We start from the raw sequence: 221,318 nt of genomic DNA, 5'->3' as shown, positions 1-221,318 counted from the left end.
CACAGCTCTGGAGGGCTCTGAATCCCACCAGGGCCAGGGAGGGATGTCCCACAGAGCCAGCCTGAGGGCTCGGGAGGTCCCCTCTGCCCCTCACACTTTGCTGTGTTGCCTCAGTGTGACCTTTTGGAAAGGAGGATGTCGATTTTCTGCCTCCCAAAAATGAAGGCTGTTCTGGGACAGCTGATTGTGGGACCAGCCCTCCTCCAGTGCCTGAGCCAGGGCCACATCCTCCCCAGAGCACCCGGAGCTGTGCCATCTCCCTGTCCCAGTGATGCAGCTGGGCTGTTCCTGAGCACTCAGCAAGCCCCAGGGCAGGATTTGGGGCACCTGCTGAGCCCTGACCCCTCACAATCTGTCCCTGTTGGTCGCCCCAGTCTGAGCTCTTTGAGGGTCGCTGAGCATCCTGCACTGGGGAGAGATGGGATTTGACTTTTTCCCTCCTGCACTTTCAGCACAGTCTCTGCCCCCTCAGCCCAGATGTATGCCTGGCTCTGCTTTCTCTGGAGCAGCCTTGCCACCTCCCCTGGCCAGCCTGTCCCCTTCTGCCCCGCCTTGTGCAGCGTTTGGGTGCCCTGCAGGGCTGCCCGGGGGTTTGCCCACAGCTCTGAGCCCTGCACAGCTCACACGGCTGCTCCCAGCTGCTGCATTCACGTCTGAGCTCACAAACCCACTGCAGGGGACAAAGCAGAAGTTGGGGAGTCCCTGCTCCCCTGCCCACCCCAGCGGGGCTGTTGGACCCTGCCACGAGGCTTTCCCAGAGCTCACTCGTGGCTGCATGCAGCAACCCAGTGCAATTTTGGATCCTGCCACAGAAAACCCCTTGTGCTGTGCCCCAGCGCTCCGCAGAAGGACGATAAACCTGTTTCCTCTGTCACTGCTTTTTCTCTGTTTTGTCTTTTCCTTTCCTCTTCACCCCCACGGCCCTGCAGAAGCTCTCTGGCCACCGCAGGGCCCTCAGCTTCCCTGGCACGCTGCCATGCTCGCTGCAAACGGGATTCCCCAGCCCCACTGCAGCACAGAACCCCAACAGCAGCGCACCCTCCCCACCAGCCACAGCTGGGGCACCCCAGACTGGCAGCAGGGACAGGATTTGCATAGAAGATCAGAGCAAAATGTGCTTGCAGGAGCAACAGCAGCACCAAATCCTATGTGTTGCAGACATCTTTTCATGAAAAATCCTTTCCTTAGGATTTTTCCTCCTGAGAAGCTGACAGGCCTTAGGAACAAAATGTAAACATTGATTATTTGCTGCTGTGGAATGCAACAGGTACATCTTTGATTGGTCTCATGTGGTTGTTTCTAATTAATGGCCAATCACAGTCAGCTGGCTTGGACTCTGTCAGAGACACAAGCTTTTGTGTTATCGTTCTTTGCTATTCTATTCTTAGCCAGCCTTCTGATGAAACCTTTTCTTCTATTCTTTTAGTATAGTTTTAATGTAATATATATCATAAAATAATTAATCAAGCCTTCTGAAACATGGAGTCAGATCCTTCCTCTCCTCCCTCATCCTCGGACCCCTGTGAACATGGTCAAACCTATGCACTGGGACCTGTGGTTCCTGAGCCTGGAGGCCCTGAGGTGTGTGTGGCACCTCAGGACCTTTCCTGGGGTTCATGTTCCCCCCTTCACAGCCAGCTGTGATGGCATCTTGTCCCCCCTGCCTTGGCACAGGAGGGAACTCTGGAGGCGAGGAGGGACAGGGTGGCCTCTGGCTCAGTTTGGCTGCAGAGGAGCACAAGGCTCCTGCCTGGTGACAGGAGGGACATGACAGCATGCCTGGGGGCTGAGGCCGGGCTCTGGGTGCCACAGGAACAGGAGGGAGCCCCTCTCCTGCTGGGGGCTGTGCCTGCCTGGCAGTGCCACACCATGGCACAGGAGGGCTGGCATGCCCGGGCTCTGCGTGTGCTGCGAGAGGAGCGGGATTTGCCTGCTGCCCATCGCTGCTGTAGCTACCTAGAGGCTGCTCAAGGTCAAGAGGAGAGTTACAGATTCCTTCTTCTTCAGTGAGCCCTGGATACAGACCCAAAAAAGGGAACCCAGCGATTGTGGTGAGCAGCTGCCCCTTCCTTGAGCCACGGCCACGCCACGGTGCCAGTGTCATTGCAGCACTGGCTGTCACCCCGGTGCCAGTGTCATTGCAGCACTGGCTGTGACCCCCAGGGTGACCACAAATCCCTCTCCTATTCCACTGCCCCCAGAGCAGCAGTGGAGCTTAATGGCCACTCTGTGGGTCATTTCGGAGCTTAATGGCCACTCTGTGGGTCAGACCAACTTTGGTCAAAGCTGCGCAACTCCATCTGCAGTTTAAATCCTCCAGGGGCTGCAGAGCAGGCAGCTGAGGCAGAGGGTACAAATTCCCCTGGGATTAGCAGCACAGGGAACAGGGAGCCCAGAGCATTCCTGCAGGGCTTGGAGCAGGAATGCCTTTGCACTTCTCTGTTTCTTTTTAAGACAGGCTGGCTGGCAGGTAAGGTAATGGTGGCATAAGCCAAGTCATGTGGATGTTAAGAGTTTGCAGATGAGCCACAGGACAAGCTATTTGCAGCACAGGCACAAGGCTGCCAGCCCTGAGGATTTTGTTGGAAGCCTCTCTCCCTCCTGCTTTTCTTAAACCTCTTGGCTGCTGACATCTTGTAACCGTGAAACAGCACCAGCTCCCATTTTATTGGGGTTCCAGCTTTCCTGATCATAAAGGAGAAAGCTGGAACATTTGACTCCAGCATGTTTGTCCTAAGGACCCCCAGATCAGGGCAGGTTATCTGGGATAAAGGCAAAGTTTATCTGGGACAACATGTAAAACCAGGGATGCAAGGCAGGCATTGGGGTGTGGGCTGAGCTGAGGTCTGAATGCCTGAACCACCATCAATGCCACTGAAAATTGCTGCAAGAAAACACAATTTATTCTGAGCAAGCCAACACAAAACTGTTGAAATCAGCAGTTCCTCCAAGGTGAGGAAAACAGAGAAGTGCCATGGTCCTCACTGACCAGGTACAGACGCACAAAAAGCACCTCAGAATGTTCAAAAGCACTTTGCCTTCTGTGAGAGGAGCAGGGGTGAGCCCTGCAGAGCCCCCAGCACATCTGCCTGGCAGAATTCCCCGGCTGGAGGGAGGTGAGGCATTTGGGATCTGGGCAGCTGCTGCCCCTGGGAGCTTTCTCTGAGAAAAGTGCGTGGATCCTCTGTGGAACCAAAATCATGGCAGACCGAGACTCTGAGTGGAGTCACGGGGAGGGTCTGATCCCCCAGTCTTTGTCAGACAACGTGCCAGGATTTCTCTTACTGCTGGGGCCGTTTAACAAACTCTGCCTGCTCAGCTCTCCTAATCCCCGTGCGGGCATCGCTGCCAGTGCCCCAGTGCACCCAGCCCTGTGCCAGGCACCCTGCCCCACCAGCAGCTGGGGCTGGCTTCCCGCATCTGGGGGAGACACTGGGGGCAAAGAGGGGCAGGGCATGGTCAGAAACCAGGCGGGACTGCAGGAAACCTTGCAGAGCTCTCCACTTGCAGTGTCTTCTCTGGGTGGGGAGCTGGGGCTCAGGTGGTGTGTGCTAGGGCTGCATGAGGATGAAGCAATGCTCAAACACATTTCTAACTCCTCATAAATAAAGGATTGATAGCCTAACGACAGGATCATGAAGATAATGGGGAGCTAATTGAGGGACTTTGGCGTGGGGACACAGTGGGGCACCTGTCCCTGTCCCCTTTCCGCTCCGCTCTGCGCATTCCCTGCTGGCACAGGCAGCTCAGGGAAGCTTGTCCCTCACCTTCCTGGCAGCCAAATCCACTCTGTCCATCCAGATTCAGTCACTCCCAGCCTCTATCATGCAGAGGACCCACTGGTGTCTGCTCTCAGCCCTTTTATCTCCCCAGCAGAGCTGCCATGAGATGCTTTCTCCCACGAGCAGCTGAGTCCATGTGCACCATGAGAGCAGAGAGCAGAGCAATCAGCAGGTTCCCCAGGGCTGCAGCAGGGGAGCAAAGCCTTCCCTCTCCCTGGCTGGATTCTCCCACTGAGCCTCAGCTGCCAGCTGGAGCTGCTGGCTCCCAAGAGCTGTGCCAGGGAGGCCGTGGAGCCCGTCCCTGTGCTGGGGCTCGGAGGCTTTGCTCACGCCAAGGGAAACAAAGTGGAGGATGAACCACTTCAGGGTCAGGGGTGATAAGTACTGCTCAGCTCCGAGGGGAGCTGCAAGTGGCAGCTCTTGGTGAAACACCAGAATTGCTCCTGAGTTTGCACACCGGGGGCCTGGCCTCCCCCTCAGCAGGTGAGGAGCTGCAGGGAGGGCGGTGGGCCAGGAGCAATCCCATGGAATGGCCATGGTGGCTGTGAGGCACAGCCGCCTGCCCACGAGCAGCTGCTGGAGCAGAGAGGGAGGCTCTGGCAGCTGTGCAGGATGGAGGGGGACTTGCCAAGGGGTTACACTGGAATACCTGGAAAAATCATAATGGGGTTAGGGCACTGGCTGTCCAGCCCCACGCCTGGGAGGGACTCCAGATCTGGAGAATTACAAGGGGAAAACAGTGAGGTTTATTCATTGCCCCTCTCTCCCCCAGCCCCGGTACAATCCTGCCTTCACGGGCCAGGCTGCCGTGTCAGCACTGCACACAAAGGGCTCTCAGTCCTCGGAGCCCGAGCCAGGGCAGAAGGATTTTTAACGCTTTAAATGATAGCCGAGGACTGGGAGGGATCTTGGGGCTGAATCCAGCTGCTGTCCTCCTGAGACCTCTTCCGTGGGAACGCATGTCTCCTCTCGGAGCAGCTGCGGGGGTGAGCCGTGGGGCAGTGAGCCGGTCCGTCTGTCCAGAAGCTCCCCTGCTCACTGGGGCCTGGGATTCCCCATCCCGCTGGGCACAGCCCGGATCTGCTGCCTGCCCCCCACATCTGGGCGAAGGGCAGCGCAGTGCGGCAGCTGGAGAGCCCCTGTCCTCTCCTGTTCCTGCCACCGCTGCCACCTCCCGGCGGGGGGACAGACACCGTGTCCTGCCGCCCTCGCTCTCCACTGCCCCGCCCTTGCTGCCATCCGCTCCCATCCCCACTGCCTCCCACCTTCCTTCCGTGACCCCCACGGTGCAGCGCTTCAGTCCCCATCGCCCTCATCGCCCCCAGCCCCGGGACCAGCCTCGCTTCCCCATTCCCCCATTCCCGGATCCATCCCCGGTCCATTCCCGGTCTGTCCCTGGTGCATCCCAGCTCCATCCCTGCTCCATTCCCGCTTCATCCCTGCTCCATCCCCGCTCTATCCCAGCTCCATCCCGCTCACATCCCCGCGCAATCCCCGCTCCATCCCTGCTCCATCCCTGCTCCATTCCCACTCCATCCCGCTCCATGCCCGGTCCATCCCTCCATTCTCGCTCCATTCCCAGGTCCATCCCCGCTCCGTCCCGCTCCATTCCCGCTCCATCCCGCTGCATCCTGACCCATCCCCGTTCCATCCCCGCTCCATCCCGCTCCATCCCAGTTCCATCCCAGTTCCATCCCAGTTCCATCCCAGCTCCATCCTGCTCCATCCCCGGGTCCATCCCGCTCCATCCTGCCCCATCCCCGTTCCATCCCAGTTCCATCCCGCTCCATCCCAGTTCCATCCCAGTTCCATCCCAGTTCCATCCCGCTCCATCCCAGCTCCATCCCAGTTCCATCCCCGTTCCATCCCGCTCCATCCCGCTCCATCCCCGCTCCATCCCAGCTCCATCCCCGCTCCATCCCGCTCCGTGCCCGTTCCCGCCCCTCTTTCCCGCTGTCGGGCGCCCCCTGCCGGCGGTCCGGGCGGGCGGGGCGGGGCGCGGCGGAGGAAGCGGGGGCGGCGCGCGCGGCCGTGTCCCTCCGCGCGGGGCGGGCGCCCAGATCCCTCCGCCGAGCCGGTGGCGGCGGGAGCGGCCGTGGCCATGGCCCGCGGAGCGGGGCCCGCGCTCGCCGCGCTCCTCGCCCTGGTGCTGGCCGTGCTCCGCCGCGCCGAGCCCGCCGCCGGTGAGTGCCCGGGGGGCGCGGGTGGGCGGCGGGGGGAGGCTGCGGCGGGGCGCCGAGCGAGGGGCGGCGCGGGGGGCACCGGCCGCTCTCCGCCGTTCGCCTCCCCCGCGCCGCCGCCGGGGACGGGCACCCGCGGCCGGCTGACATCGCGCGGGGGGCCCGGCGCCGCCGCCGCTTTGTGCAGCGGCCCCCGGAGGGGCGGCGGCGGCGGCTGAGCCCCGTGGGAACGGCGCTGCCGGAGCCCCCGGAGCCGCCCCGCGCTGCCCGGCCGGGATGCGCTGGGCCCGGGGGAGCGAGCTGCGGAACGGGCAGCGAACGGGAGGAGAGGGCGTGCGGGGCTCGGCGCTCCGCATACCTGCGCCGCGGAGCTTTGTGTGCGGGGACATTCCTGCACACGCTCGGGGAATCTCTGCCGCGCCTCCTCCTCCTCCTCCTCCTCCCGCTGCTGCTGCTGCGATAAAGCCATGTGTGCGCATCTGAGGGAAGTGCCGCTTTTGGGCACTGTTCCCCTGCACGCTGGCGTTATGTGCGAGGCTCGTTCGTAGCCACAAGCGAGGGGATCTGGTGGAGGTTGATCTCATGGCATTTGCACAGCTCCTGCTCCCGCAGTGGATCCTGCGCGGTCCTGCACCGCGTTAAAGCTGTCGAGGAGCAGCAGTCATTGATTGATTGTTGCGTGCCTTCTCATTCCTTCTTTTTGCTCGTGAGTGGTTAGGCTGCTCTTTGGATGACTTGAGAAGAGTGCAGCGATGGGAGAAAGTATTAGTGGAAGTCGTTTAGGGGTGAGCGAGCAAGACATTGGTATTTTCAGTACTTTTGTTGTTCAGTATGGTTTTGGAGTGGAAATTGTTGAATGTGGCGTTTTAACCACTTCTTGCTGGTTTGGATGCAGAATAGTTGGGTCAGTCAATCGATCTGTTTTGACTTCGAAATGGCCAGATTAAAAATGGTCAGTATTTGTCTCCTGGGAGAAATGTTGGGGTTTTTTCCAGTAATCCCCTCTGAAAGCCGATTTAGTTTTGCTAATATGTTGCAAGAAGGTGCTTGGAGTTTTTTTAAAAAGCTGTTTCACAAATGTGTTTTGGCTAGGCTTGTTCAAAAGGAGAATTAAAGGGTCTTTCAGGGGTAGGTGTCTCAGAAACATGCTTTTGTGGTAGCATGGACTTGCGGTGCCTAGTCGCACCGTCATTTCTGGAAATGGCTTACCCAGTCCACTAAGATGGCAAGCCACTAATTTTGCAAAGACTAAATGTCGTGTCCACTTAGTGAAACTGTACTTTCATAGGAGCACTTTGGCAGCTTATTGCTGGCCCTTTCCCTGAGGGGCCGAGAGAAGCAGCTGTGGCATCACCTGTTGTCACTTGCCTGGCTACTCTCGCCTGAGGTCCTCCCATGCTGCGGAGATTTTTTTTGCCTTTGTGGGTGAAATCTCTTCCTGGTGCTGAACAAAGGCTGGTCGGCAGAGGTGACAAATCCAGGCTGAAAGTGACTCCTGTCGTTGTGAGATGCTGACCTGCATCTGCTCGGTATCGCTCCCTGGGAGTGGGAGCTGCGCCTTGAATTAATGGGAAAGGGAGAGATGAAGTCACCGAAAGGGTATTTTCGGGTGCACACTCAACTGGCTTGATGCTCTTGTGCAAGAGAGGGCAGGTACCTGATGTCAGCCCTCTTGGTCAATAAAGAGGAGGCTCCTGGATGCGCGGAGCTCTTTGCTTTGCGCTGCTCAGCCCTGTCTCATCATGCAAGCGCCCGGCTGCAGCAACTCGCTTTTCCAGTTTGGTTTTGCAAAGGGCTGCACTTGGAGGTGCAGTAAGCTGGGGTGGGGCAGCGACACCTGCGCTTTTGGTGAGGATCCTTACCCGATAATTGCTGTGAACCATTCCCGTCTCTTCTGGCCCGGCTGTCAAGCCCACCCTAATTACCCGCTGTCGTTAATTACCGCTGGTGCCGTGTCTCACCGGGCTGCCTGCCAGTCGTGTTTCGGACAGGTTACAATCCACCTTCAATCGGTGCTGTGCTGGCGTGGACTGCAGTCTGAGGTCTTTGGTATTCACCCAGTGAAATTTGGAGGACTTCAGATAACGCTGACAGTCCTTGATACGGATTTGCTTATGGGAGAGCAAGTTCGACTTGATTTTTTTGAAGGTGTTGCCATCTATCAAATTTGTTCTTATCAAAGATGCTGATTTAGGCTTTCAAAAGGGAGCGTTATGAAAATCTGGCTCGCTCGCATCACTTCCTGCAGGGCATCACTTAGTCAGATTATAAATACGTGAAGATCCTCCTGCTCCTGTTCTCAGGACTTGAATCCTTGGGAAAGGAGGACTCACGCCTCTGGTGGCATTTGGCATTTGAATGTCTTTCAGTGGATGGGTTGGGTTTTTGTCAGCTTCCACAGCTACTTCCCTCCCTAAATTTTTTTTTTTTTTAATTATTTGCTGCTGTTGCAATAAGTGGGTGATTCCCTTCAGCAGATGCTGTTCGGGTTCTCCCATTTCCCAAACTGGTGTCTGTGCCACGGGGAGTATGGGTGGCTGCCTTTGAGCCCAGGACCAGGAGTAGATGGAAAAGCAGCAGCAGCAGGACTCTGGCAGCCTGTTTCTGCTGGGAATCTGTTTTACTCAGCATCAAACCCCAGCAGTTATTGTAACTGCCCAGGTAGTAGAGTAACTGTGCAGCATCTCCAGCTGTAACATCGTTTCCTCTGAGTTTGTGCTCTTGGCCAATGGCTCTTCAGTGGAGCATGGTTACAGTGATGATTGTCACCCCTCCTTTGGGACACCTTAGGGAAACAGCATCCGCCTTATGGGAAGAAGAGCTTTCCTAAGCACGTGTTAGAAAGTAATTTTGTGGGTTTTTTTTATGCCCTCAGTTTCTCTGAATCCGTTTTGGAATCGTCTCTCCAGCAGGAGTCGAGGGCTTGTCTAGGAGAAGTAGTGCTTGTATCATTCTGAGCAGGGTCATCTGAGATCTGCAGAAATAATCGTCTGTTCTGTTTAGAAAATAGTCTGTTCCTAGGGCACATGTCCTTTTTTTAGACTGCCATGGGGATGAAAAAAGAGCTTTGTATCTCAGAATGGCACGGGCGCCTGCTGTTTGTTCCGTGCTGCAAGCAAGCCCTGCTCCCGCTCTGCCGGGGCGCCGGGACAGCATTGCTGCACTGCCCAGTGTTCATTTAATGATGAAATTTAACATTGCTGCGCTGCCCAGTGTTCATTTAATGATGAAATTTAACATTGCTGCACTGCCCAGTGTTCATTTAATGATGAAATTTAACATTGCTGCGCTGCTCAGCCTTCACTTTAATAATAAAATTTAACATTTGTGCGTGGGCACCCATGCTCAGTGTTCATTTTAATGATAGAATTTAACATTTCTGCACGGGGACCATGCTCAGCGTTCACTTTAATGATAAAATTTAACATTTCTGTATGGGCACACATGCTCAGTGTTCACTTTAATGATAAAATTTAACATTTGTGCACAGGCATGCATGCTCAGTGTTCACTTTATTATTAAAGTTTTCACATTTCTGCATGGGCACCATGCTCAGTGTTCACTTTAATGATAAAATTTAACATTTGTGCACGGGCACACATGCCCAGTGTTCACTTTAATGATAAAATTTAACATTTCTGCATGGGCACACATGCTCAGTGTTCACTTTAATGATAAAATTTAACATTTCTGCATGGGCACCATGCTCAGTGTTCACTTTAATGATAAAATTTAACATTTGTGCATGGGCACACATGCCCAGTGTTCACTTTAATGATAAAATTTAACATTTCTGCATGGGCACACATGCTCAGCGTTCACTTTAATAATAAAATTTAACATTTCTGCACTGCTTAGCCTTCACTTTAGAAATAAAGATTTCACATTTCTGCATGGGCACCATGCTCAGCCTTCACTTTAATGATAAAATTTAACATTTCTGCATGGGCGCACATGCCCAGTGTTCACTTTAATGATAAAATTTAACATTTCTGCACGGGCACACATGCTCAGCGTTCACTTTAATAAAGATTTAGTGCTGCAGAATGACGGAACACTTGGGAGAAGAGGCGAGCATGGCTCCCGCCTGCCAGATTGCCATGGAAACACCAATACCTCTTCAGCTCTTTAATTGCCTTCCCTACATTTTTTTTGTTGAAAACTTTTTTTTTTTTTTTTTTTTTTTTTTTTTCTTCCCCCTTTCCCCCTCCTAACTAAGTGCTTTATGTTGCACTTCTGGATTTTAGGCATTTTTGGCTTTGTTTGGAAAACTGCAAATGGGGAAAGGCAGAGGACAGTAGGGGAGATGGAGAGCACGGTGACTGACAGTCTTTCAAACTGTGCTGCAAGTTCATCCTAAATTCAGTTTCTATTACAATGGGAGTTTTTATCTATAGCTTTTCAGCAGTGTCACATGAACTGTAGCTGCATCTGATATACGTATCCGTGTTCCTGCAGCTTCCTGGGCCTGAGACCCCAAGGATGAAATAATTCAACCATACCTGTGAATCTACAGAATGGTTCCCAGCTCTGTTCTTAGGAGGGTTAGTCAGTAGTTTTTGCTGGTGTTTGGAATAGAGATTTGAGGCAGATGATGGCAGGGCACGAGGTTCTGCATGTCCAAGAGCTTTGTGTAGTCAGATTGGCTGTTGGCATCCTCCAATTAAAAAAAAAAAACAACCAAAGCAAAACTGATTAATTTCTTCATGTTTACAGGCTTGTTCTTCTGAAATCCCCTTAAATATTTTTCTTTTCAAAATTTTTTGCACTTGTCTAGAGTGTTAGTGAAGGAAACCAGTTTAGATATTAAAGTTTTCTCTCCCAAAAGGTGTCGGGTGTTGGTTGAGTGCCTTCACACTTCTCTGAGCTCTGCTTTGCTTCTCAGTTGATGAGTCTTGCATTATCCAATGGATTTCAGGCTTTTGTGTGTAAAAACAGTGGAGATGTCTTAATCTGATTAAAGCAATTCACTTTGCAGACTGTTTCCATGCCCTGTAGACAAGCTTTGTCTTTAACTACTACCCTCAGTGTGTGAAGTGCTAACTGGTCAGCTTGTTTAAATTCCCCAAATGTTAATGGTTTCTAAATCTGAGCTGGGTATGAGGCTTTGCTGCTTTTTCACGGTGAAGATTTTTACCAGTTTGCTTCCTTCCCCCTGCGTGTGCCTGCCATAGGGGAAAAAAAAAGAAAAAAAAGAAAAAGCTATTTTCCTATTTTCAGCTAGCTGGTATTTACTAGTGGTTCCTTCCCTGCTATACAATCTCACTGGAGCTGTAATCTCTTGAGGTTAGTGAGCAGCGTAATTAGTCCTTTGTGGTTTTCCTCCAAAATTTGGTTATCTTTGGGTATTCTCCCCATATGCACGGTGCTCCTTACTCCTTACCGGCCCTCCCAGCAGCTGTGTGCCGTGCTGCTGTGGAATTTCGTCCCTTTCTGCGCAGGGAGGACCCTCCTGCAGAGTGTACCCCACGTTTCAGCATTAACCGCGTTCTTCACGCTCTGTTTTTCCCGAAGGGAACCAGCAGCTGTCTTTCCCTCCCCCTGGAATTTGAGACCCCCTTGATTTGTTGTGTAACTGGTGCTGCTGGCCGTGCTCCTCTGAGCTGATCCGCCTCTGTGGAGCAGCCCTGAGCTGGGATTTTCCATGCCCCGTCTTGTGCTGCTGTTGTTGGAGGGCTCCAAATCCTTTTTCCTCCTCTCCCTTCGCGCACAGTTGAACTGACAGCCTGACTCTCGTGAATCTCGATCGAGACAGAACATTCACTGCCTGCATAAAGGTTGTAGGAACCTATTTTGTCCTTTACTTTCTGTCTAGTCTTAAATGTGTTTCTAGCTTGACTTTTTTTTCCTACGTTCAAGTAGGTTGTTTTCCACCCACTCCCACAAGAAAGCTTTTGAACCTATGGGCAAGCTTTAACCATGTGGGGCAAAGGTCTGGGCTCTGATTCTGAGTTTCTATGAACATAATGAAACATTTATGGGCAGGAGGAGAAGAGAGGCACATGCAGTGTCCTCCCTGGAGAAAGCTGTACCAGCAGCTCAGCTGTGTGCTCTGCCAGGACATCACTCTCCCCTTACTTAAAATAAAACCTTTGGCCAGAGCCTGCACCTCCTGAAATGCAGGATAATCAACCACAGAACTGCAGGAAATCAGCTTTATAATGTCTTTCTCACAGCATTAATTGTTTTGGTATTTTTCAAATCTATTTCTGTTTGACTTTCTCTGAACTTGTGGGCAGGGAGTTTATTGGCATTACTTTCCTTTGGGTAGTTAGAACAAAGCTCTTTCAGACTTGCTCTGGTTATGGCTCGAGTTCCCTATAGCAAAGTTCTCTCAAAAGCTGAACTCTGACACAGCTTCTGATCTTAATCCTGCACTATTTCTTTTAAATTTATAGCCCAGAAAATATTTGAATTTATAGTCGGCAGATGACGTGTGGAAACCAAATCACAACATCCAGAAAATCTTGGCGTCGTAAAGAACACTGAGGCAGAAACAAAACTTTTCTTTCCCCCCTAGATTTTAACCGTCTCTTTAGCCAAAGAGAAAAATTAAATCTAGTCATAATCGTGCCCCAGTTGTGGCTTCAGATTTGGATGTCGAAAATTCCAGCGTTCCCTATAGTGTGTGTTGTGCTCATTTTACAGCAGTGGTTATCTGGTTTTGGAAAATGGTCTTGGGTGGGATGTGAAATGCCAGGTTAGGGTTTGCATCTCCGTGCAGGCAAGGGTTGGTGTGGACTCCAGGCTGGGTCTGTTCCTCTTGGCTGCACTCAGGAGCCCTTTCCTGAGAATCCTTCAGCCTTGGCTGCAGTCACTGCTGGAAATTAGGCGCTCCTTACTGGCAGGGCCTGCCCTCTCCACGAGAAACCAGTCTTTTGAAAACCAGGGGGTGTCTTCCCAATATCCCTGTGATGTGCCTAAAACTCACGAGGCCAACCTACCTTCTGGCAGGCCAGAAAACCACCAACAAGTCAGCGTTTCTGTTTGCGTTAAACACAGAAGAAAACTGTCAAAAGCAGCTGTCAGAGCCTTGACAATGTGCTGATGCTGTCTATAGATGGCTTCTAGAAAAGTGGCTTTATCTTTTCCAGGCAAGGCTGCCTTCTCTCATGCTGTACACACCAGAGTGTTCCCAGCTCACGCAGTGCTTGCAGCAAAACAAGCTTTTTGTGCTGGCTGAGGTAGGAGGTAGTTTCTGGCACTTTCCACTCTTGATCTCAACATGGTAGAGTAGCAGAGAAGTAGCTTTTGAAGTGATTTGTGTTGAAATGCCTTGGTTTTGCATGTGTTGTGAAATTTTTATGAAAGATATAGTGAAATACAGGAAGACAGTGCTTTGTGCACAGAAATGCTAATTTTACTGTGAGAACTGTAGTCTTCTATTTCCCTTGTGATTTCTTTTTTTTTTCCAAGAGAAGTCACATGACTCTTTACTTATTTTAATATAGAATATGGCTACATTTACATTCATTTCAGCTGTAGTTGCATTTCAAAGCATGTCTATTCAGTCTAAAGCTGAAAAAGTACAAAGTATTCTTGTGTTTGTTTTCTTAGCTTCTTTCACTTCTGAATTACTATAGAGAAAATATATCCCATTGTCTCAGTGGAAGAACTCTAAAGGCTGGTAGTAGTTTTATGACCTGCTAAACAGCAGTTCAAGGTGGGAATAATTTGTCAAAAACCCCAGGAAAATTAATCATTACTTTGCTAAAGCCTCTCTGCTGTGTCTGTATTTGCCTCTAGCAAACCAAGTTGGAATCCTTGGTTGGGATCCTCCTTGCTGTGACCCCTCCAGGCTCTTGTTCCCCTCTGTGTGCCTGTGCTGGGAGGTGTTTTTGGCCAAGTGCTGGTTAAGCTTTTACCATGTGGGTTACAAAATCAACTGGCCGCTCAGTTCTCACTGGGGACGCGGGCACTCGACGAGATTACAAAATTGTGTTTGAAAGCGCGAGCACAAAAGAAGTAATCCTCTGAGTATTTGCTTCGCTGGCTCGACTGGTGCGAGAAGAATGGAAATTCAAGGTGCTGGGGTGGGAATCCCAAGGCTGGTTCCCCTCCTGGCTCTCTGCAGTGTGGCACAGCTCGCTTTAACCCGCCCTGGAGAGCCCTGGGTGGGTGGTGGGGGTCCCTGAATCCCAGCACTCTCCCTCGGCCACAGAGCATTTTCTCTCGGACGCGGCGCAACCCAGCCCTGCTAACTAGAGCTAGTCTTTGCTGTGAGCACAAGCTGCTGCCGTGGTGGACAGCAGCAGATGAGGTTTGGAGTCAGAGCCGCGTGGAGGTTGCGGTTAAATGGGACAGAAATGGTCAGACAGGTGCAAGTGAGCCCTGCCTGCTGTGGGGAATGCCGCGCACAATCCCTGGCAGTGTTTCTGTCGCTTGGTAACCCTGACCTGGGGGTTATCTCAAAGGGGCTCAGAGTGGAATTTTGTTCATTTCCTGAGAGCTCTGCAGAGGCAGCGCCATCCGAGTGCCCCTTTTTCAGAAATCGAGTTAACAGCAGCAAGCGTGCTTGTGTTGTGGGGAACGCTGATACTCCTCCCGGGGATCTGGGTTGAATTTAACTGTATTCTCTGTAGGGATTGCAAGTGAAACGTTCCTATAGTGCCTCGTAGTGCGTGTGACCTGTTTATGTGCTCAGGGTTATTGAGAAATAACACTTCAAGCCCTGGACTGCAGAAGCAGAGTCTGTTCCAAGCTGTCCAGTTGCTGGACTGAATTTGCTTGGGTTGCAGGGAGAGCTTAGTGGGACTGCCGTGTTAACTCTTCCCAGCCCCATTCCTTGGTCACCAGCACATCAACCTCAGGGGTGGTTTGCACCACTTCTCCCTGATGCCCCTTGCTGAGTTTGTATTGAAAATTTAGTACCACTTGAGGAGAGGAAAACCATCTTTATTTTAAAAAAAAGAAGGGGAGGCAGTCAACCCTCCAACAGCTGGCTGACAAGGGGGCAGTTTGAGTGGTTGGATGTTATTGATGTCTTTAGGTGCCTTTAATTAAGGTTGGCTAAATGCTTTCCCAGATGCAATAAGGTTGTGGAAAGGGGGTCTCTAAAGGCATGGAAGGGTGTGAGGTTGGGGCCAGGAGACAGAACTGGAGGCTGGGAAGAGCTTGTGATTTTTCTTCTGTGGATAAGCTCAGGACAGGACCCAGCTGATGTGGTTCTGAGAGCTTTATTTGGTAGTTTGGTGCTATTCAAATGGCAGGCTGTGGTGTGGGTGGAACAGCTCAATTTTTGTGGTTCCAAAAGAGTTCCCATCCTTCTGGTCATGTTGGAGTGCTGCTTCAGGTCCCTGTGAAGGGAAGAGCACTTGCCAGAGCTGGAGGTTCCATCAGGACAGACCTCACTAGAGCTTCCTGCAGACTCGGGTACAAACTGGCTGGCCCTGAGCTGTGTCGTGCTTAATGCCTTTTTAAAAACACAGCAGCAAAAACGTCAAGTGTGAGTTACAGAGCATCTCCTTAGGAATACCAAACTCTCTGCTGAAAGTTGTCAACTGCTCTGGTGGTTTCCATTTATTTGCCAACATGATCCTGCCTGAAGGCAGAGGGCCACAGCAGTACCTGTTGCAGCAAATTCTGGGTTGCTGGTGACAATCAGCAGGTCAGCTCATGAGGGACAGATGCCCCTGTTTCAGTGCCAGGTACCCCTTGAGACAGTAAAAAAAGAAGAAAAGGATTTGAGACAAAGTATTCCAGAAGAGGGCTTAGGAGTAGCTGCTTTGTATTTCAGAGAATTTCAGTCCAGAATTTTGATCAGAAAGTGGTAACTGAGGACACTTAACCCAAAGTATGCAGGTGCCAACACGAGTGTCTTTGGAGCTTGCTGAAATTGCTTTGAAAACCCACCTTCAAGAAATTCTGGAAAGATTTGGTTGCCTGATGAGCGAATCTGTATTTGATTCTTCTTTCAGTCTGGCTCTTTTGATGCTGCCAGAGATGAAATTCAGCCATGTGATAGTGTCTTTGTTTTTGTTCCAGTCCTATAAAGTTTTCACTCCCCTGAGTACGCTAATGAAGCTTTGACCTGACATGTATTGTAGCTATGGGTTTGATGGTTGTTTTCTTTTCTTTTCTTTCAGCTCTGCAGTGTATGGATGACTCCAAGCCATGTGTTAATGAGGGAAAGTGCATTCCATATCAAAATGGTACAGGATATTGCAAGTAAGTTGGTTTCATTTCTAATCAATTTAATTACCCATTTTCTTTCCTTCAGGACCTTAGCCAGAAAGGAAATGTGATTTTTTGAGATTTTCTTAAGGGGTTCTTTCAGCAGAACAGTTTTAGCACAGTTGGTGTTTCTTTATAATGGATTAGTTCTTGTGTGCTAGCTTTTTGTAATGTAGGAGATCTGGGATTCTTGTTCAGTATTCGGGTTTGGATTTTGTCAGTTGGATTTCTTTGCACCAGGTTGGGAACTGAGGCCAAACCCATCGTAGAGGTAAACTCTGTACCTTGTTTCCAGACCCACAAGCTAAGTTGAAACTTGCTCTCCAACTTAATAGCTCACCTTACTTTATAGAGCTCCAGCCTCAATTTAAATATTTTTGAGGTTTTTCAGAACTATTCTCCACTCTGAAGTGTGCCAACTCCCTTCTACTGCTTGAGAGCAAGTAATACATGCGAGTTGCTAAAACACACTAACAACCACCCCCCAACCAAATATCCACATTTGTTTGCATCTTGTAAATTGATTTTGGTAAGTGCTGACACCCATCTTCACTTTGTTGCTGCATGGGAAGCTCATCAGCAGGAGCTTTGGCAGGGTTTGTGTTATCTGGAAAACATCACGTCTATTTAAATGCAGTTCACCTTTCAAACTGCAGTACTGAGATTTTTTTTTTTTAATAAAGTGCTATTTTGCAAAAAAAAAAAAAAAAAAAAAGAATCCTCTTTGTTTGGTTGGGTTAATTTACTACGTCTGCAGTAACCAGATTATTTTCTAGAGCTTGTTTACTTCATCAGTTCAAGTTGTGTCATTTTCTAGCATGCTAAGGCATTATCTTAGTGCCAGCATTCTTGAAATATTAGTGAATTTTCTCCTGTTGATTTGGCTTGGCTAACACAGAGCTGTGCTCCTCACACTTCTTTACACTTCCATCTCCCCTAACCACAACCTTTAATTCTCCATTAATGTGGTGCATTAGCTTGATGTGCTGCAATTGCACCTGTGGCACACAAAGGGGAAATCATAATCTCATTGGAGCCTCTCCTCAGGTTTCAGATCAATACCTGATGTGCAGAAAGGCCACAGAAAAGCAAATATGTAACTTGTTATTCCCTGTAAGTTTTTTCTAAAATTTCTAACTGTTTCTGGTTCCTATTTCTTTCCTTTCCAGGCTTTTATATTGATGTCAGCTTAAAAGAGAGCAGGAACTTTTCCTGCTTTTCACTTCTATTTTGAGACTGAAACAAGAAATAGGTGTCTTCTGTAGGTCTTTCTGGTGTGTCCTTAAGCATGTTAGTCTGGAGCCAAAGTATGTAGGTCACAATAAAGGTAATAAGCAAGACTGCTATTGATGGTGGTGCTGCTTTTACCTTCCTCAGGACATTTTCTCCAGCTTGCATGTTCCTCTTAACCGTGTCTTAGCAATTGTTTTTTACAGCCTCTGTTGGTTCATCTGATTAACTCTGCACTGTTTGTGGTGCAGTCCAGATCTTGACGCATTTCCCTCATTACAATGGCAGCTTTGACCAGCGTTAAATTTTTTTTTTTTTAGCGCACATTTACAATAATGATCATGCCTTCCTTCTTGTTGTGCAAAGTGTTCTTGCTGGTTTTAAACCTACCCCTCCTTCAAGAAACAGCTCAGCTCCTTTGCAGGTGCTGTATTAACTGGAAAGGCTAACAAAGAGCTGTATACAGAGATTACTAAGTGCCTTTTAGTTCTGGCTCAAGAACACATTTTTGCAGAAAGGAAGGAACAAAGTAGCAAAACCCACCTCAATTGTGGAGTGTCTACCTTCAGCAAGCTGATTCTTAGCATCCTGTTTTGGTTTTGACTTTTTTTTTTTTTCTTTCCTGCACTATGAGGAACTCTGAATAGGGGAACTTTCTCTCCGGTTTAGTAACCTAAATGACTTTCTGAATTTTTGATGGTTGTGAGAGTAGAAATGTTTTGCTCAGGAAAGTGAATTTATTACTAAAGCAAGTGGCTTGGCTTCTAAGTCTGCAGGATCTCTCAATGATTAGCAGCATCTCCACCCCTTCCACTTTCTTGAAGTTATCTGCAGTACTTCCTTTGCTGGGCAATAAGTTATTATAGCTGGCTCTCTTCCTCTTTCTGCATCTCCTCTTGGCTGAGCTCTTTGTTGTAGTGTGTGGTCAGGCCATCCCGTCAGTCTTGCTGTCTCCTAGGTGAACTGCTGAGGGAGAACCTGCCTCAGCAATAACCAAATGTGATAAGATATGAGTAAGGACTGATAACAAAACACCTAGTCTGGGTATTTTGCCCAGCAGTGGATGGCAGCATGCTGCTGAAGCAGCTTCCTTTGAACATCCTGTAGCATCTCCTCCATTAAAAAGGAAAGCTGGTTTTCTGCTGAGAAACCTTTGTGGTGTGTGTCTGGCATCTGTTATGGGAACAGTGAGTGTGACCCCTGTAAGGAAGCTGGAGTTGAGCTTTATCAGATTGCTGCTGTGAGTGCCCTTTAAGCAGCTCTGTTCCCCTGGTGACGCCGCTGGCCCAGGCTGTCCTTCTGTGGCACTGCTCACAAAGTTACTGCCCTCCTCTGACCTTGGTTTTATATTTAGAAAATTACACATTCCTGTGTTTGCATCTTCCAGAGACAGGATTTTTTTGGTGTGTGAGAGCTCTTTTCTGCACTCATTCAGTGACTTTCATGGTGAGGATGCAGGCCTTGGTCCACAGAATATGTCTGTATCTGCAGCAGCACTGGAGGGGACCCATCCTTCCAAGCTTTCTTGGTCCTGCTGTGACAAAAGGCAGGTTCAGTTTGGAGTTTGGCTTTGCTCTGCACTGTGATGGGTGAGGTTTTTTCCCCTCAAAGCATCTCTAGGCAGCCTTTTACCCACTGCAGCGTCAAACACGAAGGAACCTTCTTGTATCCTCTCATATCCCAGGAGAAGCAGGGTAACAGTTCCTCACTGCTCCATGCTGATTGTGACCATCTCAGCAAAGCCATTTCTTGTCTCCCTGCTGCTGGATGGCTGGGAAGCAGTGGTGGGAAGAGCCCATGGGCAGAGCTGGGATCTTGCAGCGTTTCTGCAGCTGCAGCAGGCCGGGGAGGAAGGTGTGGGCCCAGGGAGCTGCTTCCAGGACAAGCAGAGCAGAGATTTTGGCATGGCTGTTTTCTGAGCACGAGGATCTGCTCCCTGCACGTGGGTGCAGGATGGGGCAGTGCCTCTGCTTGGAATGGGGCAGGGCCCAGGAGCACAGAGTCTCCTGACTGACTGATTTCCCCGTGTTCCACGGCTGTGGCCTCTCCCAGCTTCCCACCCCTGTGGCAGGGAGCAGAAGCTGTGCCAGGGGAGAAGCAGAAGTGGGGAGGGAGTTGACATGGGGGTGCTGCAAGGTTCAGGGCCTTGCTGCTTCTTGTCCTTGGCAGGCTCTGAGGACTGAATTTCTCACCTTAGGACCGTTGCAATTTGTGTATCCAGAAGGGATAGCTGTACCTCTGTGAAACCAAGAGCTGCTTTAACACTGAGGGCTTCTGTTACTCCTGATGGTGTAAAACTCCTCAGAGCTGTGCTCAGTCAAATGGGGACGTGGAGTGCCAAAAGAACAGTCTCCTGCAGCACATCCCAAGCTGCCAGGGTTTGCACAGCTTTGTGTGCCCCTGTCCCTTCAGTTAGCAGCATTTCTCCCACTGTGGGCTGAAGTTTGTCCACCTTTTCCATAGCATGATACAGTTTATGTGTAGACTGGCAGCAGGAGGACCTCCAAAAAATGCCAAACTCAAAGCAGCAATGGCATGGCAGTAAGGGGCTTCTGTCTTAATTCCAGCTGACAGTAACTTCAACTTCCTTGCAAGGTTTTGGCCTACCTTTCCTTCAAGATGGACCTTCATAAATGAATTTTAATTTGGATTTAAGAGGACTTCTGGGGCTGAAGGCAAGATCCAAGACCGCAGAACTGCTTCTGAGACTGCCTCTGATATCTGCTTGGGATCTGTCTCAAGAGACTAATCACTCCTAGGCTAGTGAATGGGGAATACCCATAGGAGACCTTGTAGCAGGATGAGGTCTGAGAGTTTTCCAGAAGAGGCTAAATGCAGAAGTTGAGAAGTTGTCCCTTTCTGAGAATGGTCTGCCCTTTTCTGTTTCCTTCTGTCTCCTTTCAGAAGTTAAAGGAGACCCCTGAGACTAGAGCAGAGGAAAGAGGGGAGAGTACAGCACAGCTAGCTTAGATTCTGGGAACAGAGTAGTGCTTTTCAGTCGCGGTTTTTTATTGTGAGTTACCTGTGCGCACCAAAAGCTCTTCAGAGCTCTGATGGGCGAAAAAAGCTGAATGTGTTCAGAGTGTGGCTGCTGCTGCTGCTGCACCGTGGAGTGGCTCTGTGCAGAGGCACTTTGTGGGCTGGGAACAATGGCTGAGTGCTGCTGTAAAGGCAGGGCAGGGAGGCCGTCCCATCCCAGCGCTCGCACTCAGGGTATGACGCACAAACGGGCGCCTTGAGACATGGGAAGGAGCGTTTGTAAAGCGAACCAGAGAATCCTGTTCTGCCTCCTGAGGGGAGGTGTAGGTGTGGGAGTCAGAGCCCGGGAGCCACAGGGAAGTCTGGTTAGGATCTGTAGCAGAATAGCTGGGACCCTTCTCGCCCCAGCCATCAGAGGGAATTTTTCAGCCTCTTCGATGGAGCATCTTCCAATCAAAGAGGAGGAGAGTTGGGGTGGAGGGGGAGAGGCAGGGCTACGAGGAAATGCTTCCCTTTGCCTGTTAAATTAAAGCCATCTGCTTTCTTCTGTGCATCTCCAGATGATATCATGGGCCTGGGTAGAAAACTCCCATGAAAATCAAACATCTGGAAGTCTGGTTAGAATTGTCTATAAGGTGCATTTGAAGAGGCTGTCTCATGAATGTGCCCAGGCAGACGCAGTACAGCAGATGAGGAAGTTTTTCCAACAGACCAGACATATTTTCCACAAGTCTGTTGAAAGCAGGAGAGAGCTAAGTTTTGGAAGGTAACTTTGGTGTAGTTCTGTGGCAGAAGAACCAAAAGCACAGCTTTTGTGGGTCTTCTGCTCTGATTTGCAGCGTTAGGTTGTTAGAGCGAATGCAGCTCTCTGGGTTTGAGGATACTTCAGATTTGGATAAATACCTTTCTTTTGTTTCTACGTCTCTTGTTTAGCTCCATGAGAGCCTGAGCTAAGGCAAATGCAGGCTGGAGCTGAAAGGGAGGAGGGGAAAAAAAAAAAAGGCTGAGCTCTAAAGTATTTGTGCTGGAAAGTAGCCCAGAGAGAGTAAAGGAGAAGCTTTAATTAGAAGCAGCTGCATAGCTGATACAGCCCACAGGACATTTTCCCATTTCAACCTCTCTCTAGCTTTCAGAAATCATGATTTGAATTAAGTTGTATGTGAAATTTTTTCTTAAAAGATTAAATTCCTGTTGAAGTAGGCTGAGAGACCTCATGTGCTTCCAGAAAGTGCCAGAACAAACTTCATCTTCCTGTTTCTTTTTCTGAGTGTTAAATGGAAAACTGAGGAGAAACAGTGGCTTTTATTTGGAAAAGATTTGGTTTCCTGTTCTGATCATGTCATTTGGAGCTGACACAAGCTGCTACAATTTTAAGCTGCTCTGTAGACAAGTGGGGTTTTTTTCCTCTCTTAAGAGAACTTGAAAGAGTAGGTTGGGATGAGAGCAGAGCAGGGGTGGTGGGAAGCTGGAGCTGCTGTTGGGTTTAATCACATCCTATGAAAAAGTCTGGACTTAGACTGCATGTTTTCAGTGTTTGCCTCTGTTCTTAGAGAAATGATGTGGTGCCCAACATGAATCAGGAGCAAATATTTGCAGTTTTGTCTACACCAACATTTAGAGCTAAATTACTAGTATTTGTGCCTAGAAATGTTTTTGACAGGAGACATGGTTGAAAGTCTGGACTGTAGGTTTTTTGTTCTCTAACATTCAAAAAGGATTGCACTGAATTGCTGCAGGGCAAAGTTGCATCACTCTGTCACCAGGCACTTCTCCAGGAGGAGAACAAAATGGTTGGTACAAGGGCCAGGCATACCTGACCTACCATCTTTCCATGGGCTGGCATGTTCCCCTGTCCAGATGAAAAGAGCTGAAGTTAAAAGAGGTTTTGCTGTTCCCTGTCGGGAGCACTCCCCCATGTTTTTCTGACTAGCCTCAGAAGATACCAGAGCAAGCCCGGTCTTGGAGCGCTCTTCAACTTTGTACCAGAACATTTGTGTACAAAATGCTGCTTGTTTGTGGGTGATGGTTGTCTCAGAGCACATATCTCAGCTTTCCTCTTCATTCATACCAGCAATGCTCTTAATCAGTGTTTAGGCTCCCTTCTCCCTCTTGTCTAGGAGGAACAGCCAAATGCACCTTCCAGTGTCCCTGAGTGTTAGGGATTGGAGAGAAGACATGTTCTTGGGGTTTATTTACTTGTGGACAAAACTTGAGAGGTTCCTCTAGACTTTCTGAATGAAAAATCACTTTAGCACTTAAATTCTAGGTGTGTTTTGGCTTATTTTGTACTTGCTGGTTTGTGTTTTGGTTTATTTTGTACTTGCTGGTGGAGTTGGAGGAGCTCTGATGAGATGGCCTAGGTGGGGTTTTGTGTGAAACTCTGCTTTGTTGCTCTTTCCCTCGTGGTAAAGAGAGCTACAAGTGCGCGTGCTGTGCTGTCTGAGGGGCTTGGTGCCGTGATAAAACTGAGAGAAATCCCTGTCCCCACGACCTGTGAGGCTCTGGGGCTGCACTTCAGCTTGCCATGGGCTGCGCAGGGATGTCCGGAGCCCTGGCCCAGCCGTGGGTGCCCAGGCAGGCTCTGAGCAGGGGCAGAGCTCCGTGAGCAGCCGTGGGAGCTGAGCTGAGCCCCAGTCCTGGCACAGCGCTCTCTGCTGCCTGCCAGGGCTCGGGGGATCCTGCAGAGCCCTGCTGGCGCTTGGCAAAGCAAGGAGAGGTTTGGATGCTAAAGGAAGCCCATAGCTGCGTGGTTTAGGCCCAGAATAGCCCAGGACTGCCTCTCGTGTGATGTGGTGTGGCTCACGCTGACCCACAGCCTTGGGCTGCTGCACAGGAGGCAGAGGAGGTTCTGCATTGCTGCTGTCTCAGGATTTGCTCTCTGTGACTTTATTAATCCTGCCGTGCCCTGCAAAATCTCTCCTTTCATGTCTGCTCTTGGGCATGCAGTTGAAAGTACTAAGGTATGGTGAAAGGAGCCTAATTTGGGTGTGGGCAGTGGTAAATTACAATCGTGCACGTATGACTTTCCCGCTTTAGACAGATGGCTAAAGCTAGTTAATAAATTTTAACATGAGAAAAAACAGTTGTGGTCATCTAGTAATGGCCCCTTGCATAACTTGGATAATAACCTCTGTGAATAGCTTTGTTTGAACTAGCGTGCATACTCTCCCTGAAACAGCCAATCCTGGGCTTCTCTTAAACAAGCATGAGTGATGGAGAAATTCCACTACAACCTTAAATGCGTTCTTCCAGTTGTTTCTCTCCGCTGCTGAGAGACTGTGTACAAATCTGTCTGAAAATAAAGATACTGCCCTATTTCTAAAGTGAATTCATCCAGCTTAAAGTTTTAAATGCTCAGTTCTGTTATCCCAGATCTTGTAGATTGGGAATTATTGTTAAATCTGTGTTTCATAGTGGACACTTTGAGTTTTGATTAGCTGTCTTGTTCCCTTTTCCCTTTGCTAAATAGACTGAGCCACCTGAGCTTTTCAATGTGGCCAGAGCTTTCTATTAATCATTACTGTTGGCTTCTTTGAATTCATTTGAGCTCTTCCCTCTTAAAGAGCAAACACCAGAACTGATGTAGTGGCAGTGCCAAGCATTTGTCAGGTGTAGCACAATCTCATTTATTCCTTCTTGATATTTGCCATTTGCACATGTAAAGTATCCCTGGCCAAACTGTCATGCCAGGAATTCACATTTATCTGGCTGTTAGGAATCCCCAGAGCAAGTATGTTGTTCCCAGCTCAGTTTTCTGGTTTGGGGAGGATGCCCTATGTGTTTTGTTTCTAGATGTGTGACTTTGGAGTGCTAAAGTGCATTTTGGGTGCTGACTGCCTTGTTAAGCATGTTTCTACTCTCTATCAACCACTTGTCTTCTCTGCTACCTACATATTTGACCAGCTTTGATGTTTTCCATTGTTAATAATCAATAGATGTCTTGAATAGCATAGGAACAAAGGCAGATTCTTGTAGGATTCTGTTAAACACAACTTCATGTCCATTCTTTGTTTTTTCCACTAATTTTTAGAGCCTGTCTGGTTAGTTGAGGGGGTTTTGTTGTGATGTTTTTTTGGTTGTTGTCCTTTTTTTTTTTTTTTTTGATGGTAGGGGCTGTTGTTGTTGATGTGGTTTTGCTTTTTTCTTCCTCCAATCTACCATACGCTTTTAAGTGTGTAAGGAAAAAAAGCAGCCTCTTTACTGTTCCATTCCTGCTTGAGGACTAGAGACTTTGTGTGTTTCTAGCAGTTGGAATCTCCTCCCTTCAGATATGAGTAACTCACTGATTTAATAATTACCCCTTTCCTGATGTGGAACAAAGCATATCTAATGTTCATCTCTGATTTTTTTTTTTTTTTTTTTTACAATGAAATACGTGTTCTCTTGGGTTACTCACAGTTACAGCAGGCAGCTGTGCACTACAGAAAGAACTGCAAGGGGACAGTGCTGGGTGTTATTTTTATCCAGTATTTTAACCCTTGCAGCTTTCTGCTACCTGGGAGAAGCCAGTGGGTGGGGGGGCACCGAGGTGGGCTTTGCAGGCTTGCTTGCCTGGATCCTCTGTCCCTGGAAGTGAAATGGTAAATCCGTAGCACAAAGGCCAGCTAAAAGATGGATTACAGCTGACAAGCGTAGTCAGACTGTATTGACATAAGTTTAGGTTAGAGAGAAGTAACTGCAATTATTCTGCACTTGGAGATCTTTGTATAAAGTACTGCCCTGGCTGCAGATAGTGTGTGTGTACTCGTTTTTCTGTGGGAGACAGAGGAACAATGACCTTGTCGTCAGGGTGCTGGCCAGGGGCGTGGGAGACCTGACTGCAGTGCTTGTGTTGCTATTTGAGTGCGGGCTGCAGGCAGTCCCAGTCCCAGATGCACTTATCAGCGTGAGGATAACAGAGTATTCCTGTCTCACGGGAGCCCTGTGCAGAAAGAGCCGCTGCAGAGCCCCAGCTCCCCAGACACTGCATTTCTGCAATGTTTATAACTATTCTGGGGAAGATGGATAGTACCTGCTCTTAATGCCTTATTAAACTGCTTGGTGTTCTCGTAGAAAACTTGTTAGAACAGGAGTAGGTGCAAGGAGTTGTTACTCAGCAGTTCTTTAACACTTAGGCTTTTACTGAAGCTTTGAAGGGAAGTGCAAAAAGGAGGTTCTGCATTTGATTACAGCCCTGATTGAATGTGGTGTTTATTTTGCAATGAACGATTTCACCATTTGCATTAAGTTTGCTCTCATTTGAGACAGTCCCACAGGAAGTCCCTGCTACATCTGTGACGTCAGCCTTTAGGTTTATTATCAATTATTGCAAACTTCAGGACTTTTGGTGGTTGTGGGGCTTCATTCCTGGAATCTTCCCAGAGCAGCAGGGCTTCGGGGACGGACCGCTGCACTAATTTCTCCTCTGTCGTGCAGGTGTCGAGAAGGATTCCTTGGAGACTACTGCCAGTACAGAAACCCCTGCGAGAGCAACACCTGCAAGAACGGGGGAACCTGTGAAGCTGCGTCCCTGATAGGGAAACCAACCTGCAAGTGTGCTCCAGGATTCACGGGGGAGGAGTGCCAGTACTCAGAGTCCCACCTCTGCTACGTGTCCCAGCCCTGCCTGAACGGGGGCACGTGTCACCCCCACGGCCCGGACACGTACGAGTGCGTCTGTCTGCCGGGCTTCACAGGTGGGCTTCTGCCTCTGGGAGCCCCTCCTTGGGGAACAGCTCCGCCCCGGAATGTTCTGGGGCAGTTGTGATGTGCTCTCGAGTTTTCTAGCTCCGGCACAGGAAATGAGAGGAAGTCTAAATGACTTCATGACCAAAAAAAGCAAAGGGGAATAGGGAATCAGACTCCCTACCCTCTACACGTAAGCAGAAAAATATTTGGATCTTGTGGGGTTGTCCACATGGGAAAACTGAATGCAGAAACTACTCTGGAGTGGCTGGTTACACTTTGAATTCAGAGTCTAGTTTAAAAAAAAAGGGCAAATCTGGTCAGCAAAATCTGTCTATGGGAAAACAATACTTTGATGCCTGAGGGGAAGCATGGAAATTTATTCCTTTCACTCCTGAGGGGGAGGTAGTGAAGAAGAGTGACTCTCAGTGTGTGTAGTATGACTTCAGGTTGTTTTTATAAATCACAACATTCTGTATCTTGCTGCAACCCGGTAAATGGCTTCATGCTGTAACTACAAATTCATTTCCATTTCAGATAGAATACAGTAAAGTGCAGACATCAGTTTTCCTGTAGTAATGTAAGGACTTAATTCAGTAAAAATTTCGAGGCAGTGCAAAAGAGATTCTGTTTTCTACAGAAATAACCTTTTGTTAATCTGCCTTGATTTCCTAAAGGAAAGGAATGCCAGTGGATCGACGCCTGCACGTCCCAACCTTGTGCCAATGGGAGTACCTGCACCGTGTCTGGAAATAAGTTCTCCTGCATGTGCCTGGCGGGCTACACGGGCCAGAGGTGTGAGACGGACGTGAACGAGTGTGCCACCACGCCGGGGCTGTGCCAGCACGGGGGCACCTGCGTCAACCTGCCCGGCTCGCACCGCTGCCAGTGCCGCCCCGGCTACACCGGGCCCCGCTGCGAGAGCCTCTACGTGCCCTGCTCGCCGTCGCCCTGCCTCAACGGGGGCACCTGCCACCAGACCAGCGACTTCACCTTCGAGTGCAACTGCCTGCCAGGTGGGTCTCTGAGCCTGCTTGTTCATTGCTGCCTTGAGATATTGGAGAAGTCTCTGTCTCGGCCAGCGCATCCAAAGAACGAGTCAGAGCTCTTCAGTTGCTGGTCTTGAGGTTGTTTATTAAATCTTATCTATAAAATTTTCTCTCTGCCCAGGTTGAGGTCTGCTCAGCAGGGCAGCCACAGGCACTCTGTGTTGTCCTTTTATACTACAAACTATGTATAACATCTTTACACCTAATTCCCAATACCCATCACCCATGTTAGACAGTGCCCTTCTACTCTAAACCAATCCCAAAGTGCCAACATCACTGCAGAAAATGGAGGACAAGAAGAAGAAGGAAGGCTGGACACGCCCAGATTCCTCCATCTTGTCCCCATAACCCCCATACCAAAAATCCTAAAATCTACATTTTCACCCTGTGATCATTTTGTTATTACACCATTCAAACCTGTGTGACTTTCAGGTCCTCATACAAAGCTGGTAATTTGCTCTAAGGGTCAAAATCAGATCCCCAGGTGCTCTGGGCTGTATGCCAGGGTCTCTGAGCCCCCTGGCGGGGTCCCAGCAACTCTGGACACCTGGAGGGATGCACTGACTTCTGACAGTTTATTAAATCTTATCTGTAAAATTTTCTTTCTGCCCAGCCTAGGCACTCTGACCACCCCCGAGGCGGTGTTGTCCTTTTAGACTACAAACTACGTACAACATATTTATATTTATAAATTTATATATTTATAAATTTAATGTTATATTATTTATGTAAACAGAAATATAAATGTATAAATATTTGGATATAATAAATATATAAGTATATAATAAATATATAACAAATATGTATAAAAATATAATAAATATAATAATAAAAATAAATATAATATAATAATAATATAATAAAATTAAAGTAATGACAAAATTAATAATTATATATAATATAATATAATATAATATAATATAATATAATATAATATAATATAATATAATATAATATAATATAATATAATATAATATAATATAATAATAAAGTAAATATAATAAAAATAATAAAGATTATATATAATATATAAAATATTTATGTTTGTAAATTTATATTTATAAATATGTTATACGTAGTTTGCAGTATAAATAAATATATTATACATGCTACAAACTACATACGTATATTATACGTACTACTAGTATAAATAAATATACGTGCTACAAACTACGTATAACATATTATAAATATGTTATATGTAGTTTGTAGTATAAATAAATATATTTAACGTATTTATATTTAACAATTATGTATTTATATTGAACAATTACTTTCAAATAGCTATCACCTATGTTAGACAGTGAACCTCTATTCTAAACCAATCCCAAAGTGCCAGCATCACAGCAGAAGATGGAGGTAGAGAAGAACAAGAAGAGGGACTGGACAAGCCCAAGTCCCTCCATCTTGTCCCCAAAACCCCCATTCTAGAAATCCCAAAATCTACCTTTTCACCTGGTGATAATTTCTATTATTACTCTGTTTAAACTTCTGTGACTTTCAGGTCCTCATACAAAGCTGGTAATTTGCTCCAGGGGTCATAATCAAACCCACAGGTGCTCTGGGCTGTTTGCCAGGGTCTCTGAGCCCCATGGCAGGGTCCCTGGCAACTCTGGAGACCCGGAGGGATGCACTGAGTTCCGACAGGTGAGCTCCAGAGAGCTCCGTTTGCAGCCTTGGTTCTGCTCCTCCCCAGAGCTCCGTTTGCAGCCTTGGTTCTGCTCTCCTGCTGCTCCTCCCCAGAGCTCCTCTCGGGGTTTCTGTGCCCCATCAGCTGGGAGGGATGAATCTCAGCAAGCTGGGGAGCTCTGTCGTGCTCCTGAGCTGTTAATTCATTTCTGAGTGCTGGGATTTCAGGACGCACAAAGGAAGGAAGGGGAAGACAGTCAGAAATTGTAAATTTCTATGGAACCCAGCTAGAGTCAGAGAATCAAATAGGTAAAGGCCATGAGGTAGGTTCAAGCAGATTGGGGTGGTATCTCATAATGCCCACTTGGAATGTGAAATTCTGTGTGCATAAGCATCTACAAATACATAGTTTTGTGTAGTAAAGGCCTCAGGTAACTTCAGTGTTTGAAGAATGCACATGTGTCTTTTTCCTTCTCCATCCGTAGCCCTAAGACACACTAAGATCTATTCTCTTCTTTTTTTTTCCTTCTCCAGTTCCTCCAAATCTAACAGGATGCCAGTTCCAACTCACCACACCCTTTTTGTCTCCAGATAAATTTTGATTGCTTGTTTTCTGATGCTCTTAGCTGAGTTCATGCAGAGCAGGGGTGACATGCTAGCTCAGGATCTGGGGCTGCACTGGTTTTGTGTCACCTCTGCAAGTGGCCGTGTGTCACCTGGTTGGGATGTTGTCTCATCCTGTCCTCCTTCCCATCCACTTGTCAGCCTTGACCACAGGGCCCTACCAGCTGTCTTTGCATATTCAGGGTATTTTTAGGCTGATATTTTTTTTTTTTTTTTACTGAGTAATTCAACTCCATGGGAAACTGAGTGTTTGGAAATGCTTTTGACTAGACTTCCTACTCGAGTGTATTGCAGTTTGGCACACGCAGACTTGGTGTGTGGTAATCTAGAAAAGTAAACTCTGTTCCCTTCAGCATGTCTCTGCTGTTACTGATGTGGAAGATGAAGCTGCCCAATGCTGTTTGGGATGAATATAGAGTGGCTGTGTTCTCATGAGGATCATCTGGAGGCCCAGGTCTGTGTGGAAAGGGCATTTAGAACTTGTGAAAACTGTTTTCTCTTTTTGGAGACCCTTGTCTTGAGGTGTTGGCTCAAACGACCTTAAATGTGCATTGCCAACCTTAGTGTCTGCACCAGCACTTTCTGGGTTGTCTGAGCAAGCATGTGACTTTGAAGAATTTAGCAAAGTCAGTCTAAAAGTAGAAGGATGGATCATTATTTTTGAAAGCAATTATTCTAACTGTGCTTGGAGGGAGAGTGCTTTGAAAGAGTCTTTGAAAATGGAGTAGTTTAACTAACCATTGCCCTGGAGGAATTTATTGCTTTTCTGCTTTGCATCTTTTTAAAATGAAATTATAAACCAGGTATCTCTTGATTAGCAGTCTTGTCCAGAAATTCAGAATTTCCTTTAAAGTCAGATCTGTTTAGCCTGTTCAAGGACTTTGGGGCCTCATGCAGGAGCAGTGTGGTGGGAGAAAGAAGAAAGAAAGATGAAGTTGGGAGGACTAGATCCTGTCAAGCTGATGAGTTTGCTTTAGAGAGTCTCTTACAGGGCACGAGAGTGAGTAGGAGCAGATTTTCCCTTAGACAAGTGTGTGGGCTGGCTGAAATACCGTCAGGAAATGGAAATGAGATTGCTATAGTAACAGTTACACACCTACACTCCTCACACGTTTTGGATTATTAGCTGTCTTTTTTTGACTTGTTGCACAGTGTGGATAGTGGGAGTGAGTTAATGTGGCTCTGAGAGCCTTTGCTTTTCTATTTCCTGTATTTGTTTAAGTTGGCCATGCTGTTTTGCTAGCTTGATTTTTTTTAAATTTTTTTTTTAAACCAGTCATTTGAGAAACAGCAGAAAAGGGAGCTGTTGGAGAGACCCAAATGCTTACATTAAACTCTCTGATAAAGGCAGGGCACCCAGCCATTTCTCTCCCCCCTTAGTGCAGAGCATGCAGAGCAGAATTTCTGAAGTGTTGGAAAAGGTTCTGTCTGGAAAGGAAAGGTCAACAGAAAGAGAGGAGAAATGGTGGCCTGTCACGCCTGGGGAGGATGTGAACAAGGCCTGCTCCTCTGGAGGACAGTGCCAAGATTATGGAGGAGAAATTCCACTTCAGACTCCCTCTCTGAACTGGAGCAATGCAAACGATGCTGTGACTATAAATGGAATTGCTCTGGCGCTTCTGGGCTGCCTGAAGATGCTGCCATTGCTGGGTGCTCTGGCCACAGAGGCAGGAGGCAGTCACATCTCAAGCTGCTGGAGTGCTTTCTGATAGGATTTTGCATCTTGTGACCTGTAAAAGTCACACTTGGAAGAAACTGTGCCCAAGCAGCATTTTAGGCATAATTAGGCTACTACTGCGCTGGCCTTGAAATGGGCTCTTGTTTCCTGTAGATGTTTCCTTCTTAGCTTTAAAGTGAGTTTAATCTATTTGTAAATGCAGATAGGTGAGAATGAGAGCTTGAAAAAGTAGGAAGAACCTAGAACCTGGAGCTGTGTGTCACAGCAGCTTTTCCTACTGTCACACGAGTGCTGTTTATGTACAGTGTAGTGCAGCTGCTATTTAAAATTCCCAGGTTCCCATGTCACTTGTGGATGTACACAAACAAATCCTGCATTAGGTAATCCATGTGTTAAGTCAGCATTTGGTGGCAAGCACCAAGTGAAGTTACATATATACACTACTGGTATTGCATCTATCTGGAAGGTAACCTCATTTTTTATCCCTTTGGCTTAATCATTTTTCCTCTGGGCTTTGTTGATTTAGGTAGGAACAGGGTTGTAGGCAAGTGAGCATGTTAGGTCAATCATAACAGTGTAGTAGTGAAAAAAATTCCTTGTAGGAGACGTAACCTGAAGCATTACCAACTCCTTTGAATATAAGAATGAGCTAGGAGTTATAAATATTTGACAAAAAAGGACTTCATTTGGCAACTAACCTTTAATGGAATGTTAAACAAGTCAATAGAGGAAGTTCTTAGCTGGGAAAGTGATTATTCATTGTTATCCATCAAAATAATTACCCATTAACTAAGATAAGGACCCTAGGGAATTCCAAGGGCTTGTTCAGGAAGCGATCTGTCAGGCTGCAGCGAGTGTTTGTGAGAGCTGCAGCACTTCCTGGGAAGAGGAAGGAACCTCAGCTGGTTGTGAGAGCTGCAGCACTTCCTGGGAAGGGGAAGCAACCTCACACAGCTTCCTGGCTGAGTGTCACCACTGGGGACCCACACACACGGAGCATCCTGTGCTGGGCAGCTGGGGTTGGGCAGGAGCACCTTCCCTGAGCTCTGAGCTCCTCCCTGGCTGCAGCTCTGGGGTTTGGGCATGAGCTCCTTCCCCTGAGCTCCTCCCTGGGGTTTGGGCATGAGCTCCTTCCCCTGAGCTCCTCCCTGGGGTTTGGGCATGAGCACCTTCCCCTGAGCTCTGAGCTCCTCCCTGGCTGCATCCCTGGATTTGGGCATGAGCACCTTCCCCTGAGCTCCTCCCTGGCTGCATCCCTGGGGTTTGGGCATGAGCACCTTCCCTGAGCTCTGAGCTCCTCCATGGCTGCAGCTCTGGGGTTTGGGCATGAGCACCTTCTCCTGAGCTCCTCCCTGGCTGCATCCCTGGGTTTGGGCATGAGCTCCTTCCCCTGAGCTCTGAGCTCCTCCATGGCTGCATCCCTGGGGTTTGGGCATGAGCACCTTCCCCTGAGCTCCTCCATGGCTGCATCCCTGGGTTTGGGCATGAGCACCTTCTCCTGAGCTCCTCCCTGGCTGCATCCCTGGGTTTGGGCATGAGCTCCTTCCCCTGAGCTCTGAGCTCCTCCATGGCTGCATCCCTGGATTTGGGCATGAGCACCTTCCCCTGAGCTCCTCCATGGCTGCATCCCTGGGTTTGGGCATGAGCACCTTCTCCTGAGCTCCTCCCTGGCTGCATCCCTGGGGTTTGGGCATGAGCTCCTTCCCCTGAGCTCTGAGCTCCTCCATGGCTGCATCCCTGGGGTTTGGGCATGAGCACCTTCCCCTGAGCTCCTCCCTGGCTGCATCCCTGGGTTTGGGCACGAGCTCCTTCCCCTGAGCTCCTCTCTATTGCCATCCCTGGGGTCCCAGCTCAGGTGGGTGCCCCTCTGCTCCAGATGAGCAGCCCAGGTGCTGCCTCAAGTAGCCCAGCTTGGTTTTAGCTCTCTGCATCCCTGATTTCCTGTCAGCAAGGCCCTAAGTCTGGAAACAACCTGATGTTTTTCAGGCATAATTTCCTGTCCCCAGTACTAACTGAGCCTGAAAGCAGCCTAGATAGTCTGGGGTGTAATTGATAGGTTGAAATAAGGCTAAAGGACTAAGATTTGGAGGGAATTGGATCGGATGCTCAGCAGTGGGGTGGAGATTTCGGATGACATAGGAATAAAGTTATCTGCTTGTGTCAGTCTGTACTAGGGGAAGAACAACGTGCTGCTAGCAGTGGGAACGCTTTTCCTCTTGAGGTTCTTATTGCTTAGTTTGATGTGTTTTGAGATATGGAGCAAAAGCCAGGATGTGGATTGCAAACTGCTCTGGTGCAGGGAGAAAACACAGGACAGCATGTGAGTCCCAGCACAGGGGGGAGCAGGAAACAGTGTCAGGTGTCCAAATACATTAAAACAGTGAGCTCAGTGGCTTTCTGGAAGAGAGTCAGGTTATATAACTGCAAAATTAGATCCTGGGACCCAGCTAGAGAAAAGCTCACATATCTCAGAGCAGTTCTTTGGTAGTATAACTGGTTAAAATGTGAAAATACAGCGTGGCTTGGTGAGATTTTAGTAGTGGGGTGACTTCCATGCCTTATTCTGAAAAGAACTGAGCCTCTTTAAATTTGTGTGAAGTACAGTGAGGGAGTTTAAATGCCTGCTGTCAGAAATTTGTTTACTAGAAAGTAGGGCTGGTCTTCATGTTATACAAACTGAAGAGATAAGAACTTAAACCTTTTGTCTTTGTGGTTGTGGGTGTATTTCCATGCTGATCACGTGCAATATGTGGTCAGTGGGATGATTCCCCCCAAGCTGAAACACAAGCTGATAGGACACCCCTGTGTTTTACAGCTGAGCCTTTGCTCAAGCTTGGTAGCTTTATACACTTTTAAACATGGGGATCTAAAGCTGATTGTTTTCCCTGGTGGTTGTTCCTCAGCAGCTTTTGCCAGGAATGTGCTGCTGTGATGGCTGGGACTCTGGGAAAACATGTTATACTTCCTCTTTGTTTTAAAATTCCCTACTGTCACAAAATCTCTAGGATCTTGGGTGGAGGCTGGAAGGGCTTTGAAGGGATGGAGTAATATTGAAGGTCTTGTAGTCTTGGGGTTTGTTTTGGTTTGTTTGTTTGTTTTGTAATGTTGAGTCTGTTGTTCCTTGCTGATGTTAATGCACTTGATGCAGCTTGGAACCTCCCAGCTCTTCTGTAGAGAAGTTCAAGGGATGGGAATGCACATGAAATCACCTCAGGAATCCTGAGAGAGCAGCAGTCTGGAGAAGCTGGCTCAGGGCTTTATGTCTCATATGCCACACAGCACGATCTGTGTGGGACCAGATGTTACTGAGAGGGACTGTGAGACTTGACACAGATGCTGTGGAAGTGTCTGGAACAGGGCATCAAAAGTAGAGGGGTTAAAGCCTGATTTTGGATAAGAGAACTGTGTCATGTTAATATTGCATTCCAAAGCAGTGAAGAGGCAGGGCTGGTGTTTTAAATTAACATGTGTGTTCTGGAATCATTTACTTCATCCACATTAGCATGCATTCCACTTGTGCTTTGATAAATAGCTCTCTCATCCAGCAGAAATGGCAGGTTTATTTAATGAAGCATGAAATAAATCAGCAGGGGAAATCAAGGGGAAGACACTTCACTGACAGCTCCCTTCCCTAACGTCCCCACTTCTCCTTCTTTGAAAAGAAGAGGGAACTCTAGCAAGAATATTTTGTCAGTGTGTTCATTAGGAGCCTGGATTTTCACTGGGGAGGGGTATCTGATTTCTTCTGCTTAGCATGTAAGCATCACTTGGGTGGTGGCTGGTTTGTTGACTGACTGACTTGTCTAACACTGAAGAGAGCCAGACGAGGACTTTAGAAACTCCTTTTCAAAGGAAAGACTTTTCTTTGACATATCCAAGGCAGGCTGTGCTGAGGTATCCATGAAATGCATGCCAGCACTTTTTTTTTGCCATGGGAAAAACTTGTCCTGGCTGATGCTTGGTGGGCAGTGACAAGTTTTATCTCATGGTAATTGAAATGTCTTGGTCTTCACTTTGTCTGCTTTGAATGACAGTGCTCCTCAGTCACTGAAAGAGAAACTCCTCGTGTCCTTTGGGTTGTGAAAGCACATTTGGCCATCTACCCATGGTGGAAGTGTTTTAGCTGTGTTACCTGACCTGCATGCTATTGGCAAAGGCATTCAGCAAAGTCGTGCTAGGTGGGGATGTGTCACTATAGAGCACGACATGGGGCAGAGCTCCACAACTCCATCAGAAGGGTGCTTAAGAGAGATTTATTACAGCAACATGTTGCCTTTATAGTTTTTCAAGATAATTATGTTTACATTCACTGCCCATTGGTCATAAGAAAGAAACAAAGTTCTCAGTAGGTGAGCAAGGAGCCAGGTCACTCTGTGAGCCAGCTCGAGTCCGTATCTTTGAACTTTCCCTCTTCCATCACATTGTCATGGGGACAGCCTTGGTGTCTTCCTTGAGACAGATACAGGGCTTTCCTTATCTTCAGGAAGCCTTTGCTGGCTCACAAGAACAGCACAAAATGCCTTTGCTACAGGGATTCATCAGGATTAGGTGAACAGGGCAGCTCTTTAAGAAAAGAAAAGGAGGGGAAGCTGCCTCAGGGGTGAATTCTCCTCAAAAGAGACTGGAAACCCTTTTCAGCCTGCTGCTCTTTCTGCTTTGCCCAGGTTTCGAGGGAACCATCTGCGGACACAACGTGGACGACTGCCCGAACCACAAGTGCCTGAACGGGGGCGTGTGCGTGGACGGGGTGAACACCTACAACTGCCGCTGCCCGCCCCAGTGGACAGGTACGGAGCCTCAGGAAAGAAATGTAAACAATAATTATCTGATTGCTCGGAATGTGCTCTGGGGGTTGCTCACCAACAGGTGCATCTTTGATCGGTTCCATGTGAATTGTTTTTAATTAATGGCCAATCCCAGTCCAGCTGTGTTGGGCGCTCTGAGTCTGTCACGGGTTTTTATTATCATTCTTTTCTAGTGTCCTGATGTCCTTTTCTTTCTTTAGTATAGTTTTAGTATACTAATATAATATAATATAATATAATATAATATAATATAATATAATATAATATAATATAATATAATATAATATAATATTTAAAAATATATAAAACATTATATAAAATGTATAAAATATAATATATAACATAAAAATATATAATAAAATATTATATATAAAATATAATATATGAAATACATTTTATATGTTCTGTATATTCTATATATGCTGTATATGCTATATATGCTATATATTCTATATATTCTATATAGAATATATAGAATATATAGAATATATAGAATATATAGAATATATAGAATATATAGAATATATAGAGTATAATATAATATAATTTATATTATGTTATGTATAATATATTTCATATATTTTATAGACATACTCTAGTATATATAGTGTATATATATATACTCTAGTATATATATATAGAAGGCTGATATTATATTGTATTATATTTTATATAGTGTACATAATAATATACTACATAAAATATAATACAATATAATGTCAGCCTTCTGAGAACTTGGAGTCAATTCTCATCTCTCACCTCATCCTGGGGACCCTCACAACAATTTATAACCACACTGGGGCACCAACAGGGATGTGGCCCTGGCCCTGTGAAGATGTCAGTCAGGGCAGATGCTAGTGCACCCCTTAAAAGAAAAGCTGTGGGGCATCAGAGCCACCACAACAAGGGAGAATTTCCCCATGAGTTGCACTTCTTGTGTGGATTTGCACTTTGTAAATGGAGAAATGTTTTCCAAAAGCACAAAACGTGGCTTTGCTGTTACAGCTGTGGGCATTTGCTGATGCACGTAGGGGTATTTCTAAGTTGGGAAAATGATCATGGTGGTTATAGTAATGCTGCTGAGAAACAGGGCAAATCTGAAAGGTAGGGGGAAAAGAAGGGAAGAGCAGTGTATATATGGGAAGATTATGGTTTTGCTACTGTTATTTTCCTGCTTGACTTATTTTTATGTAGAGTTCTCCGATTAGCAAAGCTCCTTTTGCTTCATAAATGAGCCTGGTTTTACTCAGAGTCTGAAGGGGAAAATAGCATGAGTTTCAAGAAAGTGTTATGCACAATATAAGGAAGCAGCTTACAGGAAACTGAGTGTCATATTTAGTTGCAAAATGTCTCCATACCTCAAAAATAAACAAACACCTCCGGTTATGGGCTGAGTTTTTTGAGTCATACCAGTCTTAGCTGATGCACTTTTTCAGCTGAGTATGGTTTTGCCCTTATTTGAAAATCATGGGAGAAAAAAAGAAGACCTAAAATCAGTTTTTAAAATGCCTTTTTCCTTAGAGAACATTAATTCTGGTTGTAAAATGTTTGTCATTAAATGCAAAGGAGGCTGCCAGTTAAGAACCCTCATTAACTTAAAAGAATTATATGTTCATAAATGAAGTGAAAACCACATAAGAGTGAAGTGCACCACAGCTTGCATTGCTCTTTGAAACTATGTGCAAATAGGAGAAAATTGAGTCCTCCCCTGAATGAGCAAGTCTCCTTGCTTCTGTGCTACTTCTCCTTGTCCTGAAAGCCTGCAGAAAGTGAAACCTTGTAAAGGAAAACACGAGAGCTTGGGTGTGGAGACAACAAACCCTCAGTGACCCCTATGGTCTTGCTCCATCCCACAGAAATTATAACCCTTGTTTGTGATTTCTGGCGCCTGTCAGTAGCAAATTAATCTGTCTTACTCCCAAGCACAGAGGGTGTAATGACCATGAGCATGCAGTCTCCAAGGGATTATTCTGGCATTGTAAATTTAGCTTGGCTCACAGGATTTAGGTGGATGTCTGCTGTCAGCTAGGGATGACTTCTGCAGCTCCCCTGGAAGAGACCTTGGTCTCTCCATCACGAGCAATAGGCTGTGATTCTGTTTGGTTTTTTGGTAGATTTTCTCCCCGAGCAGCTCTTTGCAATGCCGTTGTGGTGGCTCCCTCTCTGAACCCTTCATGGGCCCTGAGCAGCAATGGCAAAAGTGGTGAGGCACTGTTGTGGCCTCTCTTGTGCCATCTTTCTCCTGTGTGGATGGCACTTGCAGAAAACCTTGTGTGTGTGAAGGATGCTTCCCTCCAGGGAAACCCTGGGAAGAGAGAGGAGCTCCCCAGCACGAGGTTGCTGTGGCTCTCTAGCCAGTTTAATGGAATGGCCTTTCTGAGAGTTTCCTTGTTTGTGGTGCAGCTGAGGCTGTCAGTGCAGCAGTGGTTTGAGGTGATGCCTTCTCAAGGCCGGTGTCTTTCTAGGATTAGCTCAGCGTGGAAATAAAAATGAGCTCACAATTCAGGAAGCAGCAGCTTGGCTGTTTGAACAGTGAAGGTTATGGAACTGTCCCGTCTGAAATGCACAGTGCAGGTTTCTGTGACTCCTCTCTGTCATCTCAGTGGCATTTTTTGTGAAAGAAGCTTTTTTTTTTTCTCTGAATGGACTCCAATCCCTTCCCTGCGTCTTCAATTAGAGACCAAGGAGGTGAGGAAAACACTGCACATCCAGAGGTGACGCTGAGGCAGGGCACAGACCAGGGAGGATGGATAGAGCACTTGTGCAATAGTTTGGAGAGAAGGATGATGTTTTTTTCAAGGTTAAACTGCAGTTGGTGCTGACAGGAGTAAACAATAAAGCATGTTATCCAGCAGTAAGGAAATGCATAACTGCAGGTCCATCCTTTACACACAGGGGGTTTATAGCATTTTAAATCATCTCTAAGGTAAGTAAAGAGGGGAGAGCTGAGCAGTCAGCTCTTTTGGAGTTTGTCCTGATAAATGTTGTAGCTCAACAGAGCTAAACTGTGAGAATGAACACCTCAGGAAAAAAAAAAGCTTCCAATGAGAAGCTTTTGTGGATATTGGATTTTGTGGATATTGTGTGCTGCTAAAAAAAAAAAAAAAAAAGCCCCAAATAACCATATCTCTAAGGAAACATCAGCCAAAAATGAAAGGATGTTAAATTTTCTAAGAACACCTGACAGTGTAGATGTGCTGTCTTCATAACAGTCTCTGCTTTCAAGTACTTGTCAATTCTTGGGGAAGATTGAGTTTCTCTGCAGTTTTAGTCTTTATTTAATCTTTGTGCTGTGGGTGATGCTCTCTAGTGTTTGTTAATATGGTTTGTGCTTCATGGCACAGAGAAAGCAGCCCCATTCCTTGCTAGAAAAATCAAGAAATTGTACTGCATCTGATCAAGACAAGTTTTTTGTAAAGTAATATTGGAGCAACCTTTACTGAAACAGAATCTGTCCCAGTTCCTTTTGGTAACCATCTGCCTCTTGTAATTCCCTGACACATGGTAGGTTGGGCTACATAACTGCTTTTTTTTTAAAATACTCCTTTTATTTTGCTGCTTGCTCCTACCTTTTGTGATGCTGTTTGCCTTCAGTCTTATTTCCTGCTCCTCAAACAGAGCTCACTGCTCCTTTTCTGTTCAAGTGCCTGCCTTCTCATTCTCATTTTGCTGTTTTTTCCGGAAAGATAAAATCTTGCCTTTCAAAAACAATGATGAGAAATTCCTGCTGTCACCAGTGGTTTTGTCACCTTCAAAGTTCTCGTATTTCATATGTTTACAGTGATTATCAATCTCATAAATTTGTAACTGGCAAGGCAGTCTCCGCTGTGCTTGGGTGAAGCTGCCCCAGATCTTTCCTGTTGCTGAATGTTAACTGATTGCTGGTTTGTTTGAAGATGGCTTTATCTTGTCCCAGGATGGGGCCTTTGTTAGAACCTTTGTGTGTGTTGGGTCCTTTCAAAGCACAGAGGTGCAGATGTGTGAGGAAGCTCCTCCTTCCCTTGGAGGTGCTTTTGTGAAAGTGTGAAATCTATTCCATGTGCATGACGGGCCAGAGAATTTGGTGAGTGTGGTTTGAGTCAGTTAGCCAAAAATCCTGGCTAGCACCAGATAAAGTGCCATGTGAGGACTGTTTTATGCTGCTGTTCTTCAGCCTCATTGTAGTCTGAGGAGGAATGTCACTACCTTCTCTCCCTGCTCACAGACACTCTACCCTTTCCCTTGAGCCTTGAGCTGGCTCTGGGATTTGTTGAAGTGTGCCACTTTAACTCACTAATCTAGTAAAAAATCCTTTCCATCTGCCTTTTTTTTCCCCCTTTTCTTGCCTTTTTTATTTTTGAATTTTTTTTTTTGTTTTGGTATCAGGGATCCAAATTCACAGAGCAGTTTGACAGGGAAGTGATGGCAGTCCAGGGCTGAAAGCCACGTGGAAGATTAGGCTGTCCCTCTGCACACGTGGGGAAACCAGAGAATTTAAATGCTGATCAGTCATTCTAGCTACAATTCATCTAAAGAAACAAGGCTTGGTTTAAAATGCACCTGTTGATTCTGTTGACCTGACCTGTGCAGCGTTGGGTCTAGAAAGATGTCTTGGGTGCCTGAGTGATTACCAGTGCTAAATGCTGTAAATTATTGTTTTTCTTGTATGTCTAAGAAAGATTCCTGCTCCCCTGCAAAGTCTGCAGTGTTTTAGAGGCTCACCATGAATCTGGTTTTGGCCCAAATCGTGTTTCAGGAGCAGTGCACAGCACAAATAAAGATTTGTGCCCTCCATGGAGTTAAATCTTTTGCACAGTTTGCTGCGTCAGAAGCTGTGGGGTGAGTCTCTGGGTTTGGGGGACCCTGTGCCCCTCTCAAGTGGATTTTGGAAGACTCACATTATAGTGTTTCAGATGCAGGCTTGGCCTGCTCACTGCCTTTCATCACTTCTGCCCTGTGGCTGGGAAGGCGAGACTCCCATGGCAGTTGTATTTATTTAGGCTTTGTTTTCCCCTGAAAAGAGGGCTCCAGTGAGCTGTATATTTTAAAATCTAGGCGACCTTTGTCTCTAAGGGAAGCACAGTGTGCTAACAGCTGACTCCACCAAAGAACTCCAGCACTGGGAGCTAGCTGCAGCAGCAAATGTTTGTCTTGAGCAGAAAAGCTCTTCAGGCAGCAGGGCTGTGCTTTATAATTAAAATAGCTGTTAGCTTGGTCATATGCTCTTAAACACTAGCACAAGGGTTACTTTTCCTGCAGAGCTTTAGGCAGGAATTTTCAAAGTGGGGTGTTAAGGGTTCAATTCCTATTTAATTAGAGTAATATTTGCTCCCTGGTTTTCTTTGAAAGTCCCAGCCTTAAACTCTGGGCAGACGTGACTTTTCTTTTCTAAGAAGGAGGATAAACATCAAAAGGCTAGTATGTAGCATTTTAATTTAAGATCATATGCTCTGGTGTTTTGTTTCTTAAAACTCTTTGCCAAATACCACTTTCCTCAGCTTCTGTGCCACCAAAGTACACAGTGGCAGGTCATGTTAGTTTAGTGCTCCAAAAAATGCTGCCTTCTTGGAGTATTTAGAGGGCCAAAGTGTGGAGGAGCTAACTCTGACGACAGGTGACATGGATGATAAATATTGGACATGCCAGTCTCCTGAATCATTAGATATACATCCTTGCTATTTTACAGAGAGTGTTGATGGTTATGTGCCAGAGAGCTCTGTCTGGGCTGTTCTCCTGTCCCTCCTGGTGATCCCAAATGATGTCCCAAGACCTTTGTGTGTGAGCTCAGCGAGGCTGGGTCACACTCCCTCCCACGAGCAGTGCAGCAGCGTCCTGGTGCTTTTCCAGGCTTTATTAAAAAGCAGAGTGGCCTCTTTGGTACTGGCTGGCATCTGTCTGTGCCAAGCCTGATGAGCTGGCTGGTGTCACTGCAGGGGCATCTCCAGGAGACAGCCCCGGCAGAGGCCAGGACCGATCGTGGGTCGTTCCCTTTGGTCATGTTTGAGCTGGCAGACCCAAAGGGAGCAGGGAGCACGTGGCAGCCTCCAGAGCTGGCAGCCCCAAGCTTGAGTGTACAAATGGTTTGAAGTGCTGCACACAAACAGACTTTATCCTGGATGTTGTTTGTTTCTCTTGTGGCCCTTGATCTCGGTGTGGTGCGGAGGGGACGGATTCCAGAGGCATTCAGAGCTGCGCCCTTGGGCCTTTATGCGCTGTGGGCTCTGGAACACCTTCCACAGCCTCCTGTTTGCTTGGTGCTGCTTTTCATTCCCAGGCCCTGGGTGGGAGGCAGCAGTAATAGAACACCTGAGGTGTGAGCAGCTGAGCTGATCTGATGGCAGCATCCAGCGCTGCCTCTTCCCTCACGCCCTTGGTGCCTTTCCAGCTGGGGAAACACTCTCAGCAGTGCCAGATGAGCTCCTATGGAGGTGCCCCTGGGTTTTCAGTACCTCTTTTGAGTGCTTGGCACTAAATCAGGATGGGCCAGGCCATCCTGATGTAGTGGATGTCTGCTGGGGACCAGACTGATAGAGAACTCTTGTTACATCTCCAGCTGACTCGTTCCTGGCAGGTCCTGTCCCTTCCCTTGTACTGAAAAATGAGGTGATTTGTCTTTGGGTAATTACTGGAGATGGGTTGCTGAGATAGCTTGAGAAGATGAAGCTTTCGTTGTAAGTTTTGGCTCCTGCTGTCAATTTTTTTTTTTTTTTGCCTCGCAGATCTTTTCACTTGTTTGGTATTTCCCTGATTCACTGGATTTTCCAGAGGAGGTGAAGAGAAGGACAGAGCAGAGAGTAGCTCGGTGATGTGTGTCTCCTGTGGGTTACATCTCTGTCCTGCCGCTGTCCCCAATCACCTCACCTGCCACCACCATATTAAACCAGTCTGTCATTAGTGCATCAGTTTTAATGAAATTTTAATGAATCCTGTTCTGATCATTTGTGTTGCTGCCTCTGAAGAGCTTGGTCAGGACTGCTCTCTCTACCCAGCAGTCTGTGGGGAGTGATTTAGGGCAGTATTTAATGGATCAGGCCGTGCATAAGTCTCTTAAAGCCCAGAGTTTTGTGTTTGGGGCTTGTAAAATCCCTTGTAAAAGCCCATTAGTTCCACTGCATGCTTCCCAGTGTGGTTATGAAATTAAACTCTTTTCTCTACCATATTAGCCTAAAATAAACACAGATGCTTGCTCTGCTCATTACAATCATAGATTTGTCTTCAAGTGTTCAAGTTCTGTATTAAGCTCTTAAATTTTATGATTTCTTTGATGGTATTTGACATCTATTTGAGATCAAATGAAAGCAAAACCACAACCTGAGCACCTGAGGTTTGGGAATGGCTGCTACTGCTTTGCTGCTCTGGAAGAAAGATGCTGTGATGTCCTGGGGAAGGAGCACATTTCTGAGAGCTGAGATGCTTATTCTTTAGAAAACTCCTGAAAGGGGAAAATAGCTGGTATTAGCCCTTTTTTTCTGGGGGAGCTACTGTAAAATTTAAGCAAATAAGACCTTTTCTAAACACACATGCAGCTCTGGCAGGTGCAAACAGTGCAGTGCATGAATTTTGTGTGCCCCTGGAGCCATCCTTGGAGATGAGGGTATCAGTCTCATTTGCTGGATTGCCTGCAGGGAGCTCTGGGGGTGGCTTTGTTGAAGGGTCTAGAATTTGGATGTTATCTGGGCATCACACCTGAAATCCCTTTCAGTATTGCCTGTTTATTGCTCAGGACATTTTGGTCTGGACTCTCTCCTTCAGAGAAGTTTGCAGTTCTCTGCTTTGAGATATCTAGTGTCAATAAAGCAAATTATGTAAACAATCCAATATTTTCTTTTGTAGACTTTGCCATGTGCTGCATCTTCCCTGCAATAACTGATGTATTACACTCTTTATTAGCTCTCTTTGTGGGCAGCAGGTCCTTTATAAGGAAGTTCTTCTCTCCAGTGTCTGTCAGGCTATGAACTCTGTCTCTTTTTTATGCAGAGGTGGTGGCTGCAGTACTGCAAAAAGTGTTCCTGACATGGGCTGTGCCATCCCCATTGCACAAGCAGTGTTTGCATTAGTTATTGTTCCTTGCAGTCAAATGGCTGCTCAGTGGTGTTTGTTTTGCTGATTAAAGCTGTGATTGAGCAGAGGTCCCTGCTGAGCTCTTCCAGGGAAGCTGGTGTTTCCTCAAGGAGTGCCTAGCCCAAACCTTCTGCAGCAATTCTGTTTGCCTTTGTGTTTTGCTTGGCTTTTGTGCCTCCAGCCCTGCCTGCTGTTGCACTGCCCAGCAGCCTCAACCTGTCTGAAATCCCTGGCTTCCTCCTGGAAAAGAGAAATGTTATTTTGTTAAAGCCACCCCTGCCTGCTGTTTCATCACCTTCCAGGTCATTAATTGGACACTCCAGTGCCTGTGTGCATTAAATGTTGCTGAACAGTTTCAAGGAGCATGGGTAGTTCTGTGGGTTAAAGATTGAGCTGAATGCTTTTACAAGTGCACAATTCAAAAACATGGGAGCAGGAGTATTTTTCATAGACACCGTTTTCCTGGAAGGCTCAATGGTTCAAAATGCAATTTTCCCCTTTCTGTTTGCTGAGGAGGCTCACACAGGAGCATGAGGAAATCGAGCTTCGAGCTCATGGATGCATGTTGGGTTCCTCTGTCAGTGCAGGCATTTCTCTTGCATTACAAGCCAGAACTGGACAGAGGAGTGTCCTTCTGCAGCCAGCAGTGTTCTGCCAGCTGGCATCCTGAACGTGCACACATGTGGTTAGAGAGGAGAAGGAAGTGCAGGGTCCTTTGGAGTGTGGCACCGATGACCTTCTGCCACGATTAGATTTGGGCATGTATACAAATACTGCTCCTTATCTCTTAGCCCCTTCTTGAGCCTTGATAAGATGCTGTTCACCTTCTCACTTAGGAGTCCTTTGAAATTTAGATTAAAAATGCAAACAGTTCTAATGAGCAATGCTTTTTTGAGCTACACTGGTTGTATTCAAAACCCATACAGCAATCTTTGGAATATTTTATGAATTAAGCTGCTCTTTCAAAGAGTTTTTGTCTAGATCTGGTTTATAGTTCCCAGGTGGCCCTTCCTGGAGAGCTAGTGACCTCTTCCCTGTGTGCTGTGTCTGAGATAAGTGACAAACCTGAGCTACTGAGTGGAGGATGGCATAAAAGCTTCTTGAAACCTGATGTTCCTTTTCCAGTGCATCCCTTAAGACCCCAAGGACCAGTTTGTGATTCTCACAAGTTGCCTTTCCAATGTCACTAAACTTGTAAGATATTCTGACTTCCAGTCTGAGCCCAGTGCTGGGGGGGGTTGTGATTTTGAGAGAAATGGGATATTGCCATCTCCTCCCTGCTCAGTTTTCAAGGAGCTGATTATTTTTTTCAAGGCATAGGAAAGTATTTGCACCCTTTGCCCTACAAAATGTTTTTAGTGATTAAACTGTATTAGATCTGCTGTCAGGAGCTTTAGCCTCTGATACTCCAGCTGTGCATCAGCAGACTTTCCTGCTGTTAAGAGGCCAAAAAAAATGTTCTTTTTGAAAAGTCTGTTCTGCCAAAGATAAAGTCCTCTGCTTGAACTGTCTGGGGGTCCTGCAGGATCAATGCAGCTGGAATTGAGGTCAATGCAAACCCTCTAAGGTTTGGTAGGATCAGCTTTTTGGAGATGTCTGGTGCTGCTTTCCAGGGTGGCTGTGTGACTGCTTTGTTCAAGCTAATGCTCCCCACTTTTGCTGTAGCATTGTTCTAATTTTGTGTGCTGCTTTACCTGTATAAACCAGGCTTTGTTTTCTTTCCAACACAAAGAAGGAGAAGGGCTGTTTCTCATCAATGAGATCTGGTACAACTACTTGGGGGAGGCCTTGCACCCTGTGTCTGCCAAAAGAGAAGCTCCTGGAGCTCCTTGCGGCTCCTGAGGCTCTGAAAATGGGAGCGATCAAAGCAGCAAACATGTCTGAGTTACTCCCTATGGCTTTTCTGACGGAGGGGAAATGTGCAGGAAGTAACTTAGTTTCATAGTGGGCAAAAAGTGCTAAGAGTTGAACGCTGTTCCCTTTTTCTACTTCTGGTTTTCAATTTTGAAATACCACATGGACTAGCTGTTTACTTTGTACAAGGTCACTCAGAACCTGAGTCGGCATTTTACTCATTTCCCAGGCTCTGCAAATATCAAGGTCAGGCTAGGTTTTCATTACCTTCTTGGAGTAAGTTGTGTTTCCTTTCTTGTTGTCTTTTATGTGTATGTTCCCGCATTTCCGTCAAATTATTCTGCTGTAAGTATATTCACACTTCACTAGCCCAGCCTGTGTTTACTGTGTGTCTTTTAGAAATGTGATTGAAACTAGTGAGAGCACAAGGAAAGAAATACCTACACCAACGTGCAGCTGAATGAATTAACATTGAGTTCTTGTAGCATTCAGAGGTGACTTGGGTTTTGGACATTACACTGTGCAGTTTGTACAATCCATCATGGACTTTGCCCTTGGAAGTTGAATTTCTGTTCTGTGAATGAAAGACCTGATTCTTCCTAAAACCCTTAACAAGCAGAAAGCAAGCTTGCCAACTACAAAGTATTATATTTATTTTGTTACAGTTAAGTCAAAGCAGCATCCCATAAGTAAATTGTTCCAGAAATGAGAACTCATCTCATTTGATTTTAAATCTAACTAACCTGGCAGAGAGAAGTCTTCAATTAGGAACAAGGTCTTTTCATTAAAGTACTCAATAGTAAAATGCAACAGTTAATTGTCCATTTATGCCTCTTAATATGTTGAATTGGATTTCCTTTGTTTTTAAAACAAATTGCATTAAGGTGCAGCTCTGGTTCATGTTCATAATTAAACACAAATACAATTGTATTGCAAAAGGGGCATTAGAGATTGGAGAAGCCAAGTGGGGGACCAGATTCAAGGAGCTCAAATGTGGTATGTGTCTTTACAATACAGTTCAAGTGCTTGAAGAAGTTTAAACTCTGTATTCTTCTCTTGTGGAGGCATTGATTGACCTTTTAAAAGTTTGGTTTAGTTTAGGGCTGCAGAAAGATGGAATAGCCGAGAACATAGGGTTATTGCAAGGACATCAATGATGTCACTTGGTGCTGTCCTTTCTAGAAGTGGAGAGCGAGCACTAGTAAAAAAAATACTAAAAAATTGCCTAAATGTTGGTCTTAACAGTGACACTCAAAATGGGAAGTCAGAACCAAGCCCTGATAGTTTATATGGGCGATTAGTTAGCCCATCTTTGCTTAAGAAAACACCACAAACAACTAAAAAACATCCCCCAACAGCAAAAAAGATAGACATTAAAAGCATGTACTGCCATCCTCAATCACCCTTGCCAAAAGCCCAGAGAATGTTGCATGTTGTGTGTGGAGTTGTGTTGCATGTTGTGTGTGGAGTTGTGTTGCATGTTGTGTGTGGAGTTGTGTTGCATGTTGTGTGTGCAGTTGTGTTGCATGTTGTGTGTGCAGTTGTGTTGCATGTTGTGTGTGCAGTTGTGTTGCATGTTGTGTGTGCAGTTGTGTTGCATGGTGTGTGTGCAGTTGTGTTGCATTTCGTGTGTGCAGTTGTGTTGCATTTTGTGTGTGCAGTTGTGTTGCATTTTGTGTGTGCAGTTGTGTTGCATTTCGTGTGTGCAGTTGTGTTGCATTTTGTGTGTGCAGTTGTGTTGCATTTTGTGTGTGCAGTTGTGTTGCATTTTGTGTGTGCAGTTGTGTTGCATTTTGTGTGTGCAGTTGTGTTGCATTTTGTGTGTGCAGTTGTGTTGCATTTTGTGTGTGCAGTTGTGTTGCATTTTGTGTGTGCAGTTGTGTTGCATTTTGTGTGTGCAGTTGTGTTGCATGGTGTGTGTGGAGTTGTGTTGCATTTTGTGTGTGGAGTTGCGTTGCATTTTGTGTGTGGAGTTGCGTTGCATGTTGTGTGTGCAGTTGCGTTGCATGTTGTGTGTGCAGTTGCGTTGCATGTTGTGTGTGCAGTTGCGTTGCATGTTGTGTGTGCAGTTGTGTTGCATGGTGTGTGTGCAGTTGTGTTGCATGTTGTGTGTGGAGTTGTGTTGCATTTTGTGTGTGGAGTTGTGTTGCATGGTGTGTGTGCAGTTGTGTTGCATTTTGTGTGTGGAGTTGTGTTGCATGTTGTGTATACAGTTGTGTTGCATGTTGTGTATGCAGTTGTGTTGCATGTTGCGTGTGCAGTTGCGTTGCATGTTGTGTGTGCAGTTGCGTTGCATGTTGTGTGTGCAGTTGTGTTGCATGGTGTGTGTGCAGTTGTGTTGCATGTTGTGTGTGCAGTTGTGTTGCATGTTGTATGTAGGGAGTTCTGTTGCATTTCGTGTGTGAGGTTGTGTTGCATGTTGTGTGTGCAGTTGTGTTGCATGTTGCATGTGCAGTTTTGTTGCATGTTGCGTGTGCAGTTGTGTTGCATTTTGCGTGTGCAGTTGTGTTGCATGTTGCGTGTGCAGTTGTGTTGCATGTTGTGTGTGCTTTGCGTGTGCAGTTGTGTTGCATTTTGTGTGTGCAGTTGTGCTGCATGTTGTGTATGCAGTTGTGTTGCATTTCACGTGTGCAGTTTTGTTGCATGTTGCGTGTGCAGTTGTGTTGCATTTCGTGTGTGCAGTTGTGTTGCATTTCGTGTGTGCAGTTGTGTTGCATTTTGTGTGTGCAGTTGTGTTGCATTTTGTGTGTGCAGTTGTGTTGCATTTCGTGTGTGCAGTTCTGTTGCATTTCGTGTGTGCAGTTCTGTTCAGCCAGTCCAAAGGCAAATGATTTTTTTGGGACACCACACTGTGGAGCGCTGTGGCTGAAACCTCTCTGTGCTCTGGCCGAGCCAAAAGGATGTGAGCGCTGCAAGGGTTCCTGAGAGAGGGAGTCCTTTGATCTGGCTGGGCCCCCTCCAAGAACAGAAGGAAAATCACTTGTATGAAAAGCAAATAAGCTCTTGATTATTTTTTCCTGGAGGGAGTGGGTTGTGCTGGGCTGTGAGATATGTGTGACTGCTCAGAGCCAGCCCCAGCTCTGGCTCCTGCCAGGGTGGCCGCTGATAAGGCAGCACTGAGAGCTCCTGAACAAACCACTGCTAGTGTGACAAATGCATGCTTTGTGTGCTCATAATGCACAGGGGTGTTCCACAGATAACAATAGCAGGGGATCGACTTCTCCCCAGCTCTTTCGCTGAGCAAATCCGGAATTGGAGATTAATTCTGAAAACTCCACTGTAATTAGCATTGCTGTCAAAATTTTGTTATGGTTTTCCGAGTGATAAAATTATTGTTGTGAAGTCGTCCTACCAGAGAATGGAACATATGTCCAGAACACAGTTGTGCAGCTTATTCAACTTATTCAACTTATTCTTTTAATAATAATTTCATTTCTTTGCCCCTAAGTGGAAAAAAAAATCCAAGTCTCATAGGATCAAAGGCTAGGATTTATCCAAGTACTTTGAAAACAAAAAGAATCATGAGTATAGTAGATGGAGATGGTTACATTAAGATGTTTTTAGATTCTTGCTCAGGATAAATGTTTCAGTTTGGTGTGTTGGAGGAGGGTGTGTCTGTGCTCTTGCATCATTATTTCTGTGCCATTAATAAACAATGTGACTTATCAACATCTGATAAGTATTTTGAATTTGGCGAGCCTGAATATACTGGAGCCCAGGTGCATTGGCAGAGAAGACCTGTGGCCTGCTCTTGAATTTCTTATTCTTGGAATAGAGGGGGAATTCCATGCAAATGTAAATGTGCAGCAGATAGAGTAGCTGGGGAAGAGAAATCTCATGGTAGAAGGTTTTTACCGAAGAGTAAATTTACTGAAGAGCTTTGTCCCAAATAACAGCAAGCTGTTGGAAGCCAGTGAGAGAGGAGATGGTGTCAGCTGGGCAAGAGGGAAAGGTCACATCAGACAAATCAAATCTCACTCTCTGATAAAGGGCCATCTTCTGATGCTGTGTGCATCCTATCAATGTTTTAGGAAGAGTGGCAAAAGCAAGTTACCAAGAAGTGTTAAAAAAAAAAAAAAAGTCAAGCTATCAGTGCATAGAGGGTTTTTAATGTAACTGAAAGGAGGGAAATAGTTTATCAAGAAGAAGATTGTGGACTGTGACCAGTACTCTGTGGTTGCACATGTGTACCCGTATGCCAGCCTGGGGAGAAATGAGCTGGTGCTCGGGAGGTTTTATCTGTTCAGGAAACCCAAAATGACTTGAAACTTCAGCTAAACAATTTTGGCTTAAAAGTAAACTGTGCAAATTTAATGGGGAAAATGAATAACTGTTGAAGCAAAATATTATTGCAAGTGGTAGGTTCTCCAGATTTTGATGTCAAAGCAAGATGGATTTCAGCAAAAAAATACTTCAGTAATGTGAGTTGCAGAGCTTTCCCTAGATGTGACTGTAAACTTCAGTATCCTCTGAAAATTATTTCATTCTTACTGGCCTGTGGGTCCTTTTCCTTAAATCTCTCTGAGAGTGTACATTTGTTTTCTTCTCTCTAATATCTCTGGTTGTAAAAACATCTTTTATTACTTATTTTGTTACTGAAAAAAAAGGAGAAAACGTCTCAATAACCAAGAAACCCCCAAGTATTTGTGGTTGTCTGTACAATACCTGGGGCAAGGCAAAGTAATATTTCAGGTGGAAGAGTTTTAAGAATTCTAGTCTTGCTTACTGGGTAATCATCATTGAACAATTATATGGGAAATAATTAAATTCTCCTGACAAGTGTGACCTTGCTGCTGACCTGTTGATACTCCTTTGGCCAAGATTTTTTTGTCATACCATCTTTTCTCTTAGTCCCTGTGGCTGCCCTGCAGGCAGCCCTTCATTCTTTTTGCTTCTCACCTCCTCGCAGATTGTGTTGCAGGCTGCCTGCTGGCTCTTGCACTGTGTCTTTTTAAAGTAATTATTTTAAAGTCATTCTTTTAAAGTAATTTGCAGCCCAGCTCCTGCTTTGGGGTTGTTGAGGGGTGCTGGTTGTGTTTGCCTGATTTGATGACAGTGCTGTGGAAATTGTGGCACTGGAGCATGCTGGAATTGAGGAGCATCACCTGGGGGACTGCAGCATTCCCTTTGGTCGTGTTGTCTGTGCAGGAACCCCCTTGAGTCTGGGCACCTGAGGTGCATTAAACCTGCTCCTTTCTGTGCCTCAGTGTAGGAGTGACAGGGGTGGGATGGATGTGATGGACAGACACCAGAGATCTCTGCAGCCAGGTCGTGGAACTTGTGGTTTATTGCAAAGGGCCTGGGTGCAGGGCCCTGCTGGGAGCTGCAGCCACAGCTCAGGGCAGGCCCCGGAGAGGGAGAGAGAGGTAAAGAGAGAGAAGGCAAGAGCCTGGTAAAGAGGATGAGAGAGTGAGGAAGAGTAAAAGAGAGCAGAGTTCCTGTTACAATACCACAAATCATCTTCTATGTTGAATATTCTAATTCTCACTAACTAATCTAATACAAGGTACAAATCCTATAGCATTTGCATACAGCCTATAAGAATCATTACATTACCATACTGTGTTACATTTTAAGCCCTAAAAACTCCTCTTTGGGCCCCTTCTGCCAAGCTGGCAGGGTCTGCTCTGACCCTTGGAGCTGTCTACAAGCAGAGGGTTTTGTTTCATCAAAAGGGGATCACCTTCAGCTGGCCACACCATTGTTTTCCAGTTTAGCAACTAAGGCATCTCAAAGCTTGCATTCATTTCAATCTCACTTACAGTTTCCATATTCTCAAAACCTTTTGCCAGGCAATCACATTGATAAGGCTTTCCTGTTTCATCTTCCCCACTCCCCAGGCCAGTTTTGCACCGAGGACGTGGATGAGTGCCAGCTCCAGCCCAATGCCTGCCAGAACGGGGGCACCTGCACCAACCACAACGGGGGCTACGCCTGCGTCTGCGTCAACGGCTGGAGCGGGGACGACTGCAGCAAGAACATCGACGACTGCTTCACTGCCTCCTGCGCCAACGGCTCCACCTGCATCGACAGGGTGGCCTCCTTCTCCTGCATCTGCCCCGAGGGGAAGGCAGGTGAGGGCACACCGCTTGCACAAGTCTGGCACTTGCACGGAAGGTGCTCCCTGGGGTTTAGGCGCCTGTTTAAAGTGGGGCGTTTACTCTGCGCGCTTCGCCGCCAGGAGGGAACTTGTCCGTGAGCAAGGGGCTGTTAAACCCCTCTAGCCTGGGACAAAGTAGTATTTGTGTCATGCTAGAAGACAAACTTAGTGCAGTTTAGGTTGCAAGGAAAGATCTTTTTCTAGCTGTCCTTAAAAGCAGCTCTGGTCCACGCGCAGTGGTGAGAGCACTGGGCATGGAAGGAAGATGTCAGGATGGCAAACGTGTGACACGGAAACACACGAGGTCCCAACTGTGTTTCCAGGGGAAGCCTATGGCACAAGAGGGACCCCTCACTCCTTGAGGAACTGAGAATTGATTATCTAAAGGGTGGTGGTGGACTGAGAGTTGGTGATCTGAGGGATGGATGTATTGGGAATTTGGTGGGCGGAGAAGGAATGTTTTTGGAGGGTTTTCATTGTGTGTGTTTCTCTTTATATATAGTTGTAGGTTAATAAAGTTTTTTTTTCTTCTTTATTCCGAAGCTGGAGCCTGCTTTGCTCTATTCCTGGTCACATCTCACAGCAGATGCCAGGGAGCATATATTTTCATGGGGACTACTGGCATTGCACCAGCATCAAACCGTGACACTAGCCCTTTGCAGAATCTGTATTTGCTTGAGAAGTTGCACATGAATGTGACTTGCTCTATGCCCTTTATAATAATTATAGGAATCCAGAAAACAAATTTAGATATTTTTATGTGATTGTGTTAGGACCTCACTGGTATAGTGGAAAATTTTCTGGTTTAGGTTAGGTGGAAGTGTATCTTCTAACTACATGGAAATAAAAGTGATCTGCATGTCTGAATTAAAGTGGGCTTCATGTGCACCTTTTCAGATGTCAGAAAAATTATCATGCTGGTTTGAGAGAAGAGTTAGTTAACTGCTCCAAGGATGAGATTTTGATAATGGTCAGCCATTTCCCTGTTTCAGAAGTGCTGGACACACCTCTAAAGTAACAGAATTTGTATTTAAATATGATGTTCTGTAAGTGTGTGATGAATTCCCCGTGGTAGTTCAGGGCTGAAGCCTGCTTAGGTTTCTTGCTGTGGGAGTCTCTATCTGAAATATCAGGACACAATTTGTGTAAAATACAGTCTGACTGCTTCATCTCTCTATTTTAATAAACTCTTGGATGCTTCTTTAGGTCTTCTGTGCCACTTGGATGATGCCTGTGTTAGCAATCCGTGCCAGAAAGGTGCTCTCTGTGACACCAACCCTGTGAATGGAAACTACATCTGCACCTGCCCCCAGGGCCATAAGGGAGCAGACTGCACTGAGGATGTGGATGAATGTGCAATGGGTGAGTTTCTGTTTGCTCTCTGTGAGTTCAAGAATACATATTTCATCATTTTCTCCACATACTTGAGACTCCTTTTGTCCCCTTCCATTTCAGTGTCTTCAGATACATTTTAAGCTTGTGTGAGACCTGGTGCAAAGGGCTGAGCTGGAATAGTTGTCCATGTTTGAGCTGGAATATGAAAAGCCGGGGCATGCTTAGCAATTCTTCCTTGTGCAAGAGGGCTTTAGCACTGTGTGGGGAGTGCCTGCAAACAGATGTGAAAATGAAGCTGTCCCTTAGAACTGCAGGGTGCAACGAGAGCACCGCAGTTCGTGTGGGAGCTGTTGCAGCTACGGCCTGGGTAGAAATATATCAAGGCTGTTTGACAGCCAGAATGTGGCTGGATCTTTTGAGTGCCTTCCAAGCCTGGTGACCACGTGGGCTTTTAAAGCTGTAGTTCTCTGGTAGCATGCTGTTGTGTTGTTTTGGGGATTAACTGCACTCTTACCGACTTACTTACAGTTTTGTGAGTGCTCGTTCATGCTTCTAGAGAGTGATGCGTGAAGGTAATGCCTAACCAGCACATGGAAGGGCTGGAAAGAAGCACTTCTTTGAATTTCATTCCTCAGTCTGCCTTGGACAAGAGTGCTGTTCCCTTTTGAAAACACAAAAAGGACAAGTTTGGCTGTTTTGTGGCTGTGGCGGCATCTTGTCGGCCTCAGGAATGAAGTAAATGTAAAATGTGATCTGGAAATAAAGCCTTGAAAACATAATTAGTTCTCTAATCCCTGCTAGCTGATACTTAGCTCTTAAGAGCTGTCATTAGTAATATGGGACAGAGTTACTCCTCTGGTCCCCGATGGTGACAGCAATCCTTCTTTTTGCCCCTGATAGGCAAGAAACTGCCACTGTTTTCTTCAGTTTTCTTTTCCCCAGCAGGATGAACAATCTTTCCCCAATATTACTTGCCAGAAAGGAATGCCCATGAGAAGACCACGACTAATAAAGAGTGCTGTGGCTTTCCTGCTCTGGGGAGAGGTTTTCACAGAACCACAGAATAATGAGGTTGGAAGAGACCTCTAAGATCATCGAGTCCAACCCATGCCCTAACACCTCAGCTAGACTATAGCACCAAGTGTCATGTCCAGTCTTTTTTTAAACGCATCCAGAGATGGTGATTCTATCACCTCCCTGGGAAGAGCATTCCAGTGCTTTATTATTCTCTCAGTGAAGAATTTTTTCCTAATATCCAACCTATCCCTTCCCTGATGTAGCTTGAGACCGGTGGGGTTGGTCTCTTCCATCGGGCAGTCCTCTGGTTCTGTCAGTGCTGCCCAATGGAAGACACCAACCCCACCTATCTGCAGCCTCTCTTCAGGAAGCTGTAGAAGAGCAATAAGAGAGAGAGAGAGCAATGATTTTGACCCACACACTTGTGTCTTTCCCGTTCTTGCAGCAAACAGCAATCCGTGTGAGCACGCCGGGAAATGCGTCAACACCGAGGGCTCCTTCCACTGTGAGTGCCTGAAGGGCTACACAGGGCCCCGCTGTGAGATGGACATCAATGAGTGCCACTCCAACCCGTGCCAGAACGATGCCACCTGCCTGGATAAAATTGGAGGCTTCACGTGTCTCTGTATGCCAGGTGAGGGGAGGTTCTGACAGGGAACAAAGCTGCAGAGGGCTGAATGCTGAGACGGGGCCTGCTGTGGTGGCACCAGCCAGGAGGACCTGGCACTGGTGTGTGGGAGGGAGAAAGCAATTAGAGGGCTGGGAAAGAAACCAGTCTCTGCATCAGCCTGCTGAGCTGGGTATGTGTGAAAGTATTTGTTACTATACCTGGTAAAGTGCACGTGCAGAGTCATCTATCTCTCTGGGAAAGCCAAGCAGGTGCAACCTCTAAAAGAGTGACTGTGTTTTGAGGTATGCATATGGTGATTTCAGATAATGAATGGTGTTTGGGGTTTTTCTGTGCTTAAAATACCCCAAATAATGCGAGCTCCCATTGAACTGAGGAAGTCATTGTAAAACAAAGCTACTTGAATGAAATTGTGCTTGTAAAATTTGCATGGCCAATGTAACCAAGGACCAGTGTTAGTCTTCTGCTTTGCACTCTGATAGAAAGGGGTGAAAAAAGAAAAAGATGCAAGCTGCCTGTTGCACAGACTTATAAAGTACTAAAATCATAAATATAAATAAAGAATTGTGACCCCTGCAGGAGATCAGATGATACCCTGACAATTACAATGAGTTTTTATTAATACAGTATTTATTAATATATAAAATGAAAGATGGAACAGGAAAGGCTAGTCCCAAGTATTTCACCCTTCTTAATCTTTTTCTTGTACTCTGCCATTAGCTATAAGCCCTTGAGCTAAAACAATCTGTTGTGTTTGTTTATATACCTTTTACAAAGTAATTAACCCCTTCTCAAGTGGAAGAAAACATTAGATGTGAATTCAGCATTGACTTCTGCTGTTGCTAGTTAGGTGAGCATCTTCAGCAGCAGTGAAACCTACACGATCAACATCCCTTTTTAGCCTCTGGTGTATATTCTTACCTCATAGTTTCTGTCCACACTGGAAACTTGCAATGAAACTCTGCTCAGACTTTCAGCACTGGTGTAAAACACAGTTACACTCTCAAGGGCACTTTCTACAGCCTTCAGTCACCTCTTCTTATTTATTTTTATTTTTTTAACAGGTTTTAAAGGAGTTCACTGTGAAGAAGATATTGATGAATGCCTGAGTAACCCCTGTGTGAACAATGGAGTGTGTCTTGATAAAGTCAACCGCTTCCTCTGTGTCTGTCCTCCTGGTGAGTTCTGATTTCTGAAAGCTTTTCCTGCTTCACCCTACCAAGAGCTGCACAGATGTGGGCGAAATGTTTCTTGTGAGTCTCTGTTGTTTTTAGGGCAGTACCTGTTTGTGTGAGTGAAGTGCAATCACTATTAAATCAGAATAGTTTCATGTTGGTTGCAATAATATTGTGCCTGTAACTGGGTGAGCATTGACAGACAGTTGGACACCTCATCTAAAAGGGCAGCTGGCAACAAGAGCTTCTGTTGTTGTGGAAACTACAGTGAGATTCTCAGCACATTTTAAAGATCAGACCCTCTGCACACTTTTTGTCCTTTTTCTGAGGTTTTTAGGCAGAAGCTGGTTTTGCATCAGTATAGTTTATGGTGCTTGCATGAGGAGTGAGATGAATTGGGCTCCACTAAAAAAGAAAAAGAGCTGAGCTGAAGGATCAATGTTAGCTGTAGAGTGAACATCACTTATTTTCTTCATGGGTTAAAAAAATTTTGAGTTCAGAATTTACATGACAAAAGCCTGCTCTGCAGCCCATCTTATTGACTAATGGTGTTCAGCTTTGGTTCCTTCCTCCAAGAAGAGTTCCTCTTTTTTTTTTCCCCTCAAACTGCCCAAGGATCTGCATCACCTGACGTTACCTGTCAATACTTTGTTAACTATTTCAAGAAGTATTTTGAAACTTCCAGTGCTATTTTGCAGCACATTCCATACTGCTGCAGTAATTCTAGTCTGAAGACTCTAGTGATGTATGCGCTGCTATTTTATTTTTAGCCTCTTGCTTTGATTGCCTTAAAGATTTTTATCAGTGGGCTCTCAGCTTTACAGGCAGGCATGCTGTCCAGTGCTGGACACTGCTTTATTTCTTTTTGGCTTGGCCATTTCAGTTTTAAGCTGACCTGGAGGACAGGACCTTTGGAGGGTGGGTTTGATGAGGAGTGCGCCCACGCAGGGCATGGTGTGTGTGGTTTGTGATGCCACTGAATGAAGATTTGGGTGGGCTTGAGGGTTTGTTGGAGGCGATTCCTGGCAGTGCAGCTGTCCTGGTGAAGCCCTTCAGTGACTCCTGGTTTCCCTGTGTCTGTGTGCCTCTCAGGGTTCAGCGGGGCCGTGTGCCAGATTGACATAGACGACTGTTCCAGCACGCCGTGCCTCAACGGAGCCAAGTGCATTGACCACCCCAACGGCTACGAGTGCCAGTGTGCCACAGGTCAGTCTGCTCTTCTGAGCCCCTGGGGGCAGAGGACACGGAGCCTAAGGACATGAAAGGCTGCTCTCAAAGATGTCGCTGTTTTTTCTTTCTTTCTCTGAAATGCTGCTTGCTTGTTGCAGAGCTTTGTCCACTCCTTTGTGCAGGGAATAGTATTTAAGTAGAGGGAGCCTTTCACTTGTGGCAGTTGAGCTCACAGTTGATGGGAGTTCTGCCTCCCTCTTTCAGCACCATCCTTTGCTTCCCCAGAAGATGACAGCTTCTTCTGTACTAGCCATGGAATCCACATAAGGGAAAACATGAGTGTGATTTACCTCCCTCTCTCCCAAGTCAGATTATATCATGTGCACTTGAAAAACAAGAGATGGGCAGAGCAGTGCTGCTGTGCATTCTGATTTCTGTTGCATCAGAAGGCTCAGTTGCATTTTATGTCAGAAGTTGCATTTTATGTCAGAAGGCTAAGCCTGAAATGCAGTACCAGTTGTGGAAGAATTCCACTCAGAATTTGAGTGGAAATGATTTGAAATTATTTCTCAGGTACCACACAGAAATTATGGCAGAGCTGTGGCCAGAACTCAGGTGGTTTTTTAACGCCTGATGAGTTACATATTCAGAAGCGTCAGGTTTAATGATGGGATTTTCTTATCTCCAGACCTCCAGGGGTGATGTAGATATGCTCTTATCTTCATTTTTACATCTGGTCAAATAAGAGGGTTCAGAGCTGTTTGTTCTAATTCTCAGTAAGGAGCTTCACTTGGTTGCTTTCAGTTCATGGTCCCTGATACGCTGCTCATGATACAGATTCAGGTATGAAATGCCTTGGCTTTAGCTCTTCCATTGGGGAAGAAGCTGAACAATTCCTGGAGCTGTATTACTCCCAATAATGTGCAGTGAGGTTGGTTACATTTATGTGCAAAATTTCTCATTTTGAATCATTCCAATAATCAAATTACTAAGGCAAATTTGACTTCACTGTGCAGAATGTAACAGAGATTGGCCTAAAAATAGCCTGGTTTTTCTCACATGTGGTCTCCACCATTCCCAAAGTTCCTGAAGGGGCATTGAATTTGTTGAAAGAAGGAGAATGCAGTAGTTCTGACCAGGAGAGGAATAATTACTGTGGTCAGAATTTTCCTTTTGACTACTTCATGTGACAAACTAAGCAAAAAGAAGGAAAAGCTCAAATCTTCTCCAAACGTGGAAACTGTTTTAGTCTTTCTCAGGCTGGGGTGTGTTCTGGTTGCTTTCATTCACTGAGACTGCAGAGCTTATCAGGCCTGGGTGGGCCTGGGTAGTGTAGGGAAGGACAATGTGGAGAGCTGTGCCTTGAAAAGCAAGTTCTGAATTTGGCACCAAAACTACATAAATCAATACAGAAACTCTAGGTATCCCACCTGAGGAGAGAAGAAAATTGCTTCCATGAAGGAAAATGATGTAAAGGAGCATCTTCAGGCTGAAAGCAACCAAATGCATGTTACTGAAGCACCAGTTCTTAGTAAAATCCTTGGTTAAATGTTTGACTGAAAATGGAAGAGGGATGCTGTTTTCCATCCAGTCTGAAGGATTCTCATATTCAATATTAAAATGGTTTTTTCCTAGTCTAACTCTTGTCTGCAAAGAGATAAATCATGTTTTGGTGAGGTGTGTTCAGTTAGGAGATCCAGAAACATTCCTGATCTCCGAGTGGCTCAGTTGAGCTGCAATAGCAGGCAAGGTAATGACTGTTGAATGAACGTGTGCTAAGCATTATATTTAATATTGACAGCCTTCTGTAAGACTGAAATGTGGAGTTCTTCCTGGGGGCAGGTCAGTTACTGGACAATGAGTTTGAGTTTGTTCTTGCTCTGCTCCTCCCATGGTGTGAGTGCTGTGTTTGTGTTGTTCCCTGAACGGGAATCGCCGGCTGCCGACGTGATTGAAAACTGCAAAATGTTTGGCCAAATGCTGTACAGATAGCTCTATTTACTGCTTGCTTTTTGTCTTTTCTTTCCCTTCTGGCATTATTCCACTTCTCCTTCCCAGTGGTAGATCATGGCTTTTCTTTTCTTGGGTTGTTTCAGGTCTTTCCTCTTTTATTTGTCTCTGCCCTCTTTTTTTTTCCCCCCCCCTCTGCCACCATTTCTCCCCTTATCAGTTTGTTTTTCCTCCTTCCCTAACATCTTTTTATATCCATCTCTCTAACTAGCTTCCCTTCCCTCTCCCCACCCACTTCCACACCCATTCATCCAAGCATACGTTCGCAGAACTTGGAAATGTTAGCCGTCACCTGGTATGTTTGACCACAGAAATAACCACAAACCTGTATGAAAAATGGGGAGCCTCTTATCCACTTGTAATACTCAGGTGAGAACCACTCTTCAGCTGTTGAAATTCCCTGCAGCTTGGTTTGTATCAGTCTCCAGCTGGTGTCTTGAAATTTCAAGTTCTGCCTTCCTGCGCTTCAGCTGCTGGAAGGCAGCGTGAGCTGTTGCTTCAGACCTCAGCTCTGAAAACCATTTATTTGAAATTGTCCCAGTTTTGTATAGCTCTGCTCCATCATGCAGAGCAGGGCTCTTGAGGAGGGCCTTGTTTGCTGCTCCTAGCCTCCTGAAGCCTCTAGCCCCTTTTGTGGATAGGTTCTGTCCCTCTCTGTTGCTCAGGATGTTTCCCAGCTGAAGCAGAATGAAACAGGCCAAATTGCTGCTTGTTTCATTGCTCCTGACCAAGAGGTTGCATGCAGCCTTCAGTAAATTTGCACTTGGTGCTGGATTGCAGTTACTGAAAAGCTTCCCAGTGAAGGAGGCAAGAGACTTTCTAATAAGCAGAGCTGCAGAAGCTCTGACATGAGCCAAGGGAGTTCCCCTGGGAAGGTTTCAGCAACATCTTTGCAGTAATTGCTCATTTTAACAAGGTCAGCCCCACTCTGTCCCCCTGTTGCTGTGCAGAGGAAATAATGGCAGGAGTGTGCCTTCAGACAGTTTATACTGATGCAAGTAAATATTTCTGATGGAGATTTACCTGTTTCCTCTCATGGCTACTGTTCCAAATAACCTGAAGGTGACCACTTCCAGTGCCAGGGTTCTCCGTGCATGCTGCTGTTCTGTAATGCTGTGAACAGTGGAGAGTGCTGTGTTCCAGGGCTGGAAATGCAGTTGAGGTGCCCAGTTACCCTTTGTGCTCTCTGCCACTTTGCTGATTCTTGATACAATTCTTTCTGTACCTGCATTATATTCACTGCAGCATCTTACCAGTGGACTCCTTCCTTACTCGTGGCTTTTCCTCAGGTTTTACTGGCACTCTGTGTGAGGAGAACATCAACAACTGTGACCCTGACCCTTGCCACCACGGGGAATGCCAGGATGGCATAGATTCATACACGTGCATCTGCAACCCTGGCTACATGGGTGGCATATGCAGCGAGCAGATTGATGAGTGCCACAGCAATCCTTGCCTCAACCAAGGGCGCTGCATCGACCTGGTCAATGGCTACCAGTGCAACTGCCTGCTGGGCACCTCAGGTATGGAAAACACCACTGCAAGGCTGGGATTCAAGCAGAACTCAAGCATGTGGTTATTTCTTACCTGTGCTCTGGTGTGGGCTAGGTTGAGAGTATCATTTTCATGTTGGTTTGCCATGATGAACTTTGGTGTGTTTGTGTGGATTGCCTAACCGTCACTGGTGCTGCCACTGATCTTGGGAGAATTTGCCTCCTCTTTACTCCAAAAAAAAAATCAGGCCTGCAGAAAAATTAGGCATAGTGTTCAAAGTGTTTATTCCTCTGTTAAAATATTCAGTACAAGCTCAGGGTCATATTCAGTCAGCACCCAGTGGCTCGGGTGGCATTCCTTGGTGTTGCAGTGCTTCTGCATCATCACCTGTTTAAGTTGCCCCAACATGACTTTGAAGCAGGTGGGATTCTTAATTAGGCTATTTTGGGAAAATAGTTTAGTTGCCTTCTTTGTAAGATCTGCCCTCCTTATTCTTCTCTATTTTTTAAAATCCAGGAATAAACTGTGAGAATAACTTTGACGACTGTGCCAGTAACCCGTGCATCCACGGCACCTGCATCGATGGCATCAATCGCTACAACTGTGCCTGTGAGCCTGGATTTACAGGTAAAGTCAGCTACCCAGGGGCTCTCAGTTGTTTGGAAGATGGTTATCCAAATAGCCAGGGAAGTGCTCTTTGCACACTCGCTGCAAGGGATTCAGTTGGTGTCTCAGTAAATCCCTCTAATCTTTGGATCTCAGCGTCTTACATTACAGCCAGTTCTACCAAACAGAAAAATGGCCTAATCTCTGCTGTGAAATGCCATTCTTGTTAGGTAATTAAGTCCAATTCATGGTTCTTGGGTTTATAACAAATAAACCCACGTGACTTTGGTTTATTATTTACAGCCTCTTTCCAGGGACAGAGAGATTGTGGCCAATATGGAGAGGTGTTTGATTAGACTCTGCCTAGAGCTTTGACCATGAACAGTAATTCTATTTCTGTGAAATCAGAGCATTGACTTGATGTTCTCATGAGTTGCTTCCCACTCTGAAGTTTTTCAGTACTTCTCTGTCATAGCATGGTCTGTTCTGTTTTCTTTTTATACTACAAAATTTCTCTGGTACAGTCAAAGTGGGGCTGAAAAAAGAAGTGGTTAGACACCTCTGGATCCATGTTTAGAGCTCTGAGTCAACATCAGAACTGTTTCTGATGACTAAAGCACATCTCACCACTGTCTGTAAGGGCATTCGTGTTTTGAGCTGTGTAAGGTAATACAAAATAATCATTGTGAGGCATTTTATTACAGCTTTCTCATCATGTTTGTTACTGTTTATTACTGAATGATTCTAGTCAGAATAGATCTGAAATGCATTAGAGCACTAAAATGTTTCATGTATCTTGTACTTTTCTCTTGGGGTCTTTCTAAATTCCTGATGCTCCTTCCTTCCTTCCTATGGCTCTGGCTCTCTAGTTCCCAGAATAAGATGGGGGATGATGCTGATCACTCGTGCCTACCGCTCTCCTAGGTTGCTGGCATTCCATATTTGTTATCCTGCTGGATCTCTTACCGTTACACTGTTAAAATAATTCAGTAATGTGATGAATTGGCATATTCCAGTCTTTAAGGAGCTGGCTTGCATGGGGTCTTGGTACTTTGTAATTTCCTTCTGTTAAAAATGCTTTCAGCTTACTGCATCATTCACTCTGTTTAGCTTTCCAGCCTCACAAGTCCTTTTGGTCACTGCTTCAAGGATCTTGCAGTCGTAATCAGAGGCAGGCAAAACAGGAAACGGTGTTTTTAGAGCCCCTTTTGCGCAATAAACCACAAGAACTGTATTTACTGCAGACATTTGGGCACTATTGGTTGTTCAAAGGGTAGGTACTTCAAAGCAGAGCAGCAGGGCTACGACAAGCGCAGCTCAAGAGGTTTGTTGCAAGCATGATACACCCGAGTGGTTTTTGCTTTCCTAATCCATATTAACTGGTGATTTTAGTGGAGATTCTGGAATGGTTTGTAAATGCTTGCTGAGCGTAAGTGCCGCATCTCTCAGAAACGCTTCTCTTGTTCTCTTGGCTCGAGCGAAAGCACGGAGGCACGTGAGCCCCGTGCTGCTGCCTTGGCTTCCCCGAGCCGTGTGCTCTTGCAGAGGCGCAAAGCGAGCGGCGCTCGGAGGAGCGCGGCTCAGCAAGCGTTGTTTTCCAAACCCGCAGGGCCCCGGTGCAACGTGGACATCGACGAGTGCACGTCCAGCCCGTGCCACAACGGGGGCACGTGCGTCAACGAGGTGAACGGGTTCCGCTGCGTGTGCCCCGAGGGCTTCCACCACCCGCACTGCCAGCCCCAGGCCGACGGCTGCCTCAGCAGCCCCTGCGTGCACGGCAACTGCACGCACACCGCCACGGGGTGAGCGCCCAAACCCGCCTGCCGCCTTGTTCCCTTGCTCTCCAGACCTCCGGCTCCCGGTTTTTCCCTTATTTCTCAGAGCAGGATCCCGGTTTATCTGATGCCTGTGGCATAATCACAGTCGAGAGTCTCACCTGTCTCGCCCGCACTGCGGTGGCTTCCAGGGGCCCTTCCCAACACTGGCCAGCTGAATCCATGGGTCAGCAGCAGCAGTGGGTTATTTATGCACCATCTGCATCCAGAGCCCTGCTTGTGTTGGAGCAAACACAGCTCCTGCCTTCAGAGCAGAGCCAGGCTGCCAAGTTTCAACACAGCTCCTCGTGTCTACTCAGTCTGGGTTCTCTATCTTCTGCTGCACTCCCTCCAAATCCTTTGGATTGCAGCTGCCTTTCCCACAAATCTGCCACGGCAAACAAACAGCCGTAATAAGGTGTAGACCTTCACTCACCAGCTGGTGTTTCAGCATAAGTGGTGCAGGGTGTACTGCCACCATCTAGAGGGAGGGTTTGGTGATTCTAGTGTGCTGTGGAGCTGTGGATGAGGTGAGAGATGAGAATTTGACTCCAAGTTCTCAGAAGGCTGATTTATTATTTTATTATATTATATTAAAAGAAATTATACACTAAAACTATACTAAAGAAAGAGAAAGGAGACATCAGAAGGCCAGACAAGAATGATAATAAAAACTTGTGATTGACAAGAGAGTCTGACACAGCTGGACTGGGATTGGCCATTAATTAAAAACAATTCACATGGAACCAATCAAAGATGCACCTGTTGGTGAGCAACCTCCAGAGCACATTCCAAGCAATCAGATAATTATTGTTTACATTTCTTTTCTGAGGCTTTTCAGGAGAAAAATCCCGGCGAAGGGATTTTTCAGAAAATGTCACGGTGACACTAGTGAGCCGAGTGAATGCATTTAAAATAAAGATATTGTTCCAAATTAAATCTTTGGGGAGCAGCAGCAACATGTTCCATCAAAACCTAAAGCCCTGAGTGTGGGGACTGTCTTTATTGGCTAGTGCTGTTCTCCCTACCCACACACTGTATCAAGGAACAGGCTGACAGCTTTTCCTCTAGGGATGGATATTTCACCCAGGACACTTTGTCCACTGCTGAGATTTTGTCAGCTTTGCTCATATTGTTGCATGTCTGAGAAAAGAAAGGAAAATTCTGTCTGGGTCTTTTGATGGCAGTAATTGCTTTGAATCTTCCAGTGCAGGAAGACTAAATGCTGATTTTGGGAGCCCTAAATCAGATTTCTTTTTGGTAATGGTAATTCTGGGGTGGTTTTGTTTGTGAAAGTTCTCAGCTATACATGGAATAGCCTCCCAAAAATGTGCTGTATCCTGGGAAGTGTTGTCAGCATTTGGGCAGGGAAGTGATTTGGTGCTGCAGGTAGCTCTGTAGGGCAGGATGCAGCACATTCCCTGGAGCTGGCAGGAGAGCTGCTTTTATTGCCAATTCAGCCTCCTTGAAAGCTTGGAAAACAGATTTTTGTTCACCTTGTTTGTCATGTGTCACCTTGCATTTGTGCACCTCACGCTGTGCCAGTGGAAGGGCAGGGACAGAGGCCAGTGTGTGCTGGGTGCCCTGAGTCCAGGCTGATTCACCAAATCCTTGCTTCTACATCAGCTACTGCAGATTTTGAAACCTGATGGAGAAGATTGCTCCTGCTCCCAGCCAGCTGTTTTCATTTGAAACCACTATTTGGTATTAAATCAGTCTAGTTATCTTTGGAGCCTATTGTTCCCCTCCACTCCTTTTTTTCTAATTTTTTTTTTTTTTGTGTTTCTGTCTTTGAATGTGTTGAGATGGTCTTATCAAAGCAGAAACATGTTGCTGGTTGACTGAACACTTTGTGAGAACTGTAATGAGGGAAGTGTCGTTGTAAGGGAGGGTTTATTTTCAGGATTTTCAAAACTGTACAGCTGGGGCAAGCCATCTAAAATAACTTAGGGCTCTTCTCAAGAGGGTTCCTCTGGTTTTCTCTCCAAAATTATTCTGCAGGAGAAACTTGTAGAGGAGTTACTTCAAAATGTCCTGAATTAATGCTGTTTTGCCTTTCAAGGTACAAGTGTGTCTGTGACCCAGGCTGGATAGGAGATTACTGTTCAACAGAAGGGAATGAATGTAAATCAAACCCGTGCCAGAATGGAGGAACCTGTGAGGATCTGCTGAATGCATACAGATGTACCTGTAGGAAGGGATTCAAAGGTGAAAATTCAGAAAAAAATTTGTTGTCTTTTCCCTTTTTACTTCATTGCACCTTTAGGGTAATTTCTTTTTGTTAAACTTTGTGGAAAAAATAATCAAGATGGGAAAGGCCATGGCTCCATGAAGTTAAATTAGTCAGTTCCTGTAGACATGATACAGTAATAGAATACTTGGCAAAGGCTTGTCGAAGCCTTGCTTGGAATCATTAAAAAATGACCTGTTGGAAGCTTAGCTTGATTTTCTTTGTAAATTATGAAATTTACATAAATGCCCTGTAAATTGGGGGGGCATTAAACTCAAAATGGCCATGGCTGCTTCTACACTGAGCCCATGAGGAGTGCTCTGCTCTCCTTTTCCTTCTGCTGGGATTTTCCAAAATGTGGCAGTGCTGTCCACTGCAGTGTGGGATAATCACACAGTGTGAGTTACAACCTCTTTGTTCATTCTTCCAAGAGGCACCGAGCTCTCAGCAGCACATTCTTCAGCTTTTCCCCATTCTGCTCTCCAGGTGTGAACTGCCAGGTGGTGGTTTCTCCTTGTTCCCCTAATCCTTGTGAGAACTCGGGCATCTGCCAAGAATCTCCTGACTCTGAAGGCTACGCCTGCCAGTGTGCCCCTGGCTGGGAAGGTAACTGGGTGGGGAGTGAGGTGTGCTGGCTCTGAGCCTCCTGCTTTGCTCGGGACGGGTCTCACCCTCGCACTCTGCACCTTGCAGGGGAAAGATGCACGGTGGACATCGATGAGTGCCTCTCCAAGCCCTGCAAGAACCACGCCCTGTGCCACAACATCCAGGGCAGTTACCTGTGCGAGTGCCGGCCCGGCTTCACCGGCGGCGACTGCGACACCAACATCGACGACTGCCTGGCCAGTGCGTACCAGCGCCTTGCTCTGGGTTTCCCAGCCTTCCCCAAAAATCAGTTTGCTGACTGTTTGATTCAGAAGGGTCTTTTGTGATCTCTTGCCCAAAAAAAAACCCCAAACTTCAGCGTTGTAATGTTTGAGGAAGTCAAAATCCATCGTGTTCGCCTGCTAGAATGGACCACGGTGTCCTAACTGATGGCAGCTGTTGTTCCCAGGTCCTCAACTTGAAAAGTTTACATACCTTAATAAGAAGCACTGTTAAATGCAAAATTGTATTTGCCTGAAATTTTAATCCATCAAGTTAAAGTTGCCACTGCAGGGCTTACCTGTATTTCAGCGTTCAGTTTGATGGAGGTGTGGTGGGAATCTGGGCTACAGCAGTCCTTCCTGAAATGTCTGTCTGGCATTAATTTTCTGGGAAGAGTGGGTCCTGTTGCAGTTCCAGCTAATCCATATCTAAAAGCAAATTAGGCAGCAGGAAGGCCCTCTGCTGTGGAATAGGTATCAGTTGCAGGAGGGGAGGCCATACACTGATGAGTACTGGAATGGCTCAAATTGCAAGAAAACAAGTATTAATTTCATGTCCTTGACACTGCTGTTTATAATGGAAACCAAATACATAGCAGCTTCTTTTTCTTACTGGGCGTATTTTATGTCATCATCAGATAAAATCAGAGTCTCCTGAGAAATGTCACGTGTTTAAAAGTTCATCTGTTACTATTTGAAAAGTGCTTTATCAAACCTTGGAGGAGTTCACAATGCTGTCATTCTTAGATTGGCCAGGTCTTTAAAAAAACCCAACCAAATGAACAGAAAAACCCGAAACAACCACCCCAAAACAAAACAAAAGAACCCCCAAAAACCTAATTATCAGCTTAAAACCAAAATGGAGTTTTGAAGATTTAATGCGTGAACTCAGCAAATTGTGTTTTGCATTGGAAAAAAAAAAAAAGTAAATGCATGACTGCTGTAGAGAAGGATCCAAACAAGTCTATTAGCAAAAGTTACCGTGGGACCCCCCAGAGCAGCACTCAGAGAACTTCTGAGGTGTCTGGCTCAGGCTGAGCTTTTAATTCCTTCATTCTGAGCAGACAGGTACAGTACAGAAAGTGTCACGGTGCAGTGACCCGCAGCTTTGCTCACTGAAGCCAACAAAATCCTTGCCTGCCCTGTTAGTTTTTGTGTGGGTGCCTGAAGATAAAAACGTTCTCCAGGTGTTCATCTTTTCCCTCTGGAACAGCTGGGACATCTCTGTCCCTCCTCCTGAGTGTTCTGGGAGCTGTGGGATTCACCCCAGTGTTGTCTTAGGCAGCACACCCGTGAGGCTGAAGAGGCATTTCACATGGCTGCCACAGCTGATTTCATTTAGCATAACAAAAACCTTCCATGCCTTGAGCCAAATGTCTTTAATCTATGAAGCAAACAAACCCTCCAAGGACAGGAACTTATTGAAAAGTTGATACCCGAGTCTCCTTCTTGTGTCAGTGAATGTGTGGCACAGAGAATTAATGCACAGCTTTTGGCTTCACTCATACATGGCTCACTGCCACAGACACAACATTTTATAGCTGCCAGGGGTCTTGCTTTGAATGTGCTTTTTCTCTGCAGTAGTCAAATGACCTTTAAATGGATGCAGGTGTGTCTCATAATACAAATTCTTAACATGTGAGCATGTTTCTCAATCAATAAATGAGCTTTAATTACCTTTCACATTTCTTTTCTTCACTTCCCAGTAATGAAATGAAAAAGGTTTGATAAAGCACTTTTCAAACATCAACAGAATTAGCTTATGATACTTGTGATAAACTGCAAATTTCTGGTGGATTCTATTTGTATTTTCCAGTTCATGTTTTAGTAGTACTTAAAGGTAGTCCTAAATCCAAAATAAGGCTCAGTAACCTATTTTTCAACCCCCTTGCTTTCTCCCTTCTTCCTCCCCCCTCCCAGTTTCCCTCTCTGCCTCCATATATTAGGCTTTTGCTCTGTGGAATGCAGAGTAGAAAAGGAATCTGGCTTCAGGAATGTGGGTCTTAAATCCAAAAGTGGAAGGAGAAAAGCAGGAAGAAATTACTGAAAGGCAGAAGCCCTTCAGGCAGATTGGTGCTTGTGGAAGCAGAAGGAATACAGTAGTAGGAGGTGGCTTAGACCAAAAAACAGTGGCATGCAAGTAGCAAGAGCATGGCAGAGATAAGGAAAACATCAAGAAATGCAGTGATGGAGGAGAATCCTTGGTGGTGCAGGAGTTAGTGAGCTTTTCTGGCAGCCTTTCCCCAGCCAGCCTGTGATGCTGGGAAAAATGTCAAGTGCTCAGTAGTGCATAAGAGCTCATGTGTGTGCTCATATACACATACAGGTTTGATTTGACTGCACTGCTTTCATGCTGAAAATTAAGCACGCAAGTTCTCTCTTGTGTTGAGAGAGAATGTGCTGAGTTCTCTGATGAATAAAACTTGGTGAGGAAGGAGAAACAGTTGCTGCTCTGTTTTTATTGTATCAGTAGGCATCTGTCACAAAAGCAGCATTTGAATTTTTTAACCAAGAGGCTTTGGGTTTTGGTTGAACAAATTCCAGCAGAGAAACCTTTAAGCCCTGAAGGCTGGCCTTGATCCACAGCTCCTTGTGAATTTCTGATTGATAATGCTTTGCAGTTACCTGTTCCATAACGTGGCTGAGAAAAACCTGTCAGTCCTCTGTCCCACTCTGGGCTGTGTGGCCCCTTTTTTGCATACAAACAGCTGCTCTAGGCCTGGCCCTTTGCTTTTCTCGGGCTCGGTGTTGCTGAAATGGCTCCCGAGGTATTAAAGTCTTTTTTTCCCAGCCCTGCGACCAAAGAAGAAGTTGAGGTTCCTCAGCTCTGGTTTTCAGGGTTGATTATTTTCTCTTATCTGTTCCATTCTTTCTCTGACCTGCTGAGATCTGTCCAGCAGGTCGGGTTGTGGCACAGTCCCTGCCCTTGGGGTGGTGTTGGCTTTTTATACCAAGAACTATGTGTACTTTATTTACAATAATTTTCCAATACCTATCACCTATGTTAGACACTCTGTCTCTACTCTAAACCAATCCAGAAGTGTCACCATCACAGCAGAACATGGAGGACAAGAAGAACAAGGACAGGACATGCCCAGATTCCTCCATCTTGCCTCTTGAACCCCCATTCTAAATCCCCAAAATTCTGCTTTTTCACCCTGTGACAAATTCACTATCATTCTGCTCAAACTCTTGTGGCTTGTAACTCCTCACACAAAGTTGGTAATTGTTTCCATGGGCTAAAATCAAAGGCACAGGTGTTTGTGACTCTGTGCCAAGGTCTCTGAGCCCCCTGCCAGGGTCTGGAATCACCCAGGGCAGCCAGAGCAATGTCCTGGGTTCTGACACTGTCACCCATTTTAACACTGCTGTGATGCTTCTGTCCCAGACCCCTGCCAGAACGGAGCCTCGTGCGTGGATGGGATAAACTCCTTCTCGTGCATCTGCCTGCCTGGATTTCACGGGGACAAGTGTCAGACAGACACCAACGAGTGTCTGAGTGAGCCCTGCAGGAACGGGGGCACCTGCACCCACTACGTCAACAGCTACACCTGCAGGTGCCCGCCGGGCTTCGAGGGCACCAACTGCGAGAGCAACATCGACGAGTGCACCGACAGGTGAGGCACTGCCCCATCCTGCTGCTCCTGCCCCCAGCCTGCTCCCTGCCTGCTGCTGCTCCTGCCCCCATCCTGCTGCTCCTGCCCCCATCCCTCTGCTCCTGCCCCCAGCCTGCTCCCTGCCTGCTCCTGCTCCTGCCCCCAGCCTGCTGCTCCTGCCCCCAGCCTGCTGCTCCTGCCCCCAGCCTGCTGCTCCTGCCCCCAGCCTGCTGCTCCTGCCCCCAGCCTGCTGCTCCTGCCCCCATCCTGCTGCTCCTGCCCCCATCCTGCTGCACCTGCCCCCAGCCTGCTCCCTGCCTGCTCCTGCCCCCGTCCCCCTGCTCCTGCCCCCATCCCGCTGCTCCTGCCCCCATCCCGCTGCTCCTGCCCCCATCCCGCTGCTCCTGCCCCCATCCTGCTGCTCCTGCCCCCGTCCCTCTGCTCCTGCCCCCATCCTGCTGCTCCTGCCCCCATCCTGCTGCTCCTGCCCCCATCCCTCTGCTCCTGCCCCCATCCTGCTCCCTGCCTGCTCCTGCTCCTGCCCCCATCCTGCTGCTCCTGCCCCCGTCCCTCTGCTCCTGCCCTCATCCCGCTGTTCCTGCCCCCATCCCTCTGCTCCTGCCCCCATCCCTCTGCTCCTGCCCCCATCCCGCTGTTCCTGCCCCCATCCCTCTGCTCCTGCCCTCATCCCGCTGTTCCTGCCCCCGTCCCTCTGCTCCTGCCCCCATCCCTCTGCTCCTGCCCCCATCCTGCTGCTCCTGCCCCCATCCTGCTGCTCCTGCCCCCATCCTGCTCCCTGCCTGCTCCTGCTCCTGCCCCCATCCCTCTGCTCCTGCCCCCATCCCTCTGCTCCTGCCCCCATCCTGCTGCTCCTGCCCCCGTCCTGCTGCTCCTGCCCCCATCCCTCTGCTCCTGCCCCCATCCTGCTGCTCCTGCCCTCATCCCTCTGCTCCTGCCCCCATCCCTCTGCTCCTGCCCCCATCCTGCTCCCTGCCTGCTCCTGCTCCTGCCCCCATCCTGCTGCTCCTGCCCCCGTCCCTCTGCTCCTGCCCTCATCCCGCTGTTCCTGCCCCCATCCCTCTGCTCCTGCCCCCATCCCTCTGCTCCTGCCCCCATCCTGCTGCTCCTGCCCCCATCCCTCTGCTCCTGCCCCCATCCTGCTGCTCCTGCCCCCGTCCTGCTGCTCCTGCCCCCATCCCTCTGCTCCTGCCCCCATCCTGCTGCTCCTGCCCTCATCCCTCTGCTCCTGCCCCCATCCCTCTGCTCCTGCCCCCATCCTGCTGCTCCTGCCCCCGTCCTGCTGCTCCTGCCCTCATTCCTCTGTTCCTGCCCCCATCCCTCTGCTCCTGACCCCATCCTGCTGCTCCTGCCCCCATCCCTCTGCTCCTGCCCCCATCCTGCTCCCTGCCTGCTCCTGCTCCTGCCCCCATCCCTCTGCTCCTGCCCCCATTCCTCTGCTCCTGCCCCCATCCCTCTGCTCCTGCCCTCATCCCTCTGCTCCTGCCCCCATCCCGCTGCTCCTGTCCCCATCCCTCTGCTCCTGCCCCCATCCCTCTGCTCCTGCCCTCATCCCTCTGCTCCTGCCCCCATCCCTCTGCTCCTGCCCCCATCCCTCTGCTCCTGCCCCCATCCCTCTGCTCCTGCCCCCGTCCCTCTGCTCCTGCTCTGTGCCCGCTGCTCCTGTCCCCAGCCAGTCTCTCGGGCTCTCTGTGGTCACGATGACCCTGCGGTGTTAGAGAGTCTCTTTTTCCCAGCCTGAGATTGAAGAGGAACTCAGGATTCCTCAGCTGTGGTTTTCAAGGTTGTTTATTCTCTGTTATGCATTCCATTCTTTTCCTGACCTGCTGAGGTCTGTCCAGCAGGTCAGTCTGTGGCACACTGACCACTCCTGAGGCAGTATTATCTTTCTGTACTAAAAACTATCTGTACATTATTTACGATAATTTTCCAGTACCTATCACCTGTGTTAGACAGAGTGTTTCTACTCTAAACCAATCCAAAAGTGCCACCATCACAGCAGAAGATGGAGGCCAAGAAGAAGAAAGAGGAAGGACAAGGCACACCCAATTCCCTCCATCATGGCTGCTGAACCCCCATTCTAAAAACCCCAAAATTCAACTTTTTCACCCTGTGATAAATTCACTATCATTCTACTCAAACTCTCATGGCTTGTAACTCCTCTCACAAAGTTAGCAACTGTTTCCATGAGTTAAAATCAAAGGCACAGGTGTTTGTGACTCTGTGCCAAGGTCTCTGAGCCCCTTACCAGGGTCTGGAGCCATCCAGGGCAGCCAGAGGGATGCCCTGGGTTCTGACACCAGTCCTGCTCAGGAGCAGCTTCTAACGAGGGCAATTCTCCTTTCTGCCATTTGTCACAGCATACTTGTGATTCTTGCAAGGAAAGCTGGCTTAGCTGAAACACAGTTGTCTGGTCCTCAGTTTCTTCTAACATTCTTCCAACAGCTCCATTACAGCATAAATGTGACAGTGTTTAACAGAAGTTAAAATAAGTTAGGGATGCTAACTTATTGAAATATAAATAATTCATACTTTTGCAAGACCAGTATCACATAGGGGAGGGGAAATAATTGGTCATGAATGGTTGCTCTGTTGAGAAATACAAAAGCTGCAAAAATGGAAGCAATGGCCAGCTTAGAAAAGCAGCAAAAATAAATTAGCCCTGAGTTGTTGACAACAAATAATATGAAGAAGAAACCAAGAGAAATACTAAATCTACTAAATTCTGTGTTGGAAAGATTTAATCATCGGAGATCTTTTAATGCTTGCAAAAAAAAGAAAGGGATGTGCTTTAGCAGTATCAAGATAAAACTTGAGGTCATTCTAAAGGGGGAGGTGTGGAACTGAGTTAAAATGCTCAACAGCTGGTCCTCATATAAATGTTAAGAGATCTTTGAGAGTTAAACGTGATTCCATCATCTGCCTGCATATTTATTTTAAGCTTTGTTAGGATTGATGTAAGTTTGTTCAGGTTCTCAAATGGGAAAAAATTCTAACAATTTCTTTAAAACTTGCAGTGGTTAAAAAACTAATTAGAAGTACTCTGTTCTAGTCTAGCTACCAGAGACAAAGTATGCAAAACTCTAGGTTTTCTCAAGTATTTTCTGCACAAATAGAAAAGATCTTTCCTATCTTTCATAAAATTGCATTTGAGGAGGAGGAGGAGGTATTTTAATATCTTTTTCTTAAGAGCAGGATTGTGTCACTGTTGAGGGTGTGTTTAATTTGCACAACAGTTGCTGAATCGAGTGGAGTATGCTGGGTGTTGCAGCAGAGCTCCTGGCTCTTCCTTGAGGTTCATCCTGTTTTTGTTGTTGTTATCAGCCAGGGCAGGAACCAGTCTTGCAGGTATGAATTAAGGATGTGGCAATTTCCAACGCTCTGCCAAGCTGAACCAGTCACACCTTCCCAACCAAAATTACTGAGCTGTGGTGGTTGGCTGATTTGAATTTGGGTCAAGTGATTCTTCCTGGTGTTGTGTGAGAAGCTGCCTGTGAGAGAGTGCCCTCTCCTTTGGGTACCTGGTTTCAGTGAAACGCACCAGGGGATTGGCAGCTCCTCTGTCTCCCCTGCTTTGCCAGGAGTGGAAAAGGCACTTTGCTCTCCCTCTAAAAGAGAACTCAGCCCCCAAGACAGAGGAGTTCTCTGATGAGCAGTTTAGTGTTTGATGAGTAGGGCAATGCTGGCACCTCTGCTGGCATCACAGTTGGAATTTTGACATTTAAAACTTGCTTCCCTGCACTGGGGGTTCAGGGAGCTGAGTCAGGGGCTCCTCTGGTGGAAATACCCTTTGAGGGCACAAAGCGGGTAGCAGGCATGAATTTGGGTTGTGTGCTTTATCAAACTGATTATCTCAAGTCTGATCTAGCATTATTCTCAGAGGGGCAGGAGTTCCTTTACAAGGAAAACTGAGTCAATTTTGCATGAGTCAATTCCCCAAACTTTCCCAGTCCCTTCTCCTTAGGACACCTACTCTGGCAGAATTTCATATGATCAGAAGATTGGGGGGGAGGGGGTAATTCCTTTGATCTGAATTCTGCCAGGGCATGTATGAGCAGTTTTACAAATCAGGACTTAAGATTCTCATGAGAAGAGAGGGAAGGGATTTAGCAATACCAATACTTTCACATAATTTCAGTGAAGAACATGCTTGCGTTTTGCATGTTGTATGAACCTTTTCCTTGAGAAACCATACCCCTGATTCCTTTGAAGATTTTTTTTTTTTTAAAAGGCAAATTGTTTTGTTTCTCATAATTTGTAATACAATTGCAATTTGTAATAAAATATATCAGTTTGAGCAAGCCACATGAGGTGGTGTTTGTGGTCGCATTGAAGCTGGGAAGATTACATTAAATTAGTTGCCTCCATCACTAATGACTCATTAAAACCCTGCTTTACTTTCTTGGTCTGCTGAGGTAGAAGTGAGCTGGAATTCCCTACGATTGCTGTTTTCTGCTCGATGCTTCTTCAGCCAGAAGTTAGCAGTGATCAAAAGATCCTGTTATCTGCTTTTCTCCTTTATTTCAGTCATGTTTTGTTGCTATAGGACACGAAAGAACACAAGCACACAGTGCTGTTCTCAAGGTGAAGAAAAAAAGGAAGTTTAATTTCTGACTCCAACATTTATAGTTTTCTTAGAGTTACAGAGTATTGGAGGGTGGCAGTGCCACCTCTCCAATGACACTGGACAAACCAACAGTCCATCAAATTTCTCCTCCTCCATAAAGAAATGCAAAACAACGAGTTATTTACATAAAGCGTGTGAGAACGTTCGTTACAAGAACGTCAGCATCAGAAGGCTTGGAAAATCTTAAAAAACCAGGGCAACAGTGTTTAAGTTCCCTAATTGCACTTTGTCTCAGCTTACCTTTGCTGCTCCTCCCTTGCAGCTCCTGCTTCAACGGAGGCACTTGTGTGGATGGGATCAATTCCTTCACCTGCCAGTGCCCCCTGGGCTTCACGGGCCCCTTCTGCCTGACGGAAATCAACGAGTGTGACTCCCACCCCTGCCTCAACAGGGGCACCTGCGTGGACAGCCTGGGCACGTACAGGTGCATCTGTCCCCTGGGCTACACTGGCAAGAACTGCAAGGTGGGTGACTTGTGGTGGCGTTGTTCTTTGAGCTGTCCGGCAGCAGAGGCGGCGAGGGACAGGTGTGGGGTGCCAAATGTGGCTGAGCTGTTCCTCCCTCAGTCCTGCTCGGCACATTAGGTGCCCCTGTTCAAAACTGGAAATCGTAGAGTGGGCTGGAAGAAACCTTAAAGATCATCTGGTTCCACCCCCTGTCTATGTGCAAGGAGGAGAAGAGTGGTTATTTATTGAGAACAGGTGTCACTGGAACTTTCTAGATTAGTTTTCTTCAGTGAAAACCAGCTGTCACCCTGGAAAATGGCTCCATTTCATTCAAAGCATAAAATTGTCCTGATTGAAGACGGAGTCCTGTATTTAAAAAAAACCAACTAAACAAACCAGCAGACAAGCACCAAACTAAAACAGTATATCAGTCTGATTAGCAGGATTTAGATTTAATGGTTTAAATTGTCCTGATTGAAGAAAGAGTCCTGTATTAAAAAAAAAAAAAAAACAAAAAAACAAGCAACTAAACAAACCAGCAAACAAGCACCAAACTAAAAGAGAATATCAGTCTGATTAGCAGGATTTAGATTTAATGGTTTAAATTGTCCTGATGGAAGACAGAGTCCTGTATTTAAAAAAAAAAAAAAAAACAAGCAACTAAACAAACCAGCAAACAAGCACCAAACTAAAAGAGAATATCAGTCTGATTAGCAGGATTTAGATTTAATGGTTTAAATTGTCCTGATTGAAGAAGGAGTCCTGTATTTAAAAAAAAAAAACAAGCAACTAAACAAACCAGCAAACAAGCACCAAACTAAAACAGAATATCAGTCTGATTAGCAGGGTTTAGATTTAATGGTACTTTTTTTTACAGGGAGGTAAATTTTATTCAGGGTTGATTGTAAATTTTTTTTCATGAAAAGCCAGAAAATGTTTTGGGGCAGTAAATGACGTGCCTGTCCTATACACAACCTCAGTAAAATCTCCAGCCTTGCTTGCACATTTAGGTTCAGGCACTTTCCAGTTTTCCACAGGAGCTGCAAACCCTGTATGCTGTAAATGACTGACTAGTGCCTATTAAAAACTCTAACTTGGCATGGCACAGTGGAAACAGAGTGATGTTTTTCAAATCTGAATTCTTTTTGATTCTGTTCTTATCAAAACAGCAAGAATGACTTGAGACTATTTTTGCTTTTGGAATGGTAAACTCTGTATTGGCCCTCCTTTACCAGCAGTCTTGAGTGCTGCCATTAAAAAAAAAAAAAAAAAAAAAAAGAATTTCTTAAATTGCTGGAAAACACTACAATTTTGTAAGAATTTTGCAACTCTCTTTGGTGCCAGCACGTCTTTGTAAAGCAGGGAGTGTTGGAAAGAAGCGTTTTAGTGGCAGTGGGGGAGGTGCTTTTTCAGAAGTATGTTGCTAGACATTAAATTGTCGGGCCTGCTTCTGGGTATTGCTGATGGAAGAAGTGAATGCAAAGTAATGAAGTGATAGAGAAAAGCAGCCCCTCTGCTGCCCTCATTATGCATTCTGGGCACACCACTCCAGCCTCATTGGGAGAATTAGCATTGAGAGGGATCCTGAAGTGCTGTGGAGTTCAGCAGTTCCTCTTGTGTTATGTTTGCTTTGTTTTTACTGGAGAAAAGGATTAATGTTCCTTTCCCCAAATTAAAATGCTGTGGATTCTCAGAAGGTCTGCTTTATGTTCAGAGAAGCCTGATTGTAATGTATTACCCGTTTTATGCAAGGAACCAGAACTTTCTAAATTTAGATAAGTACTCCTCAAAGCGGTATTGAGGAGATTTATAGATTACAGCTACACTGTAGTTCTTGTCTTAGTGGTAAACTGGCTTGACCTAATTAGCAAAGCTAAATAAGCAGGACAAAATCAGACAATGATTCATAAGTTTTAGAATTTGCATGTAAAACAGTCAGCTACTCATTACAAATGCAGAAGCAAGAGGCTCGGTGTTTTTTCTTCTTCACGCTCAACTACATGTGATAAAACTTAATTCCAAGTTTCCTTTTGGTTGCCTGTGAAAGCACAGATCTTTTTTTTTTTTACTTTAATCTTTGTGAGGAGACAGTTTGCATCTGAAAAGCAGAACTTTCTGCAATTGAAATTGCATTTTACAGCCAAAATTCCATGCTACTCACTTTAAAAACCTCACCCTTCCTCAAGTCAGCTTGAAATCAATCAAATAGCTGTATTAATTTCAAGATGAGATGCTTAAAAATGAAATTATGGTTAGTGGCTGGTTTATATTACATCAGACAGTTATTTTGGGTCTTCACTTTCATATGATGATTTGCTGAGTTTTAGACTCTTTGTTTCTATATGAGAAATCAAGAAAAGCAATATACTTTGGCCCATCTTCAGTTCATAAAACTGTTGTGGGGTTTCAGTTGAATCTTGGAAGACACAAAAAAGTCAGAGAGACCACAGTGCAGCAAGTAGGGCCAAAAGGAGGTATGGTGAGCTAATGATAGAAAGGAAAAGTATGGATCAGAATGTGGAACACATCTGTCATCCTCAGAAAGCAGTGAAGATGGGGGGAGTCTGGGAGAATAGCTGGAAGCCTCCTGCTACCATGGAGCTAGAAAGCCAGTCTGAGATAAAACCCAATTTTCTCAAACTGAGCCAGTCAAAGATCCAACTTCATGGTGAGGTGTGAGGATGGTGAAATAATGCTGCCACCTGGGGTTTGTTCCTCTGTTCACTTGCACTTTGCCAGGCATGTGAGACTGTCAGCAGAGTACCTGGCTTAGCTTGGGAAGGACTGTCCTGCCCTTTCCAGTGCCACAGGTGTGGTGGTGCTCACAGGGGTCTTGGGATGAGGGAAGAGATGAGGATCTGACTCCATGTTCCAGAAGGCTTGATTTATTACTTTATGATATATATTACATTAAAACTATACTGAAAGGATAGAAGAAAAGGTTTCTCAGAAGGCTAGCTAAGCTAAGAAAAGAATGAGTAACGAAGGTTTGTGGCTCGGACAGAGAGAGAGCTACCTGTGCCATGATTGGCCATTAATTACAAACATCCGCATGAGACCAATCACAGATGCACCTGTTACATTCCACAGCAGCAGATAACCATTATTTACATTTTGTCCCTGAGGCCCCACAGCTTCTCAGCAGGAAAAAATCCCAAGGAAAAGATTTTTCATAAAAGATGCCTGCGACACATGGGGACCCCATATTGCAGAGCTCCCTTTCCTTGCATCTTGACTCGTTCTCTGAGTGCTGTTTCTCTGAGTGCCTGTGCCGTGTTTCACGTGGCTTGCTTGCCCTGCAGACCCTGGTGGACCTGTGCAGCAAGTCTCCCTGCAAGAACAAGGGCACGTGTGTGCAGACCCTGGCGCAGACGCGCTGCCTGTGCCCGCCCAGCTGGACCGGCGCCTACTGCGACGTGCCCAGCGTCTCGTGCCAGGTGGCAGCTTCACAGAGAGGTAAACCAGCATCCTCTGGCCTTCAGCAGCTCTGGGCCCAGGCACCTCCTTGCCCCCTGCTCCCAGAGAGCTTTTCCTCCAGCTGGTCACTTCTCGAGTAAAGACGCTCTCTGCAGCTCTGGTGTGTGCTTGGGAGTCAAGGCTTCCTTGGTTCTCCCCGTCACAAAAATGTCAGAAAGGAAGAATTTAAATACTTCATGGGGTCTGAGTTTCAGTAGTGCTGTTTTACATGGACTGTCTTTTTGGAAAATGCATCATTTCTTCATGCTAAACCCCAGGCAGGCCAGGGGTGAATTTTTTTTCTTTTCTACAAGAAAGGCATCTTGGAACTCATGATAAGTATTTTTGCAGAGAATACTGATTACTGAGTGCATATTTTAGCCTTATAGGTTATACTATGGCCCCTCAAAGTAGTCATTTTCTACTTCAGATGATGTATATGTAAAAGATTTGGTTTTTAAGTGAACTTTGTCTGGCAACGTGGCCTGTAGCCCAGGCAGATGGACACTGTCAGGCCACTTTTGTGCAGGAAATCCAGACAAGCAGATTAAGTGTCAAAGGAGAAAGTATGGGAGCTTGACACCTTTCTGAGGACATTGTAGGTACAAACACTGAACCTTTGTAGAGCAGCAATAGTATTTCAGATATGTACTCACCAGGCAGTGCTAAAGTAACACAGCAGTACAAATACTTCATGCCAGTATTGAATCCAGCAATCCAGAGAGAACAGAGCCTGACTTCATTTGTAAGCCAGTTTTAGTTCTGATCCACTGTAATTTAAGGAGTAACTCTTCAATTTAAAAGTTGCAACTCTTCAATTTGTTGGGCCTACCCATATCCATTCCTGTCTGAGCCACCAGCACTGGCAGCAATCGTGTTTTATGTGTGTGAAAAACGCCAATCATTGTTTTTAAAATTTTAAACGTTTAATAGTAATAAAATGGTTATAAAAATAGTAATACAATTACAGTAACAATAATTTGGACAATTTGGATTAGGACAATGTGAGACAATAGAAAGAAAGAGTTACAGACAGTCTGGGTACCTTTTCTGGGCAGCACAAGCCCGAAAAAGGACCCACGTTAACAGAGGATTAACCCTTAAAAGCAACAGCCTGTTGCATATTCATACACCTCATCCATGATGCACAAATTCCATTCAAACACAGGATTCTGTCTGGGCAGTGTCAGCTTCTTCCTCTGAATCCTGACAGCGCATTTGAGGTGGGAAGAAGTTAATTTCTCCTGAAAATGGAGCAATAAATTCTCTTTCTCTGAAAGATTCAGGTGTCCTGTGGCTGCTATCTCGCTGCAAGTCCTTTCTTTTAAAAAACATATCCTACATAGCATCGTTTCTATTTTAACAATTTTTATAACTTAAAACTATATTTACCACGGTACTTAAGAGAATTAATACAGCATTACTTTCTAACACAACACAAATAATATTCATTTTAGCGTTTGTGAAAATACTTAAAAATCACAAAACACCTGCATTTTTTCACGCGTGTCTCAACCCTGCTCCAGGAGTCCCCGTGGACCAGCTGTGCCAGCACTCTGGGCACTGCCTCAACGTGGGGAGCAGCCACCACTGCCAGTGCCAGGTGGGCTACACGGGCAGCTACTGCGAGGTGCAGCTGGACGAGTGCGAGTCCAGCCCCTGCCAGAACGGAGCCACCTGCAGGGACCACCTGGGCGGATACCACTGCCAGGTACCGGGGGGCTAATGGGCAGCAAAGGCACCTGCAGCAATCACAAACACCTGGAACCGGTGGGGAGTGCCTTCAAATAGGTGATAAAAGCACCTGGAAGGAGTTTTTTAAGTGGATGTAGCAAAAGCAGTGCTCCTGAGAGGTTTTTAAGAGTGAGTTAAGAGGTGTGGTTGGAAGGAGCTGTGGTTGATGAGCGTTTGAACTCTTTGTGACATTGGAGAGGGTGCTCCAATCTTTTTGCCTGAGGTGTGGTTTATATTAAAGTATTTGTAAAATGTATTAAAGGAATATTGTATTTTCCCTGTCGGGTGGGCAAAGTATCCCTTGCCTCCCATGGTGGAAAATGTTTTCCACTGCTTTCTATTTATTGACACTGATGCAGAGAGTAGTGTAGACCATGAGATTGCTGTGTATCAACCTCCCTAAGCTTTTGGGAAAGGTAGAACACCTTGGAAGCCCATGTCCAGAGGGAAAGGATGACTTTTATGTAAACCTTAAGCCAAAACTACTAAGCCAGCTTTGGTGCTGGAGGGCATCGGGATTTGATCTGCTGTGTTTTGCAGCAATCTAATCACTTGAATTCCAATTTGCAGTGCCCTGGTAGGTGTCACATGGTCGAGTTGTGTGTTTAAGCTGCTTGTCCAGCTGCAAAGGCGGGCCTGATGTGCCCCACTGAGGGCTCCTGTGTCACTGTTGGGCTTGCTGAGCTATCTGCTAGAGACCATTGACACTTTTTTTCTGTGCCCACAGTGTGTGCCCGGATACCAGGGGGTCAACTGCGAGTACGAGGTGGATGAGTGCCAGTTCCAGCCCTGCCAGAACGGAGGGACCTGCATCGACCTGGTCAACCACTTCAAGTGCTCCTGCCCGCCAGGAACCCGGGGTAGGCAGCTCAGCAATTAAGTGAATGTTGCAAAGGGGAATTTTCCTCTCTGGCTGCTGGTTTCACCAGACACAGTTTAAAGGGAATGCATTCTGCTCTTTGAAGAATGTTCCCAAAGTACACTGCATCCCTTGGGATGCATATTTTCTCTTTAAAAATAAATGCTGCTTTTTTTCCCTCCCTTTTAATTTTTTTTTTTTCTTTTAAAGGAATAGGTCGTGGCAGTGTCCCTTGGGAATGTAGAGCCATCTTTGGTAATGTGGATGCAGGAGATTGCTGTTAAGCTCTCTCCCAAACCCTGTCTGTTTTGATACAGTAAATCCAAGGTTTCTTTTTGGCTAAGGTGCTATGAAATAAGTAGGAAATTTTCTTAGTTTTTGTATAACTTCCAATATCCTATACTTGCTTGAATTTTTGCCCTTCATTATCCTCTGTCCTGGAGTCTTTTGTGGAAAAGAAGCTGAGTGACTTCTCTAGGCTACCCTAAACTATTTCAGCATATTTGAGCTCCTTTATTAAAAGTTCCATTTGGGGGAAAAAAGTTGAAAAAGAAAAGAAAATAAAAGTAGTCCACAGTTTATATCAGTAGTTTTCAGTAAGCATGATTCCACAGGCTATTTATTGTCAGGTTTCTTAAAACCTAGTCTTCCCTTTTATATCTTACCTATGAACCTGGCTTCTACCTTTGAAAATACTCAGAATTTAACATTTTAACCAATCAGTAAATGCTTTCTCACTGTATGTTCTTTTTTAAGCTTATTTCTCAAGTCAGAGCAATGTAAAAATTTTAACTAAACTTTTTCTTTCTGAAATGTGTCATCTCAATGTTAGCAAAATCTTCAGATGTCAGATGGAACTAATTTCTTGTTTCATAAAGTAAATTTAAGTACAATTATAAAAGAATATATTTGCCTCTTGCCCACTCATATCACTAGTTCGTTCACTTTAGTGTGGCTCTCCCCACTCTGGATAAGTGTTTATTTCACTGTAAATCATTGCACTACCAATTATTCATATATTGTTCTTAATATCATTCTTCAATTAAAAAAAAAAAAAAAGGGCAAAAAAAGTACAATAAAACAAAAGCAGAAACAAACCTGCTTTTTAGGTCTCTACATCCGAGAGTGTATTTAGGTACCAGTACCTGCATGGCCAGAATTTCTGTATTCCACTAAATCCCCCAGCATCCTTTGAGAGGTTCTGAGTGTACTGCTTTTAATCCTTCAGTCTTTCTTTGTTGAGATTAATTATTTTCTGGATGTGGCAGTTTTGTTGGGGTTTTTTTTTTGTAAATGAAAGGAATTGGAGGAGACTTGATACCATTATTTAGGATAGTAAAGCTTATCTTTTGTCCCTGGCCCAGTTTGTAATTAGTACTTTACTGATGCCAGTATAAGCATCCCCCATGTTTAGGGGAAGGATTTTACTTGCTCTGGGTGGAACAACAGCAATAAACTTGCTCAGCTTCCCCTCTCTGCCCTTGTGCAGTGAAAGCAGAACCAGCACCAGACCTTGTCCCTTGAGAGGAAATCCCACAGGGAGGAGAAGAAATTGCTCTCCCTGGCTCACAGCTGCTTTTTTTTTGTTGGTGTGCTGTGGCTTGTTTTAATGCTTGTTTAAATGCTCTTTGCCCAGGTCCAGGGGAGCCTGGTGGCAGCTTGTGGCTGTCAAGGCCAGCACGGGGCTCCCAGGCTCTGCTCAGTCTCAGGGCTAAATCAAGTGCATCATTTTTGGGCTTGGTTTGGTTTTGTGTTTTTAATTATGCCCTTAAATTAAGACAAGTATGAAAGCTGCCAAATACCAGGACAGCTTAGCACTGAGGACAGCCTGGATGTAAAACACATGTGCCCTAAGCCTGCTCTGAAGCTGGCTGTCTGCAGAGGGTGTGGAATTAAATGGTGTGTATTAAACTGGGATCTTTACCTGCTTATTTCAGCGACTGTGTGTGACATGGCCTTAAAACTTGATGAGCAGTGTAGGTGATGCCTACTGGAACAGAGGCTGGGCAGAGTTAAAGGAATAAAGATGGGATTTATTAGAGGCCTTGACAGGGATGCACCTTGGGTAGCACAAGAACCCAGCCATGACTACACCCAAGATGGACAGTGGTTTACACATTTTCACATTTTCATAAGTTTTGGTCCATTTCCAACTTGGGGTTAATTGTTCAATTCCAGCTCCAGGTTATGCAGTCCCATCCTCCCAGTTTGCTCTCCTCCATTCCCTGTTGTTTGCACTTTCTGGGCCTGAAGCTGCAGTGGTGCCCTTGGTTGTGGGGCTGGAAAAGGATTGTTCTGTGGGACTGAGCTGTGAGGAGAACCTGCCAGCACTTTCTGTGGAGTTCAGAGCTATAAACAAATGCAGTACAGAATCTGGAAAATATGAAGGCTCAAACTTAAAGCATCATAGGGAAAAGCCTGGCCAGGGCTACACTCAAGATGGACCCTGGGTCACAAGTTTTCACAATTTTATAAGTTCTGGTCCATTTCCGTCTTGGGGTTAATTGTTCAATTCCAGCTCCAGGTGATGCAGTCCCATCCTCCCGGTTTGCTCTCCTCAATTCCCTGTTGTTTACACTTTTTGGGCCTTTTGGACCTTTTTGTTGTTTGCACTTTTTAGGCCTGAAGCTGCAGTGGTGTCCTTGGTCCTGGGGCTGGAAAAGGATTGTTCTGTGTGGCTGAGCTGTGAGGAGAGCTGCTGACACTTTTTAAGAAGTTCAGAGTTATAAACTAACGCAGCACAGAATCTTTAAGGCAAACTTAAGGCATGCCAGGGAAGGCAGCCGTGTCACTGTGTCCCCAAGCTGTCCCTCTGTCCCGGCAGGCCGGCTGTGTGAGGAGAACGTGGACGACTGCATCTCGGACTCGGGGGCCCCGCGCTGCTTCAACGGGGGGCAGTGCATCGACCAGATCGGGGGCTTCAGCTGCCTGTGCCCCCAGGGCTTCGCGGGGGAGCGCTGCGAGGGCGACATCAACGAGTGCCTCTCCAACCCCTGCAACCCGCGCGGGAGCCTGGACTGCGTGCAGCTCACCAACGACTACAGGTGCATCTGCAGGAGCGCCTTCACCGGTGAGTACTGCACGAGCAGCAGGGGCAGGACGGTCAGGGTGGACGGAGGTGAGAGAGCTCTGCAGCCAGGCCGTGGAAGTTGTGGTTTATTGCAGAGGGCCTGGGTGCAGGGCCCTGCTGGGATTTGGGGTTTATTGCAAAGGGCCTAGGTGCAGGGCCCTGCTGGGAGCTGCCAGCCGCAGCTCAGGGCAGGCCCCAGAGAAGAGAGGGGGAGAGAGGATGAGAGGGTAAGAGAGCCAAGTTCCTGTTACAGTACCATAAATCTTCTTCTGTGTTGATTATTCGAATTCTTACTAACCAATTTAGTACAATATCCTATAGCATTTACACACAGCCTATAAGAATCATTACATTACCATGCTGTGTTACATTTTAAACCCTAAAAGCTCCTCTTTGGGCCCCTTCTGCCAAGCTGGCAGAGTCTGCTCTGACCCTTGGGCCTGTCTGCAAGCAGAGGGTGTTGTTCCATCAAAAGGGAATTACCTTCAGCTGGCCACACCATTGTTTTCCAGTTGTCCACTAACTGAGGTATCTCAAAGCTTGCTTTCATTTCAATCTCACTTAATAGTTTCTATATTCTCAAAATCTTTTGCCAGACAATCATATTTATAAGGCTTTCCTGTTTCCTCTTCCCCAACAAGTAGTCATCAACATGCATTCCATTTCATGGCAGGATCTTGAGAAATGGTGGTTCTGTCCCTTCCTGGCAGTGCTGTTATCTGCCCACTTCTCTTCACAGTGTCTGATTGTTTCCCTACAGCATGTTTCAGTTTTTAAACCTTTCTTTCTTTTAAAACTTCTAAGAAATTTGGCTTCCAGAGCAGTCTCAGATGAAGGAATCTCCTGAGACACTTGGCTTCTAGGACTTCTCTTTCCTTGTGGTACTTTTCTTGCCTTCAAAATTTCACATTTCTAATACTGAAAGTGTAACAGTTCACGTGTCAGCTTAGCTGTGACTTCTCCTTTTGCAAAGCAGCCATGTGCATTTTCTCTATAAATCATGTTGTCATAATGAGCTTTTGGCCCCCTTTTCTTCTCTTAGCTGCCTTTCCTCCTTGCATTGGTGATGTGGTCAGGATGGAGTATTCTGTGCACAGACAGGCTTTACATTCCTAGCTTGGTGAGCCTTCCACAATCCAACTTTGAATCACAACTTTGCAAGAATTTCCCACTGTGCAGACTTATGTCTCACTCTCTCTAGACCTCCTCTTTGTTAGTATTGCTGCTATTCTGCTTTCTGCCTCCCACTGGGCTTAAGTTTGGTCTAATAGTCTCCAGATGTGTCTTAACTTTCAGCTTTCCATTTTCCATGTCAGTTTAACTTCTTATGCATTCAGTTTTCCTCCATTAAAACCTTTCACTTTCCCTGCTTACCAGTCACCTTTCCTGCATGCTTTACCAGCAGTTTTTACTCTTATTTTTTCTTAAAGATGCTGTGATTTTCCACTGAATTTGTGAGTTTCAGCTGCAAAGAAATCACAAAGATATATGTTTGAAGAATTCATGTAGTAGCTTTTGAATGCATTACTTATCCTGCCAGCAGAAGTTCCTGAAAGAGTGATGTATGAGGGAAGTGGAGCTGGTGGGACACTGGTGCAGGCCACCAGATGGGTTTATTTTAAGCCTGTCTGTCAAGGCTGCTTTTATGAATTATGTCTCATGTGGCTTCTGACCCTCATGGAAGGGTTGCTGGATCCTGTGCTGTGGGGAGTGCAGGCCTGCTGCACCCCAGGAGAAGCAGGGAGAGCTGCTGTGTCTCAGACATGAAGTCTGTCTAGAAATGTTAGGCACAAAGGGGAAACATGTTTCCTCCTCTAGCTGTCTGTGTTCTGCACATTCCCCACTGACCCCTGTGCCTGGGAGGGGACGGGGTGGCTTTGCTGTGGTCTGTGACTGGTGGCGTGCCAGAACTCTGTGGGCCATCCTGCCCCGTCTGCTCCTGTCTGCAGAGTCTTGGCTGCACATGTCTGGAGACTTCTATTAATGTTTTCCTAGGGGGTCTAAGTCATGCTGAGATCATCCCCAACTTTTAGAAGTTTGCTGTCAGCCTGACTCTGGGAGCTGCTGCAAAGCTGGTCAGTGTATCAGTGCAGTAAGATCTCTGTCTGGCTGGTCAGTCTGAGGAGACTCTGCTTGGTTCTCCTGTTCAGTTAGGGTACATCTGGTTCTGATGGTTACAGTGTGAGTTGGCGTTGAACTCACTGAGCATCTCCCAAATAGTAAGGAGGTCTTAGGAACCCCCACACTGGTGTGGTACATCACTTCCAGCCTCTGTGCCTGGCTGACTTGGGGATGACAGCAGCACCCTCTGTCTCTGTGCTGTGTTCTGTGTGTTCTTGAGGAGGCAGGCACTGCCAGCTGTCTCCAAATGCACCTTGTGGATCTGGGGCTGTGCCTCCCTCTTTACTGCTTAGGCAGCCACGTGGAGACCACCCCTCATCCAAAGGGGTGCTCCCTCCTGAAGGAGCGCTCAGCTCACTGGTTACTGACAGTGTGTGTTGTGTGGTGATGGTTTGGGGTGGTCTCACACACGTTTCTCTGCTCTCTCTCTGTCTCTGTGCCCTGTCCAGGCCGTCACTGTGAGAGTGTCATCGACGTGTGCCCGCGGAAGCCGTGCCAGAACGGCGGCACCTGCGCGGTGGCCAGCAACATGCCCGAGGGCTTCATCTGCCAGTGCCCCCCGGTAAGCACCCACCCCTGCTCCCCCTGCCCTGCCTGCCCCAGCCCCAGAGCCCTCTGCCTGGGCTCTCACTGCTTACTGCAGGTGATTTACCCACATCCCTTCACTTATCTGCTCAGCAGGGAAACACAGGGCTTCCAGCTGCCCCAGGAGAGTGATGCTGGCTGTTGCTACCCCAGACGTGTATGGTGTTCAAGTATCACAGCTGGCTTTTTTTTTGTCTTAAATCTACCATTAAATTACATTAGTTTAATTAAATTAGCTTTTTTTTTTTTTTTTTTGCAGTCCTTTGTTTTCTGTGCTTGCTGCAAGCTTCCCCTTGTTTGTGGCTCTTCTAGACTGTTTTCAAAATGTAACTGAGCCTTGTGATTTCTTTCTTTATCCATGAGGTTAGGTCCAGAAAGTCATGGCTGCTGCAGTGAGGCTAGAGGAGTTACAGGGGAGAAAGTATTTGCACATGACACCTTGCCTCCAGCCCTCAGAGTGCTGAAGAATAGGTTTGTGGCACTGATTGTTTTGCCTTTTTTTCCCCACCCTGCAGGGTTATTCTGGAGCAAAATGTGAGTTCAACAGCCACAGTACCTGTGGACAAGTGAAATGCAAGAAGGGGGAGCAGTGCATCCAAACATCTTCTGGTCCTCGGTGCTATTGCCCCAAGCTGTCTGTGGGAGAGGAATGCCAGACACACCCAGGCTGTGCCAGTGCCCCCTGCCAGAACGGGGGCAGCTGCCACCCTCATTCTCAGCCTCCCTACTATTACTGCCAGTGCCCTGCTCACACGCAGGGCAGCCACTGTGAGCAGCCCGTGACGTTGAGCCCGGAGCCCCGAAGGTGCCTGGATTCCCAGTGTGCAGAGAAAGCCAGGGATGGCTATTGTGATGAGGACTGCAACACCCACGCCTGCCAGTGGGATGGAGGCGACTGCTCCCTGACTGTGGAGGATCCTTGGGCCAACTGCTCCTCCTCCCTGCCCTGCTGGATGCTTTTCAATGGACAGTGTGACGAGTTCTGCAACACGCCCGAGTGCCTGTTTGACAACTTTGAGTGTCAGCAAAATAGCAGGACATGCAAGTAAGGCTCGATGCTGAGAACATTTTCTCTGTGTGACTAACATAGCTCCTGCCTGTGGCTCCCTTCTCTCCCATTGTTTCTCTGGCTGTCCTTGCTGAAAGCTTGGCATCCAGCAGTTTCTGCTGCTTTGTGTACTTCTCCATTTTTGGAGTTTGTGTGCTGTGCTCTAAGTCGATAACCTGAACAATGGTAGTGTGTTAACCTGCTTGATGGATGTGCCCTGCTTTCCCTGGAAATGTAAATAGGAGGCATTTTGCCTTGTACTAGATTTTAAGTGTGCTGCCTGCTATCCTGAATTTTTTTCCATGCCAGCAATACCTGTAGTTTAATCCCAGCTGAGCTTGCTGCTTCTGAACATGTTTTCTAGCTTGTTTGTAGCTACATTTCTTCAGTTATTTTTGACACATGCTACAGCTTTGCAGTGATGATTCTCCCTCAGTGAAGCAGGAGATGTTAGTATCTTAGTAAACAGAAAAAGCAGCTCTCTTACACTGTTACCAGAATGAAATAATGGCTTCTTGGGGTGTGCCATGCTTCCTATTTTCACCCTCCCAGGCTGCAAGCTTATCCTGGGGTTGTATCTCCTCTCCTGCCACCCCGATTAGGAGCATTGCTTTACCTCCGACGATGCTGCAGCGTGTAAGACGCTGTCCCCCCGAGCGCAGCTGTGCTGTGCAGAGCACAGATATGCTGTCCCTGCTTGCAGGTACGACAAGTACTGCGCGGATCACTACGCGGACGGGCGCTGCGACCAGGGCTGCAACAGCGAGGAGTGCGGCTGGGACGGGCTGGACTGCGCCGGCGACAAGGCCGAGAAGCTGGCGGAGGGCACCCTCATCATCGTGGTCCTGATGCCCCCCGACGAGCTGCTGGAGGACGTGCGCAGCTTCCTGCGCACCCTGGGCACGCTGCTGCACACCAACCTGAGGATCAAGCTGGACTCCAAGGGGAACCCCATGGTGTTCCCCTACTACGGGGAGAAATCGGCGGCGCGGAGCCGCCGGTCGCTCGTGGTGGTTCGCAAGCACAGGGAGCTGGAGCAGGAGGTCATTGGGTGAGTGGGTGCCTCTGTCTCCCTCTGGCCTGGCTGTGCTGGTAACTCTTGGTTGTAGTGTTTCTAGATTTTTCTAGGGCTGTAGGCTGTCTTATTGTGACCATGTTCACAGGGGTGCGAGGATGAGGGAAGACACGAGGATCTGACTCCATGTTTCAGAAGGCTTGATTTATTATTTTATGTTTTTATATATATATATATATATATATATATATGTGTGTGTGTGTATATATATATATAATATTATATTAAAACTATATATATATATAAAATACATTATATTAAAATCTGACTCCATGTTTCAGAAGGCTTGATTTATTATTTTATATTATATATATATAATATATTATATTAAAACTATATATATAATATATTATAACTATGCTAGAAGGGTAGAAGAAAGGATTTCATCAGAAGGCGAGCTAAGAATAGAAAAAGAAAGAATGATAACAAAGGCTTGTGGCTTGGACAGAGAGTCCGAGCCAGCTGACTGTGATTGGCCATTAATTACAAACAGCCACATGAGACCAATCACAGATGCACCTGTTGCATTCCACAGCAGCAGATAATCAATGTTTACATTTTGTTCCTGAGGCCTCTCAGCTTCTCAGGAAGAAAAATCCTAAGGAAAGGATTTTTCATGAAAAGATGTCTGTGACATTTTATAAATGGGAAAGTGCAACACTATTGCAACTGCCCAGTTTGGCGTTGGGGTAGGAAGGTTAATGTAAAATGCTGATGCAGTTTGACCTCCTGCTTTGGCATAAGTTTCTGTCTTCTAACTTTCTGTCACTGACTGCTGTGCCCTCTTACTGTGTCTCTGCAGCACCAAGGTGTTCCTGGAGATCGACAACCGCCAGTGTGCAGAGGACTCAGAGCAATGCTTTCACAACACAGAAGCTGCTGCAGCTCTCCTAGCTGCTCAGGCCATCAAGGGCATGCTGCCCTATCCTTTTGTGTCTGTCCAAAGTGAGTAATGGGAGAGGAAAAATTGCTTATTGAGGGGGCAGTCATCAAACTTGGGCTTGCAAAATACTCAGGTTATTGATCATCGTCCTCTTGTGTCTCGCTGTTCAGTATGGTTTCTGGGAGGCGACTTGTTTGTCCCCAGTTATAGGAGTGTGTTTGTGCAAAGTGCACAGGGGGTTAGTAAGGCAGGATATTTAATTTAGAGCCAGTCACTTTAATACTTGTAGAATCAGTAACCTCTCGTGCTGCAGCACTGCAGTGGTGATCTCCACACTAAAACCATTCATGTGCTTTAAGCCATGAATTCAGTGGAAAAGGTGCCATTTAGAGAGAAAGGCTGGGAGGCATTCCTCAGTCCAGTCTGCCAGATGTTTTCTCCCCTGGCAATATGTAATCTCTTTGATTTCTGCTCCATCTCCCTCAGTCTGAGGCTCAGCTGCAAACATGTTCTAGGCTGGCATTATTGCTTTTCCTAGTTGGGTTGTGCTTGTATCTTCTTCCCAGGGAGGTGGTGGAATCACCGTCTCTGGATGTGTTTAATTAAAGACTGGACATGGCACTTGGTGCTATAGTCTAGTTGAGGTGTTAGGGCATAGGTTGGACTTGATGATCTTAGAGGTCTCTTCCAACCTCATTATTCTGTGATTCGTGTAGATCAGCTCTCTCTGTGCCAAGTGAGCATGGCTGGAGGAAGGAGCAAGATCTTTGGTTCAGCAGCCATGTACTCTGGAAAACATTTTGAGAAAGGGAAGTCAAAAAGAAGACTTACAGCAGTCTCAGTGGAGCCTCAACTCTGCAGAGACAATATGCCCCCTGTGGGAAGGGCTGTGCTGAGAAAAGAGAATCTGTTAGGTCGGAGATTGTTGTCTCCGCTTTGTTAATCCCGCTGTGTTTCAACTGTAACTTTCAGGTGAGCCCTTGTTACCACCAAAGACCCAGCTGCTTTACCTGCTTGCTGTGGCAGCTCTGATCATCCTGCTGATCCTGCTGCTGGGGGTGATGATGGCCAAGCGCAAGCGCAAGCACGGCTCCCTGTGGCTCCCCGAGGGCTTCATCCTGCGCAGGGACCCCAGCAACCACAAGCGCAGAGAGCCCGTCGGGGAGGACGCTGTGGGGCTCAAGTGAGTTTGCATCTAGGCCACTGGCACTCTGTTCATTGCTGGCTCGAGGATTTTGAGAATGTGGCTGAGATATGTTTCATCAAATGCGCTTAACTCTTTAGAGAAAGCTTCCTTTTAAGCTAGAACTTCTTAGGCTATTCCTCGAAATTTAAAAATATCTGGTTTGGAGGGAAGAATTTTAATTAACTCTAATGTGTAAAATGCCAACAAGGAATCTGATCTCCTGGCTTTGTTTGGTTTTCTGACACTGAGCAGTATACATCAACAGCCAGGCACTGTTTGTCTAATCTTCTCCTGGAATAGGTGAGACATTTTAGTTGATAGTGACAACAAACTTCTAATATCTCTAGCTCAATGCATCAAAAATGTGACTCAGAAGTAATGGCAAGTTTCAAAAGTTTTATGCAGTTTCACTTTTCCACTGAATTAAACTACTTTGCAGTTCTAAGTGCATTTAACCTCTTTTTAACTAAGTGCAATTAATCTACTTTGCAGTTCTAAGTGCCACTATTGGTTGCCTGAAATTTTTGATTTCTTGGTTCCTCTGTTTGCAAGCTATCAAACTTACAGGCACCCCTTTGTTAGTCTCTGCAAGGCAGTGTAAGTAGCAGCAGTAGACCTGCTCAGGCTGCAAAGTGATATCTTCTCCTTGCTTGTCAGAAATCTGTCTGTCCAGATACCAGAGGGTAACCTGGCCGACCCTGGGACGACTGAGCACTGGGCAGGAGATGGTGGACCTCAGCCAAAGAGAGCTAAGGTAAGGAGCTCCAACACTTAAATACCATCTGAAACTGCTGGTGAGACAAGCATCTGCATTACCTTCCCTTGCTCAAAACCTCCCTTGGCCTAGGGATTGGTAATTAATTGTATGTGAGGAGCAAATCCTCAGGTTAACACTGCCACCACAGGCTGGTGGAGAAAGTCAGTACCTTCTGTTTCAGTGTCCCCTCCCTACAGCAGCAAGAGGAACAGGAAGGTTAATGGCATGTCTTGCAGCTCAGGCCTGGTAATGTATGGTGGGAGTATGAAAGCAGAAGTAAATGCAGACCACCATTAGCTTAAAAGAAAACAACCCCCCTAAAACACCAAGAAAGCAAACAAAAAACCAAAACACAACAGAAAATCCAAACTAAGAGCACCCCAAGAGCTTTGGGTGCCTTTGGCCGCTTGGTGGGTGCTTTGAAGCAGCAGCTTGTGTGTGTGTGTCCAGGCTGAGGACCAGGCCCTGCTGCCCGAGGGGGACGAGCAGATCGACCAGCGCCAGTGGACGCAGCAGCACCTGGAGGCGGCCGACGTCTGCGGCAGCACCTCGCTGGCCCTCACCCCTCCCCAGGCTGACCAGGAGGTGGATGTGCTGGATGTCAACGTCAGGGGGCCAGGTCAGTGCTCCCAGTGTCTGTGTGTCCTGCCAGCCCGCCCTGTGCCCCCTGCCTGGGGCTGCTGCTGGCACGAGTTCAGTGGAGTGTGCAGGGGCACCAGCACGGTGCCCGAGGGAAGCACAGGGTGCACTGCTGGAAAGGTTAAACCATGGTCTGCAGCACATGGAATATCATGGAGCTGGGAGGAAAAGTTCCCCTAGCAAGCACCTGTAGAATCTCATTTATAACAGTGCGTGCCTAAGTGATACTGTCAGAAATTCTGAATGCGTAATTGTGCTGGAAATAACCCCCAGTTTCTCCAGCTGGTTCACTGCAGATATCCATGCCAGGCTTTTCTAAGGACCAGCTTAGCAGATTTTATACCTGAGGTGTCTGTTATCAGCTGAGGAAGCAAGGATGGCCTTTTCCTGAATAAGATGACTTTTTGGCAGACAGTTTACCCCCATTAGCAGTGTGTGAGGTGTCTGTCCTGAACAGAGCAGCAATGCAGCAAAATTGTTGATGATTCTTTTTTTATTCTCTGATTTATATCTTCAGCTTATGATGATCAAGTCATTGAATTCATAACAGAACTGTGGACTTGGAAGGTTTCTTTAACATGCAGGCAGGTTTGCTGTCTCTGTCCTAAATGAGTAGATGCCCTGGGAACCCTCTCCTGCTTTTATGAGTGTAGTGCCAAAGCTGTATAAGCTGGTGAAGGACTGGGTGGGTCACCTGGTGAGAACTGATCTCTGAGAGGAGCCAGTTGACCAAGGAGTGTGTTCTGGCTGGAAGAGCTGCAAACATGGCAATTGTTCATATGCAGAGAGGTGATGCTGGTGATATTGCTGCAGTGCCTTTTTCTGCTGTGTTTTGTGGGAATATTTCCATGCAATTTAAGGATGACTGGACCCATTCTCTCAGTTCCTTTCTATTGTCTTTTCTGTTCATTGACCTGTTAGCTCTCCTAAATGCAAAGGGAAGGAGGGATTTTTGTGTAATGAGTGTGAGAACATAAACCATCAGTTTCTGCCAAATTTAAGCTTTTCTTTATTTCCCCTATTGAAACTTCTAGCTGTGTGGCAGGCTAGAAGCTTTCCAAGTGCAGGCAATAATGTTCTTAAGGCTCCAGTTCATTTTCACGTTCACCCAGAGCTTTGTCCAACAACAGCAATGAAATAATTCTGACCTGTGAGTTGTTTTCCTGCCACCCAGATACAATTGTGAAGCTTGCAGCAAGCTGCTCTAAGTTATTTCTCTCTGTGGCATCAGAAGCAAGCAGCTGTCAAGGGCAGAAATAATTTTATAAGTCTGAGAGGTGTTGGAATAAGGGGTTAGTAAGGAGGGGTAGGATTCCTCATAGTTAATGTGGCTGTTTCTCTACCCTGGCCACCCTCACTTTCACAGGCAGTTGGAAAAAATGGGCCCCTCTGAGAGGTAGTTGCCCTCCGTCCCAAGAAGTCCAAAAGTGGATTTCACACCCCAGCAATGCTTTGCTGTCCCTAATTAATTACAAAAGGTGTTCAGGCTGACTGCCTTGAGTGCAGGTGTCAGGGCTGGAGCCGCCTGAGGCTGGGTGAGTTAGATCCTGGCTGCAGGTGCAGGTTGAACAGCAGAGATCTCTTCCTGAGAGGGGAGGATCACCTCAGTGTTTCTAAGGGTTTGTGCTCTCTCTTAACCCACATCTTCTGCAGTCCCTCAAATCTGGGGGTATCCAAGATCTCCAGTGTCCTCCAGAAGCATTTCCTGGAGATTTTCCCTGTGGGTTCCTTATATCCCAGCTTTCAGTACCTTGTGCCTGACCTTCAGGAGTACCTGTCTGGTGAACTCCTGACTTTACTGCCTCACTCTGCATTTTACATGTACTCAGGGGCTGTCCTGCTGCAAGACAGCAAAGAGAAGAGTTTTTATAAAATGCTGCCCCCACCTTTGTCTCCCCATGCTATTCTTTTGCTGTGTCCCCCAGAGCAGTGAGGACATTCTTTTCACTGCAGTTATTGTGAGTGTGTAACCAGGGTAATGCAATTATAGCATAACTAGTAACACCACCTATAATTAAAATTGATGAACTGTCTCTATTATATGCCCCTCTTTTTTTCAGTTACTGAAACTTCAGTGGTTTAGACTGGAATTTTCCATGCTGGATGTCTGCCTCCAGCTGGATGCTTTTGGGTTCTTTTCCAGCTCTTTGAGAGAACAAGCTGGAAGGGGGAAAAAAGACATTGTGTCCACAGCTTTTTTTTTTTTTTTTTTTCCCTAGTAGTCCATCAAGCACTTAATTGTGACTGTCTAGCTGGATGTGCTTTTGCTAGCCTCATAAAACCAACCGTGTGTGGCCAACTTGCAAGGCTCTGACAAGAGCTGCATGTACCTGAGAAATTCTGGGCAGGGTCACAGCAAATTATTCCAGGGATTTAATGCGGTGCTGTCCCTGTGGAGAAGCTAGGCACGAACATCCAGGATAGATGCAGTGATTGAGCAAGCCAGACCCGGCCTGTGAGTGGTTTTTCCCAGAGCTGGGGTGCTGGGGGAAAGGAAATCTCCTTTCTGTGCTCTGTGTCTCTGCTCTTTGTGCTGTGGCAGTACGGAGGAGAGCACAGCCTGACTGGAATACTGAGGAGAGTTCATTTGGGACAAGGGAGCAGAGCCAGCAGCAGGAGGGAGCAGCACAAAGGGAGGTACAGCTTTGCAGAGCAGCAGAGAGGGTCTGCAGACAGGGCTGGATCTTGGAACTGAACCCAGCTCTTGGCTGCTGTCTGTCCAAAGCCTGGGGAAGAAAAGGAAAAGGAAAAGGAAAGGAAAGGAGGCTGTGTGTCCTGTGGTGGGGAGCCACTAGGAGGAGCGTGCAGGCTGCTGGAGCCGGGCAGAGCCTGCTCCTCCAGTGCCCCTGCTGGAAATGCACATTTCTGCAAAGTTTAGGGACTGTCCTAAAGCAGAGAGCCAGGAAGCTCAGTGATCAGAAGCTGGGAAGGGGAGCAGGGCATTAGAGCTGTGTGTGTTACTTCCAGGAGGAGATACCACCTTGTTTATGTGCTCTGTGACTGAGAGCTGTGCAGGCAGAGCAGCTGCTGTTTGTCCCCTGCTTGCCCATGGGATAAATCAGGTACTTGCTGAAAAAATTGTATTTCTGCTGGTGGGCTCAGCAGGGTGAGGTTCCCCTCTGCTGCCACCTCAGTCCCTCTTGCTTTCCAGGTGCCTCTGAAGGATGTGCAGGAAAGCAGTAAAATCAGCAAGGAAGCATCAGTGACTACAGCTGCAGTTTTGGGGCTTTAGGGGATGTCACATAACATTCAGAGGCTGCTAGAATTGAAACACTCGGCATTTTCATGGGTTGCTGAAAATATGTGGAGATGTTTTAAATCTTAATTATCCTGCATTGAGGAGGGTGTTACAAGGGTGAAAGATCAGCAGCATGAGGTGGTCTTCCTGCACTGTCCTCTCTGATTGGCAGAGAGGGAGGTTCATCAGAAGGGGAGCTGAGTTAAATTAGAGCTTTGGAGGAGTCTTTCCACTGACAATGCAGGGATCCTGGTTGCATGAGTGTGACTTTAGCCTTTGTGGGCATCCTATCACTGGAGGCTTGAGGAGAGTAAGACCAATAGCTCCCAGAGTACTCAGAGTGTGTGAGAATATTCATCCTGGGGCATATGTCAGCTTTGAGCGCTCGACTGTCACAACTTCAGGATCCTTCTCGTGATAACCTTGCTGTAGATTTGAAGGCTTTAACTTCAGGTTAACATTTGAAGTGAATGTCACTGATGTCACCAGTAATCAGTGGCTAGTTGTTGAATAATTTTTCTTTCAACTGTTTCTTTTCCCCAAGGGTGTGATTAGAACATCCAGACAAACAGTTACACTGAGTGGTCAAATTACTTTGATTTTTATAGCCCTTCTCTCAGCTAGCCTTTGCTTTTTGTGGAAGTTTTACACTTCAGCAGCAAAGATTTTTTGTTTTATGATGATCTTAGTCTTTAGAGGAATATCTTAACCTACTGCAAACCCAACAGAACTTTGCATCCCATCACTGGAGGCTTGAGGAGAGTAAGACCAATAGCTCCCAGAGTACTCAGAGTGTGTGAGAATATTCATCCTGGGGCATATGTCAGCTTTGAGTGCTCGACTGTCACAACTTCAGGATCCTTCTCGTGATAACCTTGCTGTAGATTTGAAGGCTTTTGTCTGCATTTCACTTCAGGCTAATATCTGAAGTGAATGTCACCAATAGTTGGTGGCTAGTTGTTGAATAATTTTTACTTCAACTGTTTCTTTTCCCCAAGGGTGTGATTAGAACATCCAGACAAACAGTTACACTAAGTGGTCAAATTACTTTGATTTTTATAGCCCTTCTCTCAGCTAGCCTTTGCTTTTTGTGGAAGTTTTACACCTCAGCAGCAAAGTTTTTTTTGTTTTATGATGATCTTTAGAGGAATATCTTAAGTTCTGTTGGGTTTGCAGTAGATTACTCATGCTTGGAAGGAAGACAACTCGCTAACTGTGGGACTTCAAGAAGAGGTCTGTGTTAAAGCAACTGTCTGGACAGGAGGGACTGTGTGTAGCTCAGGAGGAAGGGTTGTAGGAGGGTTCCCATGCCTCTGCCAGGTTCCTGTATGCCCATCTCCCCCCTGCAGACGGCTGCACCCCGCTGATGCTGGCATCCCTGCGTGCGGGCGGCTCCGACATCAGCGAGGACGACGAGGACGGGGAGGACTCCTCAGCAAACATCATCACAGACCTCATCTACCAGGGGGCCAACCTGCAGGCTCAGACAGACCGCACAGGGGAGATGGCCCTGCACCTGGCAGCCCGCTACTCCCGGGCCGACGCTGCCAAGCGGCTCCTGGATGCTGGGGCCGATGCCAATGCCCGGGACAACATGGGGCGCACCCCTCTGCACGCGGCCGTGGCTGCCGACGCCCAGGGCGTCTTCCAGGTATGGCCCCTGGGAGCTCTGCGCTCATGTGGGCCTGTCCAAGCTGTGCTCTGCTCGCTCACGAGCCTTCCACGGTGTGGTGGTGAGGCAGAGCTGGTTTACATCCAGTTTGCTTGGGTATTCACAGCTTGGAGGGCTCGGCGTGCATAAATCATCTGGCGTGTATTTATTTGGTCTGTTTGCCCCTGTCTTTCTGGGTCCTTGCATTTCACTGCTCAGGCTGCTTTGTCATTGTAAAATTTCTCTTGAGATTCTGCCAAGTCCTCAGTTTTGGTCTGTAGTGGTATTGAAAAAAAATCCATCTTGCCCCGTTGTCCAGATCCTGATCCGTAACAGAGTGACAGACCTGGACGCTCGGATGAACGATGGGACGACCCCGTTGATTCTGGCTGCACGTCTGGCTGTGGAAGGGATGGTGGCTGAGCTCATCAATTGCCAGGCTGATGTCAATGCTGTGGATGACCACGGTAATGGGAACACCATGTGCCAGGCTGGGCAAATAATTGCCGTGGTGTGAGCAGGGAGGGGTGGGTTCTGCTCTCCCAAAGTGGGAGCTCTGCATTTAATTTCATAGCTAAATCACACACTGGGCTCTCCTGCAAAGTCCTCCAGTGGTTATAAACTACAGGCTGATGCTCAGTGGCTTGGTTAAACAGTGCTGTAGGAGAAGCAGAATATCTCCATGGTTTGTTAGTGACGTTGTTGTGTTTCCCTGCAGGTAAATCTGCTCTTCACTGGGCTGCTGCTGTCAACAATGTGGAAGCAACACTAGTACTGCTGAAAAATGGAGCCAACAGAGACATGCAGGATAACAAGGTACAGTGTGGCAGTGCTCAGCAAGCCTGTGCTTCCTATCTCAAAGCATCTCTTTGCTGTTGGTAGTGAGTTAAGTTCATATTTACTGAACTGAGTGCTCAGTGCAGGTCTTCCAAACCCAGACTGTGACTGGAGCTCTCCCCAGGTGCTGGGTGTCTTACAGGGTTCCTGATGTGGGAGAGCAGTTCTCTTCCTTGTTTGGCCAGGTGCTGGGCATCAATGCTGTCCTGCTTTCCTTGCAGGGGAGGAATGCAAGACACAGTCAGTGCTGTGTGAGAGCAGCAGGTGAAGTGCTGCTGGTCTCAAACAGCTGGATTGCAGTTAGCAGACAGAAAAATACCTGGTGGCACAGCAGCAATGCTGTCCTGTGATGTTTCCAGGGATCTCAGTGCAGGGTGGAGATGGGGGACAAGCTCCTCTGTTTGACAGGCTGCACTGTGCAGATGGTGTGTAGCCTCACTGTTAGTTTTTGCTGTGTCTTAGTCCTTGATTTATCTCCTCTGCCTAAAGCAGCTTTTTTGGATTATTATCACTCAGTCAGGATTTTAGAGGTAGCAACAAGTTCTAGTTCCTTACTGGGCTGTTTTAGCCTTTTGTACCTCTCCCTTATAGGAGGCAATAGGGGAAAGGCACCAGGTTCATGGTTCCTCCAAGGATCCAGGGCACAAGAGTGCCCTTCCTGGTGGGAAAGTTCAGCCTGTGCTCCACAGCTGTGTATGAAATTATCTGTAATCTGCCTTTTTCAGTGGGCAGCTCTCAGGATGGGTGGCTTTTGGAGGCTGTTAACGTGACACTGCATTATGCAGTGCTTGCCAGTCTGCCACACCATAAGGGATCATGAGTTGTAAGTCAGTCCCCCCACACTGGAGCTGCTAAAATATTTACTCTGTGTTTCCAGGAGGAGACTCCACTCTTCCTCGCTGCTCGTGAAGGCAGCTTTGAAGCAGCAAAAATCTTGCTGGACCATTTTGCCAACCGAGACATCACGGACCACATGGACCGGCTGCCGCGGGACGTGGCCCAGGACCGCATGCACCACGACATCGTGCAGCTCCTCAACGAGTACAACGTGGCCCACAGCCCTGCCGGGCACCCCGGGGCCATGCTGAACTCTGCCCTCTCCCCTGTCATCTGTGGCCCCAACAGGTCCTTCCTCAACCTGAAACACGCGTCACTAAGCAAGAAGTCACGAAAGCCGAATGCCAAAGGCATGCCCACCAGCCTCACCAAAGATGCAAAGAGGAGGAGGAAGAAGTCCCTCAGCGAGGGAAAAGGGCAGTTCTCAGAGAGCTCCGTGACCCTGTCACCAGTGGATTCCCTGGAGTCTCCCCACGCTTTTGCATCTGAACCGACCTCCTCTCCCGTGATGCCGTCGCCGGGGGTGCTGCACTCGTCGCCCAGCTCGCTGCTGACGGCTCCGTCGGTGCAGGCCGCGCACACCATGTCCTTCTCCAACCTGCACGAGATGCAGCCCCTGGGCCGCGGCTCCGGCACGGTGCTGCCCTCCGTCAGCCAGCTGCTGTCTCAGCACAGAACCACCCCTCCCAACAGCGGGCTGGGCAGGCTGCGGCCAGGCAACGTCTCCAGCGAGTGGATGAACCGCATGGAGGTGAACGAGTCCCAGTACAACGAGATGTTCGGCATGGTGCCCCAGGTGATGCATTCCCACCCCAGCGTTCCTCAGCAGAGTGGCTTGGTTCAAGCGGACGCCAAGCACCTGGGGGTGTCCAGGGAGTCTCTGCCCCCCATCATGACTTTCCAGCTGGTTCCCAAGGGCAGCATAAACCAGCAAGCACTGCCGCAGCAGGCCCAGTCCAACTGCGCTCAGAACATGGCTGGCCCTCTTAGCTCCATGTACCAGATCCCAGATCTAGCCCAGCTGCCCAGCGCCTCGTTCTCCATGGCTGCCATCCCTCAGCAGGACGGGCAGGTGGCTCAGACGGTCCTCCCGGCCTACCACCAGTTCCAGAGCTCGATGGGGAAGTACCCCACGCCTCCCTCCCAGCACAGCTGCTACTCCTCGGCCACAGAACGGACTCCTAGCCACAACCGGCACTTACAAGGGGAGCACCCGTACCTGACTCCGTCGCCTGAATCTCCGGACCAGTGGTCGAGCTCTTCCCCCCACTCTGCCTCTGACTGGTCTGACGTGGCCACCAGTCCCAGCAACAACCAGCGCGGGCCAGCGGCCGCCCACATGCCCGAGCAGCAGCGGAACAACATGCAGGTGTACGCCTGAACTAAAGCGGACTCCAGAACTCATGAAGGTCTTCCAGGATGGAAATGAAGAACCATTTTTAGTATCCAAGAGTCTTAATGAGCCCAGGATGTTCTTTCGTTGGAGGGACTGTGGTCGCTGTAGACTTGTATGCTTTCATGCTAAATGGAGAACTGTAGAAGCTGGTGATGGAGAAGACCAGCTGGGTCACTTCTGACCAACTGGACGTGACTGCTGTCTGCACTGGATTCTCCAGTCTGCTTTTAAACACGTTCCACCGTTGCTTTGGGGAGACAGCTCTTCAGCTTAGTACATCTTGCGGTCATTTCTCCAGAAATTTAGCCAAAACCAGCTTTGTATCCTTATTTTGTTACTCCTCCTGTTACCCACATAACCTCTCTCTGAAGCACCTTCTACTAGTTCTCCTCGAGTTCAAGTTGCCTTGTCTTGACACAGCTCAGAGCTGCACCCACATTCCTAGCCCTGCTCCTTCCCTCGTCCACTCTTGCTCAGCAAGCGAGCTGGACCTCCCAAAACACCTGCAGGTCAAGTGACATCTCCTGTCACACAGCTTCACCCTTTCCTCTTCAGGAGTCCTTGCCTTGTAGAGACCCACTAACACCCCTTAGCATTCTCACTGCCTGCTCCCCAGGTATTATGAGATTATATATACATATAGTCTTTTTAGGTTGTTTGTTTTGTTATTTTCCCTCCCAAAAACGCTGGTCTGACCTGGTCTTCCCACTACGGTGGCCTGTGGGCCCATCTCTTCTCCGAGACACCCTGACCATTTTGACACACTACCCTCCCTGTGCCCCCATCCTGCCAGGAGTGTCCATGACTGCCTCCGTGGGCTCCCATGCCAGAAGAGATGCGCTGCAACTGATACAGGCCTTTTGGGATGAGCACGAGTGTTTCAAAAACTGGTAACACAAGCTCCCAGCGTTCTTGCACAGTAGTCCCCTCCCCTCCATCCAAGGGTGGCTGTGTGTCCTGCCCTCCAGATACCATATGCTGCCTCTTTATGGTGTTATCAACAAGTGCCAAACCTGCGGTTACATGTTTGCGGTGTGTGTCCTTCTGCGTCAGGAATGACATCCAGCCCTGTGAGAAGTGTCCCTGGGCCACAGCCGCCTGTCCTCCCCTCGCAGCGCACGGAGGCCGCAGCACTGACTGCCCCGCGGGCCTCCAGCGGCTGGGCTGTGGCAGCAGACCAAATAGCTCAGAAACCATTGCCTGTGCAGCTTGGTGCTCAGCTCTGGGGCTGTCCTGTGCCCTCAGCTCCAGCCTGAGCGGAGATCTCCCAGCCCAGGTGGCCTCTGTGGGACGGTAGGGCCGCTCGCGGTGCGGCCGCCTCCACGGTTTGGGGCTGTGGCAGCCAGCTGGCACTGACCTTGGCACACGGCCGCCCCTTCTGCTTTGCCCTCAAGAGCAGCGCTTCTCCGAAGGGCTCCAGACCAGCCAGCAGCCGAAGTGAACATTGTGGGGATGGTTTGCTCCTACCTCTTCAGGGGAGTGCTGCAGACACGTCTTCCAAAGAGCTCGGGGCGCCGGCTGCTGCCAAAGGACTGAGGGCCGCTCCCCGGCGAGCCGCCATCCAACACCCTACCGTGTACAGTATTGTCTCTGCTCTTCCCTCCACTCTAATCAAGAGTCAAAGTTGCTTTGTTTTTCTTGTTTTGTTTTGTTTTCCAATTCCACCTAATGGTACATGAAGGCAGGGCCTCAGGAGGAGCTGGTTCCCGGGGCCATCGCTTTGGGCTGTACTTTTTAGTTTTTAGTTTTTAGCTCTGTGTGTGGAGCTGCCGCTTTTCCTGGCTCACACAGCATTCCCAGCACGCTGGCTGCAGCGGGGCAGCTGACTCAGACCTCCAGGGGTCTGTCCAGGTACACCTTTCACTGCAAATAATGAAGTGTTGCTGCAACCATGCTAAAGAAACAAAGGGCTTTTGCTCGTTAGCTCCAAATAACCAAGTGCCTTTTTATATATGTGGCTACCTTTTACAAGATGAGTGCTTTCTGTGGAATGAAGCCGGTTCCATGCCTGGCTGTTAATATGATGGCCCTCTGCCTTTCTTCTCTATTTTTTTTTTAACTACTTGTAAAGATAATATCTCCTTAAGGTGGTATTTTATCTCGTAAGTTGTAGAGTAACCATTCACACAGCAGCATTTTCCTATATTAATAATGGAAAATATTTGCTTATTTTTACATTTTTTATAAAAGTCTTTTATGAAAATAGTTGCTGCCAAATGTATAAGCAATTTTTATCCCCAGAATAAAAAGTATGTGCCCAGTGTCTGTGTGATGCTGCTTTCATCTTGTTTTCCTGGCTACTGTGGCACAGCCACTGGCTTATAAATAAGTCGGGAGTGCTCTGTCTCAGCACCACATGAACCCCACCACGTAGCTCCACCCAGGAGAGCTGGAAGCAGCCTGGAGTGGGTGTAGCAGGTGGATTTTGGGTCTCTTGGTTAGCTGGGAAGGGGGCAGTAAGCAGCAGCCAAGCAGCTGGGCATACTGGGAAGGATGGGGAGGGAGTGGGGTGGGCCCTTTCCTAGGCACTTTGGGTGAGAGCTCTCTCTTGCCTGTGGGAGCCAGGGAAGGCTTTTAGGAAGGTGCTGACCGAGTGTGGGCCGGGCAGTGGGGCTGTGGATTCACTCACTCACTCACTCTCTCAGGTCCTGCTTGCTGCCCTTGGCTCTTCCCTGTCCTTCCAGCAGGGAAGAGGATCCACACCCCTGGAGCTGGGGCTGCCTCAGCAGCTGATGCATGGAATCCTTAAGGCTGGAACTGGAACAGACCCCTAAAATCATCGAGTCCAACCTTTAACCTGGCACTGTTTTGTTTACCCCTTAACCATGTCCCCCTTAAAGTGCCACATACAGATGGTTTTGGAGCATTCCAGGGATGGTGATTCCATCTCTTTCTGGGCAGCTTGATCCAATGCCTGACTGCACTTTCATTGACAAAATTTGCCCTCATATCCTGTCTAAACCTCCCCTGGTGCAACCTGAAGCCATTTCCTCTCATCCTATTGCCTCTTACCTGGAGAAGAGACCAACCCTCACCTGTCTACTGCCTCCTCTCAGGTTGTTGTAGAGTGTGATAAGGTTCCCCCTGAGCCTCTATTTCTCCAGACTAAGAGCATGAAGATGTGTGATTCTCCAGCCCCTGAAACAGGGAACCACCCCTCCTCAGTGCTGGTCTCAGGCTGGGAGAGTTTGACTTGAGCAATCAGAAAACAAGCAGTCAAAAGCTGCTGAGTTGTGTTTGCAGCACAGAGGTGCCACTGAAGCCTTGGGCTCCCCTGGTGCTTGCCTGGCTCTTCCCCAGCTCTTGCTGTGGGCTCAGACGGACCCAGTAGCTGAGCTACGGTGCTGAGCTGGGGTAAAGTTGCTGGGGGCATTTTAAGGGTTTAATATTCAAACAGTGCAGCTTCTTTATCTCCTGGTAGAGCCAGCCGGGCGAGTCCAAACCTCCGGGAGGCATTCATCCACCTTCTCCCACAGCTTGCACTTCTGTGCCAAAGTTTAGCGAGCTCTGCTGAGCCCCTGGCACAGCAGCATCCAGCTCCCTGGTGCTCAGGCTGAGACTTGAAGCTGTCTCCTGGGGCTGCTCCTGCCTCCTCCCCATCCCAGCGTGGCCAGGGGCTTGTGGAAACTTGCTGTGCTGCATCCACACTGAACCATCCAGGCAGGGAGCTGCCACGTCCCTTATCTAACTGAGGAGTAGTGCAGGAGCCTGAGGCTCCTTGGGGGAGATTTTTCACTGTTTTACCATCAATCAAGGGTGGAGTTCTGTTTTCTGGGGAGTTGCTGTGTTTGCAGGGTTTTGCCATTGATCAGAGCAGCTGATGTGTGGCAGGTTGTTTCTTTCAAAAGTGATAGCAGGCAGCAGCTGTGTTTGGACACGAGAAGGTCTCACCCCAGAGGATGCCTGGCAAGCAGCAGCAGCTCTATCCCGCTGTGTGGGTGAAGGAGAGGGGCCTGATCCCCCTCCCTTCCCAGGGCAGGAGCCAGACCTGCCCCTGCACGCCGGCAGAGCAGCTCCCTGTGGGTGTAGCAGCGTTCACCGACTGACTGCGTGTTCCAGCAAATGCTGCTGCAGAGGAGAGCCCGTGGCAGGTCCCTGGGCTGTGCAAGGCTTGGGCCTGACACAAAGATTTCCATGTGGGGGAAGCAGGGCTAGCCCTGGATCCTCTGCAGGCCACACTAATGCTGGTGAGCCCCAGGGCTGCTCCCCTCCTTCCCACCGGCCTCCGCCAAGGATTTTGGGGAGGGAGAGGGCATTGGCCAGAGCTGGCAGCAGGATAATCATTCAAAGCTGCTCTGCTCCATCAGGAGCCAGCAAAGTGACGCTGCAGAGTAGCCTGGTGGCAGCAGGACCGTGGAGAACTCCACAGGTGCAGAGAACAGCCCGGGGTGAGGAGCAAGGACCGTGCCGGGGAAGGCTGTGCCAGCCCTTGCCGCAGGGCTCCAGCTGCTGGGCCCGGAGCTCGTCCCTGTGCTCCATGCCGGCATGCTGGGGCTGCAGGGAGCTGCTGGGGCAGGGGGCTCTGCCGGGGGAGCTGCCCCTTCCCCCCGGAGGGACACAGTGACGAGGGCTTGCGTCACGGCCGGGCCCGAGGGCTGGGCATCCTCGCCGCTATCTGATGGCACCGCCAGCCCCCGGCTGCAGGCTGTTCCCACATCCCGGCCTCCCATCCTGCTCGCAAACATCCCCCGGCAGTTCAAACAAGGGCGGTGTGTGGGTGACGCATGGCACAGGCGGGCAGGGCGCGGGGCCCGGCCGGGTGCCATCCCCTGGCTGGGGACAGGGGCAGTGCCAGGGGTCGGAGCCACGGCAGGGTCCCGCTGGTGGCGGGGATGCCCTGGCCGGGATCGGGGATCACCCCGGGGCTCACCCCCGGCAGCCCTCGGGCGATGCAGGGCTGGCGCAGCGGGCATCCCTGCCAGGTGCCAGGCTGCTCGGGGCTGGAAGATTGTATCTGTATCGCGGGAGCAATTAATGATGATTGCAGGGGATTTATTTACCAACTAGGACAGGTTCTTCCTGTCTGTTTCTGGAGATATGTGAAATGCAAACAGGTTGGAGATCTGGGCAATTTTCCAGCAAAGTGGGGGGAACGGAGGGGGGCCAGCAGTAAGATTTTTATGGTGAGAATCACCTGAGTAGGGCAAACAGATGCTGGTGAGCACCAGGCTATAAAGGGCAGATCCTCTCCTCTCCCGTCCCGGTGACTCGCCGCAAGCCGCTATTCCTCACCATCTCCGGACAACAGGTGAGGAAGAGGAGCCTCGCAGGGCAGCTGGGGCCTCGGGATGCTCAGAGCCGGCTCACGGGCAAACAGGAGCTGGTGCCTCTCCCCGGCCGCTCCCGCGGGAGCCGAGCTCTGCCCTCGCTGCATGGGCCAGGCTGTGATGCTGCATTTTTCAGCCCTGCGTTGACTTTTGTCGCTGCTTCTTTGAGGGGAAGAGGAGCTGAATCTGCAAATCGGCGCCGGTGCCCCGGGATTAGCCCAGATAAAGGGGAGCTGCGCTGATGCGGCCGATTTGCCTCCCCAGCCCGGGCAGCGCTGCGAGCTCAGGGCGTGCAAACGCCACCCTGCAGCCCCCGCTGTGCCGCCGCCTGCTCGGGGTCCCGTGTCCGCCACAGCGCCCTCCCCTTGTCCCCACAGCGCAGTTCGGCTCTCCCGGGTGTCTCTGCCGAGTCTGGAGCTGCCGGGGCCAGGACAATCCGCTGCCAGTGTGGGCTGGGGACTCCCGGCCATGCCTGGGGCGCAGAAATGGGGCAGTGCCCCGCGCCGGGGGGCAGACAGGGAGCCACAGCCTGCCATGCCCTCCGGGCGGCTCGCAGGGGCCAGGCGGGCGGGTTTGCGCTCTCTGAGCACAGGTAGCATCCTCTGTCCCTAAGGGACCCTGTGTGGTGACCCTGCCGAGCCTTTACAGGGAGCACGGAGGATGGCGGCTGCGGCCAGACTCGCCTTGCTGCTGCTGGGCTGCGCGGGGCTCCTGCGGCCGCTCGGTGAGTGCCGGGGCTCGGGGGGCAGCGGGGAGCCCCGCTCCTCTCCACGCCGGCTGCGCTCATCCCTGCCCGCCGCTCTCCCCAAACAGAGGGCCGGTACATCGGCTACTGCCCCGACGGCTGGTCCTACTTCTACCTGAGCTGCTTCAAATACTTCTCCGAGCCCCTGAGCTGGGACGAGGCTGAGGTAAGCCCGGCGGGGTACACAGGGGAACAGGGACCCCCCCGTGTCCCCGAGGCTCCCCGGCACTGACACCTCTCCCTGCAGAGGCGGTGCCAGGACGTGCAGAAAGGCGCCCACCTGGCGTGGGTGGAGAACGCCCACGAGGCAGCCACGCTGCGCAGAACCGTCTCCTACCACCAGCGTGTGCAGCCCGTCTGGATCGGGCTGCAAAAGAGCAAACAGGTGAGGTGCGGGCGGCAGGGCTGATGGGGGGCTGGGGGACGGCAGGGCCGTGCCTCTGAACCCCCCTCGCCCTGCTCAGAGCCAGGCCTGGCAGTGGACAAATGGGGAGGACTACGGTACCGCCGGCGAGGTGCCCGGGAACGGTGCCCGCGGGGGGAGCTGCGCCGCGCTGACCCATGACAGCGGTGAGTGGCGGTCCCCGCAGCCACCCCAGCGCCCGGGCGGGGCTGCACTGCCCGTCCCATCCCCTGCAGCGGGGCCGCAGCGGGTACAGCGGCTGCCCGTCGCCATGGCCCTCGCCATCCCGCTGCCTGTTCCTCCCGCAGGCTTCTCCGTGTGGTCCAGCGCCGACTGCTCCCAGCAGCATCACTACATCTGCAAGTTCTACCCCTTGCGATGAGCGCATCCCAGGACCCCGCGCCGGCGGCGCTCCTCCCGTGCCACCCCCGTGTCTCTCCCCAAAACTCCTATAAATACATCTTATAAAAAAAAGAAGCATGCAAGTGCTGTGTGAGCCTGGTGCTGGTGCAAAGCTCTGGGCTGCTCCGTGAGAGAGAGACGGGCTCTGCCCCGGCTCCCCGAGTTTCCCGGCTTCCAGAGGCTTGTGCGGGCAGAGCTGCTCGGGGGTGAGCCCCCAGGAGCTGCGGGGCCGTCCCTCTCCTGGCTGAGCACTCGGCTTTGCTCGTACCAGCCCTCGGGTGCCCAACACCACGGGCGTCCCTGGGGAGCAGCTGGGGGCACAGGAGTGTCCCCAGAGTGCAGACACAGAGACCTGGGACACACAGACGCGGGTGGGGACTGGAGCTGTGGTGGCTGGGCAAGCATGGAGGTCCCCCGGGTGCAGACAGCTCCACAGGGCTCCGGGGCCTGCACCACGGCCCCGTGGCCATGTTGACAGCAGCACCGCGACCAAAGGTCCCTTTTGTGCCACTGTTATCTGGCCACGGGCATCACGTGGCTGTTTGCTCTGCTGCTTTGAAGATGGCTCTGCCCCCACCCTGCTCACGGGGTTTTTGCTCCCCCCAGAGCTGCGGCACGTGTCAGGCGTGGATGGTGCCTGCCCAGAGCCCGGCCGCCCTCTGCTCGCTGCCCGGCCCGCGCAGTGACCGCAGCGAGCCGGCACCGGCACCCGGGCTGGCCTGCCCCCGGGCACCCGGGGCCGCGGGACAGCCCCTGCCGCTGCTCGGCCCCGGCTCCGCTCCGCGTCCCCGGGTTTCGGGGCACACGAGACGGAGACATCTCGCAGGCTCCCCCCTCCGAGGCTGCGCTGCCCCTGCTGCGTTGGCCGGCGCTCGGCGACCTTTGAGCGCCAGGGTCCGGCAGGCTGATAAAGGCCGGGAGGGCCGTGCCGAGCTGCCCACGCAGTTTATAAAAGCACTCCGCCAGGCCCGTCCCGCTGTCCACCTGTGCGGCCGGCCGTCCCTTCGTCCAGGGCGAAGATGCTGCGCTTGGTGGGGCGCGCCGCGCGCTGCTGGGGGGCGAGGCGGGCACTGCCCGGGCCGGAGCGGGCACCCCGGGGCAGCCAGCACCCCGCGGCCTGGCAGAGGGCATGGTGAGCACCCACACGGATCGATCGGGGGGCTGGAGACACAACCAGGGTAGGGCTGGGGAGCTGGCTGAGCCCTTAAACCTCGCTGGGGAAGGGGAGCCTCTCCCTCCTCCCTGCAGCACTGCAGGCACAAGGAGCTACTAGGGACCTGGGGTGCTCCCGGCCCGAGCTGCTCGCTGGTGGCATCTCTGCAGGGCCACCCTCTGCGCCCAAGGCTGCCACGGGATTGTTGCCACTCGCTCTGTCCCACAGCCTCTCCAGTGCTGCTGGGACAGGCGCCTGGCCCAAGGACGTGGGCATCCTGGCCCTGGAGGTGTACTTCCCTGCCCAGTACGTGGATCAGGAGGAGCTGGAGCGGTTTGATGGCGTGGAGGCCGGCAAGTACACGCGGGGCCTGGGCCAGAAGCAGATGGGCTTCTGTGCTGCCCACGAGGACATCAACTCGCTGTGCCTGACCGTGGTGCAGCGGCTGGTGGAGCGCGGGCGCCTCTCCTGGGACTCCATCGGCCGCCTGGAGGTGGGCACCGAGACCGTCATCGACAAATCCAAGGCCGTCAAGACCGTCCTCATGCAACTCTTCCACGACTCTGGCAACACCGATGTGGAGGGCATCGACACCACCAACGCCTGCTACGGGGGCACGGCCTCGCTCTTCAACGCGGCCGCCTGGGTGGAGTCCAGTGCCTGGGATGGTGAGTACAGGCAGGGGCCGTGCCGTGGGCGCTGGGTGGGTGCCGTGGGACAGGGGAAGGAGGCAGGAGGTGGCCTGAAACCCAGAGATGCTCCAACTGCAAAGGGAGCCACTGCGCCTGCAGGCTCTCCGTCACCCATCTTGGTGTGACACACAGGATGGGAACACACAAGGGCCATGGGACGGAGGCTTCCACCCTCCGGTGGCCCTGCCAGTCGCTCTGTCCCCCCCCAGGTCGCTATGCCGTGGTGGTGTGCGGGGACATCGCTGTCTACGCCACGGGGAACGCGCGGCCCACGGGAGGTGCCGGCGCCATCGCCATGCTGGTGGGACCCAACGCCCCGCTGGTGCTGGAGAGAGGTCGGTGCCGTGAGGCCCTGGGGGTGCTGAGCTGGTGGGTGCTGTCCCTGGGGGCCGTGCATCCCTGTCCCGGCCCTGGGCAGAGCTGCTCAGCCAGAGCCTGCTGGGTACTCCAGGATGCTGGCTGGCCACATCCCTGCAGGCACCATGGAGTGACTCAGGGAGGCTGCTGGGTTCCAGGCCTGGCACGGCAGGCAGCACCCCTGGAATGCCACCAGGCTGGGGTCTCCTCATGCTCTCTGACAGCTGGCTCTCCCCGTGCCCCCAGGCCTGCGTGGAACCCACATGGAGCACGCCTACGACTTCTACAAGCCCAATCTGTCCTCTGAGTACCCGGTGGTGGACGGGCAGCTCTCCATCCAGTGCTACCTGCGGGCGCTGGACCGCTGCTACGCCGTGTACCGACGGAAGGCGCAGACCCAGTGGCAGCAGGGTGAGTGGCAGTGCCCCTGGGGTGCCCAGCACAGCCCCCCGGATACTGATAGCCCCGTGTTGCCTCCCAGCTGGCATCCAGAGGCCCTTCACCCTCGATGACTTCAAGTACATCATCTTCCACTCGCCCTTCTGCAAGCTGGTGCAGAAGTCGGTGGGGCGGCTGCTGCTGAACGACTTCTTGGCCTGCCCCAACCCCGACACAGCCTCTGGCCTCTACAAGGGGCTGCAGTCCTTCCGGTGGGTCCCTGTGCTGTGTCCCCATCCCTCAGCCCAGCCAGGCACGTGCTGCTCTGGGGTTCCAGCTGGTCTCTCTCTGGGCAGTGGTGTGAAGCTGGAGGACACCTACACCAGCAAGGAGGTGGAGAAGGCATTCCAGGCTGCCAGCCAGGACATCTTCAACCAGAAGACCAAGCCCTCCCTGCTCCTCTCTTCCCGCAATGGCAACATGTACACACCATCCATGTATGGCTGCCTGGCCTCCCTCCTGTCCCAGTGAGTCCCCCAAAACGCTGGCTTGGGGAGAGGGAGGAGGTCATCTTGGGGAGGGCACATTTCTGGATAGAGGGGCAGAACTCATCTCCCCCTGCCTCAACAGGACCTGATCCTTTCATTGCACACAACCCCCAGTGTGGATGCCTCCTGCTCCAGGCCATCTCCCTGCCAGACTTTTCCTCCCAGCTTGTTGGAGCTGGGCCAGTGCCTAAAGCCCCTCTGTCATCACTGGGAGGATGAAAACCCTTGTTGTCATGCCCAGCAGAATGAGTGACCCCCTGGGAAAGGAGTCATGGGAACAGACAGGCTCTGAGGGGAACAAAAGCCTTGTCCCGGGGCTCCCTGGCAGCACCACACTCCAGGGCTACGCTCTCAGAAATGTGGCCCCAAGGACCTGCCTGCTTTGTGAGCCCCCTACACTGCCCCCACAGCCCTGGATCTCCCTCTCAGCCCCAATGTCCTGTAGCCCCCTCACCTCTCGCTTCAGGTGCTCAGCACGGGACCTGGCCGGCTCCCGCATCGGCGCCTTCTCCTACGGCTCGGGGCTGGCGGCCAGCATGTTCTCCTTCCGTGTCTCGCAGGATGCAGCCCCAGGTGGGCCCCAGGGGACAGAGGGGCTGGGGAGGGAGGGCAGCGAGGGGCCGTCCGTGCTGCCCTCTCACACACGGGGTGCCCCTTGCCAGGCTCCCCCCTGGACAAGCTGGTGTCCAGCCTGGCCGACCTGCCCGCTCGCCTGGACGCCCGCAAGCGCGTGGCCCCGCAGGACTTCGCCGAGATCATGAAGCGGCGGGAGGAAACCCATCACTTGGGTGAGTGGGGCTGGGGGGGGACGTGAGCCTGCCCTGCTGGCAGCCCACAGCACCCCTGAGCATCGCTGGCCTCTCCCCGCAGCCGACCACGCTCCCCACGGCTCCCAGGCGGATCTGTTCCCCGGAACGTGGTACCTGACCCGCGTGGATTCCAAGTACCGCCGTGAATATGCCAGGAAGCCCATCTAGAGTGGGATCACCAGAGTGGTGAGCCCTGGGGAGGGGGATGCTCCATTTCCCCTGTTCATTCCCTGCATCCAGGACCGGTCTGTGCGAGAAAGTTCCCTTTGTATGGGCGGGGAATGGCCAGCAGTGGCTCGGGTCCCAGAGCTGCTGAAGATGGCAGCGGCTTCTGCAAACACCTGGGCAGTGCGGGGGAATAAAGGTGTGGATGGGAGGGGGCAGCAGCCCAGCTCTGGCTCCTGGTCTTGAATGGTCTCCTCCCACCCCCAGTCCCTCCCAATTAACAACCACCAGTGTGGATCACAGCTGGTTACGGGATTTATTCCATGGCCACCTGCCCTGTTAGACATGGGAGTTTGCCCTGACAGTCTGGGGGACTCGAGTGAGCCTCAGCCTCCCAGTTGCGACTTTATGGGGGCAAGATGGCATTTTGCCCACCATGTCCTCAAACTGAAACCTCCTCATGGTAAAACCCGTGGGCAGGAGGGCGCGGGTGACGCAGTGGCTCACGGGGAGGCTCGTGCCCCTTGCAGTGCTGCTCTCTGGGCCATGTCCCATCACGGGACTGCGGCCAGGCAGGACCTCAGCAACCACAGGAACCTTTGCACCCTTCAGCAAACAGCAGCAGGGCCACGGAGCAGCAGGGGCAGGAGGGAGGGGGTTTGGGGTTGAGGACAAAGGACCGCACAAGGCACCACATGCTCTCTGCTTCTAGACCCTTTATTGAACGTGGGGCCACCCCAAACCCAATGTGGGGCTCAGGGATGGCCATGTGCAATGCTTCCCCAGCTGGGAAGGGCCCAGATGCTGCAGCCATGGGGAGAGTCCTGGTCAGCAGTCAGGGTCTACGGCAGGTGGAGCTGGAAGATTTCTGTGACACGAGGCTTTAGCTCTCCAAGGCTGGGCAGGGCTGCTGAGAGCCCCACGACGCTCCACTGCTCCCCTGCCACCGTGCTGGAGCTGTGGTAGGACAGGAGCTGCGCCCCTGCCTTGCTCAGCAGCCCTGGAGGGGAGAACAGGAATGAGGGACCACAGGCTGCCCCACTGCCCCAGCAGGGAGCTGAGCCTCTGCTCACCCCAACTCCCCGCTCAGAGGCCCATGATGCTATTTCTTCCTCCAGCCCAAGTCCTTTGCTCAACGTCACACAACCCCCTGCCCAAACCCCTCCATCCATCCATCCATCCAGGCACCATCTGCTGCAGCAGGGGCTCAGCTCCAGGCTGGCTGTGGGGGCTGCCCAGGCTGTCCCTGCAGCTCAGGGCTGGCACAGGCACTCACCGGTCAGCGTGGCCAGAGCGCTGCTGTCAGAGGCTTTGGCTCTGTAGATGAGGAGAGGGCCGGACAGGGGCGCTGGCAGCTGGAAGGTGGCCCCGTTGATCTGCCGCAGGGCCGGGGTGCTGCCCTGCACTGTCCCTGTCACCTGCTGTGGGGTGCCCTGCAGGGACACCTGCACCAGACCCGTGCTGCTGTCGGGCTCGGGGGCCACATCGCTGTGGGTGGCTGTGACCTGCCAGGGAGACACGGCCACTCAGTGCCCGGGTCCTGGTGTGGCTGGGGCAGGGGAGGGATGTCCCACGGAGCACCCCAGGGAACAGCCAGCCTCAATGCTGCATTAGCAGCACAGTGGGGTGTCCCCAGGCTCATGCTGCCTGCTGGGGAAGGCTGGGGTGCAGAGCCTGGGTGTCCACGCACCTTCAGCCCAGCCTCCTGGGCCAGCAGCGTGGCATTCACCAGGGTCACCTCCTTCTGTGTCCCTCCAGCCAGCAAGCCCGCAGCCACAGCAGGTGTCAGGTAGCTCCCAGCCTCCTTCAGGGGTGTTCCTGGGGTGCAGGGAGGAAGGTGTGCATGAGCCAGCAGCAGAGAGGTCAGGCCTGCAGTGGAGTGGCCAGCCTGGGGCTGCTCCTTCCACCCACCCAATCCATCCACCCATCCATCCCTGCACACTCAAGGCTCCAATCCCACTGTTAACCACCTTCCTGTCCATCTGTTCTCCTGCCTGCCCACTGGGCTCACCTAGGGTGCAGACCTGCACGCTGCCCTGCACTTGCTTGCTCACTGTGTACAGCACCGTGCCCAGGGCCCTGGCCAGGGCAATCCAGGGCTTGGTCTGGGGTGAAAAAGCCTTGCTGAGAGCCTGCCCATTAACCTGCAGGAGAGAGTGAGCAGTGAGAGCCTGCCAGGGGTCCCCCATGGAGCACTGCTCCCATGGGTTGCAGCTGGGGTAGCTGAGGCACGGAGCTCAGGTGCTGCAGGGCACTCACGATGCCGGTCAGCCCCTTGCCCGTGGCCATGTCCACGATCTGCATGGCGATTTCCTTGCCACAGCGGCTCTGTGCCTCTCGTGTGCTGGCACCCAGGTGTGGGCAGGAGATGACGTTGGGGTGGTTCACCAGGTCACGGTCCTTGGGGGGCTCCTGCAGACACAGTTCCATCCTGCCATCAGCTCGGAGCACGGGGTGTTTACCCCGCCTCCTTTGCCAGGAGAGAAGCTGAGGGCTGCTCCTGGTCCCAGCCCCACAGGGTTTGCTGGGCTGCTTTGGGCAGAATTGAGGTGGTGCTGAGAGAGAGCCAAGCTCAGGGCGTCCCCACAGCCCCACTCACCTGTGTGAAGACATCGAGGGCAGCCCCACCACACTGCCCCGACTGCAGCGCCCGCAGCAGCGCGCCCTCGTCCACGATGCCACCGCGGGCACAGTTCACCACCTGCACGCCACGGCGGCACTTGGCAAAGGTGCTGTCGTTCAGGAGCCCTGCAGAAAGAGGGCTGTGAGCAGAAGGGGGCTGCCCCAGCCCCCCCCGAAGCTCCCTGTGCCCGTGCCCGCTCCATACCCGTGGTGGAGGGCAGCAGCGGCGTGTGCACCGTGATGAAGTCGCAGCGGGGCCAGATCTGCTCCAGCGGCAGCTGCTCCACACCAAAGGTGGCTGAGACATCGGGGGTGATGATGGGGTCGTAGCCGATGGTCTGAGGCAGAGCAGGCACTCACTCTTGCAGCCTGGCACGGTGGCTCTGGCCAGGTGAGGAAGGTCGATGCTCCCCATCGTTCCTCCCTGCCCCATCTCCTCACCTTCATGCCAAAAGCCTGCATGCGAGTGGCCACCTCCCTGCCGATGCGTCCCAGCCCCAGCACGGCCAGCGTCTTCCCGTTCAGCTCCATGCCCATGTACTGGGGAGCACAGGGAGAGGGGTGAGCACACCCCACACGGACACCCCCACCCCGAGGTGCTTCACTGCCTCCTACCTTCTTACGGTCCCACTTGCCCTCCTTCATGGAGGCGGCTGCCTGCGGGATCTGCCTAAAAAGGAGGCGGTGGTCAGTGTGGGGTAGGGGGCTGTAGGGCACACCTGCCTGCATCCTGCCTTGTGCTCACCTGGCCAGGCACAGGATCATCCCACAGGTGAGCTCGGCGGCGCTGAGGCTGTTCCCGGTGGGAGTGCTGGGGATGGAGAGGGGTGTGAGTCCCCCGGGCTGACAGGGATCTGTGCCCCGTGAGGATGGAGGCACACAGGGGGGTGCCAGGGGTGCCGTGGGTGGGGAGAGCACCCTACTGAAGTCTCCCCGGCCTCCCCAGGTTCACGGGCACGGATGTCGCCACACTCCTGCTCTTACTTCATGACCAGGACGCCCTTCCTGGTGGCTGCCTCCACGTCCACATTGTCCACGCCGGTGCCAGCTCTGCCCACCACCTTCAGCCTCTCTGCCGCCTCCAGCACCTCGGCCGTGACTTTGGTGGCCGAGCGGACGATGAGCCCATCGCAGTCCTGAGGGGTGACAGACACGGCGAATGGGACCAGGGTCGGGGTGGGTGACGGGACGGGGACAGCCGCCGCCGGGGTCCGGGACCTGCCGTGCCAAAGCGGCCGGGCTCTTGCATCAGACGGGAGGCGGGGACCGGTCGGAGGGGTCCGCTGCCACCCGGGACCGCCGGCCTGAGCTGTGCCCACCCACCCAGCCACCCAGTCACCCAGCCACGCGTGGGTGCAGCCGTGCCTCACCCGGATCTCCCGCAGCAGCTCCTCCTTGCTCAGCCCGGGCTTCTCCTGCACCCGGAGGCCGCCGGCCTGCAGGATCTCCCGGCAGCAGGGGTCCAGGCTCTCGCTGATCAGCACTTTCTGCAGCTTGCCCAGGGCCATGGCGGAGCGGGGCGGCGGCACGGCAGGGACGGGACGGGACGGGACGGGGGTGCCGGCTCTCTCCGCACGCCGCCGAGAGGCTGCTGCCGCCCCTCCGCCGCGCTAAAAGAGCTGCGGGCGGTCACGTTTTTCGGGCTCATTGGGTCCCGTCTCCATAATCCCACCTCCTTCCCTTCCCCTCCCCGCCCCAGCCCGCCCGGTCCCCCCCTCATCCCCCCCGCCCCCGGGGGGAGGGAGGAGGCGAGGGGTGCGGGGCCAGGGCTGGGCCGGGCCCCCCAGAGAAAAGGAAGGAGGGGCCCTGCCACGACCCCGTGGGTCAGGGGCCAGCCTGTCCCGACCCTGCCTCAGTTTCTCCGTCCCGCATATGACAGCTCGGTAAGGCAGCAGGGGGACGGCAGTGGCAGCCACGGTGGCGTGGGTGGCTCCTCACAAAGCTGGGGGCGCCGCTGGCAGGGAGCAGCCCAGCCCATGGCGAACCCAGACGTGCCCTCCCCAGCTCGCCCAGAAATGGGGGTTCCCCAGACCCCACAGCTCAGAGGGGAGGCAGCGCCGCGGCCCCGGCCCACCCCCGTTGCTGTTGAGCAATGGCCCTGATAAGGGACCGGGGACAGGGGCCAGCCCTGGCCAGTGGCTCCCAATGCCGTGGGGTGCACGGGAGCCACCCAGCAAACGCCCTCCATGCGACAAGAGCCAGGTGGCCGCGTCCTGTGACCTCGCAGGGGGAAGTGCTGGCCCTGAGACACGATGGGGAGGGGCCGGCCGGGACACCGGGTGTGTGGATGGCAGGGGATGCGGCCAGACCTTCACCGGGCACCGGGAGCCCACACACCCCAAATCCTGCCCGTGGGGTGCAGGGGCTGGCCCTGCCTTCCAGCACTTTCCACGGATGGGGGTGGGCGGAACCTGGGTCCTAGTGGGAGTGGGCCCGTTCCCGGGCTCTGCTGGACCAAACTGGCCCCGGAGGCTGCCAAACCAAGCAGAGCCCAAGTGACGGAGCTGTCCCAGCTGGCAGGAGGCGGCCAGAGCAGGACGGGTGTCCTCGCCACAGGCAGCGCCGCCGGGGTGGGAGAGCCCAGCGCTTTGTAGAGCCCGGAGCTGCGCACAGAGCCGGTGCTGCCCTGCAGCCACGGCCGGGAACATCCGTGACGCCAGAGCGGGGAAAGTCCAGGGCGGCCGGCGCGGGGTGAGAGATGCGGTCAAGGGCAGCGGCTGGTGAAATCCGCGGCGATCCCGGAGCGGCCCCTCGGCAGGGAGCCGTGACCCGGGCACCGCCACAGGGCAGCCTAGCGGCCGGCGTGGGCTGGGACACGGCCCCGCAGCCCTTGGCACCGCCGCTCTCCGCTTTAGCCATTAGGACCTTGCTCCAGGTGCCCGCAGGACACACCGGGACCTGCCATCCCGGCACCCCGCTCCCCGTGCCGGCACCGCCCGGGCTCGCCCGGGGCATCGGTGGCTCCTCTCCCCCGCCTGTGGATGTTTGTGCTGAGGACACGCGTGGCCGAGCCATCGCTGCCTGTGCCGGCGCATCTGCGGCTTTTCCCGGCCGCCTGGTGCCCTCTCCTGGGGATGGTGGCCACAGGCACAGCCCCACGGCACCCGGGCCTGCGGGGACGCCGGCAGTGCTGGAGGGGTGGCTGTGCCAGCAGGCCTGTCCCCCCAGCCCCTGGCCACCAACAGGGCCGGCTGGAGGGGACCCGAAGGCTGGAGGGGACCCGAAGGTGGCAGGGTCAGTGGGATGCGTGCTGGGGAACTGGGGCTGTGGTGGCTGATGAGTCACAAAAGGGATAAATAGGGGGACAGGGGGGCACAGCACCCCTCTGCTGACCCCATTTGCACCAGGTGTTGCGTTTAGAGTAAGGAATTTGGCAGAAAGTAAACGCACCTGTGTTCCAGCTGCTCCTCACAGATCAGAGGGCTGGGGACAGCTGAGCTGAATTTCTGAGTGTAACCAATTTGCCACTATAGGTCGTGTTCAGTAGGAATATCCATGAGTGCAGCTTCACAAATAGTGCAGCTGATTAATTCAACGCCATAGGTTTGGTCACATTCCATAAAAACCTTCCTAATCACAGATTCGTGAATAGTGCAGTATGTGGAAGCAGCAGAAATACAGATACAGAATTGCTGGTGATAAAGGCACCAGCTGCAATAGAGTTTTAACAATAAAAATAATATTGTGTGGTGATAATAACAATTGTATGCAGAAACTTACCATGAAGGTGTCCCCACTAGGGAGGAGGGAGAGCAGAGTAGCCCATTCTGTCTCCCAGGTATTTTTGGGTCTTCCTCTTAATCAGGCAAGATTCCTACCCTGTTTATATCCAAATTTCTCCCCTTACTCCTATGTTATACAGAGCGCAACCCAAATGGAGAGTATGGAGCTATAGATGTGGTAAGTTGTATTATTAAACTTATTAGCATATGCAGGGCATGTGTGTTAATATTTAAATGGCCCTTAATCAGACAAAAGTTACTTTTTTTTGGCCACCGTGTCCTCCAAACTTCTGGTCATACGACTTTGATCCACTTGTCAGAGCCAAAGCAGAATCACCCCATCACCACAGCACCTCCTCCTTCTTTCTTGCCACCAGCTCTGTGGTTCTGCATCCACACAGGTGACACAGAGGATATGGAGAGGAACCCTGAGCCCTTGCCTGGCTCCTTGGTCATCATGCCACACAAGGACAGACTCTGCTTGGTGGCAGGTGGGTGGCCGTGGGGACAGCTGCTTGAAGGGCTGTGGCAGTGCAGGACAGAGGAGAATGGGGCCAAGCAGCAGGGAATGAGGGGGAGGGTCCCTGCAGAGAGAATGGGGCTGGGGGAGCAGCCAGGGGCAGTGCTGCTCTTGGGCTGTCAGGACCCAGGACATTGCTCTGGCTGCCCTGGGTGATCCCAGACCCTGGCAGGGGGCTCAGAGACCTTGGCACGGAGTCACAAACACCTGTGCCTTTGATTTTAGCCCATGGAAACAATTACCAACCTTGTGTGAGGAGTTACAAGCCACAAGAGTTTGAGTAGAATGATAGCGAATTTGTCACAGGGTGAAAAAGTAGAATTTTGGGGATTTAGAATGGGGGTTCAAGGGGCAAGATGGAGGAATCTGGGCATGTCCTGTCCTTCTTCTCCTTCTTCTTGTCCTCCATCTTCTGCTGTGATGGTGACACTTCTGGATTGGTTTAGAGTAGAGACAGAGTGTCTAACATAGGTGATAGGTATTGGAAAATTATTGTAAATAAAGCACATGTAGTTCTTAGTATAAAAAGCCGACACCACCCCAAGGGCAGGGGCTGTGCCACAACCCGACCTGCTGGACAGGGACAGAGCTCAGCAGGTCAGAGAAAGAATGGAACAGATAAGGAAAAATAAATAACCTTGAAAAGTAGAGCCAAGGAATCTCGACTTCTTCTTCAGTCATGGGGCTGGGAAAAAGCCTTTTTAATACCTCGGGAGCCATTTCAACCACAGAAAACCTGAGATTGGGGTGTCCAGCAGGTAAAGGAGTTGTGGGTGTCAAAGGGGACTGGGGTTATTGGAGCTGGGATGGGGAGTGGCAAAGAAGAGGAAAGGGGTGAGGGAGATTGGGGGTGTTTGGCTGGGATGGTGGGAGTTCAAGGAATGTCCCAGTAGACGACTGGGAAGTCATGGACAATTAGAAACAAGTGAGGGTGTTGAGAGACTGGAACAGTACCTGGGACTCATGGGGTTCTGGGGTGGCAAAGGGAATTGAGGATGGCACGTTGGGATGGAGGCATCCAAGGATGACTGGGCAGGTAATCAGGGTGTCAGGACTGATGTTTGAGGGTGCCATGGGAGATCCTGGCTAACTGGGGAGACTGTGAAGTTGGAAGAAGGATTGAGAGGGGAGAGGAAGGGATCATGGATTGTTTCTGGGGGACTGAAGTGTGAGGAAGGGTTGGGGTTCAGTCCAGAGGGACTGGGCAGAGTGGGGAATCGGGGCGGGGAGGTGGATGTGTCAGCCGGGACAGGATGGTGCCTGGCTGGAGAGATTAAGGATGGATGGACAGATGGATCAGGGAGAGGGCAGAGGGAGGGAGACAGAGGGGAAGGAAAGATGCGGAGTCAGAGGGAGGGATGGAGGGATGGAGGGATGGAGGGATGGAGGGAAGGAAGGAAGGAAGGAAGGAAGGAAGGAAGGAAGGAAGGAAGGAAGGAAGGAAGGAAGGAAGGAAGGAAGGAAGGAAGGAAGGAAGGAAGGAAGGAAGGAAGGAAGGAAGGAAGGAAGGAAGGAAGGAAGGATGGATGGATGGATGGATGCGGGGTCAGAAGGAGGGAGGGAGGCAAGGAAGGAAGGAAGGATTCGGGGTCAGAAGCAGGGAGGGAGGGAAGGATGCTGGGAGGCAGGGAAAGATGAAGGATGGAGGCAGGGAGGAGGAGGAGGGGAAGCAGAAGCGGGCGGAGCCGGCCGGTGCCGCAGAGCCGCCTCCCCGGCGCACGCTGGGCCGGCTCGGCAGCGCCTGCGGGGCCCCGGCGGCCCGGCCCGGTGTCCCCGGTGTCGGGCCCGGTGTCCCCGGTGTCCCCGGTGACCGGCCCGGCGCTGGGCGGCCCGGTGCGGCGGAGCCCGGCGGGGCAGGATGCGAGCCCCGAGGCGGAGGTGACGAGCGTGTCCGTGCCGCGGGTGCGTGTGCGGGGATGCGGTCGGGATGCCCGGACACGCGGTGCGCCCACGCCGGGCTGTGGCGGTGCCGCGGCGGGTCGAGGCCCAGGATGCCCCGGCAGCGGGATGCGGGCAGGATCGGTGCGCGCTCCCTCGGGGCAGCAGGGCCGGATAACTCCTGTCCCAAACGCCGTTCCTTTGGGCTGTGGGTGTCCCCTCCTGCTGCTGGCGTCCCGCGGGTTGGGGCTGCTGCCGGGGCTGTGGGACCGCGGGTCGGGGGCTCTCTGGGCCCTGCACCGGGCAAGCCCGAGAGAACTCGGGAGCCGCTGGTGTGCACGAAAGGGACCAGGAGTCCCTTGTCCAGCACCGGGGACACGCTGCTGTTCGCTGCCCTGTGCCGTGGGGACCTGTGCGTGTCAGGGCAATGTGTGTGTGCCAGAGGAGAGGGTGCTGTAGCATCCTGGGCGGGTGCGTGCACCATCGCTGAGCTCTCCTCGGTGCGCTGGGCATGTGAGGTTTGCTGGGAGGCGCTGGGCCGAGCACAGCCCTCAAGGAAGGGGCTCGGGGTGCCGGTGCTGCTGTGGGGATCTTGGCTTGCCCCATCTCTCCATGGCCGTTTTCGCCGCCCCTGCTCCTCCCCGGTTGTGTCCATCCCTGATTCCACTCCGAGCCGCCGGCCTGGCGGTGTGTGCCAGGCCCGGGGAGCTGTGCCCTGCCCCGCCTGCGGGGCCGCGCCCGGAGCCGCCCAGTCCGGAGCGGGGCAGTGCCAGCCTGGAACGGGGCAGTGCCAGCCCGGAGCGGGGCAGTGCCAGCCCGGAACGGGGCAGTGCCAGCCCGGAGCGGGGGCAGTGCCAGCCCGGAACGGGGGCAGTGCCAGCCTGGAACGGGGCAGTGCCAGCCCGGAACGGGGCAGTGCCAGCCCAGAGCGGGGGCAGTGCCAGCCCAGAGCGGGGGCAGCGCCAGCCTGGAACGGGGCAGCGCCAGCCTGGAACGGGGCAGTGCCAGCCCGGAACGGGGCAGTGCCAGCCCAGAGCGGGGGCAGTGCCAGCCCAGAGCGGGGCAGTGCCAGCCCGGAACGGGGCAGTGCCAGCCCAGAGCGGGGGCAGCGCCAGCCTGGAACGGGGCAGTGCCAGCCCGGAACGGGGCAGTGCCAGCCCAGAGCGGGGGCAGTGCCAGCCTGGAACGGGGCAGTGCCAGCCCGGAACGGGGGCAGTGCCAGCCCGGAGCGGGGCAGTGCCAGCCCGGAGCGGGGCAGTGCCAGTCCAGAGCGGGGGCAGTGCCAGCCCGGAGCGGGGCAGCGCCAGCCTGGAACGGGGCAGCACCAGCCCGGAGCGGGGGCAGTGCCAGCCCGGAGCGGGGCAATGCCAGCCCGGAGCGGGGCAGTGCCAGCCCGGAGCGGGGCAGTGCCAGCCCAGAGCGGGGGCAGAGCCAGCCTGGAACGGGGCAGTGCCAGCCCGGAGCGGGGCAGTGCCAGCCCAGAGCGGGGGCAGAGCCAGCCTGGAACGGGGCAGTGCCAGCCCGGAGCGGGGCAGTGCCAGCCCAGCTCCCTGGCCGGCCGTGCTCAATGGGGACCTTGCTGCTGTGCCCCGTGTGCAGGTTGGCATCTGGCCGTGCCGTGCCGTGCCGTGCCGTGCGCTCGGTGCCGTGCTCAATGGGGACCTTGTTGCCGTGCCCCGTGTGCAGGTTGGCAGCTGGCCGTGCCGTGCCGTGCCGTGCCCTGCTCGCACACTCAGGCAGCCGGCGGCTTTGGGGACGGCTGTCCCCGCTCCTCCTCCTCCTCCGTGGTGGCACTCCGCCCCTGCTGAGACATTTGTGCCAGCGAGTCAGCGGGGAGCTGGATGTGCCACGCTCGGCATGTGAGCTGCCACGCTCTCCCTGGCCCTTCCCGGCCCTTGGCACAGCCCCTCTGCTAGCCCGGAGCCGCTGGCACACGGTGGCTGCTGCTGAGCGCGGGGCCGGGCCCTGCTGTCCGTCCCTCCATCCACCCCTCTGTCCGTCTGTCTCCCCGCGGGAGGTGATCCAGCAGCAGAAGGAGGTGAGTTGCTGTTGCTGGGTTCTAGCTCCCCGTGCTTTGGGGATGCTTTGGCCCAGGATGCTTTCCCCATGGGCAGCAGCAGCCGCTCTGACGCAGCCCTGGCTGCCAGCCCTTCCCTGTCCCCTCTCCCGATGGCACCCCGGGGTGCAGTGCTGAGCAATGGCTGCAGCGTGATGCCCTGGAGATGCTGTGAGTCAGTCAGGGCTCAGTGCTCTGAGTCAGGGCCATGTGCCGCCCCTCAGGGCTTGGGGGTGCGTGGGCAGCGCTGCCCAGCGAGTGGGGGGCCCCAGGGCTGAGCCCCCCTCGTTCTGTGCTGTGCTGGCAGCTCAGCTCCGTGCTCCAGGCTGCCGTGAAAGGGCTCTTGTCCTCCTGCAGCCCCAGCAGCACTGCAGCAGCCTCCCCTTCGCAGCAAACAAATTCCCAGTGTCGGGGCAGTGAGGGAGGGAGCCCCCGCTCTGCCCAACGTGCCACGGCTGTGGCAGAGCCCTGGGCTCCTGCTGGCCCGGCAGTGCCATGGCCTGGCACGGGGCTGCCACTCTGGCTGGCTGGGCACTGCCCTGGGATGGCCCTGCCTCAGGGTGGCCCTGAGCAGTCACATTTTGTTTCCCTGACATAAGGTTTGTGTTATTTTTGGGTTGTTAAGAGCACTGCCAGGGTCCCAGTCTGAGGCATTGTGACCAGCACAGGATGGGCTGGTATCAGTCAGCTGGGTATTCCCCCTGATATTCCCACTCTGTCCTTCCCTTTGTTCTTTCCTTATCTGCTCTGCTTGTGTCACTGCCCCACCAGGGACAGCAAGCCCTTCTCTAGATAGGAATATCAAGTTCCAGTGTCATTGAAAGAGTGGCAGTTAATGTCTACTGCTCTCTCTGGCTCTTCCAACCCCTTTTGACACAGATTAAAAAGGGAACTGTGTACACTGAACCTCCATTCCCCATAAATATATATGGTATATATTTATGGTATATGGTACCACAGGCATATGGGATCAAGTTGATGGGACAACTTCAGTTGTCTTAATAATAATTCTAAAGTTCCCAGAACGTGCTGTCACTCCTTTATGTTAGGTAGATTCTGTCCATGTTCTGTTTTTTTCTGTGGTTTGCAGGAGTACAGAGGTGGCTTCTTTAATCCAATAGACTCACAGGAACTTAACCTCCTGCTGGGGCCTCTGATGCTGGGATGTAGGACAGCTCAAGGCTCACATTTTTCCTTGTGAAAAAGGAAAAACATGGGCAAAACCCACATTTTGGGTGAAACCACCGAAAGGTATTGGTAAAGTACCAAAGGGTATTTTAGTATTTTGTTGGCAAAACCACCAAAGGATATTCTCCAACCAAATTGATTAGAAGGATGGAGCACCTCTATGAGGGAATTTGAGAGAATTCTCTCTATGAGACAATTTGGCCTCTTCAGCCTGGAAAAGAGAAGGCTTCAGGGGCACCGCACCTGATTGTGGCCTTCCAGTACCTGAAGGCAGCCCACAAGAAAGAAGGAGGGAGACTTTTTACAAGAGCCTGTAGTGACATGACAAGGGGAATGGCTTCAAACTGACAGGAGGAAGGTTTGAATTGGATAGTTGGAAAAAATTCTTTACTGTGAGAGTGATGAGGCCTGGCCTGAGGTGCCCAGAGAAGCTGTGGATGTCCCATTGCCAAAGTGTTCAAGGTCAGGCTTGATGGGGCCCTGAGAAACATTGGCTGGTGGAAGATGGCCCTGCCCATGGCAGGGGGATTGGAAAGAGATGATCTTTAAGATTCTGTCCAAACCAGGCCATTCTGGGATGATTCAATGATGATGATATTATTGATCTACTGTTATATTGTAACATTTGGTGGGTCACAGTTGTGGCTAAGATTTTGCCAGGGCTTTATGAGCAATAGTGAGAGAGTGTTTATATCCCTGGAGCAGCCTATTAAAAACACGCTGCACTCCCTTCCAGGTGAAGGTGAATGAAGCCTTGTTGTGTTCCTGGAGTGGAATCACAAAAAGCATATATTTTACATCCAGGGTTGCCATCCACGGGTGGGGCACTTCCTGAAGCTGAGTTACCAGGTCCTCGATATTTGTCACAGCAGTGATTAAAGGCTCAGCACTGGCACTGGCATCTCTCTTTTCTCCAAATCTGGTCCCACCCCATCTATGTGCCTGTAATCAACAGGTAACTGCCATCTCCATTCAGTTTTTAGCCAAACTGGTGAATTACATGGGGTGAAAGTTTGGTGAATTATCAGTCAGTGAATTACATGGGGAGTGGGCTCTGCAGCTGATATATTAGCAGCTTATTGATATTATTAGCAGCAGCTTTTAAATAAGGTGCATTAGCAGCTTTTGAATGAGGGAGGGTAAGCACCCCATGGGGGGAATGTGGAATCTGGATTTCTTTTAGGGTCAGGGTTGAACAGGAGGACCAAACGCTGCTGTGCATCAGCTGCCAGGTTTGGCTGCTCAGAACATTGACACCCAAAATGTTTTCATCGTGATCTTTTGTGCAAAGTGAGGGGAGGACATGTGCTTATCGCCTGGGAGCCACAAATCAGCCTTGGTGGTTTGGCACGTAGCACTTGCTCTGTTCACTCCAGTGATTTCAGCTCTGTCCAGTTTTTCAGTGTCCTGCTCTGTTAATACTGGGATTTGTGTTCCCTTATCTATTAGAAATGGCATTAATAGCTGAGGATGCCCACCTGGGATCAGAATGTGTGGGCTGTTACTATGTGTGCACTGATAGGATTCCTCCTGCTGAATTTCAGTCCAGCCTGGTTTGTGGCACTTTTCAAAGTGAATCAGATTGAATGGGATTGTTTTCCATCTGTGATTCCCCACAATTCACCAAGGCTCAGTTGACTCTTCTGTTTCTACAATGCATCTGCCTTCATACTCAGGGGGATTTGAAGGAGACAAAGAACCATCTTCCCCCAGTTTTCTGTCATTTGGGTCATCCCATATGTCTCCATCCTGTTCCTCAGGGAATATGATTCATTTTCTAATCTCTATGATGTCAGGGGGAGCAGGAGCACACACAAGCATCATCTCTACCTTTTCTTCCAATTTTTTTTTTCTCCTTCTCTTCCTTGAAATGTTTCTGCAGTTGCTTTTCCCTATTTTCAGCTGTGGCCAAGTACATTTTAAGTTGCTCCTTTTCTGATTTCAGAGCAGTATATTCTACATCTGCCATTTTTTAGGAGAGAGGGTGCTCTGATTTTCCTTGTTGTTTTTCCAACACTTTTGGGCCCATTCTATTCCCTCTCAGGATGGTGCACACTTGTGTTAAGCCAAGTAATAACAACAATAATATGCAGAAACTTAGCAAGGTGTCCGTGGCTTGGGACAAGGGAGAGAGGAGTAGCCCATTGACTGTCCCCAAGGTATTTTTGGATCTTCCTCCTAACCAGGTGAAATTCTTATCCCCCTTATGTACAGCCCAATCCTATCCCCCTCCTCCTGTGTTACATGTTGCATGATCTAGATGGAGATTTGAGTAACAGAGTAATTTATGTGGCAGCATGAATTTCATTAAGCTTATTTGCTCGTGCAGTGTTGTGTTTTTCAATATTTAAATAATCCTTAATCAGGAAAAAGTTACTTTTTTGGCCATGGTGTCCTTCAGAGTTCCAGTCACAGGACTTTGTTCCGCTCTGTGCAGTTTTTCAGAGCCAGGGCAGGACAATCCTATCTCACAGGACCTCCTCTTTTGCCCGGCTCATCCTTTCTCTCTGTCAACCGTGCACATCTCCCCGTGCAAAGTTAGCAGTGTAGGCTGGTGAGCCTTAGCCCTTTCCTGGCTCCTTGGTCATCACCCCGCAGCATCCCCAGGATTTGGGGTGTTGTACTGCCTGGATGGGTATTCTGTCTCTGGGCATTGTGTCTCCCTATGCACCAAGTACTTGGCTGTGGTCCCTCCTCGCTTGTTGTGCCTCTGGGTGTTGCCCCTCTGGGTGTCAAGCCTTGCATGTTATGGTTAATGTGCCTTTTTGGGTATTTTGCCTCCAGGGATGTCATGCCTTGGGATATCATGCCCCTGAGCACCGTGTTTCCTTAAGCGTTGTGCATCCTTGTGCATCCTGAGTGTTGGATGCTTTGCCTCTGGGGCACACCTGGGGCACTGCCTCTCCTGGGGAATTGTGCCTCCAGAGGTCACAGCTCCCTGGCTATTGTGCCTCTCGATCTCCTCAGGAGTCACACTTCTGGTTATTGAAATTTGGGTGCCTCTGGGTTCCACATCTCTGGGTAAGATACCCCTGGGCACTGCACCTCTGTGTGCTGTGCCTGCAGGTACAACACCTCTGGGTGCTTTGTCTCTGGGTATCACACTGGTTGTGGTGTCTGGCAGGGCACACAGCCACGCCTTAGTGCTGCTGTGTTTAGAGTCGTTGTGCCTCAGTTTCCCTCCATGACGGGTTGTTGCTGCAGGGTCTGTGGCACCCTGTGTCTGCCTCTCCTGCTCCCGGCCAGGTTGGCAGTGCTGTCCCTTGCTGCAAGGCTCTGGGGACATGGTCCCGGGGCCCCTACCATGGCTTGTGCCACAGGAACATGCTGGCCCTCCTTGGCTTTTGGGGCTCAGCCTCATGCATGCGGGCGCACACTGATGCTGAGACAAGTGTCCACCACCCTGGGACCCTACAAAAAAGCTGTCAGGCTGAGATTATAAAACAAACATTCTGATTTCTTTAAAAGGAGAAAAACCCCAACAATCCAGGTGGTTTTTGGTTTTGGTTTTTGGTTTTTTTTTTTTATTTGTCGGCTTTCTCTTTCTTTCTCTTAAATCATGAAATGACTCACACGTCTGAGCTGAAAATAAAACCAATTACGAGCTGGAAAGCCATGGCAGCACGGAGGCACAGGGTCCCTCCGAGAGCGGCCAGGCCCAGCCTCGTGCCCCAGATCCCCCCTGGGGGCTGTGGGCTCTGCTCTGGGGGCTCAGGTGGCCCTGACAGGGCTGCTAATGGAGCTAAAGTGCTGCTGAGGGGACACTGCCATCTGCACAGCCCCCAGGGCATCGTGTCTGCGCACTCAGAGCCTCTGCCCAGCGGCTGTGGGGAGGCACACGTGTGTCCCCACGTGTGTGCAGATACCAGTGGCACCCCGGTCACAGCGCAGGGTGGCACAGGGGGGGATCCCGGTGCTGTGTGTGACAGGCTGTGTGTGCTGCTCTCTGCAGGGACCCCTGCAGCAGTGACACTGTGCCAGCCGAGGTGCCCGGAGCCCCAGGCATGGCGGGTAAGGCACCCCGAGAGCCCCGGTCCCCTGCACGTCCCGCACCGCCCGGGGATGGCCGCGGGTTTCTGGGCCCCGAGGCGTCCCCTTGTCTCTGCTCCCCTCGGAGCCACACGAGGCGTGGAGTGGCCGCTTGGCTGGTCTGACTGCTGCTCGCCCTTGCTCCCTGCCAGCTTCCCAAGAAGGGCTGTGGGGTGATGGTGATGAGGAGCCTGTGCCAGCCGAGCCGAGGGGGTGCAGCGGCCCCGCGGGTGCCCAGCCCCAGCCTGACCCCTTGGCGCAGACGGGTCTCCTCCGGGACCTGGAGATGGGGCCCCTCGCCCACACACAGACCCTGCGGGACTTTGAGCAGGTGAGAGAGACCGCGGGGCGCTGGGACCCGCATGGCACCGCCGGGTGCTCGCAGGATTTGTGCCGCGTCCCCCGGTGACAGCGGCGGGGTGTGGAGCGGGGCAGGTGGCGGCGGCACAGGGGGCCGGGCCCGGCCGGGCGCCACGCTCCCCTCACCGCCCTCACGGCTGCGGCGCGTGGGGGCCTCCGGGGCTCGGGTTTCACCAACCCGCTGTCCCCGCTCCAGCGATTCCTCAAATAGCTCTGGGAGGCGGAAAAAAAAAAAAAAAAGAGGAAAGGGAGAGCAGCGGGGCCAGCGACGGGAGCTGCGGGCGGCAGGGAGCCTAGGCTGAGTCCCGGCGGCGCCATGTGAGGGGTGCCGGGATGCCCGCCTCATGGAGCGCCGGCCATGGCTAACGGGTACCGCACGCTCTCGCAGCACCTCAACGACCTCAAAAAGGAGAATTTCAGCCTCAAGCTCCGCATCTACTTTCTGGAGGAGCGCGTCCAGCAGAAGGGCGAGGACAGCCGCGACGATGTCTACCGGCGGGTGAGTGCCTGGAGGGGACGGGGTGAGCGGGTTTCCTCTCTTTTCTGGGAGGGAATGGGGTCGGGGGAGTGTAGCCGCGGGGGATGCCAGGGAGGGCTTCGGGCACTGGGGCTGGGGGAGCTGCTGTTGGGAGTTTGCCTCTCGTTTCCTCTGACAGGAGCGGGGAGAGGGTTGGGGAGGGAGTCCCCAGCCCGGGGTGGGTGACAGAGCAAGTTTGGGGGCACAGAGATGGAGTGGGTACACCCCATCCCGGAGCCGACAGGCTAAAATGCCACCTGTGCCACTCACTGACAGGAGCACCCAAAGCCCTGCCATGGCAGGGGGGTCCCCCATGTCACTTCTTCATTCCCGTGGGCAGTGGGGCTGGGGTGTCCAGGCAAGCCTGAGGGCATCCTACCCACCTCCTTCCTGCTCCGTAGAACATTGAGCTGAAGGTGGAGGTGGAGAGCCTGAAGCGGGAGCTGCAGGAGAAGCAACAAGCCCTGGACAACACATGGTGAGTGGGGCTGGCCAAGCCCCTCAGCCCGGGGCAGACCTGGTGCCCATGCTCTGCCTGTGGTGACTTTGTGGGCACGGGCATAGGGGATGTCTGCCTGTACACTGCCCGCAGCAGGCAGTAGAAGGGCCTGCAATGGGGCTGGAGGGGTTTGCAATGGGGCTGGGCACGCACAGGGCTCCTCTTACAGCCCTGGCGCCAGCCAAAAATAAAGGACAGCACCTGTTTGGGAGGGGGAGGGCAGCGCCGTGCCCAGGGGCCATGGCATGGGTGTCTCACCATGGGGCACCGATGGCGGGGGGGCAGTGGCACAGCAGCTGTGAGACCCTGGTTTTGGGAGTGTGTGGTGGGTCAGAGCCTAAACATGGCTTGGTGCTGCCAGAGGAGCAGTGTCCCCAGGGCAGGACATGGGGGCAGCCAGGCTTGAGGGCACCTGGAGGGGTACAGATCACCCAGCCCAGCTGGTTTGGGGTGGAGGCTGTCACAAAGACTGTGCTGTGCCATGCTGCACACTGCCAAGCCACACCGTGCTGTGCCAGGCCATGGCATGGGAGATGCCGTGCCGTAGCAGGCTGTGGCACACCGTGCTGTGCCAGGAGATGCCATAGCAGGCTGTGGCACACGGTGCTGTGCCCGGCAGGGTGGCTGCAGAGAGCCAGACCAGCCGCAGCCAGGCCGCACTCCGGCAGCAGTACGAGGAGCGGCAGCGGGAGTCGGAGCACGTCTATGAGCTCCTGGAGAACAAGATCCAGCTCCTGCAGGAGGTGAGTCTCAGGGGATGGTGGGGCCAGGCAGGAGGCAGGGGTGCTGCCTGGGGGCTCACCCTGCTGCCATGCAGGAGGCCAGGCTGGCACGCAGTGAGGCCGAGCAGGCCACGGCGCTGGCCAGAGCCGAGGCGGAGAGATGCCGGGAGCTGACAGGGAAGCTGAAGGAAGCAGCGAGGACAAAGCAGGAGGACAGCAGCGACAATGGCTGTGGCTCCATGGCCCAGAGGTAGGTGTCCCAGACATGTCTCCTCTATGCTGCCAGCCTGTGTGCCGTGCCAGTTCCTGGGGACTACCGAGGGGCTCGTGATGTGCGTGACTGAGGGGCAGTGCATATCTGGTGGGATGCAATGGGGGAGAGCTGGTCTGTGGGAGAGGGGGGAGCAGTCCCGAGGCTGCTCTGCTTTGCCCCAGAGACTGACCTTTGTCCTCAGTGTCATCCCATGGCCATCCCAGTCCCTGAGCATCTCATGCCCTCTTGTCACTTTCAGGAGGATCGAAGAGCTGACCCAAGAGCTGGCTGCCAGCAACCAGCTGGTGGAGATGCTGTCAGCAGAGAAGCGTGACCTGCAGCAGTGTCTGGAGGGGGCCCCGGTAAGTGGGCAAGGGTGGGGAGACCCCAGGGAGGAGCTCATCCACCCAGGGCTTGGCTGGTTGTTGTCATCCCTGTCCCCTTCTGGGGCTGTGGCCAGGGCTGTGCCGTGTTCAGCCTGGCAGGGTTGGGTGATTGCCAGGAGCTGGGAGGAGCAGGGGGGCTCAGAGGACACGGTGTGAGCTGTCAGGGGACGAGCCACCAACCTGTGCAGTCCTTCTGAGGGTGTTGGTGCCGCTTGCTCCCATCTGCCATTTAAATCCCAAGTCTTAAAATACCCCTGGCAGCCTGGCGTGGTGCCAGGCAGGATTTCGGGGCTGTGAGAGATCAGAGCGGCATGTTCCTGGCAGCTGCACAGCTCTGGCCGCGCTGCATGTTGGTGGCACGGCGCTGTCCCCAGCAGCCGCGGGCTGTCAGTGCGACAGCTCCTGTGGGGACGCTGCTGTGCAGGTGCTGGTGGCACTGTGCTGCGGGGACCTGCCCACCCACTCTGCCTGCTGCGGCTGGGCACTGGGCACGGCACTGGGGGCACTCCTGGCTCTGAGACAGGCACTGGGACAAGGATCCGGCACTGGGACAGGTGCTGGCATTGGGATGGGGACTTGGCACAGGCACTAGGGTGGGGACCTGGCATTGGGACAGGCACTGACATTGGAACGGGGACGTGGCACAGGCACTGGTGTAGAGACGTGGCACTGGGAGAGGCTCTTGCATTGGAGCCAAGCGCTAGTGTGTGTGTGTGTGTGTGTGTGCGTGTGTGTGTGTGTCTGGCACTGAGACTGGATCCCTGCGCTGTCGCGTCCCGATCGATCACTGTCGCCTCTGTCGCGACCCCTGGCACTGCCCGGGCGTGGCGCAAGCCACCACTGCGCATGCGTAAGCGGGCGTGGCAACTACATATCCCGGCCGGCCTTGCGAGCCATGCGCATGCGCGGGAGGGTGGGCTTGGCCGCCATCTTGAAATCTGAGCCAGAAGCCGGGCGCCGCCGTGGCAGGAGCATCCTCGGCTCGGCGCGGTGGGGCCGGGGCGGGACGGGACGGGACGGGAGGGGCGGCCCGCGGTGAGGGGCAGCCCCGGGGACGGGGGCCGTGAGGAGACAGGGGGCAGCATCGGGGGCTTGAGCTGTGAGGCGAGGGAGCAGCATCGGAGGGGCGGGGGGGCCAGCCCAGGTGTGGCTGTGAGGATGTGAAGGAGGTGGCGCAGGGTGGGATGTTTCTGTTGAATCAAGGTTTCCGGCGTGTGACCTCCCTAAAAAGAGGGGATTGGTGCGGTGAGACGTGCCGGCGGGCTCAGGGACTGAGGGAGATGTGCTGACCTCGGCAAGGTCTCCTGAGAGCCCGCAGGAGTGGGTTTGTGTGCCGGGAGGGAGCGAGGATGAAGGAAAACTGCCGGATCTGCGGCCGGGAGCTGTGCGGCAACCAGCGGCGATGGATCTTCCACACGGCGGCCAAGCTGAACCTCCAGGTGCTGCTCTCCCACGTCCTGGGCAGGGAGCTGTGCCGGGACGGCAGGTCCGAGTTCGCCTGCAGCAAGTGTGCCTTCATGCTGGACCGCATCTACAGGTTCGACACCGTCATCGCCCGCATCGAGGCCCTCTCCATCGAGCGCCTGCAGAAGCTGCTGCTGGAGAAGGACCGTCTCAAGTTCTGCATCGCGAGCATGTACCGCAGGAACAACGACGACTCCAGCACGGAGGACAGGGCTGGGGAGGGGACCGTGGACCTGTCCAACCTGCCTGATGCGCGGTACGCTGCCCTCCTGCAGGAGGACTTCACTTACTCGGGCTTTGAGTACTGGATGGATCAGGAGGAGCACGGCCTGGAGCCGCACAGCTGCCACGGCTCCGAGGGGGCCGGGAGCCGCCCGCGGCGCTGCCGGGGCTGCGCTGCCCTGCGTGTGGCCGACGCCGACTACGAGGCCATCTGCAAAGTGCCCCGGAAGGTGGCCAGGAGCATCTCCTGCGGGCTGTCCAGCCGCTGGTCGGCCAGCATGGGCAACGAGGAGTCGTCTGTGTGTGATGTGGCCGAGTCCACCTGCTCCAGGGTGGCTGTGGATGGGGACAGCATGGAGGAAGGCACACCCGCGTCCTCTCTCGAGTCTCTGGACACCACGGTGGAGGCCAGCCCTCCGCAGCAGAAGGATGAAGATGCAGATAAGGGGCTGAAAGGGAATGGGAAATGTGACGATTTCTCGGATGATCGCATGACCCCGAGCTCTTCCCTGAGCGGGAACAGGCTGGAGCTGGCCCTCAATTTGATCAAGACTTTGGACTACAAACCCCTTCAGAGCCCCCGAGGCAGCAGACTGCCTATTCCTGTGAAATCCAGCGTGCCCCCTCCCAAGCTCAGCCATGACTTGGCAGATGGCAGTGCTTCTGCTGGCTTAGCATGTGCTAGTTCTTCCTTCGTGAACACGGACAGAAAATCGTTTTCCAGAGCTCCTTTGGGCCTTCCCCTGGAAATTTCTGAGCTGCAGGAGCTGTGGGATGACCTCTATGAGGATTATATGCCGCTGCGGGTACAGGTAGAGGTCACGGTGCCGCCCTTCCATTGAGCATTGTCCTCGTGGTGCAGCGCCGAGCCCGCTGGGGATTCTTCTCTGCTGAGATAATGCAGCCAGCCACGTGTGGCTGATCAGGGGCTAAGAATAGGCAACTCGGTCCTTTTTAGGTGTGCTGCCTCTCTCCTCAGTCATTCTCTTGTCTCCCGTTTCCTCCCGGTGTTCTGGGAAATGACCCTTCCCCCCCTCCATCAGCCCTCCCTGACACTGCAGCCTGCTCGGCGGGTCTGAGCTCTTTGTCGTTTTCCTGCTGAGAAAACACCACTTTCGCTTTATCTTTAAGCTTAAAGTCGGGGTGCCTTTTATCCACAACTACAGGGAGTATTTTAAGCTTGTGGGCATGTGTTTTGCAGCAGGTGTGTTGTCTTTGTGCCTGAGTAATGGTTGGAGCGTGGGGGAACGCCTGCCTCCAGCCCTGCCTCTGCAGGTCAGGCCTCCACCTGCCCAACGTGCAGAGCCACCCAGGCATCTGTGGCGTGTGCCCTGAGGAAAAGGTGTTTTCCTCGCAGGTGGATTTGTGCCAGAGGATGACTTTAGGGTTGGTATTCAAGATAATTGGTTTATTTTCTGATCCTTTGAAAAGATCCTATCGCTTAGTGGCAGGTGTTGCTGAGAGGGGATGAAAGCTCCTGCTTTTGGGATGCTGTTATCTCTCTTGATAGCAGTCCTAGCTCCAGGTTGCCTCTGTTTAGCTGGCTTTAATGAAATGTCCTTTAGTATGCTGTCAAGAAGCTGAATTCACTTCTTTACCACGTCCAGTAATGAATAGAAGGCCTCAGTCAGGTTCAATTGTGGAATATCCGTGTCAGCCTAATTGCATTCCCATTAGCAATAGTGCTGCCTAATGCTGTGGGTAGCCTGTGGGATTAGGAAAATGCTCGTTTATTTCTATGGCAACTGTGGCGGTGCCCAATTGCTCTTTAGCCGGCTCGCTGTCCCATCTGCTCGGGCGTTTCCCGGAGCTGTGGGCTTTTTGCCATGTAAAAGCCTGCTCGAGAAACGATGCTAGGGAGGAACGTAGGAAAACGAGTTTGGAGCACAAAGGCATCGCGCCGGCAGCCGAGGATGTGAACCAGGGCATGGCAGCTCATTCGCTGATGGTTCTCACTGCTTGGGGTGTGTTTGCAGGGTAAAAATGGGATTTCTCTGAGCAGCGTGGCGTGTTTGCAGGTTGGCTTTGTGTCACATGTGGCCGTCCCCCTCTAGGGGCTGTGTTTTGAGGAGTTTTCTGCAGCCTCTGCCATCCGACCGGCCCTGCCAGGATTTTATCCTGCGGGATTTTTTTCACTGCCGGTCCCTCGGTGTGACAGCAGCAGCTCTTCAGCGCAGGGTCTGGCTGAAGGGGGAAGGGCTTAATCCTTCGGATGGCTTGAAGAGCAAAAATGGGAAGGCAGATGCAGCCAGTAGGCTGAGTAGTTCTTACACAAATGATTTTTCTTTCTGTTTGTAAAAGCAGCACCCTTCCTGTAAGTCAGGTGCTGCTGCTGTCCGGCGATTCCTGTCCATAAATGTGAAAGGAATATCTAGAATATACAGGACCACAATTCTCTCACTGCTTTTGCAGTTCTTTACATTTGTGGAGCATTCTGATGTCAGGGCGTGTGACCTTGTAGGTGCCATCTTCCGTTTCTTGAGCCATCAATTCCTCCCCTTGGCCAGCACAGCCGCAGGGCGGTGGCACCAGAGGGAGCCTTTGTGAGGCACTCCCGCAGCTGCCGGCGGTGCCCTCCTGACAGCCAGGCTCTGTGCTGGGCACTCTGAGCTCGGCAGGCTCAGAGGGGGCCCTGATTATCATTTTCAAAGTGTTCTCTTGGGCCAGTGTGTGCTGGGGCTGCTGGAGAGATTGGCAGTAAAATGCTGATGTTGGAGAAGTCGACATGGCTGCAGGGAGGCAGCTTGGGCTTTGGAACTTTGGACTCTGGAGCTGGCTCTGCATTTCCCCTCCCTGCTCTTAGCTCTTTCCAGGTTTTCAGCCCTTTTTCTAATGTGAAAATTGAGGAAATGTGTTTTCCTTTCCCCCCCCCCCCCCCCCGCTCTCTGTTTTAATCAGCCTTATTTCAAAATAAGCTGCTGTGACAGATTCCAGCAGGTCTCCCTGCCTCATCCAGAGCCTTTTGGCAGAGAAAATTTGTAATCACCACAACTGTAAGGATTCACTGAAATCCTAACAAAACATCAGCGTAAAGGGAGGTGTTACTTGTGTCTGTGAGAGGCACAGATCTGAGGGAGCTCCCCTGTGCTGATGGCTTCCCCACAGACAGCATTTCTGTGCCCACTGAGGATGAGGATTCAGCCTGACAGGGCTAATTGGAGCTGACTGCTCTGGGGCTGTGCTCCAAAAAGCCCTGCCACGTTTCCACAGCCTCTGTGCTGCATCCAGCAGCCCTTTCCAGGGCTCCCACCTAGAGCAGGCACCAGTGCAGCCAGTCTTGTGTCGCTGATAATGTTCAGGAATGCTGAAGGAGCCCTGTGAGGGCTGCAGAGGCTGGCTGGGGTGGAGTGCTGCCCTAAGGAGTTAACTCGCTGGGCGGGGGGCAGCAGAATTGTAAGGAGGGATGACAAGGGATTAGTGTTGTGCTCAGCCAGCCTGCTCTGGCAGGCCACGTGGCACAAAGCAGGCTGTTTACATTCCCAATAAATGGGTATGTGTCATGAAAAAAATCTCAGCTGTGGTGCTGAATTCGCTCCTGTTTGAGGAGCTGCAGGGAATTGTACACGGTGTGGGTGCTGGAGCATGGGAAGTGGTGAAGGAGAGCCCAGAAAATCACAGATGGAGGGGTTCAGAGCAGGGGGTGACTGCTAGGAGCTGGTGGGAAGGATTGAAGGTTGCAGGCTTGATAAAGACACAGAACATGGGAACCATTTCAGTGTGGGTTTTGAGGCTTTTTTAAAATGCCAGCAGGGCACATGGGAAGGAGAGCAGGTTCAGGGATATGACTTAGCCCACAGACGGTGGTTAGAGCTCAAGAAGCTGCTGGGCTCGTGGTGCAGCAGTGAGGGGAGACAGGGAGCCCAGTGAGAGCCTTGGTGCACCAGGGCACTGGTGGCAGATGAGGCAGAGAGCTGCCAGGTGCCAGCCTGCCACCCCAGGGAAGGGACACACGGGCAGAGTGATGTCTCAGAGCCAGTTAGCAAAGCACACGGGGCGTGTTTACACCCTGCTGCAGGGTCTGTGGTGGCTGACAGCTGAAGGGAAGAAGCCAGGGCAGGAGTTGGGCCGTTGTCTCAGGTTTCCCTGTGTTTCTCCTTGCAGAATTTGCAGCATGAAGGGCAGCAGGCAGCTCCAGGCAGCGCTGCAGAAGGGGAGCACGTGGCCGATGTGTGTGCAGCAGAGCTGCAGGGCAAACTCCAGCACTCTGAAGCTGCCAACAAGGTATTTCTCCATGGAGAGCACATCCAGTGCTGTGAGTCTGGTGTGGTTAGTGTCAGAGGGTGCCTCCTGGTACCTGCACCTCTCTCCCAGCAAGGGTGTGTGATTCTCAGGGCTATTGTCTGTCAGATTCAATTAAAAGCATTTACCTTTTTTTTTCCTGCAGCTGGGCTGTGTAAATTTTCCATGTTTAATTTTGCAAATCATTATTTTAGAGGAACTTTCCACTTGCCTGGTGAGCCTTCCAGGAGCTGGTGAAGGAGATGCACAAGGGTGTTTCCTGTCTCTTGGATTTGCATGGGCTGAGCCTGGTGTAGGAGAGGGAGTCCTGGTTTCATTTCTGTTTAAATACTTGGGAAAGAAACATGTATCTGAGTTCTCTTGAGGCAGATCAATACTAACACATGTTGAGAAGGGTATATGTTCCTAATTATGCTCTTAAACTCTGTATCCTCTGGAAAAATCCTCACATCAAATGTGGGGAAAAAATTGGGATGGAATAATTATTTCAATCTGGGGATGGCCATAAGGTGCTGCAGCTGCCTGGGCTGCAAAGCTTGATGGAAATAGAGACCCAGGGCTCAGCTAGAAGAGTTTAAACAGGTTAGGGGGTGTGTCAGGTCAGAGATAACAGGACAGGTGTGTCAACATATGAACAACAGGAGGAAATGATGTGGCAGCACCAGCTCCAGCTCCAGAAGTTGAGTCCTGAGTAAGCTCATAGGAAGAGATGTATCATTCAACTTTGAGAATGTCAACAGGCAGCATGTTTAAAAATGCTAATGAGCACTTGTTAAACTGCACAACATGTCCTGTGTCATGAGCTTTATGGTGAAAGCAGCAAACTGTCCTGAAACTGAGTGGTGGGTAGTGTTCTCTTTAGGGTGAGACCATCAAAGGCAAAGGTTTCTCAGGTTATAAACCAGCCATAGAGACTGCTGAGAGGTTCCTGGCAGTGGCCAGGGTCTTTTGTGCTGAAGCCAGAACTTAATGCTAAATAAGCCACTGATTTGATCAGTGAATGTGTAGCTTCTTCATGCTGATATTTTTCTTTCAGATTTTTGGGAGGATTTGGGGCTGAAGCAGCCCCTTTCCTTTTGAGTAAAGAGAAACAAATGATAGAAACTGGAGGGAGGGCTGTGGGGCAGCCTGAGTGAGGCTGTATGGTCTGTGAACCCAAACCTGGAGCCTCTGCCCTGCACCTGAGGCAGCAGAAGCACTGCAATAAGTGCTGTGAAGGGCCTTTGTGTTTACTCATTGGTCTCCACCCAGCTCCAACAGGATTTACAGACTCTAGAGGGAGCCACGTTGATCTCGATGTGTTCAACACCAGGGCTGTATGGAGTAAGGAGTGTAAGGAGTCTTAAGGGTGTTTACACAGAGCATTAAGCAGGATTAAATAAACCCAACCTATTTCTGTCTTCAGTTGTTACAGGAAAAGCTGAATGAATTGAATTTCGAATTAAAATCTGTTCAAGAAACAACACAAAGGCAAGATCGTACAATCCAGAGTCTGAATGAGGCCCTGAAGAGCAAAGAGAGTAAGGTAATAGTTCAGGGTGGTGCTCTCAAAAACAGGGAATTCTGTTCCAGCCCTGTGGGCAGTGCCTGAGAAGGAATGCTTGAGCCACTGCTTGGCATCCTGCACCTCACTAAATTATTTCTTGCAAAGCCTCTTTCATGTGGTGCTGAGGTGCCATAACGCAGGCTGGAGGCTTGGGATGGGAGAGTTTGTGCTTGCTTTGCCACTGACTGGGTTTGCTGTGCCTGGGCTCAGACAGAGGAGCTGTACCACATCATCGAAGGGCAGAATGAGACCATGGCCAAGCTGCGGGACATGTTACACAGAAACCATCTGGGCCAGCAGCAGGTATGTCCTGGAAAGCCTCACATACACCAGGTGTTTAAATCCTTCACGTGAAGAGAATCTCTTGAGTTTCTGTGCACCCTGCTCTTTGGTTTTTGGTAGGTGTCAGAGAGCCCACTGTCACCCCAGGAGCAGCAAATGTCACCGCTCGACCTTCAGAACGCCCTTTTCTGCACCAAGCTGGAGGTGCAGAAACTGAAGAGAGCTCAGCGCCAGAAGGAGCATCAGCTGGCTGAGGCCAAGAGAGCAACCCAGCTCCTGGAGACCACAGTCCATGAGGAGGAGCAGCAGAAAGAGGCAACCTGGAAACACAACCAGGTGTGACAGGCACTTAGCCTGGAAGTTTCTGGGTTTGCATGACTGAGGAGCACTGAGGTGGTCAATACTCTGCTCTGGTTCATCATTTCTGCTGACAGCAGACTGGGCACAATTGCCTAACCCCTTGTCACATGTGTGGCAGGGAGAATTCTCCAGCCTCCTCAGTGTCATAGCTGAGGATTAAGAATCAGCAAAGACACTTGATAGTGGGTATGTTGTCACTTGTACATCACTTACTCAGGACTCAACTTCTGCAAATGTCCCATCTCTTTTTGTGATGTTCATGTCCCCTGCTGCACAGCTTAGCTGTGATTGACTAAAGCTCTGCCTGTGGCCAGAGCAAGGGGTTTAGGTGGATGGATACCCTGGGCAATGAAATAAATTCAAACACCATGGCAGTGTGTTTTGAGATGTGAAAGTTGTAGCATTGCAGATAGCTATTCTCAGAGTGGCCTACTGTTTGTGGTTGTGTTGAGGACTGAATTCCAAGGTATTTGCCTTTTCTTTGCAGGAGCTGCGTGCTGTGGTGCAACAGCTGCAGGCAGAGCTGCAGGACAAGGCTCAGCAGCTCCAGACTTTGGAGTGGGAGAAAAGCTGTGAGCTGCAGGCCCAGGAGCAGAGGGTTCAGCGTTTGACTCAGCAGCTGGCTCACAAGGAGCAGCTTCTGCAGGTGAAATCAGCAGAAAGATCTGACTTAAGCATAATTAAATGGAGTCCCTGCTCCTGCTTTGGTGTTTGGCCATGCAAAAGTCTGTCTGTAGCTTTCATGCATGTCCTTTGAAGAAAGGAAGGAAGGAGAGGGCTTCTGGGCCCCCAGGGTGAGGATTAAGGCACAGGTATCCACATACCTCAGCCCCAGCAATGCCTGGTGAGCCCTGGCAGGGTTAGTCAGCCATCCCCAGGTGCTGGGACTGCCACCCTTCAATGTGGAGGCTAGAGCAAGCATTGGGTGGAGGAAGTTATCCCTGTGTGCTGCCCTTGGGCTGGGGGAGGTTTCTGTACTCTCAGTTGTACTAGGGGGTGTGCGTCTGATCTCTAGGAGTCCAGGGAGCTTCTGCAATGCCAGCAAAGCTTGGAGAAGAGCCCTGCAGCCATGAATGCCATGTTGGAGAAGCTGCAGCAGCGTGTCAGCGACAGGGATGCTGCTCTGGAGGTGAGCACATGTTGCAGGCAGTGTTTCAGCTGTCCCTGAGGCTCAGCCTTTGGGTTACCATCAGCCCAGGCTGACCAGGGGTGACCATATCTTCTGCATGCTCTTCATGGCTCGTCCCCCTGGCAGGGGGAGCTGAAGTCCAACACACAGAGGGTGTTGGCTGCAGAGCCCCATGCCCCCGTTGTGAATGATGCCCTCTGTCACCCAGAGAGCAGTAGATGAGAAGTTCTGTGCCCTGGAGAAGAAGGAGCAGGAGCTGCAGCAGCTGCGCGTGTCCATGCGGGAGCGCGGCAGCGACCTGGACAGGCTGCGCAGTGTCCTCTGCAGCAACGAGGCCACCATCCACGTGAGTGCTGGGCCTGCACAGCCCAGCAGGGCTCTGGGGACAGGGTGTCACACACACCTTCCTGTCAGTGCTCTGGGGACAGTGTCTGCAGGTGTTTGGCTTCCTCTGGCCTCGTGGTGGGGCAGGTTCCTGGCGCACTCTTGTTTGGGCTGGGCAGAGAGGCCACCTGGAGCAGATGGGTGAATCTGTGTGACTCTGCTAGCAGTAGAGAATTTCCAGTTTTGCTTAATTCAGCATTAAGTTTGTGTCCCTGCTTGATTGAGCTGCTTCTCTTGTGGTACTCAGAGCCTGGAGAGCCTCCTGAAAGCCAAAACTCTGGAACTGGAGCAGGTCTCAGCAACCTGCCAAAACCTCCGCTGGCTCAAAGACGAGATTGAAGCCAAATCTGGCAGCAGGCAGAAGGAGCAGGAGGGGATCATCCAACAGCTGCAGACCTGCCTGCATGACAGGAACAAGGAAGTGGAGGTAAGGCCTTAGCTTGGCTTCCTGAGCCTTCAGTTTGCCCATAGAGAGAGTGGTGCCAAAGCAGAGAGGCTGCTGCTGCCTCACCTGAAGCTGTGCTCAGCGTTTGAAGGCTGGCTGCTTCTGGCACTTGAGCATACCTGTGCCTGCTGACACTGCTCCCTCAGCTACACCCAGGCTGGAGAGTCCTTGAACAACTCCCAGTCTCACTCCTTTCCTCCCCCTTGCTCAGGAGCTTACAGCAACCCTGCTGTGCAAGCTGGGCCCCGGGCAGAGTGAGGTGGCAGAGGAGCTGTGCCTGCGCCTCCAGCACAAGGAGAAGATGCTGCAGGATCTCCTCAGTGACCGCAACCGGCAAACCATGGAGCATGATGCTGAAATTCGGGAGCTGCTGCAGGCTCTGAGCACCAAGGAGCAGCAGAGCAGAGTGAGTTTGGTGCAGTGCCACACTGGGAGGCTGAGGTGGGTGCCACCGACTGTTGTTATGCAGAGAGAAGCCCTGGAGTGGACTGAGAGAACAGAGCAGAGATGGGAGGGCTGCACTGGAGTGGGTGTGAGGGGCCAGGAGCTGGTTTGCAGAGCACTTGGAGTCTCCGGTGACACATGAATGTTGAGGTGGTTTCCCTTAGTCTCCAAGGAAGAAGAGGAACTAGGACCCTAACCCTAGTCATCCCTGATTTCCCCCCTCAATCAGGTGGCTGCAGAGAAGATGGCACAGGCTTTGGCTGAAAGGAGCAGTGAGCTACAGCTGCTGCGCCAGCACGTGTTGGGGAAGGGGAAGGACCCTGTTGGGACCCAGTCAGCTGGTGCCAGGCCATTGAAGCAGGACAAACAACCCATACAAGTAAGAATCATGCACTGTGTTCCTCTGCCTGTGGCCTTGGGGCTTCAGAAAGAGCTGATTGCCACAGAAAGACATAGGAGAGAGAAGAGCACCACAGAGAATGATAGAAATGAAAGTGGGATTAACAAAAAGTCTTCCTATAGGAGAAGGAGAAACTGAGGAGCAGGAATGCTGCCTGAGTGTTCTGATCTTGATTTCACCAGCCTTTGTCACTCAGTGTCTCTTTTTGTTTTGATGGAGCAGTAATTGAATCCCTGGGGCACATGAGAGTATGAAAGACATGCACCCTTTGACCTTGTAGCATTGACCCACTCCTTCCTTGGGCTGGGCTGCCTTGCTGTATTGTAATCCCCTCCCTGACATTGTCACATTCTGGAGGGGACAAGAGAGCTAAATTTAGGTCTCACTAATTCTTGGCAGAGCCTGCTGGCTGTTTGCTGTCTCTTCCACAATTGGAGTTGGTATTTTTAAAGCAGCTTTGCTAAAACCCCCTTTGAGGCTGAGCACAGCTCCAAGGCTGCATATGCCACGGCTCCCACTTGAGCAGCTGTTAATGGTTTACTGATGAGCTGACTTGTTGAATGTTTTTAGGCAGCTGTAAACAGGTTTCTATTCCCAGCTCTAGAGACTTCCAGGGATGTGTTTTCCTTCCTGCATGGTCTCTTTGGGCCACATCTGAGATAAAGATGAGTCTCAGTTGAAAGATGGTCTTGCTGCAATTGATGAAACCTGTTTAATCTTTACTGTGAAGACACTTGCTGCCAGCAGCTTCCCAGTGCCAAATAAAACAAGGCCAGTGCCCTCTTCCCCACAAGTACAACTTCTGGGTGCAATTCACTTGTTCCTGCTGCCAGGCTACATCCCCTTCATTGTTTGTTCACATTTTAGAGGTGTCAGCACAACAGCCAGCAGCTTTGCTGCAGTCCTGGCGTTCTGGGGAAGCTGTGTGTTCCACATAAAAATGCAAACCTTTTATGTTTTCAGGAGATACTGCAAAGAGCTTATGGAGCTACAGTCATTGCTGCATCCCCACAGGAAGACAGCAGCTGCAGGACAGAGGGAGGTGAGTGTGGGACAGCATCTTTTGAGGTCCCCAAATATGACCAGGGCTTTCTGCTGTGGGGGAAACATGATTACATAAAACTGAGGAAGAGTAGAGAACTTTGAACAAGAGAGTTTTGAAATAAAGCTCTGCCTGTCTTCTGGGTGATGTCTGAGGATGGGAGTAAGGGAAAGAGAAAGCTGCTGTTGGGTTTGAGGTGAGGAGTTTCTGCTCAAGATCTGATGCTGCCCACTGGACAGTTTTTGGCTTTGTTTCAGGCTGAGCTGAGACAAATGTGTAACTGTTTTGGGACCAGGACACATGAACTTTGCCAGGGGTAGGACAGCAGGCCTGTGGTGTTGCCATTGCTTTTGGCTGCTGTTTAAAGACCAAGCAGGGAAGACAGTCATTTACTGAGAAACAGTGTGATAGGGAGCACAAGCACAGGGCCCTTGCCTGTGGGTCTTGCCAGAGGGGATTATTGTGTGTGATCCTGAGGTCTGAGCTGGCACACGGTGTTCCTGCAGTAACCAAGCTGTCTTTGCAGTTACAATGTCAGCAGCAGAGCTGGAGAAGGATCTTGTCAATGCCAAAGAGGAGCTGGAGCTAATGGCAAAGAAGGAAAGGGAAAGCAGGGTGAGCTTGTGATGGAGCCTGTGCTGATCTCCTTTGCTTTTGGGAGACCTTAGGGCTGCCCCTCACTGGAGGTTTTGGACCCTGCTCTTGTGAGGGTGCCCCAGTGAGAAATGGGGGGCAGTGTCCTGCAGGGGGGTGTTGGCTCTCAGCAGTTCTCTTCCCTCTGCAGAGGGAGCTCTCTGCTCTCCAGTCTGTCCTGGCCACACAGGAGGAGGAGCTGCAGGTGCAGGCCTCAGATATTGAGTCCTTGAGCAGAACCATCCAGATGAAAGAGGAGCTCATCAAGGTGAGATGCTGTGCTGGGCTGGGGGAGTTCCACCTGGGAATGCTGCAGAGGAGTCTCTTTGTTCCCCACATCCTGAGAGCAGTGTGGCTGGCTATACCAGATGCTATTGCTGCTGGTTTGCCTACAGCTCTCAGGTTCCTTTGGCCAGAAGGCAAAGGCCCCAAACCCCCAGACTGTTCTTATTTGGTGTTTCAAGCCCTTTAATCAGAGTGCACCCCTCTTGGTTCTTACTGGGCACTCTGGTCTGTGCCTAATCCACTCTCAGTGCTCTGGCATTTTTTCCTTTGAAGACCTGGATCTTTCCAAACCCTGGAAACTTCTGGCAGTTGCATTCCAGGGAGGTTTGCAAAGGTGCAGCTGTCTTTGTTACTGATCCCTTCCTCACTGAGCTCTCCTGCTGTTTGTTGGGTTTCAGGATCTGCAGATGCAGCTGGTGGATCCTGAAGAAATTCCAGCCATGGAAAGGCTGACACAAGAAGTGCTGGTGCTTCGGGAGAAAGTGGCTGTGGCAGAGTCCCAAGGACAGGAGGCTGCTGGAAACAGAAGGCAACAGGTAATGTGCCAGTGGGGCAGGCTTGGGTGTGTTTGTGTTTCTGCTGGCACTCAGGTATGAGGCTTTGTTTTCAGCCAGGATGTGCTTGTTCTTGGAAGCTGGCTGTGTGTGATTGTGGGAATACAGAGGAGAAGATCAGCTTTCTTTAGCACTTGTCCAAAGAGCAGAGGCTTTTGGGAGTCCAGGGATGACATGGACACAAGCAAGAGAGGAAAGAGAACCCCCAGTTTGTCAGGGACAGCTAGATAACCTCCTTTGGTTTCTGTCTCTGTTTAAGAGCTGCACCTTGTCTCTTCTCTCCAAGCAGTTGTTACTGATGCTGGAAGGGCTGGTGGCAGAGAGGAATCGCTTAAATGAGGCTCTCCAGGCAGAGAGGCAGCTCTATGGCAGCCTGGTGAAGTTTCACACACACCCAGACAGGTAAGTGTGGCTGCCTTGGCCCTGTGCTGCCCTACTCTGAGAGTTTTCAGTTTTAGAGGGACTCTAGGCAAAGGATCAGCCAAATGCCTCTTTGAGACTCCAAGTTTTAGGCTGCCTTTTTCCCTTGAAGAGGCTGCACTGTGTGGCTTTAATGGCTCCCTAAACTCCCCCCATTGCCGTGAGATTTCCATCTCTGTTCTTGACTTATCTTTTCCCAGCTCAGTTTCCCACCCACACTTGGCCACCTTTCAGAGACTGCTGACAAATTCTCAGCCAACTGTTGGGTTGATAAGGATCCCTCTAGGTGCTTATCCAGGCAGTGGCCTGTCCCCTGATTTAATCCCCTGCCCTTCACAGGGCTGCAGCCTCTGGGATATTTGAGCTACCTGATAGCCAGGGAGCACATAAGTGGAGTGCTTGGGAAAGTAAAGCAGAACAGCTGCGATTCCAGGCCCCTGCCGCGGGCTGGGGCCGTGTTTGGGGCTGGCTGTGCTCCGGGGAGGTTGGAGGTGAGACGGAGCCCCGGGGCTGTGCCTGGCTCGGTGTCCGAGGGCGGGGCCGGCCTAACCCTCTTCCCTCAGCGCTGCGAGAGACCACGCCCTGCAGGTGGAGCTGGAAGGGGTCCACGAGCTGCGGGGACAGCTGGAAGAAGCCCTTGGAAGAAGCTTGGAGTGTTTGAGCAGGCTGGAGACGCAGGGCGCCATAGGAGGTGGGGAACAGGAGCGTGTGCCAGTCGTACCCCAGCATGCCTTCTGAGCACGGCCCCGCCTGCTGCCACGGAAACGGTTCACTAACCTGTGTCACTGACTGAGCTGTGGTACTTGCTGTGGTACGATAGAACTGCTGCAGGGCTTCTTTTGTTGTTTGATTTTTGAGCTGCTTTGGAAACGGCGATCAGTGCAATCCACCTGTGTCTCGTGTACGTTCCTGTCTGACCCACCCCGGTGGCCACTGATGTATTTGCACATTCAAATCATTCCATTTTAGTTATTCCCCTCTATCTCCCTTCTTTTGCAACCACCATGGGCCAAATAAAGATTCCCTATCTCTGAAGGAAACACCAGATGTTTTCTATCATCTCCCAAGTGCATGAGTGTGAGTTTTTGTATTCCCTCACCATTTTTCTTACCCAGTGACACCCACCCCTTGGGTTGATGGTGGCTGGCCCAAAGGGAGACAGTATATCTGGAAAAGTGTGTTCCAGAGATGAGAATTCAAGACCTGGGGACACTTGCCTGGGCCTTTTACACAAGACTTGAGTGTAGAACCAGCAATTCAGTTTATGCTTAAACCAAATCCTACTCCAGTGTTCATGATTTTACTGACTGGCTTTTTTTTCCTAATTGTAAGTAGTTTCAACCTAACTTGTGAGTGCCTTCATGGGAGAGTTTCCTCTTCTTTTAGACAGATGGTTTGGGGGGACTGAGACCTGTCCCTGCTCCCAGGGTCTGGGCTGGGTCTGCTCCCTTACTCAAACATGTACATACCCCTTACATGCTCCACGTGCCCCTTGGGCCATGGACCCTATTTCTGAGGTGTCTGTCTCCCTTGGCACCTCTGCATTCCTTGTCCAGGTCCTCTTCCACCTTCTCTGGGAATGTGGGAGCTGGTGTGGAAGCTGAAAAACAGTAGCAACAACCCTGCAAGCATCAGGGCTTCCCATGCACAGTGGGCTGTGGATCTGCTGTCTTGTACTCACTTCTCAGGATGGCAGGAGCAAATTTTGCAGCTCTGAGCATCTGTTTGTGCTTGCTGGGGAGGCTGAGCTAGGGGCAAGCAGAGCAGAAGAGCTCTGTGGTGCTGGGCTGCACACCTGCACTGAGACTGCTCTGCTGCATGGCTCCCTGCAACTGCTTCAGCTGGCACCACCTGTGCCTTGTGCTGCCCTGGGGGCTTCTCCTCCCTGTGCCCCCGGGGCTGGGAGGCAGCAGAGCTCCCCTTGGCACCCAGCAGGGCAGCACTGCCCCGCTGTGACCGCAGCCCTTCCCCTGTGGCTCGAAGGGACAACACAGCTGGCAGCTGCTGGGCAGCTCTGGACTTGGCTAGCTTTTCCTTTCTTTGTTTCATCTCATTCCCTTCTTCTCGCTTCTCCTGTAGCACCATCTTCTCTTCATCCTTTTGCTTCTCACTTTGTAGAAGCCTTTGTGTCCCTGTTCTTGCCTTTCCGTTGTCCCCCTGCCATCCTGGCACTGATGCCCAGCTGGTCCCTTGGGTGCCGTGGAGCCCAGGGCCCAGCCCAGACTCATTGGCACGGCCTGAGAGGAGTCTTGGCTGGTGCTCGGGCACCTCCCTTCTGCCCTGTGTCTGTCTTGCTGTTAGCATCAGTGCTCCTTAGGGGCAGTGTTATCCTAGGCTCGTGGCCCCCAGCTTTTCTGGCCTCTTCTTTAAGGCTCCCTCTTCTCTCTGATAGTCCTGGCTGAGCATTCCCTGCCTGAGCTCACCCTCTGTCAAACCGTGCAGTGCTTTGTGCTGTCTCGTAGCTCTTTGTGGAAGTCATTCCTTCCTCCTGACCTTCCCCGAGGACCTTGCTTCCTGTCCCTTGTCCCCAGCAGTGTGAAGGCTCCTGTGCAGCCCCTTGTGCCCCGTGTACAATTTGCGAGCATGTAACTAATCCTCTGTGCTTTCAGGCTGGGCTGAGAGCCTGAGGAGTGTGTGGGGAAGCAGAGCTGTGGCTGCGTCTCCTGAGCAGCCTGGTGTGCTCCTGCTGTGGTGGGGGCTCAAGCACACGGTGATCATCCAGGGCAAGCTGCCCTGTGTGCACACATCCCTGCTCCACAGCCGGCTCCCTGCTCTGCCCCTTGCTTTTAGTTGGGTTTGGGGTCCTTTTTCCTTGAGAATTGCGCCCCCTTTTACTCAGCCCGGGAGCACTGGGAGCCGTGTGGAGCCGTGGGCAGTGGTGAGAAGGATGCTGTGTCCTGGCACAAGGGCTGGTTCTCAGAGCAGCTGTGTGACCCTACTGTGGTCCCTCAGCCACGGCCACCCAAAGAGAGCCTTGTGGTGGCCCTCAGCCCCCAGCAAAGTCTGTGGCCGCCGGTCTGATCCCCTCACCGTCCCGGACCCCCAGGCTGCTTCAGCCGCCGGCCCCTTCTGGTTCTGTCCCTGGGGCTCCTGGCTGAGCTCCGGCTGTGCCGAGTGCCGCCTACAGGAGCTGCTGCTTCCCTGCGCCGCTGCTGCCGCCCGGCCACTCGCTCCCAGAACCGCGTTCCTCCTTGTGCGGCAGTGGTGGCTGTCCTTGTGTGACAGTGGTGGCTGTCCCTGCTCCCTGGGGTAGTGATGGCTGTCCTAGTGTGACAGTGATGGCTGTCCTTGTGTGGCAGTGATGGCTGTCCTTGTGTGACAGTGATGGCTGTCCCTGCTCCCTGGGACAGTGATGGCTGTCCTTGTGCGGCAGTGATGGCTGTCCTTGTGTGGCAGTGGTGGCTGTCCCTGCTCCCTGGGACAGTGATGGCTGTCCCTGCTCCCTGGGACAGTGATGGCTGTCCTTGTGCGACAGTGATGGCTGTCTCTGCTCCCTGGGGTAGTGATGGCTGTCCTTGTGTGGCAGTGATGGCTGTCCTTGTGTGGCAGTGATGGCTGTCCCTGCTCCCTGGGACAGTGATGGCTGTCCTTGTGTGACAGTGATGGCTGTCCCTGCTCCCTGGGACAGTGATGGCTGTCCCTGCTCCCTGGGACAGTGATGGCTGTCCTTGTGCGACAGTGATGGCTGTCTCTGCTCCCTGGGGTAGTGATGGCTGTCCTTGTGTGACAGTGGTGGCTGTCCCTGCTCCCTGGGGTAGTGATGGCTGTCCCTGCTCCCTGGGACAGTGATGGCTGTCCTTGTGTGACAGTGATGGCTGTCCTTGTGTGGCAGTGGTGGCTGTCCCTGCTCACTGGGACAGTGATGGCTGTCCTTGTGTGACAGTGGTGGCTGTCCCTGCTCACTGGGACAGTGATGGCTGTCCCTGCTCCCTGGGGTACTGATGGCTGTCCTTGTGCGGCAGTGGTGGCTGTCCCTGCTCACTGGGACAGTGATGGCTGTCCTTGTGTGGCAGTGGTGGCTGTCCCTGCTCACTGGGACAGTGATGGCTGTCCTTGTGTGACAGTGATGGCTGTCCTTGTGTGGCAGTGGTGGCTGTCCCTGCTCCCTGGGGTAGTGATGGCTGTCCTTGTGTGGCAGTGGTGGCTGTCCCTGCTCACTGGGACAGTGATGGCTGTCCTTGTGTGGCAGTGATGGCTGTCCCTGCTCCCTGGGACAGTGATGGCTGTCCTTGTGTGGCAGTGGTGGCTGTCCCTGCTCACTGGGACAGTGATGGCTGTCCTTGTGTGACAGTGATGGCTGTCCTTGTGTGGCAGTGGTGGCTGTCCCTGCTCACTGGGACACGGCTGCTTCCCTGGACAGGCTCCACCGTGCAGGGTGGTGTCTAGCCAGGTTCAGCAGTGGGGTGCCCCCACGTTTTTGCAGCCTCGTGGCACACAGCGTTCTCCTGAGCATGTCCCCAGCTATGAGCACAACCTGCCCTACTGCAAGGCACCTTCCTGGGTGCTGCTAGATTGTTCTTCCTGAGAGCCAGATGCATCCCTGCTGGCTTCTCCTTCAGCGGGGATGCTTGGCGTCTCTCCTGACAGCATCTCTCTGTGCTCCCATGCTCTGTGTTCTGCCTTGCCTGGCAGCCCCAGAGTTGAGGGATTTGGCCACAGGCAAAGCAGTTACCTCTCCTTTGGTGCACAGGCAGCTGTGGAACCTGGCCCTGCACAGCTCTAGGGGACAGTCTTGGGCCCTGTCTTAAATATCTCTCCCCTGGGGAGAGGAGGGATTTGTGACCGTGTTCACAGGGGTCTGAGGATGAGGGAAGAGATGAGGATCTGACTCCATGTTTCAGAAGGCTTGATTGATTATTTTATGATATATATTATATTAAAACTATACTAAAAGAATAGAAGAAAAGGTTTCATCAGAAGGCGAGCTAAGAATAGAAAAAGAAAGAATGGTAACACAAAAGCTTGTGTGTCAGACAGAGAGTCTGAGCCAGCTGACTGTGATTGGCCATTAATTAGAAACAGCCATGTGAGACCAATCACAGATGCACCTGTTGCATTCCACAGCAGCAGATAATCAATGTTTACATTTTGTTCCTGAGGCCTGTCAGCTTCTCAGGAGGAAAAATCCTAAGGAAAGGATTTTTCGTAAAAATGTCTGTGACAGGGATTGGGAATACAGCCGTGTCCCAGCTGCCCAGACAAGGGGCTTGAGTCCTCACCCAGGCTTGGCACCAAGGGCACAGGAGCAGAGCTGTGTGCAAGCAGAAGAGTGTGACCCCAGCTCTGCCCAAGCTCTCTGTGCACATGTAGGGACACAAGTGTCCCTTTAGCTCTGCCAAGCCAGCACAGGGCTTGCAGGGAGCCCCAGGCCATGCCTGGCAGCACGGCTTGGGCACTGAGGGCAGCGTGGCTGCTCCTGGGCAGGGGATGTGGGGTGTGCACCCCAATCCTCCCCCCGGGCTGGGGCAGTCCAGCGGGGCTCCCTGCCCAAGCCTCTGCTGCTGCTGCTGCTGCTGCTGCGGCGTGTGGAGTGGCTGCAGGGTGGGTGGTGTGTCTGTCTGTCTGTCTGTCTGTCTGTCAGGGCAGCAAGCACAAGGCGCGGATGGGGCAGGAGCCATTGCCGTGCTCCCATCCCCGGGGCTGTCCCGTCCCTCACTCTGGGCCAGCACGGGGTGCAGTGTGCGGGGAGGGGGTGGCAGCCCCCAGGGACAGCGGGGGAAGCTCGGCCCAGCACCGGGTGTGTGTGGGAGCAGGCACCGGCCCGGGGCTGCCCGCAGTGACCGTGGGTACCGGCGGGAGGAGGGGACAGAGACAGCGCCGCCAGCGCCGCTGCTCTGAGCGCCCCGTGTGCTGTGCTGTCCCCAGGTCAGGCCGCAGGGTCACACACCGATGGCAGCACCAACTTCACGGACAGCATGAAGGAGGAGGCAGCCCGAGGCCTGGCACCCCAGCAGGTGAGCCGGGGCAGCGCCACGCCGGGAGCGGGGGTGGCGGAGCCGGGCATCGCGCCGCCGCCAAACCGCGTCCCTGTCACCCTTTGTGCCCCTAGAGCAACCCCCGGGCCCGCAAGGACAATGGGGGCACCGAACGGAGCGCAGCACCCACCGTGCCCGAGCGGGAGCTGCGGGCTGAGCAGGAGCTGCGGGAGCTGAAGGCGCAGCTGGAGGAAGCCGGCTTCTCCTCCGTGTCCCACATCAGGCAAGAGCTCTGGGCTCTGCAGCCGGGGGGCAGTGGCCGCAGGGGACACCCTGCATCACCCCGGCCTCTGCCCGTCCTTTACCGTGCCTTGTGCCCCCAGGAAGGCGATGCTGAGCCTGTGCCTGGAAAACGCGGAGCTGAAGGAGCGGATGGGTGAGGCCACGTCGCTGCTGGAGAGCGGGGAGCAGGAGGAGCCGGGGCTGGGCAGCGCTCTGGCCCCCGAGCCCCGGCGGCTGCCGCGGAAGAGCCGCGGGGCCCTCGGGGACCGCCCGGGCGGAGGCAGCGGGGACTGCCCGGGGCTCCCGGCAGAGAGGGGAGCGGTGCCCACCAAGCGCCCCGCGCTGGAGACCCGAGCCCAGGGGGACGTGGCCAAGAGACCCTGCCCCGGCAGCCCCGGCGGAGGGGACGGGAGCCGCGTAAGCGCGCAGGGAACCGGGATGGAGATGAGCGTGGAGCTGGGGATGGGGGTGAAATGCGGAGCTGACGGTCCGTCTCCCCTGCGGCAGGCGGAGGGCTCGGTTCCCGGCGGGGGCTGGCCCGGGCTGGGCGCAGAGCTGCGCTCCCAGGCGGCACGGGAACAAAGGCAGTGCCAGGAGCTGCAGGACAAGCTCGCTGCATCGGAGGCCACGGTGCGGGCACAAGCTGAGCAGCTGGAGAAATACCACGTCCTGCTCCGTGAGTGAAAGGCCAGGGTGGCGTGGGGGCGTGCTCTGAGCCCTGTGCATGGGGCAGGGGTGGGGAATCCTGCCCGGGGGCCCTGAGCTGATGGCGCTGCCCAGCAGGTGAACCTCAGGCGCAGCAGCTCAGCAAGCAAGTGCAGGTGGACTTCCAGGACCTGGGCTACGAGACTTGTGGGCGCAGCGAGACCGAGGCTGACCGTGACGAGACCACCAGCCCTGGTAAGGAGAGCCAGGGCTCCGGGGATCCCTGTGCTCTGCCCCCTGGCACAGAGGAGTGACACGCTGTGCCCTCTGCAGAGTGCGAGGAGCCAGATGTGTTCAGTGAGACCAGCCTGGGTGAGGAGCTGGGGCCCCCGTGCCAGCCAGGGATGTCCAGAGTGGGCAAAACTGCGCAGAAAACCATGGCCCTGGATGATGTGGAGGCCCTGCACCAGCACATCCAGGACCTCAAGGCCCAGCTGCTCAATGCCAACAAGGTGATCCAGAGCCTGCAGCGCCGTGCCCGCTCCATCTCCGTCACCAGCGGCTACACCTCGAGTGCTGAGCGGCCCCCGGCGGCCCCCAAGGCCCTGGCGTCCCCGGCGCACAGCCTGACGGACGAGGACGAGGGCTGGCAGTCGGACGGGCACGGCGCGCTGTGCCCACCCGCGCTGCGGGCACACCGCGACCTGCAGAGCCTGGTGCACCGCGTCACCCTGCTCGAGGCGCAGCTGCCCGCGGCCAAGCACGGAGCCGCCCTGCCCAAGGAGCTGCACGCTGCCACTTGGCCCGGGTACGGCCCTGGGGGCTGGAGCACACGGGGAGATACAGCCGTTTCCAGGAGCTGCCCGAGGCTGGTGGCTCCCTGTTGCTTGGTTTGCCTGCAGGCAGGTCCCTGGCGTGTTTGTGTGCTGGGGCAGGGTCCCAGCCGTGGGTGATGCACAGACTCCCTCCATGGTGTAGCAGTCTGAATTATTGCTAGCATAGTCCAGGATAAGGAAGCAAAAAGGACCTTTGCATAATATCCACAGATGTTTTATTCAGCGAGATGTTCAGGTCCCAGCACCCACACCCAGAGGGTTTCACTTTTTCTCTACAGGGTCCTGGGGGCTGACTCTGGTCTTGGGGCACTACAAAGGTGAGGGACAGTCAGGGAATAGGGAAGGAGTGGCTCAGGAACACAGGAGCAGACATAGGAACGGGGGAAGGAGCCAATGGGGTCTAACAGCTTTATGAGGGAAGCTTCTTGTGTCTCCCTAGACCAGGGAATGCCCCCCCAGGGTCTCCACACCACGGCACTCCATCCCTGCTGTGTTCCCAGCGGGTCTGGCTGCCCTGTGAACACCCAGCTTGCCCATCTCTCCTAGGAAATACAACTCCCTGATCCAGGCCCAGGCTCGGGAGCTGTCCCACCTGCGGCAGGTGCTGCGGGAGGGCCGTGGGCAGAGCCGCGGCCTGGCCCAGCACCTGCGGGACGCCCTGCGCTCCTTCGAGGACCTCCTCCGGGGCACTGACATCGACTACTACCTGGGCCAGGGCTTCAGGGAGCAGCTGGCCCAGGGCAGGCACCTGGCTGAGAGGCTCAGCGACAAGCTGGGCATCAGTAAGCACCTCTAGGGGGGCGGTGGGGCTGGGTGTGGTGGGCTTGTGGTGGGTCAGGAAGGGATGCTTTGATGGGCGAAGAGCAGGAGGCGCTCTCACATCACGTGCTGTGTGGGATACCTGCTTTGGTTTGGGCTGTCCTGTCCTGCTATGGCTCTGTGTGGGACCAGCATCCTGGGGCATGGAGACACTGACTGGCTCTTGTCTGGCCTTGATTTCTCAGGAGATCGACAGGACGGGGAGGATAAAACCAGTCACGAACTCCTGGCACAGAGGTACCTGTTCCCAAGGAAGGCTTTGTGGGATGTGTTGGCATGGGCACCCTGAGGTTATCACTGCTCTTGGGGTGGGAGTCTAGGGTGCCCTCGGGGTGTCTGCCCCAGGTGGATGTCCTGGGTGGGGCTGCTCTGCCCTGGGGATGGCGAGCCCCGTGGGCGCTCTGTATCTCTGAGCAGCCGTGCATCACTACTGGGACACAGCACATGGGGGATCACGTAGGAAAGGGCTGTGGGATGGAGCTCAGACCTGGTGATGGGCCGTCTCCACAGGCTCAGCCAGGAGCTCCAGAAGGAGAAGGTGATTGAGAGCCTGGAGGTGAAGCTGCAGGAGCGCTCTGAGTCCCCAGGTAGCAGCTGCCCACCCTCGGAGTCATCCCACTCTGCCAGCAGCTCATCCTTCACCTCCGAGGGGCTGGAGCCCTGCTCCGATGGGGATGCAGCCAGCGAGTACAGCCAGTGCCACGAGGAGCCTGCCCAACACACAGGTACCACCAGGGGCCACAGCTGCGGCACCTCTGGACACGGGGACTTGGCTTCTCGGGCTGTGCCAGGGTCCCCAGAGCACCAGGGAGGAGGGGTCTCTGCCAGGCTGAGCCAGAGCCCCTGTGACACCTCTCTCTCTCTCCATGTCTCTCCTGTCTCTAGGCCTTCGCTTTGGCTCCTTGTCCCAGCCCGTTAGTGCCCCCCTGCCTGCCCTGGCCCCCGGGCTGTCCCCCTTCCTCCCTGCCGGGCCCCCTCCTCCTGCGGCCCCGGCGCTCCTGGGCTGCTGTGGCAATTCTGTCTGCTCCCTGGCTGAGGCACAGCAGGAGCTGCAGGTGCTCCGGAGGCAGCTTGGAGAAAGTGAGCACACTGCCTCGTGGCTTGGGTTTGCTTCTGCCTGCCCTGCATGCTGTGCTGTGACACATCATCCCCACCCTCTCTGACCCGCATGTCCTGCCCTGGATCTGCTCCTTCTTCTCAGGGCTATGGCTTTGAGGTTGGGTGCCACTGCTCTGGCTGGGGACGGTGGGAACATGTGGCTTTCACGTAGGTGGGTTGGAGGGGCCCATCCCAAGACAGCATTAGCCCTAGGTGTAGACACTGGCACATTCCAGGCCTTCTAGGAAAAGGCTGATTTGGTGAGGTGCTGTGAAGGAGTGGGGCTGAGACCCTCAAACTTGTGTCATGTAATCATCAAGTGCTGGGAGAGCCCCTGCTCCTCAGGGGGAATAGGTTTGGTCGGGATGGGAGGTGAGTGATGGGGACACTGGAGTGCACTGTTGAGCAGAGCAACAAGGGAGGGGAAAGCAGATGAGGGAGTTCATTGCCCCTTTCTTCCTACCTGCTCATTGTCCTTCTCCTCCTCCCCGCTGTCCTGTGTGTGCAGGTGTGACACTGCCCATGGCACCAGCAAAGCCCACAGTGCCACTGGGCCCCTTTGGAGAGGGCAGCAAAGCCCCAGCACCGTTCTGCCAGCATGGAGCCCTGCAGGGCCCGGCTGAGCTCCCCCGCGGCCTCTGGGACGTGCCCCCGGCCGGCCAGCTGCTCTGTGGGGCCCTGCCCCCGGGGTACCCCTGTGGGCAGAAGCTGACAGGTATGGTCCATGGTGGAGAGCACGGGGCATCCCCCCGCCTGTGGGGTGCAGGGGGGAGATCCGGCACCACAACGGCTGCGGGACAGGGCTCTGCTGTGGAGAGGGGCCGGCACAGCCCTTCCTGCCCTGAGCTGTGGCCCTGGCTGTGGCAGGGGCAGACCTGCTGGAGGAACACCTGGTGGAGATCCGCAACCTGCGGCAGCGCCTGGAGGAGTCCATCTGCACCAACGACCGGCTCCGGGAGCAGCTGGAGCGCCGCCTGGCCGGCAAGGGCAGCGGTACGGGCTGGGGCCGCGGGCCGGGCCTGTGCGCAGCCCTCTGCTCGCCCCTGCACAGCGGGGCCCCGGGACAGACAGCCAGCACTGCTCCCTCCGCAGGACTGCCCAGTGATGCCTATGGCCAGACACCGGAGCTGGGGCTGCAGCTGAGCAGGGAGAACCAGGCTCTGCACGAGGAAAACCGGACCCTGCGCCTCCAACGGGACCACCTCTCCCAAGGTAGGGCCGGGCCAGCATCCTGGGGCTGAGCCCCCGAGGGCCCTGCCTCAGCGGGGCGGTGGTGACACCTCCGTGCCCTCTGTCCCCAGAGCTGGCACGGGTGCAGGAGACTCTGGTGGCTGCCTGCTCCCGGGCACGGGAGGCCGAGGCCGAGCTGGGCCAGAGGCGTGGCAAGCAGCGGAGGCTGGCGGAGGAGCTCTCCGAGTGCCAAGAGAGCGTCCGGCAGCTCCGCGACGAGCGGCGCTCTCTGCAGGAGGACAACAACAGGTAAGGTTTGGGGCACTGCGGCCCTGGGGCCACGGGACTGGGAGGGGTGGCTGGCACGCACCCACGTGTCACCTCTGCAGGCTGCAGCACTCGGTGACGCTCCTGCAGCAGCAGAGTGAGGAGCAGCGCCTGCTCCTGCAGACCCTGCGTGCGGAGCTGCACGTCTATGAGAGCCTCCCGGGCGCCTCTGCTGAGACACGAGCAGGTATGGGACCCACGCACGCCATCCCTGCCCAGCGCCTGCCCTTGGGGTGCCTGGTCCCTCTGCAACCCCTGGGTGCTCCCAGACACTTCTCCTGGGGCAGCAGGTTGCACACAGAGGCCCTGCTGGCAGCAGAGAGGGAGGGCAGGACCCCAGCAGCCCCAGGCACCGAGCCACATCTATCTACAGGGGCTCAGATGTTTCTTGTTCCAGGCTGCTTCCCATCTCCTCCAGTGCGCGATGTCGGCACTAACTCAGCAGCTCCCCTCCTGTCCCCGCTGCCCTCCGGCACGTCGGTGCTCCGGCGGATGGACGGTGGGTTCTGCTGAACTGCTGAGCAAGCCTGGAGAGCTCAGAGCAGAGTCGAGTGCCCGGGACGGGACAGGGGGGTCACCAGGGGAGCGGGCAGCGCTCCTCTCCTAACCCAGCTTGCTCCACAGAGCCCCGCGGGGCAGACGTGCTGCTGAGGAAGAGCGAGGGACTGACGGGGGCTCACGTCGTCGGGCGCCTGGACACGTACCGAGCCCTGGAGCGGCACATGGTGCAGGGAAAGGCCCTGGCCCGGGAGCTGATGTGTCTCACACGGCCAGCACTCGGCCCGCCCAACTGCCCGCTCCCGGCAAAGGAGGTAAGGCGTGGGCAGGACGGGGCAGGCAGCAGCTGGGGGCCAGACCCTCGGCGCACCTCAGAGCATTACATGGCTCCCGAGCCCACAGGCAGCCCCGAGGGCCGCAGGGGCAGCTGGAGGCAGGGAGCCTCCCGGCCAGGGAATGCTGCCCAGCCGTGCCGGGCTGAGCACCCGGCTGCGGCGGGACGGGGGTGCTCCGGCAGCAGCTGCTCCCGCACCCTTCTCCCGCAGGGATGGACGGGCACGGGGCAGGGCCATCTGTGGGGCAGCGCCAGCACTCTGCACGGCATCCTGGAGGAGTGCGTGTCCCTCCTCGCTGCCTTCTGGAGCACCGCGCTGCCCGTGAGCGCTGCCCAGCACCAGGGCAAGGTGAGCAGGGGCTGGGGGCCGGCGGGGCACTGGGGCCGGTGCTCAGAGCTCATCCCCCGGCCCTGTCCCAGGAGCAGGTGCTCCAGGGCGAGATCGCGGCGCTGCGGGCCCGGCTCTCCGAGAGGGAGGACGCTCTGCAGAGCACGGCCAGGCGGCTGCGCTGCACAGCCCAGCTCAAGGACAGCATGGAGCAGTTCATCGTCAGCCAGCGTACGTGCTCGGGTGGCACAGCCAAGCTGGCCCGCTCCCCACGTGCCCCATGTGGTTCTGTGGCACAGGGACCTCCCTGACCCCATCTCTCTCTCCTGCAGTGACCAGGACCCACAGCGTGCTGCGCAAGGCCAGGACAAACCTGGAGGTGAGTTTGCTCTGATGCCCTGGGGATGGTCACAGATGGCACACACCCCCGGTGGCTGTCCTGGAGTGATGAGGGCTAGCTGGGTGAAGCATGTGGGGAACACATTCTTGTCTGTCCTCAGCCAGCACGTCCATGTCCCCAGGGCACAGCAGTGCTCTTCCTCATTGCCATGTCTTGTCTCTTGCCAGGTGAAGGCCCAGCAGGCCCTGCCTGTTGCGTGAGCCCGTGCAGGGCAAGGAGCAATGGCCAGCAGGGAAGAGCCCACTGGCTGCTGAGCTGAGCTGTGCCAGAGGGCTGGAGTGGATCCCATCCCTGCTGCTCTGAGGGCTGGAGTGAAAATGGTCTGGGGTGTCCAGAGCTACGCAGTTAGTGGGTTTGGGCTGCTGTGGTGGTTGCATGCCCTCCACCAGCCTTTGCTTGGCATGGCAGCAGCAGCTGCTGGCTTGGCCTTTGTCTGGCCCATGCTTCAGCACTTGCTCCCTTCCACCCTCCATGCTCAGACTGGGGTGACACAGCCCCCCATGCTGAGCACACCTTGCCCTGGGACCTGGTCCCCTCTGTGCCCCGATGAGTCCCTGTCCCTGCTTGTGGATGTATGTATATGTGTATAGACAGAGCTATTGGAAATGCGCTCTGGGGACTCGGCCCGTGTCGGGGCCCCAGCGCAGGAGGAAGATGTAAGAAATGCCATATTCTGTTCAGTGGCTGAAGAGTCCCCAATAAAGGTTTCCTTTGGGTTGTGGTGTTTCTGGCATGCCTGTCTGCAGCCGTGCTCCCCCTCCCCAAACCACCCGCAGCACAGGGTGCCAAAGGCTGTCCCCAGGGGGTGGCTCTGTGCCCTACCCTAACCACCCAAGGGCAGCTCTGTGCTGCACTGGGTGCTCCCTTTCCTGCTTTTCTGGACCCCCCTCCAACACCAGGCAAGCAGCACCGAGAACAATAAATACTGTAATAAATAGAGAACCCCCTGTCCCACGGCGCTGCTGCGGCAGCAGGCGGTGCAGCCGGGGTCCTGGAGTGCCTGCCCGCCTCTGCTCTTCCCAGGGCGTGTGCCAGTGCCCCTCTGGCTGTGACAAAGTCAGCCCTGTCCCACAGAAGCAGCTGATGCTGGGCACAGGGCGTTGCAGTCCTTGATGGTGCTCTCACAGCAGCAGGTAAGTGGCTGTGTCCAGCTGTGCTGTCCATCATGCTGGCTCGACGCTGAACCTCGCAGAGGTTCAAAAAAGCTGGGGGGCAGCCCCACAGCCAGGGCTGTGGAACAGGGGGCAGGTGTCAGGCTGGAGTGTCACGGAGCCCCTAGCAGACAAGGTGGCCTTGGAGATTCAGCACCAGGGCAGCAGCACAACCGTCAGAAGAACAGGATGCGTTCCTGGAGCCTGGACTGGGTGCAGTGCCAGGACCACCTTGAGGCCCTCACAGGCTGGAGAAGACAGGCAGGGTGAAGCCCTTTTCTGTTGGGAGTGAGGAAGGGCTGTTCTGGTGAGCAGCAAAGTGGTCCCAGAGACTCACAGAAGCCAAGGGAAGCTGCAGGTGGGTGGAAGCCAAGGGCTGAACCACGCCGGTAGGATGGGACAGCGTCACAGGCCACATTGGCCCTGAGCTTGTTGCCGGGGCCCGTGTCCCTGCCAGGTTGGAGGCTGGAGCCAGTGGCCAGGTGTCACACAGTCCCGTGGCCAGTGTGTGCAGACAAGCGGCGTTTGGTGTCCTGCGTGGGGAGCGTGTGAGGCCTGGCTCAGATGGGCTTGTACAGCAGCGTGGTGACGTACTTCTTCTTGTAGCGGTGCGTGGCACTGAGCACCATCACGCCATCCTGGGGGAGACAGCGTCAGCACGGGGGGCCAGGGCACCCCTGGGGCTCAGGGAGCTGCCCCAGCCTGTCCCTGCTGTCCCCAGTCCAATGCACAGCGGGGCAGAGCTAGGGCAGGGTCTGATACATGCTCAGCTCCCCCACACTGCAGGGAGGCAGCTGAAGGGAATTGTCAGGTCACACCCTCTGTCCCTGTGTGTGCCACCCTCGCCAGGCAGCCAGCTCCCATCTGCACCCCCAGCTGAGCAGGTTCTGCTCCCTGCAGGCTCCTGGGAGCCACAGCAGCTCCTCACCTGCAGCCTGGTGGGAGCTGTGCTTACCTTGATGGAGAGCGCGTAGAGGTGATTGAGCATGACGTGGTTGGGCTCGGGCAGCAGGGCTGGGTCACACTAGGAGGAGAGGAGTGTCACAGGGGCACAGCAGAGCCCTGATCCCCCTGCCCCTGCCAGCACAGGGAGCTGCTGTCTCAGGCAGCCTGAGCTGCCACCACCTCTGGCTGTTCTGAACAGGCACATAGCTCAGCAAAGCACCAGAGGCCAACGGGAAAAGTGACACTTTTCCTAGGAAATGCCAAGGGCAGCCCAGGCTCCCTGCAGACAGGACTCCCTTTGTGACCCCAGCGTGGCTCTGCGAGTGGGCAGTAGCTGGTACACACCGAGATGTTGGTGTCCTTGTTGAGGATGACCTGGAGGAGGTGGGGCGGGAGGATGGGCGGCGATTTGAAGCGCTCCTCGGGCCGGTACACGTACATCTCCTGGCCGTAAGGTCCCGGTGGGGAGCTGGATAAATCTAGAGACAAGACAAAGGCAGAGACATGAAATGACTGAAGCAGGATGGGCGAGCACAGAGCAGCTCCTAAGAAGGTGAGAAGGACTCAGCAAGGCCTTTCAAGCACAAACATCCTCCACAAGCCATGGCAGGGATCTATTCTATAGCAACAGGTCAGACTTTCCACGGCACAAAAAGCAGCTGGGCGAGCCCACGGCAATTCCAAGCAGGGCTGTAAGCCGGTGCATGCACTGACACAACACAGGCACCCCATGTTACCCATCACAAGACCCCTCAAGCACAGATCTCAGCTCAGCCAGGTCCCTCTCCCTGCAGGAAGCAGCTGGCGTGCTCCAGAGCTGTGCCCTCAGCAGCAGGGGCACAGGGAGCAGGCTGCTCTAGGTGCTGCCTGATGAGGAGCTCCAGGGAAGGCAAACAGCAACTCTACACTGAGCAGCTGTTCCAAACATGGGAGGGACCTCGGGAGCTCGTGGGCACTGAAAGCTGGACTGGCCACATCTGATCTGAACCTTTGGGAACAGCAGCCCCCAGAAGGGCTCCATCTCCTTGGGCTGCTGCTGCTTGCTGGCTTCTCTCCAGTACAGCATCTCTTGCCTGGGCTGGGAAAGGACATGGAGCTGAGCTGGCGCTGAACCAGGGACACACACACCGCTGAGCTTCCTGCCAGCATTTCACACTGAGCCAGCACCACCAGTGCCTGGGTGGTAACCTAACCTGCTGCTGTAACACAAGCACACAGTGCTAGCAATGTGCTAGCACTGGTACAAATTACCTTGGCATGAAAACCAAGAGTAGCTGCTGAAAATAAACTGTATCCTGCTATCACCTAGCTTGTACCCTGGATCAGATGACTTACAGTTGACCAGACAGAAAGGGCTGATGTCCCTGGCATTTACCAGTCCAAAATGGCTCCCTCAGCCACGCACTGCAGCAGCTCTGCTCTGGGGTGGTGCTAGCACAGAACAAGTTACACCAACACAGCCCCTCCAGAGGGATGAGGAGGGCACACTGCCCAACACTGCTCACCCCAGTGAAGGCTCACACCTCTGCCCAGGGGTCTGTGCACCCAGAGCAGCGAGTCTCAGAGCAGAGGAGGTGGGAAAGAGCACATGCAAAGCTCTAATGCCACAAAACTCACCCCGACCTGAGGTTTCGGAGCTTTCCAGGGAATCCACCTTCAACGCATCAAACACCTCAAAGTCAGACTTCTTGACGTGGATGAGGTTGTTTATCGTGCCCATCTGGCTGGTAACCACAGGCTGGAAAGAACTGGAGTGAGAATCTCCCTGTGTTCAGCCCCAGCTGAGGCACACTCAGTGCTTCCTAGATCCTCCCAGCCCAAGCTGTCTTTGCTGCAGCACTACCTCCGAGCACAGGAGGCTGGTGTAAACTCTGCCCTACACTTGTAGACCTCTGCTATTTACCCTGGGAGGATTTTCCTTTATCACAGGCTCCTACATCACCTCCTATTTCCATCCTCCATCCTGCTACATGCCCATGGGTAGCTGTGTGGTCCTTCCCATGCTGCTCCCCCATGATTCAGTCTGGAGGAGAACCTGTAAGTGAGTGCTGACCTCATGGCCCAACTTCCCACTCCCAATTCTCAGTGGGACTTGAGGGCCTTCTGGCATTTCCCTGCCCTTTCCCAATGCTTCTCCATAAATCATGAATATGTCCAGAAGAACCAGCCTCTGAAATGACTCAGGGGATGGAGGTGTGCCTTTTGTTTCAGGAGACAGTCTCTGCTCTCCCTGCTCCCCCTCTGCTGCATTACATCCTGTCTAGTTCCCTGAAGAAGCCAAGATCTGAAGGGATAAAGCTTGGAGCATTACCTCAGATGGATCATGAACCCACTGGCCATCCACAAAAAATTTGTACTGGTGCTCTCCTTCTGGAAGGTCCAGGATAGCAACAAAGTCATTGTGGCTGTGCGGAGAGAACAGATGTGCAAAGGCATCAGCCTGTTGATGCTCTGAACGCTGCTCTTCCATGGGGCCCCAGGAACCAGCACTGCCCAGCCCCTCTACCCCAACACCTTCATGCAGGGTCAGGCTTGCTCATCATGAGTGACCCAAGGCATGGCCACGACAGGCACGAGCATTCCAATGCTCCTTTGAGCATTCCAGGGCTCAAACCCCTGGCAGCCCAGCTGCAAGTGCCAGTCCTGCCCTTCCATGCCCTGAGAAAGTGGATGTGACAGACACCCTGTGCAAGACAGGCTAAGAAGAACACGTGGGCAAAGCTCCTGCCCTGTGCTGGCACAGCAGAACAGGAGCAAGTGGGACAGCTCTGTTTACCAAATCTGAAATTGAGATAAACTCATTCCAGATTAATTGCTAGAGTCCTACATGAGCTTCCATGTAAGTCACAGATGTGCTGTGGAACAGTGAGAACATCATTAGGGCAGGGAGATACGTGAGGGACAAACAACTAACATCCACTGGCAGCCATACAACAAGGCATGGGGTAATGCTGCAGCCAAGGGAAGAGCTGACAGCTTCCAGAGGGCTGCTGCATACCTGGGCAGGGCTCTGCTGCCAGCACTGGCTGCTGTGTGACATCCAGCTGGGCATGCAAAGCGGCCCATCCTGTCCTGTCCCTGTTTCACAACTTCCCACTGTCCCTGCAGCACCACGCAGGGATGCAGCTGACTGTGTATTTGCCTCAGACCCACAGCTTGAGTGAACAGAGAAAAGCCAAGAGAGCAAAGGAAAATGTTCTCTGCTCTGGAGCAGACACGAACATAGAGTAAATGACTTGAGGGCCTGGCTACCTCTTGATGAGCGGGATCTTGGTGCTCCAGTTGTTGAAGGACCCGGAGATGAAGACCTCCTTGCCTCCATCAGCCCAGCGTATGACAGTTGGACGAGCCTGCTGGGATGGCTTCACCGACTCCTCCAGATCTGGCTGCCACGACACAAACTCCTTGTCCCCAGCAATCTGGGCAAAGAAAACCAGAGAGATGTGACCGGATGAACACATCCACACAGCTGCCCTCTACCAGCCACACACAGGAGCACCACAGCGCTCCTCCAGGCCCCCAGGCACGGCTGGAAGCACAGCCCCACACAGGCAGTGTGCCCGGAGGGCAGGCAGGGAAGGCAGCAGGCAGCTCCTACCTTGGAGTCGTGGGAGCTGAAGACGCTGGGGTCGTCGGTGCTGCCCACCATGATCTTGTGCTCCTTGGCGGGGTGGGAGGCGCCGGAGCCGTCGGAGCGCTGGGACTTGGAGCCGTGGCGCTCCCCGGACACCCGCTCGCTCGTGGTGTTCCCCATGGCCCCTCAGCAGCCCTGCAGGGACACAACAACAACGCTCTGCCTTTGCCCACGGCCCTGGCAGCAAGGAGAGGAGCAAAAGAGCCGTCTCCCAAATGCGCTTTGCCAGCGGAGATGAACAGCAACCCTAAAAAAGGCCCCGAGTTCATTTCCACTACCAAGTTTGGGAGCTGAATGGGAATGCAACAAACAAACAGCTTGACCTAATTATAGCCACATCCTTGATAAAACCATCACTCTAGTTAAGTTGGTAATTATTAAGACTCCAAAACCAATACAACTTCACCTGTGTCCCACATCATCCCTTGGCAGCCAACAGAGTAGAGCTGATGTGAAAAATAAAGCCAACCTTTATTGTCAAATCAACTGCCTGGCGTTAACAGAGCCTCTTTCACAGTCCTGCAGTCAGGCTCTACAGACAACCCAGCAAGAAAACATCCAGGGAGTGAAAGTAGCAGCTGTTTTACAGTCCCCAACAAGTCTCGGAGAGCTCGCAGGCAGAAGAGCAGAGTCTTGTCCCTGCAAAGGCGACGGCGAGCATTTAAAGTGTCCGAATGGAATCGCCCAGGCTGGAGCTTGTCCAAGGAGCAGGGCTAATGCTGTGGTGTCTGCAAAAAGCTCAGCTCTCAGCAGCACTCACTTATGATTCACCAGGCAAGCCACCGTGTCAGCTGCAGCACAGCACAGCACAGCACAGCGAGCAGGACCATTTGCTGTCACCTAGCCAGCACCTGCCCGGCTCTCTGCAGGGACACGGTGAGGGAAGGGCAGCCCTGGCCACCTCAGTGTCCCTCTGCAGCTGGAGATGCGTCCCCACACCCAATCCCACCCAGCCCAGAGAAAGCTAAACAGAACTGACCAAGCCATGAACAACCACACACCTTTTAGGATAAACGACAAAGCCACTGCAAGCTACACAGGACTTTTCAGGCCTTACCCTCTTTCCAGGAGCTGAGATGGACTGGGGTTTTTGCCCACTTCCAGGCTTATTTTGCAGCTTTCAGCTTACTGTGGGATCTGCAGAGCAAGCAACGGGACAGCCAGCCTTGCTTCATGTGCTCACTTGTGACATTTGGAGGTTTGTTTAAAAGATCAAGTTATATGAAGGGTGCCAAGCGAGGCTGCCAGCCAAAGCCAGGATTTGGAACATTATGGAGCAATTACTATTTCTTAAATCCTGAGGGCTAAAAGGCAGCTCAAGTGGGCAGCTAAGCCATACCCTCACCCCTCTCAGTGAGGGGTGCAGATCAAGTACACCTGAAGATCCAGGTCAAATGAGGTACACCTCTTGCTCTGACATCTTCCCCCTCTGCTCCGCAGAGGCTCAGACAGCTCCTCACAAAAACCGCCCCTGTACCACCAAACCTGCTGCTGAGGAGTTTCCTCTCCAGGATCTCCACTGAGGCTCCCTTACTTCTCATCTACAGGGAGGAAGGTGGGAAAGGCTCAACTTCCCTTGTAGCAGGACACACCTGGGAGATATGTGCAGGTGTTAACAGGTGGGAAGCTTCCCTTTCTCTTCTCCAAAAGGATTCCAGTCCCTCTGTCCCTTACAGGCCACGCTCTCCAAACAATCCCTGACGTTTATCCCAGGTTCCTGTCTGGCGCGTGCCACCTGCATCCCCTGCATCACCCACACAGGCACCCAGCCTGTGCCAGGACAGGTCTTTGTGCACAGCCTGCAAAACCTGCCTTTGCTGTGTTAACTTTTACAGCTCAAACCCTCCTGTATCCAGGCCAGCCCTTGTAGCACTGGGAGATGGCGTGACACAGGTACACCCAAGTCAAGGATGGAAATGCTGCCCACACCACAGCCCCAGCAAACCTCCACGGCACATCCCAGTCTGGCAGCAAGCCCCTGCCATTCCCAGCTTCTCATGTGGAAAACGACATGATAATTACACCCATTGCCCTCCCCGGGATGTGCCACGCTTGCTGCCTCTCCCACCCGGCCAGAGACCGCCCTGGGAAGCACGGGCAGGCAGCCCGAAGGGGTTCTGCAGGAGGGATGGGATGGGGTCTGTCCGGGAGCACCGGGAGCACCGGCAGGCATTCATTCCCAGGGGCTCTGAGGGAGGGATGGGGTCTGTCCGGGAGCACCGGCAGGCATTCATTCCCGGGGGCTCTGAGGGAGGGATGGGGTCTGTCCGGGAGCACCGGCAGGCATTCATTCCCGGGGGCTCTGAGGGAGGGATGGGGTCTGTCCGGGAGCATTGTCAGGCATTCATTCCCGGGGGCTCTGAGGGAGGGATGGGGTCTGTCCGGGAGCACCGGGAGCACCGGCAGGCATTCATTCCCGGGGGCTCTGAGGGAGGGATGGGGTCCTGCATCTCGCCGGGCTGACACCACCCGGGGAAGCCGGATCCGCCCGGACTCTCCCTCTCTCGGAGACGAGAACCAGAGCTGAGCCCGGAGCTCGCCGTAAGGTGAAGGGGATGAGCTGGGAAAGCGGGGGCGGAAAATCTCCCTCCAAGCAGGCAGGGCTGGGGCTGGGGCTGTGCTCGGCGGGGGCGGTGGCGGGGCTGTCACGGCGGGCTCGGCCCACGGGCACCCGCGGGTCTGCCGAGTCCCGGGGGAGGAGCGGGACACACCGGCAGGGCCGGGCCCTCCCGAGGGGCTGCCAGACGGGGTCCGCCCGCTGCGGGGTCCGGGACACCGCTACACCGCGGGGACGCGCAGCCACGCCTCGCCCACCGCCTCCCGCAGCGGCGCCCGGGGAGCCGCCACCCTCACACCCACCCGCGACACCCGCCCCGCCGTCCCCGGGCCCGGGCCCGGCCCGACCCCACCTGCCGCTGCCGCCGCCGCCGCCCCGCTCTCCGCCTCCGTCCAAGATGGCGCCACCCCCCGCCGGCCGCTGCGGGGCGCTCTGACCCGCCCCCGCCGCGCTCCGCGGCCGCGCCCCGCCCCCGACCCGCGGCCCCGCCGCCGGGCACCCGCCATGTTTGCTGCGGGCGGCCGGCCCGCCGCTGGCCGGGGCGCGCGGGGCGGGGGCCGCGCCGCCTCAGCCGCCGGCGGCCATGTCTGCTGCGGGCAGGGCTGCGGGGTGCCGGCGGCCGCGGTGCCGCCCCTGGGCCGGCGGCACCCGCAGGATGGAGCTCAGACTGACGCAGCCGGGCACTGTGCTGTCCGGTCCCCGCGGCACGGTGACAAGCTTTATTGCCTTTTCCCGAGGCCCCCGCTTGGGCACGTTCCCAGATTCTCCACCACCTCTGTGACCTAAGCCATAGAGAGAGCTCGTGGGGCTGCCGGGCCAGGACTTAGGGAGCTGTTCCCAGAGCAGCCCTTGAGCAGGCTCGGTGGTATCACAGCGGGAAAGCGCCACAGAGCAGGCTGCACCGTCAAGGAACGGCTCCCTCCGTGCTCCGGCGCAGCTAGCGAGGGAAAGCCCAAGGGAAAAGGAGGAGACTGCCGGCAGCACCCGCTGTCTCCTTCCCTTTAGGCTAAGCAGAGAGCGAGACGTAGATGAGGGTGGCCATAATCATGCCGATGCTGAAGAGCACCGTGAGGACGTGGGGCAGGGCGCTGGGCCGGGCGGGGCGGCGGGCGGCCCGCGGCTGCAGGGCGCTGACCATGCGCTGCTGCTGGGTGAGGATGGCTTCCCTGGCTCCTGCCCACGCGCCCGGGCCCCGCAGCCGGTACTGGTACGGCGTGCACGGACCGAAGGCCATCTCCATGGCCAGCCTGGGGTCCGTGAGGAACAGGGAGAGCAGGTTGGGCTTGACCCCCAGCTGGCAGGCGAGCTCGTCCATGTAAGGGATGTAATCCACCTGGACGGTGTGCCGCTGGCTCTTCACGTACCTGCGGGCAGCGAGGAGGGCAGGTGGGTGCTGGAAGCAGAGCTGGCAGGTGCCCTGCACACCAGGAAGGCAGTATTGGACTGTGGGTAGTGTGGCCAACGACATCCCTGCCCTCTGTTGGCACACAGAAATGTGCCAGGACACCTCCATGGGACAGGATGGATGCCCATGAGCAGCTGTGCCTAAGGCATCCCTGCAGGGATCTTACCTCTTTGCCATGGCTTTTTTCTTCTGCTCAATGTCAGCCTCCATGTCGTGCTGCAGGGGCAGCTCGTTCAGCCCTGGGGAGGATGAGACACAGCAGCCACTGTGGTGCTGGCCCTGCCTGGGTGCTGTGCCTGTGCCAGCACCACCGTGGTGTGTGGGCTCGCACCTGGGGCATGTCCAAGTGCCACAGGATGGGAAGGAGCAGCCTGTGGAGCTCAGGGTATGGGTGTGCCTGTGCCTCTCAGAGAAGAGGCCATCTCACTGACTGCCCTCACTCCAGGACTGCATCCACAGGGCAGGTTTGCCCGACTTACCTTTGAAGACACGAATGGCCCAGCGACTCTGGAGCTCTGAGATGGGCATGATGGCTCCCCAGGGCTGGATGAGACCAATGAAAGCCAGCGTTGGCTTCTCCAGATCAGTGGGGAACACGAATTTGTAGAGGGGAATCTCGTTCTCCACCACCTTCACGCAGCCGTCGAGGAACGGGAAGGAGAAGCTGTATCCTGTGGCAAAAACTACGACATCGACATCTTCCCTGGTGCCATCCTCAAAGATGGCAGATGTCTCTGTGAACTCCTGGACGTTCGGCTTCATCCGCACCCTGCCCGAAATGATGCGGTTGGGCAGGTCGTCGTTGATAGTGGGGTGTGTGTCAAGGACCCTGGAAGGCACAGACAGACGTGGTTCAGGTCCTGGCAGGGGGATGGGCATTGCTGGAGCACGTACCTGGGGTGCTGCTGGGGCGCTCACCCATGCTTGGGCTTTAGGCCGTAGAGTGTGTGGTCAAAGCGGGCATTCAGCTTCCACTCCATGAAGAAATTCAGGATACTTTTAGGCACCACGTTCTGGACGAGGTGCAGGAAGCGAGTGCCGTAGTTGTAATCAAAGGGGTACCCACTGTCTGCCACCCGGTACAGCACCCAGGACCCACGCCTGGTGCTGAGGAAAACCTGGAAGGAAGGTGAAGAGAGGTGGTGGCATGGCAGCATGCTCAGACCGGGCTGGGCCCCTGCTGTGCTCCAGGGACAAGGGAAGCCAGCACAGCTACTGGGACCACAGCAGCCACCCCCACAGAAAGGGGACAGGGTGCTTGTGCCAGGTGCTGGAGGCTGGGGAGCCCACAGGGGATGGTGGGTGATGATCCCCCCACTCTGGGGTCCCATCCCTGTGAGCTCTCCCAGCACACCTGCTTGGCTGTGTGGCTCAGCTCCACTGCGATATCGATGCCTGAATTCCCAATGCCAACCACGACCACCCGTTTTCCAAAAAAAGGCTGAGGGTTCTTGTAGTCCCGGCTGTGCAGGTAGCAGCCCTCAAACTTCTCCAGCCCTGGAAGAGAGAGGGAAGCCATGCTGGGATGTGGAGCAGGAGGGTGGCTGCCCCCTGTTCAGACTGGTGGTGTGTTTTGGGAACAAGCTAGCACCAGTGTGACCAACCGGAGTTATGCAGCCCTGGGGTAGTGCACAGAGGTGGTGGCATCACCAGCATGGAAGATTCTCAGTGTAGCCCTGAGCATCCTGCTTAAGCTTTGGGACTAGCCTGGCTGGGAACAGGGCTTGGAGTGGAGAATTCCATGCTTCCATCCCAGAATTCTGCTGCAGATCCTGTCTGGTGCCATGCATTGCCAGTAGAGGAACAACCAGGGTCTGTGCCATCTCGCCAGACCCTGGTGACAGTGTGCTCCAGCCTGTTCCCCAGCCAAAGAGGACCTCCACAGCTGAAAGCTCTCCAGGCATTTTCCCCTGGTACCCAGAGACAACACCACCACCAGTGCTGAGCCCTCCAGCCTTGGTGAGGAGCTGGAGGGCCCAGCAGGTGCTCGGCCAGCAGCATGGGGAGGGAGCCTGTCTCAGGTGGGAGAGGCACGCTGGCAGCAGTGACATCTGCCAGCAGGATGCTTTGGACACTTGCAATCCCACCTGGTGTGTTAAACCTGCAGAGGCACTTAGGCATGCCAGGGAGCAGGCAAGCAGCCCACAGGCCGTACCTGGGAAGGAGCCGAGCGGGAGATGAGCGTTGGTGTGGTGCCCGCTGCACACCAGCACGGCGTCGAAGACGGCCGCCTCCTGCTTGCCCTCGCTCTCGGTCAGCACCTCCCACTGCCCGCTGCTGGCGAAGTCGGGGCGCTTGGACACGCGGCACACGCTGGTCTGGCACAGGGCAGCGCTGTCAGGCCCGCCGTGCCCCGCTCCCGCCGCCACCGCCCCCTCGGGCCCCGCGCCTCACCCTGAAGCGGATGTGGCGCAGCAGGTCGAAGTGCTGCGCGTACATGCGGAAATACTCCATGATCTTGGAGTTGTGCATGTAGTTGGGGAAATCCTCGGGGATGGGGAAGTCGCTGAAGCACATCATCTCCTTGGAGGTGTTGATGATGACCGAGCGGTAGATGCTGGCACGGCCGTCCTCGGGGTGCTCCTGTGGGAGGGGGGCACAGCTCAGCGCTGCCCGGGGAACGATGGGCCACCTGCCTGTCCTGCCTGGCACCTCCCCCGTGGGTGTAGGATTAAGCCACAGGTTGTTGTGCCACCCATCCCTGCAGCCAGAAACTCTCCTGTGGTTGAGACCCCCCGCCCCAAAAAACAGGGATGTATGTCTGGACTGGCGGGAGCCAGGCACTGGTGACAGTGGGTCATGGTGGTCTTGTGCCTCAGTTTCCCCACTTCCACTGCTTGCCCCAACGAGGCAGTGCATTCCCGAAGCTCCCGTGGTGCCATTGCCCTGGCTGCCACATCAGGTCTCACCAGTTGTGGAGGCAGCTCCAGTGCTTCCTGTTGAGTGGCTGCTCCTGCTTACCAGGTCTGTGCCTCGAAAGCTGGATGCTGCTGCTCTGGTTCTGCTCCACCAACTCTGTCCCTGACCCATCACAGCTAGAACTAGTGGACTGTGACAGGTCCACCCCAGACCCCACTCTGACATGATGCCACCTGTTTTCCCCCAGGGCTCTCCCACAATCATATCAGAGCATGGTGGGAACACTGGTCATTTTGTTGGTGGGTCCATGGGATTAAAGTCAGCAGCTTCATTAGGCGGGAGCAGAGACAAGCTCCAGGATTGCACAGAGAGAAGGCACAGAGAAGGCAGGACACAGTGTCTCTATGTGGGCGATTGGCACAGAAGCAGAAAGAGGAGCAACCATGATTCCAGGAAAGGGCTGGGCAGAACGGGGACAGACAGTGGGGTCAGATAAGACAAGATAGGTAGGCAAGGGCTGGGCAGGACAGGTACACAAAGTGGGGTCAGATAAGATAAGATAGGTAGGCAAGGGCTGGGAGTGATCAAGAGCAAAACAGCAGAGTAAGGTGTGGATGAGATTGGGAAGGGAGGAATGGGAAAGGGGAAATTACGCTGGGGGAGCAAGCCATGGATTGAAGTTCTTGAGGTGGCTTCATCCTGCTGCTGCTGAGCAGGAACTGGGTCCTAAGTGCCTGGCACACCAGCTGGCACCACGCTGCCAAACCACTTTTATTTTCCTTGGTTTTCCTCGGAAAGCTGCCTGCCACATGCATGCAAAGCAGGGGAATGGTGCACGGTTATCTGCCAAGGACTGATCGCAAGCCCGTCCGTGCTGCTGCCAAGGAGCAGCCTGGCTGCTCAGGCCTTACCTCGAAGCGCCAGAGCCCCCCGATGTCCTTGCTCCTCTCAAAGCAGGTGGCCTCCAGCCCCTCATCCAGGCAGCACTTCAGGGCGCACAGGCCGGAGGCGCCGGCGCCGATGACGGCCACTCTGCGAGCAGCCATGTCCCCAGTGTGGTGGTGGCAGGGGTGTGGGAGAAGCTGTGGCCAGGAGGTGCAGAGCCAGGCGTGTCCCTCAAGGGAGGCTGCCCGCTGCTGCTCGTTTTGAGGGTGACTGTCCCTATATTTCCTGTGGGTGGCCAAGGTGTTACAAGATCTTCCAGACATGATCTACAGGTTTCTCTCACCTCCTTGCCACACCTCCTGGCCTGCCCTGCCCTCTGCAAGAGGAGCATTAAGTTCTGTAAGCGTTTAACGATGCCGACATTGCCCCAGGACTTCCTGGGCAGGGCAGAGATGTGGCTGTGCTTTGGATTTCGGCAGGTTGCAGCGTGGAAGACAAACCTAGGGGATGTGGGGGGAGGGGGTGGGGGCTGGCATTGACTAGCCCAGGCATCTGATGGACAGGACCCCCACCCTTTACCCACTCTGGGTCCCCAGCCCACCCAGCCACCTTCTGGAGGAGCTGTGTGCAGGTGACCAGGGTGGCCCTGAGCTGTGCCATGTGACCAGCAGGACCCACTGTGGCGGGACACACCTTGGGAGAGGCTGTTTCGCTGTGGAGCGTGTGTGCACGTCAGCCTATGGTGTAATAGGCCAGTGCTACAAGGCCGATCTGAAACCCGTGAGCATTCCCACAGCACATCGAGAGTCGTGATGGTGTCAGTAGCAGGACAGACACTTGGCTGTTTATTGCATTTATCCACTTAGAAAGTGTGCTGTGCCTTTGCTGCTTAGCTCTGGTGTGCGTGTGGCAAAATTGGCACGGCTGGGTTACAGGGGACAGAAAAGCCTGGAGCGCTGGCTGAGAGGGACTGGAATTTAGCCTGCAGTGAGCAGGTTTCCTCCTCAGTCCATGACAGCATTCCCCAAGGGGAGGTGCAGAGCAGGAGCCCAAGCATTGTTTTGGCAGCTGGGGAGGCTCTGTGCATCCCTAGTTCATGGTGTGGTCACAGCTGGGCTGTGCCAGGCAGCAGGAAGGTTTCTGCCACCACTGGGGTGCACAGGCTGCCAAGGGCCAGAGGTGGCCAGCCAGTCCCGCAGCCCATTGCAAAGCTGTCCTGGTTCAGGGAGTCACCCCAGGACAAAAGCCTCCCTTCCTGCGCTTGCAGGGCACCTACAAGTAAGCAAAAACGGCTGCCAGGATGGCCACAGCCCCGATCAGCTTGAAGATGAGGGGTATGGCAGGGGCTGAGGTGCTGTCTTCCACGGGTCGTGTCTGCAGGGGCTTGAGGATGCGCTGCTGCTGGGTGAGGATGGCTTCCCTGGCTCCTGCCCACGCGCCCGGGCCCCGCAGCCGGTACTGGTACGGCGTGCACGGACCGAAGGCCATCTCCATGGCCAGCCTGGGGTCCGTGAGGAACAGGGAGAGCAGGTTGGGCTTGACCCCCAGCTGGCAGGCGAGCTCGTCCATGTAAGGGATGTAATCCACCTGGATGGTGTGCCGCTGGCTCTTCACGTACCTGCGGGCAGCGAGGAGGGCAGGTGGGTGCTGGAAGCAGAGCTGGCAGGTGCCCTGCACACCAGGAAGGCAGTATTGGACTGTGGGTAGTGTGGCCAACGACATCCCTGCCCTCTGTTGGCACACAGAAATGTGCCAGGACACCTCCATGGGACAGGATGGATGCCCATGAGCAGCTGTGCCTAAGGCATCCCTGCAGGGATCTTACCTCTTTGCCATGGCTTTTTTCTTCTGCTCAATGTCAGCCTCCATGTCGTGCTGCAGGGGCAGCTCGTTCAGCCCTGGGGAGGATGAGACACAGCAGCCACTGTGGTGCTGGCCCTGCCTGGGTGCTGTGCCTGTGCCAGCACCACCGTGGTGCGTGGGCTCGCACCTGGGGCATGTCCAAGTGCCCCGGGATGGGAAGGAGCAGCCTGTGGAGCTGAGGGTATGGGTGTGCCTGTGCCTCTCAGAGAAGAGGCCATCTCACTGACTGCCCTCACTCCAGGACTGCATCCACAGGGCAGGTTTGCCTGACTTACCTTTGAAGACTCGGGTGGCCCAGCGACTCTGGAGCTCTGAGATGGGCATGATGGCTCCCAGGGGCTGGATGAGACCAATGAAAGCCAGCGTTGGCTTCTCCAGATCAGGAGGGAACATGAATTTGTAGAGGGGAATCTCGTTCTCCACCACCTTCACGCAGCCGTCGAGGAACGGGAAGGAGAAGCTGTATCCTGTGGCAAAAACTACGACATCGACATCTTCCCTGGTGCCATCCTCAAAGATGGCAGATGTCTCTGTGAACTCCTGGACGTTCGGCTTCACCCGCACCCTGCCCGAAATGATGCGGTTGGGCAGGTCGTCGTTGACAGTGGGGTGCTGTTGAAAGACCCTGGAAGGTGCAAGAAGCCATTAGGCCTGGGAAGGGAATGTCTCTGCTCCGTGTCCTGCTCCAGCTGCTGCTCCCTACTCTGGGGCAGCTGCCCCTACACTGCTGTCTCCAAGAGTCCTTGGAAGGGGCAGTGGTGGCTCCCTCAAGCATTGCCTGGGCACAAGAAGATAATAACCCAGTCCAAGCACAGGGAGCAGGGAATGGCCAAGCTGGGCAGGACACAGAAGGAGGCCGACGATCCCTTCTAGGCAGGGGAGTGTTTGGTGATACCTGTGCTTCGGCTTGAGGCCGTAACGTGAGTGATCGAACCTGGCATTCAGCTTCTTCTCCACAAAGTCACACGTGATGGAGGAGCTGAGCAGCCCCTGCAGGAACGTCTTCAGGCGGGTGGTTAAGATGGTGTCGATGGGGTAGCCCTGATCTCCAACGCGGTTGAAGATCCATGCACCCCTGCGGGTGCTGAGGAACACCTAGACAAGGAAGGAGGATCTCTGCCTGAAGGTGTGATAGTCCTGGGAGGGCTGCCCTGCGGGGGACGTGCCCTTGCCCTGGGATCACTCTGCTTTTAGCTGCCCAAGCACTGGGTAAAGACCCAGAGGGCAGAGGGAGCTAGTGGCTGGCATCTCGCAGGGGAATAGGACCAAGTCTCAATTGCCTGGCAGGTGGGTTTGGCAGGAGCCAGCACTGCCAAACACAGCGAGTGCTGGCATGGAGAAGCAGCTCAGCAAGTGCCTTGGTCCTGGTGTCCCTGCAGAGCTGACAGTGTCCTATAGGGGCAATCCTGCTCGCTGTGACCCCCTACTCCTGCTTACCTGCTGGGCTGTTTGGCTGATCTCCACAGCCAGGTCTGACCCCGAATTCCCAATCCCGATGACAACGACCCTTTTGTCTCTGAAAGCCTGAGCATCCTTGTAGTCTCGGCTGTGGAGGTAGCGGCCCTTGAATTTCTCAATTCCTGTGAGCAGAAGGAGGAGGGATGCTTGGCTTCCTGGTGCCAGGTTGGAGGATCACCCCCCAAAGACTAGAGATGCTCTCTTACCCCACCAAACCACTCCTGGGGAGCACAGGAGCTCTCCTAGAGTCAAGACAAGGCAGGGAAATGTTGGGACCAGGGGGGAAAGCAGCAGGGAGAATAGGGACAGGCACGGACTAGCTTTCCACTGTCTCTGGTGTCCCCTCACACCAGTGTACAGGGCCGTACCTGGGAAGGAGCCGAGCGGGAGATGAGCGTTGGTGTGGTGCCCGCTGCACACCAGCACGGCGTCGAAGACGGCCGCCTCCTGCTTGCCCTCGCTCTCGGTCAGCACCTCCCACTGCCCGCTGCTGGCGAAGTCGGGGCGCTTGGACACGCGGCACACGCTGGTCTGGCACAGGGCAGCGCTGTCAGGCCCGCCGTGCCCCGCTCCCGCCGCCACCGCCCCCTCGGGCCCCGCGCCTCACCCTGAAGCGGATGTGGCGCAGCAGGTCGAAGTGCTGCGCGTACATGCGGAAATACTCCATGATCTTGGAGTTGTGCATGTAGTTGGGGAAATCCTCGGGGATGGGGAAGTCGCTGAAGCACATCATCTCCTTGGAGGTGTTGATGATGACCGAGCGGTAGATGCTGGCACGGCCGTCCTCGGGGTGCTCCTGTGGGAGGGGGGCACAGCTCAGCGCTGCCCGGGGAACGATGGGGAAGGATGGCTGGGGCTGATGAGGATCTTCTTTTCATGGAGCCCCTGCCCTCAGTCTCACCCAGAGGATCCCCCTATGGCCGGCTGCCCCCCACCAGCCACCATGGGCCCCTGTGCTTGGTGCTGACCCCAAGCAGGACACGAGGCCAGCAGGGTTTACCTCAAACCTCCAGAGGCCTCCGATGTCGCCGGTCCTCTCGAAGCAGACGGGCTGCAGCCCCTCCTGGAGGCAGGCTTTGATGGCGCACAGCCCGCTGCTGCCCCCGCCGATGATGGCCACCTTCTTCGCCATGCTGCGCTCCACCGCCGGCTCTCTGCCTGCGGACAGCGCCGGACAGCGGGCCCGAGCTGCCAGGGCTGCGACTGTGCAAGGTTTGACCCTGCTCAGAGAGGTCCCAAGCAACAGAGGCAGCCCCTCAAAAGTTTGTCTGGGGTTGCAGAGCCGCTGCTGTCCCCCGCCAGGTGTGGACCTGGCCAGTGCTGGGTTTTGCACTACTGTGGTGCCGCCTCTGGACGCCTTGAGGACAAATCCCACCGAGTGTCAGGGAGCCTCAAAGTCTCCCTGCCCGTGCCATGCCCCGGCGATGGAGGTGCCCTGAAGTGCTGCGCCCTGCTGTGGGGACCCACAGCTCCCTCCCCGTGGGTGACAGCCCCTCCGCCTGCCCTTTGCCCTCTCCCTTCCCCGCGGAGATGGCTGTCGTGCTGTCGCGGTGCCCGCTGGTGCCGGCAGCTCGGGGGACAGCCTTCACCGACCTGCGGCCGTGGGACGAGCAGCCCAGGGAAGGCTGGTGGCGGGCACGGCCCGTGCGAGGCTCCGTGAGGCCGGCCCGCGGCCTGGCTCGGTGGTGCGCAGCGTCCGGGAGCGGGGCCTCCCCCTCCGTCACTCCTCCCACGGGCGCGGGGAGAGGAAGCCCGGACCCGGCTGGCTCCCGGCCGCCTGCTCGGCTGTTCATGCAGCGGCGGCGCCTCAGCCTCGACCGGCGGCCGCAGGAGCCGTCCCAGGGCATGTGCTGCGCGGGGACACGGACACGCAGCCCATCCTTGTGGTTGCGTGCTTGGTAAACAAGCGCTGTCCTGGATTTTGACCCTAGGATTATCGGGATCAGCCCACGCCCGCTTGTTGTGGTACCCGGGGTGACGCACCGCTCTGGCTGCTCCAGGGGCAGCCGGCACTGGATCGCCCACATCCCCTGTGCCCCGGGCTGGGCGTGTGGGCACAGTGTCCCCGTAGCCACGGCTCACCCCTGGGCTAGCAGAGTCCTTGGTGCCAGTGGGACCCCGATGAGAGGAGCACCACGCTGCTGGGGTGTCCCTGGTATGAGGGTGGTGGGACCAGCCAGGAAAAGGCTGTCCCTCACAGACCATGTGGATCCAAACTTGCTGCTACCTCCTGGCACACTCACAGCCAGACAGCCCCTGAGGCTGCGGGGAAAATTTGCTCTTCCATATGCAGAGAACTTTGCTGTAGAGCTGAGCAAGGCAGAGGGGCCAAGCTCTGCAGCTGAAGTGGTTTTAACCTTATAAACTCATAGTATGTTTGCAGTAAGCTTAATAAAGCTCTTTCTGTCCCTTGCTGTCAGCAAGGGCTGATCTCTGCCCGAGGCAGAGACGCTGAGCTGCCAACCCACACTCTGTCCCTGCCTGTCAAAAAGCATCAAAAGCATCTTACCAAGCAAGGGATCAGCACGGGAATGGAGAGCTGGCAGCACAGGCAGTGCTACTCTTCCTGCTCTGCTGTCAGCTGGCTTCTGGCTCTTGCAAGCTCTGCACAGACTGCTCGAGGGCAACAGGTACAGGGGACCTCTCTGAGCTCTCCACCACTCCGCTGTTGCTATGAAACCTCTGTGCAGGCTGCCTCTGAATTTGCCCTTCTCCCTGCAGGAGGCTGCACAGCCTTGGACTTTACCCCCTTGTAGCTGGACTCAGTACACACAAACTGTGCTGCCCGGCAGCAGGGGCATGCCGTGACATTTTGGTTTAGGTTGGTATTTGGTTGGTTGATGTCTGTGGAAATTCACAGTTCCCCATACCTGGCAAGCCCCCAGGATGCAGATTGTGTGCAGCAGTGCCTGCTGTACGGTGTCTGCTCTGGGCTGCCACAGCGGGCAGAAATGCCGTGGGACAAGTGGAGCAGAACCTCCTCTGTCCTATCATGGCTGCACCCAGGCTTGGAGGTGACAAGCACGGAGAGCAAAGGTCTCTCTGGTGGAGCTGCAGAGAAGCACAGAAGAGCTGAGAGGGTGCCAGGCAGCCTGTGACCCAGCAGGGCTGTGCAGGGGTGATGGTGGGTGCTACCAGGGTCTCATGGAGTGTCATGCACGTGAGTCAAGAGCCACTTTTTGGCACACGCATGTGTGGGAGCCACAGACGCACAACAAGCCCTGCCCACCCAAACGCTGCCCACCCACAGTGTGCCACCTGCCTGTGCTCCCACAGCCACCACAGGGCTGGTCCTCTGGGGCAGGAGGGCTGGCTGGAGTGTCCTGGTGCTGCTCTGCAATTGCCAGACTGGCCCAGCAGGCTGCCAGGCCTGCAGTGCAACCCAGGGGATTATTTTTTGGTCAGACCTGGAAGCTTCACTGTCTCACCCTGTCAGTGGGTCGGGGTTCATCTCCAGGAGAACCTTGTCATGTCAAGCACTTCCATTTCAGCCCCTGTACAAGTGACAGTGACAGGGCGCTCATACCAGCAGCCATCAGGCTGCTCCTGTGCACACTCCACCCAGGAGAACAGCACACTTAAACACTGCCTGGTCTTAATATGACTTAATTGGTGTTTGCCAGGGCCTGAGTGCACTTAGACCTCAATGACCACAAAGAGCCTCACCTGGGCCCAATCCCTTTACCCGTGCCAGGAGCACTGTTGAAGCTGATTATGTGAGCTCAGTCTACAGCCCTCACTCTCTGCCTGGCTGTGGTGCCTGCTAAAGTGTGTTGTATGATTTTCTGGCTCAGTCTCAGCCCCAGCTCATTACAGAGGGTCCTTGTGGTCCCCTCCTGCCAAGGACCAGCAGCCCTCTGTGAAAAACAGGCTGCCAGTGGTGCCAGGGGAGGAAAGCCAGCCTGCCTGGAGCACAGGGAGCCGTGGCCGTGGTTGGCAGAGCCAGGGCCTCTTGCTGGAGGAGGTGCAAGCAAGGCTCAGACCTGGGGCTGGGTGTATTTCTGGGCTCTGGGAAGGGGCTGGCTCTGCAGGACTCTCTCTGCAGCCTGGAATACGCTATTGATCAGGAATTGCTGTGAATGCATTGTACCCCTTCAGAAACTGTAAACCCTGTGGAGGGCAAAAGGAACTGGGAAGCTCTGGACAAGAGCTTCAGCAGGCTGCTGCTGGGGGCTGCTCACTGTTGCCCACTGAATGATCAACCCTTCAGTGCCACTGTCCTTTCCCAATGACTCTGGGGGCCATGTGCTTGACATGTAGCCTTAGTGCAGCACTTAAATTGAGAGCAATAGGGAAAAGATTGCTTAGGGAGGCAAAGCTCTGCCTAACTCTGAGGAAAGAGCCCTGTGGGTCCCCTCCAGGCTAATGTTGTAGATGTGCAGGGTATGCTTGAACAGCAGCATGATCAGTGTATTTATAGGATACAGATACAGGGGTGATCGCAGAGAAACCTCTGCAGAGTCACAGCTACCACGTACAGCACGGGCCATTGCAGGTGCCCAGAGAGCATGCAGATTCACAGCATGAGCAGCGAGCTGCCGGCTGGGCGTGCCGAGCCCTCCCCAGGCTCTGCAGAGACCGCGTTTGGTCACCAGAGAACAGTCAGCGCAGCCCCCGCCTGGCGGCCCACGGGAGGGCAGGACAGCACCGGACATCTGAGTGCAGGCCTGGAGCCTGCGGCACCGCTCCTGGGGAAGCCTCGGCCGGACCGACGCCGCTTCAGCACCAGAATCCCGTCCTGCGTGCGCTCAGAGCGGCGTGCCGAGGGCGCTCAGCGGCTCCAGAGCGTGAAGAGGGCGGGCGCGGTGGCCGGGGACAGCCAGCAGTGCTCCACCACGCCGTAGAGCGCGTAGCCCAGCAGCAGCCCGAAGAGCACGTCCGTCATGTTGTGCCTGCCCAGCATGACCCGCGAGACGCTGACGACGAGGGCCCAGAGCACCACGAGCACGCGCAGCGGCACGGCCAGGACCAGGTGGCGCAGCACGAAGCGGCACACGAGGGCGGCCCTGGTGGCGTGGCCCGAAGGGAAGGAGTACTTGTCCACCGAGATGGTGACGAACATGTCCATCTTGTTGTGCGTGGGCCGCGGCCGCTTGACGAGCCCCTTCACCACGGCCACCATCAGCAGGTCCAGCAGCAGCGCTGGGAGAGACAGCGACAGGGGTTACTGAGGGCGGGACCGTCAGCCAAGGGACATCGGCTGTCAAAGCTGCCCCAAGGTGACGTTCTTCCCCAGGCAGGGAGAGCACAGCACACAGCTGCTCTTGGCATTCTGCAGCAGCAGGAGCACATCCTCAAGCTCTGCTCCTCTGCACACAGCCCTCCTGCCCCAGCAGCCCCTTGGCCCGCCACAGCCTGCACCCCAGGGCTTTTCTCTCTGCAGAACCTGATCTTGCCATGACTCTGGGCCCAGTCTCCTCCTGCAACAGAGGCATGAAGTCCCCAGAGCTCCCTTGCTGGCAGCGCTGACTCTGCACTGCTGTCTGCCCTGCTGACCGGGGTCAAACCCGCTGGGTGAATGATCAACCCACTCCCCTTGGGCACAGGTCAGCCAAGGGGGAATGCTCAGGGCTGGTGGCCTGCCAGGGCTCCTGGGGTCTGCCTGCTCCCTGTTGCTGGGGGGAAAGTTAACCCTGCTCTGGTTCTCAAGAGATTAATCAAGGATAAATTATGGTGACTTGCCCCTGAGGGCTAAAGGTTGTTGTCACAGAGGAGGCAAAGCACCTGTGATAAATGTTCAGACAGTATTTGGCAAGAGCAGCTTCTCATCTAGGGCAGAGGGTACTTTCCCCATCCCTGTTAGCTCAGCTTAGCACAGCACCCACAGCCAGGGCTACTTCTTGTTGTGTGAGAGACCAACTTCTGTTTGTCCTAAGACATTTCTGGACACCAAACCAAATCTTTTGGTTGCTTCGGTTAATTTCCTTTGGTTAATCATTTAAGACCAAATTTCCTTTTCGTTTTTTTCTCCCTGACATGTAAAACTGGATTAACTGCTTTTTCTCTTTCTACACAGGATCTGGGAATTCAGGCTGGACATGAGGGAATCCTCCTTCCCCACAGGGGTGCTGCAAGCCAGGGACAGATCCCCAGGGAGATGGGTGGCTATGCCCAGAGCACTGAGGTGCTGGGACAGCTCTCCTTGGAGCAAAGGTCAGGCTGGAGGCATCCAGTTCTGCTGTGGGGCTCCAGTTTAACCACGTGCTGCTAGATGAAAAAGATGCACAAAACTATGCTTCCCACCAAGCAAATTTCAAGTCGAAATTGAAGTGTGAGATACTAATTATTTGCTACTTAATACAAGACTAACAACAGAGAGAAGGTCTGGTGTCCTAGAGCTATAACAGTTTCTAAATATGCAAAAATTAATCCTCTTAAACAGACCTAGGCTGTTCTGTGTGCGTGTATGAAACACTACAGCACGCAGGATTAAAAGTCGTGCTTCAAACCAGGTTTCCTCACCGGCTGGAACAGAACAATCCACGAAAGCCCTGCGGGCATGAAGCCAAGTGTCTGTGTGCCACAGCAGCTTTTCAGGGGAAGGCCTGGTGTCTCAACACTGCCCCTGGAGCGTGCTGTTGTGACAGGCGTGGGGAGCCGAGCCTTCAGCCCCGAGAGCGTTTTGTAAGCGCGGGAGTGTGCCAGCGCGCGGTGCCAGCTGTGCCAGGTGACTCGTGGCGCCGCCGCCGCGCCCTTCAGCCGGGCGAGCCCGCACAGGCTGCTCAAAGCCAGCCGGCGCTCTCGGCTGCTGCGCTGAGCCCCGTCCCTCGGGTGGCCCTCCCCAGCCCCCCGGCTCACCGAAGAGCAGGTTGAGCAGCACTTCCCTGGCCGCGGGGCTGTCGGTGTGCCAGAGCCCGTAGGCGGTGCCGAGCACCCAGGGGATGCCGTGCCCCGACACCTCGATGACCTTCATGAGCGGGCGGGCGCTGCCCCAGGCCGAGCCCTCCCCAGCGCACACCCCCAGGCGCTTGGAGGCCCACAGGTCGATGGCGAGCAGGGAGCTGAGGGCGATGCCCACGAAGGACGGGTTCAGCTTCATGCAGTCCTCCTCGGGCAGCGGGGCGGCACCGGCGGCGCCGGCGGGCTCCCGGCGGCGGGACGGGCTGTCCGGTGCGGCGGGCCCGCGCTGGCTCAGCGACAGGAACTCCAGGCGGCCGCCGCTGCCGGCGCGCCGCTCGCGGCCGCTCCGGGGGCTCGGCATGGCGACGGCGGGCGGCCTGCGGGAGGCGGGCGCCGGTCACCGGTCACCCGCTGCCAGGCCCGCTCGGAGCCCGGCATGTCCCCGTGCCCGGGGTCGCTTCCCTCTCCCGCTCCCCGCGCCCTGCCGGTTATCCCCGCCCCGCCCGGGCGCGGTGCCCCCGCCGCTCCCGGCGCGTCCCCCGGTACCGGGCGGCCCCGGCGCCGCTTCCGCTTCCTGTTCCGCTTCCGCCCGTGACGCGCGCGCCGCTCCCGCCGCGCCCCGCCCACCGGCGCGCACGTGCCCGCCGCGGCCGGCGTACGGCGGCCGGCGAGGGCCGGAAGAGACGCGGCGGCGCCTTCGCCCTGCCGGCGCCGGTGCGGGCGCCGTGCGGCGGGCGGCGATGCGCGGCGGGCGGGCGGCGGCGGGACCGGCCGCCCCCCCGGGCCCGCGGTGACGGCGGCTGGGCCGCGGCCATGGGGTGCCTGCAGAGCGTGGCCTGCAAGGCGCGGGTGCGCCGCGAGCAGATCGTGGTGTCGGACGTGTCGGCCACCATCGAGCCGGCGGCCACGGCCATCGAGGAGAGCTCGCCGGTGGTGCTGCGGTACCGCACGCCCTATTTCCGCGCCTCCGCCCGCGTCCTCATGCCGCCCATCGCCCGCCGGCACACCTGGGTGGTGGGCTGGATCCAGGCCTGCAACCACATGGAGTTCTACAACACCTACAGCGACCTGGGCGTGTGAGCACCGGGACGCGGGGGGCTCCGGGGCGCGGGATCCGGGCTGGGAACGGCACTGGGGGCTCCCCGGGAGCTGCACCCCCGGTTTTGGGAGCTGCACCCCCGGTATTGGGCACTGCACTCCCTGCATTGGGAGCTGCATCTCTGGCACTGGGAGCTGCATCTCCGGCATTGAGTTCTGCACCCCGGCATTGGGAGCTGCAGCCCCGGTATTGGGTTCTGCACCCCGACTTTGGGAGCTGCACCCCGGCATTGGGAGCTGCACCCCGGCATTGGGTTCTGCACCCCCGGCATTGGGAGCTGCACCCCGGCATTGGGCACTGCACTCCCTGCATTGGGAGCTGCACCCCGGCATTGGGCACTGCACTCCCTGCATTGGGAGCTGCATCTCTGGCACTGGGAGCTGCAGCCCCGGTATTGGGTTCTGCACCCCAGCATTGGGAGCTGCACCCCGGCATTGGGTTCTGCACTCCCTGCATTGGGAGCTGCATCTCTGGCATTGGATTCTGCACCCCCGGCATTGGGAGCTGCACCCCGGCATTGGGTTCTGCACCCCCGGCATTGGGAGCTGCACCCCGGCATTGGGTTCTGCACCCCAGCATTGGGAGCTGCACCCCGGCATTGGGAGCTGCATCGCCGGCATTGGGAGCTGCATCGCCGGCATTGGGAGCTGCACCCCGGTACTGGGAGCTGCATCTCTGGCATTGGGAGCTGCACCCCGGTACTGGGAGCTGCATCTCTGGCACCCTGTGCTGCCACCCCAGCACCCTGTGCTGCCCCTCTGCCCCACCTTTGCAGCCACACACGGGCAGCACCTTCACCCCAGCCCCACTCCCCGACCCCACAGTTGCTGCCCCTCCAGCCCCACAGCTGGTCCCACACCCTCCAGCCTGGACCTCGCCTCTCCAAGGGCTTTGTGGCCGCTGTCTCTCACCAAGCATTGTTTCTCCTTTGGCACTGGGAGTGGAGCACAGGCTGTGCTGCGGGAGTTGCCCCCTTGGCCTGTGTTACAAGAGGGAATGGTTGCAGTGCTGGGCAGAAGTAGCAGCAGGAAAACAGCTTTCCCAAGGCTGGGTGTGACTTGTGGGGACGCTGAGGGACAAGCTGTTGGCTCTCTGTCTGTGTCTTCTGCCTTTGGAAAGGGGTGATGCCAGAGGGGAGATGTGCAGAGGGGTCTGTTCTGCAGCTTGCTGTGGGCTCCTGCTGCTGGTGCCACCGCTCTGTGGGTGCTGGGGAGCAGCAGGTCCTGGTGCTGCATCCTTGTGTCGCCACAGATGGGTGTGCATGGGGCATGGAGCACTTGGGGATGTTGGAGGATGGCACGAGTGTGGCCCCAGCCGCTCTGCTGCAAAGCTGCTGCCGTGTTATTGTCACACCGTGTTGGTAGCATGGCCAGCAGCAAAGACTTGGGCTGAATCCTCCCCACCAGCCATATTGCAGGGATTCCATGGTGCCAGTGGCAGGTTTAATTGTGGGATTCGGTTGTTGTATGTTAAGGCATAAAAATCACAGATCTCCTGCAGGAGGAGGCTGCTGAGGGGCTGGGCCTGTGCTGTGGTCACCATGGTGCAGCTGGGGGACAGGGATGGCTGTTCTCCAGCACAGGAGCTGATTAAGGGGAGGGTGACCCCAAAGACACTCAGCAGTGGGGTTTGGCCCAGTCAGTTTAATTGCAGGTTAATTAAAATGGCATTGTGTTGGCAGAGCAAGGGCTCGAGCTGGATGTGCTCGAGGAACCGAAGCTGAATTTGTTCTCCAGGTCTGTCCCTGAGAGTTTGCTGCAGGCAGGCAGGCAGGCAGAGGGTCCCTGTGCTGCCATTTCCCTGCTCATCTTCCTCTTCCTCTTCACCAGGTCGAGCTGGGAGCTGCCCGACCTGCGGGAAGGACGAGTGAAAGCCATCAGCGACTCGGATGGGGTGAGCTACCCCTGGTACGGAAACACCACAGAAACCGTGACCCTGGTGGGGCCCACCAACAAGATCTCCAGGTTCTCGGTGAGCATGAACGACAACTTCTACCCCAGCGTGACGTGGGCCGTGCCCGTGAGCAACAGCAACGTGCCGCTGCTGACCAGGATTAAAAGGGACCAGAGCTTCACCACGTGGCTCGTGGCCATGAACACCACCACCAAGGAGAAGATCATCCTGCAGACCATCAAGTGGAGGATGCGCGTGGACATTGAGGTGGACCCCATGCAGCTGCTGGGGCAGCGGGCGCGGCTGGTGGGCAGGACTCAGCAGGAGCAGCCGCGGATCCTCAGCAGGATGGAGCCCATCCCGCCCAACGCGCTCGTCAAGCCCAACGCCAACGACGCCCAGGTGCTCATGTGGAGACCCAAGCGAGGGCAGCCCATCGTGGTGATACCCCCCAAGTAGGGCGGGCAGCCGAGCCCCTGGCTGCCCACGGACGGGGCTGCCCGGCCAAAGCTCCCCTCTGGGCTCTCCTGCCTTTCTTGTTGTGCTTGGAAACGTGGCTCCTCCTCGGGCACAAGTAGAGCCTGGCTGGCACGAGGGCGCAGAAGAGGGTTTGCTGAGCTGGAGGATTTCCCGGGAAGCGGAACGGAGTGCTTGCAGCTGGCACGAAGGACTCGTCTTTCCTTGTGGGGCAGCACGAGCAGCATGAGTGTGGTTGAACCGTGCCCGTGGCAGATGCTGCTTCCCACGCAGCCAGAGGGAGAAGCAGAGGCTGTTCCTGTCCCCGTGTCCCTGCCGTGTCCGTAGCTATGCATTTCAGAGCCGTGATCCCCACCCCCGTGCCTGCCCGCCTCCCGCAGTGGGGTGGGACCGGACGGTGCTGGGGGCGGGCAGAGCCCGGTGGCACCGCCCGGGAGGGGTTTCTGCAGCCCGGGGGCAGCGGGACACGTTTTGCATGCGTCTGGGTGTGTTTGGAGTAGTTGTGAGTGTAGGAGATGCCATAGCTCTTTTCCGTCTTGGGGTGAGGTGTAAGGGCAGGTTAGATGTCCTTTAGTTGTGAGGTGCACTAAGTCTTTGCATCCCTCAGCCTCCCTTCTCTTTGGGGAGCAGGAGGGTTGTCAGCCCAGTCCGGGTGGGAATGGGGGCAGTGCCATTCTCCCAGCCCGGGTGCTCTGGGTGTGTGGGGTGCCCAGACCAGCCCAGAGGCGCCCCTGGACTCGCTTTGCTTCACTGCAGACCCCCTGCCTTGCTAGAAGTTGGGTGCTCGCTCATTTTCCACGCAGATGCTGCCTCACATGGAGGCCTCTCCCAGGCAGCCATGGAGCAGGGTGGCTGCTGGCTGGGCCGCCAGGGCACGCTTTGTGGTGCCTGCCCAAGCCCTGTGTGAGGCAGGGATGTGAGTGCTGGGGGCCGTTCAGGGCAGGCCTGGCTTAGCCTGGGAAGGAGGAGCTGAATGTGCTGCCTGGGGCTGCCTCCTGCTGCTGCTGCTGCTGCTGTGCTCGGAGGGGTCACAGGGGGATTTATTTGCCTTCCTCCTCCCTCCTTGCTGCCTGGATGGCTGGCACTGGCTGCTCCGTGGGGCAGCACGCTGCCGTGGGATGCAGCTGGCAGTTCCCAGGATCTCGCCCTGGAGCTGCAGCAGAGGCATAAACCACGGCTGTGCTGCTGCTGCTGCCCCGGGTGCTCCGTCACTCCTGGGCAGGTGCTTACGGCTTTTGCTGCTTTCTCTGCTCTGTCCTCCCTGGCACGAGCCCTGCAGCTCCTCCAGCTCGCAGCCCTGCCTTCCTCACACTGCAGGGAGGCTGTGGTGCCCTGGGGATGCAGGCCATTCCTGCTGGGAAGGTCCCTGTGCCATCCCGCTGGCAGTGCTGGGTGACACTTCCCTGCACCCGGGCCCTGCCAGCCCAGGGGCTCCCGAGGCATCTTAGACCAAAAATCCCTGTGAAATCCCCCTGCTATTTATTGCCCTCAGTAGTGTTTGCTGCTGATCCAGTTCTTTATTTATTATTTTTCCTCTGGGAGCGTTTCCTTTGGACGCCCTGGTGCAGCAATTCCGTGTGCCGGGGCTGGTGCTCCCGCTGGGCTGGGATCCCGCTGCTTTCTGTGCCTGGGTGGGTTCTGCAGGGGGCAGGCTTGGAGGGAGACAGGGCTTTGAGCTTTGGTTTGCTGTGTTTTCTGCAGCAGAGCTCCCACAGGGAGCTTGTGGTGTGGGAAGATGTCCTGCTCTTGTGAGACTGTGGTTTTGTCCTGGTGTGGGACCGATGGCGGCTTGTGCCATCGCTGATGTTTTGTTTTTCAAAAAGTGTGTGTGGAGAGGGGTTAGAAACTTGAAATACAATTTTCCTTAAGGACTGGGGGAGGAGGGGTAAGTACCTTTTTGGTTTGAAGTAAGGCAGGTGTATACTTTTGACCCAGGGGGACAGAAACATCTCTGGCAGCGTCAGAGCTGAAACGCCAGAGGAAGGGGCTCCCCAACAAACAGGTGGCTCCAAGGTGGCCTTTCCTGCTGGGAGAGGATGCTGTGTCCAGAGGCTGCGTGAGCCAGCTCCCCAAAACCCACGGGAAGTGGCTGCAGGCTGCTGTCAGCCCAGGGAGTGCTGTGGCTCCCGTGCCTGGGAGAGCAGGGACGCTGCTGCAGGGATGCTGTTGGACCCAACGTTGCCACCTTTTGGGATTTGCTGGCCAGGCTGAGCCTTGGCACTGAGACAGCAGTGGCTGGAATGCTGTCCATGAATGTCTGCAACATCCTGGTGCCAGGTCAGGCTCTGTGCCTGGCTGTAGCCGTGTGCCTGACGCCCCAGGGCTGCCCCAGCCTGCAGGCAGGTGTTGGCTGAGCCCTGGGGCCGTGCCTGTGTTCACCTCTCCAGGCTTCTGCCAGGCTTCCATTCCTGCTCCTCTGACAGCTGGATTTGATGCACACTCGGTCTGGTGCACGGCTTGTCTTTGTGGGCATTTCCCCGTTAAAAAAAAGAAAGGGGGGAAAAAAAAAAAATTGCAAAAATTGTTTGCAAAGAAACACGTGCAAACAGTGTTTACAGAAACGCTCACACCTGGGTGGAGATGGAGCTCTGGGGCTGCTGGTGCTCAGGGGAAGGAGGGAAGGTGTGGGGGAGAGTTCCCCTGTAGGATTCTGAGTTTGGCTCATTCCCTGTGGCTGGATGAGCACTCAGACTCGTGGGTTCACCCCCATGGGATGCTCTCCCTGTGCCCCCCTTCCCCACCAGCACCCCGTTATCTCAGGGAGGGGCAGCCCATGGAAATGCCCACCCTCCTGCTCCCTGTGCCCTGAGCGCCCCTTCCCCTCCTTCCCAGCCTCGGGTCGCCTATTTATTTATCGATCTATTTATTTATTTAAGTTATTTATTGGTATTTATTGACAACTGGAAGTCGGGGTGGGGCCGGGGGGGGCTCATTTCTGCTGCACAGTGGGGGCAGCTGGGTCTCCCCCACACCCAGCCCCTGCCTTTGGGGTGCTGCTGGGGTCCCCAGGCTCCCATCCCCTTTGGGAGAGGCAGAAGGGGAGCACACGGTGCCCGCGGGGAGGGCACCCGGTGCTGCTCCCTCCCTGCCCTGCCCATCCCTGTTTACCGACCCGGCCTCCTGGTGCCTCTCCCGCTGGATTTGCCCTTTCCAGCCCCTGGAGAGGGCGGGAGGAGCCAGGGTGGGTGAATGTCACTAGGGGGAACAGACCCAACCAGGTATTCTGCTGCCGCGTGGGGAAAATCAGAGAGAGAGAGAGAGAGAGAGAGAGAGAGAGGAAAGCTGGTTCTGCAGAGTGCCTTAAACACAAACGACTTTACCCAGTAGGGGGCTTGGACTTCTGTCTCTGGATGTTATTACCAACTCGAAAAAATGTTGCATTTCACTTCTCTGGGATTAAAAGAAAACTACTGGAGCTGTACTGGAGCCAAACCTTGTGTTTGCTTGAGTGTCTCTGGCTGGTTTGTACCTCTGGGGCCGTGGCAGCACTGGGGAGGGAGCAGGCAGGAATTCATGGAATTTTAGTGGCTGTCCCTGCTGCCTTTAAGCCCTTGGGTCTGGTGGAAGAATTTGCTCCACTTTGTCCTTTCTGGTGACAGAATTTGCTCCACTTTGTCCTTTCTGGTGACAGAATTTGCTCCACTTTGTCCTTTCAGGTGGCTTCTGTGCTGTCCCAGAGGGGTTCCCTGTGCTGGCCCTGCAGTGCCCTGCCCCAGGGCATGGTCTGAGCAGGCTCTTGGCACAAATCTGCCATGGGGCTGTGTCCTCACACCTCCAGAAAATCGGGCAGTTGGTTGGAAAGCTTGGAGGGGGCAGAAGTTCCTTTTTTCCCTTAGGAAAGCAGATCAAAGTGAGGGAGCAGCAAGAAGCCCAGGAGTTGGTGCAGCCCAGCCATGGGAACTAGGAAAGCTGCCCAGCTTGTTAAAGCTGAAAAGCTACACTGAAAAAAAAGATGTTTCCCTTTTGAAATTGTAGCTTCCCTCTCCCCTTTCTTGCAGAGTGGAAGAGTGAGAACAAAAGTCAGCCCAGGGACCAACTGTTCCTATCTTCCAGTCAAAATAATACATGGGAATAATAAGGAGTTTCATAATGAAGGTTCATTTAAAAGCCATTTGGGGAAATACACCAATATTCACTGCATAGCTCCTGAAGGCAATTAGAAATTAATAAACCTATTTTTGGCGGGGAGAGGGGTAATGAAAGAGAGTTGTGTGTGCTGCCTGAGGTTTGGTCTGGAGGGGGATCTCACTGCCTTTGGTGCTTTGCTCACCTTGAACATCAAACCCACCAGTCCCCACTTGCTGGGGGGGTACGTCTTGCCCAGGTGATCTGATTTCTTTAACAGCTGCTCCTTTTGAGCATTGCTGGCTGTGCTGGGCACTCAGGGGTGCTGGCAGCCACCCTGTGTGCTATTAGCGAGCAGCTTTCTCTCCTGCTGATGAATTAAACCATTGCTCATCTCTTGACAAATCCCTGAGGAGGAGGTGTGGGAGAGCAGGAGTTTGCACGGCTCCTGTCGTGCTGCTCGTGCCCCAGGAGCAGGGAAGGACCTGCCCTGCAGCCAAGGACAAGGCTCAGGGACATTGTTCCTGCCCAGCAGGGACAGCACAGCTGCCTTGTCTGAGAGCCTGTGCCCTGGGACAAGCTGTCCCTCCAAAACTCCTTCCTTGCAGAGCAAGAACAAGGGCAGTCTGTGCTGCCTGGGCACAAATCCCAGCCCGGTGCCCACAGGGAACGCAGCAAACTTGTGGGAAAGACAAGGGACACTGCAGGTAGTACTGAAGGTCAGTTTATTTGCTTAATTCCCTCTCCCACAAAACCTGGAAACCATCACCTTCCAGCAAGAGACAAAGAAAGCATTAAGAGGTGAAAGATTTAGCTCTGCAGCTCCTCCCCTACTCGTGGAGCACAGGTTAGATGGCTGCTCTGAAAGGCACGCAGCAGCTTGGAGCCCCCAGAGCTCCTGGCCCAGCAGGACAGCCCTCCTCAGCACACCTCGGGGCTGGCACCAAACGGGGTGGGGACAGCACAGCAGGAGCCCTGCAGTGCCTGCTGGGGACCAGGCAGGGCTGGGCTGGGGCAGGGAAACACCCAGGGGTTGCTTCTGAGGGATGGGCTGGAGGGACAGGAGGGCTGGTTCTGGGCTGGAGGGACAGGAGGGCTGGTTCTGGCTGGAGGGATAGAAGGGCTGGTTCTGGGCTGGTTCTGGGCTGGCACAAGGCAGGGAGACACCCATGGGTTGGTTTTGGGGGGATAGAAATGGAGGGACAGGAGGGCTGGTTCTGCGCTGATTCAGGGATGGTTCTGGGCTGATTCAGGAGGGTTGGTTCAGGAGGGTTGGTTCTGGGCTGGTTCAGGGATGGTTCTGAGCTGGTTCTGGGCTGGTTCAGGGATGGTTCTGAGCTGGTTCTGAGCTGATTCAGGAGGGTTGGTTCTGGGCTGGTTCAGGGATGGTTCTGGGCTGGTTCAGGGCTGATTCAGGAGGGCTGGTTCTGGACTGGTGCTGAGCTGGTTCAGTGCTGCCATGCAGCAGCAGAGTGCCAGGACGGGGCCGTGGGTGGTGCGGTGTCAGAGGGGCGGGAGCTGGGCTCAGGAAGGCTCTGGCATCCCAGCAGGACGGACAGACAGACAGACAGACAGGCAGCCAGCCCTCACTCTGGCTGCGGGGTGTAGCGCAGGTACTTCTTGCCCGACGGCAGCTCCTTGGTGAAGACCCCTTTGGGGAAGAGCTTCTTGGCCTCCTCGTCGGGTAAGGTGGGCACCACCATGACGCTGTCACCGGGCTGGGGGGCACATGGGGACAAACGGGGACAGTCAGGAGCGGGCAGGGCCGGGCACGGGTGGCACTGCCCCACTGTGAGTGCACGTCCCATGCCTGGAGCCAGCAGTGAGGGCAGGGTGGGGGAGATGCCCAAAGGGAGAGGTGTGCCACCTGCCAGCCCTGCCAATGGCATTCCCAGGGGAACAGGGAGTAAGGGGGGGCAGAGTTTGAGCCTCTCTGTGATGCTGGATGGAGCACAGCTTGCCCATTCCTACGGTTCAGGTACCCCTGGGCAGGTGCTGCTGGCTGCCCCTTGAATTCCAAGCCCTTGGGGAAAGATCTGCTTTGCTGGGAGGTGGCTGAGCCAGCCCAGCCCACTGGGATTTTATGCTAGGAGCCTGCAGAGGCCAGGCTGCTCCAGCTGCTGCTTCCCCCAGCCTGTGTGCCCCTCCAAGGGGGGCTGGCTGCCATTTCCACGCCTGTTCCCAGTGCCCTGCTCCTCACCTTCCAGTCCACGGGGGTAGCGACCTTCTTGTAGGCTGTGAGCTGCAGGGAGTCCACCACTCTCAGGATCTCGTCAAAGTTTCTCCCAGTGGTGGCTGGGTACAGGATAGAGAGCTTCAGCTTCTTGTCAGGGCCAAAAACGAACACCTGAGCACAGGGAGACAGTGTCAGGGGCTGGGCACGTTTGTGTGGCTGCTCTGCCGGATCTGCTCAGCCCTGATGCTCCTTGCTTTCCTGGGAGATGCTGAGTTGGGACAGGGGAGATGCCATGGAGCAGCTGATGCCCAGGGAATGGGCTTTTGCTCTGGGAGCCCCTGTGTCCAACACCAGCTCGTTTCGCTGCCTGTGCCCTTCTAGTGCAAGCACGGGATGGGGGGAAAGGCAAAGCCCAGCAGATCCAGCACGGACAGAAATGAGTTTGGGACAGGCACGACTAGAATTGGCAGATCACCATGACAGAAGCCAAGGGAGCCAGCCCAGCTGCCGGGGGTGGCCATGGCCGTGCAGGGGAGCTGCCCCAGGCGCAGGGCAGGCTGGCAGCCGTGGCTCTGTGCTCTGGGACAGGCAGCACTCACCACACGGGCCGTCAGGGGCATGCCGTCCTTGTCCTGCTCGTCCGGGTCCAGCATGCCCAGCTGCACGGCCAGCTCCCGCTTCTTGTCAGCGATGATGGGGAAGGGCAGCTTCTCTGCAGGCTGCTCCCCGTTGTAGGCATTGATGTCCTGCAGGGACACAGCCGTGGCATGTCCCATCAGTTGCCAGAAAGCGGGTGACAAACCAGAAACCTTTGTGCCTCCTTGTTCGGGAGGTCGTTCTCAGGCTGTCTGTGCTCACAGCCCGGGCGGCAGGGCGTGGAGCAACAGGGAATTCCTGTTAGTGACACACAGAGAGCTTGAACTGAGCACTGTGCCCTCTTCCAGCGCCCTCCTGCACTGCTGACAGGTGTGTTGGTGTCACAGCTGGACTGACTGTGCTCCTAAGGAATTGTTTCTCTGGTGGCAGAGCAAACCAGCTGATAAAGAAAGGCCCAACACTGCACAGGTCTCGTGCAAGGCACCAATTCCATCCCATGAGTCACTCACAGCTTATTTAACTCAAGGCTCTCAAAAAAATCCACTGGAAGCCTGAGAGCAGGTGCTGGGGCACTGCTCACTCCTTTCTGAACCACACCTGGCACAGAAGAGAAAACCATCCCCCTCCACAGCCCTGGAGGCTCTGCCTTGTGAACACGGTTCATGAGGTTGTACTGATCCAAACTGGACCTGCTTCACAAACGCACACACAAAAAATGTATTTTGAGCACCTCTACACCTGGTCTGGACTCACCTGGGGTTGGCAGTGCCACCCTCACAGTGCCAGGGAGCCCCAGCAGTGCTCAGGGCAGCACAGGCAGGGCACTGCCAGCATCTGAGCAAGCAGAACTCAGGGCTCCTGCCCCAGGACAGGGCAGCCTGTTCCTTCCACCCTTTCCATGCTACAAAGAGCTACAAGCAGTGCTGCTGCGAGCCCCCCTCGCAGGGCTGTGCTGCCTTATCAGCTCAGCTGATAGCTCAGTGTGCAAACCCCCCCCTGCCCTCCCCAGGCTCTGAGTGTGGGGGGCAGGCTGGGCCCTGCACACAGGGAACCCAGGGAGGGCAGGTTGGAAATGCTGCCCCTTGGCACTGCTCAGAGCACACCAGCAGCAGCAAGAGCAGGCCCTGCACCCTCCCCGTGGCTGCTGGTGCTGACAAAAGGGGCTGTAGCCCTGCCCCAGCTGCCCAGGATGCTGCAAGCAGGCCAAGTGCTGCACACGTGGCCAAAGGTTTCCTTTCCAGCTCTGCTCTTTGCCTGTTTTCTCCCCAGGCCTTTCTGTGTCAGCAGAGCTCTGCAGAAAGGGGCCACTGCTCTCAGCTGGGCTGTGGCCAGGCCTGCCTTGCAAGGGAGCAGGGAATTGGTGCTGCTGTCCTGCAAACCTGCCCCGGCACAGCAGAGCAGGGAAGGAGGGCAGAGCTGAGGAGAAATGCAGCTGAATGCTCCACAGAGTCACAGGAGGCTGCAGATGGACACCAGCAAATGAGAGATGAGAGGCACCCCTCCTCTCTTTAGAGCAGGGCTGGAGGATGAGCAGTTTCCGAGAGGTATTGTGTGAATCCTATGAAGTGTAACTCGTTCCAAAATGCACGTAATTCCCTGGCCTGGGGAGAACACAGCCTCACAAGCCACACTGTGCTGCAATAAAACACCCATGACTCCCTCCCCTAATCACTGATTGTCTTTCCAGAGTCCAAGCTGAAACCAGACATCACAGGAGGGGCTGATTCACCAGTGAGTCACCATGGCGCAGGTATCCCTGGCCAGAGAGAGCACTGAAAGCTCTGACAGCACAGCTCAGGGGGCTCAGGCATTCCCCCAGCCCTTGCAGAAGCACAACCTCCTGCCTGGGGAGCTGGGATCAATCCCTGGCTGGGCCAGAGCCCCCAGCCCTGGAGCAAGGCTCTGTTCTGTGCCTAGGGATGGCTGAGAACAGCTGGAAAGCACACAGGGACTCCTGGCTGCATCTGGCCCCACCTTCCCAGGCAGATCCCACCTGAAACCTGGCAGCAGAGAAGTTTCTTTGTCGTTTCCTGCAGGAGTTCAGCCTCCCCTCTTTCCCCCTTGCAGGCTGTGCCCCAGGTAAAAGCAGCTTCACCCAGGCAGGGAGCAGAGTTGTGTTTGGGAATGCTGCACACAAGGGCTCTGCCCAAAATTCACTCCTGGTCTCGATCCAGTGGCACACAGGCTGCATGGAACACTCCAGCCTCGTCCTCACCAGCTGGATCTTGGGCCCTGGAGGAATTTCAGCTATTTCTGCCTCACAGGGGCTGAGCTGACACTTCCAAACCTCTGGCTCCAAGGCTTCTCCCAGCCTCACCACAGCTTCACTCGCTGCCCCTCCGTGGTTCTTCTGGAAGGTTTTCCTGCTCTGCCTCCCCCCAGCCAGCATCAAGGCTGTTCTGCAGCTTCTCCTGCTCTCACCCGAGCTTGTGCCTTGTGAATAATTCCATGGCATCAGCAGAGTCAGCTCGTTGCTCATCTCTTTTTCAGATCACCCGAGTCTGCTGAACCCCACACATCCCTGCAGGATGAAAGAGCTCAGCACTTCCCTCCTTGACACAAATCCCTGCTTTCCTGCAAGAAAGAGCCTGCCCTTCACAGAGCTGACTTGTGGAAAAGCTGCCTGCAAATTCAAAGGCTTTGCAGAAGTCAGCAACACCCTAACACCTCAGCTTTGGCCAAGCAGATGAGTCTCCCTCACAAAAGCACAACACAAATGTTCTGTTCTGGCTAATGACACGTTGTTTGCTAATTTGTCTGCTGGTTTCAGCCAGTCTGAGCAGCACAGAAACCTCATTTACTGGGATTTGTACACTGCTTTTCCCAGGCCCTTCTGGGGCTTGCTGGGGCATTGGCCATGCACCACTCAGGTACAAAGGCTGATTTAAGCAACAAGGCAATTAGCTAATTTCTAAAGCCAGTCAGTCACGAAATAATGTCCAACCGAGTGTAGAAATTTCTCACCTTTGATGCCTCTTATTGCAAGCACCTCTCACTCCTGGAAAATACGTGAGAACATTCCCAATTTTAAGAGCTAAGGGGGTGGCAGGTAATTCACCCAAGGATTTTACACTCTGGCCATTTCTGTCTGAAGCACTCATTTTAGACCCCTGCCACCTCTAGCCCTGGAACCATTCTCCCTGGTAGCACACACACAGGCTGCCTTTGAAGTTTTCCTTAAGTTCCTTGCAAGGTCCTTCACTGAGTTATTCCACTCCCATCTCTTTTTAGTACTGCCTCATGTTCATTTTACACTTAACATTCTCCTATTTGTGATTTTACAGTTAACATGTCTCAGTTTGTTTTCTCCTCCCTGCCCCAGCACAAACTGTAATTTTCTCCTCACTTCTGATGCCTCTTTTCCTTTCCTGTTTTATTACAGAGCTTCCTGGGGTCTGTGGGTAAGCTGCCTTCCTCTGAGGTTCTGGCCTCACCTCCACACATTTTAACCTTTTCAGTAGTGGTGGGACAGCAGTAATATTGCTTTCCTCTTGTATTGATGCCTCAGGTTTGAGCTTTTATATTTTTCAGGGTCAGTGCTGCTTTAGTGTGTGGGTCTGGGCTTCATATGAGGGGATGGTGAGCTCTGTGCACAGAGCAGGGAGACAAAACAATTCCTGCTCCAGCTGGGCACCAAGGACAAATGATCCAAATCTCAGGCCCAAGAGCACAAACAACGTGGGCTGGAGAGAGAAAAACAAGAAGGATGAGACTGCATGGGCTAAAGCTGGAATTGGACAATTAATTCCAATATGCAAATGGAGCAGAACTTATAAAAGTGAGAGACCCTGTGAGCAGTCGTCCATTTTGTGACCATTTTGGTTCATCTTGGGTGCAGCCCTGGCTGGGCTCTTGTGCTGCCCAAGGTGGACCCATTGAGGCCTTTAACAAATCCCTGCTTTATTCTTTAACTCTGTCCAGCCCCTGTTCTAGCTCAGCCTTCCCAAGGCATCACCATCAGAGTGCAAAGAGCACCCTGGACTTGGTGGGGTGCTCCGTGACGATGGAGAAGACCTTCCCCACTCCTGCTCTGCATTTCAGCACCGCCACGCTTTGGGATGTGACACTTGGGACCTCCAAGCCTGCACGGGCATTTCCTGCAGCCCCTGAGCCCCCCCGGAGGCCGTACCTTGCACCAGGAGAGGTGGTCCTGCACGCTGTCGATGGAGAGCGCGATCATCTTCACGTTGCGCTTGCTGAACTCGGGTGCCAGCTTGGCCGCCCGGCCCAGCTCCGTGGTGCACACCGGGGTGAAGTCCCGCGGGTGGGAGAACAGGATGCCCCACCTGCAACGGCACGGAGGCAGCTCTGAAGGGCACCCGCGGCTCTGGTTTGTGCTGCAAGAGCCTGAATGAGGGATGTGGGACTCCAGGGGCGCTCCAAAATGCAGGTTATTACATCCAAGAGGTCACAGCAGAACAGGGTGGTGGGTGACAGAGCTGTGCCCACAGCTGTCAGCTCCAGCTGCAGGCAGGCCTGGACACCCTTAGTTTAGGTTACATTTTCTTTGCTGAGCATCTTAATACAGCAGAACCAATCAATACCTTAACTATTATCTATAGCTTATCATAACTGCTATAATTACCATATTCATGTTACTGTTCTCCAATCACTAAAAGTTAGTACATTACAGTTTAAGCTAGAAGTTGGTTTTCAGTTTTCTTGCAGTGGGAAATTCTGAGGCCTTTTTTCTACTTGCAACATTGGCAGTCCTGTCTGCCTGTGCTTTCTGCTTGGTAAAAACATCTTCTTGTTTGGGGTGGGTTTATCCTTTGCTCTGAGCCATAAAAACCCCTTCTAACTAACACACCCTTTGCCTCCTTGGTTATCCAGTAAGGCTGGCTCAGCAATTCTTTTCTTCTATATCAAAACTTGCTTCCACCTCTACTCTTTCTTCATATTCTACATTCAAAAATCTTTCTGCTAAACCTATCTGTCTCACATATCTGTGAGACTTTCTTGTCAAACTTTCATCGTTCCCAACGCTGTGCAGAGTGGAGTGCAGGAACAGCTCGACTCTGATAAGGAATTCCTGGAGTGCAGGAACAGCTGGTGGAGTGCAGGAACAGCTCGTCTCTCTGATAAGGAATTCCTGCCCGGCAACTCTTCCATCCCTATCACCAGAAACTTCCATGAGATAAGCCCTGCTCTGCGAAACTCCCTGCACCTCGCTTCCCACTCTGCCTCCAGGATCCTGCAGGAGACGCCGGAGCAGACCCTGGCGCTTCCCAGGGATGTGGACACGGTGCTGTGTGAGGAAGTTTGGGGGAGCCAGGTGTACAGGGCAGCCCAGAGACCCCACGAGAGAGGGGGTGCCTGGCCAGGTTACTGCAGAGCTGGTCACTGATTCACGAGCTGGCCACTACCCCTGCACCTCCCCTCCACACACACAAACATGCATCGTGCAGCACAAAATAATGGGACAGGGCCAAGCCTAAACCCAGCTGCTGCTGTGAGCTGCACTCCATTAAAAGGTAAGAATTAATCAATAGCAGGGGAGGCCAGAAGTTAACAACATCACATCGTGGCTCCTGTTGCACTGACACAGCCACCTCAGCTTGGCAGTGATGGATTTTGAGTCTTCAGAGCAGCAAACACTAATCCTGCACCTCCCAGGTAAGGCAAACAGTGCGCAAGAAAGGCAGCAATGCAGCCCAGCAGGACGAGCTGGAGCAAAAAGGCTCTCAGGACTTCCCAGGGGGTAAAGCAAAGCCACCCCCAGCACTCCAAATTCCCTGCCAGAGACTCCTTCCACCATTTCTCAGCTCAAACCACACAGATCTTGCTGCACCGATCTTCACGGGCCTCCAGCAGCATGACAGGAGGGGAAAGCCGTGTCCGAGAGCCTTGGGAATGCAGCTGGAGGGATGAAATGAGGGCTCCTGCAGCTCTGCCAGGGCCGTGTGACTGCCACGGGTCAGCAGCAGGAATTATTGGTGTGCAGCTCCCCGGCCACGGTGCCAGGAGGCTGCTCGGACAATGCCCGCGCTCCGTGAGGGAACAGCGGCGAGCAGGAGGGCAGAGCTGCGTGTGCCAGGCTGGAGCAGCCATTTCCAGAGGGGCTGAGGCTCTCAGGGCTCTCACTGCCCTCTGCCCAGGCTCACAGTGCCCACAGCAGCGCCTGACCCGAGCCTGCCAAGCGCTGCCGGGAGCGGGGCCCGGAGGGGCCGGGCCCGAGCCGGGAATGGGACAGCCGGCTCTGAGGGAACGGTGCCCGGGGCAGCGGGGCCTTTGTCACCCTGGCACTCCCGGGACACCGGGCTGTCCCCTTGGTCACCTGGGCACTCCCGGGACACCGAGCTGTCCCCTTGGTCACCTGAGCACTCCCGGGACACCGAGCTGTCCCCTTGGTCACCTGAGCACTCCCAGGACACCAAGCTGTCCCCTTTGTCACCTTGGCACTCCCGTGGCACCGGGCTGTCCCCTTTGTCACCCTGGCACTCCCGGGACACCGAGCTGTCCCCTTGGTCACCTGGGCACTCCCGGGACACCGAGCTATGCCCTTTGTCACCTTGGCACTCCCGTGGCACCGGGCTGTCCCCTTTGTCACCTTGGCACTCCCGGGACACCGAGCAGTCCCCAGCGCCGCTCTGGCCAGCCGGGCTTTGCCCCTTCTCTGTCCTCCGGAGCTCGGCTCGCCCTCCGGGGACGATGGGGACGGGATTCTGCCCACCGGGAATCCCGCCGTGTCCGGCCCCCCGGTCCCACGAGGAAAAGCCACGTTTTGGAGCGAGGCCCCGGAACCGTGTGACACGGGGCTCAGCGTGCGGGAGGAATGAATGAAGGAACGCGGTGAGCGGCCCCGCTCCGTGCCGCCTCCCCGGGATCCCCGGGATCCCCGGCGGCGCCGACATCCCATCCCACCCCCGCTCCCGGTGTATCCCCAAGCGCTCACGAGTCTCCCAGGAAGTCGTGGAAGCGGATGCGACCCTGCGTGGTGTCCGCCTCGAAGTTGGGCGCCTCATCCCCCAGCAGCAGCCCCGGCATGGCTGCAGTTCCCGATGCAATTCCCGATGCAATTCCCGGTGCTGCTCCCGGTGCTGCTCCCGGTGCTGCTCCCGGTGCTGCTCCCGGTGCTGCTCCCGGTGCTGCTCCCGCAGCCGCCGCCGCCCGCTCTGCGCCTGCGCGCCGCCGCCGCCCCCTGCGCGGGCACGTGAGCGCGGGCACGTGACGGGCCGCGGCGGCGCGGCCGCGATGGCGACCTACGTGAGCGAGCTGGAGGCGGCCAAGAAGAGCCTGAGCGAGGCGCTGGGCGAGAACGTGAAGCAGTGAGTGCCCTCGGGGAGCTGGGCCGGGCTCTGCGCCGCCCTCCCGGCCCCTCGCGTTCTGCCGTGGCCCCGCAGAGCCTCGGCGCCGCTGCGTGAGGGGGCAGCGCTTCGGCTCCGCTCCCTCAGCCGAGGCGCTCGGGGAGGGGAAGGAGCCGCGGTCTGGGTGAGAGGTTGGACTGGATCCTTTCGGAGGTCTTTTCCAACCTCACTGATTCTGTGGTTCCCTGCTCTTCCCGAGGTACTGGGCCAACCTGAAGCTGTGGTTCAAGCAGAAGATCAGCAAGGAGGAGTTTGACCTGGAAGCGCGCAGGCTCCTCACGCAGGACAATGGTAAAGGAACACGCGGGGTTCGTTGCCCTGCCGGGCCTGGGAAGGCTCCTGCGGTGCTTCCCGAGCGGGGACAGTGCTTGTGAGGGAAACAGCAGCGCCAGGGCTCCGGCAGCAATGGGGTTAAAGTGGTGGGAGGTGCCCTGGCCCGCATGGGGAAGTCCCTGGGTAACCCCGGCACTGACGGACAGTTTGGCGTTGTAAATGTGATAAAAATGTAAAACACGCTGTTCGAGCAACCAAAAAGCCGGTTTTAATGTCACTGTGGAGGCACAGTCCTTTCTGCACTTTCCCCTTGGCTGTAGCTGGAGCAGGGGAGGGAGCCCTGGGTTCCCCGCGCTGCATTTGCAGCAGGCAGGTCCTTCCTGCCCCGGGACTGGCGGCTGGGGATGGTAAAGGGGGAAATTCCTCGGTCCTTGCTTCTCTGTGTGTCTGCAGACATGGGTGGGCATTGCTGAGCTCACCGCGGGGGCTCCTGGCTTCCATGTTTGTGATCCCTTAGGGAAGGGCAGGGAGGTTTCTGGTGCTCGGGCTCCAAAGAGGATCCTGAAACCCTCTGAGGTTGTTTTCACTTTCTCTTGTGCGCATTTACTCGATGTTCCAGAAAACCTCTGCAATAAAGTTCTGTTTTGTTAGAGCCTGTTTGAGCTGACTTCATCTTTGTGGTTCTCATTTTGGTGTATTTTGTAACAAAACCAAAAGCACTGCATGGCAGGAGGGACAGCTGCTCCTCTGACTGGCTGAATACACCAGAACTTGTCAAGCAGCTGTAATACACTGTGTGTGTAATACTGAGAAGCGACCTCAGTGTTTCTGTGCAGTGTGTAGTATCCTCTGTGTTGTTGTCACAGTAGTAGAGTCTCAGCCCAGGAGAAGAAAACTCTCAAAAAACTTAAATTAAAAATTGAGCAGGTGGGGAGAACACAACAGTGGGAAAGCTTAGGGAGCAGCTTTAGGATGGCTTTGAGGGGGTGCCAGGGCACTGGTGTGCTGCTAATGAGCTCTCTCTCTCTCTGCACAGTCCATTCTCACAATGATTTCCTCCTGGCTATTCTCACCCGCTGCCAGATCTTGGTTTCTGCCCCAGGTGAGTCATGAGAAGCCTCATTAAACCCTTGCTGTAACACTGTGCCTGCCACTTGTGAGTTTGGGGGTGTGTGTGCAGTACCCCAGTGTCCTCAGCCTTCATATTCATGGGGGTTTTTTGCCACCCAGGTAAAAATGTAGCAAAATAATGAAATTATTTCAGCAGAGATGCTTCTATGGCTAAGCTGTGTGTGCTTGGCTGGAGGCTGATGCTGGGTTGGTGCCTGTGATAACCTGGTTTGAACTCTGGGTCAGTGTCTGCTGTGAGCTGAAGGGTCAAGGCAGAGGCAGCCTTCTCTTTGATGTGCTTTGCTTACCCCTTTCCCTCTCTGAACTTTGTTCCTGCTCGTTGTGGAGAGCTGACTTTTCCTGACTCATCTTGATTTCAAGTACATAGCTGACAGAAAAGTGCTTACAGGGAGCCTTGGTTGAGCTGTGACCTGTTAACCCAGTACCTGCAGAGAGTTAACATTTTACCTTTGGGAGCATCTAGGATTGCATTTTACCTCTGAGTGTCTAGATTTGCTGTATTTAAGGGTGCAGATGTGTTTTGTTTGTTCTCCAAAAGAGCTCCCAAGCCAGGGATGTGGTAGCAAGGGCAACTGAGCTGCAATTCAAGGTGTGGGGCTGCTGTCTAGGAAGGGAGAGAAAATTGCTACAGCTCACATGACCTGAGAGATGAGTTTCTGGAGAGAATACCTGCTACTGAGGTGCCTGTTGTAGCTAGAGGAAATAATGCCTGCAAAATTCATGTATGGCCATGAGGTTTTGTGCTAGAGCTGGTCCTTAACTCTGCCAGCTGTGCTAATTAAATGTTGATAGCCCCCACCTCCAAACTTGCATTGTTTGCTGTTGATTGAACTGCAAAAAACACCTTGTGTGCCCTAAACTTGTTCCCTTTAGGGAGCTGCACTCGTGTAAATCAGGTTTATGTCTGAATCTGCTGCTCCTTGCTTTTAACTTTGAGTAATTAATTACAGCTGGACGATGAAGAGACTGCACAGGAGCAGGGATTCCCCTGCTGGTCACCTGGAGCAGCTGGGTCTAAATGAGGAGGGCAGGGAGGCAGTGCCTGTCTCTTTATGCCCCTCAGTCATGGTGTGCATCCTGTCTGCTCAGGATTCCTCAGCAAACTCTCCCAGGTGTCCCTTCCCAAGGCAGTTCAGGATTGTTTGAAGGTGGGAGCCCCTGCACAGAGCAGGGTGCTGCTCCACGGGTGTTTATTAGTTCCTGCCTTATTCCTGCTTTAATTTCAAGTCCCTGGAGGTTGTTTTCTCTTGTCCCATGGCAGCTGCTCTCTTCAGAGCCCTGGAAGAAACCTGGATGTGGTGGTGGCCAGCTGGCCACCAGTGCTGGTCACCTCCAGGGCTCTCAGGCAAGCTTTGCCTGGCTCTGTGGCCACAGATTGCATAAGCCAGCTTGAAAAAAGTCAGTTTAATCATGGCTAAGTGGTCTTAAAGATGTGCTTTGGTGCTGTGGGGCTAACAGTGCATTCTGCTGGTCCCTTCTAGCAGCTCAGCTGTGCTGTGCACAGACCAATGTCCCAGTGATCTGGGAGCTGAGCTTCCTTTTCTGGGCCACTGACTGGGACATCTCTTACAGGCAAGATGTAGGGTGGTTCATGCAAGCCCAGGAAAATGCAGTATCACTGGAATACTAGCTTTTAACATCTAGATTTCTCTTTCTTCCCCTAGATGCCAGTCTGACATCTGCTATTTTATTTTTTTGTTGTGGTTTGGTATTTTCTCTCACTCTTTTTCTTTTTTTTTTTCTTTTTTTCCCCTCCTCCATGTAAGAATGGAAAGCTAACAGGCTTTTGTCTCTGCCACTGTCTTTTGGGTAGAAGGTGTTTACTTGATGATTCAAGGAAATAAGTGACCTTAAAGGAGTGTTTTTGAGGCACTTGGCATGCCATCACAAGGGTTATTGGTGCATGTACTTTCCACTTTCTTGTGAGAGACAAGGGGAAAGTAACCACGTGGTCAGTGGTCAAGTTGTACTTGATGCTGTACTGGAATAAGAACCCTTGGGGAAGGTGTTTTTCAGGAGTGATTACAGTATATGATGAACATGCAAACAAACCCATCTGCTCCCAATTTTGCTGCCTCTTGTACTAGTGGTTCCACCTGGGATTTAGGGAGCACTTGGTGAATGCCACCCTTTCTGAGGATGCTTTGCATTTCCCCCTCTCGTCTGCTCAGGCTGTTGGTCACCCAAACCACTTGAAATCCCAGCTGCACACCTCTCTGCCATGGGGCACTCAGGGCTGGCTGGTGCAGAGGCAGGGAGCTGTGTTGTCCATTCTGATGTGAAGTGTGGCCATTTGGGGCCAGCTCTCCTGGCTGTGTCCTCTCCCAGGCCCTTGTGCAGGCCCCTAGCTGGTGGGATGGGTGAGGAGCAAAAAATCCCTGGGCTCTGTGCTCTGCACACATCCCTGTGTCACCAACATTGTTCTTGGCACTCATCCTAAACACAGTGCTGTGCCAGCTGCCCTGGCAAAAAAATTAACCCTCTTCCACCCCAAACCAGCACACTGGGAGTTTTTCTTCCCCAAAAAATTCCATCCGGATGGACTCTGGCTTAAATCCTTTCTTAACCTTGCATGGACTTGCTTACTAAGCTGACCTTGATTGTTGGACAGTTGCAAGCACTCAGGGTAGCAAGGTTCCTTGAGTTAATATGTATCTTGTTGGAACTGTTCCTTCCCTTCTTAGTTTTATTGCTGACATTTAGCTGAGACAATTGCAAACACTTGAGTTAGTGATGTAAGGATTTAATTTATTTAATTATAAATAGTCTGAAGCCATTTAAAAGATGGTTCAGTGAATTAGAACTTGTGTGGAGTAACAGGAGCATTTTATTTCATCAGGTTTGTCCACAGGCTTTGCTTAGAGGGCTTTCAGCTGTGAGATTGGCTCAGGTTGCTCATGTTTGCCTCTCTCCAGAGTACTGAGAAGGGAGGAAAAGTAAGAAAATGGGAGTGTGAGGAGAGGAGAGAAGAGCAGAGGAATGTGCAGAGGAGAGCCAGCAGAATATCAACCAGATATCAGCAGAATAGCTGACCAAAACCCTTGTTCCTGCAAGAAGATTAAAACAAACAACCCCCCCCAAATTGAAGATCAAGTAAACAGGCTTGTGGGAAATGTGTGGTGTTTTCTCTCTGTCTGCTTCTTTCTGTGGTGACTTTCTCTGTTTCTTTGTCCTTTCCTCATGCAGCATGTCAGGCAAACGTGACAGGCTCTGGACTGCCTGGTGCCATCATGGTGGTGCCATGCAGAGATGTGGCAGCTCCTAGAAAAATGCTTTTATCTCTTGCTGATCTTTGAAGGCAGAGCAGCAGCTGTGGCTTGTTGAGGTCTGATTCCTTTGCTAGCAAGATGAAATAAAAGCTGCATTCATCTCTGAAGTTTCATGTCTGAGCCAACCCAGCCTTGTCATTTGTGGCCAGGAAGGCAAGTACTGGTTTCTTAGAATGCTAGAGGGAAATTTTGCTTTCTTCATCTAGTGCAAGTTGGGCTTGGTAATATGAAAACCTGGAAAAGGAACCAAAAATTGTGCTATGGGCTCCTTGTAGTGGGGAATAGGAGATTGTATCTCACCTTTTCCTTGTTTTGAGCTGAGTTTGGCTAAGTTCTTGTTAAATGTGCATGTTGAGATTCAATTAAGTTGCATCTTTCAGATCTACTGTCAAAGCCTATAAATTTAGTTGCCATTTAAAACCTACTGTATTATTTTTCCTATAAAAGGTATTTTAAAAATTCTGACTTAACTGTAACCTATTATACCTGTAGAACATTATCAGAGGGAAAGAGTGTTTGCAATTTCCATCTGCACTCATTGCACGTTCTCTGGTCACAAATGAGGCTGTGAATGAGCTGTGTGAGACCTGGTGTGGTTCTCCACAGTGGTTTCCTATGCTCCATTATTAGGGCCTCTCCTGTGATGTATTGATGAGCAGTGACACCAGCCTTACAAGTTTTGGGGAGGTTTTATTTATTATCTTTTAATTTCTTAAATGGACCAGTGGATTTTGACAACAGGGTTTCTAGGCTATGGGTTTCCACCTCTCTAATAGGATGTAGCTAAACATTTTGGTCAACTTTATTAAAATAGGGAGAATGTGCCATCTCTGTGTGTGTAGGTTATTTCTAATCCCTTCTTAGCAGCTGACCATTCAAAAACTAAACCTGAATCCTTCAGCTGAGCCTGATGCTGTTAGAAATTTTGTTTTTCCATGGTGCTTGTACTCCAGCTGTGTGTGTGGGATGCTCCCCATATAGCCAAGGACTTGTAGTGTTACATGACTTGTGAGGGTTCTTCAGGGTGAGATAGACAAGAATCTTGCTTCATGATTAGAAGGCTGGATTTATTAATATGTGATATGTATGTGACTATACTTATTTATACTTTATTAATATGTATAAGTATGTGACTATACTTATAAGAATAGAGAGAGAAGTTGTTAAGCTAAGAATAGAATAGAATGCTTAACAAAGTTCTGTGTCCAAGCAGAAAGCAAGCAAGCTCTCCTGTGAGTGGTCAGCAAATCTAAACACTCACAGAAGACTAATCACAGCTGCACCTGTTGCATTCCACACTAGCTGATAGCAATTGTTTACATTCTTCTTCTGGGGCCTCAGCTTCTCAGAAAGGAAAAATCTTAAAAGAAAGGATTTTTATGAAAAGATGTCTGTGACATTGTAGCCAGCCTCATTCCTTCCAAACAGGGCTGTGGTGTAATTGTGTTTGAGTTCCTGACTACAGCAAATTAACCATGAGTTAATTCTCAATTACTGCAGATGAAGCATAGTTGGGACAGCCAGAGATAAACCCAGAGATTGGTGTGAAGCTGGTGAGAGCTGTGTGAGCAGGAGAGAGCCACAGCTGAGTGTTGGTCAGTGCTCAGTGACGCTGGCCAGGCTGTGGGTGCTGACATGTGGAAAGGCTGCTGTCACCTCTTGTCTCTGTCTAGAGGAAATGGCAAATTCTGGCTGAGCTGTGGCCAGGGGATGTGCAGGACATTGCTGTGCTGTCAGAGCTGCCTGGCAGGGAGCTCCAGCCTCAGCTTTGGGGCACTCTGAAATGCCTTCAGAGCCGAGCTGTCCAAGCTCCCAGCAGTGGGACATGCTGAGGGCACGCTGTGCTCCAGAGGAGAGGGTGCTGCCTTGCAGGGAGGGTGCTGTGCTGGAGGCACACAGCACAGGCTGCTCTGCAGCCACCAGAGGGCTGTCCAGCCTCTGAGTTGCACTTGTTCCCTGCCAGCAAGCACACACACATCCAGTGCAGCGCTGTCCTAAGCCAATTCCTGAGGCAATTCATTGCTCACAGATGCTGTAAGCCTGTCAGCAGGAAATTTGCTGGGCTGTCCTTGCCAAGAGCTGTGTGATTATCAGGATGTGGTTTGTATCTAGGGGTAGCTGTCAGACAGCATTCAGTGGACTTTTGAGCTGATGATATGACCAAATGTGTTTATTTATTAGTACTAAACAGGAACCTCTTTTTCAGCTGTTTGCTTGCTGGTCACATCAGTGACATCCTGCTCCTGGGCTCAGTGGCCTCTGCAGTTCTTCCCCCCTCTCCTCCTCTTCAGTGTAACAGAACAATCAGCTTGATGTAGTGATGTTTAATAAGGATCCATGACAAATCTTGCTGAAGGAGAACTGGGGAGTCAGGCTGCTCAATTCAGATTATTTAACATCTGACCTGATCCAGGAGTGGGTGAGAGGAGAACCCACCTCCAGGTAAGAGCTCTAGGCAAGCTCTTACCTTCCTGATGGAACAAACAGCTTGTTCCTTCATTTTGGATTTTCTTACAGGCTGTGCTTCTCTCTGCCCTTCCACTGTGGGTTTTGTGTGGTGTGGGGACAGAAATTGCTACGCAAGTCATGGGTGTTGTGAGTGAGTCAAAGTAGCAAGGGGCTGCCAAAGATGTTCTCCCCTCTTGCTATGGCTGCTGAGTTTGGGTTGAGGCTTAACAGGTGGCCAAATGTTAAGGGTTTCATCCTGGCCCTAAATCAGCAACGCTGGGTGGGTGTTTTGTGTTTTTTTAGTTTATTTTTTGTTGTTTGTTTGTTGGTTGGTTTGTTTTGGTTTCTTTTTCCTTTCAATTTGTAGAAGGTGCTGGATCTCTGCCATGGCCAGGTGGCTCTGCAACTAAACCTGGGAAACCCAAAGGGAAGAAAAAGATTTCTTCAGTTCGCCAAAAGTTCGATGTAAGTGTCTGTGGTTCTCTTTGCATCTGCCAGATTCCTAAAACAAGTGATTTACTGTTTATTCAGGCAGCCAGATAGAATTCTCTGACTAACTCTCAAAGTGTTAGAAGTGAGATCCTGGGTGTAATGTTTTCAGAAGGTCAAGTTGTTTCAGAGCTGAGAATGCCTTTTAAAGGTGCTATTTTCTGGTAGGTGGCACAGAAACGTGCAAGATCCAGTTCACTTTGCAGCAGGTGCTCTGTACATCCACCCTGCACTGTCACACCCCTTTCTGCACTTGTTTCTGTGCTGCCAGACCAGTGTGGAGGGGAGATTTGGGATTAGGCACTCTGTGTGTGCTTCAGAGACTAAAGGAATCCAGAGGAATGCAAGTCCAGCTGAAGGCTCCTTGTATCTAGGAATTGTCAGAGGTTGCAGTGCTCACAGCTGCAACCTCTGTTGTGATGTTCTGAATTCAGACTGTGTTACCTTGCCTGTCTTAAAACTTGACTGTAACTCTTGAGTTCAGTAGCACGTAGATGAGAGTTTGAGAAGCAAGTTGTGATGTAGTGGAAGTCTTAGAATTTGATTTACTCATTATCCTGAGGATACACCAGATTTCCAGTGTGTGTTGTACACATGTTCAGGAATGCTTGGCAGTAAGCACTGGATGAAGTGCATCTTATGATTAATGGGCTTTTCTGGGACTAGTGGGATTCCTGAGTAGTGTGAATTTGGAAGTGCCTTGGTATTTCATAACGTTTCCCTCACTGGTCAGAATAACAGCTGTGAATGACCACAAGTCCATTCCAGTTGGCTTCTGCTCTCCCAAACCATATTCCTCTTGAGAGTTGCTTACGTTTTGAAGGTCTTTTTTTCCAGGCATGTGACTTTCCTGTAATGAAAGCATAAATCTTTAGAATTATGGGGAGGGAAACCTGCTTTCACATCACCAGTGGGTGGATTGGTTTTTCACTCTGAGTTAAATGCCACACTGTCCTTTGACTAAAGCAGCCCCCCTTTCTCCCCTGAAACTAAGATGTGAGAAATCCACTTCACTGCTTATTCATTGTTCATATTTAAAGTGTGTGTGTCCTGGTGCCCCATAAGAGCCTTGCAGCAATCTCCATTCCACAGCCACTAGAAAGTAGAGGGAGTGTGTTGAGTCTGTTTCCTCGTGGGTCAGAGCTGAGCAAAGCACATGGGCTCAAGGATCAGTAATTTCCATTTGCTTTGTTCCCCCCTTTATCTGGAGACTGAGGAGCCATCACAGGTACTCAGAGCTTGAGACACAATGCAGCCAAGGATTTGTGCTGGAATACATATGGCCTGGGAAATGCCACCTTCTAGTATGAATTCCTCTTCTGTGATGAGTATTTTTGCTAAATTACTGAGTCAGTTCTGAAAAATAGTCATATTCCATCTCAGTGGCTGTTCTGTAGCACAGCTCTGCTTAGAGTAGTGAAAGTACACAGGGAGCCTGAAGTATGAAATTAGCAGGATTTGGGCTAAGTTTAAAGCATTAGAGAAATGTAAGAATCAATCACACAAGTTGAGGATCATGGGCTTTAATCTGGAGGGCAGCTGTACAGATGGTAAGTAAAAATATACCCTTCTGTACAAGGAATTACTAAATATGAGAATTCTTCAACACAGAAAGTGTCTGAGAGATGTGAAAGTCCAGCCACTGGCCTGGGTAGTGTGAAAGGAGATAAATGCAGTCAGTGACTGCCCTTTTTGAGATTCCCAGGAGAATCAAACAAATCTGGCAGGTGAGGAGGTACAGAGCAGACCAGAGCAGGTGAGTCTGCATGTGGTGTGTAGAATTTCTTGCTGCAGTGTGCTGTGGATACCCAAAGTTCAGGTGGTTTGGGGTGCTACTGGACAAGTCCAGTGAAAGGATACCAACACTGACTTAGCAATTTCTTCAGTCACAAGCCATTGGGGAGGATTTTGAAAGGATTTTTTATAGGTGTAAGCTTTCTGACTGGAGTAGGGATGTCCCCTGTGAATGAATATTACCTGATGCTTTAATGTTGTGTTCCTGACAGCACCGGTTCCAGCCTCAGAACCCACTGTCAGGAGCCCAGCAGTTTGTGGCAAAGGATCCTCAGGAGGATGATGATTTGAAGCTGTGCTCTCACACCATGATGCTCCCCACACGTGGCCAGCTGGAAGGAAGGATGATTGTCACTGCCTATGAGCACGGGCTGGACAATGTCACCGAGGAGGCAGTGACAGCTGTTGTGTATGCTGTGGAGGTGAGGCTGGCCTGGGGGCCTGCAGTGGTGGTGTAACACCAGCAGCAAAAGGCTCTGTGTGCAATCTGGGACTTTGTCCCTCTGCATGGGGTGGAATCCTGCTGCTCTGATTGTTCTCCCATTGCCCTTTTGTCCCCTGAGTAATGTGAGAATGGAGAATGGAGAATCTCGTGTCCTAGATGTAAAGTCTGGGACTTCTGCCTGCAAGTGTTAGTTTTGCACAGTACCCCAGGCACGCTGAGGTAGCTGTTGTGGAAAATGCTATTCCTGTCACTTCAAAGCAGGGACAGAATGGGAATGCCAGTTTGACCAGCTCTATAAAAAGCAGTCTGTCACAGGCACAGTGTCTGGTCTGGCCTGGCCATGAAGGGACACGAGCAGGTGATACCTGGTCCAGGTGAAGTCCTGGTTTGGCTCTGGCCAGTGGTTGTGCATCACTGTACACGTGCCAGGAATGGCACAGCCACTGCTTGGAGCACTGATGTGTGGATGGTTTTCTGCACTCAGCATGTGGAGGCCACCTGAGTTCCCATCTGGAGTGAGGTGAGGCCAAATGAAGAAGTTGTCTGCTTGTTTTTTGCAGACAGTTCCTTCTCCAGCACTGTTCAGGCAAATGACAAAGATGAGTGAGGGGCTTTTCACTGTCATTTCAGGGCGTGTATTTCAGTTCAAGTGTAACATCCAGTGTCAGTTATGAAATCTTAACGTTTAATCAGAGGTTGGGAATTTCCTAGCATTGAAGACACTCCTTTGACATTTGAAGCAGGGCATCACATATTAAAGTATGGTTCACAGGCTGATGTTTACAGTACTCAAAGTGCCACGTTCTCTGTATCCAAGGGCTGTATAATGAAAACCTCCTGTAGCTTGTGCAGATATTGGTTCCCTTCCATCTTTAGGTCCCTGTGGTCATAGCAGCACTGCTTCTGTCTTGCCATTTGTTGAGGCCCTTCTGTCCACGAGGGAGTGAATCAGCACATGTCACAAGATTGGTTTTCCTTGCAGAACCACCTTAAGGACATTCTGACCTCTGTGATATCCAGGAGAAAAGCCTATCGTCTGAGGGATGGCCATTTCAAGTATGCCTTTGGAAGCAATGTCAACCCTCAGCCATATCTGAAGAACAGTGTTGTTGCTTATAACAACTTAATTGAATGGTAAGGAGCTGGCAGCACACTGATGATGTACATGGATTTTGCTAGTCTTGGAATTACTCCATGCCTCAGTTGTGTCTTTTATGTGTGTTGATAGTGTCTTGCTTTCACCAGCTAGGAAGGCATTGGTATGGAGGGTTGTACAGCTAAACAGGGAGTGTGAATGTGGGGATTTCCCAGCACTGGAGTGAGGACCCGCAGGACACTGCCATCCTGTCATTTCCTGCATGCTAATGGTTCTGTGGCACATCTTTCCAGTTAGCAGGGCTTTGAGGCCCTTCTGTTTGGAGTGTCAAAGAGTTTGTGCAGTGCATCTGGCAGTGTTTGTGTACGAGAAGGCAGTTTTGTTTGTCTGTGGCAGCTTCTAGCAGTTGACAGGAGGTCGTGGGTGTTTGAAGATTTGATTGTAGTGCTACAAACAACTCTGCCTCACGGCCAGTGTTCCAGCTTAATGTTGTGTGTGCCTTAATTTTTATGCTGGGTAGAAGCTATTGGCTGCAAGTAACAAAAAGTTGCACAACTGAGACCGTTTAAGCAGGGCTGGAGCATGTCGAGGCTCAGTCCGCGCTCCTTGTTAAACTGGAATTTGAAATTTTTATTAGAGCTGAAATAATTTTATGTACCACATCTGTGGTGCAGAACAGCAAGGCTGCTGCTGTATGACAGCCACAGCTGGTGCTGGTTTGTGACTGGGATGTTTTCTGCCTGCTCTGTCCCCAGCCCCCCAAATGCCGCCACACCCTCGGCAGGTCAGAGCCTGGCCCCCCCACCTGCCCCTGATGATGCTGAGCAGCAGGCAGCCCTGCTCCTGGCCTGCTCTGGGGACACCCTGCCAGCATCCCTGCCTCCAGTCAACATGTATGACCTCTTTGAGGCACTGCAGGTAAGCTGGGCATGTCACACCTTCGTGTCACAGGGTGCCAGCTGCCAGTCTTAGCGTGGCTTACGTGCATGGTGGGGGATTTGTAGTCTCTTCCCATAGTCTCTTTCCTCCTTTGGCTTTGATTTGTTCCCCCTGTTAACTGCTGGTTTAATGCCTGTTCTGATCCCCTTGGTCACAGAGCTGATGAGGAAATCCCTGTCTCACAGCTGTGCAAGATGGGTGAACTCTTAGCAGAACTGAGGTGGATGGGTTTTGACAGTGCTGCAGCAAAATACCTTACCTGGCATGTCCCTTCTTACTCCTCATGTTCCACCTGGGTGCTTAGAGGAATGCTTGGTCCTGGCATGCAGGGCACTGCAGTGGGTTGGCTGGGATCACCCCAGCCCTGGGGAGGCATTTGAGCTCAGCTGGGTGAATTTTCATTGGCAGTGTATGGCTGTGGTTCCCTCCTTCTCTGGCAGTTGTGGGGGGGCATTGCCTACTTTGAATGTCTAAAATTAGTTGTTAGAAATTCCCCCTTGATGATCTGTGCTGTTGTGAACAGGCCTTGGGATTTTGTCTGACAGCTGTGGATGCAGACCACAGAGCTGTAATCAAGCATTCATCTCATGCTTAGTCAGAACTGTTATTTCTATGGTTTTGATGATCAGCTATTGATTGCCACCCCAAGAGCAAAATTACTGTTTCCTTACCATGGCACTCCCTTAGCAAGTGGTGTAAGAGGTGGTTGTGCTGCAAGGACATTCCCTTTGTCCCTGCTCTGCAGAGCTGGCCCCTGTGCAGAGGGAGTTATTTCCTGGGAATATGGGCAAATGTGTATGGAGGTGTGCAGCTTGTTTCCCACCATGCCTTTCCAGGTGCACAAGGAAGTGATCCCTGCACACACAGTGTATGCTCTAAACATTGAGAGGATTGTCATGAAGCTCTGGCACCCCAACCACGAGGAGCTGCAGCAGGACAAGATCCACCGGCAGCGCCTGGCCGTGAAGGAGGGGCTCCTGCTCTGCTAGAGCCCTCAGCTGCCTCCAGCCTGCTCCTGGCACTTGGCATTCAGGTGCTCCTTACAAACCTGTGTCTGCATCTCCGGGATGATGTGATTTATGAGTCAGCTTTTCCTATGGAAATGGGACTGAGTTGTGGGACACTGCTCTGCTTCCCCAGAGTCACGTGCCGTGGAGGACTTGCAGCAACGCCACTGAATTGGGAAAGAGAAACGAGACACATTTGCAAGGACTGTTTTTAGGAAAAATAAATGAGAGTGGAAAGAGTTGGTTTTAAATAAGGTGTGCTCTTGTCTTCTTTTGTGAGCATGGAGAATCTGCCTCTTTGCCCTCGCCTCTCAGGTAGTTTCCCTCCTGAGCTCAGACTCCAGAGGCCCTGTCCAGCCTCTGTTGCAGTTGGTGGGATCCTTTTCATTAACTGGTTATGGGGTGGGCTCTTGTGCAGATGAGCAATTCTGTTAGCTGATGTTGTTCCTCTTCTACCAGGGGAACTTCTGCTTAGAAACTGTGACAAAACAAAACTATGACAAAAGGGAATTGTCTTGGTGTTGAAGACTCCTTGGATTTGCAGCATGAACAAATCTCTCACTTCCTTGTAAAAATATGCAGCCTTGTATTACTTCATTATGAAATTATGCAGCCACACCTCCCCACATGGGAGATGTGCAGATCACTGTGTAAAAGGAGAAATCCCACCTTGGGTGCTCTGCTGTATCCCTGAGTCAGCTCTGGGAACAGAGCTTATTATAACAAGAGAATTCCATTAAAGTGTCTTAATTACTACATGGCCTGGGTTTGACCTCAAACATGAAGGTACCTGCTGAAGTGTGACTCACCGTGCCTCCAGATTAATGGAATTGAAACAGCTTCTTCTGGGGGAATATGAAAGGGGAAGCTCATGGTTCCACATCATTCTGGTTTTCCTATTTGGAAGGTATTTGGATGGAAGACTTGTCATATTTCTTGTGACGTTTTCTTCTCTGCTGTACCCCCAGGACTGAGGAGGGTGTAGATCCCTGATGTTTCTTCCCAGTTACTGTTTTTATAACTTCCTTTCCTGACCCCTGGGACCCTTGATGTTGCACCAGCATTGTAACAAGGGGCTGTGCAGCTGTCCCTGCGTTCCTGGCTTTCCTGCATCCCCTTTGGGATGTGCTGTGCAGTCAGGCATAGCAAGAGGCAGTGTCTGGGCAGGTATTGGTGACTCTCTTCATGAGAAGATCACTTTAGGATTGTGAAGAAACTGGGAAAGGCAAGGACACAGAGCTGCAGCAAGGCCTGGCAGGATGGGAGCAGTTGTAGGTAGGTCTGGCAGCGTGTGGTTCAGAGGGAAGTGGAGGAGAAAAGATGGGTAATTCCTTTTGATCCTTTTCTTTTGACTGCTTTGTTTTTCTGTATTTAAGCTGGTCAGAGTGAGTCTGAGCTTAAAAGTTGACCTCAGTGGCTTTTACATGAGAGTTTTTAAAAGCAGTATTTAACCTTAGTAGCTGCGTGGTGATGAGATCATCAAGCCACCCAAAATACAGCCTGTGGGGTGTGGGAGGGAGATTTCCCAGGTAGTTGTGATGCTTCTGGTGTAAAATGAAAGCAGTAAGTTTGTTTGCTAGAAACTCTGGGGCAGCTCTGAGGATCTCAGATCTGAAGAAAGCACCCAGCCTATGACAGCATCACAGGCAGGTTCTGAAACAACTTGCAAAGTGTGGCACTTCAATCTCCCTGCTGTTTGCCTGAGCTGTGTTCTGAAGAGCCAGGTCATCTGTTCCACCCTGCCAAAGTGGAGTGTTTGCTGCAGCTGCTGCACAGCAGAGGCTCCAACAAGGAACTCGTGTCAGCTGCATTGCAGAGATCTGAAAACTGAAACACGTTCTCCAAGCACTTTGCCATGAAGTGTGAGTTTTTGTGAGCAACAATGCTTTACAGGCTTCTTGGGTGATGGAGCTGCAAGGGATCACAGAATATTCTGAGTTGGAAGGGAGCCACGCTCCTGGAGCCACAGGAGTCCAACACTTAAGGGAATGGCCCATATGGGGATCATTATGAGCACTGTGCTCTAACTGAGCTAATCCCTGTGCCTGGCTGGAGGCTGCATTTCCACCCCCTGCTGAAAGAAGGGCCAAGCCCAAAATTAGAGCACGTTGTTTATTTCCAGAGATGAGACCAGAGAAGCAGTGCCATTTCCAGTTCTGCAGTGTGAGCATGTGGACAGTGAAGGTTTTCCTTGGAGCCCTGCCCTCAGAGCAGGTGCTGGTACTGACAGCTGTCACTGTTAGTCTGTGACATGACATGTCTGTCTTCACTACACCAGTCAGCCCTCTAAAATGAATAAATAACACTGCTGAACTTCAAAGCAGCACAGAATATAGTTTGGCAGGATCTGGCTTTTGCCCCAAGATCCACCCAGAACCTGCCAGCTCTGTGGCAAGCTAAGCTTGAGCAGATGTTATCTCAAAAGCCTTCAGTGGAACTTCAAAGTTACCTTGGGCAACCTGGTGTGCTTTTAGTGGCCTTCACCACTGAAGGCTTTTTCCTCTGACCCCTGCCTCTTGCTGCAGGCCTGGGATTTGTTACAGTCATGCCAGAATATGGAAAGACAGAAGGGAAGGGATCAAACATCACCTGCCATGTCCTCAAGAGTGAGAATTGCATTTTATGCTCTTACATAGCAGCCATGTAGTGTACTGAAAGTTGCCACTTTTGGAGTTTCTATTGCTTCTCCTTCCATTTCTAGATATGCAGTGAAAAACCATTGGCCACTTCATGAACAGGGGGGGAAAAAATGCTTGAGGTCTTCACTGGGCTTGCTTCGTTGCCTGGGTTGGGGTGAAGTTGTTCATCTCATCCCAGAAATGATCAATGTGATCTGCATCCCTGTGAGTGTAGGAGTCAGAAAGGAAATCTGTTACTTTCCAGATGGTTTCAGCTGCCAGGCCTGGCTGAAGTCTGAGCAAACCTTTGCAGTTGTGTGGCAGGCAGGAACAGCCAAACCCTTGCTCCCCAGACTTTGGCCTTGCCTCCCTGGGGCTGTGTTGGTTATAATTAAAAAAACCACTATTTCCATTTGAATTTCTGAAACCAGTTTCCCAGTGGTGAGCTGGGTTATAGTTAATTAAAGGCTCCCACAATCAGATATCTCCTCCAGTGCAACGACAGCCACTTCTGAAATGAACGGAGGCTTGATTTTCAGGTATTTATAGTTTGTTGGTGTGTTGTTGATGGGAGCAGCCACTCTGTTTTTCCCTAGAGCAACATAAATATTTAAGACTTTTTTTTTCCCCACTGGAACTTCAATTTCTCACTAAAATGCTGTTTTCCCACCACAAAGAAAGCAAAAGGCAGCTCAGCCTACTTTATTTTCCCCTCTGTGAAATAAAGCCTCTTCAGAATACTCACCAGAAGTTTGTTCCAAGTTGTCAAATGTGGGTTTTAGCTCTATAATAAGTAGAGTATTGAATAACTCCATAATAAAAGTAATTCTTATCCACTCTCTGCATTCCCTAAAGACAAGAAAGGATTGAGAAAGAGCCTGGCTCTGCTCCTGTGCCATGGGAGTGCCTGGTGCAGGTGCAGCCTTGCTGTTTCTCTGATGGCTCACCAAAGGATTGATGCTGCAGGATCATTCTCCTTTCTCATGTGTTGGAGATTCAGAATGTCTCAGAATGTCTCAGCTGGACTCCGTGGTTTCCCCTGGAAGCTGTGGGAGCTGGGCTGGACCTGCACTGCAGGCAGCAATGACAGTGTGTGCTTCCCTTATCCTGCCAGCACAGCCACCAGCAGTGGAGGGAGCAAGACTGAGGTGTCAGAGCAGAGCTTTGTCTTGGTGTCCCTTCTGGAGCTGTCACTGGGGAGCCAGCAGCTGCATCTCACAACCCTTTGTGTTCATAGTGCTAAAAAAAATGGGGGTAAAAAGCCCTTGGAGCAAAAAAAAATCAATATTTCCTCTGCTGCCCCAAACCAGCTTGTACACATCAGTGCAGCAAGTCCTAAATCCTGTCAGAAGAGATCCATACCATGTGTCCTTGTCCCTGGACAGCAGGGCCCTGAGCAGCACATCCCAGTGTGCTGAGGGTTTGTGTTTTTTTTTTGTTAGAATGTTGGAAAAGCTAACAGGAAGGCTGGAACCTGGTCTCCAAAGCCAGGAAATGTTGAGGGCAGCCTTTGCTCAGCCAGCTGGGTGCAGGATGCAGCACGGGGCTGTGCAGCAGCTCCTGAGGTTTGCTGGCCCTGGCACCTGCCCTGCAAGGACATGGGGAAGGCCGGGAAGCCCATCCCCATTGCCAAAACAGTTCTCTTGCAATTTCCTGGAGCTTCCCAGCAACTCACAGCAGGCAAGGCTTGATTTCGGGTGTTCTCTCAGAGGAGACCCCTCGAGGCACGGGTGCAGTCTCTGCCAGAGGGACACAGCAGTGCCTGTCAGGGCAGCTGCCCCTCTGACCTCGTGGCTTTGTGGGCTCCAGCTCCCCTGCTGGAGTTTGTGTCATTTGAGTCTTCAGGATGAGTGGAAGGAACAAGGGAGGCAAGGACAGGAGCCCAGCAGCACTGACACACAGGCTGATGAAGCAGCTGAGCACAGCCCAGCAGTGGGTGACACACACCAAGCACCGCGCTCCTGCCGCTCTGGAAGTGCTGTTTGAGGGCTCAGCCTGGCTGTGCCCTGCTGCAGGGGGGATATTTCAGCTCATCCCAGTCTCCTGTTCCCACTCCCAAGACTTGCTGTGTGAGGAGTGGGTGTATTTGCAGCTTTGGCGTTGGAGAGAGCAGTCCGTGCTCTGGATCTCTGTAAACTGGCCTCCTCCACACCAAGGCTTGAGGGAGGAGCTGCCCCCACACGCTGCTGATCTCAGTAAAAGCTAACTTACCCTCCACAGCCAAAAAATAAAGGAATAAAGCAAGCAAGGTCTCAAGTGTATCGTTAATACAGAGTGGCTCCAGTTATTTCAAAACCACTCTTTGAAATACTGAGTCCCTCAAGACTTGAACCAACTTTGCTTTTTCTTTTTTTAGTCGTTAATCAGTGGCTATAGCTACACAGTTATGATTAAGCAATTGCACTGTGAACGTTTTAGGCTTGCCTAATCTTTTGTTTTGAGGAAAACAAAAGACAATCCCAAGATGAACGGGCTGTCTGCATGAGAGACACCAGGAGCGAGCTCAGCAGGACTGAGGAGTAACTTGGGGAAAGGTAATTCTGTCCACCAATGACCGGCTCAGTGGGGACAGGGGGAGCAGGGCTGTGCCTGGATGGCAGGGATCACCTCCCCAGAGAGGGCTGAGCACGGCCTGGCTGTGACATCAAAGGTGCCCAAGCACAGCTGGGCCTCTGCCTGGCCTGTGCAATTATCCCTGCTGGGTCTCCTTTGAAGCTTCTTGCTCCACCCCAGAGCTGCTTGAGGTGCCCTGGGGCAGAGGTGCCAGGCCAGGCGTGGAGCCAGCCTGGTGGAAGCACATCCTGCATGTCCTGAGGTGCTGGTGGAGCTGGGAGAGGGGCAGGCAGGGCACAGCTCCCATGGGTGGCTTTGTTGGCATCGTGGTGAGGACACATATCTGCTTCCCTCAGCACTTCGTGGCTCTTGATTTTCTGCTACTAAAAGGGAATATGTGACAAATAAAAGCACAGGCCTGACTGCCTAAACACCAGATTGTCGAGACCATGGAGGAGCATCTTGATGCTCCCAGCAAGCCTTCACTCAGTGGCTGCTCTCATTCCTATTCCTGTAATTGTTTTTCGTTCTGTTATAAACTTGGAGGAAACTTGAAGACCATTAGTCACAGCTTCTGCTTTTCTGGGGCTTTAATTGCTTATTTGTTAATATTTTCTGAAAATGGTAACCACAGGGGAAATTGTGGTCCTTAGCCAGAGGCTGGCTGGGATGATTTTTACCATTACAGTGTTTTATGAGAACAAGATTTCCAGTTCCTGCAGAAATACCTCCTTGGTCCCATGCTGCCCTCTCTGATATCAGTGCTCTAGGTGAGTCCCACACCCATGATCCCAGCACCCTCCAGCATGAGAGGGCCCTGGGCATGGGTCTGTGCTCCCTGTCAGTGTCAGGGGTGAGAGGGAGGAGCTGGAGCTGCTTCCCAAACTGAGACTGAGGAGGGAGAGGAGCACGAAGGCTTTCTGTCACAGAGCAGAGTATGAAGGCATGTGTGGGCCACTTTTGGGCCCTGCCTGAGGCACATTTGCCCAGGGTGACAGCACTGCTGCCTTGTGCTGCTCTGGTGGAGCAGTTGAGGTTTGCCCCAGCTTGTTTAAAGCTGCAGAAGTCCAGAGGCTGAGGGAGCAGCAAGAAGTGCTGCTGGCAGCCATGCAGGGAAAGGCTGTGGCAGTGCCCAGAAGCAGCTGTCTGGCTGCTGCTGGCACACCCCATCTCCTCCCAGCCCCTGGGGTGCCAGGCTATGGCCATGTCCCCTCTCCGTGGTGCCCAGCTCACTGAGTGGGCTCTGTGGGGCCGTCACCAAGGAAAGCCCACAGCCCTGTGGGACCAGCCCGTGCTGTGCTGCTGCTGGAGGCTCCTGTGTGTGCTTGGGTCCTCTGGAAATCCCCTGGCACCGTGGTGGCTGTGTGAGTGTGGCAGAGGCTGAGGTGGGGCATGAGGGAGGTCGGGGAGGGCTGTGGCTGCCACCGCATCTCGCTCTGCTGGGGAAATTCCTTGGCGGTTTAGCAATATCTTTGCATCATCCTTATCTATGGTTATCTATCTATTTTCTGCTCACTTCAGGAGTGAGTTTTCTATTTAAGGCACATCATCTAAAGTCTAATTCCTTCCCAGGATCACCAGGCAGAAGCCCATCACCCTTCAAGGATAAAGGCTGATGTCCTTGCTCCCAGTCTTGCTTTCAGTCACCCAGTTAAGGGCTTGCCTGGGGAGAGGGTCTGGCATCTCTCATGGCATGAGGGTGCTGCTTTTCCCCAGTCATTTCCACATCCATGGGATAACAGAGAGGACTGGGGGCTGCCTGGGTAAGTAAGATCTGTGTGTGCCTCCTCCTGTAGTGTTTGTCACAGAATCACAGCTTCAGTTCAGCTGGGAAAGGCCTCTGAGATGAGCGAGCCCAGCCCGTGACCCGACACCCCCTTGTCACCCAGACCATGGCACTGGGGGCCGTGTCCAGTCCTTAAACACCTCCCAGGGCAGCCCAGTCCAGTGTCCGGCCACCCTTTCTGTGTGGAAATTCCTGTGAATGTCCAACCTGAACCTGCCCTGGCACAGCTTGAGGCTGTGTCTTCTTGTCCTCTCAAAAATAACCTGGGAGAAGAGGCCAAAGCCCACCTGGTTACAATCTCCTTTCAGGTGGTTGTAGAGAGTGATAAGGTCACCCTGAGCCTCCTCCAGGCTAAAATCCACTGATCCCTGGGGACACCCCTGATGTCTGGATGCCAGCTGGATGTGGCACCAGGCACCACCACTCTCTGGACCTGGCCAGGAGTGCTCCTGTCCAAGCTGCAGCTGTCCAGGGAATGCTGAGGGAGACAGTGTCAAAGGCTTTGCTGAAATCCAGCCAGACACATCCACAGCCCTCCCTGCCTCCACCAGGCTGATCAGCTGCTTGTAAAAGGAGAGGAGACCAGGTTGGTGAGGCAGGAGCTGCCTTTCCTGAGCCTGTGCTGGCTGGCTCTGCCCCCTTGGCTGTGCTGTGTGTGCTGTGTGACTGCACACAGGGTGATCTGCTCCAGAACCCTCCAAGGCCAGGCTCATGGGCCTCTTGCTGCCCACCTCCTCCTTGTGGACAACCTCCAGCCATCTTGGACCTTCCCACTTACGCAGAATTGATCATAAATGAGGGAGAGCAGCTTAGCAAGCACTTCCTCCAGCTCCATGATGACTCCAGGATGGAACGGATGCCTTAAGAAGCTGACCTAGAACAGAGGCCAGACAGAGTTAAAGAACAAAGTAGGGGTTTATTAAAAACCTCAATGGATCCACCTTGGGCAGCACAAGAGCCCAGCCTGGGCTGCACTCAAGATGAACCAAAATGGTCACAAAATGCACGACTGCTCACAGGGTCCCTCACTTTTATAAGTTCTGTTCCATTTGCATATTGGGTTAATTGTCCAAATACAGCTTCAGGTTGTGAATTCCCATCCTCCTTGTTTGCTCTCTTCAGTTTCCTGTTGTTAATACTTTTTGGGCCTGAAGCTCATAATTGTTTTCCTTGGTCTCAAGCTGGAAAAGGAATTGTTTTGTCTACCTACCCTGTGAAGAAAACTTCCGAACACTTAATATGAAGCTCAGAGCTCCACACCTAGGCAGCACAGAATCTGAAAAATATGAAAACTGAAACCTAAGTCCTGCTGAGCACCTGAGCTCAATTCATCTTGGTGGCTCAGGGAGCCACAAGAGTACAGGAGAGTGAGCCCCTGAATGGGCCCTGTGAGGCTGCCCCTGGCCAGGTGCTCTCACAGCCCCTGAGCAGTCACACCTGGTGGGAAATGCTCCTCCAAAGCCTGAGGAAATGCAAATTCCTGCCTGGGGAATTGCCCCTGCCCATCTCACAGCCCATCTCTGGGAGTGTGCAGCCCACCAGGCTTTGCTGTGTGTGTGTGGAGAGCTGGAAGGGATAGTGGGGATGCCTGGGGGGAAAAGGGCTGAAAAGGGGAGCTGCAGTCAGCCACAAGCTCCTGTGAGGGCTCTGCACCCATGCATGGGGTGCACAGCAAGCTTCATGTGCTGGATGCATGACAGAGCAGTTGCCCTCCCACCTCTGCCTCTTTGTGAGCTCGTTTCCTGCAGTTTGCCTCCTCTTGGGCGCCTTGTGTGCTGTAAATCATTCAGCTTGGAAAAAAGACATCTTTAAGATCAGATGTTAGCTTGGCACTGCCTCAGAGAAGTGCTGCATCCAGTAACTGCAATGAGTTGATTTTGTGGGAGCGCGCAGGAAACGTGAGAAATGCAGAATTGTTTCTCCTGGAGTCAGCACCGGCTGGGCTGTGTGGGCTGCTGCTGCTGCTGGGGTGTACAAACCCCAGAGAGCAGATGAAACACTGCTCCCACAGGGGGCTAACCATTACTGACTGCAGAGCTCTCCAAAGAGGCACCCCTAACCCTGACCCTGACACATTGGCCTCCCAGCTGTCAGCAGTCAGAAATCCACATTATTAACTTTATTCCCTCCATTCCTCCCACACGACCTCCCAGAGCTCTGTTCACCAGGTGGTCACCAGATGGAAGGGAAGCTGATAAAATGGTCCCAGGATTTCTCACTTTGTGCTGATGTTGAGCCAGGGGAGGGCACAGGCACCAGCCCAGCAGAGCCACCCAGCCCTGCCAGGGTTTTGATGTTGTGCTGTCAAGTCTCAACTTCTTTTAGCCAGGGTTGGGATTAAATGTGTGAGATGGAATTTCTTGCTGGACTCAGGTGTTTATTAGTTCTTATTTATATTGCAGTCCCACAAACCCTGAGCTCTACAGCGCTTCACTCTAACACACTAAAAATGGAGCCCCATCTCTCTCTCTTTCTACAAGGACTTTTAAGGACAAACTGTCCAGTTAAGAAATGACACCTGAATTATTTTGACTTTTAACCCAATAACCAACCACCCATGGCCTGCAATGGGGACTTTTTTACCCAATTACACAAAACCACCCAGACCCATGGAGAAGAAGGTGAAGAAGAAGGACCAGACTCCACCCTAAAACCTCCATCTTGCTTTACATATATTACTATATTCTAAACCTTAAACTCTAAGTTTTCCACCTGTGATAATTGAACACTTCTACTCAAACTCCACACCCACAATCCCAGTTCTGTCATTCCATTTTGGAAGCCTTCTCCACAGCCTCAGGTCAATGCAGTGTTCTCTTGGGGGTCAGTGCCTGTCAGCACAGAAAGTCTCAAATTCTCAGCAGCCAGGGCTCCAACACCACGTGGCACTTAGCAGTCATTAAATTTGTTTAAGCTGATTATTTGAAGGATTAGCTGGCAGCCAGCAGATTGCCAAGAGACTTTTTGAGCCCAGGAGGCATCAGCTTGGGAAGAGGTCTAAAAGAAAACCACAAAGATCTGGGCTGGTGAGGAGGAGAGGGGAGGTTTGTGGTGGCATGGATGGAGCAGAGCTCATAGGGCTTGTTCCAGTCCTTCCCCTGCCACTCCCTTTTGCTGAGGCCATCACTGGGTTATGGCTCCAGGGAAACTTCTCCCTGCTCCCTGCATAGCAAAGCTGCTGGTTGTGGAAACCAGCCAGTTATTCTTCCTTCAGATCTCGTGAAACCCAGCAAGCACAGGGAGGGACTGGTATTTCTGCAGAGGCAAGAACTGCTCAAAAATAAGACCTGCCCAAGCAATGTGTGGTTTGAGACAGCAGGTGCCTGTGGCACCAGAGGGCTGCAGCTCAGATGCTCTGGGCTCTCTGATCCTCCAAGGCACAGACACACAGTTCCCTCAGCTGCTTGTCTCCTTTCTGAGCCTTCAGAGCACTGCTGGGCTCCTCACAGGCTTTGAGGGTGACCTGGGGCAGCCCCTGCAGCGAGGGCAGGGTGGGGACAGCTCTGGGACAAGGCTGTGTCCCTGCTCTGCAGGCAGTGCTCCTCTCCAGGAGCTGGTGTCCGGCACAGAGGAACGCTCTGCCCCACAGCACCGCCAGCATCTGACAGGTTGGGTTTTGCTTTTTCACCTTTAAAGATTTCAAAAGCCTTGGGAATGCCAGCCCCGGGTTGCTTTGACTTTGGGAAAATCACAGCCTTAAGCAGCGCATTTTTACCCCAGGTTTGACTACATCCATGCTGTGTTACTGAAGGCCCACAAAGGGCTCTGCATGGGGAGAAGAAAGGACACCAACCCAGCACTCCCAGCACCAAACCCCCTGCTCAGGCTGAGGGACACTGCTGGGGCAGCAGTTGGCACCCACTGTCCCTGGGGTGTCTGCCCGAGAATCCTGTAAA

The 221,318-nt window shown here is 52.8% G+C and overlaps 12 protein-coding genes across 27 annotated transcripts; 6 read left to right on the top strand and 6 right to left on the bottom strand.

The window, feature by feature from the left end:
- Positions 1–4,698: 4,698 nt before the first annotated feature.
- On the top strand, positions 4,699–102,454 carry NOTCH2 (notch receptor 2). 6 transcript variants are annotated; one of them, XM_063165300.1, is made up of 33 exons: positions 4,699–4,768; positions 16,048–16,129; positions 25,760–26,019; positions 26,686–27,024; positions 35,653–35,775; positions 51,528–51,761; positions 52,994–53,149; positions 54,585–54,773; positions 55,832–55,945; positions 57,035–57,148; positions 60,412–60,645; positions 61,133–61,243; positions 62,832–63,024; positions 65,099–65,244; positions 65,753–65,872; positions 65,960–66,112; positions 69,521–69,749; positions 74,636–74,837; positions 78,122–78,275; positions 79,802–79,986; positions 80,737–80,869; positions 83,693–83,938; positions 86,509–86,621; positions 87,160–87,689; positions 88,396–88,743; positions 89,570–89,712; positions 90,623–90,833; positions 91,494–91,590; positions 92,044–92,212; positions 96,820–97,121; positions 97,441–97,588; positions 97,840–97,937; positions 98,836–102,454. In XM_063165300.1, exons 2-33 carry the CDS (start codon positions 16,059–16,061, stop codon positions 100,174–100,176), a joined length of 7,206 nt encoding a protein of 2,401 aa, XP_063021370.1. In that variant the 5' UTR covers positions 4,699–4,768; positions 16,048–16,058; the 3' UTR covers positions 100,177–102,454. The 6 variants fall into 6 exon arrangements, 4 of the variants coding, with proteins under 4 accessions (XP_063021370.1, XP_063021367.1, XP_063021371.1 ...); XM_063165297.1 differs by lacking the exon at positions 4,699–4,768 and adding an exon at positions 5,896–5,965; XM_063165299.1 differs by lacking the exon at positions 4,699–4,768 and adding an exon at positions 6,691–6,747.
- A 2,774-nt stretch (positions 102,455–105,228) lies between these two features.
- On the top strand, positions 105,229–107,111 carry REG4 (regenerating family member 4). The gene is made up of 6 exons (XM_063165146.1): positions 105,229–105,439; positions 106,107–106,182; positions 106,272–106,369; positions 106,451–106,588; positions 106,668–106,773; positions 106,915–107,111. The coding sequence occupies exons 2-6, from the start codon at positions 106,119–106,121 to the stop codon at positions 106,986–106,988; spliced, it is 480 nt and encodes a 159-aa protein (XP_063021216.1). The 5' UTR covers positions 105,229–105,439; positions 106,107–106,118; the 3' UTR covers positions 106,989–107,111.
- Positions 107,112–108,001: 890 nt separating this feature from the next.
- HMGCS2 (3-hydroxy-3-methylglutaryl-CoA synthase 2) lies at positions 108,002–111,336 on the top strand. The gene is made up of 9 exons (XM_063165296.1): positions 108,002–108,140; positions 108,390–108,829; positions 109,063–109,188; positions 109,457–109,621; positions 109,692–109,860; positions 109,945–110,115; positions 110,603–110,709; positions 110,799–110,924; positions 111,007–111,336. Exons 1-9 carry the CDS (start codon positions 108,028–108,030, stop codon positions 111,111–111,113), a joined length of 1,524 nt encoding a protein of 507 aa, XP_063021366.1. The 5' UTR covers positions 108,002–108,027; the 3' UTR covers positions 111,114–111,336.
- Positions 111,337–111,809: 473 nt separating this feature from the next.
- On the bottom strand, positions 111,810–115,318 carry PHGDH (phosphoglycerate dehydrogenase). The gene is made up of 12 exons (XM_063165295.1): positions 115,103–115,318; positions 114,717–114,868; positions 114,478–114,543; positions 114,348–114,402; positions 114,174–114,272; positions 113,938–114,070; positions 113,710–113,858; positions 113,370–113,522; positions 113,122–113,254; positions 112,801–112,928; positions 112,387–112,615; positions 111,810–112,110 (listed from the first exon to the last, which is right to left on the bottom strand). Exons 1-12 carry the CDS (start codon positions 115,238–115,240, stop codon positions 111,953–111,955), a joined length of 1,593 nt encoding a protein of 530 aa, XP_063021365.1. The 5' UTR covers positions 115,241–115,318; the 3' UTR covers positions 111,810–111,952.
- A 4,499-nt stretch (positions 115,319–119,817) lies between these two features.
- On the top strand, positions 119,818–157,096 carry LOC134422870 (myomegalin-like). 4 transcript variants are annotated; one of them, XM_063165286.1, is made up of 44 exons: positions 119,818–119,852; positions 127,049–127,107; positions 127,278–127,456; positions 127,874–127,984; positions 128,404–128,480; positions 129,121–129,244; positions 129,319–129,473; positions 129,736–129,838; positions 135,650–135,769; positions 137,193–137,312; positions 137,544–137,636; positions 137,736–137,951; positions 138,463–138,621; positions 138,991–139,104; positions 139,313–139,450; positions 139,736–139,915; positions 140,145–140,339; positions 140,607–140,756; positions 141,741–141,819; positions 142,346–142,434; positions 142,604–142,720; positions 143,136–143,273; positions 143,581–143,693; positions 144,275–144,402; positions 149,577–149,665; positions 149,761–149,909; positions 150,010–150,325; positions 150,416–150,584; positions 150,692–150,808; positions 150,887–151,361; positions 151,936–152,171; positions 152,394–152,445; positions 152,719–152,933; positions 153,094–153,288; positions 153,815–154,021; positions 154,174–154,299; positions 154,399–154,518; positions 154,608–154,785; positions 154,866–154,990; positions 155,201–155,302; positions 155,428–155,984; positions 156,056–156,194; positions 156,296–156,342; positions 156,531–157,096. In XM_063165286.1, the coding sequence occupies exons 1-44, from the start codon at positions 119,833–119,835 to the stop codon at positions 156,561–156,563; spliced, it is 6,624 nt and encodes a 2,207-aa protein (XP_063021356.1). In that variant the 5' UTR covers positions 119,818–119,832; the 3' UTR covers positions 156,564–157,096. The 4 variants fall into 4 exon arrangements, with proteins under 4 accessions (XP_063021356.1, XP_063021353.1, XP_063021355.1 ...); XM_063165285.1 differs by lacking the exons at positions 119,818–119,852; positions 127,049–127,107; positions 127,278–127,456; ... (3 more) ...; positions 129,319–129,473; positions 129,736–129,838 and adding exons at positions 131,005–131,301; positions 131,400–132,360; XM_063165284.1 differs by lacking the exons at positions 119,818–119,852; positions 127,049–127,107; positions 127,278–127,456; ... (3 more) ...; positions 129,319–129,473; positions 129,736–129,838 and adding an exon at positions 131,005–132,360 and having other exon boundaries at positions 155,428–155,615; positions 155,847–155,984.
- Positions 157,097–157,277: 181 nt separating this feature from the next.
- On the bottom strand, positions 157,278–165,019 carry PRKAB2 (protein kinase AMP-activated non-catalytic subunit beta 2). Of its 7 annotated transcripts, XM_063165293.1 has the most exons (9): positions 163,579–164,667; positions 163,151–163,230; positions 162,058–162,228; positions 161,712–161,878; positions 160,771–160,864; positions 160,077–160,197; positions 158,805–158,938; positions 158,470–158,538; positions 157,278–158,152 (listed from the first exon to the last, which is right to left on the bottom strand). In XM_063165293.1, the coding sequence occupies exons 3-9, from the start codon at positions 162,211–162,213 to the stop codon at positions 158,075–158,077; spliced, it is 819 nt and encodes a 272-aa protein (XP_063021363.1). In that variant the 5' UTR covers positions 162,214–162,228; positions 163,151–163,230; positions 163,579–164,667; the 3' UTR covers positions 157,278–158,074. The 7 variants fall into 7 exon arrangements, with proteins under 7 accessions (XP_063021363.1, XP_063021359.1, XP_063021361.1 ...); XM_063165289.1 differs by adding an exon at positions 165,003–165,019 and having other exon boundaries at positions 162,058–163,685; XM_063165291.1 differs by having other exon boundaries at positions 162,058–162,732; positions 163,151–164,667.
- A 312-nt stretch (positions 165,020–165,331) lies between these two features.
- On the bottom strand, positions 165,332–170,467 carry LOC134422867 (flavin-containing monooxygenase 5-like). 2 transcript variants are annotated; one of them, XM_063165279.1, is made up of 8 exons: positions 169,826–170,467; positions 168,450–168,638; positions 168,211–168,373; positions 167,410–167,552; positions 166,974–167,173; positions 166,535–166,884; positions 166,222–166,294; positions 165,332–166,014 (listed from the first exon to the last, which is right to left on the bottom strand). In XM_063165279.1, exons 1-8 carry the CDS (start codon positions 170,120–170,122, stop codon positions 165,657–165,659), a joined length of 1,773 nt encoding a protein of 590 aa, XP_063021349.1. In that variant the 5' UTR covers positions 170,123–170,467; the 3' UTR covers positions 165,332–165,656. The 2 variants fall into 2 exon arrangements, with proteins under 2 accessions (XP_063021349.1, XP_063021350.1); XM_063165280.1 differs by lacking the exon at positions 169,826–170,467 and adding an exon at positions 168,965–169,783.
- A 145-nt stretch (positions 170,468–170,612) lies between these two features.
- LOC134422868 (flavin-containing monooxygenase 5-like) lies at positions 170,613–175,846 on the bottom strand. The gene is made up of 9 exons (XM_063165281.1): positions 175,630–175,846; positions 174,121–174,278; positions 173,728–173,916; positions 173,489–173,651; positions 173,100–173,242; positions 172,558–172,757; positions 171,938–172,287; positions 171,625–171,697; positions 170,613–171,417 (listed from the first exon to the last, which is right to left on the bottom strand). The coding sequence occupies exons 2-9, from the start codon at positions 174,250–174,252 to the stop codon at positions 171,072–171,074; spliced, it is 1,596 nt and encodes a 531-aa protein (XP_063021351.1). The 5' UTR covers positions 174,253–174,278; positions 175,630–175,846; the 3' UTR covers positions 170,613–171,071.
- Positions 175,847–177,504: 1,658 nt separating this feature from the next.
- On the bottom strand, positions 177,505–180,336 carry PLPP6 (phospholipid phosphatase 6). The gene is made up of 2 exons (XM_063165282.1): positions 179,919–180,336; positions 177,505–178,262 (listed from the first exon to the last, which is right to left on the bottom strand). The coding sequence occupies exons 1-2, from the start codon at positions 180,319–180,321 to the stop codon at positions 177,892–177,894; spliced, it is 774 nt and encodes a 257-aa protein (XP_063021352.1). The 5' UTR covers positions 180,322–180,336; the 3' UTR covers positions 177,505–177,891.
- Positions 180,337–180,773: 437 nt separating this feature from the next.
- FAM78B (family with sequence similarity 78 member B) lies at positions 180,774–186,850 on the top strand. Its single transcript, XM_063165278.1, has 2 exons — positions 180,774–181,036; positions 182,889–186,850. The coding sequence occupies exons 1-2, from the start codon at positions 180,774–180,776 to the stop codon at positions 183,409–183,411; spliced, it is 786 nt and encodes a 261-aa protein (XP_063021348.1). The 3' UTR covers positions 183,412–186,850.
- A 1,352-nt stretch (positions 186,851–188,202) lies between these two features.
- Positions 188,203–197,379, bottom strand: PRDX6 (peroxiredoxin 6). The gene is made up of 6 exons (XM_063165277.1): positions 197,365–197,379; positions 197,163–197,316; positions 194,397–194,553; positions 190,270–190,416; positions 189,695–189,841; positions 188,203–189,212 (listed from the first exon to the last, which is right to left on the bottom strand). The coding sequence occupies exons 2-6, from the start codon at positions 197,252–197,254 to the stop codon at positions 189,081–189,083; spliced, it is 675 nt and encodes a 224-aa protein (XP_063021347.1). The 5' UTR covers positions 197,255–197,316; positions 197,365–197,379; the 3' UTR covers positions 188,203–189,080.
- Positions 197,380–197,440: 61 nt separating this feature from the next.
- TADA1 (transcriptional adaptor 1) lies at positions 197,441–210,719 on the top strand. Its single transcript, XM_063165276.1, has 8 exons — positions 197,441–197,535; positions 197,774–197,865; positions 198,884–198,949; positions 205,063–205,160; positions 207,191–207,400; positions 208,406–208,557; positions 209,275–209,437; positions 210,295–210,719. Exons 1-8 carry the CDS (start codon positions 197,462–197,464, stop codon positions 210,445–210,447), a joined length of 1,008 nt encoding a protein of 335 aa, XP_063021346.1. The 5' UTR covers positions 197,441–197,461; the 3' UTR covers positions 210,448–210,719.
- Positions 210,720–221,318: the final 10,599 nt, after the last annotated feature.

Source organism: Melospiza melodia, chromosome 11, assembly GCF_035770615.1.
Source record: "Melospiza melodia melodia isolate bMelMel2 chromosome 11, bMelMel2.pri, whole genome shotgun sequence".
NCBI lineage: Eukaryota > Metazoa > Chordata > Aves > Passeriformes > Passerellidae > Melospiza > Melospiza melodia.
Note: the sequence above shows the minus strand (reverse complement) of the source record. Positions and strands in the feature narration are given on the sequence as shown.

Excerpts from the sequence above, each read along its gene's own strand:
- NOTCH2 (XM_063165300.1), top strand. The coding sequence starts at position 16,059 with ATGGATGACTCCAAGCCATGTGTTAATGAGGGAAAGTGCATTCCATAT. Across the intron at positions 57,149-60,411 it reads CGAGTGCCAGTGTGCCACAG|GTTTTACTGGCACTCTGTGT; the intron begins GTCAGTCTGCTC and ends GCTTTTCCTCAG. Across the intron at positions 65,873-65,959 it reads GTGTGCCCCTGGCTGGGAAG|GGGAAAGATGCACGGTGGAC; the intron begins GTAACTGGGTGG and ends TGCACCTTGCAG.
- REG4 (XM_063165146.1), top strand. The coding sequence starts at position 106,119 with ATGGCGGCTGCGGCCAGACTCGCCTTGCTGCTGCTGGGCTGCGCGGGG. Across the intron at positions 106,183-106,271 it reads GGGGCTCCTGCGGCCGCTCG|AGGGCCGGTACATCGGCTAC; the intron begins GTGAGTGCCGGG and ends CTCCCCAAACAG. Across the intron at positions 106,774-106,914 it reads CGCGCTGACCCATGACAGCG|GCTTCTCCGTGTGGTCCAGC; the intron begins GTGAGTGGCGGT and ends TTCCTCCCGCAG.
- HMGCS2 (XM_063165296.1), top strand. The coding sequence starts at position 108,028 with ATGCTGCGCTTGGTGGGGCGCGCCGCGCGCTGCTGGGGGGCGAGGCGG. Across the intron at positions 108,141-108,389 it reads GCGGCCTGGCAGAGGGCATG|CCTCTCCAGTGCTGCTGGGA; the intron begins GTGAGCACCCAC and ends TCTGTCCCACAG. Across the intron at positions 109,861-109,944 it reads AAGGGGCTGCAGTCCTTCCG|TGGTGTGAAGCTGGAGGACA; the intron begins GTGGGTCCCTGT and ends CTCTCTGGGCAG.
- PHGDH (XM_063165295.1), bottom strand. The coding sequence starts at position 115,240 with ATGGCCCTGGGCAAGCTGCAGAAAGTGCTGATCAGCGAGAGCCTGGAC. Across the intron at positions 113,523-113,709 it reads CCCTCGATGTCTTCACACAG|GAGCCCCCCAAGGACCGTGA; the intron begins GTGAGTGGGGCT and ends CTGTGTCTGCAG. Across the intron at positions 113,255-113,369 it reads GCAAGGGGCTGACCGGCATC|GTTAATGGGCAGGCTCTCAG; the intron begins GTGAGTGCCCTG and ends TCTCTCCTGCAG.
- LOC134422870 (XM_063165283.1), top strand. The coding sequence starts at position 131,212 with ATGAAGGAAAACTGCCGGATCTGCGGCCGGGAGCTGTGCGGCAACCAG. Across the intron at positions 152,934-153,093 it reads GGAGCCTGCCCAACACACAG|GCCTTCGCTTTGGCTCCTTG; the intron begins GTACCACCAGGG and ends TCCTGTCTCTAG. Across the intron at positions 154,519-154,607 it reads ACGGGACCACCTCTCCCAAG|AGCTGGCACGGGTGCAGGAG; the intron begins GTAGGGCCGGGC and ends CTCTGTCCCCAG.
- PRKAB2 (XM_063165289.1), bottom strand. The coding sequence starts at position 162,213 with ATGGGGAACACCACGAGCGAGCGGGTGTCCGGGGAGCGCCACGGCTCC. Across the intron at positions 161,879-162,057 it reads TCAGCTCCCACGACTCCAAG|ATTGCTGGGGACAAGGAGTT; the intron begins GTAGGAGCTGCC and ends TTCTTTGCCCAG. Across the intron at positions 158,539-158,804 it reads ACAAGGACACCAACATCTCG|TGTGACCCAGCCCTGCTGCC; the intron begins GTGTGTACCAGC and ends CTCTCCTCCTAG.
- LOC134422867 (XM_063165279.1), bottom strand. The coding sequence starts at position 170,122 with ATGTCTGGAAGATCTTGTAACACCTTGGCCACCCACAGGAAATATAGG. Across the intron at positions 167,174-167,409 it reads TGAGCCACACAGCCAAGCAG|GTTTTCCTCAGCACCAGGCG; the intron begins GTGTGCTGGGAG and ends CCTTCCTTCCAG. Across the intron at positions 166,015-166,221 it reads AAAAAAGCCATGGCAAAGAG|GTACGTGAAGAGCCAGCGGC; the intron begins GTAAGATCCCTG and ends CGCTGCCCGCAG.
- LOC134422868 (XM_063165281.1), bottom strand. The coding sequence starts at position 174,252 with ATGGCGAAGAAGGTGGCCATCATCGGCGGGGGCAGCAGCGGGCTGTGC. Across the intron at positions 173,917-174,120 it reads GAGGCCTCTGGAGGTTTGAG|GAGCACCCCGAGGACGGCCG; the intron begins GTAAACCCTGCT and ends CCCCTCCCACAG. Across the intron at positions 171,698-171,937 it reads GGCCACCCGAGTCTTCAAAG|GGCTGAACGAGCTGCCCCTG; the intron begins GTAAGTCAGGCA and ends CATCCTCCCCAG.
- PLPP6 (XM_063165282.1), bottom strand. The coding sequence starts at position 180,321 with ATGCCGAGCCCCCGGAGCGGCCGCGAGCGGCGCGCCGGCAGCGGCGGC. Across the intron at positions 178,263-179,918 it reads GCTGCTCAACCTGCTCTTCG|CGCTGCTGCTGGACCTGCTG; the intron begins GTGAGCCGGGGG and ends TGTCTCTCCCAG.
- FAM78B (XM_063165278.1), top strand. The coding sequence starts at position 180,774 with ATGGGGTGCCTGCAGAGCGTGGCCTGCAAGGCGCGGGTGCGCCGCGAG. Across the intron at positions 181,037-182,888 it reads ACCTACAGCGACCTGGGCGT|GTCGAGCTGGGAGCTGCCCG; the intron begins GTGAGCACCGGG and ends CCTCTTCACCAG.
- PRDX6 (XM_063165277.1), bottom strand. The coding sequence starts at position 197,254 with ATGCCGGGGCTGCTGCTGGGGGATGAGGCGCCCAACTTCGAGGCGGAC. Across the intron at positions 190,417-194,396 it reads ACCACCTCTCCTGGTGCAAG|GACATCAATGCCTACAACGG; the intron begins GTACGGCCTCCG and ends GTGTCCCTGCAG. Across the intron at positions 189,842-190,269 it reads TGCCCCTGACGGCCCGTGTG|GTGTTCGTTTTTGGCCCTGA; the intron begins GTGAGTGCTGCC and ends CCCTGTGCTCAG.
- TADA1 (XM_063165276.1), top strand. The coding sequence starts at position 197,462 with ATGGCGACCTACGTGAGCGAGCTGGAGGCGGCCAAGAAGAGCCTGAGC. Across the intron at positions 197,536-197,773 it reads CTGGGCGAGAACGTGAAGCA|GTACTGGGCCAACCTGAAGC; the intron begins GTGAGTGCCCTC and ends GCTCTTCCCGAG. Across the intron at positions 205,161-207,190 it reads CAGTTCGCCAAAAGTTCGAT|CACCGGTTCCAGCCTCAGAA; the intron begins GTAAGTGTCTGT and ends TGTTCCTGACAG.